The 288,358-nt window shown below is 35.3% G+C and overlaps 1 protein-coding gene, 1 non-coding gene and 1 pseudogene across 2 annotated transcripts; 1 reads left to right on the top strand and 2 right to left on the bottom strand.

Annotated features, from left to right (window-relative positions):
* Positions 1–21,162: 21,162 nt before the first annotated feature.
* LOC133102298 (matrin-3-like) lies at positions 21,163–23,386 on the bottom strand (annotated as a pseudogene).
* Positions 23,387–38,084: 14,698 nt separating this feature from the next.
* TBC1D32 (TBC1 domain family member 32) lies at positions 38,085–224,100 on the top strand. The gene is made up of 34 exons (XM_061206963.1): positions 38,085–38,230; positions 38,407–38,564; positions 46,807–46,968; positions 54,610–54,787; positions 65,339–65,407; positions 67,305–67,430; positions 70,263–70,341; positions 70,466–70,569; positions 70,661–70,722; positions 71,288–71,432; positions 73,802–73,861; positions 81,323–81,413; positions 84,593–84,733; positions 87,227–87,319; positions 89,148–89,290; positions 90,900–91,027; positions 101,688–101,889; positions 102,476–102,558; positions 110,111–110,249; positions 112,852–112,939; positions 114,849–114,967; positions 120,930–121,046; positions 127,729–127,817; positions 149,187–149,309; positions 150,310–150,418; positions 151,171–151,267; positions 166,449–166,574; positions 180,450–180,533; positions 190,457–190,526; positions 192,631–192,746; positions 193,566–193,720; positions 200,000–200,140; positions 214,226–214,414; positions 223,828–224,100. The coding sequence occupies exons 2-34, from the start codon at positions 38,410–38,412 to the stop codon at positions 223,945–223,947; spliced, it is 3,903 nt and encodes a 1,300-aa protein (XP_061062946.1). The 5' UTR covers positions 38,085–38,230; positions 38,407–38,409; the 3' UTR covers positions 223,948–224,100.
* On the bottom strand, positions 53,151–53,223 carry TRNAW-CCA (transfer RNA tryptophan (anticodon CCA)). The gene has a single exon. It is a non-coding gene; the product is annotated as a tRNA-Trp (tRNA).
* Positions 224,101–288,358: the final 64,258 nt, after the last annotated feature.

The raw sequence follows: 288,358 nt of genomic DNA on the forward strand, positions 1-288,358 counted from the left end.
TATTAGAGAAATGCAAATCAAAACTACAATGAGGTATCACCTCACGCCAGTCAGAATGGCCATCATCAAAAAATCTGGAAACAATAAATGCTGGAAAGTGTGTGGTGAAAAGGGAACCCTCCTGCACTGTTGGTGGGAATGTAAATTAATACAACCACTATAGAAAACAGTATGGAGGTTCCTTAAAAAACTATAAATAGAACTACCATATGACCCAGCAATCGACTACTGGGCATATACCCTGAGAAAACCATAATTCAAAAAGAGAAATTTACCACAATGTTCATTGAAGCACTATTTACAATAGCCAGGACATGGAACCAACCTAAATGTCCATCGACAGAGGAATGGATAAAGATATGGCACATATATACAACGAAATATTATTCAGCCATCAAAAGGAACGAAGTTGAGTTATTTAGTGAGGTGGATGGACCTAGAGTCTGTCATACAGAGTGAAGTAAGTCAGAAAGAGAAAAACAAATATTGTATGCTAACACATATATATGGAATCTAAAAAAAAGAAAAAGGTAGTGATGAACCTAGTGCAGGGCAGGAATACAGAGTTAGACATAGAGAATGGACTTGAGGACATGGGGTGGGAGGGGGAAGCTGGGGCGAAGTGAGAGTAGCATCGACATATATACACTACCGAATTTAAAATAGTTGGCTGGTGGGAAGCAGCAGCGTAGCACAGGGAGATCGGCTCTGTGCTTTGCATTGACCTAGAGGGATGGGATAGGGAGGCTCAAGAGGGAGGGCATATGGGGACATGTGTATGCATATGGCTGATTCGCTTTGTTATGCAACAGAAACTAACACAGTATTATGAAGCAGTCATACTCCAATAAAGATCTATTTAAAAAAAAGGCCATTAGTTTTGCCTGGCTTGGCCAGCATTGGAGAGGGGAAGTGTTAATTTCTTCTTTTCTGCAACCATTCACAGGTGGGCAGGGTCAGATTGTCTGCCTGTGAGCTGAACAAAGGCACTTTAATTTAACATTCAGGCAGAGGGGCAGAGTTCCCTGACACAGGCCATTATGTATGATTATAATAATAAAACCAATGAAAAGCAAAGGTTAAAGTCAAAGAAACAGATCCAACATGGAGTCAAAACTGGCTCTTCCTTGTTACAGTCTTCCATTAAAAAAAAAATACATTAAATAATGAATATAAAATAAAGTAATAAAAAATGATTAGTTAAAACTTATGTGAACTATTGGTTCTCACAATTAAAAGCCAAGGAATTATAAGCTTGGCTGAAAAAAAATCTAGCTAAATATATTTCAAACAAAGTGGAGGGGGAAAGTTAAAAATAAAGAAACTGCCTGCAAAATTGTAACAGGCAAATGAAAAACCAACAGAAAGGAGATGTGGCAAAATTAAAACAAGACCAAATGAAAATTTTAGGCCAAAAGATTATAAACTGTGGAATGATAAAGCAAACAAAAATGCATGCAGTAAATAATATTATCAGTGAAATTTAAGGAGCAAAATCTGGAAATAACAAGAATTTAATTTTTAAAGTTGAGTTATTTGACAGAACAAGATGGATATAGACTATTTAAATAATATAAATAAAAAGCTTGTGTCAATAAATTTATACATAGAACCTTAGTCTCAACAGGGACTGTATATTCTTTTCTTACAATATGGAAAATTGGTAAAAATTGATCATATACTTCGTCAAAAAAGAAGATAAAATATATTCTAAAAGTAGAGATTTTTATAGACCATGTTCTCTAATTATAATGGTAAAAAGCATAGTTACCTTTAAATCAATGAAACTCACCAAAGTATCCATTTGATAAAAAGGAACCCAAATTACCAATCACCAATTCATAGAAACAGAATACACTTCCTACCAACCCCATGGGGAGCAGATAAAGCTGCTCTAAGGGGATAAATTAAAGTTATGATATAATTTTTTTTTGAAGTTTTGAATTTTATTTTATTTTTATACAGCAGGTTCTTAGTAGTTATCTATTTTCTACATATTAGTGTATACATGTCAATCCCAATCTCCCAATTCATCCCACCACCACCACCCCCCCCCTGCCACTTTCCCCCCTTGGTGTCCATACGTTTGTTCTCTACATCTCTATCTTTATTTCTGCCCTGAAAACCAGTTCATCTGTACCATTTTTCTAGGTTCCACATATATGCATTAATATACGATATTTGTTTTTCTCTTTCTGACTTGCTTCACTCTGTATGACAGTCTCTAGATCCATCCACATCTCTACAACCATCCACGTCTCTACAAATGACCCAATTTCATTCCTTTTTATGGCTGAGTAATATTCCATTGTATATGTACCACATCTTCTTTACCCATTCCACTGTCGATGGGCATTTAGGTTGCTTCCATGACTTGGCTATTGCAAATAGTGCTGCAATGAACATTGGGATCCACGTGACTTTTTGAATTATGGTTTTCTCTGGGGATATGTCCAGCAGTGGGATTGCTGTGTCATATGGTAATTTTATTTTTAGTTTTTTAAGGAACCTCCATACTGTTCTCCATACTGGCTGTATCAATTTACATTCCCACCAACAGTGCAGGAGGGTTCCCTTTTCTCCACACCCTTTCCAGCATTTGTTGTTTGTAGATTTCCTGATGATGCCAGTTCTAACTGGTGTGAGGTGATACCTCATTGTAGTTGTGATTTGCATTTCTCTAATAATTAGTGATGTTGAGCAGCTTTTCATGTGCTTTTTGGCTATCTGTATGTCTTCTTTGGAGGAATGTCTATTTAGGTTTTCTGCCCATTTTTGGATTGGGTTGTTTGTTATTTTAATATGGAGCTGCATGAACTATTTATATATTTTGGAGATTAATCCTTTGTCCATTGATTCATTTGCAAATACTTTCTCCTATTCTGAGGGTTGTCTTTTGGTCTTGACTGTAGTTTCCTTTGCTTTGCAAAAGCTTTTAAGTTTCATTAGGTCCCATTTGTTTATTTTTGTTTTTATTTCCATTACTCTATAGGTGGATCAAAAAAGATCTTGCTGTTATTTATGTCAGAGTGTGCTTCCTATGTTTTCCTCTAAGAGTTGTATAGTGTCCAGTCTTACATTTAGGTCTCTAATCCATTTTCAGTTTATTTTTGTGTATGGTGTTAAGGAGTGTTCTAATTTCATTCTTTTACATGTAGCTGTCCTGTTTTCCCAGCACCACTTATTGAGGGGACTGTCTTTTCTCAATTGTATATCCTTGCCTCCTTTGCCATAGATTAGTTGACCATAGGTGCATGGGTTTATCTCTGGGCTTTCTATCCTGTTCCATTGATCTATATTTCTGTTTTTATGCCAGTACCATATTGTCTTGATTACTGTAGCTCTGTAGTATAGTCTGAAGTCAGGGAGTCTGATTCCTCCAGCTCCGTTTTCTTCCTTTAAGACTGCTTTGGCTATTCAAGGTCTTTTGTGTCTCCATACAAATTTTAAGATTTTTTTTGTTCTATTTGTGTAAAAAATGCCACTGGTAATTTGATAGGGATTGCATTGAATCTGCAGATTGCCTTGGGTAGTATAGTCATTTTCACAATATTGAGTCTTCCAATCTAAGAACATGGTATATCTCTCCATCTGTTTGTGTCATCTTTGATTTCTTTCATCAGTGTCTTATAGTTCTCTGAGTACAGGTCTTTTACCTCCTTAGGTAAGTTTATTCTTAGGTATTTTATTCTTTTTGTTGCAATGGTAAATGGGATTGTTTCCTTAATTTCTCTTTCTGATCTTTCACTGTTAGTGTATAGGAATGCTAGAGATTTCTGTGCATTAATTTTGTATCCTGCAACTTTACCAAATTCATTGATTAGCTCTAGTAGTTTTCTGGTGGCATCTTTAGGATTCTCTATGTATGGTATCATGTCCTCTGCAAACAGTGACAGTTTTACCTCTTCTTTTCCAATTTGTATTCCTTTTATTTTTCTTCCCTGATTGCCGTGGCTAGGACTTCCAAAACTATGTTGAATAATAGTGGTGAGAGTGGGCCACCTTGTCTTATTCCTTGTCTTATTCTGATCTTTGTGGAAATGGTTTCAGTTTTTCACCACTGAGAACGATGTTGGCTGTGGGTTTGTCATATATGGCCTTTATTATGTTGAGGTAGTTTCCCTCTATGCCCATATTCTGGAGAGTTTTATCATAAATGTGTGTTGAATATTGTCAAAAGCTTTTTCTGCATCTATTGAGATGATCATATGGGTTTTATTCTTCAATTTGTTAATATGGTGTATCACATTGATTGATTTGTGTATATTGAAGAATCCTTGCATCCTTGGGATAAATCCCACTTGATCATGGTGTATGATCCTTTTAATGTGTTTCTGGATTCTGTTTGCTCGTATTTTGTTGAGGAATTTTGCATCTATATTCATTCATGATATTGGTCCATAATATTCTTTTTTTGTAGTATCTCTTGTTTGGTTTTGGTATCAGGGTGATGGTGGCCTTGTAGAATGAGTTTGGGAGTGTTCCTCCCTCTGCTATATTTTGGAAGAGTTTGAGAAGGATGGGTGTTAGCTCTTCTCTAAATGTTTGATAGAATTCACCTGTGAAGCCATCTGGTCCTGGGTGTTTGCTTGTTGGAAAATTTTTAATCACAGTTTCAATTGCCTTACTTGTGATTGGTCTGTTCATATTTTCTATTTCTTCCTGGTTCAGTCTTGGAAGTTTATGCCTTTCTAAGAATTTGTCCATTTCTTCCAGGTTGTCCATTTTATTGGCATAGAGTTGCTTGTACTTATCTCTGATGATGCTGTGTATTTCTGCGGTGTCTGTTGTAACTTCTCCTTTTTCATTTCTAAAAGGAATGAAAAAGAAGAAGTTTTATTGATTTTTGCTATTTTAGTTTTATTGATCGTTGCTATTGTTTTCTTTGTTTCTATTTCATTTATTTCTGCTCTGATCTTTATGATTTCTTTCTTTCTACTAACTTTGGGTTTTGTTTGTTCTTCTTTCTCTAGTTCCTTTAGGTGTAAGGTTAGATTTTTTATTTGAGATTTTTCTTGTTTCTTGAGGTAGGATTTTATTGCTATAAACTTCCCTCTTAGAACTGCTCTTGCTGCATCCCATAGGTTTTGGGTCATCGTGTTTTTGTTGGCATTTGTCTCCAGGTATTTTTTGATTTCCGCTTTGATTTCTTCAGTGATCTCTTGGTTATTTAGTAATGTATGGTTTAGCCTCCATGTGTTTGTGTTTTTTATATTGTTTTCCCTGTAATTTATTTCTAATCTCATAGCATTGTGGTTGGAAAAGATGTTTGATATGATTTCAATTTTCTTAAATTTACCGAGGCTTGATTTGTGACCCAAGATGTGATCTATCCTGGAGAATGTTCCATGTGCACTTGAGAAGAAATTGTAATCTGTTGTTTTCGGATGGAGTGTCCTATAAATATCAATTAAATCTATCTCATGTATTGTGTCATTAAAGCTTGTGTTTCATTATTAATTTTCTGTCTGGATGATCTGTCCATTGGTGTAGGTGAGGTGTTAAAGTCCCCCACTATTATTGTGTTACTGTCGATTTCCTCTTTTATAGCTGTTAGCCTTATGTACTGAGGTGCTCCTATGTTTGGTGCATATATATTTATAATTGTTATATAATCTTCTTGGATTGATCCTTTGATCATTATGTAGTGTCCCTCCTTGTCTCTTGTAACATTCTTTATTTTAACGTCTATTTTAACTGATATGAATATTGCTACTCCAGCTTTCCTTTGTTTTCCATTTGCATGGAATATCTTTTTCCATCCACTCACTTTCAGTCTGTATGTGTCCCTAGGTGTGAAGTGGGTCTCTTTTAGACATCATATATATGGGTCTTGTTTTTGTATCCATTCAGCGAGCCTGTGTCTTTTGGTTGGAACATTTAATCCATTCACGTTTAAGGCAATTATCTATATGTATATTCCTATTACCATTTTTTAATTGTTATGGGTTTGTTTTTTAGGTCTTTTTCTTCTCTGGTGTTTCCCACTCAGAGAAGTTCCTTTAGCATTTGTTGTAGAGCTGGTTTGGTGGTGCTGAATTCGCTTAGCTTTTGCTTCTCTGTAAAGCTTTTGATTTCTCCGTTGAAACTCAATGAGATCCTTGCCAGGTAGAGTAATCTTGGTTGTAGCTTCTTCCCTTTCATCACTTTAAATATATCATGCCACTCCCTTCTGGCTTGTAGAGTTTCTGCTCAGAAATCAGCTGTTAACCTTATGGGAGTTCCCTTGTATGTTATTTGTCGTTTTTCCCCTGTTGCTTTCAATAATTTTTCTTTGTCTTCAATTTTTGTCAATTTGATTACTATGTGTATAGGTGTGTTTCTCCTTGGGTTTGTGCTGCCTGGGACTCTCTGTGGCTCCTGGACTCTGGTGGCTATTTCCTTTCCCATGTTAGGGAAGTTTTCAACTATAATCTCTTCAAATATTTTCTCGGGTCCTTTCTCTCTCTTCTCTTTCTGGGACCCCTATAATGCGAATGTTGTTGCATTTAATGTTGTCCCAGAGGTCTCTTTGGCTGTCTTCATTTCTTTTCATTCTTTTTTCTTTATTGTGCTCTGCAGCAGTGAATTCCACCATTCTGTCTTCCAGGTCACTTATCCGTTTTTCTGCCTCATTTATTCTGCTATTGATTCCTTCTAGTGTATTTTTCATTTCAGTTATTGTATTAGTCATCTGTGTTTTTTGTTCTTTAATTCTTCTAGATGTTTGTTCTTTAATTCTTCTAGGTCTCTGCTAAACATTTCTTGCATCTTCTCGACCTTTGCCTCCTTTCTTTTTCCGAGGTCCTGGAACATCTTCACTATCATTATTCTGAAGTCTTTTTCTGGAAGGTTGCGTATCTCCACTTCATTTAGTTGTTTTTCTGGGGTTTTATCATGTTCCTTCATCTGGTACATAGTCCTCTGCCTTTTCATTTTGTCTATCTTTCTGTGAATGTGATTTTCCTTCCACAGGCTGCAGAATTGTAGCTCTTCCTGCTTTTGCTGTCTGCCCTCTGGTTGATGAGGCTATCTAAGAGGCTTGTGCAAGCTTCCTGATGGGAGGGACTGATGGTAGGTAGAGCTGGGTGTTGCTCTGGTGGGCAGAGCTCAGTAAAACTTTAATCTGCTTGTCTACTGATGGGTGGGGCTGGGTTCCCTCCCTGTTGGTTGTTTGATCTAAGGTGACCCAGCACTGGAGCTTACCTGGCTCTTTGGTTGGGCTAATGGCGGACTCTGGGAGGGCTAATGCCATGGAGCACTTCCCAGAACTTATGCTGCCAGTGACCTTGTCCTCATGGTGAGATACAGCCACCCCTCACCTCTGCAGGAGACCCTCCAACACTAGCAGGTAGGTCTGATTCAGTCTCCTATGGGGTCACTGCTCCTTCCCCTGGGTCCTGATGTGCACACTACTTTGTGTGTGCCATCCAAGAGTGGAGTCTCTGTTTCCCTCAGTCCTGTTGAAGTCCTGCAATCAAATCCCTCAAGCCTTCAAAGTCTGATTCTCTAGGAATTCCTCCTGTTGCCGGTCCCCCAGGTTGGGAAGCCTGACGTTGGGCTCAGAACCTTCACTCCAGTAGGTGGACTTCTGTGGTATAAGTGTTCTCCAGTTTGTGAGTCACCCACCCAGCAATTTTGGGATTTGATTTTATTGTGATTTCGCCCCTCCTACCATCTCATTGCGGCTTCTGCTTTGTCTTTGGATGTGGGGTATCTCTTTTCGTGAGTTCCAGTGTCTTCTTTTCGATGACTGTTCAGCAGTTAGTTGTGATTCTGGTGCTCTCGCAAGGGGGAGTGACAGCACGTCCTTGTACTCTGCCATCTTGAACCAATCTCCTATGACATATTTTTATTCTTATTTTAAAAAAAAGAAAAGGCATCTTAGTTTGTGTTCTCCCCAAAGCAGAGCTTCCGACAAGGTCATAGTGGCAAAGCATTTATTTGGCAGAAAGTAGGAGTGTGGTAGCATGGAGACCGAGACAGGGAAAGAAGAATAGACTACAGATAATACAGTGTGTGGTGATAGCTGCTGTTGTGAGTGATGGGACTCAAGTTCACCACAGTCTCCTAAAAGGCATGCAGAAAGCATCCTTCCCTCACCCACAATTCTCCATATGAGAAGAATAGTTTTATTTAAAACTCAAATGGAAGAATAAATAGACAGGAGTAAACAATAAAGATAGGAAAAAGAACAATGATGGAGAAATTGCTTTACTAGATATTAAACTTTGCTATAAAGCCACTGCAATCAAATCAGTAAGCTATTGGTATGAGAAGAAATAACTATTATATGTAGTAGATAAAACATTCAGAAATAGATACAGGATATACAGAAAATTAACATATTATAATAGTGGTATATGAATTAATTGTGTAAAGGATTATTTAATAAATGATGTTAACATAATGGGTTATAGCCATCTAAAAAAAAATAAAAAGGACCTCCCTCTCTTCCCATATATAAAACTAAATTCAAGATTGATTAAAGGTCTAGGGAGTTCCCTGGTGGTCTAGTGGGTAAGACTCCATGCTCCCAATGCAGGGGGCCAGGGTTTGACCCATGATCAGTAACTAGATCCTGTATACATGCCTCAACTAAGAAGTCCACATGCCACAACGAAGACCCAGCACAGTCCAAAATAAATAAATAAATAAATATTTTAAAAAAAGTTTGATTAAAAGTCTAAATGTTAAAACAAAGACAATAAAAGTATTAGACAAAATTATAGAAAAAAATTTATACAAAGTGGCCAGGAGAATCTTTCTAAGCATGATGCAAAGAAAAAGTAGACATATTTTTTTAACTCAAAATTAAAAACATGTTTTACAGTAAATGATATCCCAAATAAGTTTATTTTTTAAATTTATTTTTATTTTTAAATTTTGGCTGCACTGTGCAGCATGTGGGATCTTAGTTCCTGGACCAGGAATGGAACCTGTGACCCCTGCAGTGGAAATGTGGAGTCCTAACCACTGGACCATCAGGGAACTCCCCCAAATAAGTTTAAAAGATAAAGTATGTTTGTGGGGGAAAATAGTAATAGTAGTAATCATAATAGCAACTAACATTTAACTAGCATTTGCCATGAACCAGGCCCTGTTCTAAGTGCTTTATATATATTAAATCATTTAATTCTCACAATAATGTTTTGCAGTAGCCATGTTATTAACCCCATGTTATATATGACATAGAGGGGTAACACTCCTAAATAAAAATATCTCCAAACTTGTTAAGAAAAAACACAGACAATCCAATAGAAAAAGAATGGGGGGCTTCCATGGTGGTGCAGTGGTTAAGAATCTACCTGCAGATGCAGGGGACATGGGTTTGATCCCTGGCCCAGGAAGATTCCACATGCCGTGGAGCAACTAAGCCCATGTGCCACAACTACTGAGCGTGCGCTCTAGAGCCTGCAAGCCACAACTACTGAGCCCACGTGCCGCAACTACTGAAGCCCGTGTGCCTAGAGGCTGTGCTCCGCAACAAGAGAAGCCCCCACAATGAGAAGCCCGGGCACCGCAACGAAGAGTAGCCCCTGCTCACTGCAACTAGAGAAAAGCCCACACGCAGCAACAAAGACCCAACGCAGCCAAAAATAAATAAATAAATAAAGAATGGGCAGATGATGAATGGAAAAACCACTAAGAGGAAATCCAAATGATAAATAAATATATGAAAAGATACTCAATCTCACTATTAGTCAAGGAAATGGAAATTAAAGCAAACAAGATGGCATTTTTCATTCATCAAATTGGTAAAACTCTAAAAGAAAGACATCTAGCTTGGTGAGGGTATAATGAAAGAGTTACTATCATACATTGTTAGTTAGAATGTTAATTCCCAACTTTTTGGAACGTAAACTTAGAAAATTTATTTAAATTAGCAATACCTATACACCACAGAGAAACTACTCTATAGAAATAAAAGCATGAGTGTAGCAGAATATCTGTAAGAGCTATTTATTAAATTATAGAGGGTAAAAACTGAAAACAACCTGAATAGGATCCATAAAGTCATAGCTGAATAAACTCTAGTATTCCCATACATGGAATTTTGTGGCATTATGTAGAGAGTTCACACTGTATATTTATGTGGGAGAATGCTCATGTGTGATGTGACATGCAGTGATAAATTCAAACTCCAGAGTAATGTACATAATGTGATTCATTAAAAAAAAACCTATATATGTGTTTTTATGACATGAAGAATGGTCTGAAGGGTACACACTTGACTGTTAGTAGTGCAGAATAGAGGAGCAGTGTGATAATTAACTTTATATATCTCTGTGTTAGTTCCCCAGTCACAATGAGTATGTGATTCTTTCATCATTAAAGAGTCACATATTATATTAAAAGTTGTTTAACATTTTACGTTATTTTGGTAAGAGCATTTAAATATATGTTAAAGCAGAGAAGGCTGCCAGTACTTGCAGAAGAACCATAAATTCAAAAAGATACACACAGTGAGATTTGAACTTTTTTCTAATAAAGTTTTGTTTTCATTTTTTAAAATTGAAGTACAGTTGATGTACAATATTACATAAGTTACAGGTATGCAACATAGTGATTCACAATTTTTAAGTTATATTCCATTTATAGTTACTACAAAATACTGGTTATATTCCTTGCATTGTATAATACATCCTTGTAGCTTATTTATTTTATACATAATAGTTTGTACCTAAGAGGTACGAATCCTCTACCCTTATCTTGCTCCTCCCCTCTTCCCTCTCCCCACCAGTAACCACTAGTTTGTTTTCTATATTTGTGAGTCTGTTTCTTTTTAGTTATATTCACTAGTTTGTTTTATTTTTTAGATTCCACATATAAGTGATATCATACAGTATTTGTCTTTCTCTGTCTGACTTATTTCACTTAGCATAATACACTCCAAGTCCATCCATGTTGTTGCAGATGGCAAAATTTCATTCTTTTTTATGACTGAATAGTATTCCATTGTGTGTATACACATGCACACACACACACACAATGTCTTCTTTATCCATTCTTCTGTTAATGGACACTTAGGTTGCTTCCATATCTTGGCAATTGTAAATAATGCTGCTATGAACACTGGGGTGCATGTATCTTTCCAAATTAATGTTTTTGTTTTTTTCGAATATATATTCAGGAGTGGAATTGCTGGATTAATAAACTTTATTTTTTAGAGGAGTTTTAGAATTACAAAACATTTGCAAAGATAGTACAGAGAATTACCACATACTTTTCACCCAGTTTCCCATATTATTAACATCTTACATTAGTATGGTACATTTATTACAATTAATGAACCAATATTGATATTTTACTATTAACAAAAGTCTATATATATGTAAAGTCTTCATTGAGATTTTCTTTGTTTTTACCAAATGTCCTTTTATTGTTCCAGGGTCTCATTCAGGATACCACATTATATTTAGTTGTCATATTTTCTTAAGCTTTTCTTGGCTGTGGCAGTTTCTCAGACTTGTTTTTGATGACCCTGACAGTTTTAAAAAGTATTGCTTAGGTATTTTTTAGAATGTCCCTCAATTATGGTTTTTCTGATATTTTTCTCACTATTAGATGGATATTGTGGGTTTTGAGAGGAAGACTACAGAGTTAAAGTGCTGTTTTCATTGCATCATATCAAGGGTACATACCATTAACATGACTTAAACTACTGATGTTGACCTTGATAACCTGGTTGAGCCAGTGTCTGTCAGGTTTCTCCACAGTAAAGTTACTCTTTTCTTTCTCTCTTTCCATACTGTAATTTTTGGAAGGATGTCACTATGAACAGCCCACACTTGAGTGGGAGTCATGCTCTCTCTCCTTGAGGGCAGAGTATCTACATAAATTATTTGGAATTCTATGCATGAGAGATTTGTGTCTTCTCCCCCACTTATTTATTTATTCAATCACTAGTTTATGTTATTATGAACTCACAGACATTTATTTTATACTGTGTTATAATCCAACACTATTTTATCGCTCAAATTGTGCCAATTTTGGCCATTGGGATATCTTTTAGTTGGCTTCTGTGTCCCTTTGACATACCCCCATCATTGCAGGTTTTTGTTTTATTTTGAGCACTTCCTTACTTTCTGACACTACAAGATAATCCAGTACATGTTGTCTATTGCCTAAGCCAGTCCTAGAATCAGCCATTTATCCAACGATCTCTTGTTCCTTTTACTGGAGAAGGATCTTAGAAACCAGATCTGAGTGCTAGTTGTGCTCTTTGCTTTTGAGGTGTTATGGCTTCCAGGCCCTCTCAGCTGATAGAGCAAGGAAATACCTATGTGTATACTGACCTGTGAATATATACATATCTAATAAATATTTCTATATGTAACCATCTGTATCTATATTAAGCTAAACATGAGTTCATACTGATATCTCCAACTTTAATCCACTACCACATGGATCATTCTAGCCTCCTCTACTTATCTGTAAACTCTCACTCCAGCAGTGAGACACTGGCTCTCACCACTTGCCATCTATTTACTTAATTTTTCAATTCCAACATAATGGATAGCAGTATTAAAACTGTTAACCTATACCACTGTGGAGAAAAAACTTTATCAACTAGAGTGAATTGCTCATGTACATTTTTTTTTGCCTTTAGTTTTACAAACTCCACATACTTGCCAAGTTCTCAGGTCAGCACATTTTCCCCTCACCCTCTCTTATACTGTTCCTGCCCTTTGCCTGAAGTGGGATTCTTTAATTTTCCAGATGGTTTGGAGTCTCAGAGGTGGGAGTGAATGACAAACGACATGCCGAACACCTACAGTGGAGCTTCTACCAGCAGGATTGGGTTAATGTCAGAAGGCGTGAAGGTGTTCCAAGCCCTTTTATTACTTTCCTCAGGGAAGAAATTGTGGGCCCGTGGTTAGACCCACTCATAATCCTCACACCTCATTTGGGGCACTAAGAGCAAGTTTCTCCTTACCCTTCACAGAAACAGAAAAAACAAGACTGATACCTAAACCAAGTTGTTATGAGCTGAGGATTTACACACTGCAAGAAATTCTCTTTCCTAGCAGAGATAGCAGCCTATTTTCTAGGAAAGGGCCATAGATATTGATACTTCTCTGAGTAAGAACAATAGACAAAAATCATGGTTCCTTAAGTTCACCTACATCCCATGTGGAGGAAAGAAATCATTACCTGGTGGTAGCAGATATTTCAAGTTCTGCAAATGAGATTTTTCTGAGGGTCTCCCGTAAGACATTCATCTCTTTGCACTAAAAAGATCACTCATACACACACAAAAAGTTACAAAATATTTTCAGAGTCAACTAAATACCTTTGTGGATGAACTCATCCACACAATGAAAAGTTCTTGGGTTTTAAATTCCACATTTAAGGAGTCCTTTGGAAAAACACAATAGGATGGTTTAGAAATCAGTCTAGTCTAGGTGATTCTGGGAACACCCTCTTAGAATGCTAGTAATGTTCTCACCATTCTCAAAACAGTCCCTTAAGTACTACATTTTGAAGTGACTTAGGTTGTTGTTCTATGAGAAAGTTGTTTTCTAGGCAATTTCCTATAGAAGTGGCAATTTTCTTTCAACTACGGAGGATGATCCTGTTAAAGCCTCAGTATAGGTCATCCTCAGGAGAATTATTTATTGAGATGGTGAAGGAAATGTTGCTCCATAGCTACCCCATCATGATTGTTACATGGTGATCATTGGATAGATTTCTTCATAGATTGACCCTTCTAGTGCCTTGCTGGGACCATTTCCCATGCATTACTTTTTAAGGTGACCATGAACTTTAATGGATATGTCTGTGTCCCTAGGGTTCACACCCATCAGCCCTATTATGCCCCTAGAGCAACAATGGATAAATCTGATAAAACTTTCTCAGGAAGCAACGAGATTCAACAATAGGATTTATATCTATTAGTTTTGCCAAATACATATCATATATATTAAATAAGTTACAGTATATAACATATAATTATCTATCAATCTGATTCAACAATATGACATATCTATTAGTGTTGTCAAATATATATGGTATATATTAAATAATTTACAGTATACAATATATAATTATTTCTCCATCAATCTATTTATCATTACTCTCTGCAGACAGCCTCCATTGTTTTGTAGCATATGTGAGTAGAAATTACATGTTCTTAGACGCCCTTGTCCAAATTTTTCCTTTATAAGTCTGAAACACCCTGACACACTATGCTTTTCCTCACTTAAGAGAAAATGTAGAAAAAAGTGATTTTTCTATTTTTTCTCAAATAAATTGCAGCAAGATTTATGTGTGCAATACTCAGTAGTTGTAATAATGACAGCTCTAGCCAGAAAGCAAGGTGAGTAGATGGATTGGGTAGAACATAAACAAAATACAGTACAAATATATTATTTGTATTATTGAGAATAGGATTGTTTTACAATTCATACTGTGAAAATTGATTTTCTTTCATATGTTTTGTTATTAATTATTAAATGCCTTAATATGTTTTTCTATTTGGGTAAGTACCAGTAATATAATGTTTTATCGTTTAGAGATTAAATATAAGCCTTGATTAAAGAGATGGTATAATCTAGAGGTTAAGAAGGCAGGCTCTGAAACCTGACTATATGGTTTTGAATATAGCACCATTATCTACCAGCTGGTATTGTGTGACCTTGAGCATGTTATTTATCTTTTTCCTGCCTCAGTTTGCTCTTTGGAAAAACAGGGAAAAACACAATTCTACATCATGGAGTTGTAGTGAGCATGTCAAATTAATTAATGTGTGTGAGATGGTTTGAATAAAGCCAGGCACGGAATAAATATTCAATAATGTTAGTTATGCGTTATTGTGGTCTTACAATGCCACAATCTGTTTTAATTTGTGTGAACTATTCAGTACTTGTAACCAATAGAAGATACTGAATATATCAGTTTCTTAATCATCTGGATTATTATGTTAGGGCTTACAATAAAACTTGGAAGAAAATGAAAAATAAGACTAATTTGCTTTGAAATTATAAATTAAATATCTACCACCTCATAGAACAATAATCCATAATCTATGTTATCACCCATATAAAGCTGGACCTTATTGTTCTCACTCTGAAATCAACCTGAACATGGTGTGTAATTGGAAAACTAACACACAAATGAAAAACATAATACAACATTCCTAAAAATTTAAAAAGCAACTTAATTGACCAATGTAATCCCCCCTAAAAAACCACCAAAGAGGAGTTTCAGTCATAACATATAACAAAGTTCTTTGAATCCTCTTTTTCACCTATCTTTTAGAGTCCTGCCCCACAAGGTAGACAAGATCAACCTAAACTTCCATCCGCAATGCTTCAAACATCCCCTAAAGCCAGTCAGTATTGATCTTTACTTTTCTTGCCCTCCTTTCCTTTATTTTTTCTTCTTTTCCATAATTTTCTTTTGCAACTCTTTGTCATCTCCAATTTAAAGCAATCCAACTGGCTCTGACTCCTTTCAATTCTTCCCTTGCCTGGTAACCTGACTGCCTAAGACCCAGGAATTTAACAGGCAAAAGAGAAATATTTTTAGTGGGCAGGGAAAGAAAGAGGATATGAAAATATCCTACTATTTTTTTTTTCTGCAGCAAATGGAGTTGTAAAACAGGAAAAAAATCAGAATAAATGATAATTAATATAGACATATACTTATATATATATTAATTATCCAGTCCTCAATTATGCTTATTATTCAACTGGCAAAATAAATATGAAAAAATAACTGTAATTACAAATTGTGGATTCTTTAGACATATGGCAGGCTTAGTAAGACTAAGCTCTACTTTCAGAAAGAAAATGAAGATCAATTGATCCTAGTCAAAAAATAATGATATTTTACACCTTAAAATAGTTAACATATTAGTGGTAAGTATAATTAAGCATGTGTTTTGGATAGTGTCCTTTATTTCCAAAAGTTGACAAAAATAATATTAAAATGCTGTTTCATCAGAATATTTAGTTGAGCTACCCTTTTTGAATCTTTGTATCAGTTTTTGAATCTCTGATCATTTTATTCCTTATTTTGTTTAAACAAAAATGAGAGAATGGAGAACTTAATGCCTTATCAATCAGGTGATTTTTTAAAATTCAGTAAGAAAGAATTTCTGCTACTTTGAAACATTCTATTGGAAAGTGAAAGAGAAAGGGAGGGTCAGAATAGCAATACTGACCAGTACCCAGTTCAGTAAATCTTATTTACTTTCCAGTTTCTCTGACACAGCTTATTCTGATACCTCATTTCATCATGAGAAAGTATAATCAGGAGTGGATAATTTGATACAATGTTATTACCAAGTGATAAAATGTTTGATTGCTTTATATTATTGCCTAAACACATCCCAAAATGAGTTTTTAGATTAGGAATAAGTTTTGAGGTATTATATTATGTTACAGACTGTGTAGTCATTTGAAAAATGTTTGAGGTTTAAATGAAGATAAATCAATAGTTGAAAATATTGTTCATGTAAAAAAGCTAGGGATTTTATGCTAGGCATGAGACTGACACTTCTTTTGATTCATATTTACAAACAACTTATTGAAGGGTCAAAAATACAGGTTTCTCTGAGCATACCTTTGAATATTTAGAAGAAAGTTATGAGCATGTTGTTATTCTCTACCACAAGGGAGCATTTTTCTGAAATACATTGGTCCTCTAAAATAAAAATGAACACAATCAATAGCAAGAGTTTCTGAACCTCAGCCTAGTATCTGACTATTTTGCTGCAGATTATCAAACTTTTATTCAAAGCTTTACCAGCTAGGTATCAAAATGAATTATTTGTCTTGACTTTTTGCCTTAGACAACAGTTTAAAGTAGATCTAAGGATTAGACCTTTGGGAAAAAATAAATCATTCAATTCTTCCCTGTATAACTTATTATCTCCACCACAACTACATATTAACAGTTTTTCATAGTGAGTATAAGTAGTGCTTTATGTTTAACTATGAGAAAAGTTAGTCCAGAAAACAAAACAATGGACTTCCCTGGTGGTGCAGTGGTTAAGAATCCGCCTGCCAATGCGGGGGACACGGGTTTGAGCCCTGGTCCGGGAAGATCCCACATGCCGCGGAGCAACTAAGCCCGTGCACAACTACTGAGCCTGCGCTCTAGAGCCCGCAAGCCACAACTACTGAGTCTGCGAGTCACAACTACTGAAGCCCATGTGCCTAGAGCCCGTGCACTGCAACAAAGACAAGCCACAGCAATGAGAAGCCCGTGCACCACAATGAAGAGTAGCCCCTGCTCGCCGCAACTAGAGAAAGCCTGCACGCAGCAACGAAGACCCAACGCAGCCAAAAATAAATAAATAAATAAATACATTAAAAAGGCAAAACAAAACTGTTGCTGCATGAGAGGATAAGTTCTCATTTAAGTACTATTATAAAATCTGAGCTATTTAGAGAAAATTCTGTCACCCTTAGCCAAGTTGTCAGATAATGTTTTAAGACTTATTCCACAGGGCTATTCTTAATTACTGTTAGTCACATTTAGTAGCTTCTGAAGATATATGCAGAATATAAAGTTGTGTCATAAATTATGGTCATTACCACAGGAGTGACAATACACCAGGATACAATTTAATAGTCATTTTTATGCTTCTCTTCTATTGGCTGCTTTTTACACCCATATGAAATTATTCTTCTGTAATACTTAAAGGAAAGGGAAGCAAGGACTTGCCTGGTGGTTCTGTGGGTGCTCCCAATGCAGGTGGCCCGGGTTTGATTCCTGGTCAGGGAACTAGATCTCACATGCATGCCGCAACTCAGAGTTCACATGCTGCAACTAAGAAGTCTGCAGAGATCCTGCATGCCGCAAGGAAGATCCTGCGTGCCGCAATGAAGACCCAGCGCAGCCTAAATAAATAAATATTTTTAATAAATAACTAAATAAATAAAAGGGAAGCAAAGAGTTCAACATAGTGAGAGGCAATTGTGGTTCTCAACTGCCAAGACTAATTATGTGTTTTGTTTATACAGAAAAGCAAACAGCAAGATACTGAATTAATAATGGGCAGAATCTTGGTTGTCATTTACCGTTTACCCACAGGTCCCTGAGGTTGTCTGCTCTGTTCTGAAATGTGAAGTAGCTGATGGCAGGGTATTTTCTTCACTGGGATTCTATTCCTTCCTTTAAGTCTATTTAGTGCTACTGAAAAAGAAATCACTAGCCCTAACAAATTTGCCCTGAGGAAGCTCTGTCTTGATATCAAAAAGTAGGACCAGATTTTTGGTAGGCATAGGCTAATTAGCAAGCAACAGAAGAACATATAAAATCTGCTTTTTTTCATTGGTTTACTAACTTGGTGTGTAAACAGTGTAAGTTTGCATTTACTATGATTAAATTTGAGGGAATAAATTTTCTTTTACCTTATGCTTTTCTTCTTTATTTTTCTTCTTTTATTCTAACATTTGAACCCAGTGAGTTCAGTTATTTTATTTTTTTTTAATTGCCTTTTTGGGGTTCTTGATTCTTTAGTTAGTAAGTGGATAACATTGTATTTTATGTGTCTTAAAAGCACTTTTTTCTTTCCACATGCCATGGCTTGTAGCTACTTGAATGCAAATACTTATAATACTACGCTAGCCTTTTCCTTATGTCTACTGCAAGCAATTGAAGTGGTGATGAGTATCAATGACCATTGTTGTATTCTATGTCTCGAGAGTTGAAGTAAGGCCTAAACATGATTCAGACAAAACTACACAGGAAGCCAATGTGACACCTATTACATATATTAAAGATATGGAGATTTTGGATTCTATCACTATCTTTGTAATCTGTAAAATGTAAAAGTGCTAGGTTTATAATATTATTCATACCACTCTCATGTCCTTCTTGCTATCACTTCTTGGATTAAAAAAAAAAATTGGTTGAGGAAGCAAAACTCAGTGACAACATTTCATATTTTATTGCTAATTAAAATCTTCAGGGCTTATATGATTTTCTTTGTACAAGTAAATATATTACTGTAGACTTTATCTTAGAGATAATTTGTTCAAATAAGCAAATCAATAAATATTATTGAGTCAAGGAAGGGGAGCTACAGTTGGCTGATTGCCAAGAAACCTCACAGGCCTGCACTACCTTGGAGAATTTACTGCAGTGTGACAATAAGGTCTGACGCAGTGTTTCAGGCTTCTAAGATTTAAAATATTTTTGTCAATGGGCCACAGTTGAAAAACCAAAAGCTCACTCAAAGTAGATCAAGCAAAAATGTGATATATCTGCAGGCTACAGGGGAATCTCATGGAAAGTTCAGAATGAGAAGCCAAACCTCAGGAACAGAAAGTCAAGTAATTTTCTAGTTCTCCCTTTTCCTTACTTCCCCATAAGTATTTTTTTCTATTTTCCTTTTGTAGATGGATCCTCTATGTTTATCTTCTCTCCTTTTGCTTATATTGCTGAATTCAATTTATTAATTTACAAAGAGAAATATAACTCCCAAATGCCAGTGCATGTTTCCTCAATAGGCAAGCTTCAAGGTAAACCAAATTAATAAACGATAATTTGGTGAGCATGGGATCAGATGAGGTGAACTAGGTATGTCTATATAACTTTCCAACAGCAGCCACTTCTTTGAAACTGTACCCCTCTCAGAGCCCTTGCTAAAGTGATGGGTTTGGGTGGTCACGTTTGTACTGTGTGATTCCATGATGGGTAGACAATTTGTATATAGACCTAATCATTCAGTGTCAGTGTTTAGAATTTGAACCGAGGGACACAGACATGAAATAGTTTGAAAACTGTGCATACTGTTCATTGAAGAAGCCATGATCAGGGATGAAATCAGTGGGAAAAAATGGGAGTTTTGTTCACAGTGCTCCTTCTTTTTAAAAATAATCCTTTGCCATTTGGCCAGAAACTAGACAAGGCATAATGCACTGTAAGAGTAGTGCTATTATAAAGAAGAAGCACCATGATGGAAATCAGATACAGGCAACGTATTCAATACCAAATGGTAAAAGAGATAATTTTTTTTTTAAACTCAGATCTTTAGTAGCAGTCTTTGGAACACTCTAGATTAAAAATATAATAATTTGTTAAAGCATGCAAAAAAGTGTAACAGTGAATAAAAACCACAACTGACAAATATATTGGTTAACATTTCAAACATGTATAACCAATGAACATGGCCTAGGTTTTTTTTTGTTTTTTTTTTTTTATTGGTACTCACTTCAGAACTTGAATCCACAGATATAAGCAGTATATAACCAGAAAGTTACAAGTGGACACAGATTATACATGCAAATTTCTATTCACAAAGGTCACATATGCAAGTATATGAATTAGAAGCATGCGTCTAAGATTACGGCCAAACTTTTTTAAAATGCAGAAATGTAAAATTACATCTTGAAAATATGAAGAGATGGTCTACACACTTCAAAAATCAAATGTTGCTTATACCAGATGTATGACAGCTACAGGATTCAAGTGACAAGCAATAAGATCTCAAGAAATTAATACTGGTCAAAGAGAATGGGAATATTTTTACATTTCACTGAAAAATATGTTGACTACTAGAATATGAAATCTAGCAGGAACTTAGGGAAAAAATTACAAAATCTAAAGCCAATTACTTAATATTTCTTATTACCTAAACTACAGCATGACATTAAAAGAAAACTGCACCTTCATTTTAATTACCAATCTCACATTAATGAAGTTCTCAAAAAATGAAACAAAACCAAAAATGCTTCAGACTCCAAATGAAAAGTCTGCAAGGCTCAGATTAAAATGTGAAACGTTTCAAATGAAAGTAATAAAAATACAGTTGGTTTTGTTCTTTATTGAATGGAATCAAAAGTTTTGACATTTCTTTGAAGCTTGGAACTACTAAATTTCATTTCTCTGAATGTTTCTATGTATCTTTCTTAGTGGTGCAAGTGTCTTAAGTAGCATATGAAGTCAGTCTCTACAAAGTATTTCTGTCTGTTACCATTTTGATAAAACAAAAACAATTCTTCATTAACTTAACCGTATATGTATTTTTGCTATAACACTTAACACTTGAACAGACGTCTATTATTTTTCCACTATAACAAAAGAGTACAATAGTTTGCTTCTATCTGTATTGTATTTTAAAAAGGTTAACATTTAAAAACAAAGAACCATTATTTTCTTTGAAATCATTAAGCTTCTTGCACATCTTAAGCTTCCTTCTTCTGCCTGTGTTCTTCTGCCAATTTACTCAGAAATTTCAACAGGAACATTGGGCTGATATGGTCCAATTCCGTACTCATCTGCGATTGTATAGTCCTCCTTGTTTTCATCACTGTGGCCATCTGCGTTTTCAGTTGTATCTTTGTTGGGATCATCAGCATTCTCAGCAGATTCAGCACCTGGTTCTGTATTTTCCTAATTTTTAATTCTGTTTTCCAACGCTGCTTCATTTTCTTGGTCAAGTTCCTCAATCTTGTCCACCTTTTTAAGCTTTTTCTTCGCAGTTGCTGAAGCACTCGCATTTGCATCTTTTTTCACACAGCTTTGTCTGAAGTTTCCTTTTTCCCATCAGATGCCACATCCCCTAAATTAGCAAGATCTTTCTCATCTCCCACTGAACTGCCACTTTCTAGCAGTGCTGCTGCTGCTTCTTCATCTACAAGTAGCTCATCTTCAGATTCAAGAAGTATGTTAGGTTCTTGTTCTGCCTGGTCATCCTTTGTATCTTTTTCACCATCTTCACCTGACTTCTCTTCTCGTTCTTTACCTTCAGTTGTACTTTCAGTCTTCTGGGAACCATCAGTTTTGGATTTCTTATCACTTGGAGATTCTTTGCCATCTGGAGAGTAAGATCTTCTCTGGGATTTATCTTTTTTCAGTAAGTCAATGCCTCTGTTGGGAATCCTAAGTACCAATGTTTTGTATTTTTCAGACAGGTCAACTTTTACACATCTCCCTTGAAACCAAAGGGCCTTTTTCAAACAGTGGTCAACCATTGCCATTGCATCTTCTCTGGTCTCCATCTCAATAAAGGCCTTTATTCTTTTATACTTCTAGGATAAATGAACTCTCACTGGCTTGCCAAATACTAATGCTGGTGTAGCTGTATAATAATCCACTGCAGCCTGAGCATCTTCTGTGGTTGCCATTTCAATAAATGCCTCATTAATTTTATTTAGAATCAGATGATTTGAATAACTCCAAATGGTTCCACCAGCTGTAATAGTTGATATCTCAAGTTTTTCCCTTGCCAGAAATCCATGATGTGAACAACTCGGCTAGTTCCCACTCTGCCCTTTTGCATGTGTCTTGGTCCTTGCAGGTTTCCATTTCCAGCACCTAGATTTCCTCTTGGTCCAACTGCTGGTCCCCCAAGATGAAATGAGGGAGGTGGAGGTACCAGAATTCCTGGTGCTGGGTTTGTATATTACTGCAACATGAATGGATCACCCATAATGTGTCCTGTATCATTGTTAGGGTTCCATTCTGGGTAGATTTCAAGAAGAAGCTGGCATCAACAACTGTGACTTGCTCCATTGATATGTTGACTCCACTCCTTATTAGAATGAACTGGCAAATCACATATAGAGCACAGATGGGGATAACCCTTCGGTAAGAGTCCATGGAAGTCGTCTATATTGCTACTTGGAGGAGTGCCCCTCTTTTTCTCAAAGAGAGATCTCTCTTGTAAGGGGCCAGGACCATGTCCCATTCTCTCATACTCACTGTCAAATTTATGATAGTTACGTGAGGTCTCACCAAAAAAAGAATCATCCCTACACCTTTCTCCATCTCTTAATCTGTCATCTTCATAATCCATTCTGTCATAATAACCAGATTCTTGCTAATGACTTCCATGGTCATAATCAAGCACTGGGTTGAAACTAGGACCATGATCATCAAAACTATCTCTTCTAAAGTGCTTTTTTTCTTTCCAGTCATCCCTAGGTACTCTGTATGGTGGCTCCCATGTAGCAGATCTGCCATCTCTACCATAACTCAATGTAGGGCCTTCTTCAGTTCTCCTCCTTTCAAGTTGTAGAAGGATTTGGGGCAAGTTCTCAGGAGTAATCTTGTCCTCTGGATAACGACTCAGTTCATCTAAGTCTCTAGCAGACAGACCAAAGCTGGCCAAAATGTTACTGGTCTGGTATGCATCTCCACGGTGCTGAGAAGACAAAGGGAGGGGACCTCTACTTCCAATGTTAAATACAGAATTCAAATTATGGGAAGAAGTACTAGCAGAAGAGAGTGCACTATGAGCTCCTTGTTAATTCAATGAAGAACTCATTCCAAGATTCGTCAAAGTAGCAAGGTGTGCAGTACCCTGGTTTATCCTTCCAAGAGATGCTGGCATACTTAAAGACTGGGTAGCAGCAGCAAGAAGGCCTATTCCTGCTGCAGACAGGTCACGCCCATGACCCTGCGAGTAGCTACCAAGAGATGACTGCTGGAATGACTTGGACATTGTAGAACTATCTCTTGTCTAGTTTATAGATTTAAAAAAATTTTTTAAAAAGATGGCTAAAAAGAAAGCTCAAACTAGAAAACTAGGTTAACTTTGCTTCAAAAAATGGTAACGTCAAGAAAAAGGATCAATAAGGACTGTAGAATCTTCTTTGAGCTGAGAACCAGCCGACAACTCTCAGTCCCATTTCAGTACGTGCCAGGCCTCTCCCCCTACTCAGCGTGCACACGTCGCTTGCACCCTCAGCAGCGGTCGTTGTTCTCTCGAGATAATTTTTAAACAGTGTTTGAAAAAGTGGGTTGAGAGTAGGAAAATAACTTACTGAATGACAACTTTGTGCCAGGAACTATGCTAGTTGCTTTGCTTATGTGCCATCTCACTTAATCCCCACAATTCACAGCCCTGTGAATTAGGCATTATACACTTCCTTACAGATTAGGAAACTGATGTTCACTTGTTAGTGCCAGGAAGTTAATGATTGACGTTGCTGAAATACAAGCCCAGATCTATCGAACCCCAGAGCCTGTCTTCTTTCTCTGTCATTTTCTTCCTGGCACAAGTGGGGAATTCTATTTAATATCCCTCAACATTATTATTCCTTTCATAAATATTTAGTTTCTCCCACATACCAGGGGTAGTGCCAGACGTTATGGATACAAAAAAGGAGTTCTTGCCTCCTTATTTTAGTGACTGTTTTCCTCTTCTGAATATGCGAGTCCAGTCTGATAACCTCAGTTATGCTGGATGCAGGAAAGTGGGACTCAAAATGCCTGTCATTTTGTTCAGCAAACACTGAATTAAATAGCAAAACAAACAATTAAGGGTCACACCCATAGAATAAACAAAGTAAATTAGACATAAAATTTTATGAATGCCCTTTTGTCATTCTAAAAAAATAGCAAATGTCTTTAAGATTAATATGACTTTATCTGAGTAATCTCAGCTATGTGTACTTGGCACAAATTCTGAAGGCATTATGTGTTTCTGTCTGGCATTTTGGAAACGTACATCAAACGGACTGTAAAAGAATACTATGATCTCTCAGGAACGCTGGAACATTACTGTGTTATTTCTGAGAAGTGAGAGCTAATCATGAAGAACTTTGTGTAGGTGTTTGGAGTTCAAAACTTGATGTGTAACTGACTGGCATAATATGTGTTGGCACGGAGATAGTTTTTCTGGAAAAAACGTAATAGTGTTTTCACCAAGAGAAATGACATCAGGGTGCAATGAATGCACTCTTTGGATATTTTTACCTACTGTCGGATATGTAGTATATGGCTTTTACTGGAAAAGGAAAATAATCTTGGCATTGTCATTACTTTTTGAGAAAGGATTTAAAAATTGTTTAGAAAACTGGCCTTACTTCAAAGGGTACACTTAAACTAGTTCTTGCATCCTGTCTGAAGAATCAGCAGCCCAGTTTGTTTTCATAGTTCTTCAACTCATCTGCTTTTTTTCTGCTAACATGGCAGGCTGGGTGTCTGGACTGACTTGCCAATAAAAACAACTAAACAGTTCTAATAAAATATATTTAATAAAATTTCCTTAAATGCATCAGTGAACTGATAATAAGGTAAGAAAATTTCAGGTCAATTATCTAAGTTAAGTCAAGAGCTCAGAAAGGTAAGTTGAGAAATGGAACTGGCTTATTCCCTAACCATGTTTCTCCATGGCCCCACTGGTTATGGCAACAGGAAACAAAGCCCAAGACTTGTTCAAGATAAGGAGTCTAATAGGAAGACATGTCTCCCCTATAAAACTAGGACATCAAATGGCTAAATGTATAATGGTGAGCCAGGATTAAACCTGCCCTCCCTACCTCACACCCCAGAAGATAACAAGGAAAATCAACTTTCTGGAACATAAGTGCTGTGCTGAGAAGGGTAAAAAGCTGTAACTGAGAATTTGAACCACAATCTGATTGGCAGGCTCAACATGTACTAGAGGTCCAGTATTAGTAATAAAAATAAATAAAGGAGATGTGGATTGGAAAAAAGCAAAGATGCCATTATTTGTGGATTTTATAAATAGACATAGAATAGTAAAAAACTGAGAGATAAATTACTAGAATTAAGAAGAGATTTTAGTAAAGTTGCTGGATACAAAATTAATATGCATAAAGCAAACGCAATTTTGTATGATTTGATAGTTTTTTTTGTAATGGAAAAAACAACGGAAACAACTCAAATGTCAAGAGTAGTTTGAACAAAAATGTGGTATAGGCAAAAAACAAATAGAATACAGTGGAAAAAAATTATTGGCAGCAACACACTTTCTTGGGTCAACCTCACAAATATCTGTATGAGAATATGGAGCAAGTTATAGCATACTACATGCAGTAGGGTTCATTTAGATAAAGTCAAAAACAGGCAACACTTAACCTGTAGGTTAGGGATAAAACCTTTGATGGTACAAAGATAAAGTGAGGGCGAACTTCCCTGGTGACGCAGTGGTTAAGAATTTGCCTGCCAATGCAGGCGACACGGGTTCGAGCCCTGGTCCGGGAAGATCCCACATGCCGCGGAGCAACTGAGCCCGTGCACCACAGCTACTGAGCCTGCACTCTAGAGCCCGTGCACCACAACTACTGAAGCCCACACACCTAGAGCCTGTGCTCCGCAACAAGAGAAGCCACCGCGATGAGAAGCCCACGCACCACAAAGAAGAGTAGCTCCCACTTGCCGCAACTAGAGAAAGCCCGTGCGCAGCAGCAAAGACCCAACACAGCCAAAGATAAAATAAAATAAATAAATAAGTTTAAAAAAAAACAAGAAAAGTGAGAGCATGATTATCACAAAAGTAGAGGTAGTAAATGTGGCTTTGGTAGGAGAAATTCTGAACTTTAATTTGGCGTTGAATTTCACTGAAAGTGCTCTGAGAATTTCATCTTAGATAAACATGTTGTAGATTCTGGTCCTACAGACCTGTATTTTACATGTTATCTTCTTATATCCTTAAATGTAGTCATTTTACAATTAAAAATGTACATTTTTAATATAATTTTTATTTTTAAAAGTAATACATCTATACAGTTTAAAAGAGCAAATAGTACAAGGCTTCTAATCAATAAGCACTAATGCTCAGCCCTATCTCTCTCAAACCTCAATACGTGATTTCCTTGAGAGGTAAGCAATTTCAATACTTAATTTTTTTCTTCTCTTATTTACATCCATATTTTATTTTATTTTTAATTTATTTATTTATTTTTGGCTGTGTTGGGTCTTCCTTGCTGCATGTGGGCTTTCTCTAGTTGCAGCGAGGGGGGGCTACTCTTCGTTGCGGTGCATGGGCTTCTCATTGTGGTGGCTTCTCTTGTTGCAGAGTACGGGCTCTAGGCGAGCGGGCTTCAGTAGTTGTGGCAGGCAGGCTTCAGTAGTTGTGGCTTGCAGGCTCTAGAGTGCAGGCTCAGTAGTTGTGGTGCACGGGCTCAGTTGCTCTGTGGCATGTGGGATTTTCCCAGACCAGGGCTTGAACCCGTGTCCCCTGCAATGGCAGGTGGATTCTTAACCACTGTGCCACCAGATAAGTCCAAGGCGGATTCTTAACCACTGCGCCACCAGGGAAGCCCTACATCCATATTTTAAATACAATATATTGCCATCTTTTTTTTTTTCAACTTAAAGCATATATTGACTTCCTAATATGGAAAACAAGGACATAGCACTATAATAATATATTTATACTTGCTAGTTCATCTGCTTGTATAGCTATATCACAATTTTTAGTAAAATTTGTATCCATTATGTCTGTATTTGTGACATGGAAATACTGTTCAATAGCAAGCCAGATAGTATGCTATGATTATAATTATTTTTCTGTACAATGCTTTGTTTCTCTAGGAGTCAATGGTTGCCTTATTTGTTGTTATTATTGTGGCTGTGGTTGTGTTGTTGTTGGGTTTATTTTTCTATATTCTTACCACTAATTTTCTCCAAACTCTCCAAGATCATTGCAAGCAAGATACGTCAGTGTGATCAAACACTTCAGTTAATTTCTCATTTCTAATTTTATTTTGTAGAAATCATTCCAGGACCACTTTGCCTTCGATTACAATTTGGCTGCTCCTTAGGACTGCCATTCTCCCCCCGCCATCCCAGCCTTATTCAGATATAATTGACATATAACATTGTTTAAGTTTAAGCTGTTCATTTAATACACTTATTTATTGAAAAATGACTGCTACCATAATGGTAGCTAACACCTCCATCACATCACATAATTACCATGTTTTTTTTGTTGTGACATTACTCTCTTAGAAACTTTCAACTATATAATACAGTATTATTAACTATAATCACCATGCTGAACTTTGTACCCTTTGTCCACATCTTCCCATTTTCCCTATCCCCCAGCACCTGATAACCATCTCTCTACTATTTCTGAGTTCAGATTTTTTAGATTCCACAAATAAGTGATATCATACAGTATTTATGTTTCTCTGTCTGACTTACTTCACTTAGCATAATGCCCTAAGGGTTCATCCATGTTGTTGCAAATGGCAGGATTTCATCTTTCCTCATGGCTCAATAATATTCCATTGTATATATACACCACATCTTCTTTATCCATTCATCCGTTGACAGACACTTTTAGGTTGTTTCCATATCTTGGTTCCGGTGAATAATGCTGCAATGAGCATGAGAGTGCAGAGCTCTCTAAGAATCTTTCGGGACTTCCTTGGTGGTCTAGTGGTTAAGAATCCACCATCCAATGCAGGGGATGGTTGGGGGAACTAAGAACCCACTTGCTGCAGGACAACTAAGCCTGCGTGCTGCAACTACTGAGCCCATGCACCGCAACTACTGAGTCTGTGCTCCACAAATAGAGAGAAGCCTGCAGACTGCAATGAAAGACCCTGCATGCTGTAACTAAGAGCTGATACAGCCAAAAATAAATAAATAAATAAATAAATATTTTTTAAAAAAGAATCTTTCAATTCCTTTGGATAATACACAGAAGTGGGATTGATGAATCATATGGTAGTTCTATTTTTGATTTTTTGAGGACTCTCCATACTGTTTTCTATAGTGGATGAACCAATTTACATTGCCATCAGCAGTGCACTTGGGTTCCCTTTTCCCCACAACTTCACCAACACTTGTTATCTCTTGTCTTTCTGATGATTGCCATTTTAATAGGTATGAGATAATATCTCATTATGGTTCTGATTTGCATTTACATAATGATCAATGATGTTGATCACTTTTTCATGTATCTGTTGGCCACTTGTATGTCTTCGCTGGGAAAATATCTATTCAGTTCCTCTGCCCATTTTTTAATTGGATGGTTTGCTATTGAGTTTTATGAATTCTTTATGTATTTTGTATATTAATCCCTTATCAGACATGATTTGCAAATATTTTCTCCCATTCTGTTGGTTGACTTTTCATTTTCTTGACTGTTTCCTTTGCTGTGCAGAAGCTTTTTAGTTTGATGTAGTCCCACTTATTTGTTTTTGCTTTTGGTGTCATATACAAAAAAATAATCTTTGCCACATCTTGTGAAGAAGCTTTTCACCAAATTTTCTTCTAAGGGTTTTATGGTTTCAGCTCTTATGTTTAAGTCCACAATCCATTTTGAGTTAATTTTTGTGAGTGGTATAAGATAAGGGTCCAATTTTATTCTTTGCATGTGATTATCCATTTCCCAACACAATTTATTGAAGAGCCTGTTCTTGGCTCTTTTTGTTAAATATTAGTTGACTGTACTGTGAGGGCTTATTTCTGGGCTCTAGATTCTTTTTCACTGTTCTATACTATTTTTATGCCAGTACCATATTGTTTTGATTACTATAGCTTTGTAGTATGGTTTGAAATCAGGAGTGTGATACCTCCAGCTTTGTTCTTTCTCAGGACTGCTTTGGCTATTCAGGGTCTTTTGTGGTTCCATACAAATTTTAGGATTGTTTTTTCTATTTCTGTGAAAAATGAATTGGGATTTTGATAGAAATTGTAGTGAATCTATAGATGGCTTTGAGTAGTATGAACATTTTAACAATATTAATTTTTCTGATTCAAGAACATGGGGTATCTTTCCATTTGCTTGTGTCTTCTTCAGTTTCTTTCATTGGAGTCTTACAATTTTTAGTGTATAGATCTTTCACTTCCTTGGTCAAATTTATTCCTAAGTATTTTATTGTTTTTGATGCTATAGTGAATGAAACTATTTTTTTAAAATTTCTTTTTCAGATAATTTATTGTTAGAGCATAGAAACACAACTAATTTCTGTATGTTGAGTTTGTATCCTGAAACTTCACTGAATTTGTTTATTAGTTCTAACAGTTTTTTTTTTTTTGGTGGAATCTTTAGGATTTTCTGTATATAAGATCATATTATCTGCAAACAAAGACAATTTCACTTGTTCCTTTCCAATTTGAATGCCTTCCATTTCTTTTTCTTGACTGATTGCTCTGGCTAGGATTTCCAGTACTATGTTGAATAGGAGTGGTGAGAGTAGGCACTGGAGCACAGTTGTGCAGGCCAGCGACAGAAGACAAAGCCTGATCCAGGCCCACGAGCAGTTGTGCGGCCCTGGCTGTTGGAATGCTCTCCCATGTCTGCACATGTGCACTGCAGTGGATGTTGATGACAAGTGTCAGGCTGGCAGTGTGCAAGTGCACAGCTGGAGGGGCTAGCCCCAAGTTTGCAGATGGTGGTAGGAGTCAACTGTAGGGATCTAGGCTGTCATCTTGCAGTAGAGCTGCACTGCAGGGAGGTCTGCAGCAGCTGTGCTGTCTATTGTATTTTTTTTCATTAGTAAAATCTGCCGTGTTTGTCTGCAGAGCAGGTCACTGTAAACCACAGTCTCTCCTACTGCATGGCTACGATTGGTAACCTCTGCTTCTCTTCCTTGTCCCTAGCCATCTCTATTGTTTCTATACGTGCCTCAGCTTTGCTGAGTCTGGGTGGGGTGAAATCGAAAGGGGACCTTCATGTGGTGCCCCAAAGGATGGGGCAGCTGGTCGCTCATTCCACTTTTCCTTTCCTGGTGAGGGTAACTCTTTCTAGCTGGGAAGTTCCCTCTTGTTGCTGAGCAATGACAGCTTGGAGGATGGGATGATGCAGGCAAAATGAAGCTATCTTCTTTCTTTTCTTGTGCAGTTATTCTCAGGGTTTTTGTTTGTTTGTTTTCTTGTTTGTTTCCCTGTGTTGCTAAAGTTGGACTCCAGAGCTCTCCCAGAGCTCTTTTTGTTTGTGGGTAGCTGGGGTCTCACTCCACTCTATCAAGTCTGCCATTCTGATATTTCTCTTTGCCATCATCCAGATCATTCCCTTAGTTCTCTTCTGTATTCATTCATTCATTCAACAGATATTCTAGAAAGCTATGCACCAGGCAGTATTATGGATATTGGAGTTATATCAATGAAAAAAGATGAAGTCCCTGCTTCTATAGAGCAAAAATTCCAGTAAGAGAAGCATAACATGAAAAAATATAGTAGGATGTTAAACTAGAAGTTTCTACTGAGTCACTAAGGTACATTAGATATGAAATTCCAAAATGAAATAAAAGGTCGATATTAAAATTTTCAAAGGAGAGGGTTGAAAAGTTTTTGCATGATTCTTTACCTGCTTAGGGAATAATCAGTGTAACAGTTGGAGAGAACTTTGTGATGAATGATTAGAAAAGAGTATTTTTTTTTTTTTTTAATATAAGGGAGTAAAGATCTCTCTTTACTGAACACTATTTACTTTATTGATATTTGGCAGAGATCTAAAGAAAGTAAAAAGATCAGCTATATGAATATCTGAAAGTAAGAGCATTCCAGCCAGAGGGAAAACATCAAAGGCCATGAGGTAAGAGAATGCTTAATGCATTTTAGGAATAGCAAGAAAGCTTGTAAGCATCAAAGTGGCTTGGGGAAGGTGGAAGATTAGATGCGAATGAAATCAGAGAGGAAGCAGATGATGTCTTGACTTGGGGTGGTATCACTGGATGTTGTAAATTACAGACAGATTCTGGACATGCTTGAGAGTAGAGCTGGCAGAATTTCCTGAAAGCCTGGGTATAGTATATGACTGAAAGAGAGGAGTCAAGGATAATTTAAAAAATTTAGGCTGAGCAATTGGAAATGAGGGTGGGTCATTTACTGAGATGGGAGAGACTCAGGAAGTGAGAGGAGGAAGAGTATTTTCTTTCTTTTTAAATAAAGAAAATTATTATTTTTTTTATTTTTGGGGAAGAGTATTTTCAAAAGTTGGATTTGGAAATGTTAAATTATTAGAGTCCTATCATTTATCCAGATGGAAATGTCCAATAGGCAGTTGCATATAAGAATCTACAGTAGGGCTTCCCTGGTGGTGCAGTGGTTGAGAATCTGCCTGCCAATGCAGGGGACACGGGTTCGAGCCCTGGTCTGGGAAGATCCCACATGCCGCGGAGCAACTGGGCCCGTGAGCCACAATTACTGAGCCTGCGCGTCTGGAGTCTGTGCTCCGCAACAAGAGAGGCCACGATAGTGAGAGGCCCGCACACCGCAATGAAGAGTGGCCCCCACTTGCCACAACTAGAGAAAGCCCTTGCACAGAAACGAAGACCCAACACAACCAAAAATAAATTAATTAATTAATTTAAAAAAAAAAGAATCTACAGTAAATGTGAAATGTTAGGGCTGCGGATAAAAGTGAGGGAGTCATCATGGTATACTTGGTATTTTAAAGTCATGGCTCATTTAAGTCTTTGTAGAGTGTAGCTGCCTGAGTTTGGAAACCTATGTCTTCTGACTCATTTCACTCTTCCCAAACAAATAAGGTTTCTCTCTTGAGTCAGTATGCCCTTGACATCTCACTAAACTCATGCCTGTGTTCCTTGTACACCAAAGGTTTTTCCTCTGAGTATATCTGCCTATGTCTCATGAGGTCTAATTTCAGGATAAGACCTCATTCACACTCAGAGGACACAAACTTCTCCCTTGACTGTTTCTTGGTGTATAATGAAGCTTGAGCTATCAATAAATCCTTGCCCACTCAGAACACACATAAGGCCTCCACCCAACTCTGTCTTCTTTTACAATGTAGCTCGACTTATGGAAAATTCCTATTTACATGAACTATAAGTATTCATAAATTATGCTTCCTTGCATAGAACAAGGTGAGACTTCAAGCTAAATCCTTACCCACAACTTCTAAAGATTCATCCCAGAACTGCCAGCCTATGTTTTAGTAAGTAAACCCTCACTTATAGTGTACACACGGAATAAACCAAATTCTCTGTTATCTCTTCTCAACATTCTCTTTGTCCTTGGGGGTTTATGTCTTTTGTATTTCTTTATCCTCATTTTAGTGGGGTTTCTGGATAGAATAGGAATAAATGCATATGTTCAAGTTGCCATATTTAACAGGTTAAATAATTTTTAAATCATAAAAATCCAGTAAAATGCTTCTTATAGGGTGTTGCTAGTTATAACAAATGTATTTTGTACAGGCAACTTTGCTTAATAGCAAAATGTTTCTTAAAATGATTTTTTAAAAAAGGCTTTAAAAATTACTCAGTGCTTACTGTTGGTACTCTAACAGTACTTGTGACATTTTACTATAATTTTGTAATTCACTAGAATATTGTATTATGGAATTTTGTTAGTAATTTTTTTATATCTGTATTAGAAAAAGGATAACTCAGTTTTTACAGAAAACCTCAAGTTACCAAATTCTATTAAATTGATTCTTCTTCCAATTCAAATGTTATTTTAGTGCCTTTCTACCTTTAAAATGTGTTATCCTAATGTTCATGGTTAGTATAAATAGGAAAAGTACCTGGGAAAAGAAAGGATATGCTTAATTTTATTGTTGAGGACATATATAAATAAATTTGAAACTGCCACTAAAAATATTAAATATTACAGAATACAAAGGCTATTTTAAATCTATATATGAAAAAACTGACCTGGAAAACAAAAAAGTTTCAAAAGTAATAATGGGATAAACAGAGGCAGCTGAAGAATTTGAATTAGACTATTATAGCTTCACTTAGATAATGTAAGTATTATATGCCAAGATTACAAGAAAATCACCAAAACTACTATGGACAAATAATTGAACTGAACAGACTCTCCAAATGCTGATTCTTAGAACTGGAGGAAATCATTCAAGATAATATGTAGCATCTTGTCTAATTATTTATAAACGTGTCTCCCTTACATGTTACATGTCTATCTCACCAGACTGTGAGCTATTGAGGACAGCAGACTTGTCTTACCTATCTTACTGTTCACTGATCCAAGCATAACATATAACAAAGTACCTAGCACATGGCAGCTATCTTATATGTGTTTGATTAGGAGACGGCTAGTGAGTGATTTTATAGAGATGATCAGTGACTCTGGAAAAAGAAACAGAGTATGTCTGCTCGACTCCTTTCTCTTTTTTGATTTTTAGCCTCAGCCTATGTGCAGGATGCATGCATTCTGCTCTGCTTTCTTTCTACCTTCGAGGGGGTGGCTTGCTATTTTATAGCTATACAAATGGCTGGGTGGGTAAAGGCTAATTTAGCAGTGAAATATTAGCAAGCCTGTTGTGCCACAAACATAAGTCACATTTTTCAATTAAACTTTTAATGAAGTTGGTATTTTATCTTCAGCTGTTGGACTCCTATGCTTGCCTCTCAGTTCTGACCTTGGGTGGGAAAGAGGAGCGCTATTTATTGTGACCCCATGTACTACCAACTCTAAAAGGGCATTCTGTTTCTAAAATGAAAGTATAAATATGCATTAATAAAAGTAAAATAGTGTAGTAGAACTTATAACAAAAAGCAAGTGCTTCTGCCTCATTGCTGTCCCAACCCCATTGAAGTTTCAACCTCTCAGAGGCAACCACATTCAAATGTTTGTTTTTAATTGTCTTGATAGTTTTCTCATTAATTCAATATAACCATGCCATTATTTATCAACTTATCAACTTTAGACATAATCCACTGGCTTTCTTCTATAGTGCAGGAGGATTTAGTGCACTTATTCTATCCCTGGACTAAGAATTTGTTAGGTCTAGCATTATATATACTAATATGACAATTATGGTAGAAGAAATTTTCATCTGTAATTGTAAGATATGTGTGTATTGCCTAATATATAATCATGCAATGTACATTACAGACATTCAGTAAATAGAGTGAATGTATACAATTTTAGGTTCAAACTTTTCCACTTAAAATGTGAATAATTCCCGTTATTGAACATTCATAGGAAACATATTTTTAAATGGCTGATATTAACAGCATATGCCTGTGCCATAATTTATTTAACCTTCAACCTATTATGAAATACTTAGGAGGTTTTCCAGTTTTTTAAAGTTACAAATAACCTGTCTGTAAACATCCTCATAATAAATCTATCAACTGCATCTCTAATCCTTGGAGTAGATTCTTAGAAATAAAATTACTGAGTCAAAAGTTCTTGATATATATTGCCAGTTTCATTTCCAAGATTTTGCTTATATGTACTCCTAATAACATAATAAAAGAGTAATCATTTCACTGCATATTGTTCAATCCTAAATATATATATGCTCTAGAACTCTGATAATTTTGTAAATTGGTTACCTTGTTTTAGCTTGCTTTTTTTTTTTTTAACCAGTGTGGCTGAAGATTTTTTCATGTCTATTATTCATTATTACATAACATTTTAATTTCTTCAGTTTAATACGTGGCTATATCACTAATTTAAGTTTTTTAATACTTCAGAGGAATATTTTATAAATTAATTTGTTTTAGCATTATTGGCTAGTCTTTACATGAAAAAAAATCCCAAAGGAAAGCAATTTTAAGGATTAGCAAACTTGTTGAAAGTTCACAGTGAAGCAAAAATTAGCTGCATGGCCTATTGTGTGCCATGGCATCCTCTAGAGTCTTAGGGAGTTTTGAATGCAGGAGGCATTGAGAAAAGGTGGTCAGAGGCAGTAGAAACAGAGATGATAAAAAAAGACAAACTGAGTCATGAAAATGATAGGATTATTACAGTCTGAATAACAAGTAATTAGGTTGGCACAACAGTTTCTGAATATTTTGAGAGGCTTTTGTATCTTTAACAATGATAAATGATATTTCAGGCCTGCATAAATGCTAACTGTGCATTGCTGAGACAACTGTATTTTCTTTACCTGTATCTTGCAATCCAAAATAGCAAATCTAAAAAAAAAAAATGATTTTATTCAACTCTGAAGTGCATCTTATTCAATGATATTTTGTAAGAACATGTGCAGAAACCTTCTCTGGGAAATTAAAGACTTTTGGAGAGACTGGAGGTTTTGCTTACTTACTTTACATTTAAAATTGCTATATCTTCCCGTTGAATTAATATTTTAAAATTATGAAGCGACATGCCATATTTCTAACATCTCTTCTTCTTAAATTTTATTTTTGCTGACACAAATATAGCTTCAACAACTTTTTCTTGCATAATATTCACCTGGTTTTTCTTTCCTCACCTTTTTAATGTTAACTTTTCTATGTTTTTAGGGTTTTTATAAATAGCATATAGTTAGCTATTTAAAAATCTAATCTGACAGTTCCTTTAAGTGGAGGGTTGAGTTCATTTAAATTTATCAATGTTTTGTACTTTTTCTATCATGTATCTTTGTATATTTTAAATTTTTCCCATTTTTCTTATGCTCCTGTTTTCTTACTTGATTTTTTTTTCAAATTGATTGGGTTTTTGTTTTTCTCTCCGTATATCATTTTCCCTCCATTTTTTGAATTTAAGTTTTCTATATCTAGTCTTTTAATGGTTACATCTGAAATTTCACCATGCCTACCTGACCAAGTTTAATATCTTAAACTTCCTTCAGAAAAATTCAAGGATTGCAGAATACTTCAACTTATCATTATATTTCCTACTTACCCAGGGTTGTTTATAGTATTTTAATACTATGCATTTTCACCTTCACAAATTAGGATATTATAAATTACTTTTTTATACAGACAATATTTATTGAGGTATATTTAAATACATTACTCCCCTCACCCCCTTTTTGGCTAACTTTCCTTTTTGAATATCAGGTATTCTTTTAAGTTTTTTTTCCTTCTTCCTAAGGTATATCCTTTAGAACAGTGGTTTTCAATCTGTGCAGTTCAAATCTCCCCCCACTGTTCCCAAGAAAGCATTTTAGAAATATGTGGGGGATACTCTGTCATCACAATAATTTGATGGCATTTACTGGTATTTGTAGTGTGATCTAGGGATGCTGAACATCTTGAAATACACAGGACACTCTCCCACACAAAAGAATTGTTCTGGTTCCCATATGACTTTCAGCAGTCCTGCTGGACATTCATGTAGATTAAAAAGCTCTTGATAAGTATCTGAGTCCATGAACTGATTCCATTTATATAAAAATAATATTTGGCACAGTTTTAATACACTGACTTTTCTAGGAATGCAAAAACTATGTAAATAAAGAGTATATCTTATTTTGCTCTGAATTTTACCAATAATAGTCTACCATTTCAAAAAATTACATCGCTAATGGCTATGTTAATCCTGGTGTCTGAGTTGCCAATATAACTCACCTGTGTTAGTCTGAAAATGCAGTTGTCACGTGCTGGTGATTCTACGCACATACAGGTATTGGCTTTTATAGCTTCGCCCACAGATAAAGGTACAAGTATGCCTACTCTGCCAGTGTGTTTTTTTCTTAATGTGGTAATAAGACAATCAAAATTGAGCATATATTTCACCAAGAAACATGCTGCTAGAGATGGCAAAGATATATCATACTTTTGCTCCTGGAAGTAACAGCATAGACAAAGAAGTCATTGATCCTGGCTAACATGTAAAGTGAATCAGATGTTGTTGGACCAGGGGCATAAAATATAAAGCTGGATAAGGGAGAATTTATTGACATTGAACCACAGATTAGTGGTTTGGGACTGACTATTCTGTAGACACCAGGATCTGATCCTAACCAACACTGATGGGTTGGTACTTTGTAGCTTGGACATGACCATGGACTGGGGATTTACCTAGATTGGAAATTGTATGAAGGACCATGATTATCCATTGCACCTTCCTGCAGAGTGATCTTTATATGTGATATCTCACGATTTAGTTCTGGAATCCCATTGTGTTCTACTACTTTCAAGACAAACCTCTAATCCCTTAAAAGTGCCAAATATGACCCTTTCCGATGTGGTCCATTTACTTCTCTAGACCCCTCACCTCCTCTTTCTAATTCTAAAAACTCAAGTACCGGAATATGCTACACTCTCTCAGGTCCCTACCCTTTGCACGTTCAGTTTGTTTTCTCTTCACTTCTTTCCTTGACTCTTCTTTTGGGTTAAAAGGTGATTCTAGGTTTCCACAGCACCTACCTGGCGGCGCATTTCTCTATCATAACACTTAATTGCACTGTGTTGTAATCGCTGACTTCTTGTTTGTTAGAATGTGAGAGCGTCCTCTTCTTTACAGTTCCTAGCAGGGTGCTTGGTAAAGGGTAGGAGTCAATAGGTGTTAGCTGTTTGAAGGAAAGAGCATTGCAACACTTCAATACCATTCACTCAATTAAAACTTCTCAAGCTGCTTTCAGTTTCACTTCTATTATCTTTCTTTTATTGACCCCCCTTCTCCTCCTACTCTTTTTTTCCTCCCACCTACAACCCTTTCAGCGAGCGCACCTGAAACTTCCTCTAGGAGCCCGGGCAGGCTGTCAAGCGGCACTCCCTCCCACCTGAAAAGTCACGTCAACGTGCAAACGTCACGCGTAGCGCTGACGTCCCGCCGTCAAGTCCACCCGCAGAGGCTTTGGGATCTCTTTTTTGCTCTTAGTCGGTGCAGCTTGAATCCTCTTGGCCCGGAAGGACGGCAGCAACGAGTTCCAAAGGCGGGACCTCGAGGATTCTTGTTTCCCCAACGCAAGGTAACTTGTTTTGCTGAACGACGCGCTGGCAGCCGAGGGCCCGCCCCTAAGCGCCTGCCGCGGTCTCCCGGGGAACGTCGCTGTGCGCCGGTGGGGGCTGGGTGGGGACGCGCGTGCGCAGGACGCGGCGTTTGCTGGGACCCTCAGCAACGGGCATGGGCGTTTGATTCTGACAGAGGATGGCCCATTTCTCCGGCGAGGGCGAAGTGATGCTGCAGGCGATGCTGAGGCAGTTGTTCCAGAGCGTGAAAGAGAAAATCACGGGGGCTCCCTCCCTGGAGTGCGCCGAGGAGATCCTCTTACATCTGGAGGAAACTGATGAAAATTTTCACAAGTAAAATTCCTTTTGATTTCTTAAGCAAGCAAACCAGCTGATCCAGAAAAGATCAAAATGTAGTTGGATAAAGAATGTTCACTTGACTGTTGTCAAAATAGCGCCCAAGTTGGAGGTTCATGATTTCCTTTATTTACTCAGATACTGAATTTATTTTATATTCTTTACTTATTTTCCAAACCTTATGCTTCCTCTGTGTTTTTACTGACACAACCGACATATCCTAATTATTATTATTTTTCTCCTGGGCAACATAGTAACATTAGTTGTAAATTATTCTTGTTCATTTAAGAATAATTCTATCATCCCAAGGGATTTCTGTCACTATACCTCAAAAGCATTGAGTTCCCAAGATCCCTGCTGCTTTGCTGATCTTATCTTTCAGTGGCTGCACCAATTATGCATTTTGAGCACGACAGGAACACTCAAGTGAGTTTAACTTCCTCTGGAATAGCTTAAGTTCCTACAGAGGGTTAAGGTGCATACTCAAATGTCTGTGATACATGTCAGGAGTATAAGTGCTATAGAAATACAGAGTGCTCTGGGTTTGGGAGCAGTAGACAGGAAGTTTAATGAGAGAGGTACCATTTGAGGTAAATCTTGAAGGGTATGTTTCCCTAGAGACGTGTGTTTTTCTTTTGCTTTGAGTCATGTGTAATTTAAATTAAGCCTCTCCATCGAAAAGTTTACCTCCAGGTGCCTCAATTTATTATTAGTAGTAGTGATATTTTTAATTAAGTGTTTGCCTTTCATTTTGATCTCACAGAAGATGACATTTAACAATTTTCTTGTTATGTTATCTTTACTGACTTTTGCGTGCCCTGAAGTTCTTATCTGGAATTCCTACCTGCTTCATATGTGGGCATCAGGGGATCCTTGAGCCCTTTAATATTCTGTACAAAAGTTTGTGTTTACTTGCAGTTTTATGGGGGGAGCATTACAGTTTTCACCAGATTCTCAAGGGAGTTTTAAGAAGTGTGGAAGGAATTTTTTGTTAATTAGTATTTCTGGTTATACATATGCTTTCTTTTGTATTTCCATGATTTTCTTGTTTATTCATTAAGTCCACTACTAAGAGCTGATATTGCATGATAATATTCTTTATTTTGGAGATACCAGAGACCAGCTTTTATTGGTTAGCTATTGATTTATTACTTAAACAGAGGAATATAGAAAAATTCCAACGTTCTCAGATTCAGTTTTGGTTGTTAATGTTTACTATACTCATGTAATACTAATTTACCTCAAACAAATCCACATCAAGCGTTAAATTTGGGGTTTAATTTCTGGTTTTTATTTCACATGTAAATACTTGTTTAAAATATTTTCAAATTATTGAGTTTTTGCTAGGATCATATTCTGGGAATTTGTCCATTTAATCTAGATTTTCAAATTTATTTGTATAAAGATTTTTGTTAATATCCTATTACTTTTTTAATATTTCCAGTATCTATAATTGTCCCCTTTTTATTTTTTTTTTAAATTTATGCCTTTCCTCCTTTGTTCTCCATCTGTTCTGCTAGAGGTTTATCTAGACTAATTTTATTAGTCTTTTCAAAGAACTAGCTATTAACTTCGATTTTCCTTTCTATTATGTATTTATTTTATGGTTTTTAAAATTTCTGCTCTTCTTTTTTCCCTTCCTGGGACACTTTTTAAAATTTGTGATGAATGTTTAACTCATTTATTTGCAGCTTTTCTTCTTTTTTTAATGTAAACATTTAAGACTACACATTTGCCTATAAATATTGCTTTAGCTGTGTCAATATTTAAATGCCTTTCAAGTTGGATCATTCTGGTTCCTTTCAGCAGTGTAATGACTATTGTATTAATGTCAACTCTTCTTCAACAGTTTATTAAAAGGCCTGCCGATTAATTGCATAGTTAATATTTACTATTTAATAAAGAGATTTGCTTGTGGCCTACCTAAAAAAACCCAGACACATTCAAATTATAAAAGTTTGTAGTCTTAAAAGTAAGATTTATAATTCTAAAAGTAGTTTGAGTAATTTTTAGTCTTAAAAATATAGATAATAAAATTCATGTGTTAGCTGCACTAGCCTGAGATCTGCGTCTTAGGAGGAAGGAACTCCTTATGAAGGAGGAAAGAAGAGGAGGTGCTTGTGTTTGGTATTTTCATAGTATCTTACAGTCTCAGAGTTTGATGAGATCCTAACTGTCAGTCCAGGTACTCATATTTTCATTCGTCTTTCTATTCACTGACCTAACTCTCCTTGAACACTAAATGTTCTTGAGTCACTTAGGTATATGTTGCTTCCCAAAGTGTTTCATACATCAGAATTATCTGTCATCCCATCTCCACTATCAGAACATTGGTTCCTTAAATCCACCTGATGTCCTGGTATATTAGCAAGAAAAATAATCTTATTAAATAGATTTATAGGGGAAACTGGTATCTCTAGGCTACTGGCATTTTTGTAAGAAGCTGGTTGTTAAAACAATTGAGTCCATGAATGATGGAATTTCAGGTAGTATAATAAAGTGGGGGAAGAATGCAGTCATTTGGGGAGAAACCATAGTGTAGGCAGAACGGCCCTATCTGGGGATTTGCCCCACAGTGCAGCTGCCCTAACCTATCTCTGCTTTCCATAGCCTCTTTTATTTATTTATTTTTTACCCTAAACTGTACACTTTCTCTAAAAGATCCAAGCTTTCTTTCTTTTCTTTGAAAGTGGCAGCTAGGATTTGAGGCTTGCAGGAGGGGCGAGAGGTAGGGAAGAAGACATTGCTTTCATTATGTGTCTGTGTATTGTATAAATTTTTACACTTAGACTGGCTTCCTTTAAAAAAAAAACAACAGCCCTGATTTTCAGTCTTGGTTACACTAGGATTGATTGGAGTTTGTTAAAAAAAACACTGATGATGAACTTTAACCATAAGTGAATCCAAATTTCCTGGGGGGCTTGGCAGAGGGGGAGTGGTAGAGACTGGGCCTTGGTATTTTTGGAAAAACTCTCTAGGTGATTCTAATATGCAGCCAGGGTTGAGAACCACAGAGCTAGAAAATACTTACTTGCATTTCAATGAGAATTGCTATATACATACATACATATATACACACATATATATATATATATATCATTAGGGTTGCTAAGTATATAAATACTTAGCAACCCTAATGATTGTAACAGTCTCTAATGCAGAGGCTCTTCTTTGTAGCCCTCTAATCTGATATATTTTTGGTTTGATACAGAAGGAACACAATTGTATTTATTGAATTGGGATTTTTTTTTTTTTTACAGAAGAATCTACCAGTGACTTTCTAAATTAGTGAACTCTACTATGTTTAAGTGGTAACTTCAAGAAAACATCCATTATGTAAAGTGTTATCCCTGCATAGAAGAAATTGCTAAGAATTATATGTATGCTTCCATAATTAATGAATGCATTTAGTAACTGTTTATCATGATTCAGAGGCTTATCCTTTGACCTAAAAGGTTGTAGGTAGTATAAAATACTCATTCTTTTTTTTAACATAGCTTTTTATACGCTAATGTATATAAAGTTAAGTTTATCATATAATGTCCTATAATCCTGAAATATAATCTGTTTTAAGGATTGCAAATATCAGCATTATAATTCATAGCTTAATAAATTATCTTTTTAAAACATATAATTACTGATAATTTTTCTGTATATTATTGAGAAAGTTCTTGTTTAAATAGCTAAGAGGATGATTTCCTCAAACAAACTTGTATTAGATTTTTTATGTCCTTATACTGTAATAGTAATCTCTGTATATTTTGATATCAACATTTGAACATGTCAGAAGTTCATCATGGGAAAAAAATCCTTAAATTTTCCTAGGTAATAAAGGTGAAGAAAGAAGAATGGAAAACAGTGAATGTTCTTTTACTCAACTTAATAAAATTTTCCTGTGTAAATGTGAAAAATTTCATATTTGTCAAAAGTAAAGCAGAATGATCAGACACATTGCTGTGTATTTTACTTCTAGGATTTTTTGGGGTATTGCCATGAATTCAGATGGTAAAAGAACCAACACAAAATGAATTATCGTATGGGAATTTGAAGACGTGGATTTCTCTTACCCACGGAGTAGAAGGGCCCACTTGAAGAAATGAGTATTTTCACTAATTTGGGATTGGAGACTCTCAGAGTTTTCCAATGATCAGTGAGTCAGTAGAGCATCCTAAGGTCATAGGCAGCCTGGTAGTCCTCCCATGATAGAGGACCTGACCTCTCAAGAGATCTTTTTTTCTTAAAAGATTCATTTGAAAAGAGCAGTAACCCATTAAGGCAAGATTCAGACTTGGGGTCCTTGGGTTAATTTAACTTGGCAAATGAACCAAAACTTTAAAGCATTTTGAATGGGGTCTTTAGGGAGATGTTATTGTGGTCATAGGTCAAAGTGATGTCATTAAAAAAAAAAGTGTGTGGTTATTTAAGTTCCCAAAGAACAGATTTAAAAATGTTCCCAGCATATTTGTTATTTACATCTGATGCTAAATAGTGGGGATTTAAAAAATATGTCTTTTATTTTAGAATGATATTGTCTTAACTTTCTTGAATACATTTTGTTAATGGGCTTGCATTATATTTTCTTACTGCCTTTGTTATGAAAATATCATTTTTGTTACTTACAGATTGGGCTTTAAACAAAGCAAACACAAAAGTTATATTTCTCAGTTAAATATTCGTTTCTCCTAATTGCCTGATTTGTGGCACAGAGATAGGGCTGATGAAACTAAGGGACTGGGATAATTCTGCCATTCCATAGGTGTTGATGGTGGGATGTAGAATTCATCCTCAGAAAGGCTCTTCTTTCAATTTCAGGGAAATAACTCAGGCTTGCCCCACCTTCCATTTCTCACTGAATATCTCAGAGATGCCAAAGAAAACTGATGTGCCTGATTGACTAGCCTTGGGCAGGATTGTGAAGAGGATCAGAATTACTTTTAGGGACTTTTCATCTCTCTCATCACTTTCTTCCACATTCACTGTTCTCTTCTCTTTCCCAGTAGTAAGAGACTGGCTGTGAGATCACACTGGGCTGAAAGGGTTATCTGGATCCTTTTCATTTTCAAAGTCATTTCTAAGAAAGCAGTGATACCTTTATGATATCTTGGCTGTGTAAGTTTTCACCATTTTGTATAAAATATACAAAGATTTGGTTTAGAAATACCCTAAACAAAAAAGTCAACATTTAAAATGGATGGATCTAATAAATTATAATATATAAACTATAATGGAAAAGATTATGGAAGAGAATATACATGTATATGTGTAACTGAATCATTTTGCAGTACACCAGAAACTAACACAGCATTGTAGGAATCTGTTGATCAGAGTTGTAAGACACTTCTGCTAGTTTAAAAACTATCTGAATACAGAATCTGTATCTAGATCAGTGCTTCTCAAGTTATGGTACTAGGACCAGCAGCATTGGCATCAGCGTCAGCATCACCTGGGAACTTGTTAGAAATGCAAATTCTTGGGCCCACAGTATACCTGAATTGGACCTCTGAGAGTGGGGCCCAGCAATCTGTGTTTTAATAAGCCCTTCAGGTGATTCTTATCCATGTTATACTTTTCAAAAAAATTTATTTTTGGCTGCGTTGGGTCTTCGTTGCTGCGTGAGGGCTTTCTCTAGTTGCGGCGAGCAGGGGCTACTCTTCGTTGCAGTGTGCAGCTTCTCATTGTGGTGGCTTCTCTTGTTGCGGAGCACGGGCTCGAGGCGCGCAGGCTTCACTTGTTGCGGCACATGGGCTCAGTAGTTGTGGCTCCCGGGCTCTAGAGCACAGGCTCAGTAGTTGTGGCGCACAGGCTTAGTTGCTCTACCGCATATGGGATCTTCCTGGACCAGGGCTCGAACCCGTGTCCCCTGCATTAGTAGGCTTATTCTTAACCACTGTGCCACCAGGGAAGCCCCATGTTATACTTTAAGAACCACTGATTTATAGGATGACCTAAGAGGGCCCTTGCAATTGTTTAGCTAAAGTTATGAAGATGTGAACATTAATCTGATGGCAGTGGGAAAGGAAAGAGAAGTTGTGGAGGAAGAATTTACAGAATTACAGAGCTTGGTAATTAATTAGATCCGAGGTGTAATAGAGAAGATTGTTTGAGGCTATACACAGGTATCTGATTGAAGGATGGTACCATTAACAAAGATATATGTCAGAAGAGAACGTGGTTTGTGAGCGGGTGGGTAGGATGATAAATTTGGTATTCATTGTGCTGATTGATATGGTGAAAAAAACATAAAGTAGCCTTGTCCAGTAGGTAGTTAATATATAGGCATACCTTGGAGATATTGCGTGTTTGGTTCCAGACCACTGTAATGAAGCAAATATTACAATAAAGCGAGTCACATGATTTTTGGGGGGGTTTCCTAATGCATATAAAAGCTATGTTTACACCATACTGTAATCTATTAAGTGTGCAATAGCATTATGTAAAAAAAAAGTACATACCTTGATTAAAAAATGCTTGATTGCTAAAAATGCTAACCGTCATCTGAGCCTTCAGCAAGTTGTAGTAGTAACATCAAAGATCACTGATCACAGATTACTGTAACAAATATAATAATAATGAAAAAGTTTGAAATATTGTGAGAATTACCAAAATGTGACACAGAGACACAAAGTGAGTAAATGCTGTTGGTGCTGATAGACTTGCTCTGAGGCAAGGTTGGCACAAACCTTCGGTTTGTTAAAAACTCCCAATATCTGTGAAGCACACTAAAGTGCAATAAAACGAGGTATGCCTGTATAGGTCTATATTCTGGGGAGACATTTTGGCTGAAGAAAGAACTAAAGGAATCACCTGTTTGTGTTGAGTCTGAAGTTGACACTGTGGGAGTAGAGAATATCCTTCTTTTTAATTTTGTTGTTTATAATGATTAAGTTTCTTGTCTATTGCATCCTGAATTTAAAATAGTGGAATGAAGCAGACATGATCATTTCCAAGTTACAGATGGAAAAACAGACTTGTCCCAGGCCACTCCAGCTAGAGTGGTAGAGCTGGAGGTGGCATTCAGGCCATTTTGACTCTGAGCCTGTACTTTTCCTATAATACTACATGGTTTCATGTCAAATATCTCTACTTGACTTTTGGAGCCTGCATCGTCTATGGCAGGCCTGCCACTTACATTACTGAAGCAGCCATGGAGATTCCAGGAAGCAGCAATGGGTTCAGAGTTGAGGAGAAATGGGCAGGGCAGGAAATCCAAATCAAAAGCAGTTAAAATTGAAAATGAGATCCTTTGGCTACCTGGGTAAAAGGTGGCTGGCTGTTCTTTAGAGGACATACAATCATTTAATAAATATTAAACTGAAGACTATATGCTGGATACCGTGATGGACTTATAATTATGTGAAGAAAATTATTCAGGCTCTCCTTGATCTCCTGTACTGCATATATGCAAGGCTCTTATACAGTGATACGTTCAAACTACAAGTCTTGAACATAGTGGCATTTACAAAAATGGCCCGTCCTAAATTATCTTTGTCATTTAAGAGACCACAAAAACTTTTTTAACCTTTCTAAATCGATATTAATCATAATCGTTGCTCTTTATTTTCAGTAAACATGTTTCATAAAATAATTATCCACTTTTGGAACTCTTGCCCTCTCATATTTGCTTATTGTCTGAGTTTGCAAATGGATTTTAATGTTAGCATCAACCTAACAGTATGAAGAAAAAGGTCCAATGTATTGAATTGTCTGAGCTACTTCTTGTGAATATAGTCTGACAAAAGCTGATTAGGTGGAATTTAGGTCAGTTCAAAATGAACACAATTTCCAAATGTACAAAAAACTCTTGACGATTGGAGCTTAACCTTTTCCTATTTATTCTTTTATAATTACTGTTATCTAGTGTGGTTTTCTTCATCAGCTCGAACAATTGTGAAAATCTTTAACAACTGCTTTCCCTACGATTAAGCATCACACGTAAAAGATATGAGCATAAAAAAGAAGTGTGAAAAGACTCCTAACCCCCTAAAGTTTGTGCTGGTCCCGAAATTTGCTGTCTACTGTCATCATCTTTAAATGTGATCTTTTCCAAGTGTCTCAGAAAAAAACAACAAAATTCTAGATTAGCTATATGATTTAGGATGAATAACTAATTTAATCCTGGTTTAAGGTAAGAAATCTGATTATATGTTACAAATCTTTCTGTGCTAACATTTTTTCTGGGTATGGTTGATAAGTGAGTTCATGATATTTACTGCATTTATTTTTTAAATGTTTGTTTCAGCTATGAATTTGTGAAATACCTTAGACAGTATATATGTAATACTTTGGGGTCTATGATTGAAGATGAAATAGAAAAATGGACATCTGATCAGAATCAGGGTGAGGAATTTGGCCATGACACAGTTGTACAGCATGTTACTAAAAGAACTCAGGAATCTAAAGAGTGAGTATGCCCACAGTAATATTTTAAAGTAATTTTTCTCTCAACAGCGTTCCTTGAAAGCACCCTTAACCCATGTCTCCTACAGTCTTTTCACCTCGTAGCAGCCAGGATGATTCTTTAAACCAATGATTCAGATCATGCCGCTCTTCCACGCAACACTCTCTGAAGGCTTCTCATCTCATTCAAAATAAAATCCAGAGTCTCTTCTGTAGCCCACAAGGCCCACCATGAGCCTTCTCCTCCCTCTCCTACCTGATTTCTTATCATTTTCCCTCTTCCACTGCTCCAGCCACACTGGTCTTGTTTTTTCTCAAACAAGCCAAGCAAAGCCCTCCCTCAGGACTATTTGTATTGATGTTGCTTCTGCTACCTAGAATGTCCTTTCCCTAAATATTTGTGTCACTTATTCCTTCACTTTTCACTTTTTTAAAGTAGACTTTATTTTTAGAGCAATGTTTGGCTCACAGCAAAACTGAGCAGAAGGTACAGAGATTTCCCATACACCTCCTGCTACTACACATATATAGACTTCCCCATTAGCAACATTCCGCACCAGAGTGGTACAAATTTTTTTTTTTTTGGGGGGAGGGGCCGCACTACACAGCTTATGGGACATTTGTTTCAATTAAGGAACCTACATTGACACATCTTTATTACCCAGAGTCCATAGTTTACATTATAGCTTACTCTTGGCATTGTGCATTCTGTGGTTTTGGACAAATTTATAATGACATGTTTTCACCATTATAATATCATATAGAGTAGTTTCACTGCCCTAAAATCCTCTGTGCTCTGCCTATTCATCCTTCCCCCTCCCTACCCCTGGCAATCACTGATCTTTTTACTGTCTCCATAGTTTTGCCTTTTCCAGAATGTCATACAGTATGACATATGTCATACATACCATACAGTATGTAGCATTTCAGATTGGGTTCTTTTACTTAATAAAATGCATTTAAGTAGCACAGGGAATTATATTCAATGTCTTGTAATAACCTATAGTGGAAAAGAATCTGAAAAAGAATATATATATATATGTACATATATATGTATAACGGAATCACTTTGTTGTACACCTGAAACATTGTAAATCAACTATACTTCAATTAAAAAAACATTTAAGTTTCTTCCATGGAAACTTTTCATGGCTTGATAGTTCATTTCTTTCTAGCACTGAAGTTCTTGTTCCACTTACTTGTCAGCATTTGATGTTGTCAGTGTACCAGATTTTGGCTATTCTAATAGGTGTGTAGTGGTATATCATTGTTGTTTTAGTTTGCATTTCCCTAATGACATATGATGTGGAACATCTTTTCATATGCTTATTTGTCATCTGTTTATCTTCTTTGGTGAGGTTATCTGTTAAGACCTTTGGGTCATTTTTTAATCATGTTGTTTTCTTATTGTTGAGTTTTAAGAGTTTTTGTATGTTTTTGATAACAGTCCTTTGTCAGGTATGTCTTTTGCAAGTATTTTCTCCTAGTCCGTGGCTTGTCTTTTCATTCTCTTAACAGTGTCTTTTGCAGATCAGAAATTTTTAATTCTAATGAAGTATCTTTCATGTCATATCTAAAAAATCATGCCAAATCCAAGGTCATCTACATTTTCTCCTATGTTATTTTCTAGGAGGTATATAGTTTTGCATTTTATATTAAGGTCTGTGATCCAGTCTGAGTTAATTTTTGTGCAGGTATAAGGTACATATATAGATTCATTTTTTTTGCATGTGGATGTCCAGTTGTTCCAGCACCATTTGTTGAAAACCCTATCTTTGTTCCATTATATTGCCTTTGCTTCTTTGTCAAAGATCAGTTGACTATATTTAAGGGTATTTCTGGGCTCTCTATTCTGTTCCACAGATCTATTTGTCTTTTCTTTGGCCGATACCACACTGTCTTGATTACTGTAGGTTTATAGTAAGTCTTGAAGTTGGGTAGTGTCAGTCCTCTAACTTTGTTCTTCTCCTGCAGTAGTGTGCTGGGTATTCTGGGTTTTTTGTCTCTTCATATAAACTTCAGAATAATTTTGTTGATACCTACAAAATAGCTTCCTGGGATTTTGATTTGGATTGTGTTGAATCTGTAGATCAAGTTGAGAAGAATTGAGTCTTCTTAATCCTTGAACATGGACTGTCTCTCTATTTATTTAGTTCTTCTTTGATTTCTTTCAATAGAGTTTTATAGTTTTCCTTATATAAATCTTGTATATATTTGTTAGATTTATACCTAAGTGTTTAATTTTGGGGGTTGCTGATATAAATGGTATTATGTTTTTAATTCCAAATTCCACTTGTCCATTGCTGGTATGTGGGAGAGTGATTGACTTCTGTATATTAACCTTGTATCCTGCAACCTTGCTATAATCACTTAGTTGTCCTAGGAGTTTTTTGGTTAATTCTTTCAGATTTTCTGCGTAGATGATTATGTCTTCTGCGAACAGTTTATTCTTCCTTCCCAATCTGTTTGCCTTTTATTTCCTTTTCTTGTCTTATTGCATTAATTAGGACTTCCAGTAGGATGTTGAAAATCAATGGGGAGAGGGGACATCCTTGTCTTGTTCCTAATACTTCTTCACTCTTTTTAGGTCTCAGCCACTCTGAGTTCTTGAGCAGTGAGATAGCATGACAAAATGCCTGACTCTCACTCAGAAAACAATTTAATACAGAGCAGTAATTGAGACGAAAGAAGATTTGAGATTTCCTTCTCATGTTTAAACTCAGCTACTTAGGTATTTCTCATTTTAATTATCTTTCAGCACTGGCATATGATTGATGATTGAAGGTCTGGTTCTCCCTCCCCACCCCCCCTCGCCCTGCATGAAATGTAACATAACAGAAGACTCTTTAGGGCTATAAAGGGCAGAATGGGCAAGTAGAGAGCATAAATTTCTAGTTTCTTAATTCATACTTATTAGTGTAGCTCTATTTAGTTTCTAATTCTTAGGGTAGGTAGCATATTAATGTTATCTAATGTTAAAAATTGCTTTCTGAAGCTAGATTGCAATGATTTTTTATTCTGATAAAAATTTTACATAATTTTTATGCACAGTAAAACTTTTAAAATTTGGATCCCCAAAATTTATTTTTGGTGATGATTTGGACACATGACATTTGCTTTGTTAATTCTAGACTGTGGACTTGGATTTATGTGATGTTTTTAAGTGCCTTTGGCATCTGGTTTCTCTCCGTGCTGGACCATCATGGTTGCTTCCTATTGCAGTTTGAAGGCAGGTGCTGAAGCTTGAGATATAGCCCCTCTTTCAAGTAGTAGAAAAATTGAAATATATACCTGAGCTTATATTACCTATTATATTTTAAAAATTATATCTGATTTATTTTGAAATTGTTAAACATTTCTTTATGATGTTGGATGGGACCTCTTTCCCCTTGTGACAACTGATTGTTTAAATATGTTATGAACAAAGTGACAGTGTGCAGCTATTTATAAATTTAGCAAGTTCTAACCACAATATATATTAAGTAAAAAGCCATGGAGATCAAGATTTCTTATTTCCTGATTTGATGAAAAAACAAAACTAGAGCCACTTCCATCCTTGGATAATACAGTATCCCTGCTTTCCTCCAGGGGGATACATTCTAAGACCCCAGTGGATACTTAAAACCATGGATAGTACTAAATCCTATGTGTTTTCCTGTACATACATACATAACTATGGTAAAGTTTAATTTATAAATTAGGCATAGTAAGAGAATATCTGAATTGCTAACATCACTACCCTTGCGATTTGGGGCCATTGTTAAGTAAAATAAGGATGGCTTGATCACGAACACTGGGATACCTTGACCAGTAGATCTGATAAGCCAGATGGCTGCTAAGTGACTAACAGGCAGGACTGAATAAAGGGATGATTCACATGCTGGGCAGCTGGATGGCTCGAGATTTCATCACCTACTCAGAACAGCAGACAATTTAAAACTTATGAATTGTTTATGTCCGGAATTTTCCATTTAATATTTTCAGACCACGGTTGACTGTGGGTGACTGAAACTGTGGAAAGCGAAACCACAGATAAGGAGGAACTACTTTATTATAATTACTAGTAGTCTATTTCTGACAATATCATTAAGCTTATTCTAAAAGGGGGACTAAAACTCTTCGTTAGTCAGAAAATGAAAGCTTTTTAATGCTAAAGCAAAGTTTTACATGGGATTGTTAGGAAATTACTTTTTGTCTCTGGGTAAGACATTTAATTTTCTTGTGTTTTAGTTCATTCATGTGTAAAAGTTAATACAACAATAATTACCTCAAAAAGATTTTAAAGTCTTAATGAATGTCTTCTGCTTTGTGAATCATGGATGAAGGATTTTAAGTTGTACAGAGTATTATTTTCTTTCTTTTTTTTGTGTGATTCTTTAGAAACTACTTAGGGCTAATGTGGCAACAGTACATTTATTAAAAACATTTTTACTGTAATAATTCAAATTGCTTTCCTAATTAAACATTTTGATATTTATTTTTTAAATAGAGGTTTGCACATGAAACAGTTCATTTGTAGGATCTATCATACATTCTCATATATATAAGTGGAAGTACTCGCAATGTGTATTTTCATTGTTAATTGGTATGGTTTTTTTCACTACCTCTTAGAGCTTTTTCTTATTTTAACTTCTTGGAGTATGAAGGAATCTTCTGATTGGTGTCCATATTCTATCCTTGGCTTTTTCAAATCTGCAGTTGCTACTGAGTTCTAGTTTATTTAACTCTTGATATTCAGGGCCTTACTCTCTAGTTTTTTGTTTTTGTTTTTTTTTTTTAAGTATTATTCTTTTATCTACCTTTAGCTAGTTTGCTGATATTTCTTGCAGAAGAATTAATATTTGTGGTTTCAAGAAATTTATGTTTTCTGGAGGAAGTATTTCTAAAATGAAACTTACAGATTTTCTATGGATTTTAATTACCCTTACTCTTATCCTGTAAATCATTGAGATTTACTTTTTTTTTTTTTTAACTTTTTATTTTATACTGGAGTATAGTTGATTAACAATGTTGTGACAGTTTCAGGTGTACAGCAAAGAGATTCAGTTATACATATACATGTATCTATTCTTTTTCAAATTCTTTTTCCATTTAGGTTGTTACATAATATTGAGCAGAGTTCCCTGTGCTGTACAGTAGGTCCTTGTTGGTTATCCATTTTAAATATAGCAGTGTGTACATGTCAATCCCAAACTCCCTAACTGTCCCTTCCCCCCACCATTCCCCCTGAGATTTACTTTTATATTCCTTTATTAAATCACTATATTGTAAGTTTTAAGGGGACAGGAGTTTATGTTCTTCACATGGCTATACCTAACTGGAATGGAGTCTGGGGAGTGTAGTTTACTCCTGTTCCCGGCTATGATCCAATTACTGTGGAAGGGGAGAGCAGCTCTAGTGGATAGCTATTGATTGCTACTGGGGCATCATTATACTTCCCTGTTTCTTGGTGCTCAGAATGTGTAGAGGAGGAAGCTGGGGCCTCCTCACTCGGTTCCTATATGTACTTCACCAATTAGTCTAATGAGTGTCTTAGGATTCAATTCCTTCTTGCTTCTTTTTTTTTTTATTTAATTTTTATTTTATATTGGATTATAGTTGATTAACAATGTTGTTTACCCTTCTTGCTCTTTATATCCCTTTACTTTAAACTTGAATTTTCCCTGGACCATTTCTCACCTCTATAGCAGTTCTTTTCTGTATGTGTTTTCCTTCTGTATCGTTCCTAATCTATTCTAATTTTCTTTTAATATTTTTGTGTTTTCTCATAATTTCTGGGACTTTAAAAATATGTACATATATAGCTATATGTATTATATTCAATTTACTTATAGTTATATAATATATAAATTATATATTGTTAAATAATATTAAATATATAATGTATTTTAAATTACATATAGAAATCACATATATTTAATAATATGTAATGTATATAATATATAATTTAAAATATATTTTAAAATTTCTTTAAAGTTCATTTTGTTTTTACTTTTATTTTTTAAATTAATTAATTAATTTATTTTGGCTGCGTTGGGTCTTCGTTGCAGTGCACGGGCTTCTTTAGTTGTGGCATGTGGGCTTTAGAGCACGCAGGCTCAGTAGTTGCGGCACATGGGCTCTCTAGTTGTGGTGCATGGGTTCTAGAGCACGCAAGCTCAGTAGTTGTGGTATGTGGAATCTTAGTTCCCCGACCAGGGATTGAACCTGGGCCCCCTGCATTGGAAGCGTGGAGTCTTAACCACTGGACCACCAGGGAAGTCCCAAAAAATTTCTTTAACTTTAAAAACTCAGTCCACTATTTTTAGCCAAATCCCCCAGCATGATTTTATTACTTCTATGAGAGAAGTATCCTTTCCCTGATGTATGTAGTTAATATGATGCATTAACCAGAAATATAAAGAAAGGGAAGTTTCTGTGCTTATTTTCTCGTGTATTTCCAGTATTATAATGATAAACAATAAACATACATATTATCATGCTTTATATTTACAAAGAACTTTCCGTTATATATTCTCATTTATTTCGTGCTATGGCTATGTGAACTAGATCAGCTAGATAGAATTTTTTTTTTTTAATTTGAAGATCTAAATGGCTTTATTCAGTGATTTATAAATTGGGCAGCATCCCATCTAGTAAACAGAAGAGTGCTCCTAGATTGTATTCTTTTTGTCTCATATATAGTTGAGGAAAAAGGGACTTATTTATAATGACAGAGCTTGTACGTAAAGTAGTCAGGTTTCTAATCCAGGTTTTCTGATTCCAAATTTAGTACTTTATTCACTATGTTTATTTAAATCTTTATGCCTTTTTGTTTTAAATATAGAAATTTCAGTAGTTCACGTCTCATATTCCTCATTTGTAAAATAAAGGGTAGACTAGATTATTTTTGTTTCCATCTAGCTCTAAAATTCTATTTGTAGGGTTTTGGAGGATCTCAGTCTAATGTTAGTATGGATGCTTGAGAGTTTGCACTTAATAAATGGAGAAATTTATTATAAGTTTTTAAAAAATATATATTTTTAGACCCACTAGAGCTGAAAGGGATCTTAGAAATAATCCAGTTCAAACTTCTATTAATTTCAGGAATCCTTTTCCTAACATCTCTGACAGCGGGTTCTCTAGCCTCTGTTTGAAAGGACCCACTGATCTCTTAATACTTATTTAGGTCTCAATTGTGGTGATAGATGCCTATACATATAAATTATAGGCAGGAGAGAAGGGAAGCAAAGAAAATAGAGGAAGGGAGGATAGAGAAAGAGAAATTAAAAAAAGGAATAAAAGTGATGTGTAAAGTAGGCTGGGTTTTGGTAGTTTGATATTAATAGTTGACTTTGTTGCTAATTACTGGAATCTATGCCATTGGAACATCTTGCCTTGGATTCTTTTAATTTTACTGCCTTGGTTCATGTAACCAGATGGAAAAACTTGGGAAGTAACACATTTTAGATTCCCTATTAATTTTTTTTTCCTGTTGTGTGAATTCTGTTGTGCCATTTGTTCTTTCAGAAAAACTGACTTTTCTCTTTAGAATTGTTTGTTAAAGGGACTTTACAAGAAAAAAATAATCAGGTAGTTTAATTTAGTTGAATGTTTTAATCTGTGCTAATAGACTTTCTCTTACAAAGATTGCTTTGAATTAAAGATACAAAGAAATGATGCATTCCCTGAAGAACATCATGATGATAGTGGTGGAATCTATGATCAACAAGTTTGAAGAAGATGAAATGCGAAGTCAAGAAAGGCAGAAAAAAATCCAAAAGGGGAAAAGCAATAGTTACTGCACAGACAATTGCTCTGATAGTGATTCGTCATTCAATCAGGTGTGTTGTTTAGTTTTGCATTTATGTCTTGAAATGGTGTTTAATAATCATTACCTTCAATATATTCTTTATTAGCTAGACTTTTTTCTGCTTTCTAGTGTTAAGATTCAGAAGAATAATAAGCAATAACATAATCTAATATTAAAGATTTAGTCCATGAAATATCTTCTAGAATTATATGTTCAGTGAATTATATCTGAACAATTATTAATGAGGTAAGGAAATAAACTAGTGGATTTTGGATTAAAAAAATAACACTTGAAACAAATCTGCTTAAACTTTAGTTATAAGATCTTATTCCCAATTAATCCTTATTAATCAAATTTTAACTACATTATAGATGAAATATGGAGATAAAACATTTCCCTTATGTATCTTCTGTGAAGGTTGCTGTGAATTGTTAGTTTTAGCACATTAAGTTTTTTTTTTATGTCAAAAGATTTGAGGTTTTATATTTTATCTTTCCAGGTTATTGGAATCCTTGTCTTTTGGCTTCAGCAGAGCTAAGGGAAAGGCCAATGTCTAGATTAGTCCTAATAGAAGACAAAGGAAACTAGATAGAGTAGAGCCCATGCATGCACCATGAAATTCCACATAGAAAATTTCAAGCCAAATGGAATCTGTTTGACCTTCGTGTGAATCCTACCTGATATTTTTAGTGAAACATTTTCACCTAATTAGTTCTAACATAGGGACATAACTATAACGTAGATCCTAAACATATAGCAAAAAGGGATTTGTGGATTTTGGGTGAAACCTGAAATAAGTGTGTGTATTAGTCACAGTTGAGACTGCACTTTTGAAGGAAAAATGGCTTTGGAATTAGTCATAGCAGAGTGTAAAAGTTATCACTGCATCATTTAGCAGGAGATATTGTGCTGAGTTTTAAATTTTACAAGTCAGGTTAATTATCTGATGTGAGGAAGGAAGTGACAAAGATTGTGAATTTTCTTCATGTTTTGGCTCTTAATCATCCCTTGTTGATGTACTCTTTGGAAGAAGCTGGGCTGTAGAGATTTTAGTTCAGCTTAATACAATCAGATGGTTTATTCAGTAGGTTTACTGAGCTGCTTCTTCAGATCAAGGACTTTCTGGAAATGAAAGGCACAGAAAAACCCAACTTCAGGACTCTGAGGGATCATAAGATTATACTTTCTTAGTTATTTGATGAACCATGTGTATACACTGAAATCGAACCACAAGAGAAAAAAAGTGGAGCACTGTTAATTTGTTCTAAGAAGTACAAGTATTCAGATCTCAATAGGATTGATTGAGTAGCTGGCAGTTAAGAGGTGCTAGCTAAGCACCAACTTATTTCCAGTCATAGAATCATAGATTTTTGAAGAAATTCACAGCATTGGTAGAAATGGAGTCATACTTTCAGAAGATATTCTTGTTTTTTATTTTGTTTTGATTCTTGAGAAGGATCATGCTTTGAGTTTATATGGCTTCCTTTGGAATGTCCACAGCGTATATCTGCATTTTCAAGTGCCTGCCTTATGAATATATGACTTTGTGTCAGAAGCGACTAATTGAATTGAAAGTGAACTATGCCCACCAACAAGATGTGGGATCCCTGGGCCTTTGGAAAAAAGCAGATGAATGCCAGAACTGTCCTGAAAGCTCTTTCAGTGTGGCCAAACTCTAAGATGTTTGGGTGTGCTTTTGTTTAGTGAAAAAAGACTCTCTTGCATGTAACTGACTGAAGAGAGGCTGAATTAATAGGTTCAGAATTGAAAGGATCTCTGAAAATATATCATTCATTCCATTAAATATTGATGTTATTATTGATGCCTTCAAAATTGATGTTACTTGCATTGGGCTTTAAAAAAACTGAATTGTTCTATGAATAGTATTCAGTAAACAATTTTGATGCTGCTGTTTTGATATTAGAACACTTGTATTTTGTGAATAGAATAGGCTTTATTTCATTGTTATTTTAAACATTGCATCCTGATTGTATATGGATTTCTGACCCAGTATTGAAAAACTTTGGACATTACTGCCTTGGAGACTGTTTGTGTACGTTTGAGCATATTAAAGAATAAAGTTGGCTGATTTTTACTATAGTTGTGAGCAGAGCATTCACTGAAAGCATTTGGCACTGTGATTAAACCTGGAAAAAGTCTGCAAAATAATGCTAGAAAAATAAAAATAATAATATTAGATATCTGTTATTGAGATTGCTGCCATGTATTGGTCCCTTTGCTTGGCTTTATATTCACTATAGGTGTTACCAGGCTACTTTACAGAAAAAAGCGAGGCTTATAATAATAGGTAAAACTCGTGTTGCTACTTAGGATTCCACTGTGAATTTAAGCCTGGTCTCTTCCCCTTGATAGTCTGTTCTCTGTTCTGTGCTGCACTACCTGGAGACTTCTTGGGTTCAAACCTTTGTTCTACCACTTACTAGCTGTGTGACCTTAGACAAGTGTCTTAACTTCCCTGCCGTAGTGTTTTTCATTTTAAAATGGGAATGATAATACCACTTACCTCATCCTGCTGTTGAGAAGATTAACTGAGTTAACAATTGCTGCTGCTCTGTACGTGTTAGCTTTTATTATTGTTGCTATTTCTTGAAGGATATGCTGAAATGGATACCATTGAGAGACATACTCAAATAGAAATTTCCCAGCTCTAGTCCTGTATGGTTTCTAACTAAGCTTCTATGGGTCATTTTCTACTGCTGGAAGATTAGAGGATTACCTCGAATATACATTAATCTTTCAAAGTTAATATCCTTTCCTCTTGCAGCTTTTCTTTCTCTTCCCCGACAGTATTCAGTTGTAATATGGCACAGGCATTACATTATGCTTTTTTGTAGTGTGCAAACTATCGATATTTTATTACGTTCTAAGGGAACCCCAAGATGTACCCTTTGTATGGAGAAGGTGAGTTTAGGATAACAGTCACCAGCTGTTCTTTCATGATGTGAACTTATTTAAGGAATTTACCGTTTCTTTACTTTCATGGTAACCTCCCCCTGAAGCCCATCCTTTGGTACCTATGGTAGGCAGAATAACAGCCATTTCAAAGACATCCATGTCTTAATACCCAGAACCTATGAACCTGTTACCGTACATGGCCCAAGGGACTTTGTTAATGTGATTAAATTAAGGATCTTCAGATGGGGAGATTATTCTGGATTATCCAGGTGAGCCGAATGTAATCACAAGCGTCCTTATAAGAGAGAGACTCAGGAGGGTCAGAGGTAGAGAAGGTGTTGCACAGGCTGAAGTCGATGTCAGAGTGATGTGATTGTTGGATTTGAAGATAGAAGGTGGCCCATGAGCCGAGGAATGCAGGCAGTCCCTAGAAGCTGGAAAAGGCAAGGAAATAGATTCTCCCCAGGAGCCAGAAGGAACACAGCTCTGCCAATGTATTCTGACCTCTAGAACTGTAAGATAATAAATTTGTGTTTTTTAAGTCACTAAGTTTATGGTAACTTGTTACAGTAGCAGTGAGGAAACTAATATCTTGCTATTGTTGCTACTTGTTCAGCTGAAGGCCAGGATCTTCTCTGTTTTTCACTTCCTGGAAAAGAAGCTTTGTGTTTGAACTGCCTCCTGGGAACAATTTGAATTCCATCTTGTTGCTAGGTTTTGAATTCTTCCAGTAAGACTTTTCTTGAGTAGCTTTTTCCATTTATTGGGTTTGAGGCCTTTCCCCTGTCTCTGAGTATGTGCTGTGCTATCAACCACTCTAATTTATGTTTTACCCTAACTTCTCAAATCTTAGAATATCTTGAGTTCAACCCCTTTTCTGGCCTCTCCTAAAATCTTTAAAGTTTTTACAGTGCTCTTTTTGGTGAGGAATTCTGCTTTTGAGGATGTCATACTACTGCTGAGGAATTACAAGATTCTCATCTCTTGTTCAGCAGCATCGGCCAGAACAGTAGGATAGCCACAGCCCAAACTACTATTCAGAAGTTCCTCCATCTCGAGCTACCCTTAATTGATAAGACTTTTATTATTATTATTTGTCTTATAAACAGAAAAAGATAGGAACCTAAAATCCTAAAAATGTAGAAGGGAAAGGGAAAGGCAGCTGAGAGTAGGAAAAAGAAAAAAACACGGTAGTATTGATAATGCAGCTGCCTAGAGTTAAGCTTGAGGCAGGTGGCTTGTTTGGGAGAAGAACTGGGTAGGTGCAGGTGTGAGCTTTCTTTGCTTGCTTGTTTAATAGTAATGTCTTGAGACATTTGACACCAGAAAAACTAATTTCTCTGATTAACAATGCTAATATCTTTATGAATACCTAAGTTTCTTTATACTTTTAAATATTAATAGATTTTTGTTATTTCTCAATGGTAGCACTTTTAAAGAAAATGCAGAAGTTCTTTTTTTGTTAAAACATTATTTAAACATCTAGGAAATTAAGAACTTTATCATTTGAAAATATTTTTAAAACCTTATTTTTGTTTTGAATTAATAACTTTGTTCTGTATTTAAGGCTTAATGAAGGGTGCGCTCATAATTTTAAGAAGTTTTAGATGCACTACAATTTTGAAAAACTATTCTACATGAAGCTAATTCATTTCAAATCTTGGAAACAAGTCAAACTCTGGCTGTGCCATTGATGAGCTGTGGGCTTTGGCTTCTTAACCTCTTTCAGTGTCTCAATTTTCTTAACTTATAGAGGAGATAGTAATAGTATTTACTCTTATAAGGTTGCCTTGCAGATTTAATGTATGTAAAGCATTTTGAACAGTACTTGGCTCATATTAAGCTCTTATATAAATGTTTGCTGTTATCATTGTCATCATCACTGGGTGGTGGTTCTTTTTCTTTTGTAAGAACAGGAAAGAAATCATTGTACAGTTACAAATACTAAAGCCTAAAGAATCATTAGGTTTAATATTTATATATTTTATTTCCCATAACTCTTTGAACAACAGTAATAGTTGTCTTTCTTTGACTAGTTGTATTTCAATGGTTTATATAGTTTACAAACCAAATATTTAAAATAGAGATTTCTAGAGTAATTTGAAGGTGGTATGATTTTTGAACTTAAAGTGTAGTTATTGACTAATGTGAATATTCTTCAATATATGTTGTAATAAAGTGAATATATCTCTTTAAAACAACAAAAGTTACAGAATGCATCTTATGTTCACTATCTTTAGGTATACTGAATTTGACAGGAATGTATACAAATCTTATTTTAGCATCTAAAGACCTTTAATTAGGATCCTTATGATCCTACAGTAGGACCAAAATACATCTTAGATTATCAACCTATTCTACTTCTTGCTCTTTTCCCTGCAGCATTTGCTCAGAAATTATTTGCTTGGTTTATACTTTCACACATGTAAATATGTCTAAAAATGTTTTCCTTTTGGAATTATCTACCTATATTGATATCACCAACAGGTCTATTTTGTGTTGCTTTACCAATCAAGTTGGCAGACACTGTTCCTCTCAGGAATTTTTAATCTAACATTTTCAGCTGTTCTAAATATTTCTAACAACTCTGTTGTATTCAGTGGAACACGTTATCTACATGTTCCAGTTAAGTATCAATAAATTATTATAGTTAGTTGCAATGGAAACTTGTCCATCCACTGATACACAATAACACACAGAAATGTTAAAAAACAATATAGGTAACCTTTAAGGTAGGTATTAGACTTATTCTCATTTCTAGTGTAGTATGTATTTCATTGCTTAAGTAACATTTTAAGAGTAATCTGTGCTATGTTTAAGAAGACAAAGGAATCTTATAGGGTAGTAAGCATATTAATGAGTCTACTCCAATCAAATAACTACTAAAGGTAAAGGCTATGCTTTTCTAATATGCATTATTACCTGAGAGGAAAGGCAAACATGGTAGAATTAAGGGGCTTCAACTCTTTGGATACATATTCAACCAACAAATATGTATTGGGCATATGCTATGTACAATATCTTGTGCCAGGCATTATAAAATTGCAAAGATTGATCAGATATACATTATTTTTTCAAGGAGCTTACTTGAGAGTAAAGAAATAGGATATGTACATAAATAACCAAGTTGCAAGTAGAAGTAATGTGTCATGGGAATCCAAAGACGATTATACCAAGAATATCCAAGAGCTATAGAGGAAAGTATTTCAGACAAGGGAAAGTTCAAAATTTCTGCATCAACAAAGAATGTGGCATATCTGGGAAGCTCTGAGTAGTTTATGTGAAGGGTTAGGACAGAGTTTGCAGGGAGTAAATTGGAAGGTTAGATTAAGGGCAGTTTATTGAGTAAGGGTAAGGATTATATCTTAATCATTATTTATTGTTTCTAGCTATAAAATCATAGTGCCTGGTAACATAGTAGGTGTCTGACACATAGTAGATGCCAAATAAATATTTGAGGAATAAATGAATGCATTCAAAAGCTAAATTGAATTGTTTTGTAATTTGAGAGAAATCATTTTAGGTTTCTTAACAGGAAAGTGTGCGTCAGACTTACTTAACAGTTGGATGCAGAAGGGCATGGGAGGGGGAGAAAGTGGATGTAGGGAGATAAGTTAGAAGGCTATCATGGTAGTTAAGTAAAAAGTAATGAGGACCTGAACTGAGGAGGCTTTGTAGGAATAGAGACTGATGTGAAATTATTGCAGAAGTAGGATCATTAAGCTCGATTTTTGAGGTGTTTTGGAGGGAGTAGTGCAAAGTGGAAGTAGGAGTTAAAGGTCTAATTATGGTTTTTTTAAGCCAAAGTGGCTGGGAGACTGATGTTATGAACCAAGTCTGGAATTAGGGAGGAATTAGATGTGGAGAAGAATGTGGTGGGTTCTTCTTTTATTCTTTTTTGTTGTTGTTGTTGGGTATACATATTGAATTTGAGACACCAGTAAGGTATCCCAGTGGTGTAGCAGGTAGTTGAACATGCAGGATTCATTTGGTAGAAATGTTGGGGATAACAACGTGAGTCATCTGTGCAGAGATGTTGCTACTTAAGCCACCTAAGTAAGCAAGACCTTAGGAAACACATTTCAGAGGGCAGACAAATGGAAGAATGGGTTAGAAAGGGTACCAAACCATATTGCACTGGGTAGGAGGTTAAGGGGGGATGAAGGCTAGAGGGAAGTCACATAAGATGAGGACTAAGAAAAGATCTTTGGATTTGGTGGTTAACTGTTCACCACAGAATAATGTTGGGAGTAAGAGGAGGGAAGTTGAGGGATCACCATGCTGATTAGTTGCGATTGTTTTTGTGAAGTAAAAAGCAAAGACATTTTCAAAGTAAGGGTTGCTTGCCTGAGGTATTGATCATAAAGAGATAAAAAAAAGTCTTTGTCAGGGGGAGCATTTAAGCAAATGAATTTTAAGATCTAAGTATTATCTTTTTTGACTGCTACTTGACATAATATTGGTTGTTTCACCAAATATGAACTCCTGTAGTTGCGAATGTTCAAGCAGTATCTGACTCCGCATTTACCAGGGCTGTTGTAGAACGTGACTTCTCTTTTAGAAAAGAAGCTGAATGGAAATCTATGGAAATCAATGAATTATATTTATAGATCTTGAATAGGCAGTAGGTAGGGGGGACTCAGTTTTCTACTTTCAGATAGAAAATTTCCTGATTGAAGTAAATTTGAGATTTACTTCAAATTTTAAAATTTAATAATGATAAAGCAAAAAGACTACATTTTTCCCTTTTAATTCTTACAGTGATGCTAGGAAGTGGATGTGAAAACTGAGGATGGGGTTAAAGATTCCAGGGTCACATAACTAGTTAGAATTTTAAAACCTGGCTTAATCTTCTGTCTGATTAAAATTCATGTCCTTGATATTCTTATTTGCTAATGAGTTGGATGGCAGGACATTTTAGACAGAGATGATAATCTGATAAAAGTCACGATAGTGGAAGTGGGAGGACCAGAAGAAATCAATTTTACAAGAGGCAAAAGGGCCAGGCTAAAGAAAAGAGCTTGTGTAATTAGCAGTAGAATGAGTGTGTATATGTACTTTATATACTTATGTACATACTATATACACATATGGACATATATACTTCTATATATATATAAAACATATATCTTAATGTTTATATATGTATATATATACTATGTAAGATATCCTGTGTTGTCTATGTATACTTTTTTCCCATTAGACAAGACAAGCTGCATTTATATATACTTACATTTTATTTAGTAGTTACCACTCATACATTTTAGTATTTTAATTGTTGTATAATGAAAACTCAAAATTAAAGCTCTATTATTTAATATATAATACTTCTAATTTTAAAAAGTAGTATATACAGACATCAGCAGTTGAATTATATACTTTATTTTTTAATTTAATTTTTTTTTATACAGCAGGTTCTATTTTATACATGTTAGTATATGTATGTCAATCCCAATCTCTCAATTCATCCCACCACCACCCACCACCTCCTCCCCCCGGACCCCCGCTTTCCCCCTTTGGTGTCCATACGTTTGTTCTCTACATCTGTGTCTCTATTTCTGCCTTGCAAACTGGTTCATCTATACCATTTTTCTAGATTCCACATATATGCATTAATATACGATATTTGTTTTTCTGACTTACTTCACTCTGTATGACAGTCCCTAGGTCCATCCACGTCTCTACAAATGACCCAGTTTCGTTCCTTTTTATGCTGAGTAATATTCCATTGTATAAATGTACCACATCTTCTTTATCTGTTCGTCTGTCGATGGGCATTTAGGTTGCTTCCATGACCTGGCTATTGTAGATAGTGCTGCAGTGAACACTGGGGTGCATGTGTCTTTCTGAATTATGGTTTTCTCTGGGTATATGCCCAATGAACTATATACCTTTAGAAAGGAGTAAAACTGAGGACATTTTAAAGGCTTTTTAAGAAAATTTATGTTGAAGGATCTGAAATATCAGGCTGTTTTGGGTTTGTTATCGAGTGGCAATATGTACCCTGTATTGTTAGAGACAATGTAACATGGTAGGAAGACTGGCTATGGAGTCATTCTCGAGTTTAACAAATGTATATTGAGTGCCGACTCTGTATCCAGCACTGTTTCAGGTATTGAGGATACCATAGTGAAAAAGACCAAATTCTAAGTGATAGGAAGGCAGCCATGCAAAGCTCTAGAAGAATAGCATTGCCAGGCAGCAGGAATGGCAATGACAGAGGTTCTTAGGCTAGAGTGGGCATGGCATCTTCCAGGGATGGGGGAAAGAAAGGCCAGCATGACTGAAACCTGCATGGCAGAGGGCAGAGTGGTATGAGAGAAAGTTAAATAGGCAGGGGCCAGATCGTGTAAGTCAAACTTTTATATTTTATTCTGAGTAAAGCGGGAAGTCTTTTTGTGGGGTTGAAGTAAGGGAGATAAAGAGACTTGATCTATAATTTTGAGAAGCTTTGTCTATTGCTAGAGAATGGATGATGGGGTAGAGTAGGATGAGATTAAGAGCAGAAGCAGGGAGACCAGTTAGGATAAATTTAAGTAGTCTAGAGTTGATGATGGTGTCAACTAAGGTTTTAGCAGTGAAGTGGCAATGGGTAGTTAGAGTTATGATATGTGAAATTTGGGAGTTGTCATGGCATTGGATGTATGAAATGAGAGGAAGCAAGGAGTCAAGATTGACTCCTATTTTTGACTTAAGACAAAATATGGATGGATGGTAGAACTATTTACCAAGATGGGGAAGTTTGAGGGAGGAGCAGGTTTGGAATAAAAAAATCAAGAATTTTATTTTGGATATGTTAAGTTTGAGGTGCTTATTAAACAACCAGGGGAAGTGTTGAAAGGATAATTATATATGTTACTTTAGAGATGAAGTGACTGATAAATTTGAGTCATTGTGATGTATTTAAGAACTAGATGAGAACACCTCAAGAGAGTATAGACAGTGAAGAGAAGAGCGTCTCTAATGAAGATGGGAATCTGAGTTCTGATTGCTGGGTGACTTGGTTTTCAGATTTCTCATACTTCAGAGTCATTGTGAATTGAGGTAGTACGAGGCTTGTTACATAATAACGGCAGCTTTTATTTTTAGGTGGTTATTTAAGGTATTATTTAATTGCTTTGGCAAGAAAAAGATTCCTTTTCTGAAACAGCTTATGGTCTACTCTAAACCTTTTTCTAGATGGAAGTTTTTACTTTAGGAATTCTTCACCTAAGAGGACTCATGGAGAAAGTTTAAGGAGAAGCACAGGAAAGAAAAGGAACAGAAAAGTTCAAGCAGCATCATAGCTATGCTTAGGGTACCATCAGTGCCTTCTTATTTGTTTATGTTGTTTTACCTTTGTTTCATACATCTCAGATTCCTGGGTACAAAACATTTTTAGCTTGATATCTTTTGAGTCTTATAATGTTCTACATGTTGCAATTGCTCAGCAAATGATAACCTCATATACATGAAAGTACACTGTCCTACTGGGACATTAAGTTTCATTTAAATGCCTTGGGATACAAAAATTCTAAGTTTGCCGCTAAATCAAAATAGATCATCCCCTTCTCTTGTTTCAGAATTTGTTTTGTGCTTGGAGTTATATGAAAAATCATTTATAACAATACTTCTAAAAGTCTACTAAATGAATGAAGGAATTAATGTTCTGTTAATTGTGTTACAGAGTTATAAATTTTGTCAGGGAAAATTACAGTTGATTTTAGACCAGTTGGATCCTGGGCAACCTAAAGAGGTAAGTTTAAAGGATAACTGTCAAGTTCAGTCAGATATATATATATATATATATAATAGATTATAATTAGTAGCAGCTGGATTATTTCTCTTGAAGATAGTCCTTTAATATCATGGCAGTTCTAGACTGATATCCCTGCTAGACTTTCTAGTCTTGAAATGAAAAGTCACAGAGTAAGAGAGGCTCTTCTTAGAGAGTTTTCACAGTTTGTAAGAGGAAATTTTTATTTCTAGTTTCAATTTTCAAGGGATGAATTTATGAGCAGTTTCTCCCAAACTGTTCCTTCACTGTTGCTTTGTATGTGATATTTTAGTGATTTCTTTGAAGAAAAAAATCTTCATTTAATGCTCTTTCTACTTCTGGAAAACGTGAGCAACTTTGACATGTGTTCATTTATTAGAAAATATTTTAAAAAAGCAATTTTATTGAATTGAACCTCTTTATATTGTAATAATTGTATAAATTACTGTTTATGAAGTTTTATTTCATTTGAAAGTCAGTCTGTTTCACTTGAAATAGAAAATGATAGGATTTTTGAAGTACCTCAGACGTCTGTTATATCTTGCCATTTGGTCTCGTTTTTGAAATACATTGTTTTTCTTCAACTTTTCATTTTAAATTAAGTGAATAGCTATGATTTACTCCCACTGATTTTTTTTTTTTCCTCTCAGCATTTCACATACTGATTTATTTTCTAGGTTTTAGTAAATGTTTCAACAGATTGGCAATGGGACCTGACTTTATATGATAACAATATTATTGTCTTTAGTTTAAGTGGATTATTTGGAAATCTATACTTGTTCAGAAACCTTTGTTCTACTTCTGCAAATAGTAAATTGTTAATGGAGTTTTGTCCTAAAAATTAACTGAAAAGGAGAAATTTACTTATGTTTTTAAACTCTCTTCATAGTCCCCCTAATGCCTATCCCAAATAAAATTGTATTTAAGAGTTTTTCATATGAATATATAGACATTTTTTAAACACATGTGTATTCTATCTGTTTCACCTAAAACTTGACACCCTGAAAACTGACACCTTGACACATTCGGAGTGCTTGGTGTCCTAAGGTCTTAGCTCTTTGACTCTTCATTTTTTTTTCCCCCCTCACTAGGTTTCAGTTATTTCAGCTGAGGAACAACCAAATTTTGAGGAACAGGTTGGAATCAGTGTGTTATTACTCACTAGTTGGAGAGTGAGTGGGGGAGAAGCTTTACTCCACTTACGATTGGAGTAGAGCTATTTGCCACTGCTGTCCCTTGGGTCATACTGTCTTGAGTGAATTCTGATTGAATTTTGAGAAGAATGATTAATAAGATTTCTGTGAAAATTCAGAAATTCAATTTTGCATCACATTGCTGAATCACTTTTTTTTCCCCTATCTCAGTGGTTAGAAGGTCAGAAAATATGGTGTAGCGGCAAAAACAAGTTCAAATTAATTGTTTTGTGAGAATTGTTCACATATCCTAGAATGGGAATGCTTCACCAGGGACATAACTGGGCAGTGTTTTAGAATTAGAGTCCTCAAACTGTAGGACCACCTATGGGGGTCTGTTCAAGTGAGGAAAGTCTACGGAGGAGACCCTGGAATACCTTATTCTGGTGATTCAGATTTGGCTACCATCCCTTCTCCTCTTCCCCTTAGACGTGTGACCCAGAATCTCCTAATATAGTTAGGTTTTTTTATGTAAAGCAAAAATTAAAACACTATTTAGTTTCTCTGCTTAACAGTTTAAAAAATGAATTATCAAGAATTGTTTTGTAAAAGGGCCTCTGATTTTCAATTGGCTCTTTAAAGCAGTTATCCAGACTCTGCCTTTCAATGTTTGTTAAATATTTGGAGAATTGCTATTATTTTGGTGGCTGAGTATTAATAAAAATTCTTTTAAAAAATTATAGGTGAGATATGAAGCCTTGCGAGCGTTATGTTCAGCTCCTCCATCTGATGTACTGAACTGTGAAAACTGGACCACTCTCTGTGAGAAACTGACAGTGTATCTTTCAGATCCTGATCCTGTATTTAGTGTAAGGAAATGCTTACAGAAGTGTTAAGAATTCCTGGTTTTTTTCCCTACTATTCTAGAAGCAAATGGAATATAATTTTCTTTAATAGTAGCTCAAATATTTAATAGTAACGCAAATATAACTTGAGCTCCAGCTTTTGAATTGTCAAGATTTTTTTTTTTTTTAAAGGAATTAACTTACTATGTCATGATTAGATTCAAAGTATGGTTGGTCAGTGTCATACTTCATTGCCAAATAATAGACTATGTTAGCTTATGCATTTTGTTTTATCTTGTAAAGGGATATCCAAGTATCTGTGTCAATGTTTTTGAATTAAGAAAAATATGTTAAAAGAAAGAGTGTGTTTTTGAAAGAATTCATGATATATGAATACTTGAACTTACAATGATTACAATTTATTCTAAAGGAGTAATAAGCATTTTCCCTATGCAGTTAAGTGTTAGAGATTGCTTAACTGCTTAAAAAGAGAAGTTAGAAAACTGTAAAGCTAACACTTTAGAAGATAATTGGGATGAATTATAAAACTAATATAGAAAATTCCAGAAACTGTAAAGTTAGGCAGTAGAGAGAGTTATTCTATATTAAAAAAATTCACATATGACTTCTCAGAAACACTGTGTTGAAAAGTAAGATTATATTAAAAAGTGCAGTAATTATATGGGATTAAAAAAAAATTCTGACTGTATTCCAGCATCACATTTAACTACAAACTAGGTTTTTTATGTATGTACGTATGCATTTATTTTGGCCGCACTGGGTCTTTGTTGTGGCGCCTGGGCTTCTCTAGTTGCGGCACGCGGGCTTAGATGTGGTTTGTGGGAACTTAGTTCGCAGACCAGCGATCGAACCTGGGCCCCCTGCATTGGGAGCACAGCCTTAACCACTGGACCACCAGACAAGTCCCCCAAACTAGGTTTTTTTAAGTGTCTTTTTCTTCATAAATGATGTGTCAGTGAAGAAAAAAATTGGCTTTAAAATTGATAAGGTTTTTTTATATAGAATTTTTTAAGGTATTAGTAAAAAAGATAAAATTTTCCAACTCTTCAACAAATATGCACTGAATACCTACAATGTACATGATTCTAGTTCAGATGCTGGGAACACTGAGCAAGACAGAAGCCTTTTGCCTTCATAGAACTTCTAGAAGAGGAGACAGACAGTAAACAGTTAATACAAACAAAAATAAAACTCAGTACCTTTTTACTACTTACTTTTTACTACTTTCCATCAATGAAAATATAATTATACTGGTAAACAGAAGTGGTTTAGAAACAAGTGGTTTGTTATTTTTATAAGGGGGAAAATGGTGTTTAATTACCCAATACCTGGATGCAGTTCAACCACACTAACCCCAGAGGGTGATGCAGATTTCTCTAAAAACTCAAGGATTCAAGAACTTCAAAGGGGAAAGATATTTCAGGATTACCTTTTAACATTTCAAGGCATTCTAACAGGAAATACAATTGTAAATTTCCCTCTTAAAGACAGAATAGTGGTCTAATAGGTTTCCTTTATTCCTTTTATAAACATGGTAAAGATCCTACTGGGTCAATGTAAGTGGCCTGATTTGACCATTATATTCAGCAAGAGTCAATATCAATACTTAAGGCAATAAAATTGGACGACATTGTCATAGAGGGGAAATGGTAATAAAACCAATCAACTTGAATAGAAAACAAGGCATGGTGTTCTTTTCATCTAGAACTTATGCTTTACCCAAATTCTTGAGTTTGATTCTGTTTCTTCGTTTTCTACTCTAAAGCAGGGGTCCCCAACCCCCAGGAACTGGGCCACACAGCAGGAGGTGAGCGGCTAAGCTTCATCTGCCGCTCCCCATGGCTCGCATTATGGCCTTAAGCATCCCCGCCCTCCTGTCTGTGGAAAAATTGTCTTCCACAAAACTGGTCCCTGGTGCCAAAAAGGTTGGGGAATGCTGCTCTAAAGGACTCTTACAGGTAGCTGAATGAAGCCTATAGTGTTCGAAAAGTATGATAAATACTTACCAATTGCTGCAACTATGAAAACTTCCCAAAGTATTTAATATCCTGTGTTCAGTACGAACCTGTTGGGTTATTGAAATATATTTTTAGTCACTTGGGTAACCATTTTTTGTAGGTGTATTCATCTAATATTTGATATAGTCAAGGTTATTTTTTTCTTCAGAGTAGAACATTTGAGAGAATTTTATTTTTTTAATGGGAAACTGAATTTCACTGTTAGGATCAATCCCATCAAAGTTGGTATGATTAAAATGATAAGCTGTCATTTCTAGGTGCCTACGAGTGTCAGGTACTGACTACATCTGTTATCTCATTTAATTCATTTACATTGTGGTAGTTTCTACTTTACGTTTTAATGTAAAATTTTGGAATATAATATTTTTCTTGGGAATAGGCAAAATTATTGAAGTCCTAAAAATCTAATTAATCTTCCTACGTGAGCAATTAAAACAAAAACAAATAGTGGATTTGGAAAGGAGTGGGGTTTTTTGTTTGTTTTGTTTTACATTTAGTACTCCTACTGTTTCCTTGTTTGACTCCTTTACATTGTGTCAAATTGTACCAATTATATTGTTTCCTTTCTTCACCCCATCTCCCCATGTCTGTATCTGCTATTACCAGATTTTACAACAATATACTGCTGTATTAGATTGACTCTTAGTTTTGGTTGACTTTACTTTTTGCCAACCAACACAAGAATGCGCCGTTTTAGTTACATTTCTACTGAAATTTTTGACTGGTCTTTATTAAGCTTTTTACTATGTAGAAAACAATTCTTACAAAAATAGATGATGAACGAATCTTGGATACAAATCTTGTTTCATTTCCATAGGACCGGATTTTAAAATTCTATGCACAGACGTTTACACTTTCACCATTACATATGACCAAGGAAATTTATAAAAGCTTAGGTATGTTTATTATATCATTTTTAAAACTTAAAAGTTTGTACTTAAGAAAATGGATAGGAAATAACTTTCAGAAAGCACTGTAAATGAATGGCATAATAACCTTATTTTTATTTTTTCTTTTTAGCTAAATATTTGGAGTTACACTTTCTTTCTAGAGAAAATCATATTCCTACTCTTTCAACTGGCATAGATATAACTCATCCTAATGTGATCCATTTACTTAAAAAGGTATTCATTTTCTATAATATGCTTTTATTTCTGTTTAATTCTATATTTAAGAATTCTAACTTCTTGAGAACGGTTATGCACTGTTTTATAGGTTCGTCTTCTAAATGAATATCAGAAAGAGGCTCCATCTTTCTGGATTCGACACCCGGAAAAGTAAGCCCCCTAGTTTATGCCAATATAAAATTAGGAGTGTTACTGTCCACATACATTTCAAAGAGTAGAGACAGTGTTAACTGATTTATGTGGTTGGGAAAGGCTTACTAGTTTATTTTTTAGCTTTTCATGTTTTTTACTTAGCTATGTGAATGGCTCTATGCAAGTACCATTTTATACCATTTAATTATCACAACAAGGTAAGAAGAGGATGTTGTAGCTTCAGGTTCTTTCATTACTGGTCTTCGCTACTTTGGTCAAGTTCCTTGAATGTTCTTTAAACTTTTCCCTTTTTAGTTCTAAGATCTTTAATAAGGTTGTAAGAGTAACTGTGGGTCTAAAAAGGAAAGTTAAATTTGGACAGCCAGTGTTGAAGTAAAACATAAGTTTTTAGAGCAGAGAAAACTGGGGGTGAATTTCACCCCTGCCATTTACTGAAACATTAAAAAATGATGTTTCTAAAGATTACTTATTACTTTATCATTCCATAAATATAAAATGTCACTATTACATATATAATAGCATTTGTTTTTTTCTAAAAATCACTTCTTTCCCAAACTTTAAGGTATATGGAAGAAATTGTGGAGAGTACTTTGTCTTTATTATCAGTTAAACATGATCAAAGCCATCTTGTCTCACAAAAGATTTTGGATCCGATATACTTTCTTGCATTGGTTGATACCAAGGCTGTGTGGTTCAAAAAGTGGATGGTAAGGAAATATGGAATGTTTTACTACCTTTCTTTGCGTTGCTCTATTGTGTCAAAGAATAGCTGCTGTTTGAATGTTTACTGTGTGCCAAGAGTTCTAATCACTTTTTAAACACTTTTAAGTGTTAACTCACTTAATTCTTATAACAATCTATGACATAGGTGGTGGTATTATTATCCCATTTTACAGATGCAGCAACTGAGGGACAGAGAAGTAACTTGCTCAAGATGGTTTACCTATTAGGTGACAGAGTCAGAAAAGGATTTTAATGGTAATTCATTTGAATCTATTAAACTGATGACCTATCCAAAATCATGTCTTAGTTTAAAAGCTACGAATTTTTTAAGCAGATGTGGTAGAACATAAGGGTTCAATGCTCACTTTCCTCTGGCTTAGATGTCTGAAAACATCATTTGCCACTTAATGAAACTGCAGTTTGGAAAATGTGTTTAATGCCTGAATGCTGGTGACTTCCTGTGAAGTTGATCACTATCTTAGAACTGAAACTAATATTAAAAGATTCTTACATTGTTACCTCCCTCATCTGCTGTTGAATAAGAGTGGTCTGTGTCTGGTAGTAGTCATAGCTGTGTTGGCTTGTGTTCTTACATCTCTGTCCCTCTCAAGCTGTATTTGTTGCAGTGGGGAAGGATGGGAATGGGACCATGACTTGCCATGCAAACCATGCAAAGCAGCAACATGTTCATTTACTGCTTAGCACGATTTGGACATTACCTAGCTGATGGCTTTCTTTCTTTTTTTTTTTTTTTTTTTTGCCTTTTGTCTAAACTGTATAATAATGCCCAGTTAACCAAAACATAATTCTGTTTGGTGCTTAGCACTTACCTGGTCTACATATAGTATATGTTTCATAAATGCTTGCTCAACTTAATTTTACCTGAACCCTTTGTTCCTCACATCTGACATTTGACCTTTTTCTTTTTTTTGATTATCAAATTACACTACTATTGTAGACAATATACAAAATATGTAAAAGCACAAATAAAATTAAATTTCTCTAATTCTATAACAGGGATAACAGCTATTAAGATTTTGTTTTATGTGGTTGTATGCTTTAAAAAAGACCTAAACAGGCAAATTTTAACAAATCATATTCTAAGTGTTTATAATTAACTTTTTTTACTTAACATTTTTATTGTCAGCACTTGATTCTTAAGAGAATGATGCACATTACAGGAAAACTAACCAATGGAAAATTATTAAATCATCTCCCCAAGTGTGTTCTAGTATTATTAAAATTTATCACATTCTCCTCCACTCATCTAAGGCAGAAGTTGTCAAACTTTATGTAAAGGGTCAGGCAGTAAATATTTCTGGCTTTGTGGGCTGTCCTGTTTCTGTTGCAACTACTCAGTTCTCAGTAGCCCAGAAGCATCCATAGGTAATATATAAATGAATAGATGTGGCTATGTTACAATAAAACATTGTTTACCAAATCAGGGGGCAGCTGAATTTGGCCTGAGGGTTGTGGTATGTCAACTCCGGTCTAAGGGATGTACTATGAGGCTTTCGTTTTAGAACATGATCAGTAGTTTAATTGTAAGTCAGCATGTTTCTCTTACTAAACCTGGAAAAAAGATTAATGGTTTTTTAAAACATTTTAAGCTACAAGGGTTAAAAGACACAGGGTTTTGATTAACCCTCAATTAACCCAAACCCCACTTAATTAAATTCTATTCCCCAGAATTTTGATAGTTTTTACAGACTATTATTTAATTTTTTAAAGTAAAATAAAGAAACTACATTGAAGGCTAATGATATCGAACATAAGTAATATTCATGTAAAATTTCCCCTTTGTACAATGCATAAAAAGCATATTTTAATCTCATCTATGTTCTAAGGAGAGAGTTTTTTTGGCACTTCGAATCATTTTTAAAATATGACTGGCAGAGAATGATTAAGATACTGTCCCTTCAGAGCATTTCAACCTTGGCAGATTTCTGCGTGTGTAAACAGTACAGACAGTACGCTCTTCATTGTGAGAGTTGTGATTCCTCCCCCGACCCCCCTCGCCCTCACTTCTTAATCTTTCCTTTAGGCTCTGTCATACACTGGTAGTCAGACATGTTTTTTTTGGCTTTAAAGTAATTTAGCATGGTAACTGGACACAACTGAGGGATAGATTGTTTTCTATTGGTCTGTTAGTAAATGCTCCAGTTTTTAATATAATTTTCATTCTTATGACTGCTGTGCTCATAATCATTGTACTTAGAAAAACGTGTTTTACCCTGATTACAATAATTTAAACTAAGTTATTGTGTAACTTATGTTAAGGAAATGTTGCAGGAAAAATAGATTTTGAATGGTATAGCGTGAATATTAAATACCATTTTCCTCCTAATTTTAGCATGCATATTATAGCAGAACTGCAGTACTAAGACTTATTGAAAAGAAATATAAATCTCTGGTAAGTCTATATTTCTGTTCTTATCTTGAGAAATATTATCACAAAAAGATATCTGATGTAATAACTTGAATGTGCAAAGTTGAGTGATTAATTAATATCAGATAATGAAGCAGTCCCCCTTCTATGTGACTTTTAAACTACCATTCTGTGAACATAAAAGAATAAAAGTGGAGACTTAAAATACAGTCAGGATAACAGTTAGGAAATATATAACTTCATAGTAAATTGAGCTGGTAACTAGCTGTTTTGGGATAAGCCATATTAAGTATTGGTTTGGCCATAAAGTTCTCTCGGGTTTTTCTGTAACATTATGGAAAAACCCAAATGAACTTTTTGGCCAACCCAATATTATCATATAGTTTAATTCAGATCAGGTGTTTGTAGGGGAGTTTGTTCTATAAAATTTACCCATGTTTTTAACTGAAAGTTGCATGATAAAACTCAGAATGGTAAATGCTTTTGTAGTTGCAAAAATTGATTCAAGTTACACTAAATATAAACTAATACTGTAAAATATATTAGTAAAATTTTCTGCATTTACTGCTATTAGTAGAACAACATGTTAGGGCACTGAAAGGAACTGAAATCAGCAAGTCTAGCAATTAATTGACAAACATGAAAATTGTGAAATTAAAGTTATACTAATATGACTTTGAGATAATAAATACGTTCTATGTAGTTAGGTAGAATCTTGAGTTGAGAAGTGAGGTAAAGGGAAAGATTCCTAGAACTGTGAATTTTAGGAAGACTGCAGTAGAACATAAATTGAAGAAAGGAGAATAATAATTGTTTTGTGTTTGAGAATTAAGAGAATTAGGCTTCAGAAAGGAGAAGAGGGAGATATTGAATATTAGGATGGGAATTTATTTGTAGAGGTAATAGGTATTTAAAAATCCTTAGAGAAACTGAAAGTCTTTCCACATTTCTCTCATTCCCATTTTAAATGGAAATTTGTTGCTGCCATATGAGCATAGAGTGATCTTGCTAGAATAGAAAAAGGAGAAAAAAACCAAGAACAATTTTTTTCCTCTTATGGTTTGACATACAAATAACTGTTGGTATGACATAGGCCCTAGTGGACATATTTCAAATGTTTCTTGTAGATTAACTCTTAAAATCCATTCCTTATTTGAAAAGTGAATTATACTATAATCAATTCTTAGCCTACAAATAGTTACTTTATTATCAACTTCAGTGTTCTATCAACTTGTTCAAATATTTCATGTTCATAATTAATCAAACTTGCATGAGATTTCCTCTTAAACCTCATTTTCTCTTAAAGCTTTCCTAAATTTACCAGAATATCAAGAGATTTTTTTTAATGGTGTGTGTGTGTGTGTGTGTGTGTGTGTGTGTGTGTGTGTATAATTTTAAAAGTAAACCCAACTTTTGAAAAGAAACATTGGGGAAAATGGATGCCATGTGTGTTTGTTCCCATTTTCCTTTCAGAATTGAAGATCAAATTTTGTATATCTGCAGTGGGAACTTTGGACCACTCCATGGATTTGTCTTTTGTTTTATAAGAGATCCTTACAAAAGGACTGCAGTCATAGCAGCTTGTTTAACATGAGTATCTACTAAAGCGTTTCCTCTAGCTTGTCAACAGTGCTATTTGATTTTCTACATTTTCTACAACAGTGAAACATCTGCATTGTCCAGTGGGGTAGCCATTAGCTGTATGTGTCTACTGAAAACTTAATGTGGTTAGGGAAACTAAGAGACTAAATTGATTCCTTTTTTATCCCCTTTATTTATTTATTTATTTATTTATTTATTTATTTATTTTTGGCTGCGGTGGGTCTTCATTGCTGTGCACGGGCTTTCTCTAGTTGCTGCGAGCGGGGGCTACTCATCGTTGTGGTGTGTGGGCTTCACACTGTGGTGGCTTCTCTTGTTGCGGAGCACAGGCTCTAGGTGCACGGGCTTCGGTAGTTGTGGCATACGGGCTCAGTAGTTGTGGCTCGTGAGCTCTAGAGTGAAGGCTCAGTAGTTGTGGTGCACGGGCTTAGTTGCTCCATGGCATGTGGTATCTTCCCAGGCCAGGGCTCAAACCCATGTCCCCTGCATTGGCAGACATATTCTTTATGACTGTGCCACCAGGGAAGTCCCTAAATTGATTCTTTAATTTTAATTAATTTAAATTTAAAAGTAATATGTGTTAGTGGCTACTCTTTTGTGCAGTTTGTTCTGTCTGCGGCACATATGACATTTTCAGTAGGTAGCATTGGGCAACAAATAATTTGTGTATGTACTATCAGTTTTTTAAAGCAATATCTGTACTAATTGAAAAGCATTTTGGCTATCAGCATAACTATTCTTTTATTTTTAACAATTTGAATCTTTTGTCCAGTTTACCCTTAAGGGAATGACTTCTGAAATGGCTTTATTAGGTAGTATGTTTCCTATTTTTCTTGCCCTCTTAAAGTCGTTTAAAAAAAATATTGACAGCTAGGTTATTTAAATTCTCCCTACCTTACTGTTTTTTATACTCCCCCCCGCCCCGCCTCGCCAATCTTAGAGGTTAACAGTTAAGTGAGCTGGCTGATACATATTTCCTAGTGCAGGAGAATAAGTATGAAATAAAATCCTGAATTTTACAGCAAATTTGTCTTTCCTAAGGTTTGAGATAATCAATTTTTATACTCTCAACTTGACTCTTTAATATTTAAATTTACCTACTGTAGATCTGCTTTTTGCTTCTGCAATTTAAAGGGGATATTATATCATGTGATTGTCCCTCTTCTAAGATGTACCTTTTTCTGTGATTGTTACCCCTTCTCAAATAAAAGATAACACATGTAAGAAGTAAGGGGAAGGAGTAGAAGGAACAGAAGTGGGTTTAAGTGGGTAGTGAAGATAAAGTTGAGTAGAAATGAGTGCAAGGAAGAATGGGTTTTTGAAGGTTTGAGTGGAAGTAAACTAAAGAGTGAGAAAGATTATCTTGGAGATAGTACTTTGAGTTCTCAGAGAAGCTATTTGTTCTTTTGTCTTCTAATTCTTTAGAGCCTCTCTTAAGTATATTTGTCACGTCATAAGTTCACCATAATGGCAGTTTTTCAAAGTCATTTTTTTGTTGCTATTTACCAATTTATGTGTAAGAACTAGGATCTTAAGAGTAAGTTCATCTAGGAAGTAGTTCTGTCAAGGAGGTTGCACCTTAGATAAACTCATGACAAACATGAAACAGATCACTATACTTTTGGGCAAAAGTGTGTGCTTATGAATGGTGTCTCAGGTTCTGACTAAGCAGAAGCTAGGGAGGGGCTGTGTGATTGGTGACATAATGATCATTGATTCCCCTCTTTCAAGAATTGACAAGTCAGGGAGTGTCCTCATGAAATTTTTGTAGAAGTCCCAAGGCAGTTTGACCAGTTGCCTTTGCATGAGTTTGTTGCTGGTAGCCACTCATCTCAGGGCTGGCTTGGATTGGATTGACTGGATTAGAGACTTTTTGGACTATGCCTCCTTTTGTTTCCTATGAACACTCCTTTATATATTCAGTAGATGCAAGCTAAACCAAAAGAAGACAGGAGTTCAGAGTCTACAAATAACAACAAAAGCAAAATGAGCACAGAAGAATAAGCAGGTTAATAGTAGAACTATTGACCAAATGGTGCTCCTCCAAAACAAAAGGCTACTTTGTACAAAGACCTATTTCATTACGAATCCAAGGATAATAAAATCTAGCAATGAGAACTCAGTGAAGCAAGTTGAAGCTTAGATCATTGTTGAGACAGACTCACGTGGTGGCAAATCTGAAGGATTATCAAAGTTTGGGACTTGGGGACCCAGTGAACACTCTTCTTTGAGGACCCCATGGAATGATGCCAAATGAGAATCCTCAAGGTGTAATCTCAATGTAAGCTCCAGAATCGTTGAGGGTTAAGACCACTGTTCAGTATCTGACACAATGCATAAAACTGAGTTTATTGCCTACTTAATTAGGCAAAACAGATTGTTAATATAAAATTTCAGGGAAAACTTGGAACTCAGGTTGGGCTTTCAGAGGTGAGAGTGAGTTCATGCCAACTGTAGATTTCCTGGAATGTGTCTGTTGTTGGCTGACTTTTAGAAGAAAGGGGCTAACTGATTGGTTTGCTTACAAAAGTATGTTCATTGAGATCTGTTGACATGTCATGATTAACAAGGTTTTAAACTTGTTCTAGATACCTGTTAACCATGGTTATATAGAAATATGGTTCTGGTTTTTATCTATAGAACAATTGCTCATTTTCAAGGATAGTGGGAAATTTTTTATTAATGAATGGGTGTTATTCTGGGAAAGAGGGGTGGTGGTTAAGGTAGTGGTGGGAAAATATTTCAGGGCCATGGAATAGCATGTTTAAAGGCTTTAGGGATTGGAAAACACATAGTACACTTGGAAACTGCACATATTTCATATGGCTAGACATAGATTGCTAAGAGAAATGTGAATTAGTATTAGAGAAATTTCCTGAAAATCAGTTCCCTGAAAGCTAATATTAAGTGGATGATGTTTTTTGAAAAGCTCTTAGATGCTTTAAATTGGGTCTGTGCCAGTTGACCTCAGTTTGTTTCATTCATGTATGAGGCAGGATAGTGCGTCATAATTCCATTAAAAATAGAAAAGAGCTACTTAAGGGGAATCTTCAGCCCTTTCCCTTTTGCAGATAAAAATGAGTTTGTTGTTAATTTCAGTTTTGAATGTGTTTCAAATTCAATTGGTGTGCATTGACTGGTGAGATTTTTAGTGGACTTGCTTTTAATGAATTGGTCATTTGAGTGGTCACATGTTGAACTGGCTTTTGGTGACAGACTTTTACACAGGTAGATGTATTTCTTTGTGCGTGTGTGTGTGGCTGGGGAGGGGGACATCTGGAGGATAAGAGGGATAAGACTAATGTTAGATCATTAAAAAGTTCTTATTGTCAAATTTAGGAGATTGGCCTTTATTCTGGAGGTTTAGTGAGCCACTGATAGATTTTCATGTACTGAAGTAATATGATCATATTAGGGCTTTGGAAAATTTGGAAAATGGGCTGAAGGTGCTAGGTGGAGATAGTTTTTACTTCAGTACTTCTCCCCTAAGAGGCTTTGCAGTAGTCCAAGCAAAAGATGATGGAAACGTGAATTAAGGCTATGACAGTGTATTGGGATAAATGGGTGGACTCAGGAGTACTATATTTAGAATGTAGGTTTTAGAGGACTTGGCTTTTTGAAAGGGGGTTGGGTGAGGACTTACTCATTTGAATGTCTGTCGTTCATTGAGATAAGTAACAGTAGGAAGAAAATAGGAAAGTTGGGAAAGGTTATACCTTTAGATTTGGTAGATTTGGTCATACTGAGTTTGAGATCCAGATTTCTGGGGGGAAGTTTCATTTTTTGATCTGGATCCTAAAGTTTGATTTAGATAAGACATAGATATGGAAGGGGGGGTTCCCCAAGCCCACCCCCAGATTTGATGATTTGCTGGGAGGACTTATAGGAGTCAGCACATAGTTGTACTCCCAGATATGATTTCTTACAGAAAAAAGATACAAAGCAAAACTGGTGTAGGGAAGAGGCGCATTGGGTGAAGTCTGGAGGATACCAACCATAAGCCTCCAAGAGTCCTTTTTTTTTTTTTTTATATTACGAAATGACCACAATATTCTAGTTAACATCTATCACCAAACATAGTTACAAATTTTTTTGTGTGATGAGAACTTTTTTTTTTAATTAATTAATTAATTTATTTATTTTTGGCTGTGTTGGGTCTTCGTTTCTGTGCGAGGGCTTTCTCCAATTGCGGTGAGCGGGGGCCACTCTTCATCGCGATGCGCGGGCCTCTCACTATCGCGGCCTTTCTTGTTGCGGAGCACAGGCTCCAGACGCGCAGGCTCAGTAGTTGTGGCTCACGGGCCTAGTTTCTCCGCGGCATGTGGGATCTTCCCAGACCAGGGCTCGAACCCGTGTCCCCTGCATTGGCAGGCAGATTCTCAACCACTGCGCCACCAGGGAAGCCCCTCCAAGAGTCTTTTTTGCCAGTGGAGTCACACAGGACTCCACTTAATTTCTCCAGTGTCAAATTGTGACTGCTCATGTGAAACGTTGTTTGCCAGGGTAGCTCATTAGAGACTGAGTGCCCATTTTCTTTTCAGATTGGGGGTTAATCATGTTGGCACCTTCTGCCTACTACATACCAGGGATTCCACATTCCCAGAAGGAAAACAGATGTTCAGCATAAAACACATTGTTTGTACAGTTTCGGTACAGTTCTTAGAATGCGGGGAAGCTCCTGAAATCCAAGTTCCTAGATGCTGGTTAAGGTCCAGTCTTGTAAGCAGGCCTTTCTAATGATAGAAATCTTGCCATGTTAACTTTTTTGCATGAAACTGAGGCCATAAGAATGAATGAGACTAGGAAATCTATCAATTCCTTGATTCCATGATTATGAACTTGCCTCTCTCCACACAACCTCCATCTTTTTCCCATCTAAAGCTTAACCCTTCCTTCCACTTAGGTCCTAGCTGCTCCTGCTCTTAGACACTCTTCTGTCAATTATCCTTTCTCTCCTGCATAGTCAAACTTCCTTTCTATTTACGTAAGCATGATCATATCCTTCCAACCTGAAGAATTCATTCTTGACTCTAAGATCCCACCCCTATGTTTTACTCGTTTTTTTCTTTCACAACCAGCCTTCTTGAAAATGAAAATTATACTAGCTGCCTTTACTTTTTCCGTTCCTATTCCTTATAGTTAGTTTTATTCCCCAAACTCCCCTGAAACTGATCTTTTCAAAGTCACCAAAAACCTCCTTATTATCAGATCTAACAGTTATCACTCCTTGTCTCACTGGTGGCCTCTATTTTATTTGAGAGTTAGAATGAGAAGGCATCTACAGGAAGTATGTAGGTGCAGAAGAAAGGGAGAAGATCAGAAATCTCTGCTTGAGGAGAATGGGAGAAGGAGGTAGAATAAAGACTATCAGAGAATCGCTGGGTATAGAAGTTGGAGGTCATTTTTTATGACTGTTCTTTGGATTGAGTTTTTTTTTTTTTATCAGTTTTTAGCAATTCTGGTATCTAAGATAGAAATGAAGGCTAGATCCAGTTCACATTTTGCTGGCTAAGTAGGAAGAAAAGACTCAAAGGCAAGGGAACTGGGGATATTGGCAAGATAATTTTTAAAGTCATGGCCAGGATTTTTGCATCTTTCACTATAAAATGTAAAGTACAGTTGTATTTTTGCCTTGACACCAACATTGTGACAATGTTATTTTTGTTGGTTTACAAATATTTTCTGTGTTTCCCAGAATGATGCCATAGTTAAAATGTAACTGGGAAGACTGAGCTTTAATGGCTTGGAAAGGTGCTATTCTAGATTTTCTGAATATTTTTCCTAAATATTTTCCCAGCATATTTTACAGCCTTGACTAACTTCTTTTAATACATGGACTTGTGGACTTAAACTTCTGGAATTAATAAGCTATTATTTTATTAGATAACTACAGCAGTTCAGCAGTGTGTTCAATATTTTGAGTTGTGTAAAACCATGAAAGCGGATGAGGTTTTGGGACATTCAAAGCTTTGTGGTAAGTATGATATCTTGTTACATTTTAAAAATGGTAAATTTTGTTAATAAAAATAGCTTAGTAATTTATTTTTTAATATCATGATAAATTAGATTGCTTCTGCTAATACAAAATACTTTCCACAAATTTAAGATATACCATAGTGATGACTTTTTATAGCAGATCTACATTTGAAGTTGTTGTAGTGAATCTTACCATCTGCAGTTCTTCAGTTCATACCACGGTGTATGTCCTAGTGTGTTATGCTGCAATAATACACTAGAGGAAGAAAGAATGAAAGTATATCAGTCATTTATGCATTTTAGTGGGAGGAAAACTTCTGTTTTATAAAATACTGTTTTATTATTGGACACTTCACCCCACTCTCTGATTCTTCTCTGCTTATCCTCAGTCTGAGCTAAAATATCCTAGATATTTCATAATCTGGCCCTAATATATCTATCCAATCTCATATCTACTTATTGATTAAAGTGAATCTTCTCTTAGAAGGCATACCAGTGCCTGTATACTTTGTTATTTCTACTCCAGCTGCCACTATCCATAATCCCCTACACTGATATAAATCTTATTGTGAAAGAATAAACTTTGTTTTTCAGGAAGCTTCCTTTGCCTAGTGTGAATTTTTTTTGCTCTTTTGCTTATGTCACACAACTTGCCATGTGAATTTGATGTCTTTTATCATTCTATTTTATGTCACTTCTCTAAGCAAATATTAAGTTCTTTGAGAATATGAAGATATCTTATAATTTTCTTTATCCCTGAGTAAATTCTTAACTCAAGAAAAATGGTGAAAGACCAATTATTAACAGGTTTCAACAGGTAAGTGTTTTGTAGTAGAGGAGATACAGAAGCCAGAACTTCGAGAGACAAAAAAGGTATATAAGTTGATATATATATTCTATCATCTGTAAATTCATAAATTTTTCTAATCTAGTATTAAAATGTTATATATAGCTTTTTTCCCTCTACCACTCTCCCAGCCCTTCATGGCTTTGATTTTTTTCCCTATCTAGTGAAGACCTCTGGGTGCTTCACTGCATTCTTTTGACATTTCTTTCAAAATTCTTGCTTTCTTCTGTTTCAGAGTTTCCTGCCTGCAGTTACTCAACTTTAGATCATCTCTGGTCCTCAGGAAATTGAACTGAGAGCATCGTAACGCTAAATCGATGGTGCGCTGATGTATTTCTCTAGCTTCCATGGCTCTTTGTGTTGCTTTGGAATCAACTTGGATGTTCTTTCTTCAGTGTTCCACCAGTTCCATCAAACCCCCTGCCTTGCTCCTGCCCACTTTTCTCTCGAGGAAACCTTGCATCCTACTTTACTGAGAAAAATGGAACATTTTGGATAGGAAATCCCCAAATGTCCTGCATCTATACATACAGATGCATATTTATATGCCCTTATCAGTATTCCCTTCTCCAGGCTACAATGAAGAGTAATCCTTCTGTTCCAGATCGATCTATTCGACTGTTCTTGATTCTGTTTCTATCTGGTGTTTTGTTTGTTTGTTTTTTAAGAACCAGGACATTGCTTCATTTGTTGTTGTGTCTCCCCTTCTATTGGTACCTTTCCTTGCATTCTCTAAACCTACTCATATCTTTCATAAAAACTGAGCAAGTTCATATGTACCTCACATCTCTCTGCTTCCCTTAAGAGAAAAGGCCTTCCAAGTATTTAATATACACCCAGGCCCCATTTCTTTACTGCCTATTCACTTCTCAACCACGGAAATGAGGCTTTTATTTCTGTGGTTCAATGATCTTCCTATTATTAACTTTCTCTTCTTTCTTGCCCTCATTTTATAGCATTTGCCTCTCTTGACCCTTTCCCTCATCTTCCTAGTACCATTCTTTGATTTCTTCATTCTCATCTAATAAGTTTTTCTTAGTCACTTGAAAGGCTCTTTTCTTTATATGTCTGTACTCACAAAAGTTTTGCCCTTTATTTTTTTTTTCAGCTTAGTCTACCTGTTCTTTCTTGAGGGAGCCCATTCACTCTCATGGTTTCAAATATTACATATTTATATATATAAGTGATGACTCTGAAATATTTAAGTCTATACTCCTTTCATGAATTCCAGACCAATGTACTCATTATATTTAGTATTCTATCTGGAAGATCCATGGGAACTTCAATATTAAAATATCAAGGACTGAAATCACTATTCTCTTTCTAAACATTATTTCTTCAGAATTAAATAGAAGAAGAATTTACTGTGTACACAGATATTTGAGTTAGGAACTTGAGAATTTTTTTTATCTTTTCATGGTCTACATGTAATTCTGGCTAAGGCATATTGATTTCAGTTCCTTAAACATTTGTCTGCTGTTCTCCATTCTTTTTTCTTATGGAGGCTTTTGTTCATGATTTTCCTAATGAGTCTTACTTTAAGCCTTGGCCTTCTTCCATTCACCTTTCCATGCTGCCATCAGAGTCAGTTTTCCACATGCATGTTTGATTCCTTTCCTGCTTGAAACCCTTTAATATCATCCCAACTGCCTCTGTAATGAAGCCCATACTCTTTCTGCAGCTAAGTCCTATGTGATCTGCTGCAGCTGCCCTCTAGCCTTTTGTTTCTCCTACTTGTCCTCGCCATGCTCTGTTCGTATCAGGCTGTTTGCCATACTCTGAGTTGGAAGCCCAGTTTCATGCTGCTGCTTGGTTTTTGACACCAGCAAATAGTTCAGGGTCTTAAATAAAAGCGGTGCTCAATAGATCTCGAATGTATAGATGAATGAGTGAATAAATGATATATGTTAGAAGGAGTCTGTATTTTAGAGATTGTAATTTCATTTGCAAACATGGTTATAAATATGATCGTTTGTAGTACTGGCTTTTAATTGGTAGAATTAAGCAATAAGTAATGTTTTATATTCCTTTCTTCCTTAACTTGAAGTATCTTTATAATGAGAGATAACAATCTTATGGTATTTGTTTTAGAATGAACACTGTATGCATGTTGTACTTTTCTGAGGTTTGGTAAATTTTATAATGAATGCTTTTCTTCAGATTTAGGTGTGTTAAAGTATCTTGGGAAACAGTAAAGAATTTTTAAAAAAATTTACACCGAGTGTCTCCGTTATAGACTGCAGCCTTGTTTAATATTCAGCCTTGTTTAATGAAACAAGTACTGTAAAATATAATGGCATTAAAACAAATGTAATTGTTTTTCTTTTAAGGGAATAAGCAGAAAACTTTCCACTACTCAGGACAAGAATTACAATATATTTATTTCATTCACTCACTGTGCCTTTTAGGAAGATTATTGATCTATACACAAGGCAGGAAGCTATTTCCTATAAAGCTGAAGAATAGAAAAGGTAAGTGCAATTAGGAGATATGAATATGTTCAGGTTTGGTAAGATTTATGCTAGGGATTTTTAAAATTTAGAGCTTTGGCTTGGTCTCTCCTAGGGTACTGACCAACATACCTTTTGTTCTGCTGACAGGCTTACATATCTTGAAGTGTTATTATTTTTTTTTGTTTTTCAGTATGTACTTATTCCTATATATATAATTTTATTTTCCCTGTCTTTAGTGTTTTCCTTATTTTTTCTCTGCCCTTCAAAATCCTAGATATACTGGATGATCCAAATCTGGACCCAGAACTAGAAGTCCTTGTTTAAGTTCTGGTTCCCCTAAAAACTAGCTGAGATCTTTGGGCAAATCACTGAACTATTTGTTTCTTTATCTGTAAAAATGGAATATCAGTGCTGGACTCAGGGAATATTTGAGATGATCACAGAGAAGAGGTTTGGGAATAGTATTTTATAAACTGCAAAGCCCTGTACCATATGATATATTACTATATTATTGTTACCCTAAGTCCCGTTTTTAAAGTTTTCTCCTTCAGAATTCACATGCTGTTAGTTGTCTTCCTTACTTTCCTTAAAACTTTTGTCTAGTCTAGGAATATAGTACAGAGTAGAGATCAGCAAACTTTGCCTGTAAAGTGCCAGATAGTAAATATTTTGGGCTTTTTGGGCCACATACTGTCTCTGTTGCGTAGTCTTGGTGTGGGTATATATGCACACGCACGCATGTGCAAAAAGGTTAACGCATTAGGCCAGAGACCACTATCCTTAGAAAGGGCTGCTTGCAAGGTTGGACTTCAGCTGGCATCTAGGAACTTAGATTTTTCACTGTTGCCAGAACTAATAACATTTTAGGCACAGTGAGCCACTCTTAATACAAACAATGTGTTTTAAGCTGGAAACCTGCTTTCCTTCTGGGTGTCTGGAATCCTGGTATGTATTGGGCAGAGAATTCTTATATATATGATCAGTCTCCAATAAAAAACTTTGCACATTGACTCTCTAATGAGCTTCCTTGGTAGACAGCATTTCACATGTGTTGTCACAACTTGTTGTTGGAAGAATTAAGTGTATTCTGTGTGATTCCTTGGGAAAGGACTCTTGGACAGTTGTACCTGGTTTGCTCTTGATTTCAGCCTATGTGTCTTTTCCCTTTGATTTTACTTTGTATCCTTTTGTTGTAATAAATCATAGCTGGGGGTATTACTGTATGTTGAATTCTGTGAGTCTTCCTAGTGAATCTGGGAATGGTTTTGAGGACCCTGACATGCTTTACACACCTTTTAAAAATGGAAAAATCATTCTTAGCTTGCGGGCCTTACAAAATTAGGATATGATGGCTATAGATTCCCAATCCTGTTATAAAGTATCTTCATTTTGAACATTTTATACTGTTTCCTAGTTGTTTTACTTAAGCCTTTTCTCCATGGTTAAGTTGATTGTGAACTCCTTAAGAAAAAGTGTTTTATGTACTTTTATGTGGTACTGCCACATAATCCTAGGTATAATGGGCACGCAGAGAAATGACTTTCAAGAAAAGAGCTGCCGTTGTATAGGATATTGTGAACTTTACAGAAATAGAAAGATTAATGTATATTTGTGATGTTTCAGGTGTTCAACTTAAATTTATGTCTATCATCTAACTTATTTAGCATTTTAATTGACTTTTGACAGCAACATTTTGGCCAGCAGATGTCACAGATCATCTCAAAACTCAATTTTGAGAGATCTATCCTACTGTATTTAGTATAGGTCAGCATTCACCTTTAATTCACATGCGCTTTCACCAGAAATTTTTTATGTAAGCTTCTATAGCAGGTGTTGGTAAACTACAGCCCATAGACCAAATCTGGTACACTGTTATGTATGGCTTTTGAGCTAAGATTAGCTTGTATATTCTTAAATTATTGGAAAAACTTAAAGTGTGATGGGAAATAATATATAAAACTCAAATTTCAGCATACATAAATTTTTTGGAAAATAGCCACACTCATTCGTTTGCAAATTGTCTATGGCTGCTTCAGTGCATCAAGAGCAGAGTTGAATCTTTGTGACAGACTGTTTGGCCACAAAGCCTACACTATTCACTATCTGGTCAAGAAAGTTTGCTAACCTCTATTCTACAGTGCTATATAGGTAAGTTAGCTGGACCAACATACTAAGCTGAATTTTACTGCTCCTAATTGAATAAACTCAAACAGGCCTGATCAGATTCATAGATCTTCCTATGGTAGGTTTATATTAAATGATTGGTTCAGCATAAGTGGTAAAACTACACCTTCACATAGCACCTATTGCATCATTTACCCTCGTTATCTTTTAACTTACTATGTCTAATTTATTCTTCCAGATATAATCTTGGATTATAGCCCCTTTCTCCCTAATTGTACCACAGTCTCTATGAAACCTCAGATTAGGAGGATGGAAGCTTCGTTTAAATTTTTCTAAGTTGTAAACATATGCTAGAAAATAACTTTTCTTTTTCCTTCCTTTTTGAAGATTCAGTATCCCTTGCAGATCTGCTGGTTCTGTTTACCCAACTTATCTATTACTCACCAAGTTGTCCAAAGATGACATCACCTGGTCATTTAGGTAATTCTGCTTCTATTGTTATTATAAATAGAGAAATAGAAACCATCTAAAAATATTCTATTTTCTGGATGTTTTGAGTGATGTTTAGTAAAGAGGTTTCATTAAGATGCAGCATTATTCATAAGAAATTATGAATCTAGTTTAGTAAAGAGGTGTCATTAAGATGCAGCATTATTCATAAGAAATTACATTGGTCCTCCCAGATTGGCTTCACAGGAGAATTCTATCAAACATTTAGAGAAGAGTTAACACCGATCCTTCTCAAACTCTTCCGAAAAGTTACAGAGAGAGAAACACTACCAAATTCATTCTACGAAGCCACCATCACCCTGATACCAAAACCAGAAAAAGATATCACAAAAAAAGAAAATTATAGACCAGTATCACTGATGAACATAGATGCAAAAATCCTGAACAAAATACTAGCAAACAGAATCCAACAGCACATTAAAAGGATCATACACCATGATCAAGTGGAATTTATCCCAGGGATGCAAGGATTCTTCAATATACATAAATCAATCAGTGTGACACACCACATTAACAAATTAAGGAATAAAAACCTTATGATCATCTCAATAGATGCAGAAAAAGCTTTTGAAAAAATTCAACACCCACTATGATAAAAACTCTCCAGAAAATGGGCATAGAGGGAACCTACCTCAACATAATAAAGGCCATATATGACAAACCCACAGCAAACATCATTCTCAATGGTGAAAAACTGAAAGCATTTCCACTAAGATCAGGAGCAAGGCAAGGATGTCCACTCTCGCCACTCTTATTCAACATAGTTTTGGAAGTCGTAGCCACAGCAGTCAGAGAAGAAAAAGAAATAAAAGGAATACAAGTTGGAAAAGAAGAAGTAAAACTCACTGTTTGCTGATGATGTGATACTATACGTAGAAAATCTTAAAGATGCCAGCAGAAAATTACTAAAACAAATCATTGAATTTGGTAAGGTTGCAGGATACAAAATTAATGCCCAGAAATCTCTGGCATTCCTATACAACAACGAAAAATCAGAAAGAGAAATTAAGGAAACACTCCCATTTACCATTGCAACAAAAAGAATAAAATACCTAGGAAGAAACCTGCCTAAGGAGGCGAAAGACTTGTACTCAGAAAACTATTAAACACTGTTGAAAAAAATCAAAGATGACATAAACAGATGGAGAGATATACCATGTTCTTGGATTGGAAGAATCAATATTGTGAAAATGACTCTACTATCCAAAGCAATCTGCAGAGTCATTGCAATCCCTATCAAGCTACCAATGGCATTCTTCACAGAATTAGAACAAAAAAATCTTACAATTCATATGGAAACACAGAACACCCCCGAATAGCCAAAGCAATCTTGAGAAAGAACAATGGAGTTGGGGGAATCAGGCTCCCCGACTTCAAACTATACCACAAAGCTACAGTAATCAAGACAGTATGGTGCTGGCACAAAAATGGAAATATAGATCAATAGTACAGGTTAGAATGCCCAGAGATAAACCCACACACATGGGCACCTAATTTACGACAAAGGAGGCAAGAACATACAGTGGAGAAAAGACAGCCTCTTCAATAACTGGTGCTGTGAAAACTGGACAGCTACATGTAAAAAGAATGAAATTTATTTATATTGTCATTTACTCACTTTTATTAACTTGAAGATAAGCTAACATTCTCAAGTTTAAGGTCATAATTTGGTAATAAATCATCCTTTGGGCATCCTTTAATTAACCTTGATGAGCTTTTTGGAACAGCTGTAGTTAACAGAAATAAAAGATATAATGTCTTAAGTTTTAATTTTCAAAAAATACTTCTTCTTTATCAGAGAATTACTCTCCTGCAAGTATAGTAACTGAAATTCTTTGTATACTCTGTGATCAAAAAGAATGTGCAATTGAATGTTTATATAACAACACTGTGATCGAGGCGCTTCTTCAACCTATTCATAACCTAATGAAAGGAACTAAGGTTAGTATTAAAGAGTCTCTTAACTGGATATTAGTGAATATTCAGTGGGACTTCTAAATTTGATAATCTGAAGTATTATACCATTTTCCCTATAAATGTATTTTAAATATTAGTTTATACAATCAGTTGATTTTAGTTATGACAATGTGGGGGGAAAAGTACATATAACATCTTAAATTTTTTTTGGTCAGGCTTAGATTGTAAGGACTAAAGTTATTATATTAAGCTATTTGTTTTGCAAATCTAATAAGTCTTGTGAATGTTTTGTTGTTTGTTTTAACCGCAACCGTATAGCCTTTGGAAATATTTTCCTGAAGAGCCAGCTTTGTTTTACATGAAGAACAAGAACTACTTTAGAAAAACTTATAATTATCCCAGTCCTGAACATACGTATATGTCTCTTTACAGGTTGTACAGTATATTTCCTTACAGTATATAATTTAACCTTTACAGCTGAGGCTGAAAGAAGCAAATTGCTTAAGGTCAGACATTTAACAGGTGGAAGAGTTGGTACCACCACCACTAGTGCAGTCTAATATCTCTCCACTTTTTATGACTTAAATTTCTGGGGAATGACTTAAAGCTTTATCAGTAGGCTACAGGTTTTTGCCTTTCCATGTCCGTGTTTTGTAGTGTTTTTATTAGTTTCATCTCCCTTTGCCCACCTCTCAGTGGGCTGGGCAGCTGCTCACCCATTCAAGTATTCATTATTTATTGCTCATTTAGAAAACATTAAGCATTTATGTGACTGTAGTACAAAGTATAGAATTCTAGGAAAGTAAGTAGATATAATGAAAGTATTTTGACCTTAGTCAACCTCAGGGAAGCAAGATGAGCAGAGAAGAAACAAATAGAGCATAATACACAACTGAATATTATAGAATGTCATAAAGTAAATTGTGAAACATAAACCATATATCAGAGCTGAGATATGTACTCCTGAATCTTGAACCATAGCTATTGTTTGCTTCTTTGCTTCATACATCTATCTTTAACTTTCTGTTTTCTTTTGGTATCTTTCTTTACCAGTATATACTGGTAAAGCTAGTTTTAGTACTTTTAAGAATCAAAAGTGGGGAAATATGATTGGTCCAACCTATGTCTTCTCATTAGATGACATCATTGGCTATTGACCAGCCCATGAATTGGCTGTTCTTAGTCACACCTACAACTCATGACCCAACAACCAGGTGTAGGAAGGGATGGTATCCCTTAGAAAAGATGGTAGTATATTAGATAACATGTATAATAAAATTAGATTGGATATACAGGAACCCAGTGAGTGAGAAGTAAAGGGCAAAGAAGAAGAGCTACTGCATTTGTCAACTAGAATTATATACATATAAAACTGTAAGAGCAGCAATTCTTTCAACTGTCTTAATAATCAGTAATTGGTTTGGGTAAAAAGTGGGTATGCATTTGCCTTATCAACTGTGCTGGTACGAGAATATAATCTAATGACACATTTAATTCAGACATTATTTCACAGCCAAACAATCAACTTTTTTGTTGTGGTAATATAATTTTATTAGACTACACGACCACCCTTGAATGTTAGTCTGTGATATGTTAGCGTGTCTTAAAATTATATGATATCTTTAATGTACAGGCTGCTCCAAATTGCTCTGAAACAGCTTTAATTCATGTAGCTGATATTTTGACAAGAATTGCTTCTGTAGAAGAAGGACTTATTCTACTACTTTATGGAGAAAATATGAGCTCTTCTGAAGAAAAAAGGTATGTTTCTGTTTTGAATTTGTGGAATTTTTTAGCATATTTTCTCATAACTGATTTAAAGTTTCCAAAAATTTCGTCATATATTAATGAAAATCGGGATAACTATTTTAGATATAGTTAGGTGTCCTGATCAACTGCTGACATATTAGATCATCAGAAAGTTGCAGGAGTAACCAGGATTATGGATTATACAGGCAGAGTAGGTCTTGATGTCTGTAACTTCAAAATAAGAATAGGAGGAGGGTTCACTCTACATGGGATCTTTTTTGCTTCCTTGGACTGTACTCTTTCAACTTCTAAAGCCACACATGATTGATTTCAAGTTATACCACACAATGGAAATGCTGACTACTTCCACATCTTCCTTCTCTAACCCCTACTCAGTTCCATCTCCTGGCTTAGCCAGTGGTAACATTTTGGTTATGCTTCCAGACTTTCTCTGCACCTATAATGATGCATCAAGTATATATGTTCATATTTATAGAATTCTTTCTCATTTCAAAAATGGTGTATACATTACTCTGCAGTTTTTTTGTGTGTAACCAAAGCATCTTCCTAGGTGAATGAAACATTTTAATAGCTCTATGATACTTTTTTGTATGCTTTACCATAATTTATTCAAAATTCTCTGCAATTATTGGATATCAAGTTGTCTTTAGGATTTTGCCTTCATAAATAACACCACAGTGAGTGTTCTTTTATCCTGTTGAAGTGGTAGATTACATTAATTAACTTTTTGAATATTGAACCAGCTTTGCATACCTAGAATAATTGTTTTTATACATTGTTAAATTTGATTTGCTAATATTAGTAGAGGATTTTTGTCTGTGTTTGTGAGAGAGATTGGTCTGTAGTTTTTGTGATCTTTGGCCTTACTGTAAAATGCTGGTCTCATAAGTTAGGAAGTGTTCTGCGTCTATCTTCTGGAAGAGATTTGGCATAATTTCTTAAATGTTTGATAGAATTCACCAGTGTACCTATTTGGGTGTGGTGTTTTCTGTTTAGGAAGATTATTATTTATTCTATTTCTTTAATAGATATGGGTTTGTTCAGATTGTTAGAGTTTTGGCAGGTTGTGTCTTTCAAGGAATTGGTCCACTTATCTAAGTTTTGAATTTGTGGGCATAGACTTTTTTTTTTTTTTTTTTTTTTTTTACAGTATTCCTTTATTACCCTTTTAAAGTCTATGGGATTAGTAGAGACAGCCCCTCTTAATTCTGATGTTAATTTGCTTCTACTTTTTTTTTCCCCTCTAACCTGGCTAGAGGCTTTTCAATTTTACTGATCTTTTTAAAAAACTAGCTTTCCCCCCCTCTGTTCATTTCCTGTTTTTAATTTGACTGATTTCTGTTCTAGTTTTTATTTTCTGCTTCCTTTTGGATTTAGTTTCATTTTCCATGGTGAAAGCTTAGATTATTGAATTTTAGGTTTTCTTTCTAATATGTGCATTCAATGATATAAATTTCCCTCTAAGCATTGCTTTTGCTGCATCCGACAATTGAGTTGTGTTTTCATTTTCATTAGTTCAAAATATTTTTAAACATCTCTGGAGACTTCTTTGACCTATGAGTTATTTATGGGTCTGAGAGTATATTTTGTATGATTTATATTTTTAATTTGTTAAAATGTGTTTTATGACCCAGAATGTGGTCTCTTAGTGAATGTTATGTCTTATGTGAGCTTGAGAAAAATATATATTCTGCTATGAAGTATTCTATACACACCAGTTACATACTGTTGGTAGTTGGTGGTGTTCAGTTCAGCTATGTCCTTACTAGCTTCTTGCTGGATCTGTCAATTACTGACAGAGGGGTGTTGAAATTTCAGACTATGTCAGTGAATTCATCTTTTTCTCCTTGCATTTCTGTTAGTTTCTGCTTCATGTATTTTGACACTATTGGGTGCATACACATTAAGGATCGTTATGTCTTTTTTGGAAAATTGACCCCCTTTATTATGTAATGTGCCCTTTGCGTAATTTTCCTTGCTGTGAAGTCTGAAATTAATATAACTACTCCAGCTTTCTCTTGATTGTCAGCATATGTCTTTCTTCATCCCTTTACTTTTAATCTATCTTTGTCATTATATTTAAAATGCGCTTCTATAGATACCACATAACTGAGTCTTGTTTTTTTATCTAGTCTGACAGTCTTTCTTTTAATTGATTCTTGTCATTTAGAGTGATTTGATATGATTGGATTAATATCCACCGTATTTGTTACTGTTTTCTGTTTTGCCTTTATTCTTCCCTTTTTTTGTGTGTTCCACACTTTTTCTGCCATCTGTTATTTTTTTTTCCATCATGTGTTTTAATCTGTTTACATCTAGGAACATACTGTCTTTCTGATAATAGTCACACAGGACCAAGGTCTTTTCATGGGTCACCGTTTAATCCTCACAGTGGCTAAGGAGGGGGCCTCTGGGGTCGTCTTCATTATATAGATGGAGACTTTTTTTTTTTTTTTAATTTATTTTATTTGTGGCTGTGTTGGGTCTTCGTTTCTGTGCGAGGGCTTTCTCTAGTTGCGGCAAGCAGGGGCCACTCTTCATCGCGGTGTGCGGGCCTCTCACTATTGCAGCCTCTCTTGTTGCGGAGCACAGGCTCCAGACGCGCAGGCTCAGTAGTTGTGGCTCACGGGCCCAGCTGCTCTGCAGCATGTGGGATCTTCCCAGACCAGGGCTCGAACCCGTGTCCCCTGCATTGGCAGGCAGATTTTCAACCACTGCGCCACCAGGGAAGCCCTAGATGGAGACTTTGAGGCTTGGATTTCCATAACTTTGATTTAGTATAAGAGAAGTAGTTTTTTTGTTTCTTAATTGGTTTATTTTTGACCTATTTTGCACTAATGAAAAATTTCTTTTTTCTGCTATACAAAAGTCACACATACTCCCGACAGTGAACTTGGGAAGGAGGGACGGAGCATTAGTAACTAAATTGAGAGGCAGCACTGAGTGAGGGTTAGTCGCATGTGCCCTGGTTCAGACCACTTGGGTTCACATCCTAGCTCCACCGCTCAGTCATTCCTCACCTGTGAATTAGGGATAATCAGCACTACCTGACTCACAGGGCTGTCAAAACTTTAAGCCAGTTACTACATGTGAGGCACTAACGGTTAGTTAGCTTTTAGTGTGCGCACATGTGCCTTATAAAAAGTGGGCTTGTGCCTTGTGTGGTGTTTTCTTCAAGTACTTAACAAGTTTTGTAGCAGGTAAGCTTTCTGAACTCCTACCTTTGAACAGAATAAATACATTTTCATAGTTGATTGATAGCTTGGCTAGGTGGGGAGACTGGAAACATTGTTACATTGCCTTCCTGCGTCCACTATTGCCAAGTTCCATGTCTGAGTTTCTTTTTCAGGAGCCTTTTTTTTAAAAATTTTTTTATAGTATCCACTACAAAGTAAAGCGGTGAACTTTATTTATTTATTTTTGGCTGCATTGGGTCTTCGTTGCTGCGTGGGCTTTCTCTAGTTGCGGTGAGCGGGGGCTACTCTTTGTTGCTGTGCATGGGCTTCTCATTGCGATAGCTTGTCTTGTTGCGGAGCACAGGCTTCTAGGCGAACGGGCTTCAGTAGTTATGGCTCATGGGCTCTAGAGCACAGTCTCAGTAGTTGTGGCGCACAGGCTTAGTTGCTCCGCGGCATGTGGGATCTTCCCGGACCAGGGCTCGAACCAGTGTCCCCTGCATTGGCGGGCCCAGGGCTTGAACCCGTGGCCCCTGCATTGGCAGGCAGATTCTTAACCACTGTGCCACCGGGGAAGTCCCCAGGAGACTTTTTTACCTCTGAAACTTTCCAGGACCTGATGTTTCTTGAGGGTATGACTTACTCTGGGCCTTTTTTCCTTTTCTCAGGCATTAGCTGGACAATTTTAGGGAGAGGACTTGCATTCTTTGTCACAGGGGACTTTGCTTCTGTTGTGAGTTTGATCACTTTCTCTGCTTCTGTTTTCTCTTTTTGGTGCTCCTGTGAATTGGATGTTGAATTTCCAGGGGTGATCCTCTGGGTCCCTTAGCTTTTCCCTCATAGTCCTGCCTTTTTGATCTTTTTTGTTACATAGAAGATGTTCTTGGATTTATTTTGATAGTGACTTTTACTTTCTAAGAATACTTGGTTTGATATTTTTTAAGCTTGTCAAATGGGCCAGGTTTTCCATGCCTGGCTTCCCAGATCCTGTAGTTTAGTTGGGGATGGGCCCTTCTGGTCCAGAATGCTGACTTCAGCCCCTCTCGAACTTCCTGTCTAGTTGGACACCTCATGGCTGTCCTCAGCTATGCCTGGCTTCCAGCTCTGAGCCTCTTAGGCTTACCTTCTCCAGAGCAGCTCTGTCCAGTAGAGCTTTATGTGATGATGGAATGTTCTAGATCTGAACTGTCTAGTAAGCTTACCACTAGACACTTATGGCTGTTGAGCACTTAATATATGGCTAGTGTGACAGAACTGAGTTGTAACTTTTATTTGCTTTTAAATTTAAAAAATTAAATGTGGTTAATGGCTATGGTATTCACCACTCTAGAGAATAAACCTCTAGCCTTTCGGCAGGATGGGGAATAGGGACTATGGGTTGGGAGACCTTAGACTACTACTCCTGTGTTCAGCCCCACCTGCATCCTGCCCTGGGCTGTTCTTGGTGCCTGAGACCTCTGGGCTTGGGCTGTGCCTTGCTTCTGCTCGGTTCTGCAGGTCTGCTTCTTCCTGGGCTGCTCCTCAGTTACCACATGTCTCACTGCTGCTTTCCACCTCTAAGTCACTGCTGACATCTTTTGGCTATTGTTCTTTCTTCTCTTTTCCATTGTGGGTTTCTATCTCTTTATTTCTTGGTCCCTGTTTTTCTGGGGCTCGGGGGGAGGGTGCTGAGATATGCATGTGGTTTAATCTGCCATGAGTAATCTGTTTTCCTGATCTTCTATTCTTGCTTATTTGCTGTGATATTCTTCCCAAATCACTCTCAGCCCAGTAGTTAGCTGTTCTTTTCTATTGCTTGAGTTCTCTTCTTTGGGTTCAGCTTTTCATGTTATTGCTTCTTTAAGACAAAATGGATGTAGACAAGGGCTCTGCCACTGATTTTTTATAAGTTGGAGAGTTTCCAGCTAGACCTTTCCTGAACAGGACTTTGATCAGCAGCTCTGTGTGGACCAGTGTGGTGAGTTGACTGGCAAATTTTCTCTGAGAGAATAAGGGCATTGCTGGGAGTTTTCTGTTATATTGAGGACATTTCAGATGCCAGAATAAAGAAGACTTTTATCTTAGGAGCTCACTTCTCTCTCTGGAGAAGCCTTCACTTTCCCTAAACATTTGTTCAGAATTTTGCCCTGGTATAAAAGCTGCTCATGCTCCTGAGGTGAGTGTGGGGCAGGGCCAGAGCAGACTCCTCCCCGCTTTGGGCCCCACTGCATTTGCTGACTCTGAGCTCAGAGCTCCATCATGGACTCTCCTCTTCTGCATTCCAGGCAGGGTTTTTATACTGTGGGTTTCTCTGCCTCTGTAATCTGGAGCTGCGCCTTCCCTGTCTGCCTTCTCCCAGAAGTCTTTAAAACCTCTTTCTCTTCCCATTCTTGCCATTGTTCAGGGGTTTTCCCTTTTTTACAACTGTATTCTTATTTTACTGGGTTCTCATGAGAATTATCTCAGTTGAGCATTTTTTTCATGTGTTTGGCCATCTGTATGTCTTCTTTGGAGAAATGTCTATTTAGGTCTTCTGCCCATTTTTGGATTGGGTTGTTTGTTTTTTTGATATTGAGCTGCATGAGCTCTTTGTATATTTTGGAGATTAATCTATTGTCCATTGCTTCATTTGCAAATATCTTCTCCCATTCTGAGGGTTGTCTTTTCATCTTGTTTACGGTTTCCTTTGCTGTGCAAAAGCTTTTAAGTCCCATTTGTTTATTTTTGTTTTTATTTCTGTTACTCTAGGAGGTGGGTCAAAAAAGATCTTGCTGTGATTTATATCAAGGAGTGTTCTGCCTATGTTTTCCTCTAAGAGTTTTATAGTGTCTGGCCTTACATTTAGGTCTTTAATCCATGTTGAGTTTTTTTTTGTGTATGGTGTTAGGAAGTGTTCTAATTTCATTCTTTTACATGTAGCTGTCCAGTTTTCCCAGCACCACTTATCGAAGAGGCTGTCTTTTCTTCATTGTATATTCTGGCCTTCTTTGTCATAGATTAGGTGACCATTGGTGTGTGGTTTTATCTGTGGGCTTTCTATCCTGTTCCATTGATCTATATTTCTGTTTTTGTGCCAGTACCATATTGTCTCGATTACTGTAGCTTTGTAGTAGAGTCTGAAGTCAGGGAGCCTGATTCCTACAGCTCCTTTTTTTTTTTTTTTCTCAAGATTGCTTTTGCTATTTGAGGTCTTTTGTGTTTCCATACAAATTGTAAAATTTTCTGTTCTAGTTCTGTGAAAAATGCCATTGGTGATTTGATAGGGATTGCATAGAATCTGTAGATTGCTATGGGTAGTATAGTCATTTTCACAATATTGATTCTTCCAACCCAAGAACATGGTATATCTCTCCATCTATTTGTTTCATCTTTGATTTCTTTCATCAGTATCTTATAGTTTTCTGCATGCAGGTCTTTTGCCTCCTTAGGTAGGTTTATTCCTAGGTATTTTATTCTTTTTGTTGCAGTGGTGAATGGTATTGTTTCCTTAATTTCTCTTACTTTCTTTGTTGGTGTATAGGAATGATTCCTTTCCATAGCTTCAGCCCACTTTTTTAGTTTGATTTTTATTCATCAACTCTAAATTACGTATGCACACAGTGAACATGCAAGGCTTATTATAAAAAGTTCCTTCCTTGTTCTCCAGCGGCAGCTACTTTTGGCTGCTTTAGATGTTTCCTTTAGAGCTTACATCTAGATCATTAAATAATGTGCTTATAATACTTTTAGATTTTAGTTTAAGGTATTATTCATTGACTTATTACAATGATTTATATCTCTCTCTCCTTATCTCCCCCAACCCACCTGCATGTACACATCTAGTCTCTCCCTTCCCTCTATCAGTGCAATATCGTTGAGCCAGTAGTCTTGGTTGGAATCATACTGTATCTACCTTACCATGAGCAACCTTCACAACCCAGCCATATCATTACTTTCACAACTTATTTTCTTTGGAGTTAGTTTTATTTCTTTTGTTGGCATTAATTTTCAGTGTACTTAACTTTCCTAACTAATTATATCTTCTCTCAGTATATTCAAATACTAGACAAATTCTATCAATTTTTATCAAAGCCTTTTTTAGCCTTCTGATCTACTTTATTCAGACTAGTTCCTGGCTTGGTCTGGTGCATAGCTTTTATCCTTGTAACGACCTTTATCATCACTACAGGATGGCTTTTTCCCCACCTCTTTCTGGAAGCTTTTCAGTCTTCTGTTGCCTGTTAGTATTCTGCAATTTTATGATGTTTCCTGTTGAAATTCTGTTCTTAACCTATTTGATGGACTTTTTTAATGTGAAGATTTATGTCTTTCAATTTAAGAAAAATAGTTGGATTTCATTTCTTTTTTGTCTCTTTGCTTTTACACAATATGACTTTTTTCATATGAAATGTCCAAAATAGACAAATTCATAGCAACAAAGTGAATTTGTGGTTGCTGGGGGCCAAAAGTTGGGGCAATGATCTTCTGTTTTCTCTTAAACTCTCATTGGGATTTAGACTTTCCTATCTGTTCTATGCCTTTTTTTTTTTTCTTTTTTTTTCTTTTTTTTTTACTTTCTAGGAAATTGCCTCAGCTTACTTTATTTTCAAGCACTTCTGAAATTTTTATTTCTAGTTCTTTTTTAAGAGTACATTCTTACTCTACCACCTATTATTTTAATTTGTTTTTTATTTTATGCAAGTTTTAAAGGTTACTTTACATTTACAGTTATTACAAAATCTTGGCTGTATTCCCCATGTTGTACAATACATCCTTGAGCCTGTCTTACACCCAGTAGTTTGTACCTCCCACTCTTCCACCCCTGTATTGCCCCTCCCCCTCCCCACTGGTAACCACTAGTTTGTTCTCTTATCTGTGAGTCTGCTTCTTTTTTGTTATATTCACTAGTTTGTTGTATTTTTTAGAATCCACATATAAGTGATATCATACAGTATTTGTCTCTCTGTCTGACTTATTTCACTTAGGCTAATGCCCTCCAGGTCCATCGATATTGCTGCAAATGGCAAAAAATTCATTTGTTTTTATGACTGAGTAGTATTCCACTGTTTGTGTGTGTATGTGTGTGTGTGTTTGTGTGTATACACACACACACCACATCTTCTTTATCCATTCATCTGTTGATGGACACTTAGGTTGCTTCCATTGTAAATAATACTGCTATGAACACTGGGGTGCATATATCTTTTCAAATTAGTGTTTTTGTTTCTTTTGGATATATACTCAGGAGTGGAATTGCTGGGTTATACAGTAGTTTTATTTTTAATTTTTTTGAGAAACTCTGTATGGTTTTCCACAGTGGTTGCACCAATTTACGTTTCCCACCAGCAGTGTACGAGTGTTCCCTTTTCTCTACATCCTCGCCTCTATATCCTAACATTTGTTATTTGTGTTCTTTCTGATGATAGCCATTCTAACAGGTGTGAGGTGAAATCTCATTGTGGTTTTGATTTGCATTTCCCTGTTTATTAGCAGTGTTGAACATCTTTTCATGTGCCTATTGGCCATCTGCATTTTTTCTTTGGAAAATATGTCTATTCGGTTCTTCTGCCCATTTTTTAATCTGGGTTTGGTTTTTTTGATGTTGAGTTGTATAGGCTGTTTATGTATGTTGGATATTAACCCCTTATTGGTCATATCATTTACAAATATCTTCTCCCATTCAGTAGGCTGTCTTTCATTTTATTGATGGTTTCCTCTGCTGTGCAAAAAGCTGTTAAGTTTAATTAGGTCCCACTTGTTTATTTTTGCTTTTATTTCCTTTAGGAGATGGATCAAAAAAAACATTGCTATGATTTTATGTCCAAGAGTGTTCTCACTAGCATCCTATTCTTGTTTCATGAGTGTAAGTTCTTGTTACCTCTGTGAAGGTAATGAAGTTTTCATTTGTCATTTTTATTTTTCTGTTCAGATAGACTTTTGTATTTGTTATCTTGGTCTCTGAGTTTTTAAATTAGATTTCTTCAAATATATTAAAGTTAGTAAAAAGCTGCTTGAAACTCATACAGGGAAGTGGGACTTGTCATTTGTGGCCTTTGCTGAAGGGGAACCTTGCCATGGTATTGTTTGAGGAACCTCTAATGTAAGTATCTTTAGTCTTGTCTTTGTTCTGGTCAGAGTCCATAAAGAGGCTCTTACAGTTAGCTGCCTGAAGAGAGTATAAGCCTAGTGAGAGAAGAACACTGAAGACCACTGAATGGAAAAGGTGATGGGTCTCAAGCTTTAGTATATAAAACTTGATTAAATCCTGTGCTGCTTGCTGTCAGTTTTAATCTCTGCCTAACTTCCAAGAGGTACAGGGTTGACTACATGGAATGTGAAAAGAATCTGGAGGTCAAATTCCTTCTTAAACTGAGTTTCAGGCATCTCTGTTTTAGGTCCCACCTGTACCCCCAATTATAGAGATTTTTGGTGCCACCAATTTGAGTTTTTTGAGAGGTTCTATGAAATCATGTTGATTCCATTTTCTACACTGTGGCTGATCATTCAGTTTTTCTAGGCTCTGAATTACTCTTTTATTCTAGGTTCCAAACTTTGTTACTATCATATCCTTTTTTTTTCCTCCTTGTCCTTGATGGCTGCATGAGCCTTCTGAAAATTTTGTTTACTTTTGCATTTTAATATTTCAGGAGGGAGCAGATGTGAATGTATGTGTTCAATCTGACATAGTTAACCTGGAAGTCTTTTTCTTATCCATATATAACAATTCTTTTAAAATTATGAAGACTAACCCTTTGTCATGAGTTCTAAGGCTTCTTTTTATTGTCCATCACTTCTCTATTTAAGTTTTTTTCTGCTATGTAGACATCCTTTAATTGTATGATTTCTAGATTTGTTGTTGTTTTTTTTTAAAGTGTCTCCCTCACATTGAAGTTAAACAGATAAAGCATAAAACGTTAGAACTTCTTCTGAATTCTCATTGTGCAGTGGTCAAGGGTTTCTAACTTTATTAGTGAAAAACTGGATACATCTCAGATGTCCAACAACAAGAGGCTAGTTGATTAAATTATGTTTATACAAAGGAGTACTTAGCAGCTGTATAAAGGGGATGAGGAATTTTTTATGTACTGCTATAGAATTATCATCAGAATATATAAAGTAAAAAACAAAACAGAAGAATGTTTATAGAATGCTACCTTTTGTATAGTAGAAGGGAATATGAATAAATACAATTATATTTGCTTTTTCAAAAGGGAATGATAAAAGAATAAGCTGAAAAGTAATAGTTTTAGAGGAAGGGAAGAAGTATATGGATCGGGAGGTATAGGTATGAGACATCTGGGATTATTCCTTGATTGTACCTAGGTTTAACTTAGGAATCATGTATCTGTTTCATATACTAAATGTTAAAGTTAAAAAGTAGAATTAAAAAAAAATTCAAACAAATGGAAATAAGTGAACTTAACTACCAGTCAAGTTAGTGATATACCCATGCAGAGAAAAGCAGTTCAGTCAGATTAGGTCACTTGAAGTACATTGCTTTAGGTATCATCTTTTAGTCCTACAGGTGCTCATATAATTGCCCAGTTTTCGAAACAAGTTCTTGATGAAGATATTTCTATTTTTGCTGGATCGGAAATGTTTCCTGCGGTTAAAGGAGCTTTTACTTCTGTGTGTCGTCAAATATATTGTACATGTGAAGGCTTGCAGGTTTTAATTCCTTATAGTTTGCATGAATCTATAGCAAAGGCATGGAAGAAGGTAAGTATTTTCAAACTTCTTTTTTCTTCTCTTCAAATCTTTATTTCAAATATGGTCACTATTGTAATATCATACTACAGTTAAAATATTTTACTGGAACAAATATGACTTCTTTAGCACCACAGTAGTTCAGGGGACATAATGCTTTCTTATTTGGCACAAGATGATTTCAATACATCCTCTCCCCATAGCACAAAGCTCTGTGACCTAACTGGGCACTACAAAGTCTTTTCTTCTGAAAGGAGAGCCTTGAATAAATTGTCTCTGCATAGACTGACCCTTTGGAAGTTATTTCTGAGCAATTTTTACAGATAGCTGGGTTTTTGTTGCATACACTGGAGATCATAATGTAGCAACAGTCAAATATAGTATATTTGACATATAGTATATGTCAGTATCTTCCCCCCACCCCATTTATATGCTTCATTTATGAAATACTTTACATTATATTTAAGAATCAAATAACTTAAAATTTGCAGGTAATTTAATTTTTAATTACATTGAGTCAAATATAAAAATGTTGCATGAGAGCTTATGAATAACACTATCAGTAAAAAAAACAAAATGTAAATTTGTTATATTTTAGACAAGTTTGCTATCAGAAAGAATTCCTACTCCAGTACAGGGTTCTGATTCTGTTTCTTCGATAAGCCAGGAATCCCAGAACATGTAAGTAAATCTGTTTTTTCACATTTGCTGAAATAATTTCAAAATGAGGAATGTAATAGAATACTGTGGCAAAAACATTTTATAGGAAGCTAGATGTATATATATAATATATAGGATCAAGGAAAAGTACACCTAGGAGGAACTTTAGCCATCATATATACTTGTACCTTTTAAAAGAAGAAAAAATAGCAATATTTATTATACTTCAACCTGTATTTACATTTTGGGTTAGGAAATGTGACATGTTGTAGTGTTTCCAGAAAACTTGGAGAATTACCAAATACTAAAATTGGAAATTCAGTAGAAGTAGAATGTTTTCAAATGCCAGTGAAGTCCATTTACATTTAAACTATAACTTTCCAAAATGTGTGGGGTACATTTTAGTTAGATTTTGGCACTGGAGAATTATTTAAATCAGTATTTATAGTAATTTTTTAATTTAGATGTTTCCATGTTGTTTTCACATATATCAGTAGGATATGGAGTCAGATTAATAGGGAATATATATATATATATATATATATATTTTAAGATCTGGTGATGTGTTCCTGGAGTCTCTTTTTAATTGAATGTCGGCATAATCTACAAAGATAATTAGAACTTTAAGTGATGTTTAGTTAAGAGAAATTTAAAAAGTCACCATTTTTCTTTAGGTAGGCATAGTTTAACTCAAAAAAAAAAAAAGTCAAACAAAGCCTTTTACATTTCCTTAATGATGTAATCGTTCAACAAATAGTTAATTTTCTAAAAATCAGTTATAGTTTTTTTTTTCTGATATAGTTGTGAAACTTAAATCGACTGCCATCTTTTTCTTTGCATGAGGGAGTGAGTAAAAATGTTGCTGCAATTCATTTTTCAGGTAATTTCTAGATCTGTTTTCTTCGATCTATGATTTATCATTTTCATTCATGCGTTCATTTTCTACTCATTCATTCAGCCATTTATTGGACCAAGTACTTTGCTGAGTTCTGAGTATACCTATATACCTTAGAGAACTTATTGTGTAGTGTAAAATACAAATAAGTTAATACAGTGTGGCAATATAGCATGCTAAATTTATGATAGGGGTCATTCAGGGTCCTTTGGGAGCTAACTTGGGGAAATCTTTCCAGAAGAAGTTGTTATTAAACTAAGTTAAAACGGATACATGGATATTAACTGTCTAAAAAGGGGAGAACATTATTTCGGGTGGAAGAGATAGTGTGGTCAACAGACTAGCAGTGAGAGGGAACATAGTCAATGTATTTAACACGTTTTACTGTCAGTAATATTTTTAGATTCTGATGTTAGAGTCTGAGGGAACTAATAAATTATATGTCACTCCTTCTCTCCTGTGTTGTGAACCAATTAATAGAGATAAAGAAGTCAAGGAAATCAAAACACTGAATAACATAGGCTTCCCAAGATCAGAAGAATTAGACAGATTTACCCTTCTTTCACTATCAGCAGTGGATAGGCTTCCATCACCCCCAGAGGCAGAGCTTACAAAGATCAAACTTAACTACGTAGTAGAACCAAGCAGACTGTGTGCTTCCTACAGGTAGCTGGGTCACAAAGAAGTGGTGGACTGGAGGAGAGGCATTGCTTAGCCAATCATGCTTAGGTCATCCTACAAATCTCCTGAGTCCCTTCTTCAGTGGGGAGGAGTGAGTGATTAGGTGGAGAGAGGCAAGCAGTGTTAAACTGGGTGGGGAATGTGCTCCATGTGTAAACTTGATGCTAGGGGAAAAGGAGGTTCCTTCAGTATCTGATATTACTGTCTTAGAAACAAAGGTTTAATAGTTTTTGATAAAATACAACGGTTTTCATTTTTGTCATCAAAATCAAATGATCTCATGGAGTTGTTGAGTATCTTCTGCATTGATTGAAAAGTTGGTATGAGATGGGCATTATTTGTTCCATCGTAGTTTGGTAAAACTTGAGCATAAAATCATTTTGGCCAGTTAACTAGACTAACTTGTCTCCAGCATGTAGCAGGTGCTTGATAGCGTGGTTGAATTACTGAATGAATAACACTTCTCCTACCACCAGGCACTGGTTTCTAAATAAGGACACTGATGGTAAGACTGAGATCTTAGTCTTATTGAGTAGGGTAAAATGAAGAGTAAGTTGTTAAAATCTATATTTTTGAGCCTCTGACAGACTAATGTTAGGCATTTTGATCTTATTTTCTGACAGTGTATGTTGGGGATTTCCTTTCCATCCTTTCATTTAGTGGTGCTTACAATACTATAGAGAAGGTAGAAGCTGCTGTGTAGTCATCATAGGTTATGTCTTAAATCTAGACTTTGAAATGCAACCCCAGATGAAATTTCTACGAGGCTAGTTTGATATCGGTGATTGCAGTGACTGCAAATTACTTAGGGACCATCCTTAGGGTGACTGTAGAGAAGAATGTAATCACAAAAAAACTAATGATGCCCAACCTGCCCCAACCAATTACCAAGGGACCTTTGGTAAAACTAGAGGTTGAAGTAATGGGGGAATCTTTGATCTGCAAAAACAGCCTATGATCCCAAAGAAATAAACACCTAAAACTTAATTGCCATGAGAGTGTCTATACTATGCACTCTATAATATCTAACCATTCAAAAAATGGAGTTCTCATAAGCTAATAAAGCAGTGTGATCATTGCCTATTGTCCTAGGGGGGAGGGTTCTCCAAGGACGATAAACAAATTCAGTAGCTTAGATCTTCCTTCTGTTTTGAAACATTGAGTGTCTTCACTATAATTTGAAGGGAGAATTAAATGCTAGGTTAATAGGAGAAACGATAAACTGAAGTATATTAACTTTCTCAGAATTATATGATACAACCTGTAAGTTTTTTGCCTGTGTTTTTACTTGGGGGGAGTCGGGGTAGACTTTTTAAAAACAATTTCTTTAATGGCTAATAGTTCATTCAAGGTTTTTATTTCTGCTTGAGTGACTTTTGCTATATTTTCTAAAAAACATTTTTTTAATCTGAATATTTACTTTTTTGGTGTTAATTTGTACAAAGTATTCTCGTGATGTTAAAAAAATTTCTTTAGCTGTAGTTATTTCTCATTTTTTGATTCATAGTATTTTTTGCTGCCCCCCACCAATTTATTTGCATTAGTTTATGCAAAGACCAGTTTTTGATTTTGCTAATGTTCTCTTTCCCTCTCTATCTTCTCTCCTTCCCTCACTTTAGTAATACAGGAAAGCAAGTGAAAGGGGATTGAGAATGGATATTAAAAGAAGGAATCTACATCAGCCATTCTAACTTTAAGACATTTTGATATGTAGCACTTTCATTATTAAGCTCTTATAAATATTGAGAAATTTCTATCTTGATTTTACTCTTTAAATCCATGAAATATTTGGAATACATTTAAGTTTCCAAACGTAGTTTGTTTTTTTTTTACTACTATATTTTACTGTTGACTTCTAATTCATTTCTGTTCTTTTCAGAAAACATAGATTGTATGATATGTATCCTTTTAGGTTGGTTGAGATTTTGTGTTGTAGTACAGGGTCAATCAAAACAAAAATCTGTCCTTGCTTGAAAAGACTATTTTATGTTTTTTATTGGAAGTAGAGATATTCTAAGTTTTTAATATTTCCACCAATATTTTGTTTTGTCTGCATATGTATAATCATTCACTATAAAAGTTGATTTGTCCATTTCTCTTTGTAATTCTGGGGTTTTGTTTTACATACTTATATTTTATGCTATTAGGATCATAATTCACTGTTTCTTGGGCACTTTTTATTATATAGTATTTCATTATGCTTTGCCTTAAGTTTTATCCTGTATATTACTAATAGTGTAAATATACTTGGCTTCAGTTAGTATTTGCAGAGTACATGAGTTAAGAATGTGTCTGATTGCAGATAGCTCAGTAAGGCTTTCTTTTTTCTCATAAAGCAAGAAATCTCATGGAATACTACCCAGGCATTGAGTTACTGATGTGGTTTGAGACCCAGCCTCCTTTTCTTTTTCATTATTAATGTTTTTGGGGGGTTTTTTGCCCTCAAGTTTGCACAATGGCTAACCTCTAGACTTACAGCTGCTTTTGAAGAGGAAAAAGGTTGTAGAGACAAATGGCTTCTTTTCATGATGCTTTGTCTTTTATTTAGGAAAGAAGTCTCTTCTCATTAACATTTTTTGTGAACATCTTACTGGATTTGCTGTATGGCCACTTCTTGCTGGATGGGAGTTGATGAAAAAGGAATTTAGATGGAGGTTGGGTCAGCCTGTTAACACGAAGTATAATTTTCATCCCTTTATTTCCTATCGTTCAGAACAGTAAATTTTGAATTTTTATCCAGTCTGACAATCTCTATTTTTTACTAGATGAGTTGAAGTTTTTTACATTTTCACAATGCTGATATTTGGGGCTTATTTTTCTTATTTTGTACTTTCTATTTATATTCTATTTTCTTTGCTTTTCTCCCTTTATTGCCTTATCTTAGATCAATAAATTTTATCCTGTTTTTCCCTTGGTTTTGACTTTATAAGTCACTGTTTTTCTTTTTTTTTAAGTGGTTGTTCCTAAATTCTCAATATACATATTTAACCATATATTTTTCTAAGAAAGTATAAAGTAATTGGGTATTTATATCATGTTTTGAAAAGCGTTATGGAGTTTAGCATACTTTGACCAGTTGCTGCTCCTCTAAGTACTCCATGACTCTGTCTTGTTATAGTTATCCAGAATTTTGGTTTTATATTTTTTAATCACCTGATTTATTTATTCACACAGATATTAAATTTTTTGACATGTTTATTATTTTACGCCATTTGTTGAAACTTGTAGGCCGTTCTTTCTGATAGGCTCACTTTTTTCCCTAATAAGTTTCTAAATATAGTTATCCTTTAATTGTTCTTAACGGTTTGAGGGTAGTAAACTGTCCTTATCTTTCTGTGTCTGATAGTAGCTATTCTCCTTCCAGCCCACACAGACCACCCCCACCCCGTCCACAGCTTTTGAGGGCTCACATTCTCTCTCCTCTAAATGGTAGTTTTTCTGGGTATCAAAGTTTGATAGACAATCATTTCTTATTATTATTTGAGGCTTTACTCCACTGTCTTCTAGAATAAGTAGTAACTGATAAACCTGTTAGTATAATCACTTTTATTTTATAGGTCATATCTTTTCTCTCTCATAGCTTTTAATTTCTTTTTTGGGATGTTTGCTATTTCTGTGTGACTTAAGTTTATCCTGCTTGGTACTTTTTTTTTTTTTAATTTTTATTTTATTTTGGAGTATAGTTGATTAACTCCTGCTTGGTACTTTGAATGTTCTTTTGATCGATAGACTGGACTGGCATCTTTCTTCAAATCTAGAAAATTCTTAGTATTTTTCAAATATTTCTTCTCTTCTCTTGAAGCTTTTACTAGATGTATTTGAAAACTTTTAGTATGTTCTGTCTCATCTGTTTTCTCAAACATTTATTTCTTATCTAGCTACCATTCAATTCAATAATTCTTTGTGGCTGAGAGTTTTCCCATTTGCTTTTTTAAATTAATTAATTAATTAATTTGTTTTTGGCTGTGTTGGGTCTTTGTTGCTGCGCGCAGGCTTTCTCGTTGCGGCAAGTGGGGGCTCCTCTTCGTTGTGGTGCACGGGCTTCTCATTGCAGTGGCTTCTCTTGTTACGGGGCATGGGCTCTAGGTGTGCAGGCTTCAGTAGTTGTGGTATGCAGGCTCAGTAGTTGTGGCGCACGGGCTTAGTTGCTCTGCGGCATGTGAGATCTTCCTGGACCAGGGCTCAAACCCGTGTCCCCTGCATTGGCAGGCAGATTCTTATCCACTGCGCTACCAGGGAAGTCCCCCTATTTGCTTTTTAAGTGGGTTTTTAAACAAATACTTCCAAGATTTCCAATGGGTTTTTTTTTTTAAATATCTACCTGTTTTTCATTTCTGCTTTTTGCTTCAGTTTTAATGGAAGATTAAAAAATTTCCTTTGAGTATCATAAATAAAGCTAATCATTATTTCTAAATTATTTCAGCTGGAATGGATTCATTTAATGAATGTTGATTCTGCTGGCTCTTAGCTTTAGATGTCTTTTGAAGTTTGATTGCAAGTCCCTTTAAAAATGAGTCTTTTTTTCCTTCACTACTTTCCTCCCTTCTGCCCTCCCTCATTTCCCCCAGTTTCTATTTCTATATTCTTTCTTCCCTGTCCAGCAGTTTTATGTTTTTTTCTTTTACTACCCCTATGTTTTAAATAAACATTGTATTGGCATTTTGAGGCTCCTATCGGTGATGATGAGGATATTGCATATACTGTTAAAAGTTAGAAGATGAATTGATTATCTGCTCATTTCTAGAAATGAAGCTTTTTCTGTATCCTCAAGTCTCCCTAGGCTTATGGCTTGTCAAAAGCCCCAATTTTAGTCAGTTTTATACATATATAAGTATTTTGTTTATATATTTTCTTTAGGTATATAAATTATATATTTTAATTTTAGTTAAATGTATATTATTTTTAGTAGTCTTACCCAGTCATGAATCTTAATCAGTGAGCTTACCGCTGGTCATACATCTCATATGCAACTCTTTGAGTCCGTTATATCCTATTGGAGCCAAATTTGGTTTCCATTACTTGCATTTGCCTGAGAACTAGTCCTACTTCTTTGTCCAAGGTATATTTATTTTGTGTTTGAACATGGTTATATCTTTGACCATTGCTGTGTGATCACTGATCGATATGTGTCAGCATATACTGATTGTTCCTTTTCTGATCAGAAAAGTTCTGGATTTCAAATCTCTTACCAGTTTCAAGACATACTTCTGAAACTTCCTTGGGCAAAAAAAGGCACACTTTCCCATGCTCTGTTTCACTGTACATATAAACATTTGATTTTGACCTATTTTAATATCCAGGTCTTTTTCTAGGCAAGTAGGAATATCCAGTAGGGTGGGTAGAAAATTTTCTCTTACTTCTGGTACTTCAGATGAAGTGCTGATATCCTCTCCTGTGTTTCCAGATTGCTAGCTCTGACTCTCCTATTTACTGTGTGTCTTCTGAATGTTTCAAGTTGTTTTCTTTGTCTTTTCTTTTTCTCTGGAGAATGTTACTGGCCTTTTAGAAGTATTCTGAGAAAAAATGTTATTCTCCAAAAGTAAGACTGAGAACCAGTGAAAATAAAGATAAAATGCCTGATATGCTTTAGAAAGTCAGAAGACAAATACTGACAGATCTTTTCTTTAATGAAGAGAAAGTATAGAAATAATGGAAAGTTGGGGCTTGGGGAATCCAGGCACAGCAGAATTATAATAGGAAAACAGAATGAAATTAAGACCTGGTTGAGAGAATCTAGGTGTAATGAAAATGCTGACATGTGCGGTTAATATTTGATTCATTTAGTGAAGGAAAATTATTGGATAGAAGAAATAAGAAAAACAACTCACTGTCAAGGAAACTATGATGTTTATCTTATTTTTAAACATTTGAGTACTTTGCAGCTAATGTGTACTCTATAAATTTAATTGTTAGTAGTAAGCTGTTTTTTGTTTGTTTGTTTTTTTCCAGTTTTGAGTATAATAAAGACGTTCATACCTTTCTTTTTACCTGTTTCAGTATGGCTTGGGAAGAGAATTTGTTAGACGATTTACTAAATTTTGCTGCCACTCCCAAAGGACTACAACTTCTTCAAAGAACAGGTGCCATCAATGAATGTGTGACATTTATGTTCAACCAATACGCAAAAGAATTACAGGTGTGAATTACCATCTGCCACAGGCAAAAGGAACTTTCCTTTCTGTAAAAGCCATTAAGAACATTATTCTGTTTTCTTTGTGTGAAGAGATTATTAAACCTCAATTAAAAAACCATGTAGCATTGTAATATTTAATGATATTTTTTCAGGAAAGCTTTAGAGAGTTGATGTTGGTATCTATGAGTATTTTACAGGCTGAAACAACTGGATGAAATTGAAAAACTCAGTTAATCATCTAGATGTTTTATAAATATGATATCAAACATCTGGCTATACTGAAACTCGGTGGAATTCCAGGAGAAAAACCTTCTGAGTCTAAGTGTATGTGTCATTGAGAGTTTAGGGTTCACATTTTGGAAGAAATAAATATATTTGTAGAGGGGTTTTGTTATTGGTACTGTTAAATAAAATTTACTATAAATTTAGCCCTTTATCAGACAGAGATCATTGAGGTATATTCATCATTTTGCTGTTAAAGTAAATATCCCTAGACATCAGGGCTTCTTAGGATCATAGATATGCTTTTAAAAGTGTTTCCTTTATCTCTGGAAGCTATTGTCTCTTGATGTTCAGACTTCTTATTGTAGCCTAGCAGAAGGGGCTAGGGCCTCTTGGGGATCTTTTTTTATAAGAGCACTAATTCCATTCCTGAGCACTCTCTACCTTCACAACCTAATAGCCTCCCAAAGGCTCCACTTCCTACCATTACTTCCAGTGCTTAGGATTTCAACATAGGAATTTTGAGAGGAGATAGACATTTAGATTATAGCAAATATAGAAGGTTTTCACGCTTTTAGTTTACATAAATTGTGTTTTGATCTGCTGGTGAGTTTGAATTTCTCCTTGTGTACTAGTTAACCATTTGGGTTTCCTTTTTTTTTTTTCCTTTCCATTTTTGAAAATATTCAAGCAACTGAAAGATATCTTTCTTTCTCATTCAGATTCTTGAGGCCATGCAGACATAGCTTTTCACTGTTGTGATAATATACCTAAGACTAGATGTCATTTTTTTATATTCATAAATTTTAAAACAATCTGGTCTTCCTTTGTAATATACTGTTCGTTGTAATAGAAGATGTTGTTCCCTGGACATCAGTAACTTACAACCATATAATTTAGTACAATAGTTTAATGTTGATTTACACCATTCAAGACATTTTTTGAACATTTAGATTCTCAGTTATCTTGTAAGAAAGCAACTAGACTTTCCTTAATTTTGCTGAAGAGAAATTGGAGATCCAGGCCGGTTATAAATGATCTGCTTGTGTTCACACATGTAGTTATTGATGGCATTACTACTAGAACTCAGATTAGTCTTAACAGTGTCCATGAAATCTAAGTCTTGTTTAGTGAAGCCTCTCTAGCTTCTCTGAAGTTTTCCTCTGCCTTTCCTTTTTAGTATTTAGTGTTGATCTGGAAGACCCCTGTGGCTACTAATATCTGAATCAGCAGTGTCCTTTGGGATGATTGATGAGTAAGGTGTTTTTTCCATTGTCATGGAAGAAGGCAAGTGGGAAAAAAGATAGACATTTATCTTGCTGTACTTCGGTGTTATCCCACTGCGGAACTAATGGATGATAAATTAAGGAAAATGGAAAATAAGAGTAATAAAAATGGAAAAGGAAGGCAAATTTATAGAGATGAGCAGCAAAAAAATTTAAGAAATAAACCTAATTCTTTCCCATGGTCTTTTAGTCGTCCCACCCCTCACCTTTTTTTTTTTTGCCCCTAAAATGGAATGTATAGTTTATATTTTTAAAATTTGATAAAAACATATCCTTATCCTTTTAATGAAATGTTGAAAAATACAAATTCTAAATGGTTAGCTCTGTTTAGAAGTCAAACACTTTGTCTAAGATCAGGCTGACCTATAAAGTCTGAGGAAGGAGGAATATTTTATAATGTCTTTGTTATTTTCTTATTCTGATTTCTGCTAAGAGATACTTCTGAACTGTACCATGAATACACGAATGATATTCTTTGTGAAATAACAAATTATTTAAGGTTTTCTACAATGTTGTTTAGAAACCTGTATATTAAATGAAGATTGTGTGTGTGTGTGTGCGTGTGCGTGTATATAACTTCCTTCTTTAGGAAAAAAAATCACATTGCCTCTAAAACCGTCATTTTTAAGAAGATACCATTATTCTTTTTAAAGTTGTTTATTTGAAAGCCCAGTTAAAAAACTGGCAGTCAATACAGATTAATTAATGAGAATTTATTATCGAAGAACCAACCTAAAGAATAAAATAGTAAGATAACAGAAATTAGAATTGGAAGGAGTTTCTCTTCGTCTGGTCCAAAGTCCCTTATTTTATATATAAAGAGACTTAGAGACATAGTGACTTGTTTATGGTCATGAAGCAACATAGTTTTAGGGCTGGTTCCAGAACCTAGATCTCTGAAACAAGATTATCAAAAATATTACATTAGTATTAACTCACTGATTGTTAGAGTTTGAGTTTTTTCTGCTCTTGTTATCTTTCCTTGAAAGACTGTCCAGCATTTTAATAAAGAAATCAGTAACTCTACGTGTAACATGTTAAATAAACTATTAACATTCTGTGTTTTCCTGCTTCTCATTGTTCCTTATTTATGTTAGGTCAGCAGGCATAAAAAGTTTGGCTATGGAGTTCTGGTTACACAAGTGGCATCAACAGCGGCAGGTGCAATAGCACTACAAAGTTCAGGTAAGTTCTTTAAAATTATAATTTAAATAAAATGAGCGAGTCTATACAAAATTTAACTGCCATGATCAAGTATCAGGTATTTCACTCTAAAGTTCTTTTTCCCAAGTTAGACCTTAGGTAAAAGAATGTTACTGGGATTTCCTTTTTACCTTTTCTCTTCCATGAAATCCCACTAGGAATTTTTTTTTTCTCTGTAAAAATATATATAAATTTTTTCTTTCCTCAGAACAATGGTGCATAATGACCTAAACTGAGATATACTTGATGGCTTTAAGAAGCCTTCATCTTATAAATCAACAGTTTGTCATCCTCTCTTGGTATAATTGCATCTGATGGGATTTAATGCTCAGTTTCAGTGAATTATATATAAGTCAAGATTTCCAGTCATAATAGTTATCACACATACATGCCATTTTCTTATTCCTTTTTCTCTTCCTTTCTTGAAAGATTCTCTCTCACCCACTTAATTTTCACCGCTATTTTTGGAGTTTGTAGTTGGCATGTATTGAATATTATCTACTACAGATTGGATTTTTAAGACATTCTAACATTGGGAGATTTAATATATTGTATATTAAGGTTATCTGAACCCTGAACCAGAGACAAGATGTAATCTCTAATAGAGATGCTGTGATTATATTTAAGTCTTAGAAGTGAAGAATCATAACATCAGTGGTCACTATTGATTCTCTCCTCAAATGTAAATATTTTTCTATAGTGTATCTTAAATATTTTTTGGCTGGACTAATTTGGAATACTGATGAAACACGTTTCTTGCAGAAGCTGTCCTAAGCTGAGCCACTTACTCTTTTACTTAAAATAAAATCCAATTTATTTATAGTACTGAGGGACACATTAATGGAAACATTTGAAGACTGGATTCAATCCCAGATTTTCTTGTTGCTCAAGTCATTAAGCTTCTAAACCTCATAGTATCCAACTTTTCTTGAGAGGATTAAATGCAGTTTTTCATAGGACAAAGGAAGGAAGACTAACACTGTTCGAGTTCCTCTGATGTCTTGGTACTATATTAGGACCTCTGTGTATATCGTCCCATTTACACTTTATGGCAACCCTCAAATGCAACACTTTTTCAGCTTTCAAATCGGGAACTGATGCTCTTAGAAGTCAAAAGATTCAAGGACATATAACTAACAAGCTGGCAGATTTGTAACTTGAACACTGCTATTTTCGATTTCAGAGCCTATATGTTTTCCATTATACCAGAGGACCCTTTCTGCTCTAATGTGTTATTACGAACTTACTGATTTATGATTAGGTGTTCTGTTTTGCACCTTTCCATATGCTTTCATTCCTCATAAAGGAATTTGATAATAGGGCTTAATAATCACTTTCATTTAGATTTATAGTATCTGACTCAGGAGAATTTAAAGACTGTATAGAGCCAGAAGTTGTATGAAGTGGAGAATTGTTCTAAGCATATGGAAATACAAAAAAATTGTTACATTAAAGAAGGGGAACACACACTCTTTGGATGCTTACTGTGCCTCTGGGATACCTCCTTCCTTACACACATACACCCCAGCTTTCAGGCTGCATTTCACTATTAGCTTATTTGCTGAGTAAAATGTAAACCTTATTTTTTTCAGGAAAACATGCTCAGAGAGGTTATTGGCTAAAGGATAAAAACTGGGGCTCAAAATTCAGTCCTCTAGGGAAATAGTCTTTGAGAGTTTAGGCATTCCATAGTTATATGATAATGAGGCATCATAAATGTATATTAACAATAGCAGATATAATTTCTACCAAGGTTAGAGGTTATTTCTTGTACAGGATACAAGTATGTCTTCTGTCAGTGTGGACCAGTCTTGTCAGAAGGATAATTATGTCTTTCCTCCATAATCCAAAGAAGTAGTATATTATAAATATGATGTAAAATTCTTCTTAGGGTTTATTAATGCACTTTTAACTGAATTATGGGCTAATCTGGAATGTGGAAGAGATGATGTTAGAGTAACCCATCCCAAATCTACTCCAGTGGACCCTATTGACCGAAGCTGTCAAAAGGTAAGAAATAATTTAACTAACAATGTATAGATTTGAAATATCTCTCTCAAATTACTTCATCCAGACCTTAATCTCTACTCAGTTACAACCAGCAGCCTTTCCTAATTTTTTTCCTTCCTTTCTTTCATTTCTAAATTTTTATTTTTAAAATAAACTTAGTAAAAGACAAATACCAGTGTTCCCTGGGAATTGTCTTGCAAGACGTTTTTCTTTTAGGATATTCCTACTATGATTTTTCTCAATTAATAAACTACACACCAGACATACTAAAAAAGCAAAACAACAAATGCCGACTCAAAGGAAGTAGAAAAAGAACAAACAAACCCAAATTTAATAGAAGGAAAGAAATAATAAAAATCAAAGCAGAAATAGAGACTAAAAAACCAATAGAAAAGATCAGTGAAACTAAGAGCTGGTTTTTTGAAGAGATAAATAAAATTGATAAACCTTTAGCCAGACTTCTCAAGAAAAGAGAGGAGCCAAATAAATTGGAAATGAAAAAGAAGTTACAGTCAATACCACAGAAATCATGATATTACTATGAACAATTATATGCCAATAAAGTGGACAACCTAGAAGAAATTGTATATTTCTAGGAATTTATCCATCTCCCAAGACTGAATCAGGAAGAAATACAAAATATGAACAGACAGATGACCAGTAACGAAATTGAATCAATAATTTTTAAAAACTCCCAACAAACAAAAGTCCAGGATCAGATGGCTTCACAGGTGAATGATACCAAACATTTAAAGAGTTAATGCTTTTCTTTCTCAAACTATTACAAGTTTGAGAGGAAGGAATGCATCAGAATTCAGTCTATGTGGCCGGCATCACCCTGATTCCACAACAAAAGACTGTGAAAAAAATAAAAAATACAGGCCAATATCACTGAATGTAGTTGCAGAAATCCTCAATAAAATACTAGCAAATCAAATTCAACCATACATTAAAAGGATCATACACCATGATCAAGTGGATTTATCCCAGGGATGCAGGGATGGTTCAGTATCTGCAAATCAGTTGTTGTGATGTACCACATTAACAATTGAAGAATAAAAATCATATGATCATCTCAATAGATGCAGAAAAAGTGTTCGACAAAATTCAACATTCATTTATGAAACTCTCAACATTCACTGATGTATGAATGGATAAAGAAGATGTGGTATAGGTATAGAATGAAATATTACTCAGCCATAGAATAGAATGAAATCTTGCCATTTATGACAACATGGATGGACCTAGAGAGTATTATGGTAAGTAAAATAAGTCAGATGGAGAAAGACAAATACCATATGATTTCACTTTTTTTTTTTTGTATTGTAAGTTCTGGAATTTATTGTAAAATGAGATTTTTATAACTATCCACAAAACTTTATGTTTAAGGTTTTTCCTATATGTTGCTTTATTCAAAAAATATTTTTGAAGTTAAAATTAATATGAATAATATTTGGTCAAATATGAACAACTACAGCAACAAGGCTGCACTGTCTATGAATGTGAATATGTGAAGAAAAAACATCATTTACTAATTTGTAGAAGATAAAAAAGTTAACATATGATTTCACTTATACGTGGAATCTAAAAAATGAAGCAAATGAACAAACATAACAGTCATAGATTCACAATAGACAGGTGGTTGCCACCTGTGCGGTGGGGGAATGAGTGAAATAGGTGATGGAAATTAAGAGATACACACTTTCAGTACAAAATAAATGAGTCAATGTGATGAAATGTATAGTGGTGAATATAGTCAATAATAGTGTAATATCTTTATGGTGGTAAAGGTGGTCAAAATGTACAAAGTTTCAGTTATAAGTAAGTAGTAGGGATATAATGTACAATATGATTAATGTAATTACCACTTCTTTATGTTATATGAAAATTGTTGAGTAAATCCTAAGAAATCTCATCACAAGGAAATTTTTTTTTTCTCTTTAATGTTGTATCTATATGAGATGATGGATGTTCACTAAACTTATGGTCATCATTTCCTGATGTATGTAAGTCAAATCATTATGCTGTACACCTTTAACTTATGCAGTGTTATATATCAATTATCTCAAACTGGAAGTAAAAAACAAAGCTGAAACAAAAACCAACCAACCAAAACTAAGAAAGCTTTGAACACTTAGACTCGAATCTAATAGAAAATTGTCATGATTATTTGAAGGAGGGGGTGGGCAGAAGATGCTATAGTATATAGCATATAGTATATAGTAATGTGGCAAAATAAATTCTTAGGCACTCAGAGGTTTATTATAATTTAATGACTTTTATATATTTAATATGTTCACCAATTTTCACTAAAATTAAATGCTTCCTGACTTTGACTTTATGGTGGCTTAGGAATTTTTCATTCAAAGGGTATCATAAAATTTTTTAAAAATCAGAATTTCTGCTTTTCTGCTTTCTGTAATAGTGGACTAGTTTCCTCCAGGAGAAAACACTTAAAACTCAGGAAAAATAAGCCAACTGGAATATCTAAAAATAGGCAAAAAATGGAGAGAAGTCAATATGTGGATGAAGAGAATGTTACTGCTAGAGATTCTGGATTTAACAGATTTACACCTGAGGGCAAGTACCAGTTGATGCTCCACAGATAGAAATCCATACTGTAACAAGCCTGAAAAACCAGAACACAAAGCTTAGGGCTACACAACAACTGGAATATGGAAGGAGGGGCACATATCAGGCCCTCCAAACTCTGTGTATGTACTCTGTCCAAATATGTGACTGTCCCTCAAACTATATACTTGAACTTAACAGATCTCACCTACCACAAGGGGTCAGAATTTAGAATTTGAGTTCAGTCATGTTAACTACTAAATTAAAATCAGCACTCCTTGGGGGGTATATAACAAAATCCAGCATCTCCACAACATATCCTTACAGTATATGGAATATAATCCAAAATTACTAGACATATGAAGGATAAAAGAAATGTTGCTGGGAAGAGGCAACTGATAGAGCTTGACTGTGAAATGTAGAAGTTGGAATTATTTGCCAAGAATTTTAAAGCAATTATCATAAATAGCATGTAAAAGAAAATATGCTTGTAATGAATGAACAAATTAGAAATCTTAGTACAGAAACTATATAAGAACCAGATTGACATTCTAGAACTAAAGTTATCTGAGATAGTTTTCTAGGTGGGCTTAACATAAGGTTTAAAGATGACAGAAGAAATAATGTCATCTCAATTCAATGAACGTGAGATAAATCAATAGAAATTAGAGTCCGAAAAGCAGAGAAAAAAATTAGGAAAAAGTTGTGTTTTGTGAGACCTTATCAAAAGGATTAAGATATGTGTGATTGGAACACCAGGAATATGAGAGAATGGAGCAGAAAGTTTTTTGAATAAATAATAGCTGAAAACTTCCAAATTTATTGAAAGATATAAATTTATAGGTCAAAAAAACTTAGTAAATCCCAAGGAAGAATATACAAAGAAGGAAAATAAAAATACAAAGAAACCACAGAAAGGCTCACTGTAGACACGTAAACTGCTGAAAACTAAAGCTAAAGAGGAAATCTTGAAAGAAGGCATAGAAAGTCACACATTACATACAGGGGAACAGCAGAAAACTTTGCCAGTATCTCATTCGAAACAGTGCACGCCAGAAGTCAACGAAACAAATTTTATGTGTTGGGAAGGGAAAACAAAAGTCCACCTAGATTTCTATATCCAGCAAAAATATTCTTAAATAATAAAAGCAAAATAAATTTAAAATAAAAGCTAAGAAAATATTTTACAGCAAACCTGCACTTTAGATAATACTAAAGGAATTTCTTTAGGTTGAAGGAAAATACCTGATACATATTTGGGTTTTTAGGATTAAAAGAAGAAATTTCAAATAGTTATATACTCACTCGCCTGTTGTTTTTCTCAATTTCTTGTAAGTAACATGTGACTCTTTAAAAGAAAACTGATATATAGTTGGATTTATTTTCTACTTAAAGGTAACATACAACAGCTATACCATACAGGACAAACAAATTATAAAATGTTATACAAATCTGTATGGGTACAGGATTCTTAAATTTTACGTAAAGTGGTACAATACTAATTCTTAATCCCTAGGAACTATTTCTAATTCAAATTTAGTGTTGCAGGGATTTTATTTAACTTCTTTGACTTCGAATTAGAAATGTCAATATAAACTAATAATTAACTTTTCTCCTTAAAAAAAATTGTACATTCCCCTGAACAACGTGCTGAAAAATCTAGAAATAACTCATTGTGGTAAACAGTCTGAGCGCCCAGCTTGTAGATCTAGATATTATTCTTCCCTAGGGATTCTGTTTTCTTTTGGGATTTAATTTAATTGTGATTTAAATTTTAGGAAACAATGATGTAGCTTCAATATATAATAAGGTACATTTAAAAGTTTCAGTCCAGTTCCTCCCTCCTTCTCTCTATAGCTTTGCTTTTGCAGAATGATACAGTAGCCCCACATAGCTATGTAAATTTAAAACTAAAGTTAAAAATTCAGCCTCAGTTACATTAATCATATCTTAAGTGCTCATCAGTAGTCACATGTAGCTAGTGACTATCATATTGTACAGCTCAGAGCATAACATTTCCATCACCACAGAACATTTTATTGAACAGTCAGGACTACGGAGCAAGGGTGATACTTTTAAATAGTGTCTGAAGATTATTTGTTCTGTAATGAGTAATCTTAGCCTGGAGATAAAATATGATTAGTTCTGCTACCAATTTTTTGATTATATGTCTTTGGCCAAGTCACTTCACTTCTCTGGTCCTCAAGTTTTCTCATCTATTAAATGAGAGATTGAATTAACTATTCTTTTAATTACCTCAGTGTTCTGATTTTAGTGAAAATTCTTAATGTGTTTGATCCTCAGAATTTCTGAGTCTAGTGAACATTTTAAAATGACAAGCAGAAAACTTAGTAGTTACAAATAAGTGCAATTAATACAATACAAACTAAATATACAAGTATTGGCAGAATACAGACCTTCTAGAGGTGGACAGACTTAATTGGAAAGCCTTCTAGAAAAAATGTGGCAAACATTTGAAAGCTTAATGAAGTAGGATAATGAGTAAGTGGGAGGGCAAGAGGGAGCTCGTTAGTAGGATAAGAGAGGTTTGTATATGTGGCAGTCACTTGAAGGAGACCACAGGCAGATTTGATTAACTGCAGTGGTGACTTCAAGCTGAAGAAACTTAATGGGGGAATTGAGGCTTTTGACACTGTGAAGAGAAGAAAAGTGTCAATTAGTAAAGTGTCTTGAAAGTCATGCTAAGGAGTTTAGATCTGATGTTTAGTAATGGGCAACCACTGCATGCTTCTGCATAGGGAATCCAAAGAATGAACTGTGCTGGAGAAAAATATTCAGATTCTTGTCGATACGACAAGAGCAGGAGCTTAAAAATTTCACGGAGAGATTAACTTGGTAAGATTGCACCAGAAAATGAGCTGGTTTTGATAGGAAAAGCCATGGCTTTTTCTAATAACTATATTTAGGTTACTTGAATTTCCGGTGAATGTAGTTAAAGGATAAAGGTAGCCTTGTGACCTGAGTGCTATAATGTATAGAATTTATTATTATCTTGCTCCAGAGCCGCAAAGTATTTTTCTTATATTTTCTTATGCATCAGATATAACAGTGCAAAGAATGAGAATGATGGCTCATTTCATTTTTTGTCAGAACCTAACTTTCAAGAGATATGTGATATTTTAAAGCATTTTCCAGTTCTCATTTATGTTTTGTTACAGTTGTTATGTATTGTTAGTACATGGATTATTGTTGACGTTAACTATTTTGTACTTATCATAGATGCATATATTTCAGTTATATGGATTGATTAGGCTTATTTTAAAAATTGCCCTTCGCATTAATGACTCTTCCATGGATGTGGTTAAAAAAAAAAAATGAACCATTTGAACGATTGGTTTTTTTCTCCCCCTCCCACCTCCCCCCGCCCCAGTCTTTTCTAGCACTGGTGACCCTGTTATCTTATCCTGCTGTTTATGAGCTTGTAGGCAATCAAGGTCTTCCTAATAAAGAAGAATATTCTCTTCGTGAAGTCCCAACGAGTGTTATTGTAAGTCATTTTCTTTTAATCTTTCACTTTTACAGTGCCACTTTTTAAGATTTGTAGTAAAAATGCAATTTAACAGAAAAAAAGGTATACTAAATCACATTTAAAGACTGTTTGATTTATTAACCTATAGAATGTTAGCTTCTGAATTATCAGTAAATGGAATCTTTGATCTGGCTGTCTAACAGTGGTGGCACCTATTGAAATAACAAGGTTAAGGTTTCCCAACTAGGAAAGAGATTTGGCATATATAGAAGTATGTGTATGAATTATTTTTAGGTGACTTACGTTAATAAATTGTATCCAAAGAGTCCAGTGCATTTTCTGCTTATATTTTAAATGAACTATGTATTACTGCCCCATGAGGGCAGTATATACATATTTATTTAATTTGAGACTTATTTTATATTCATACTCCAAGATGGGTAATTTGTTTTAATCATTCAGAGACATTTAGTTCCTCATCTTTGGGTAAGTTTATGAATTGAACACACATAAATATGTGTATATATGCATTAGTAAAGAATTATTTAGTTCTGAAATTCCATTATTAATCATTACTTTTATTTCTGGTCACTTTGTCCTGTGTCTTGTCTTTTTTTTTTACGATTTTGACATTTTGAATTCTAATTCTTTTTGACCCTAAACATTTTATTTTTTTAAACTTTCTCTACTTTGGGAAATTTTTGATGATTTATATGAATGAGATATAAAGATAGGTATTTTTATCATTAAACTTTTATATTCTTGAAGTGTTCCAATTTTATCTTATCCTTACTTGTATCTTGGCACTTCTTTTTTTTTGTTTAATTTTTAAATTTTATTTTATTTTATTTTTTATACATCAGGTTCTTATTAGTCATCCATTTTATACACATCAGTGTATACATGTCAATCCCAATCTCCCAGTTCAGCACACCACCATCCCCACCCCGCCGCGGCCTTCCCCCCTTGGTGTCCATACATTTGTTCTCTACATCTGTGTCTCAATTTCTGTATCTTGGCACTTCTTAAGTAGTTTTGTAATTAGCCATTTATGCGCCTGTCTTCCTTACTATACTGTGAGGGCCTGAAAGCAAGTAGGATATCTTAGTCACATTTACATATAGAACATAGTAGATATCCAGTGAATGGTTTTTGAAAATATTTCTAATATTATTACCTTTATTGAAATCTATTATGGAATACAAATACAAATGAATTATTTAATCTAGCGCAATGGCTTGGATGTTTGTTCTCAAGTTTTCGTGGATGTTCTACAGTGCATAGTCAGAAATATCTTTCCACTTATGTTAGGATTGGTCTTTTATTTAGTTTTTTTAAATAAATTTATTTATTTATTTTTGGCTGCGTTGGGTCTTTGTTGCTGCGTGCAGGCTTTCTCTAGTTGCGGTGAGCAGGGACTACTCTTCATTGCAGTGCACGGGCTTCTCATTGCGGTGGCTTCACTTGTTGTGGAGCCCGGGCTCTAGGCACGTGGGCTTCAGTAGTTGTGGTGCTCGGGCTCAGTAGTTGTGGCTCGCGAGCTGTAGAGCACAGGCTCAGTAGTGTGGCACATGGGCTTAGTTGCTTCATGGCATGTGGGACCTTCCCAGACCAGGGATCAAACCCTCATCCCTTGCATTGGAAGATGGATTCTCAACCACTGGACCACCAGGAAGTCCTGATCCTCTATCTTTGAGATTACTCCTTAGGGGTACGTAGAGCTCTTACTCATGCTTTTTTACAGTTACATAGTGCTCTTGTGTGGATGTACTAGAGTTTATTTATCCAGTTGTCTATTGGTGAACACTTGGTTTCTTTCAGTCTTTTGCTATTATCAATTATGCCAAAATTAATAACCTTGGCTTATCTTGTGTTTACCAGTATGTCTGTAATTTTTTTTTTTTTTTTTTGTATTGCTGCATAACAAATTGCTACCAACTTAGCAAATTAAAACACCCACTTATTATAGGTCAGAAGTCAAGTACTGTGTGCCTGGGCTTTCTGCTCAGAGTATTAATAAGACTGATATAAAAATGTTGGCCAGGCTGAGTGCTTGTCTGGAGGCTCTGGGGAAAAATCCCTGATAACATATTCATTCTTGTTATTGGCAGAAGTCAGTTTCTTATTGTTGTGGGATTGAAGTGCCTGATTTCCTGCTGGCTGTCAGCCAGGGGCTGCTTTCAGGGCTTTGTCGGATTGTTCCCTCCATGTCAGCATTGAAGAACTTCACTCATGCTTTGAATCTCTCTGACTTCCTCTTTTGTGACCAGTCAGAGAAAACTCTGCTTTTAAGTGTCTCATGTGATGAGATCAGAGCCACCCTGATAATCTCCTCTTAAAATCAACTAATTAAGGGCTTTAATTACATCTGCAAAATCTCTTTACAGCACTACCTATTGATACATTAGTGTTTAAGGCCTGAGAATCTTGGGGCCATCTTAGAATTCTGCCTACTACTGATTTTTGGGCTGGATTTCTATAAGTGGGATCACTGGGTTGAAAGGTAAATTCATATGTAATTTTGGTATGTATTGATAGATTTCCAACCACAGGGAATAATCCTTCTGCATTCCCATCAATAAGATACTATAGTGCTTGTTTCCTGGCAGGCTCATAGAAGATAATATGGTCAGTGGTTTAGATATTTGTCTGACAGGAAAGAAGTGTTAATTTATATTTTTCTCATTATGAGCAGAGTATCTTTTCATACGTTTAATGTCCATTGACGTTTCTTCTTCTCATAGTGGTCTTTCAACTTATTTGTGCTTTTTTCTATTTGTGTTATGTTTCTCAATTTTAAGAAATTCTTTATACTTTAAGAATATTTGGCCTTCACTCTTCATGGTTTCCTATTGAATGTCTACTAAAATTCTAAGCCCTGGAACAACTTCCAACTTGTACTACTTGTGTATATTAAAGATGAATGACACAAAATATTCTTTTCCTCTGACAGATATATTTTTCAATTGCTTTTCTATTTCTTTTCTGTCTATTTATATACATTGTGTATTAGGTTGGACCCCTTTAGTTATTGGAGGAACTCAATTTGAATTAGTTTAGGCAAAAAAGGAATTGACTTACCATCTTGCAATAAAATCAGGGACAAGTGGAAATAGAACTTTGAATTCAGTCAGGTTGACATCTGTCTCTCTTGCTTTCCCCACCCCCTTTCCTTTTACTGCTCTCCATTTTGACTTTATTGAAAGGCATATACATAGTATAGTGGTTAAGAGTTTGTATTCTGAAGCCAGACTGCCTGGATTAGATTCCTGGTTCTGCCTCTTACAAGCTGTGTGACCTTGGACAAGTTTGACCCATTTTCTCCTCTGTTAAAAAGAGGGCAATACTGTTACCATCTCAGGGTTGTTGTAAGAATTAAGTGAATTGAATTAAATTAAATATAAAAGTTTAAATCACTGACTGGCAGATAAGTGCTGTATAATTGTTTGCTGTAATTATTATTAATATGTTCTTCTGCAGATGGTGTCCTCTATAGGAGAACACACGGGAGGGACTACCTGTCATTCCATACTGACACGTTCACCATCCCCCCTTGTATTAGCTTCCTAGGGCTACCATAACAAATTACCACAAAGTGGGTGGCTTAAAACAACAAATTTATCCTCTCTCAGTTCTGGAGGCCAGAAGTCTGAAATCAGGGTGTCAACAAGACCACATTCCCTGCAAAGTTTCCAGGGGAGAATCCTTCCTTGCCTCTGCTCATTTCTGGTGGTTTCAGGCATTTCATGGCTTGTTGCTGCATCCCGCCAATTTCTGCCTCCATCTTCACCTGGCCGTCTCCTTTTCTTTGTTAAATCTCCCTTTGTCTTTCTCTTATAAGAACACTTGTCATTAGATTTAGGGCCCACTTGCCTAATACAGGATAATCTTATTCTCAAGATCCTTAATTTAATTACCTCTGCAAAGATGCTTTTTCCAAATAGGGTAACAATCATAGGTTCTGGGGATTAGAACATAGACATATCTTTTTTTTAGAGGGAGTCACCATTCAACTCACTACACCACCAGAATGGCGTTTTCCTCTCCCTCCTGTCTATAGACTGAATGTTTGTATACCCCCCAAATTCATATGTTGAAACGTCATTCCCAGTGTGATAATATTTGGAGGTAAGGTCTTTATGGGGTGACTAGTGCCTTATTAAAAACCCTAGAGAAACCTCTCACCCCTTCTGCCATCTGAGGACACAGCAAAAAGACGACATTGTCTGTGAACTAGAAAGTAGGTCGTCACCAGACACAAAATCTCTGGCAACTTGATGTTGGACTAACCAGCCTCCAGAACTGTGAGAAATAAACTTTCTGTTATATATAAGCCACTCAGTCTATGCTATTCTATTACAGCATCCAGAATGGACTAAGACACTCCCCACTTTGAAAAATCCCAAGGGAGGACCTTAATAGACTGAGTTTTCTTCATGGATGTTTATGGACTAACCAATCACAGACCACTCTTAATAGTGCAGGTATAGGAGTATTGGCATTATGGTTGACATATTCCTCACCCTTCACTTGGCCCTTTCTTAAGTAAAAGGGATCAGATAGCACAAACACAACCATTGGGACAGTTGTAAACAGAATAGGCACTCAAACATATATTGATTTATAGAGAATGCATATTCCTCTTTGTTTTTCCAGTCTTGGTTTCATTCTGGTTTACTAGATTATTGAACATACTCTCAAGCTAGACAATATGCTTTTAAAAAAGCACAGAGTTTCAGACTCCTTTTTGAGTCCCAAGCCTTACTTGCAGTAACTTATTTATCAGAAGCTGTTGCTTAATTTAGGAAACTGATTGCCTTATTGACACACATTGTAGTGCTTAGAAACTGAATTTCTCCATAAGGTGGGCTTACCGGGAGTTTCCTTTACTTCCCTAAGTGGTGATCTATCAGTGTAATCCTCTTTGAAGAAGAATTTATTTACTGTAACATTTGTTCTCTGAAAATGCATTATCATTGATAGATAGCTGCTATTAGCTTGTTGGTAATACATTCTCTACCTTGTATTCTTACAGTATCTAGTACTTAGATTCAGAACTAGAACTTTGGAGTCACAAGGTGTCATGTACTGTTTTGAAATGAGTGTCCAGCTAAGTAGCAGCCAACAAGGACAGATTATTTAAGATAGCAATCCTTTCATTCTTCATTGTTAGGCAGTTTATTTAATATTTGCTGATTGTAAACTCTTTGTGCTAATATTATTTACACATTTTACAAGATATTTGTAGAATGGTAAATGCATTCCTAAGTGTTCCATGTAAGCTTTCAGTTGGTAAGTTCATACAAAATCCAGTTTTTACTGTGTCTTGTTTAGTATTTTTCAGATGTGATTTTTAGATCCATTATTTCCTCCTCCTTACAGGCTTATTTCCTGGCCTCTTACTTATTTGATATGTTTGTACTATCATCTACATAGACCTCAGGAAATATTATGTGACTTTATTCCCTAGCATAACCGTTCTTCTTTTGCCCTATTGGTTACAGAAATATCTTGAATTTAAACTCATGGAAAGTAACAAGTTTCTTGGTCAGGAAAATGATCAATGAGAGAGACAAGTATTTGCTATGAATAAATTTCTTAGGCCTGAACCCAAAGATATGCACAAAAGCCAGGTCTTATAGAAAGAAAGCCTTTTAGAGAATGCTCAAAATTTTGTGATGGGCTTAAATTGTCAGTGCTTGGGACAATTGATGGCACCTAGGCATCAGGTTCTCTCTGTACTTGCATTAGTGATTTTTAAGCATGGTTACCCATTGCAACAACTTGGGGAAGCTTTTACAAGGATGTTAATGCCAGAATCATACCCCAGGGATAGGGACTTAATTGCTTTGGGATAGAGCTTGGGCAGCTATTACATTTACTTTTTTTTTTTTTCTTCTTTTTTTGGCTGTGTTGGGTCTTTGCTGTGCGTGGGCTTTCTCTAGTTGCAGCGAGCGGGGGCTACTCTTTGTTGCGGTGCGCAGGCTTCTCATTGTGGTGGCTTCTCTTGTTGCGGAGCGCAGGCTCTAGGTGCGCGGGCTTCAGTAGTTGTTGCATGCAGGCTCAGTAGATGTGGCTCGTGGGCTCTAGAGCGCAGGCTCAGTAGTTGTGGCGCATGGGCTTTGTTGCTCTGCGCCATGTGGGATCTTCCCGGACCAGGGCTCGAACCTGTGTCCCCTGCATTGGCAGGTGGATTCTTAACCACTGCACCACCAGGGAGGCCCTATATTTACTTTTTAAGTTCTCTAGGTGATTGCACTGTTTGCTCAGGGTTGGAAACCACTGATTTACATGAGCAGAGAATATCTATTAATAAAATCTCAAATAGTTCCTAGATAAAACTATTTAAATCCACTGTTCATGCTTCACATTTTTAGAGTTCATATTTGTTTTTCAAGGTAGTTTACATTTTTAGCAGTTTAAACAGTATTTAACTGGCTGCAATAAGCAGCTTTGGCTAAACATTTGATTCATTTCAGGAATGTTTACAAGTCTTGATGCTCATACCACACCCACACCAATTAATTCAGAATCTCTAAGGGTGAGATTTAGGCTTAATTAAAAACAGTTTTTTTAAACAGCTCCCTACATTCAAATGCAAAGCCGAGTTTGAGAACCACAAATCTAAATAAATATTTGTTGATTTGATTTTCTTTAAATGATTTCAGCCAAGAACAGTCTAACTAAGTCTCTTTTACAGGATATTATTGACAGACTTATAATTTTGAATTCTGAAGCCAAAATTCGTTCTTTATTCAGCTATGAACAATCACACATCTTTGGTCTAAGGTAAGATGCTGAATTTCACTTGATGTTTTCTTATTGCAAAAACAGTTAAGGATATGGTCTATATACTTTAAAAACGTATTTAAAATAAGCTAATTTTTAAAGCATGTTTAAAGGTAATTTGTCTTCCTGTAATATTACAGAGTAAATTATAGTCATTAGATTTTTACTTTATGGCCTTTGCCACATTTAGGTTCTGTATTATCACAGTGTCTTTCACTTTTGCTCGATTCATTAGAGGCATTCTGTGGACCATTCAGTTTACTCAGGAGTCAACTGGGGCTTCCCTGGATTGGTGTTGGTTTGGACTCCTGCCATAATGTAGTCTTGAAAGAGGCCTAGAAATGGATGATTCATCTTGCCCAAATGTTGCTCCTCAATGTTAATCATACTGTTTAACCCAAGGTTTAAATATTTTCTGGTTGAATTTATATTCCTTAACATTTAAAAGCAGCTGAATTAAAGAAAATTTTCGCTTTCATAGGTTCATGATTTCCTTTCTACTAGCAAAGTAACTTTTTCAAGTATGTATGAGGGGGAGGGGGTCAGAGAGAATGTTCTACCTAAGAAATAAAGCAATTACTTTTCTAAAATTAGAATTCTCTAATGGTAGTGTATATTATAAGTCTTAAGCCTTTTTTTTTTTTTTTACATTCATTAATAGCTGAGCTTCATTTTTGGACTTTATAGTTCAAAGAAGGTAGGAAAAAAAACTGCAGCTATTATAGTTCTTTGGGGTGATATGCTCTTTATCTCAAAACGTACTTTCATATTAAATTTTAACTTTCTGTGAATAGCATCAGATAATCATATAGCAAGCAGTGATGAGGAATTCTAGGGAAAATTTATCAGTAGAATCTCCTTTTGCATAGCAAGTATGTTTCTGAGTTTTCTAATTATAGAACATAGATTTTGGTCTCTTGTTATTAATACGTTGAGTGAATTTTTTTTTCTGTATGTTTTCTTTCTTTTATAGAGTAATATTTTCTTTGGTGTTCTTCTGGCAAAATATTTAACAGTAGGATTTTAAGTCATGTAAAAAGCAATCCAAGAAGTAAAATGCCCCTGGGAATAAAATATATTAATTTGCATAGTGTATGCTTTCTCATAATGTCTAAATGGAGTTATTCTATCCTACACTAGAAAATTTGCCATCCCATTGTTGATGCATATAATAGCCGTGCAATATAGTGGTCAGCAACAGGGACTCTGGAATCATTCTACCTACTGTTTACTAGTTTTGTGAAGTGAGATCTCAGTTACCAATCTGTAAAATGGAGGATAATTATATACTTTTCCTCACAGAGTTACCATGAGACTTACATATGAAAAATTAGAAGGGCTTATAGCAGTGCTTGGCACATAGCAAGCACTATAAAAATGTTAGTAATAGATATGAAGTAGCAGTACTTCAAGTGTTTCTTTATATCTGTCTACTTGATGTATACGGTTTTTGAGTTTTACTTAGGAAATAAATTGACTTCATTTTTTCAGTATCTCAGTAGTCTTCCACATCTGCCAAGAAATGTGTTGTCTACAATATCAGCATTCAGACAAAGAAAATGACAAAACCACTTTTTGAGGAAAAGTTTGTATTTTAATTTTATGTGTCTTTTAACAAATTTTTCTTTGACAAGAAATTTCATGGTATTTTGAAGTCCATTCTTATAATACTCAGTTGTATTTTTAAGTTTTTAAGCATCTGAAGTTAACTTTCATTTTTTAAATGAAACTTTCATTTTTCTATGAAAGTTTACTTTCATTTGTCTACTATTTCAGTCTAGCATTGGTCACTGAGGTCCAGTGGTGATAATTTAAATCATAGCTTAGTATTATATAAATCTCGTGTTTCTATGTATTTCAGATTTTGCCTGTATCATTTTCTTTCACTCCCACAGTTTTTTGTTTTTAATTGTACCGTTCCCTCCCAGCAAATCATCTCATTAATGTGTTTGATTTCTACATTTAGCATTGCTTTGTTCCATTCACTTTATTTTTTTTCCCCTTGCTTGAAAAATCTAGACTAGCATGATGGTAAGTTTGATACAATTTCTTTAGGTTTACCACAGCTCTTAGATGAGGCTAATTTGGGGCTTAAGGAAATGTGGATTTTCACATTCAACAGCATCACATTCTATTTAAGTTTCTGAATTTTTATTTGCCAGGATCGTCTTACAAATCTTATATTGTAAATGACTAATATACAAGAAGGTTGCTTCTTTGATTAGCCCTCCTATCCTCTTTGTTTCCAGTTCCAACCTGTCCTTTTCTACTACTGGTATCAGTGTGCAGACATGCCTTCACATGTCCCACTTTACAATGAAATGAAACAAAACACACGCACAAAGAAACTCCTCGACATCACATCTCTCTGCAGTCACTGTCCTATTTCTCTGCCTCTTGCAGCAAAACATATCTATACGAACTGTCCCTACTTGCTTACCTCTGCTTACTCCTCAGCCCCCTTAGATTTGACATTGACTTTACAGTTCTGTCAGAACTGCACATCCTGCTCATCTCAAGGTCACTTATAACTTTTATGCTGATGAATCTAGTGGATTCTTCTCTTGATTCTCATCTAACTGTAAGTAACATTTGACATAATGGGCCATTTCTATGTGAAAGTTCTTTTAGCTTCTGTGATACCACATACTCCTATGGCTGCAGTTTCTCCTCCTTTTCATTCTGTAAGCAACCTCTGAATGTTAGAATACTCAGGGCTTGGTCCTGGATCCACTTTTTTTCTTTACACTCTGCCCCTAGTTCATCCACTTACTCCTTTGCCTTTAAGTATCATCTGTATGCCAACGGATGCCCCAATTTATATCCCCAATCTAAACCATCGTTCTGAGCTACCAGACTCATATATATGACTGCATCCTGATATCTCCATTCATACATTTCTCAGATATCACAAGCTTGTCTAAAATTGAACTCTTGGGTCTCCTCCCACAAAAAACAAATCTTTCATTTCCATCTCATTAAGTGGTCCAACTATCTATTTAGTTGTTCAATCTTGAGTCATCTTAACTTTCTTTCTGTGTGTTTCAAACAATAATTTGTCTTTATTATAAAGAAATTAACCAATGCAGGAAATTAAATATAACAACTTAAATGAAATTCCTCCTAACTCTGAAAGTGATATTATTAACACTGAGGAAAATCGTTCTAGATGTCTTCTATGCATATACAGACAGAAGAATAGCTATATGGAAATATTTTATAAAAATAGAATCATAATATGGTTTCTATTTTAAATTCTAAATGAATTTTATAGAAAAGGAAAAGAAACCCTAGTGAAACAGAAGGAATTGCTGAATTTCAAATAGCTGGTTTTTCACTCCAGAGGTAATTATTTCCCCAGCATTTCCTCAGAGGTTAAGAACAAAGATTATATAAAACACTGCAAGTGGTTTGAGCATTATAATTCACTTTTAGACAGTATGCTCTGTGCTGCATGTGGGGGATGTAATAATGTGTGACTATGATGTGGTTCTCATTCTCTCTAACCTGGCTACCTAGTGAGGAATTGGATTTTAAGATAATGAAAAATGTGAGGTAATTAATGCGGAAGAGAATAGCATCTTTATAAAGCTCTCCATCTTCCCATTTTAAATAACTGGCAATTCCAGACTCTATTATGGGCCTTTCAAGGAGCTCCAGAATATCTCCACCTTTCCTGTGTATAATATTTTCCACCTTCCTCAGCCTGAACTAATGCTCTGAGTAGGTTAGACTTATCTCCCTCAAGCACAGTGTTTATTATTGCCTCTGTACCTGTTTGTCTTGAATATTGTCTACACTTTTGCTGTCTTTGTACAAATTTGGATCATCGTTCAAGGCAAAGCTTGCTTCATGAATTACTTTCTCCATGACTTATTATAAGAACACTCTGATAATTTTCCTGAATGTCCTTTGCCTTTTTGGTCATTCACACATTCTTAATTTTATTTCTATCTCTGACTAAAACTTAAACTTCCCGAGGGAGTATCATTTTCTTTTCCTTTCATGCCCACCACATTGCCAAGTACTTTTTGGTTATTTGTTTAACGTTCATTTGCTAAGTCTGTTGATTAAAACAGTTGCCTGGAAACTTTTGTAAAGAAAGTTGTACATTTATTATATGCTGGGTGCAAATTATTTTCTTGAACACCTGTCTTTTAGGGGCACTGATTAAGGCACAATGAAGCTTTTGTCCTCAATAATTTGAGCTATAATTAACATGACATATTAATTTCAGGTGTGTAACATAATGAGTTGATACTTGTATGTATTGTGAAACGGTCACCCCAAAAATCTAGTTAAGATCATCATCATACATAGTTACAGGAATCTTTTTTTTCTTGTGATGAGAACTTTTAAGATTTACTGTCTTAGCAGCTTTCAAGTACGGAATATTCTCTTCACCCATTTTGGCCCCCCCCCCGCCTCACGACCCTTGCAATCACCAGTCTGTTCTCTGTATCTGAGCTATTTGGTATTTTTTATTCCACATGTAAGTGATCATACAGTATTTGTCTTTCTGACTTATTTCACTTACTATAATACCCTCAAGGTCCATCCATATTATTACAAATGGCAAGATTTTGTTTTTTATTGCTGAATACTCTCATTATATATACCATATTTTCTTTATCCATTTTTTCATCAATGGCAGTTTGTTTCATGTCTTGGCTACTATAAATAATGCTGCTGTGAACATGGCGGTACATATATCTTTTGAATTAGTGTTTTCATTTTCTTTGGGTAAATACCTAGAAGTGGAATTGCTGGATTATATGGTAGTTCTACTTTTAATTTTTTGAGGAACCTCTGTACTGTTTTCCATGATGGCTGTACCAATTCATATTCCCACAGCAGTGCACAAGAGTTCTCTTATCTCCACATCCTCACTAGCATTATTTCTTGGTGTTTTTGAAAATAGCCATTCTAACAAGTGTGAGGTGTTCTCGTTGTGGTTTTGATTTGCATTACCCTGATGATTAGGGATGTTGAGCATCTTTTCATGTACCTGTTGGCCATCCGTATGTTGTCTTTGGAAAAAAGTTTATTTAGACCGTCTGCCCTTTTTTTTTTTTTTAATTAATTTTGTAAGTGAAATAGGGAGCATTTTCTTTTTTCTTTTTATTTTTAAATTTTATTTATTTATTTCATTTATGGCTGTGTTGGGTCTTCGTTTCTGTGCGAGGGCTTTCCCTAGTTGTGGCAAGCGGGGACCACTCTTCATCGCGGTGCGCGGGCCTCTCACCATCGCGGCCTCTCTTGTTGCGGAGCACAGGCTCCAGACGCGCAGGCTCAGTAATTGTCGCTCACGGGCCCAGTTGCTCCACGGCATGTGGGATCTTCCCAGACCAGGGCTCGAACCCGTGTCCCCTGCACTGGCAGGCAGATTCTCAACCACTGCGCCACCAGGGAAGACCCCGCCTGCCCATTTTTAAATCAGTTTTTGTTTTGTTTTTTTTTTTTTTTTTTTTTTTTTGCTACTGGGTTATATGAGTTCTTTATATATTTTGGATATTAACCCCTCATCACATATATGATTTGCAACTTTTTCTCTCCCATTATGTAGGTTGCCTTTCCATTCTGTTGATTTCCTTTGTTGTGCAGAAGCACTTTAGTTTCATGTAGTCCTGCTTGTTCATCTTTGCTCTTGTTGCCTTTTCTTATTGTTGTAATATCCCCTGGAAGCTTTTGATGTTGCTCAGGGCTTAGCAGTTTGATTTTCTCAACCATCTATAGGTTAGAGGAATTTTATACTCTTCCCTAGAATATTTCATTTCCGTATGAAAACTGTATATCTTATAGAGAAAGAATTACATCATTATTTAATATTAATAGTTTTCTTTATATCAAACTAAAAATTAAGTTTTAGTTGTAGACTGTAGAATTGCTTATTTTTAACATCTTAAATCTTAGGTAGTCATTCTTAATTATACACATTAAAATTTAATATGGTTAAAAATGTTAATATAGTTCTCCTAAAACCTATTACTTCTTTACTTGAAACCCTAATGTGGCCTATTTGTTAATTTTCTACAAAGCAAAACTCAGGAATCTATACTTAAAGAATAGCCTTTAAAATTAATCATTTGCTGTTTCAGTTATTTTATATTTATCAATCAGTAAGTTTTATACATAGTATAATGAACAGTTTTATGTATAACTAACTTTGTAAAAAGTTTGACCTGCAAGATGACTTTAAGAGGAAAAGTGAAAAATACATATTTGTTTTTCAGTTTAGAAACAGCCTGGTTATCTTGAACATAGACAAGTGTTAACATTCCATCACAACAAATCACCAAATTATTTATTTCCAGTGACCCAGATGCTAACTAGAGTTAAATCTTATTAACACTGGTAATAAGAAATAATTTTAAAATTCTCTTGTAATCTTTTTTTAACAATGGAAATTAGAATATAATATGACTACAAAACTATCCACATTTTGGATTTTGGATATACACACATGCACATATCCCATATTTAATTTTATTCTATTAAGTTAATTTAAAGAAAATAATCAAATGGTCTGTTGCTAATCGAAGATATCAGTAACTGATTCAGAATTCTTACTTAAAGAATTCCTATTTATATAGAATAATTGGAATATAATGAAAACAAAAGAAAACAATACTCATTATCCTCTTAAGGGAAAACTCATACCTCTTAAAGACAACCACCACTAGCCTCTTCATGCCTATATTTCCTTTGGCTGAAAATACTTTTTTGAAAAATATGCTTATTGTTTTTAAACTGCCTTAATTATTTTAAATTATTCTTTCATACCTATAAGTATTTATCTATATCGTAATTTTAAAGGACTAAATAATATTCCAGTACATGGATAAATCCCACCTTTCTGTTTTTCATACATGTAGCTTATTTTAATTTTTTTATTATACATCTTTATAAATATCTCTCTCTCCGTAATTATTTCTTTAAAACTAATTTTTAGAAATGGACTTGCTTAGTTCAAGTGTAGGCATATTTTCATACCTTATGTATTTCTATCTGCCCTCTTTCTATGATTCATTTTACTTCTCTGTACCATTTTATATTCTACCCACTTTCGACACTTTTTCCTTTCATTTGGTTCATTCATTGAGAGAATAGTTACTGAATTCCTACTAAGTGCTACACTGCTGTATATGGTCTGCTGGGGAGAATTCTATGACTTTGATAGAAAGGATTCCAGAAATAAAGAGACCAATCATTTTTGTTGACTTTTCCTTTTCTACTACTTACTTTTCCAACTGAGTTGTAGAGTAAGTCTTTAGTCCTTTTTCCATTTTTTTTTTTTTTCCACAGTGGCTTCAATTTTCACTTCTTTACTGGCTAACCCTATATCTGTGTATCTATCCCTAAGCTTTCTCTTGATCATATGTCCAAATTTTATTGAACATTTGGATATGCATACCACACAAGTTCAGCAAACTTGTATGTTCAAAAACTATACTCTGTTTGTACTTACAGAAGTCTGAACTAACTTCCAGCTTAAGGAGATCCCAGAGCACTTTCTGAAACTGAGATATGAATTTGGTACATAGCGCTAGTGAGCAGACTCTCCACAGCCCCTGCTCACTTTTTGCTGCTTATGTAGAGTTTTATTGGCAAACTGACCCTGTTCTGTTTTCTACTCTTCAGATATGGTTATAGGTATCAGAAACTTTAAGCTCCAGATTTGGAGGTGTGGTTAGTGTGTATGTAATTCCTGTCTCATTCTTGTTTTTGATCAGCATGCAGGGAATTGGTATTGCATTTTTACTAGCTTGTTTGTGTGTACTAATCAGAAGGAAATCTTTTGTATTGGATTTTTGTATCGTTTGGATAAGTAAAATATACACACACGATGTATTTGATTAGAGTTTATAAAAGTATAACATGGAATTTATGGTGATGCATACATGGAAGTAATTAAACTGTTATTAGATATGTGTTGTTTCAGCGTATTCAAGGAAGAAATACTAGGAAAAAGTGGCAGGGTGGAGAGAAGAGGCTTATGACTGCAAGCATGAGGTAAACAAAGAACATTCTTGGACTTCATTCAAGTAGAGATGATAGCTAAGAGTAAACTTCACAGAACCATTGCGGTAGCCTGGACAAGTGCCCATTCTGCTCACATTAATGATATGATGATGATAATTAAAAACTGACATACAGGACTTCCCTGGTGGTGCAGTGGTTAAGAATCCGCCTGCCAGTGCAGGGGACACAGGTTCCAGCCCTAGTCCAGGAAGATCCCACATGCCTCGGAGCAACTAAGCCCATGTGCCACAACTACTGAGCCTGCAGTCTAGAGCCCGCAAGCCACAACTACTGAGCCTCCGTGCCACAGCTACTGAAGCCCACGTGCCTAGAGCCTGCGCTCTGCAATGAGAAGCCACCGCAATGAGAACCCTGCACACTGCAACGAAGAGTAGCCCCCGCTCTCCACAACTAGAGAAAGCCCGCGCACAGCAACGAAGGCCCAGCGCAGCCAAAAAAAAAAAAAAAAAAGTGACATACAAAGAATATAGTAATTAAGAACAGAGAATTCTTCTGGTGGTGAGATTTGATTTGGGTTATTAACAAACTCATGGGGGGTCTACCATATTCAGGATACAATCCAAACCAAGTGAAAAGATTAGGCCCAAATTTCAGAGATTGTTTTATTCCTTGAAACAGTTCAAATAAACATTCATATTAAGGAGACACTAATTTTCACTTCTAGAAATGAATTGAAATTCAGAGGTGTTTGGTTGGATTTTTAAAATAAATTTCTATATACCATGCATTATAGGCACAAATTCTTTTAAACTTTTGAATATTATAATGTGTATTAACTTGGCATTATCCTGCCTCAAGTGCCACAATTTGACTTGAAATTCTAAGAACTTATTTGCTATGCATCTAATCTTACCTGAAGTGATGAGATTCTTTGTAGTCTTTATTTAGCCTGCCTAATTTAAATATCAATATATTTTGCCAAAGAAATATTAATATGCTTGATTATGAGGTATTGCTCTGGACTCTGTGTATACTGTATTTTGTTGCTAAATGCATAAGAATTTAAATTCTTGGTCCTAAGATTTATGGATAAAGAATCATAGACCTTTGCATCATGACTCTGCAATTTTTAAGTCACTGAGGGTGAAGGGGAGGAAGAGGTAAGGGAAAGGAAAATCATAGAGTGTGTGGTATTTGAAAATCCAGCTTTGCAGTGATGTAAAATGCCCATTTCCACGAAAGTGGGGCCTGTGGCTCAGCTGCAGAACTCTCAGCATCCTGACTCATTCAGGGCAAATGGACTCTCCTCAAGTCAGCCCTCACGGGGAACCTCACAGGGAACCTCACAGGGAACCTCACAGGGAACCTCACAGAGGCTCACGGTGTGGTTAGTGTGAGCTGGTTCGCCTCATAGCTTGATCCCATTGTTAACAAAAACAAGCTGGCCTAGTTATCTTTGATTATAACTAGATTATGCTAATTGGTACCTCTTCAAGGGTATATTGATGTCCCCTGGTGAGCATCAGCACTTTACGCATCTGCGTGTAGTGATAAATCAGATGTCTGTAATTTATTTGGGGTTATAGAATGATACATATTAAGAGCCTTTTTTATCCAGTGCATAAGAATCCTTTAATTAGTGTGTTTATATGTTATAATATTACATAAAACATAAGAATATCTCAAAATTTACAGGGTCAATATAAAGTTAATGTTTTATTCTTAATAAGTATATAACAACATATTGTTATCTGTTAAGAGCAGTAACCAATTATAGTCTTTTTTTTTTTTTTTTTAAAGGCTCATCTTTTTTTTTTTTTAAACTTTGGGTTTATTTATTTATTTATTTATGGCTGTGTTGTTTCTGTGCGAGGGCCTTCTCTAGTTGCGGCAAGGGGGGGCCACTCTTCATCGCGGTGCGCGGGCCTCTCATTATCGCGGCCTCTCTTGTTGCGGAGCACAGGCTCCAGACGCGCAGGCTCAGTAGTTGTGGCTCACGGGCCCAGTTGCTACGCGGCATGTGGAATCCTCCCAGACCAGGGCTCGAACCCGTGTCCCCTGCATTGGCAGGCAGATTCTCAACCACTGCGCCATCAGGGAAGCCCCCAATTATAGTCTTAATGTTTAGCATTCAGTCCTGCAAGTTTTAGGATTCTGGTAACTCTGGTTAACAATTCTTTGCCCTGGAGTTCTGACTGAATGAATATACTTAGGGTTTGTTGTTTTTTTTTTTTTTCCTTCAGAATACTTCTGTTTTTGTAGGTCAGTAATGCCAGTTTCCTATGGTTAAACCTAAATCCTTTCCTCAGGAGGAATTTTATTTCAGGTTTCTAGTGTAGACAAACTCATTAGGAATGTTAAATTGGCATTTAAATTTTTCATAACTTCTTTACCCAAAACATTTCTTTATGACCAAAATTAAATCATATTGATTCAGTTACATTACATTACAGGTAAAATTTAACGAGGTGAAAATAACTTTCTTAGAAAGATGATTTAGAGCTTAGAAAACAAATATTTATTTTAATTATTCGAGCAGAAGCAAAGGACTGAGTAAAGTCCAGATTCTGTGCAGCTTAACTTCACTTTCCAATTCCAGCAAAGAGTCTATGTTTATCTTTTTTATGGCAGAGCAGCTGGAGAAGATATTAGTTCATGGTCTATTTGATACCTACCAAACACTATTTTTTGTTTATTTAAGACAATAAATGTATACAGTTTAAACAGCCAGAGAGTATGGGAAAGGTTTTAAGAATACAGAATAAGTAATCCTCTACTTATCCTTCTCCCACTCCTCAGAGGCTGCCACTTTTAAGTCCTTGAATTGTTTCTTTTGGTAATCACCTCTAGATTTTTCAATAACATGCTTATACTATGTCTTGATTTTTGAAATTTAGATTTGATCTCTTGTCTTTTTTGAATACTTAAAATATTTATTTATTTATTTATTTATTTGGCTGTGTTGGGTCTTAGTTGCAACACTTGGGATCTTTGTCGCTGCGTGCGGGATCTTTGTCGCAGCATGCGGGCTCTTTAGTTGCAGCATGTGAACTCTTAGTTATGACACGTGGGATCTTGTTCCCTGACCAGGGATCGAACCCGGGTCCCCTGCCTTGGGAACACGGAGTCTTAGCCACTGGACCACCAGGGACGTTCCTGATCTCTTGTCTTAAAGAATTTTGAGTCTTAGGACTTAGGTTTCCTCTGCTCTCCCTCTCTCCCTGCTATATAGTTTCATCACAATCTTGATTAAATCACTATTGAAAGATTACATTATTGTGTCTATATAAATATTCATTTATGGGCCAAGTAGTATACTATGACTATTTCCTTTTTCCTACTTTATTTTTTCTGAAGTTAACAATTGCATGGCTTTTTCCCATTTGCTTCATTTTCTGTGTATCTACTAATGTATTTCCAGACTGTCCTAAAAAAAAAAAAAAAAAAAATACACTACCTCTGCTGCTGCATAACACTTGTATAGTGCTCATTATGTCCCAGGTACTGGTATTAGTTTCACATTTAAATCTCTTAGAACCACCCTGTCAAATAGGTACTCTAATTAGCTTCATTTTTTAAAATGACTCAGCTGAGCTACAGAAGTTAAGCCTTTTAAGATGACACACCTAGTAATTAATGAAGCTGGTATTTGGACCCAGATGGTCTGGTTCCAGAGAATATAATGCCTGACCCATACATTGCATTGTTTTACAACAGGCGTCCCCAACCCCTGGTACCGGTCTGTGGCCTGTTAAGAACCCGGCTGCACAGCAGGAGATGAGCAGTGAGCGAGCCAAACTTCATCTGTATTTACAGCTGCTCCCCATCACTCGCATTACTGCCTGAGTGAGCTCCGCCTCCTATCAGATCAGCGGCGGCATTAGATTCTTACAGGAGCTCAAACTGTACCGTGAACTGTGCATGTGAGGGATCTTGGTTGCACGCTCCTTATGAAAATCTAATGCCTGATGATCTGAGGTGGAGCTGAGGTGGTGATGCTAGTGCTGGGGAGCGGCTGCAAATACAGGTTATCATTAGCAGAGGTTTGACTGCACAGGGACCATAATAAATCAGTTGTTTGCAGACTCATATCAAAACCCTATCAGTGAGCAGCAAGTGAAAACAAGCTCTTGGCTCCCACTGATTCTGCATTATGGTGAGTTGTATAATTATTTCATTATATATTACAATGTAATAATAACAGAAACAAAGTGCACAATAAATGTAATGCGCTTGAATCATCCTGAAACCATTCCCCCCCGCCCCCCAGTCCATAGAAAAATTGTCTTCCACGAAACCAGTCCCTGGTGCCAAAAAGGTTGGGGACTGCTGTTTTGCAACATAAATGTCAAGGGCCTTATAACCATTCTGTCCAATTATATTTTATAGTCTCAAGGTTTTTACATTCTTGAAGGCAGGGACCATGTCCTGTTCATATTTGTAAATAATAAACTAAAGGACATCAGGTAATATTTTATCTTTTTTTCTTATATCACATGTGTTTGTACTGGAGGATCTTTTAGCCTTATATATCAGCCTTCCTGGGATTTCCCTTCACCGTCATCCTGGGAATTGCTTCTTCTCTCTTCTGAGTTGGATTCTCTTTTACCTGGGATTTAATTTCCTATTTCTTGGTTTACTCCCATGTTTTGATGGAGATAACTTTTTCAGAAAGGATTGTGGGATGGAGATATCCACAATATAATGTTGGGAGCTACAAAACAAATGGGTAAGTTGTAACTGATTTAGTAGGTCAGCAAAGCTAAAAGTAAATTGGCAGGGAATGCCCAGAAGCAACTTTTTATCACAGTATTCTAGAAATACTAGGAATTAGAGACACCGCTGAAAATGGAGATGAAAATAGAGGATTAGGTGTGAAAATCTAAGATTTTCAATAATAGGATTAGTTCAAATTATAAGATTTAGATATGCCCTCACATTCTCTCAATTCCTACCCACTCAGCCTAGGTTACTGTTCTTCCCAACTTCAGCAGAACATTGGAGATTTACCTTCTGAATCAGAGACAAGTGCAGCTAAGGGAAGGGGTATTGTGTTGAAAAAGATTAAATGTTATTATCTGTCAGTTCAAGAGATATATTATCATTCAATTTCCTCTCCTCCCCAAATTTGTTTTTCTTAGCATTAATAAGGCATTATTTTTCCATCTGCTTAGTTTTTCCCTATATATCTACCAGTAATATATCTCAAGATTTTTTCTACGAAAGCATAGTAATAATAATGTCAAATACAACAGTGCTTACTGTGTGTCAGGTATTATTCTAAGCACTTGGAGGATTGGTTTAAGAACATTGGTGGAAGGAGGTATATAGATGATCCTCTGAGAATACACTCAGATTGAGGGAATATTTTGACTCATGTCAATGCTCTGATCTCTCCTTCTGCAAAGGAGGTAAAATAATCCCTTTTGTTTGGGTCAGCCTCTTTCCTCAGCTACCCTAGTGCTCACTCAGCTGGGCTTATGAGCAAAGTAGCCATAGTGGCAGGGGCTAGACATTGTTTATCAAATAAGGATCATAAAACAGGAATATTTATTTAACAAAGAGAACATGGATTTGCTCCAAAATGTTAGGAGACCATGTGTGTATCTTGTATTGCCCCTTGCTAGAAGCTCCATATAGTATCTAATCAGCCATTAAGTTTGAACATTCAATCTGCTGGATTAAAGGCTCAAGTGATAGAGGTTCTAGATTTGGAGCCTGCCTCAGATCTTATTCTAGCCTCTAGGTCACATAAAGTTGATAGTTAGGAGTTACTTGATATAAATCAGAGAAGCATACCCAAATATTGTAGGTGTTGCTTCTAAAACTCACAGAGGCTAAAATCATGCATTATGTCACTTCCTTGGTGGTAAATAGTATAAGATTTAATAATACATCATATATATTACATGTGATATCTTGACATTTTAGACCACTAGAACTCAGAAACTTCACTGAGATGCCAATGAAATGTCCCAGTTTTTTGGATCTCTCACTCTCTGGCACACCTGTTTTTTTTTTTTTTTTACTAAAACCTGTAGAATGCCAGCTACTTCCTTTTCACCTAGGTCCAGTTAACATATCATCAGTAGAGTAGTTTTTCATGATGACCTGAGGGATGATATGACCATCAAGGCTGCCCTGGACTAAATTTTGATAAAATGAAAGATGTATTACTGTCCATGTTGGGTGAAAGCAGACTGCTCCTGGTATTCACATTGGCAAAATTAGCAGTATCTTCTCCGTTAGAGGCTTTGTTGATTTACTCTCATAAGGAGACTTCATCCCGATTATGTCTTTTGTTACATATAATGAACAGGTACACTGAGGCAGGAAACATGTGCAGACCGAGCAATGCAGCATAAAATGTCTAATAAAGATAGGGACTTAGCCGTCAGTGCCTGAGGTGAGATGCGAAAGCTGTTATTAGATGTCATCAATAAACCTGACTCAAATAAGGCAGTAGATTTGATTGAATATCACCACAGGTATACAAATGCTTTCATGGAGTTACTACTGGGGCCTGGATCTTTCCCCACTTTAAATAGTCATGTCATGCCTCCAAAAGCTTTGCTATAGGCAGACAAACTCTTATGTCTTCACCACCTTCAAACAGACAACACCATATCCCGGAGTGCTAGACTGTTCGGGTTCCTGGGAACCATAAGGCTATAATAGTGTGGGTAATATTTGCACATTGCTTAGGATTGTATGAAATAGAGAATGAACAGCTAAGGTCTGTGATTACTGTGTCTTTTGGTGTACAGAAACTTCTCTTATTTTGATAAAGGTAACCTAGAACGCCTAACAACCTAAGGGCGTTTGTGCCTGGGGTAGGTAGACTCCATCTAATTCTAACTGTATTCTGAGAGAGATACACATACATATTCACAAACACTTTGAAATTTCTTCTGTGAAACTTACCGTTGATATCTTTACATTAACTTTATTTTTAATACATTATCCATAAAAAACTGAAAATATACCATTAAAACACTTCTCCAGTAATGAATTTGGATTCATCTTGGATAATTGTTGATTTTCTTTGGAATATTTCTTGATATAACTAACTTTATGTTTGAAATAAGCAGCAGATTTTTTTCTTAACTTTGAGAAATTTGGGTTGGGGCCAACAAAACTTAAACTTCACAATTTGTTACTTGTAAGCCTAATAATATGTAAGTTTTGAGACATGTTTTTATGGTCACTTTTTAAAAATTAATGGATATAAAATAATCTGCACACAACACTCCACTTTGTAAACCTAGCCTTATGGTTAGGCTAAAAAGATGGTCTTACTCAAGTGCCTTTTTCTTCCATGTTTACTGTAGCTGCTAGCTTATACAAAAATGCTGATATAATTAATGAAACATTCAGATCTGTTTATTAGATGATTACATGATTGAGTAGTAAATGGCACTCATTGTTATCAAGGCTTTTATGCATAATTATTAAAGTATACATTGTTTTATTGGTGTTTTCGATTTGTTCATTTATTGCATACATGTTTATATTTCTTATAGATATAATGCTATACTTTTTCCCATTATCCACCCAAGCATAACACAAGTTTTTTATGAAATATTAAAAATATAAATCCTGCATAAAATATAAACATAAATTTAACAAAGCGTTGTAAAATAAATGTCTACATAAAATCCCAGTCAAGTAAACAAAGAGAACTTACTAGTACTATGCATTTGTTGATCATGACTGCCTCCCTTCTCCCTAATGGGTAACCAGTATTCTGACTTTTATGGTATTTACTACTTTATTTTATATTTTTACTACTTAGTTATGTATTTCCAAAAAAATACATTTAATTTTGTTGCTTTTTGGGCTTTATTTTAGTGGTAGCATAGACTGTATACTCTGTGACATCTGACCTTTTATATGTAGCATTATGTTTCTAAGGTCAATATTCATTGCTATATGATATTCCATAGCATGAGTATACTGTGGTTTGTTTATATATTATGCTACTAGCAGACGTTTGAGATACTTATAGTTCTCTAGTTTTGGCTATTATAAACAACTCTACTACACGTGGAACATTAGCTACGTATCTCTGTGTGCATACATATACATAATTTTTTTGTGTATTACAGAAAAGGTAAATATTCAAAGGTATGTTTCTGAATTTCCTATTTTATTCAGTTGGATTTTGTTCATCCTTGTACAAATATTAGATTCTGTTAATTACTATAGCTCTATAATATGTTACAATAATTGATAGGGTGATTGTTCCCACTTTGTTCTTTTCCAAAAATATCGTGGCTACTTTTAGTCCTTTTCTTTCCATACAAATTTTAGAATCGTCTTGTCACACAAACCAGCTCACTGGGATTTTAATTATCCTTGGATTGAATCTACAGATAAACAGTGAGTGAACTGACATCTTTATAATACTGAGTTTTCCAATCTGTAAACATTGTATATATCTCCATTTTATTTAAGTATTCTCTGATTACTCTCATTAGGACATTGGGGTTTTTTTCATAGGTCTTATATATCTTTTGTTAATTTAATATTTGTAGCCTTATGTTCCCCAGTATATACTACAGTATGTGGCAATATCACCCAGTGGTTTAAGAGCATGGACTCTGGAACCACATTGTCAAAGTGATTAGACAATCACTTAGATTAGACAATCACTTACGATCTTAGACAAGATTTGTAACCTCTCTATGCCTCCATTTCTTCATATGTGAAATGGAGACAGTAACTCTACCTTCCTTGGAGTTATTGTGAGACTAAATATGTCACATAAATTTAGAACATGGTAAGCACCATGTCTGAGATAAATGTCTGAGACTGTATAGATATGCAAATTATTAATTCATTTAACTATTCTCCTTGAAATGCTTTTAGGTTGTTAGTGGAGACATTTTGTTGAACTCTTACCACAAACTTTGTGGCTTAAAACATCACACACTTAACCTCAGTTTCTGTCTACATACACCTTAGCTTGCTTGGTTCCTTGTTCATAGTCTCACAAGGCTACAATCAAGGTGTCAGATGGGGCTGTGATCTCTTTTGAAGCTCAGTCAGGAAAGGATCTGTTTCCAAACTCACAGATTGTTGGCAGAATGTAGTTCCTCATGGTTTTAGGACTGAGGGTCATGTTTTCTTGCTGCTTAGAGGCTAGAGCCCTTGCAGCTTTGTTAATTGAAGTCTGCCCTCAATTCTTAGAGGCTACCTGTAGTTCCTCGCCACATGGGTTTCCCCAGTATGGCTGCTTGCTTCTTCAAAGCCAGCAGAGTAGAGAGACTCCAGCGAGAATGGCATACTGTTCTTCAAACATGCCAGTCGTGCTCTCAACCTTCAGTCCCTTGCTCAAGCTGTTTGCTCTACCTTGGAACATTTTTCCCTCAGATAGCTCCACGGCTTGTTTCTTCATTTCTTTTAGGTCTTTACTCAAGTGTCACCTTCTTGATGAGGTCTTTCCTAACTACCTTATTTGAAATTGTGTACAGTGATCTATCCCCACTGCTCTCTTGTTACAACTCCTTATTCACTTCCCTACTTTAGTTGTGTCCATGCTGTGTTGTTTTCTTTGTTGTTGTTCACTGTCCCCCTCCTCTAGTATTCAGCATTCCATAAGGACTGGGATTCTTGTGCATGTGTGTTCAGTGAGGTATCCTTGGCACTTAAAACAGTAATAGGCACTTAGTAGCTATTCAACCAATATTTCTTAAAATCAAGTAAATTGAATTTTATGTCATGCGGAAGGGTAGTTTCCAAATAAACAGTTTTATCATCTGATAATGAACATCATTATTTCCTTTCAGATAGCATTCCTCTTTTTCTTATCTTTTTTGCATTGGCTTAAACTTCTAAAACGATGCTAAATAATGGACAGTTTTGCTGTTCTCGTGACCTTAATGGGAATGCTGTTTTTTGGAGGACAGGGAGTAGAGAGTGGATGTTGCATCTTAAATTAAGTAGCTTTCAAGCATCTGCTCAGATGATTATATATTTTCTATTACATATAGATGTCATGAATTATATCAGGAGATGTTTTAATATTAAACTATCCTTTTCTTCCTGGAATGAACTGTGCTTGATCACAGTATGCTATTCTTTTAATTTACTGCTGGATCAAATTTGCTAACCTTACATTATTCCTAGTATTTGTAGGATTTTAAAAGTCTTACATCATTTGTTAAAGTTTCTGTTTACTCATTCTCTAATGAGAATTCAGTCCAGGCATGTATCTGCTTTCAGAGCTACTCTGATTCACCTTGGATCATCTCATTGTCCATCTAGAGTCTGTAGACTCCTCTTTTCAAATCATAAACTAGAGGATGTTGAGGTTATTTTCATTACCCGTTCACTGATTTAGTAACCTAAAGAAAGTAGAAAGGTTACTAGGTCCTCCCTAAACCTTTATAACGTAAAGCCTTATTACTTAGTTGGTGACAACTTGATCCTTCTTATTTTTCTAACAAAACATCTGAAGTCATCCTTGGTATCTCTCTTCTTTTTGCTCCACATATTCCGTCCACCAGGAAATTCTATCTGCCCTTGACATATTTAAAATTCCTCTATATATTTGCATCTGTTTGAATTTTCTTTTGTTTATTCATGCCATTACTACAGTTTTTAAATTATCACAGCTTTGTAATGTGTGTTACTATCTGGTGTTAGACCTCCTCCCAGTATTGCTTCATTGTCCTGCTGGTATTGAATGTTGCTGTGGGTATATCTGAGAACAGCTTGATTCTGTTCCCCCCAACCCCAACTCTGTTAGTGACTTAACTTTTTCCCTGGATACCCCAGTGGTCCTTTCTCTAGGTCTAATACCTCTGTCTCAGTGTTGACTCTTTTGGTTCAGTTTACCCTGGATATGCTGTTATGGTTGCTTTTCTCATGGAATTTGAGTAGTATCTCTAAACGTGTATCCTGTTAGGTTATTTCTGTTTTCTCTTCAAGAAATCAATAATTTAAACTCTTTATTTTCATTATGTTTTTCACACTCTCATTCTGTTCCCTGTATCATTTATTGTGCTTTTAGCAGCATCTGTTCTTTTTTGCTATTTCTAATTGTGCATTAATTTCTGTGACACTTTTATTCTTCTGCTTCTTTCCTTAGCTCTGCCAGTTCATGTTTTATCTTTTCTGGTTGTTTTGCTGTTTCTTCCCTGTGCTTATACAGCTCTACTTTGTGCAAAGAGCTTATTGGAGACTACCGCTTTATTAAACTTTTCAGTTGAGAGATAATTGCAATATAACATTCTGTAAGTTATACAACCTGTTGATTTGATACATTTATATAACTTAAAGAATTCACGGACGATTATTTGGTCATAGTTTTGGAGTGTATAATGGCTGCCCTGTGTGTTTGTATTTGCCATCTGCTCATCCTGTTATCTCCTCCTTTTTCTTGGAGCACCTTTGTATGCATCCTGTGGTATTTGTTTTTGGAGGGGTGTGAGTTTTTTCATCATCAGCTGTTTATAGGAGGCTCGTGTTGAAGAGAAGTTATGGTCACGTTCCCAGTTAGTTGAACTTTTTCTGTGGACCTGAGTTTTCGGTCTGTGTGTTTTTGTGTTGTCCCTGCCAATCTCACTATGCATGTAGTCAGTTTTAATTATTAATAATTGTCTCTATAACCTGTAACCAATAACTAATAATTGATTTGTCTGTGACTCCATGTTCTACCTTTTTTCTTCTATTGCTACGAACCATAACAGGACCAGGGGTCTTCCTGCCTCTGTCTCGTGTATCCTGTTTCCACTGTTGTAAACAGAGAGTTTCATCTGAGTATACTCCTCATTTCTGAAAATACTGTTTTTATGAATTTTTTTGAGAAATTAATTCTGTTGTTTTTCATGGACAGCCGTGACATCCTTTCTCAGTTTCTTTCCTTCCCATAGTGGTCTTTGCCCAATTTTGATTGCCCTTGACTGCCCTTCAGCTCATTTTGTGGCTAAACATTTTTATGATCTTTTCCTTCCTTCTCAATCCTTGGGGTTATTTCTAGGCTGAGAAAAGGGAAATACCAACTTACACTACCATCTTTAAACTAGAAGGCTAAGTATTTTTTTCATTTTATCTAGCACAAATGTTTTTACTTTTATAAACTAAGTACGGAACATTTCTCTAAACTGATAGTAGATTTTCCCTTAGTTTTGGATACATTTGGTTATTTTAGCCAGGTTCTGGGGAGTGATATTGAATTGCCATTTTTGACTGTTAAATGCATCCACCAAACATTTTTCTATTTATGGATGCTATTGACTAGATAAAACATGTGATTGCACCAAAATTCAAAAACTATAAAAGATATACTGTGAGAAGTATATTCCCTTCACTCTGCCAGATTCCAACCACCCCACCTCTCCCCCCACCCCCCCCCCCCCCCCCGCAAAGCTAACAACTCTTACCAGTTTCTTTTTTGTCTTTGGAGAGGGATTCTATGTAAAAACAAATATGTACTTAAATATGTATTCAAATGCGTCTCCATTTTGGTTTGAATGCTACCACTATACACGTCTTGTGCTTCTTCTTTTTTACTTAACATACCTTGGAGGTAGTTCCTGTGTGACTCAAAACACATTTTCACAGTTTTTGGTTGAATCATGATCAAAACAAAGTCTTCACATTCATTTTATTTTTCTTTTAATTTATAACTTCCTTTATCCCCTCTTTTCTTATGAACCATTTTATTTCCAGAAGAAATATATAATGTGTAGAATTCTCCAAATTCTGGTTTTTGTGTTGACTGTTTCCCTCTTGTGGTGTCTTTTTACATATTTCTCTGAGCCTTGTATCAGTATAAACTGATAATGAGATATCTAGGATTGGTTAGTTTCAGGTTCCGTTTTTTTGGCAAGAATATTTTGTAGATGGTGCACTCACTGTACATCCTCTTGGATCACAATAGGGGCCACATGATTTCTACTTTTAGTAATGTTAAGATAGATCATTGTGTTTCGGTGTTCTCAGCTTTATCTGACAATTATAAAGTTAGCCATTGACATTTCACCTAATATTTCCTGGATTGGTAGCAAGATGATTCTGTCATTCCTTCTGTATTTAATTGAGCAAAAAGTGGTGGCAATTTGTAGTTTTTATAGATTTGCTAATGTTCCCTAATTAATTTTTGAATTAAGTATCAGTTGAGAAGAAAATTTTTTATTCCTAGATTTAGATAAATTTTTAAACTAGATTTGAAAAAACCCATGGTCTTTAAATGATATTTCGATTAGAAAAACTTTTGAAGTCAATTATTCAAAATGATTAAAAATATATCTGAAATAACTACCTGATTTTTCTTACAAAATTTTATTTCCATTTATAGGTGTTTGAGACACCAAGAAAGTTTCTAAACTTTTAGGATATATTTTAGAAAATCTACTTTTATTGTTCCTTTTTATTTAGGTTATTAAGTGTGGTATGCTGTGATCTAGACACTCTTCTCCTATTGGAGGCTCAGTATCAAGTATCTGAAATGTTACTAAATGCTCAAGAAGAAAATACCTTAGAGACCTCTGACAGTCACAGGTAAAAAAAAAAAAAAAAAAAAAATTAAGAGACAATAACAGCTTTCTTTACAGATGTTCTGTTGAGACAGTAATTTTCTATACAGTTTATTTAATGTTTTTCCATTATCTGAATTCAGTAGATTTAAATAAGAGTAAAAAGCAATAAAGCATAAATGTCACAGTTAAAAAGATTGTAGACAGTGTTCTTGGAGACAGCCTACAGAGTACTACTTTCTAAGTTTCTGTTTAGTTTTTTGTTTTTTTAGTTAAGTCCTAACTTTATTAAGTTGTATCAGCTTTAAATTCAGACTCATATGAAAGATGACCCATTAAACAAAACATTTGATTTTTGTGTCCCTTATAGAGGCAATTTTTACTTATTCTCTTAATTACGTTAGTTCATAGTTATAAATTCTGATTATTGCAAAACGAGGTTATGGTAATATCTTGGAAACTTTTTTCTATTAATATGTCATACTTAGCATTACCTTGATTCGGTTGACATATCTTGAACGCACATTCAATAGCTGGCATTGTTTTTGTGTCTGTAATTAAAAAAAAGTGTGCCTCCACCCTAGCTAGACCTTGGAAAAATAGTACAGAAGACCAGGCCACATTACTGAATACTCTAGGTTTGATATAGAAAGATAGTATTAACAGCTGCAGGAAGTGTGGAGGATACAAAGTTTAGAATTTGAATTAAGACACTGGGTCTAGAACTTAAGGGAACTTTGACTAAAAATGTGATAGAGTTGTTGTGGAAATAATGCACATCTTAATCCCATTTCTTTTTAATGTGACATTTATCAAGGAAATAATCTCATTGATCTCATTATATCAGTTATATCTCCAATTCTTTGCTCTGTAGCTAAGAAAGCTGTAAGATAAAAAGTGAATTTATTTTTCAGACTCTTCTATAGAAATTGTATTGCTTTTTTTCCTCTACATTCCACTGACATGATCTTAAAATAAAATCATATTCAATTAAGGCAGTAACAATTGATATATTTATTTTTCAGAGATTTTATAATTGATAGCTTATCAGTGGAGAGAAATCATGTTCTTGTTAGAATAAATCTTATTGGTGGGCCAATGGAACGAATTTTGCCTCCAAGGATGCTAGAGAAGGTAAGTGGGGTAAAGAGGAGGTGGGAATGTTTTTCTGACATTTTGAAACAAGGTAGCCAACTCAAGTGACAATAAACAACTTCCAAATATCCACATCACAGAATTGAACTTTTGTTACTAGAAAAACTTTAGGATGCAAGTAAACACTTTCTAATGAAAATAGCATTCTTCAAGGCAAGGTGTCATGAGTGGTAGTTTGTGTTGCGGAGTAGGATATTCTTTTATTAAAAACTTGTCATTTTCCTTGTGTGTCTTTGAACACATATTAAAATTTTTTCACTTTTACTATCTTTCCCCTTCATGATACCTGATTTGTATTAGATAACTAATTCTTATTGTGTTTCATTGGCAATATATTGAGTACCTCTCCTTTCATCAGTATCCATAGAGTTTGGTTTTCTCTTGAAGGGTTTTTTTGTTATTTTTACTGTTGTTTGTTGTTATATTAAGTACTTCATTCCAAGATGGTGAGCTAGAAATGATTGACAGCACAAGAGAAATAGTTTTGTGAGCAATCTAGTTGCTACAACAAGTTATCTTATTTGTCTTTAGTACTTATTTAATGTTGTTTCTATATTTCATTTTAGTTAGTATCCATTAGAGTGTTGAATTATAATGTCAGATAGCTTTTGGTTAGTTATGCTACAACTCTGGAATTTATGAAACAAAAGCCAATTTAAATGATATTTCAGAAAGTCTTAAAATTTAATATTAAACTACTTCCTAAAGTCATCTGTCTTGCTTCTTTTTAGGGTGATGATCCATATCCTTGGCCAATGTTTTCATCATACCCTTTACCAAACTGCTATTTGTCAGACAGTGTTACGAGAAATGCTGATCTAAAACAAGGTAAAACATTTACCATCAAGTGCCATGTTTTACTGCTTTTTTTTTTATAATTTGAAAAAAGATAAAGTATTATGAAGGGAGATTAATACTATTTTTCACTCAGCTCGTATACATGAATACATATATGTCTGTTTCTTTGTAAGTTTTCATTATTTCACGTTCCTTACTAAATGAATATTTGTATGATGCCGAATAGTTCTTATCAGAACCTTTTTTTTGTTTTAAAAGAAGGGGTAAGTGATTTTCGATGAATTAATTCTCGATACGAAGAACTTTATTCAACAGATTAATATTTTTTAATATCTTTGTGCCATACGTAAGTCCTGTGTGCTCAGGACTTAAAATATAAATGTTATATAAATATAATAAAATAAAAATTCTGGTATTTATGACCTTTTAGGGAATACATTCAAGTAATTAGACAATTGTATGGTAGTACCGTGTGATAGGAACTAAATATATAGAAAAATGTGTAGCCTGCTAGGGTAGCACATAAACAGATGTTCTTCCAAAGAACACTGAGTTTAAAGTGAGACGTGAAGCAGCTGTTTTCTGGGTATTAGAAGAGCATTTTTGACAGAGGAAACAGCAGTGAGACTAACAGGAGCAAATTGTATTAAGAACCATGAGTAGTTCAAGGATGTATGAGATTTGGAATGTGAGGACAAGAGTGACCAGATAAGACTTAGACAGGTAAGCCAAGTTCAGCCGTAAGACCAGGGTACCTCAAGTTCAGGTATTTAGACTTTATCATAAGAGCAATAAAAATTCAAGCAGTTTTTAGACTTGAGAATTCTAAGATGAAATATGAAGATTTTAAACCATTGATTTGAGAAGTTAAATCTTAATATCAACATGATCTCCTTGTCGTACTATCAAACTTGCATTGGAAAGAAATAACGTATATAATTCATTTCATGTAGGTTAGATTCCACAGAGTGATTGTTGAAAAATAAGAAATTTTTCTTCTATGTGAGGCTTCATAAGCCATTTACTTTTCCCGGTGTTTACTTGCCTTAAATCAATCAATAGAGGCCATCAGTTGATACATGTTTTTATTTCTATCCAGTGTTTAAGATATACACTGTGTATCTCACAATTGCATAGAGACAAAATTCAATTTTTTTTCTATCTACCTAGGTTAGGGCAAGAGAACATGAGGGATTTTTTAAAGTTATTAATATTTGTCTTTCTAATACACTTTTAAAATTTTGCCGTGTGTTTTTCTCTTGTGTGACCTAATTCAGAGATGTGGGAGCGATACTAAGTATTTTTCAAGAAGAAACTCTTGAAAGAATATAATTTTGGACTCTTACCACTGACTTGCATCTTTCAGTGAACCCAATCTTTTATGTCTTCCTCTCCTACTTTCAGTCTTTTTAATCAGTCTTTACATTTTTGTCATTCTGTCTTTAGGTTTCATTATGTATTTGCCTACTCATTCCTTTATTCAACATGTTTCTTGAGTGCTGATTATCAGGTACTTCACTAAGCACCGGATATAAGATGATGTTTAGCATATGATCCATTCTTCGTGCCTCAACCCTTCAGCCCTTTTCCTTGTTACCATATAGCATCATTACCTTTGCTAAATTTTGCTTGGAAACAAATATATCTTTTCTTTTGAACAGCACATTCATTCATTGTCAGTCTTACTTTGTGACTGCCATATTAGATAGTTTGTTTCTTCAAAGTATAATAGTTTGATAAAAAAATATGCTTTATTTTCAAATGACCAAGGCAGACAGATCAGAAAGTAAGATTAAATGGAGGATAGTTCCCTGAGAAGGAAGAAAAAAAAAAAATCAATTCCTAGGAATCGGTGCTCAGAGGAGTATAATTTTTTTCCCTGCTCTACTCTTATAAGTGATTTAGAAAAGGGAGTAATAATAGCTTCTCTGTCTAGCCCAGAAGATAACTGCAGAATGGTTATTAACCTCTAGTGAGCCTGTAATGCTGCCAGGCAGTCATACAGTGTGTCCACAAGTCCTACTCTCCTAGTCTCCTAGATGACTGTTTTCAAATCTTCTCTTTCATCAAACCTTCCTAACCTCTTCCCAATCTTTCCTACCAGATGGTAACTTTGTTTCCTTTTTTTTTTTTTTTTTAACTGAGGAAATAGGAACAGTCAGCTTCCATGTGCTCCTGATACATGTCAGCTCACTCGGCTGCATCTGTGCCAATTTAGATTTTGTATTACTATGAATAAAACTGCAAATGTTAATTACAAAGTCCAGTCTCTCCATTTGTGCCCTGCATTCCATCCTCTTTTTTGCAAAGATATTGCTTCTAACAGTTCTCCCTTTTTCTTTATTGTTTTTCTGTGGGGGTGGGGTGTGGGTATGGATCTCCACTGTAGCTTTCCTACAGGTCAACAAGCATGCTGTTAATTTTTCCATATTTAAAATATCTTCTTTTGAATTTACTTTTCCCTCTCTACAATCCCATTTCTGTCCTCCTCCTGCAAAATTCCTTGAAGGAGTTGTCTAATCTTAATGTTGTAGTTATTCTCTTTCCATGCTCTCTTGAATCCACTTGAAAGCTAATCAGGCTTTCACCCGTACCATTCTACCATGATTAAATAGACAGGTCAGATCTCATCCTCATCCTACTACACCTAGCATTAAAACTTAAAATGTTTGATGCCTCTCTTTTTTGAAACATTTTCTTATTTGGCTTTCAGAAAGTACATTATCTAATTTTTTTTCCCCCCTGCTGCATTTCTGGCAAATTCTTCATCTCTTTTGTTGGATCTTTCACATCTCTCCAACCTCTAAACTTTGGAGTGCCCCAGGGCTCAGTTCTCTTTTTTTTTTGGCTGTACTTATTCTTTTGGGTATTTCATCTAGTCTCATGACTAAAATACCATCCAGTACACTCTGATTTATATCTTAAACCCGTATTTCTACTTGACTGTGTTCTTATATCTGTCTACTTGACACCTTTACTAGGACGGTTAATAAACATATCAAATTTAACATGTCTGAGATAAATTTCTGATACTCTTTCAAAATCTATTCCTTTGGTATTCTTTCTCATTTCAGAAAGGACAACTTTGTGCTTCCAGTTCTTTAGGCAATAAACCTGAAGGTTTTCTTTGACTCCTTCTGTCTTCATAACCCCACATCTAATGTGTCAACAAATGCTCTTGATCCTTCATATCTGAAATAAAACCACTTTTCACTCATCCATTACTACCCTCGTCTCTCACCTGTATTATTGTAGTAACCTGTTCAGTTTGTTTCCAACACAGCAGCCACAGGAATGGCTACTGAAATGTGGGTTGGATCATTTAACTTCTCTACTTGAAACCCTCTCATGACTCCACTATAGCCTACAAGGCCCAACTCATTTGTGCCTGCCTTTCTGTCACATGTTCTGTTTTAATTTAGTACAATTTCAATTTTCTTTATTCATATTTTCCCACCATATTGGACAGCAACTTCTAGTTGCCTTTCTGTTTGTACCTAAAACACAAGTGTTTGAATAAGACATTATTCTCAATTTAACAGCAGTACCTAATACTTCCTCCTAATAGTGGTCCTGGCATTATTGTGGTTCTTGTTAAGCGGGAGAGAATGATCTAGGTACCAGTCAGTGGATAGCCAAAGAGGTACCTCAGGAAGTGATTTTACATAGGTACTTACTGAGTCAAATATGCATCAAATATATGTCATTCTGGTATTGCTGATGTATCACTCACCCTATACTCGTAGAAGAATGGCAGAAAATGGGAGAGGAAATCAGAAGCATGTCTGACTTTGATAGTACCTAAGAGAATACAGTGATGATATCTCTGTAACCTCAGTGAGAATAATGGAGCCAAACGTATTTCTAGCAGATACAAGGCTAAATTGAAAGTAATGTTCCTGGTTAAATACTGTTCAATAAGTTAAACATTAATTATGCATTTAAAAATACTGTTTAAGCAATACTTTAAGATACAAATAGCTATTTTAAAAGCAAGTGTTCATATACTTGCTTTTTAGATTTGGAGGTAATAATTCACTGATCCTGATAGGTGTTATTCTAGTCATTTGCACTGCAATATTTTGGGGTATCATTTCATTGTTGTGGAAAAAAAATCACTGTAGTTGTGTGCACACGGTGACATTCACCTAATTTGTCTCCCAGCTTCTAGATTTATCCTTCTTGCTACACTTAGCATTTCCTCATCTGTTAAATTGCCTCTTGTTAGTTCCTTGGCATCAGTGTTAGCTGTTAGATGATTTATCTTCATCTGTGAATAAGAATCTTGAGACATCATTTGGTTCAGTTATTTTTCTTTGTATTCATTTTTAGGGTCACCATATTAAAATGTAAAAGCCCTTTAAAAGCTGATTAATATTATTTATGTACATATGTCACATATGTGAACATACCTAAATCATCATACATAAAAAAAAATCTCTTCCAAAATATCATCTGTCTGTTATCTGAGAGTTGAGAAAAGTAGGAAGAAATGTGTTAGTACAGTAACTTATTGTTCCTGTGCAGAAGATAAGAAAGAGGGAAGGGGAGTCGGAGAAAGAAGAGTTTGTACCGTGGTTAAAACCAAGTGTGTGTTAGCATGTCAGTGAACTACTAGAGATTAACTCATAATTCCTTTCCCGTATGAAACAGGAAGGTTGTGAGATAGCAATCTGTTTTGTTTCGTTTTTGTTTTCCTAAGCTAAAGTTAGATCTCCCAGGAGTTATAACATCCCTAGCAACTAGCATACGTTCCATTTTGATGTGTTCAGGATGGGTACTTCTTTCTCTAAGGAGGAAGGGAAATTCAGTACTTCCATACTGGGAAATAAAAATAGCTTGAGGAGTTGGATAGTGTACTCTGGGTATTGGAAGCATCAGAGAGAAATATCTTAATCAAATGAAAAATAAGCTCTTCTTACTTCCCTTTCTAGCATCTTCCATTCACTTTATTTTTTATTTTATAATGTTTATTCAGGCTGAATTATAAAAATCAGCAGTCTAGATTATGCCTGTATCCTATATACCTTACTACTGTAGAATTGCTATCTTTATCAAGAAACCATTTGGAAATATATTTACTTCGTTGGGGCTGGTGTCTTCAAAGTGGAGAGTAAGTTGGTGGTGGTGGTGGTTTTGGTTTTGTTTGTTTGGTTTTGGTTTTTTTTTTTTTTTTTTTTGGTCATTGCCTGTATGTTTCTAGTACTCCTAACAGGGCCAACAGAGTAGCAGAACCACAGCAGTGACTCACAAGGTTACTGACAGCCAGGCCATTGGCAATGATTGCTCTTCTTTGATCTTAGAAATTCACATGGCTGCTCATTGAAAGCCTCAAACATATTAGTAACTCCTGATGTAAGTAAACTTGAATGTTCTAAGAACTCCTCAATAGTCACTCTTTACCCATACATCCCTCTGGAGGCCCTTCCTCTGTGCTGTCTAAGAAGTAAACAGAGTGAAAGCTAATAACAAATATGTTACTTTCCCATTCTTTCATCTTGCTTGTCTTTTACTTCATCTCTTGTCTTTTCTCTTTCTTAGGTAATTATCCTATATATTCTGCATCAATCATATAGGTCTTTGAAAAAATTTTTAAAACAGCTTCATTGAGATATAATTAACATACCATACAATTAACCCATATAAAGTGTGCAATTGAGTGCTTTTTATTATATTCAGGTATGTGCAACCATCACCACAAATTTCAGAACATTTTCATCACCTCAAAAAGAAACCCAGTATCCTTGCTTCCCCTCTTTCCTCACCCAGCTCTAAGCAGCCAGGAATCTCTCTGTCTCTAGAGATTTCTCTAGTCTGGGCTTTCATATGAATGGAATAATATAGTATGCGGTATTTTGTGAGTGTCTTCTTTCCCTTAGCATGATGTTTTCAAGGTTCAATGAGGTTTGTCCATGTTGTAGCATGTGTAAGTACTTCATTCCTTTCTATGGTCAAATAATATTATATGGATATACCACAATTTGTTTATACATTTGTCTGCTCATGGACACTTGGATTGTTTCCACCTTTCGGCTGTTATAATAATGCTGCTACAAACATTCCAGTACAAGTTTCTGAAAGTGCCGAATCCTAGCCACTAGGCCACCAGGGAACTGCAGGTACAAGTTTCTGCATGAACATGTTTTCATTTCTCTAGGATGTTATACCTAGGAGTGAAATTGCTGAATTATATGTTAACTATGATAGTTTGAGAAACTGCCTCACTGTTTTCTAAAGCAGCTAAACCATTTTACATTCCCACCAGCAGTGTATGAGAGTTGATTTTTTCCACACCTTCATTTGTTATCTGATATTTTTGATTCTAGCCATCCTAGTGGGTGTGAAGTGCTATTTCCTTGTGGTTTGATTTGCATTTGCTTGATGACTAATAATGTTGAGCATCTCCTCATGTTCTTTTTTTTAATTGAGGTATAGTTGATTTATAATATTATGTAAATTTTAGGTGTTCAACATAGTGATTCACAATTTTTTAAGATTATACTCCATTTATAGTTATTATAATATATTGGCAATATTCCCTGTGCTGTACAGTATATCTTTGTAGCTTATTTATTTTATACACAGTAGTTTGTACCTCTTAATCCCCTGTCCCTATCTTGTACCTCTCTGATTCCCTCTCCCCATCTCCCCACTGGTAACCACTAGTTTGTTTTCTATATCTGTGAGTTGTTTCTTTTTTGTTGTATTCACTAGTTTGTTTTATTTTTTGGATTCCACATATAAGTGATACTCTTCATGTTCTTATTGGCCATTTGTATATCTTCCTTGGAGAAATGACTATGCAGATCCTGTGCCCATTTTTCAGTTGGGTTATCTGTCTTTTTATTACTGTATTTTTTATATATTCTCAGTATAAGTCCCTTATCAAATATATGATTTAGAAACTTCTTTCACGCCTTGAAATACATTGTTTGTGCTTCTGGGCCTCTGCTCTTGATATTCCCTTTTCCTGGAGTACTAATTCCTACTCTTCATTTGGGTAATTCCTTCTAAACCTTTTGAAGCTTAGTCTGAATGTTACTTCTTCATAGAAGTAATTTCCACCTTATGTAAATAGACTTCTTCCCTTGCTTCTCTCTCTGGCTCCCTGTTTATTTCTCTAACAGCACTTATAGTTTACCTATGAGGTTTACTTATGTATTTATTTTTTCACTGGCTGCTACTCTAGAATGTCACCTCCATGAACATTTTTGTCTAAAGTAGTAGGCAATAATAAATATTTATTGAATGAATGGGGGAATTAATATTGGATTTCTTCTCCCTTTATTTTTCTAATCATCAAACTCTATCTTCCACATCTTTGTCAGAGGGCATTGGCAATTCCTTCTAGGCTAATCTGAAGTAAGTTTAGAAATTTTAAATTATACCTGGAATAACCTCTGATCTGACTCAATTTTTAGAGAATGAATGGCTTTGCAGTTAGAAAGCTCCTTGAGCTAGACTTCTACATATATCATTCATGAAGGAGTCACTTTTATTATACTTATTTTATCATTTACAAAGTACTACTTTAACTGTATATAGCACATGAAAGGTATGCATTGTTAGCATTACATCTCATTTTTTCACAATTGAAAAAAAAAAAAAACCAAAAAAATGCACAGCCTTTATTCTGTGATTACGTCGAATTTAATCTTTTATAGCTTTCAGTGTCTTAACTCTACCGCTTCCTCTACTGCATTTCTACTTATCTCATAGGAAATTGATTTTCTGACTGGCAAAAACATTCTGTTTCACGTACTGTATAAAAGAGTAAGTTCCATGGTGATAATCATTCCCTTTAATGGAAAGCACAAAATAATGTTAAAATCGTTACTCTCAGATTGTTCAGATATTGTAATTGGATATTTTTAGGTGACATTATTCATATATGAGAAAACAGGTCATTTTAAATCTTATAATATATGAGCGATAAATCTCACTATAGTATCTTTTTTTTTCTTTTTGCCTCAACATGAAGTTGTTTTTCTTTCTACAAATTAAATGAGAAAAAGAGGGAGATTGTCATACAAAATTGAAACGAATTCCAGTTAGAACTTGCTTTTCACACTTTGTAATTTTTCACCTCTGAGTGAATTTTGTATAAAATCTATGTTGAATCATTAGATTCTGTGTGTTGATCAAATGCTTACAAGGACCATGTGATGTTCTTAGGTGAGGATCAGGAATCTAAGTCACTGTATTAAATCTGTATTATTTGCATAGATTTGATACTTTATAAAGGCACAAGTGAAAATTAAAACCATTTGCAATGGTTATTAATACATATTATGTATTAACATGTTGGGAGGTGGAAAAGACTTTTTGCTAAGTATTTTTATATATGTCTATATTGAACGTTTCATAGTTGGAGCCTACTGTTTATCGAAGCATTAATCCTTGCAATGCATTTTGGTCAGCAAGAATGGATAAAGTTTCTAAATTAGAGATGGAGCTGTAGAACAAGAGTACCATATTTTGTGTCTCTGGGGTTTTTCAGTGTTGAGTGAATGAGTAATAAAGTTGATAGCTTTTGTAGTTACAGTCTTAGGATGCCAACATATTCTAGCTCTCAAGACATGCTGATATTATTTTAAATTGTTTGCATTAAAAGATGTTGAAATTTACCCTTTTCAACTACAAATACTGTAATTTTGCCATTAGAATAATATCCTTATTTTAAAAAGACAGTTTTCATTTCTCTATATTGATTTTGTTTACCAAATTTTTATGTTCTTACTGGGTTTAATTCTTTATTCACTGATGCTGCTTCTTGCTGACACTTTGGTAATTTCTGTCTTTTCAGACATTAAGTTCATGCCCATGTCCTTATGAATTATCTTCATGTCTTTTTAACTTACAAATGGGATGACAATCATTATATAATCCTAATAGTTAGATTCAGAATTGGAATATTATCTACATAGTAAGTAGAAATGAACTTAAGAGGAGAAAAGGGAGAATGAGATGACCTATAATGGCAACTACATTTTAATAAAAGAATGAAAATTGCCAAATTAACAAATTAGTAGACTGGGTTGCTTTTATTTCTAGTCTGATAAATTATGTAAGATTTAGGATTACCACTCTTCCTCCAATCAACTAAAAATAGAATCCCATGGGAAAAATTGAAAGTGCTTTGAAAAATGATACTACATAAAATGTAATGCAACATGATGATGGGTATTCTGATTTTAAAAGCCTTTTTGTATTATGTCTTACACATATAGTCAATCTATAAATATTTTTAGTGATGAATTCTCCCTTTTATTAAATATTTATCTAGGCCTTTATGTCAAGTCAGACACTTTCTCTTTCTTTTTTCTTTCCGTATTGTTTCTAACCTTGGAATTAAAATTTATTTTCTGCAGGTAAAGGTAAATGGCTTTTGTTTGGCATCATCCTGTTAACTGAGAATAGGGATATAAGATTATGGTTTCTTTCCAATGTAGTAAATCTTGAGCTGCAGCTGTTGAGATACTTAGTTTAAAAATCAGAATAAGTATTTACTTTTGAATGGTAAAACTCTTCATGTGCGTCTTACTTTCATGTTTGCAACAAACATGAATGGCAACCAGCAGAAATAGATCACCTGCTAGTTTAGGTGCAGGTAATAAGGGAAAACTAATTCCTTATTTTAAAAAAAAAACTTTTCACTGATTTCTCTTATAGTACATGCTTAATTATCACATATTAAAAGGAAAAGTGATATGATAATTCCAAAGTGAGGAATAATCTGTATAACATATGGATGTCATGTGTTTAAGAACTCACAGTTCAAACAAAATAAAGACATGGAAGAATTTAGATACTCTCACATTTAGAAATGTAGGGAGAACTAATATTAAGCATCTGTCTAATTGCTTCTTGGAGACCACTACAGAGTCTTCTTATTTATTGTATTAAGAGTAAGCTGGCATAACTGTATTAATCTACATGGAAGAAGAAAAGATAAGCAGAAAACACAAACTGGAAGCAAATATTTCACAAATAAGTTTCAGTCTAATAGAAAGAAGGGTGACTTTCCAAATGAAGCCTAGGAATCTGTTGCTAGTTATTTTATGAAATCTTCCATTTATTTGTTTCTTTTGTAGCAGTTGTTTATGATATTCTGTATAAAATGGACATTCAAAATGTCTGATATCCTTGGAAAGAAGTACTAAAAGTTTTCTGTATAGATTTTCTTTGCATTTATATTAAGCTTACATTTTTCCTCCCCTTGAAATTGAGGTTCTTTCTTTTTACATTACTTATAGTATAAGTATAATCTTTCCTTCTATATAATAATCTTTTGAGAAACAAATTATACAATATCATCAAGTATGAAAAGATTATGGTGCTTACCATAACAAAGAATTGCAGAGTTTAGGTATGAAATATTGACTCTAATTGAATTTTGTAAACATGAAACTTGATGATTTTCCTTTTTTCCATTTTACTCAGTGGTAGTAAGTGCGTGCTTAATTGCTTGTTGCCAGAGGGAGCTGTCCTGTGCATTGTAGGATTTTTAGTAGCATCCTGGTCTCTGCTCACTAGATGCCCATAGAACTCTCTCTTTGCACCCACCCCTCCCAGCTGTGACAGCCAGAAGTACCTATAGACAGTACTGAAATATGGGGAGCAAAACTTAGTCCATTTGAGAACTATAGCTATAGATTCGTTTTTCCATTCTAGCACTTCATACAAATAGAATCACATAAGATACTTCATTTGTGCTTGCTTTCTTTAAGCATAATGGTTTTGAGATTCATCTAGTTTGTTACATGTACCACTTGGTTGTATCATTTTACTAAGTAGGTTTCCAGTGTAGATAACTACAATTTGGTTAAACATCACTTTTTGTTTGTATTTTCTTAAAATCCTTAAAAACAACTGCTTTAAAATTTTTGACTGCTAATTGTATCACCTCAGTCCTTTCTGAGTCTTTATATTAACTGATTTAACTACTGGTTATGAGTCAGTTTTTTTTACCCTTTCTCATGTTAGTGATTTTTAATTGAATATTCAACATTATTAATTTTACATAGTTGAGTTCTAGATTTTGCTGTCTTTAAAGAGTAATGGACATTTTTGGGCATGCAGTCAAGTTACTCATGGATCAGTTTGGTCATTCAGGGCTTTCATTTTTTTGTTAGGGTAGGTGCAAAGTTGTGTTTATGGCTAATTTAACTCTGTTACTAAGGTGTGACTCTTCTGGTCTGTGGAACACTGGTAATTAAGGAGGACTCTTCACACTCTGTTTGGAACTTGGACATCTTCTAACCCTATGTATACTCTGGGAATTGTTCATTTTACAGCTCTCAGCTGTTCTTTACCCAGTCTGTGGAGCTTCACTCTTCAACTGCACAGCTGATTCTTTGCAACCAACTTGACAAAGACTTATACAGATTTCTGGAGTTCTTTCTTTGTTCATCCTCTTCAGTACTGTGATCCACAGATTTTAGTCTCCTCAGTCTCTCTGCAATTTGACTTCTGTCTCTTTAACTCAGCCAGACCTCCAGGGCATCCCCCTTCCTGCACAGTGATCTTGAAAGTGATTCAAGAAAAAACACAGGGCCCAATTGTAAAAGTTACCTCATTAGTTTCCCTTTTCTCAGACATGATGGTCCTGTATTGCCTATTGGTCAGTGTCTGAAAACAGTGTTTTGATATATTTTACCCATTTTTCAAGTTGTTTATGGCAGGAAGGCAAGTCTGTTTCCAGTTCCTCCATCATGACCAGAAGCAGGACTCTGGTTTTTAATTTTTTTGTGTGATTATAAACATAGAAATTTTGGCAAACATTAAATTCTGTGTATCGTTCATGCTTGTTCTACTCCCCAAATCACTGATTCAGAGTTACTGTATTCCTATGGTACCATTCCTTTGATTCCATTTCCCCTTGCCTCATTCTCCATGCCCAAGGGCTTTTGCTGGAGTAAGATTATTGGCCTCTCTCTGGACTTCCTCACTTATTCTGTACAAAGTTAGGAAAGAAAAATGTTTGGTAGGTGAATTTTGGAGAAGGAATGGAAAATCTTAGATTAGCCTACTTAAAGGCTGTATTTCCAAGTTAGCCTAACTTTTTATTTTTTTTGTTTTTAAAAAGTTTTTTTAAGTTAGCCTATCTTTAGATTATACTCATACCTTTCCTAACAAGAGCAGTCAGGAGAGGCCTTTGGTTGTCTGTCATTGTCTGTGATTGAATATATTCAGTGCAGGGGAGTTACTTGTAAGTCTATGTGGCAGGAGATCCAAGTTATGGTGCCTAATTTAGCTGTTATAGTACTAGCACTGATATTTTGAACTCCATTTATCTACTCCTGTCTACTTTTCTTTTGGTTCCAAATTTAGAGGGGGGAATAAAGGAACTGTTTCCCTCAAACTTGGTAACATCACAGATATAAATTTTCAATAAACATATCAAATCACTAAATATTTTTAGCTGTGAGGTTGCATATTGAAGAGCTCACACTTCCACTGAGAGCTGGGGGAAATGATAACCAGAGGTTATGAGCATACAAAGTTGTCTCTCTAGGAGTCTTGCAGGCACTCTGTCTCCAGCTCAGCATTTGTTTATTGCCTCAAATCAAATTTCCAGGTACTAAATTGGGCCCTTTAGCCTTTCTACCAGTTGGTAGATTCAGATGCATACCACGTTTGCTGCTTCAGAATTGTTTACAGTCTAGTGCCTGTGCTCTTTTCCTTAGAATGAGATGAAAAAGCAAAATAGAATAGCAAATGTGAAAGGAGAGAGATAGGAGAGCAAGATGAGGCTGTAGAGCAGGAGGGAAGAGGGAAAAGATAACAGGATTTTTAAAAAGCAGGTAATTTACAGAAGAGCTGTATGGACATTCTCTGTCTGAAGGAGATGGTGGTGGTTATAAAAGACAGGCTTACACATGGATAGAAAGAATGACACAGAAGGAAACAAAGATGAAAAACAAACTGCATTTGTCTTTCCAGTCATGTGCCCCTAGTGATTTTTTATAGAAGTATAACTGACTCTTAACAGTATTATATTAGTTTCAGGTGTAGAACATAGTGATTCAGTATTTTTATAGATTATGCTCCATATAAAGTTTTTATAAGATATTGGCTACATTCTCTGTGCTGTAATTATATCCTGTATCTTACTTTACACCTATGGGGGGTGGGGCAAGATCAGTGAAGGGGATTAAGAGGTACAAACCATTAGTGATTCTTAATAGGTTCTAGATAGTTTGTTCTTGGGAAATAAGTAATGTAGATATTCTGAAGGGAAACTATAAAAATTCCATTTTAATGCTGTTCAGTTGTCTTTTACCTAACTTATATTGAGATGCATTTAACATTAATACTCTGCTGTTAATAATATAATTTTCAACAAAATTATCAGCTTTGATATTTCTTGTTTAAAGGTTTTGAGAATCTTTATTAAAAATAATAATTTTCTCCTTTGACTAAATCAGTTTCATTTTTCTCTAGATATTGCTTCTGATTGAGGCCATTTATGGAATATTACAGAATCATTCTGGTCTTGATATTTAAAGAGAATAGATTAGATTAGTACTAAATATCAGAATTATACATTCTTCCAACAAAACAGTTCTTTCTGGTTTATGTGTATATTTATGAGTGTGCATATGTTTGGTATATTTGTATACTCATGATGATTGTATGAAAGAATATGTCTGTAGCTTTGATATGAGAAGGTTTTTTAGGGACCTAATTGTCAAATACGGAAGTAGTTACATAAATTATGATTTATATACTTAATCATATAATTTTATATATGATGACTGTGAGGACTGTGTGAGGATATGTAGCTGCTTTTTTAGGACTAAATAAAACCAGTTTAGACCATTGGAATGATATGTATGTCTTTTTTTGTTTTGTTATATACACTTCTTATATATGTCTTGATTATGCTCAATTATACTCCTATCTGTGTATATATTGTATATGCATACACAGAGACACACACACACACACACACACATGCTTTATGACATATAAGTTTCATGAGGGCAAGTGACCTTGTCTGTCTAGATTGTTATAGCCACATAGGAACTCCATACATGTTTACTGAATGTATTTTTACAAAGATTAGATGGAAAAATAAAATAGTTCAGTATGGTAAAAAGTTTAGTTTTTTAAAATTTGTAAGAACAAGGACTTGCTTTATTATAACTGTATTCATTTTAAAGGATAAAGAGTTGGTTGAAACCCTCTCTAGTGTTAGATTGACTACTGGTATACCCTTCCTGGTGGAATTCATCAGCCCAAAGTAGAGCTTAGGTGGCTGTATTTTGTAGTGTTCCTAACCACTTCTTTGGGCAGAAGTAATCAGGCCTTTGACTCTGTACTTTGAAAAAGTTCTTGTTCCTTTTTTCCCAAAATCTTCTTCAAGGAAAGTGGTAAAATGTATGAGTTGATGCAACTATCTGTTCCCCCCATGCTCTTCTAGAAAACAAGAGAACATCTTTGCTTCTTTTTCTCCCCTTTGAATTTTTACCTATATGTGTGAGAAAATAGTATATATGCTTTTATGTTTATATACTTGTATATCCTTTTTTAATGACACCTAAATCTTCAATATATTTAGAGATGTTTTCTAATGCAAAATCTGATGGGAATACAATTAAAGTGGAAGACAGAAAAAATCTCATGGGAGTAAAATGAAAATGAAAAGATAAAATTGCCATGTATTCATGAAATTGTTAAGAAAGAAGGAAAGTTATATTTTAGCCATAGATACTGTTTTAGCATGATTCATTTGCAGCCTAGTTCCCCCCCGCCCCAAGAAGAGGAAATAAATAATCAACTAGAGATTTTTCTACACTTATGCTTTCTTTTTGCTTTTAAAAAGAATGAATAAAATTGCGCCTGAATGTACGTGAAGAATGAGTATAATGTTTATGTCAGTCTCTGCAGTGAAATCTTAAGGTCCACACTATGTGTTAAATCAAATACTCAGTAATGAGTCATGTTTGTGTAAGAAAGAGTTATGGTTATAAATCAATCCATTTTATGAGCTTTTAATAAGTCTATTTTTATGAGCTTTTTATAAATGTGGTAATAGCAGTTTGACGGTATAAGATATAATTACAGAAAAATGTCTGTTTTCTTTTGAAACCCATATCAAATACTTTTTCTGGAACTTGTAACTGTTTACATAATTAAGTTGAATACTTATTTTTCAGTATATCTAGCATGTTTTGTTAACATAACACGTCATCTTTCTTATTAGACAGTGATCTTGGCAAACTTTTATTGCGCTTCAAAATGTCTGATAAGCAAAGTGAGTGGATAGAACACTGCCGAAGACAGTTTTGCAAAATGATGAAGGCCAAACCTGATATAATCAGTGGAGGTGGTGAGTATGTTTTAATTTTTGTGACTTTTTTGGCTTGAAGAGTATATTAACAGAAGCTGTGTTTTCCTGAAGATTAGTACTGGCATATCATATCTAGAATACATGATATTAATTCCAGAAGTCCATTGACTTCTGAGAAATTTGTGGTCCTGGAGAACAAAAATTTAAATTTGAGAAATTACTCAGCTTTCTTTTAGTACTGTTTCGGAGGCCTTGGAAGCTAAATCTACCTTTGCCTAGGTAACAGTTTGCTTGGTTTCACCAGCTTTCACCTAGCTATAGCATACTGCTATGTTTTTGGAACTTTATTGAATGTTTTGACATATTTTGAAACTCCGCCACATCTAGCCAAATAAATTTAGTGACTTGTAAGGAAATTTGGGTGTGTGTGGGGGGGATAGCTATGTTGTCTAAACCAGCAAGCAAGTTGTTTTATATTCAGATATTTATATGTGTGCATGCTTCCTAAAATTATCATGCTTTAATTAACATTATCTTAAATAAAGATAGTCTAAGAAAAAAGTTCTAATGTCAATATAAGCTAGATTTCTTGAAAGCTATAATGTAAAAATAATTGTCCTCTTTATCAGCCTTGCTTTATGGTTTTCATGTTTGTATCATTTGCTATAAAATTAAAAACGGGAAATAAAAATAAGTTTATATTTTGTTGGAGAAATTATATTTTCAGGGAATATGATATATATGGGCAAGAAATCAAACATTATTCTCCAAAATTTTAGTGTAAAATGAGCAGTTCGTTTTATATGCCCCCAAATATTTTAAAAATAGCTATTAGAAATATATATTTATCACTGGTTACATAATAGAAAATATTTAAAATAGGTTTTGCAAATACCAAAAGGTACAGAACAAAATGAGAAAGCAGCAGCTTGGAATATTGTTCAGTTTAAACACAGTAAGTAAAGGTGTAGTTTTCTGAGTTTCTTTCTTACGGGGATGGTGATAAGACAAAAGAGAAATCACATGTTCAATCCTATCCATGACTCTGAAACAACATAAACAAGTATAACATTACCATTAAAACTGTGTTCTATTTGGAATCTTGGGGCACTTCCCACAAGATTTGACCTTAGTTCTACATTACTCTGATACCGTGTCCACCATTAGATTTTGAGCTACTTTCAAAAGTAGATCTTGACCTCTCTGCCCAGCAAGGTCTAGTAGGTTACACAAAACTCAGTTACTCTTAACAGCAACTTTATAAGATAGTCTGCATTTTATGGATAAGGAAACAAAAGCCTGGAAATGTTAGGTAACGAGCTCAGTTCACCGTGGCAGACCCAAGAAGTGAATTCAAGCAATCTGAATCCAAAACTCGTGCTCAGTATCAGCTTGCGATACTACCTCTTTGCACCTTCTCTTTACTACCTAATGTTTTCCACGTGGGAGGCAAACAACATTTATTAAGTAAACCCAGATGAGCGTAATACTGATGGAGATAGAAGATGATAAAAGTTTTTAATATCTCCAGTCTCATAGCATACTTGTTTTCTGTCGATAAGCTAAGATGAAATAATTTGGGGGGTAAGCTGCAGAAATACTAAACAAGTAAATGCTTTTGTAAGGCAGGCATGCTTATTTGTCTGTGTGCATGCACATGTACATCTGGCTCTATAATCTGGTTCAACTTGGGTTTTTGGGGTTTTTTTAAACATCTTTATTGAAATATAATTGCTTTACAATGGTCTGTTAGTTTCTGCTTTAGAACAAAGTGAATCAGCTATATGTGTATATATATATCCCCACATCTCCTCCCTCTTGCATCTCCCTCCCACCCTCCCTCCCTGTCCAACCCTTCTAGGTGGTCACAAAGCACCAAGCTGATCTCCCTGTGCTATGCAGCTGCTTCCCACTAGCTATCTATTTTACATTTGGTAGTATATATAAGTCCATGCCACTCTCTCACTTCCTCCCAGCTTACCCTTCCCCCTCCCCGTGTCCTCAAGTCCATTCTCTACATCTGCCTCTTTATTCCTGTCCTGCCCCTAGGTTCTTCATAACCACTTTTTTTTTTTTTTTAGATTCCATATATATGTGTTAGCATACAGTATTTGTTTTTCTCCTTCTGACATTTTTCACTCTGTATGACAGTCTCTAGGTCCATCCACCTCACTACAAATAACTCAATTTCATTTCTTTTTATTGCTGAGTAATATTCCATTGTATATATGTGCCACATCTTCTTATCCATTCATCTGTCGATGGACACTTAGGTTGCTTCCATGTCCCGGCTATTGTAAATAGAGCTGCAATGAACATTGTGGTACATTACTCTTTTTGAATTATGGTTTTCTCCGGGTATATGCCCAGTAGTGGGATTCCTGGGTCGTATGGTAGCTCTATTTTTGGTTTTTTAAGGAACCTCCATACTGTTCTCCATAGTGGCTGTATCAATTTACATTCCCACCAGCAGTGCAAGAGTGTTCCCTTTTCTCCACACCCTCTCCAGCATTTATTGTTTGTAGATTTTTTGATGATGGCCATTCTGACTGGTGTGAGGTGATACCTCATTGTAGTTTTGATTTGCATTTCTCTAATGATTAGTGATGTTGAGCATCCTTTCATGTGTCTGTTGGCAATCTGTATATCTTCTCTGGAGAAATGACTATTTAGGTCTTCTGCCCATTTTTGAATTGGGTTGTTTGCTTTTTTGATATTGAGCTGCATGAACTGCTTCTATATTTTGGAGATTAATCCTTTGTCAGTTGCTTCATTTGCAAATATTTTCTCCCATTCTGAGGGTTGTCTTTTCATCTTGTTTGTGGTTTCCTTTGCTGTGCAAAGGCTTTTAAATTTCATTAGATCCCATTTGTTTATTTTTGTTTTTATTTCCATTTCTCTAGGAGGTGGGTCCAAAAGGATCTTGCTGTGATTTATGTCATAGAGTGTTCTGCCTATGTTTTCCTCTAAGAGTTTTAGAGTGTCTGGCCTTACATTGAGGTCTTCAATCCATTTTGAGTTTATTTTTGTGTATGGTGTTAGGGAGTGTTCTAATTTCATTCTTTTACATGTAGTTGTCCAGTTTTCCCAGCACCACTTATTGAAGAGTCTGTCTTTTCTCCATTGTATATTCCTGCCTCCTTTATCAAAGATAAGGTGACCATATGTGTGTGGGTTTATCTCTAGGCTTTCTATCCTATTCTATTGATCTATATTTCTGTTTTTGTGCCAGTACTATACTGTCTTGATTACTGTAGCTTTGTAGTATAGTCTGAAGTCTGGGAGCCTGATTCCTCCAGCTCCATTTTTCTTTCTCAAGATTGCTTTGGCTATTCGGGGTCTTTTGTGTATTCCATACAAATTGTGAAATTTTTTGTTCTGCTTCCATGAAAAATCCCATTGGTAATTTGATAGAGATTGCATTGAATCTGTAGATTGCTTTGGGTAGTATAGTCATTTTCACAATGTTGATTCTTCCAATCTAAGAACATGGTATATCTCTCCATCTGTTTGTATCATCTTTCATTTCTTTCATCAGTGTCTTATACTTTTCTGCATACAGGTCCTTTGTCTCCTTAGGTAGGTTTATTCCTAAGTATTTTATTCTTTTTGTTGTAATGGTAAACGGGAGTGTTTCCTTAATTTCTCTTTCAGGTTTTTCATTGTTCGTGTATAGGAATGCAAGAGATTTCTGTGCGTTAATTTTGTATCCTGCTACTTTACCAAATTCATTGATTAGCTCTAGTAGTTTTCTGGTAGCATCTTTAGGATTCTCTATGTGTAGTATCATGTCATCTGCAAACAGTGACAGCTTTACTTCTTCTTTTCTGATTTGGATTCCTTTTATTTCTTTTTCTTCTCTAATTGCTGTGGCTAAAACTTCCAAAACTATGTTGAATAATAGTGGTGAGAGTGGGAAACCTTGTCTTGTTCCTGATCTTAGGGGAAATGGTTTCAGTTTTTCACCATTGAGGATGATTCGTTGTCTATTCGGGTATTCCACAGATGCAGGGTACATCAGGTTGTTTGTGGAGATTTAATCCGCTGCTCCTGAGACTGCTGGGAGACATTTCCCTTTCTCTTCTTTGTTCGCACAGCTCCTGAGGTTCAGCTTTGGATTTGGCCCCACCTCTGCGTGTAGGTCGCCTGAGGGCATCTGTTCCCGCCCAGACAGGATGGGGTTAATGGAGCAGCTGATTAGGGGGCTCTGGCTCACTCAGGCCAGGGGGAAAGAAGGGTATGGGATATGGGGTGAGCCTGCGGCCACAAAGGCCAGCGTGACATTGCCACAGCCTGAGGTGCGCCGTGTGTTCTCCCGGGGAAGTTGTCCCTGGATCACGGGACCCTGGCGTGGAGGGCTGCACAGGCTCCCGGGAGGGGAGGTGTGGATAGTGACCCGTGCTTCCACACAGGCTTCTTGGTGGCTGCAGCAGCAGCCTTAGCATCTCATGCCCATCTCTGCTGTCTGAGCTGATAGCCTCGGAGCTCGTTTAGGCAGTGCTCTGAATCCCCTTTCCTCGCGCACCCCGAAACAATGGTCTCTTGCCTCTTGGGCAGCTCCAGACTTTTTCCCGGACTCCCTCCTGGCTAGCTGTGGCACACTAGCCCCCTTCAGGCTGTGTTCACGCTGCCAACCCCAGTCCTCTCCCTGGAATCTGACCTCCGAAGCCCGAGCCTCAGCTCCCAGCCCCCGCCCGCCCCGGCGGGTGAGTAGACAAGCCTCTCGGGCTGGTGAGTGCTGCTCGGCGCCGAGCCTCTGTGTGGGAATCTCTCCGCTTTGCCCTCCACACCCCTGTGGCTGCGCTCTCCTCCGTGGCTCCGAAGCTTTCCCCCTCCGCCACCCGCAGTCTCCGCCCTCGAAGGGGCTTCCTAGTGTGTGGAAACCTTTCATCCTTCACAGCTCCCTCCCACTGGTGCAGGTCCCGTCCCTATTCTTCTGTCTCTGTTTTTTCTTTTTTCTTTTGCTCTACCCAGGTACATGGGGAGTTTCTTGCCTTTTGGGAAGTCTGAGGTCTTCTGCCAGCGTTCAGTAGGTGTTCTGTAGGAGTTGTTCCACATGTAGGTGTATTTCTGATGTATTTGTGGGGAGGAAGGTGATCTCCATGTCTTACTCCTCTGTCATCTTGAAGGTCTCAGTCAACTTGGGTTTTAAATAGAAGCAATCTATAGTTATCAAGAACCAAAGATTTTTAAATTATCATTACCTATGCTGCATTTTCTCCCCAAAATCTCTACGTATGACTCTGCAATGCACAATAAATACCATGTACCTTCATTAATATTTTTTTCATAATTATAATAATGAGTGAATGAATTAGTCTTAATTTCTCTATAAATTATATGATCTGAATCCAAAAGGAGGTAGACAAAGGAAATTCAGTTAACAAGAAACTTACTGAGAACCTACGTGTTGACTCCCTGTTCTGCTCCCCACTATGGGCAGCTACTGTCCTTTGTAGGTAATGGTAAGGAGGGCGTGAACAATCCATCAGTAGTCTTTCCAAACTGATTTAAACCCAGGGCATCTAAACAGCTATCAGGAGAGAAAATTTCCAGCTTTCTCTGGCTTGGGCTTCTGCTGTTTCCAGAGTTTTCTTACCTGGCTTTTAGCTTTTAAGAACAAGTGAGACAATGTAGATGTGTAATTGCACAACATTCCTGCACTCACTTGTAATGAGTCACTGGGAGAAGCGATAGATTATATGACCTAGAGCTCACAGGCCGAAGTTAATTTTTTAAAACGTTAAGTCAGATTTTTCCTTTTCATGACCTTATTTTTGGTCTGTGTGTATTTTCCACCCCACCCCACTATATCTGAGACCTTTCTCCTAGCATAGAACTAACTAGGACATGTTCCCTGAACCTCTATAAATTTCCTTCATTTTCATGTGTTTATTTCATTCAGCTTTGGGAGAGAACATAGTTTCTTCTTGTCAGGAAAGTCCCTGTAGGTCTGATTGACTTCTAGTTTCCCCTGAATTTACTAACCTAGCCTCTTGTTGTCTATCCATTCTGAACATTGGATTCCATCATCAATTGCATGTTTAATTCTTTCTACTCTTATATCTGCCTTTGTAGAGTTGTCTCCCTATAAAAAGAAGCTTCTATTTCTCACATTATCTTCTAATCATTGTTTCCCACTAATCTTTTATTTGTGACCTAATAATTAAATATACAATTTTAAATATGTTCCAAGTATGTTCTTCCTATTTCTGTTCTCTAATATTGATAATATAGTTTATAACTGGAATTCTAGTGTAGGATTCATATAATTTGAGTTGGTCACTAGATAACATGTACAACATGTCTGATAGACAATGTTGGAAACTGGTATGCTTTATAACTATAATACATTTTGTATAACTATATACTTCAAATGCTCAAATTATCACAACTTGGACTCTAAGAGTTTTTGTTTAAGCTAGCCTCTTTGTCCTTTAAATTTTAATTTATTTTTTCTGTTTTCCTCTGAAAGAATCCTGGCATAGTAACAACAATGAGGTCATCTAGACTCACTTTTTCGGCTCCTAAACATAGTTCAAGGGATTCTGGTTTCTTTCAGTGGGGAGAATAACATTAGGGGCAAAATTTGAGCAACAGTGTGCATTAGGTGCCTCCACATAATCACTTAGGATAACAAGATGACATGAGTCAAGAGTTCTCTTAAAAAAAAAAAAAAAGTGGGGGGTGTATTTTTGTTTCAAATTTACTTCTGGCTATATATATTTTTTAATTTTCCTCTGAGCATTTAATCTAGTTTTCTCATTTTGTCCTGCCATTTAGATTTTATCTATATGAGATGCCATGGAAAGTATTAAAGTGTATTCTTCTTCTTGCATTCTCTTTTCTGGCTGCTGTCACTAGTTTATACCTAGTACAGTAATTGAAAGAAACAGCCTGGTTCCCTTTAACTTCCTTCTTTCATCCTCTGACTCTCATGTACTTGGTTACCATGTCTTAGAGTTTATTCTTAATTTTTTTTAATCTTTCTTTCTCATCCATGTCCTCTGCTACTACTTTAATTCAAGTATTAACCATTTAGCAACTAAATTATTGTGTGAAATACATGATCATTTTAGGAAAACTAGAAATTATAAACAAAATGAAGAAACTGAAATTTACCTGTAATCTCTGAAGGATAAGGTTAGCACTAAGTTATTTTTAGCCAAAAAGATTTAATACCTACCATACTATTTTCTTTTGCCATTTCATTCAGTACAGTATTGTACAGAATTTTCCATGTCATTGAATGTGCTTATACAAAGTAATTTTAAAGTCTATTCATTTATCTATGGATCTGATTCCTATAACACTTTCCTTTATCTCAGTTGACCCCCTGGGATCCTAGCCAGTTACTGTTTCAAATGTACAGTAATGAGACCAAAATCTTTAATAATTTAGATTATCTGATAATATCAAAGCACTAGTAAATCACTTTAAAAAAGACATATAGAGACTGCTATAAGCAGAAACAGACATTAAAGCTCATGAAAGAAAGCATAAGAGGTGCTATGATGATAACAAAAGCCTGAGGCCTGAAAGGAGGATCCCTAATGGCTGACGCTAAAGGGGCAAAAGCATCAATTCCTTTGTTTTTCCACTCTCTTTAACCTTGTGAGCACCATCATATATCGTTATTGGTCTAGCCTTAGTGACATTCTTCCAGTGGTATTTGCCCATCGTGTGATTCTGTTACCAAAGCTCCTTTTTTCATACACCCTCTTCTTGGCGTAATTAACCAAGGGAAAGAGGAATTCAGCACAATTTCTAATCCATCACCTTCTGAATCCTTCAGCTATACCATAACAACTCAAAGTTGTTGTGTACCCATGGACTTTAAATTGTCCTGTCTTCTATCTACTTATGGCTATAAAGCAGTTGTACTTGATACAAGCAGATAATTCTCTAAGACTCAATATTAATTACATGATGAATAATATAAAAATAAAGAATGATTTCAAATAGGCTAAGAATAAAAAAATTTAATGTGTGGTTGTCTAATTTATATGATGGAACTTACATCCAGCCTTTAAGGAGTCTAAATATTCATAATGAAAAAAGTACAGAGATGATTTCTACTTTTAAAAGATGGAGTAGGTGATCTTTCCCTTTTCCCTTATCCTATGTACAGCTAAGATTTCTGGATATCATCTTATGTTTTATATGTGACTCTGGAAGATGGAGAGAAGGCAGACTGGCTAGGGACCTTGGGACCTAAGGAACAACTCAGAGGTGATGTTTCTTGGGTTTTCTTTTTGCCTTGTATATCTTAGGCTGAGTAATTAAGATTGCCAACAGATGCAGGAAGAAAAATGAGGGCTGGGCAGTAAAAGCCTGCTCTCTCTAACCAAAGGACCAGGAAAAGGGCAGTCTACCAAGACAAAATTTGTAGATAGTGACCACTTTAATCCAGACAAACACCGCTTTAGAAAATATTGCCAACAAGACTTGGGGTTCAGCCTGGACTTCTATTCTCACCTGCCAGTAATGAGGTACCCCTGCCTCTCCCTGATAAGATGCTATCAGAGGAGACCTAGGTAGAGAGTTAGGAATTTCACCATCACCCAATGGTAATAAGGCCACAGTCTCGCCTTCCCCTCCACACATGTATTTGTTTCACACATGAAACAAATTTTAAAATACAAAGTGTCAGCAAAGAAATATATAAAGAAAACCCAAAAGGAAGTTTTAGAACTGAAGAATTCCATACCCAAAATAGAAAGCTCAATGAATGGGCTCAACAATAAAATAGAGGGGACAGAGGAAAGAATCAGTGAACTTGAAGATATTAAGAGAGGAAATAGACTGAAAAATTTAAAGAAAAGATTGAATCCCAAAGTTCTGTGGAACCATAACAGAAGATCTAACATTTGCATCATTGGAGTCATGGAAAGAGGTTGGAACTACAAATGTATTTGAAAAAATGATGGCTGAAAACTTTCCAAATTTGGCAAAAGACCTAAGCCTGTGGATTCTAGAACCTCAAAGAGGGTAAACCCAAAGAAGTCCACACCAAGACACAATACAGTTGACCCTTAAACAACACAGAGTTGAACTGTGTAGGTCTACTTATACACAGATTTTTTTTCAGTAGCAAATACAGTACTAGATGATCTGAGGTTGGTTGAATCTGTGAATGAGGATAAGGAGGGCTGACTATAAATTATATTGGGTTGGCCAAAAAGTTCGTTTGGTTTTTTCCGTAAGATATCTCCAGTAGCACTTAGTTGTCTTTAACTTCATTCGAAACAATTTTGTTAGACTGTATTGTGACAGCTGTCACATCAGCGTGCATTTAAAAAAAAAAAAAAACTTATCAAAATTGATGAATTTTTGTGTAGCCATTTTAATACTGAAGATGGAAGAAAAAAGCCACATCTTTGGCTTTATTTCAAGAAAGGTAAAAACCCAACCAAAATGCAAACAAAGATTTGTACAGTGTATGGAGAAGGTGCTGTGACCGATCAAACGTGTCAAAAGTGGTTTGCGATGTTTCATGCTGGAGATTTCTTGCTGGACGATGCTCTAGGGTCTGGTAGCCCAGTTGAAGTTGATAGCGATCAAGTCGAGACATTAATTGAGAACAATCAACGATATACCACATGGGAGATAGCCGACATACTCAAAATATCCAAATCAGGCGTTGAAAATCATTTGCACCAGGTTGGTTATGTGAATCGCTTTGATGTTTGCGTTCCACATAAGTTAAGCGAAAAAAGCCTTCTTGACAGTATTTCTGCGTGAGATTCTCTACTTAAAGGTAATGAAAACATTCTGTTTTTAAAACAAATTGTGATGGGTGATGAAAAGTGCATACTGTACAATAATGTGGAATGGAAGAGATCATGGGGCAAGCGAAATGAACCACCACCAACCACACCAAAGGCCAATCTTCATCCAAAGAAGGTGATGTTGTGTATGTGGTGGGATTAGAAGGGAGTCCTCTATTATGAACTTCTTCCAGAAAACCAAACGATTCCAACAAGTACTGCTCCCATTTAGACCAACTGAAAGCAGTGCTCGAAGAAAAGCATCTGGAATTAGTTAACAGAAAATGCATAATCTTCCATCAGGATAATGCAAGACTGCATGTTTCTTTGATGACCAGGCAAAACTGTTAACGGCTTGGCTGGGAAGTTCTGATTCATCCTCCGTATTCACCAGACATTGCACCTTCAGATTTCCATTTGTTTTGGTCTACAAAATTCTCTTAATGGAGCAATTTTCAATTCCCTGGCAGACTGTAAAAGGCACATGGAACAGCTCTTTGCTCAAAAAGATTAAAAGTTTTGGGAAGATGGAATTATGAAGCTGCCTGAAAAATGGCAGACAGTAGGGGAACAAAATGGTGAATACGTTGCTCAATAAAGTTCTTGGCGAAAATGAAAAATGTCTTATTTTTACTTTAAAAACCGAAGGAAACTTTTGGCCAACCCAATACATGATTTTTGACTGTGCAGGGGGTTGGCATCCCAATCCCCCCGTGTTGTTCAAAGGTCAACTGTATAGTCAAACTTCTGAAAATTTAAGACAAATCTTGAAAGCAGAGAGGGAGAAACAACACCTTACCTACAAGGGAAAATCAATGCAAATGACAGTGGACTTCTCCCCAGAAAAGATGGAGGACAGAGGAAGTGGCATGACGTTATTCAAGAGCTGAAGGCAAAGACCTGTCAACCTGAACTCTGTGTTTATTGAAAGTAGCCTTCTGGAATATTGAGGAAATCAAGACATTCTCAGGTGAAAAATATGTCACCAGCAGACCTACCCTAAATAAAGGAATAAAGGAATTTTTCTACCTCTGTCATGTGCCTGCAACCCCCTGTTAATCTATAATTGTACAAACTTTCTTTTAAAAACAAGGAATGAATATAAACTACTTGAGAACATTGAGAAAAATAGTCTTTGCTTATAATTTGTATAAAAAGTGAACATAGTTGGATGTGGTGAGATTGTAAAGTGCTTGAAACACATTAGTAGAGTTCTGACTTCATGGAGGGTAGAGAGATGAGAATCGTGGTAAGTTCTGAATACGGAAGTGTTCAGGAACAAACATCTGGTGGTTACATGAAGGATGGTGTTTGGGAAAAAATTGCACGCATAATGTAATTGTCTTGTGATCTGATGATGTGCCAGCAGTGATAAAAGATGAAAGAATTAAAGAGTGAATTCTGGAGAAATTTTGCATGTTTACAAACATTGAACTTTTTGGAACCAGCTGCTGTTGTGATGGCAATGCCAAGGGAGAAAACAGTCAGTATCCAAGTATCCCTGAACAAGCTGCCTTCAGTTTTTCCTCATCAGTAAAACCCGTGTCCTCTTTTATTATATACGTATTATAAACCTTGGTTTCATAGTCTACTAATGTCATAGTCCAACCCTAGGGAATAAATATAATTAAAAGGACAGCTCCTAATTTAAAGTCCTTTTGAAATTCCAGGTCTGTCATTTAAAATAAAAATCCACTTAAAACAATATTCTGTAGTTTACTTTCTGGATAGTGATATCCTGGAGTTAATTTACTCTTAAAGTTAAGAAATGTTTTATGTGAATTAATTTCCTTGAGTCGCAGATAATGGAATTTTTAGTGAATTGACAGATACTGAGTCATACTGAGATAGCCACTCTAGTAATTATGCAGTTTAGCTACACTTATGTTTGGTTAGTTAGAGAGATGGTACCGATAAATTGTAGCCATGGGTTCAATTACCATATATGGATTCGTTTTTTAACATTGTTCCATGGCTGTAAGCTTATCCCTCAAAATATTTGGAAATGCATTGTGCTGTTCATATGGGTTGCTGGGCAAAGCAAAAAAATTGGAATCAGCAGAAATTAAGAACCTTCTCTAGGTAGTTCAGTGATGTCATCTTTATATAGGATGCATAGAATTGCTTTATAAGCCTCCAGTATATTGATCTCATAACATAATTGCATATTTCAAGATCAGTGCTTGCTGGAAAGTCGTATGCTTTGCAAAGTCTGCAGTTAGTCTGGTGACTCTTAAGTTTCAAATCATATTGTGTTTTAGCAGCTTCAAAGATGTGTATTTTGTCTTCACTAACGTATGTTTAGCTGTCTGATGGCTAAACCTGATTTCAGGCATTGGATTCAAATAACTGTTCAGCAGTGTGCTGTGACTTTTCCCATTAACTCAGCCACTTTGCTTAAATGCATAATTTGTAACAAACATGTGGTTGTGCTAAAATGAGAATAATTATAGTTGAGTTTTAAATGGACATTTCCATTTAAAATTTTTATATAATATTTGTTACTAATGTATATCTCACACCTTATTAGGAATGATTGTATCTAAATTTCATCGACACATTCTTTCTGAAAAATTATAATCTCAAGAGACAGCATTAGGTGACTTATAAACAAACATGTAGAAGTTGAAAGCTCTCACCTAAGGACCATTATTTACATATAGGTTCATAGAAAAAAAAATTTGAAAGATTTCTCTAAGAGAGGGAGAATTTGTGCCTATGTATGTGAAGATAGAACCAATCTAAACAACTATTAGTTTAAATAATCTGCAATACTGGTGTCCTTTCTGATCCTCGACTATTGCATTTTCATACTTTTAAATATTCATTTCAACTTGAAATCAGAATAAGAATAGAGTTCCATGAATAAAAAATTTCATTTTTATCTTGAGATATAGCTCAAGCTATATCATGAGATGTAGCTTGTTAGACCTATAGTTGTTGGAAAGCGTATGTTATTCCTCTTTGACTTTACATTTTTGACATGTTGAACACTAATTTTTCCTTCATGAATTATGTCTTTAAAATGCGCTTGGATGTGAAAAAGGGTACATTCAGTTAATACAGGTCATAGTCAGAATCCTGAATATAACTAGGGCACAGTTTTAAAAGGTGACTAAAACTTACCTTCTATAAGTGTAAACATATCAGTTACCCTACAGATATATTTCTTTCCAGCAAAAATAATTCTAGATTGCATATTAATTATAATCCACCTGGTTATATCCATTTGGGAGGTAATATATGCAAATACTGTGGCATTATTTATATACTATTACATTGACAGGCATCTTTTTCAACTTTTCTTTAAATTAATAAACTTAGAGCAGTTTTAGATTCACAGCAAAGTTGAGTGGAAAGTACAGAAAGTTCCCACATACGTTCTATCCTTACATATGTACAACACCCCCCCCAACTATCAACGCCTCACCCAGAGGGGTACAGTTGTTACAACTGATGAACCTACACTGACATATCATTATCATCAGGAGTCCAAAGTTTACATTAGGGTTCACTCTTGATGTTTCACATTCTATGAATTTTGACAAATGTCATAGTAATGACACGTATCCACCATTGTAGTATCTTACAAAAGAGTTTCACTGCCGTAAAACTTCTGTGCTCTGCCTGTTCATCCTTCCCTCTCCCCAACCCCTGACAAGCCTACTTTTGATCTGCTTGCCTTGAACAGATACCATCTGTTGCAAAGTACATAAAACATATAATATGTCCTGCTTTTGAAAGGGATGTGAGCTATGCATTGATTCTGGTCTTGGAGCTCACGTGATTTTTTTTCTGCATGTGTGAATGACGATGGTAAGATATTATAGCCTAGTTTGTGATTTTTTTTTTCTGAATTGAAATCATTTAGCAAATTCTGAAGTAATCCTTAGAGGATCTAAAGATAACAGATGATTCTTTTCCAGTTTTACATTGAATAGGTTCTCAGTGAAGATATTAAAATTTAGTTTACATTGGAAACATTGTTATGAATATTAAAATGATGTTTTTAATTGGCCCCCCTTAAGAGCATAACTGTGAAGAAGTTCTGATGACTTTTTCCTACTAGTCTGTGATTTAGAAATGCAGTATCACATATTGTTCTTGACCTTTAACATCCTAATTATTCTCTTGTTTATTACAGCTTTAGTAGAATTACTTGAAAAATTTGTCCTTCATCTCTCTGAAAGCCCATCTGAATGCTACTTCCCCTCAGTGGAATATACAGGTACAGTTTAAACATTTTTGTATTTTGGAAAGTGCTCAATGTGCAAATAGATAATGTTTCGTAGAGGAGTGTAATTGGACACAAATGTGCACAAGGTTTTTTCACCCTAAAAAATCTCTCCCTTTGTGCCATATACATTCCAGATATCTTTCGGTTTCTTCTGTGCAAATGTCTGGGTTTCCTTGTAACTTTCTAGCTTCGTTTTTGAGGGTTTTTTTCTTCTGTCTACCCATTAAAAATTGTTTTTCCTTAAGGCAATGTCTTTCACTCTTCTGTTTTTATCCACTAGGAGATGATCTTCTAGTGATCTCATCTGCTTGTACTGTTTTACCCACCTTATATATTGATGACTTCTAAATATACCTCTTCTACTCAAAGATCTATAAGCTTCATTCTCATATTTCCAGATGCTTAATCAGTAAACATCACCTGGATGTGCTAAAGAACCCTCAAGCTCAAAATGTCCACCTTCTCATACCTCACTGAGATACATCCTCCTCCTACACTGTCTATTTTTGTGGGCAGTGCAATTATCTGTCCATCTAAGCCAGGTTCCCTCCCAGTCACCAAACTATATTCTGTGTTCTTAATATAGCTCAAATTTATCTACTTATATCTATCTCTACTCTTCTTTATGTTAGTTTAGGCCACCATTACTTTTTGCCTAGGTTATTACAACATTCTCTTTACCTGATGTCTCTAATTGGAGTCTCATTTCTTTTCAGAGGTATTCTTTATGCTGCTTTCAGAGTGACCTGTGACATGTAAATCTGACCTGCTCTTTCCTCTACCTCTTAGAAGCTTACCATTGACCACTGCATACAGTTTAAGCTTCTTATCATGGTACCCAAGGCCTTATGTTACTCTTCTCCTTTCTTCTCTAGCATCATCCCTTTCTCTCCACGCCTCATATTTGTTTTTCAGGGACACTAAACTATTAGCAGCATTGCCAACCTCACCCTCTCTTCTCCAAATACACATTCATTTATTCAACAAATGGATATTTTCCTCTGCTATATAATAGAACTGCTCTAAACACTTGGACACATCAGTGAACAAAAGAAGAAAGTCTTACCTTTACAGAGTTTACCTTCTGATTGGAAGACAGACAATAAATAAGTAAAAAGATTCAGTATGTCAAGTGGTATGGTGGTAAGTGAGAAATGCAGAGCAGGGAAGGGGCCTAGGGAGTGCTAGTTGGGGGTGGCGGTTCCAGTGTTAAATAGTGTTCAGACCAGCAGAAATTGGGAGCAAGACACATGGATGTTTCCAGAGGGAGAGACTTCCAGCAAGTGACTAGGAAGGAGATTAGTATAGCTCAGAAGGAGTGAAGGGGAAGGATTGTTGGTGTTGAAGTTAGAGAGGAGAGGATGATATAGGTTTTTTGTTTTTTCTTTTTTTTTTTTCTTTTGGCCGCACCGCGTGGCTTGTGGGATCTTAGCTCCCCGACCAGGGATTGAACCTGCGCCCTCGGCAACGAAAGCACGAAGTCTTAACCACTGGACTGCTGGGGAACCCACTGATCTAGGGTTTTTAAAGTCATTGCAAGGTCTTGAACACAGGAGTGACATGCTCTGATTTACATTTTTAAAAGATCATTATTGCTGCTGTATCAGGAAAAGACTGAAGAACAAAGGGCTAAAGCAGGGAGATGAGTTAGGAGGCTATTGAAAAGATACAGATGAAAAATGGCAGTGGCTTGGATGAGGATGTCAGTGGAGTTAGAAGTACTTGGATGCTAGGTATATTTTGAAAATAGGACCAACAGAATTGGGTAACAGATTGAATATGGGGTGGGAGAGAGAGGAGTCAAAGGACCCAAGTTATTGATCTGAGCCACTGGAAGGATGGGATTACCAAACACTGAGATAGAGAAGAATGGGTAAAGAATAGGTTTCAGAGAGGAGATTAGGAGCTTGCTTTTATGTTATGTTTCGAATACTTATTACACATTTAAGTAGACATGCTCTGTACATGTTGGCTGTTTGAATCTGGAACTTAGGGAGAAGGTAGGGCTGAAAATACAAATTACTAAATCATCAGCTTAGTATATAAAGCCAATACACATCTCTTTGTCATGTTTTTCTCATATTCTGACTTAATGTCTAATTCCTCACGTGACAGCACACTCCTGTAAGGTAGTTTCCTTGTCTTACCTGTCGTATCCTCTGCACCTAGAGTAACAGTGCCAATAAATGTTTGACAAATAAAGGAAAAAATGGATAGAAGAATAAGAGCTTTGTATACTGTGTCAACCAGTTGGTTTACTCTATTGCCTATTAAAATTAAAACATTTAAGATTTATGAGCAGAAGCTTTACTTGATTCATCTGTACCTTAAGGCAATGAATTTAGTAACTGTGTAAAGGATGAAGTAGGGTGAAGAACTAAAATTTCCCAAAGGTGAATATCCAGTGCCTGGGGCTCAGTAAATGAAGACACAGTGAAGAAAAAGCAGAGAGGTAGCATAGGCTCATGATAATAGATCATCATGGGATATTGCCCCTCTTCCTCATAAGGGTAACATGACTTTTCTGTTTGCTAAAGAAACCATCCTTCAAAATGTGTTATTTATTCAAGTTAGACACAGTGTGTCAAATCTCCATAGAAAGAAAAAATTTTTAAAGATACATTTTCAGTCTGGCTCAGACTAATTTTTTTAGCTCTATTATTCATCACTGCCCAAACACATCCTGTGCATTCATGTCATTGAACCTTTGCTCCTACTGTTCCTTCTGGATAAACGTTTTCCTCCCCATGACACCCATATGATAATGTCCAACTCCACTGTAAAGTTGCAGCTAGAATGTCACCTTCCTTCTTATTCCCAGTCAGAAGTCCCTCCTCTGTGCTCCTATCGCATTCACATTAAACTACCATTTTGATATTTATTATATTGTATATGGCTAATTTAAATTATTTCATTAGGTCTCAAATGCCTCTGTATCTTTAATATGGCATTTGAGATATTTTTATTGGATTACATATACATACTGTTACATAGCATCTGTATTCACACAATACATTTGTATAACAATCCTAAATCTATTGGGATTTACAAAAATACATAGGAACATATACCTAATTAAATCATAGTGACATCTATGCAGATTTGGGAAAGGGATAAAAGTGATCATAAGAAAATGAAAGCAAAGAAATGAGAGGAAAATACAAGGTAGAATTAAACAGAAATTAAGGTAGGTGAAGGGAATTGATAACTATTGACCACTGCTTGTGAATTAAATAGAGTGCTGAGGCACCTGATGTGCATTATATCGTTCAACCCTGTAACTACAGTTGCCCCTTGAACAGCATGGATTTGAACTGTGCAGGTCCACTTACAGGCAGATTTTTTTCAATAAATACATACTACGGTACTACCAATCCATGGTTTGTTGAATCCCTGGATGCGGAACTGAGGATAGAGAGGGCCAGCTGTAAAGTTATACTCGGATTTTTGCCTGCATGGGGTTGGCGCCCTAACCCTTGCATTGTTCAAGGGTCAGCTGTACTCTCTGAAGTAGGCATACTCATCACATTTAAAATCAGGAAACTGAGGTTCAGAGGGAAGAAAAGAGAAATTGTGAAGAGAATTTTGAGGAAAAACATCTGTGAAGAAAATTACAACTTTATGAACAAACCTGAAAAAGTATGTGAAAAACATACAGGGATTAATGATCAAGTCTGTGAGTAAGAAAGGAAACAAGTAAGAAGTGGTGATCATGGAGATTTGCATGGCCAAAGTGGGTATCTCTCGTCTTCAGTATGATGGTCTTCAAATTCTGCAGCTCTCTTTGGCGCATTGTTCTATTGGGTCATATTTTCTATAGATAATCTAAAATTAACATTATGTTGTATATGTTATCTAAATACTCAACAAGACTGATTGCTCAGTGTGCATGCATTTACTACCCTCTGTTATATTTCTAGATTATGCTGAGGGAGATCTCAGATGTTGGCTTCGTTGAATGTATTATCTAGGCAGATAAACCCTGAATGTGCATTTAAATTCTTTAAAGGCTCCAGCGGAACAACTATCCACTGGCTTTTTTAGAGTACAGATGAAAATAAAGTGGCTTCCTGTTGACTGATTGTTATCCTTTTATCATTTATTTTTTGGCTGGTGGAACAATGGTTTGCTATTATAAAATTTCACTCTATTTACTTTAAATAAACAAAAACCATGTTTTGATATAAAAGATGTTTCAAAGCAGACGCTGGATAGATATATTCAATGTTTTTTCATGTTTCTTGAAATGCGAAATTGATTGACTTCTTAAAAATTACAGCTTGCTAAACCCTAAGGTAGCTGAAATTAGCATAACACAGTCATCCATCTGTTGTTAGCTCCCTCAGGATTTCAATCCATTATAAAATTTGCAAATCTGGAAAAATCAAATTAGTTTGGCTGTTTATCCCCTTAAAGAAAGAGGACAAACAGATAAAGTTCTGCACACTTGCAATTTGTAACTCCATACAAGTATCTTTCCAAATCCTAACAGACATTAACCATTTGTCATCTCATTTCCCTGGGACGAGTCGGAGATCTTTTCCTTCTGCAGTTGCTTCTTTGAAATGATAAATTAAGTAGTCCTTTCAGGGTGGTAAATATTTTAACTTTATCCTTTTTCTCTTTATGTTGTTAATCAAAAGGTTGGAAAAAATATCAGAATATCATTGTTTCACCTTTTGATTATTAAAATATTTTTATACTTAATATATACAGTTAAATATCCATTATACTTCCTTTGGGTATTCAGCAAATATGCTTTTTTCTGTTTTGCATTTATGGAGCGTGTTTGTGAGTATGGTCGATAATTGCAAGGAGGTATATAATATGAATGACCCTGTCCTCAAGGAGGGGAAATAGGACATATACCTAAAATGATGAATTAACTAATTTGCAGCGTATGGTAAAATAGAAAATAAAGAAATGGAAAATTGACATTTTTCAGCTAGCTACTTTGTTTCAGGCAATGTGCTAGAGCCTTTAAGTATGCTATTTGAGTTGAGGTTTTGTCAAATGAGGGGTTGTGTGGTATGTGCCACAGGTGTTCAGTGGAAAGAGTGACCAGTGTTGACTAATGCCATTATGGAAGATTAGGGGAGGAAGCAATGATAGAGCAAGAGGAGTGGCACTAGTGCTGCCTCCTGGGCTATTACAGGTGAAAGAAATAGGAGAGGCAAAGAGTCTTGCAGGCAAGGGCAATTGTATAATCAAAGACATGGAGAAGAGTAATGCTTTTCTCCAAATAGTGCTGACTATATCACTTAGGATGCTGAGACTTAGGCTAGTTTACTGGTCATAAGGAATTAAATTTTATGGCAGTAAAAATTGAATAAAATGGATAGATAACAACCACATGTTAAAAAAGAAGCAACAGAACCTTCCAGGCTTACTTTGGGGAAGGAAGAAGGTAGGAGGAAATGGACTGACTGGTTGGTTTCTTTGGGTGGTGAGAGTTCTCTGGCTTTACTACTGATACAGCAGGGCTTCAAGAGAGTCAGTCAACAGCCAAGCTGTAACTGCTTCTCTAATACTGGATTTGTCCCCCAGTGGAGATATGGTTTACTCTTCTGAAAATTTATTTAGTTTCGCACTATTAGCCAAGTGCCAGGCAAAATAGATTTAATTTCTTCTACCACTGCTCTATGTGCTAGCTTTCCAAATTAAAAATAGAACAGAATGTATTACCAAAGTGAGTGATTTCAGTCAATATTCAGTTAATTTTTTCAACTCATTTTGTTTTGAGACTATTATATTTATAATTAAAATGATTGGTTATTGCAAATAGTTAATGCTGAGATTGAATTAGGCATTGTTGATTAAGTAGGGTAAGTCTGATGCTATAGGTGTCATTGTTTGGTTGACCTTTATTCAGTAACTTATTTTATTATGCTTCACAGTGACTCTGGGGTATCCTTTTGTTTCTTGATTTCAATATACAGAAAAATGTTTGTTTATTTATTTATGGCTGCATTGGGTCTTCATTGCTCCATGCTGGCTTTCTCTAGTTGCGGCAAGCGGGGGCTATTCTACTTTGCAGTGCACTGGCTTCTCATTGCGGTGGCTTCTCTTGTTGCAGAGCACGGGCTCTAGGCGCGCGGGCTTCAGTAGTTGTGGCTCGCGGGCTCTAGAGCACAGGCTCAGTAGTTGTGGCGCACGGGCTTAGTTGCTCCTCGACATGTGGGATCTTCCCAGACCAAGGCTCAAACCCATGTCCTCTGCACTGGCAGGTGGGTTCTTAACCACTGTGCCAGCAGGAAAGCCCCAGAAAAAATGTTTAAGTTCATATCTATTTCCATCTCCACCTTGCTTCTAGTTTGATATGTAAAGCACAATTTTTGTTGTTCATTGGATGTTTGTTCATTTATTCATTCATCTACTCGTTCATTCACTCAATGTTTGTTAAGCACTTATTACGTATCCCACACACTATTGTGCACATTTCAGTAAATCACTGGTTACCAGTGATGCATCAGAGTCCCCTGAAAACATCCATTTTTATCATTGAATTTTACTTAATCATTTTGCTCCATCAATTTTATTTCTGAAGATTTGAATTTCTGCTTCATAAGTTGTATTTAGTCCAGATTAAATGTAACAAAGATTATTTCACTGAACTTTTGTAGTCCAAGATCCATTTCTACTTGTCAGGTTGTCATATTGAATGTCAAATACAAATTTAAATATGAAGCCTCTTTTTTAATATATACCTGTAAACCATTTTCTGACTTCATTACTGCTTCAAGAAACTTTTCATTTCTTACTTCTTTTTCTAACGGAATTTTATTCACTCTCAAGTCACCTACATCTGTATCATATTAGTGATTTTTTAAGTGGATATTTGATATTTTTTTTGGTCTGCTTAATACCTCATATATTCTCCTTTAAAACTCTTTTTGGAGATTTAACTGATACCTTCTTTAAAGTGAAATGTGTGGAGCAAGGTATCACTGTCCAATTATAACTGTCTCTAAAGTTCAGTTTTATTCCTTTAAGTGTGGATCTCAACTTCAGTGCACAAGAAGTAAGCTGTAGAGGTCTTCTAAAAAAACAAATGACTGAACAGTCACCTTCTGCAATCTTGTTCAGTAGTCTGGAGTATTTATTTTTACTTTTAAAATGCTCCTCAGAGGATTTTTATATACAGCCACAATTGGAAAGCATTATCTGTTGAAATGTGCAGAGTTAAGTTTTTACTCTGAAGGTACAGAATCATAAGCTTTTAGAGGGAATGGACTTGGGAAATTATTCCTACAACATCAGGAAACTTATCTGTCATCTCAGGCCAACAGCTAGGCCACTCTGGAAAGACTCTATTCTTCCATGGCGAAGAACTAAGAACCTGAACCTTATGTAAATATTCAGTGTCATAGTCTTTTTGGGCAAATTCTCTCATCTTGATTCTTGACTTTATTCCATTCTTTACTGTAATGGTAGAAGGTACTCTGATCTATAGAATTCATGACATTGGGAATGCCCATTCTTAGCACTCTCAGTCCACTGCATACTTCTCCTCTATTGTTAAGATATCTATATGTATTCTACTTTCCAGAAGGGAAACATAAGTATTATCTTAAGCACACAAATCTACATATTAACAAAGATATTTCTTATGCTTAATAATCTAATTTTATGTGTACTGCATTCTAAGTGTTATCATCTAATCTAACTTAAAATTGTTCTGGTAGTAGCTTATAAAATCACTTTTGTCATTATATCACATTATGATAGTTGATAAGTAGGTCTGTTCCATGGCTATAGCAATATATAAAGTCAATGTTTATTTTATTGAAACTATTGAAATTTTGCAAAATCAGCCAATGTCACTGACACTACAGCACTAAAGTTTTACATTATTTAAACTTAGGAAACTAAGAACTTGAAATTATGGTGAGCATATGAATGATGATTAATAGTTTTTAAATATTGGTCATTATTTTGTAAGTGAGAATAATTTGTGGTATATGTTTTAGTACCAAGTGATAGAAACCCAAATCAGACTTTTTTCTTTTTTTCTTTTTTTTGTCTAAGCAGAAGAAGAGGCAGAATCATTGGCTCATAGTATTCAATAATAGGGTAAAGCTGTCCTTAGCAATTTGTCTCCTTTCTATGTCTCTCCCTTTCCTTGTATTGAATATATTGGCTTCATTTTTCTCTACTGGAGACACAGAGTACCTCATAGCCCTGTAGTTAACGGCGAGGGCATTGTGGGGGAATACCATCTTCACGCTACTTTGAAAAATCTGGAGAAGACATTGCTCAGCCTGTTGCTAGGAGAAGGACAAAACCGGTATCCTTCTTCCATAGGGACAGAAGGTACATCTGTTAGCAGAGTAAGAGTTATGAATAGCAAGGAATTAATTCTAAGCTATATGAACTATAGATTAATTGCTATCATTATAGGTGAAATTCAGCAATATTGCTAAGATCGTATTCTGATCTAAATAAGTAAAACTCAGATGTAGCTTATCAGGAAATTAACTGACACCTATCTTTTAAAATTTTTATTTATTTTTCTTTAAGAAATCACCCCTCTAGGCTAGATAGGTGACCAACCAGCCTGGTTTGCCTGGGACTCTGAGGGGTTCCTGGGGCATGAGACTAAGTGCTAAAACCATGCAAGTCCTAGGCAAACTAGGAGAAGAAGTAGGTTACCTTTACCAAGAGTGCTGAAAGATGAATTATTGTTGCTTTAAAGAGTAGATGTTTGATAACCGTGATGTTTACTTTGTTCTTCCCTATCTCTGCAGATCTCAAGGCTACCCATATTTTAAGGTTCAGTTTAAATGCCACTTCTTCCCAATCTCTTCCTCTTATGAATTCATGTAATTCTTTATCTGTACCACTCTTGTTCCACTTTGTGCTTTAAAACATCTTTATCAGAGTTATCTATATACAAATTTTATCTCTGACACTACAGGCAAAGTTCTTTTAGGGCATGGTGTATGATTTATCTTTTATCCCTCATAGATTCTAGCATGGTGCTCCACACTTTATAAGAAGGGATTTATTAAAAGTAATGAATAAATTCATGCGTTAAGTAGGTATATTGTTAATAATATGAGATGTACCAGTGTGTAGTGGGAAAAAAACTGCTGATACAGAATTCAGAAAGCCTAGCTTTTGCCCCTCCCTATCACTAGATAACTCTGTGATTTTGGACAGTTTCCTTATTTGTGTGTGTGTATATCTGCACACACACAGTGCACACGCTATAGTTTCTTCAGGCAAAAATTGAAAGTTTCAGCTAGATCCCCCTTGTTATCTAGTGATGCTTTTGAGTGTTCATGCTTAATTTGGTCATCCAGTGTTGTCAAAGACTAATCCAAACTTTCAGTCTCTCCTGTAGTCCTCTGTACTGTACAACCTCTTCACTTTTGGTAGATGATCACACTTCATACCTCACAGAGAAAATCTGCCTGCAGGAAGAAACTTGTTCAGTCCACCCTCATACATTGCTGTACATTATACGTAGAATAATATCAATTATTCCTTCCTGACACTCACGTGTAAATCTTTAAGAAGTAAACAGACATACTTATCTATATTTGTAATTCAGAATCTTATATATGCATTGCTTGATGAAAGTACAGTATTCTAGACCATTTTTGTGTTAACAGCTTTTGTGTCCTGAAAACCAAGTAAAAGTAGATTGCTTTAAAACTATGATTATTTGTTTTGTACTTAATATACTTTTAAATGCTTTTTTTAGGAGAAAAGTTATTTTGTAAAAAGTTTCCTGTTAATTCCTTTGAAAAATATAACTGACAGCTCTTAAAAGAATAGGATTCATCAGTGTGTTTTCAAAATTTACATTAAAATATGTAAAAATATTGCTTTCATCAATTTTCAATTAAAATGTGATTATTATGCAGAGTTTTATACATTTTTATAACCCAGTGTTCTGTTGTTTATAGCTACTGATGCAAATGTGAAGAATGGAAGTCTTTCATCTGTGCAACAGCTTGGCGTTAAAATGACTGTCAGGTATATTATAGGGAAATATCTCCCTGTGCATTTCTAGAATTTGTTTTGTCTAGCTGATATGTGCTTAATAGTATTTAATTTAACAATCAACTATTTTGTATGCTTTAAATGCAGAGTTTGTCATTCAGAAAATAATAACTTTGTTTTGAGGATATTGACACATAATTAAATTACCCTTACAGGTAAATCAGTTACAGTTCATTACTACTTCATAGGCTAATTACAATGTATTAAGTCTCTATGACTGTCAGGTTTTTTCCAAAAATAACATTTTAAAAATCAGCACATTGGTAGCACAATCATACCATTTTCTAAAATATGTTTAGTTTTTATTGTCAGGATATAGTTATGAGTACAAAAGTATCTTAATGGTAGATGCAGAAGTTAAAATGAATAAACCAATTATAGTAGTTTGAATTTTTTGTACTGAAATTATAATTTTCAAAAGAAATGGACAAGCGGAACAGACTGGGAGTTAAGGTCTGTGTCCTTGAACTCCTCTTTTTCTTGATTATTACATGGGAATCTTGATAGTCCCATTCTATCTACTTCATTGGGTCATCTTCAGAATCAAGTGTAAAAAAGATGCATGTGAAAGCTTTTAAAAAAGACTGTTTGGGGCTTGCTTCCCTGGTGATGCAGTGGTTAAGAATCTACCTGCCAATGCAGGGAACATGGGTTTGAGGCCTGGTCTGGGAAGATCCCAGATGCCGCGGAGCAACTAAGCCCGTGAGCCACAACTACTGAGCCTGCGCTCTAGAGCCCGCGTGCCACAACTACTGAAGCCCATGCACCTAGAGCCCGTGCTCCGCAACAAGAGAAGCCACCGCAATGAGAAGCCCACGCACCGCAACGAAGAGTAGCTCCTGCTCACTGCAACTACAGAAAGCCCACGTGCAGCAACGAAGACCCAACATAGCAAAAAATATATATAATAATAACAATAAAAATAAAAAGGACTGTGTAAATCCATAGCATTATAACAAAAACTATGATAGTAATTCTAGCTCACCCACCTATATCACATAGGGTATATAACCCATTGATTATGTTTTGTGACCCTATACCCGCCTTTTATATTGTAATGACCTATTTCCATTCTGAAATGGAAACCATAGATAATATGAGCAGTCTAGTCACATATATTTTTTTAATTCAACATAATGTCTTACTGTTAAGAAATAAACAAAGTGATTTATAATGAAATGTTTGTATACTACTATGGTGCCAGTAGTGAGACATAGCTGGCACCCATTTAGAATCATTGTAGCTGTGGCAGCTACAGCTAGAGACTGATTTTATTTTGGTGCATCAAATATTACAAGAGGGTTGCCACTGGCAAAGTGACTTTGCAAAATGGTGAACAAGTCTTAGTAAGGCTTCAAGCAAAGCAAAAGAACTATCTTTCCCTAACTTACACATGGTTTCATTCAGTGTATAATAAAATATATGACTAATATTTTATGATTTATATGAAACAGAATTCGTTTCAGATAATTATAAATAGATTTTTCATCTATGCAAATGACAGGCAGAACATTTACAAGTTGTTACTGTGCAGGACTAACTGTCCCATGTCTAACCTCCTGGCCCTTACTCAGCAACTATCAGTAGTCCCCCAGTCACTATGACAATCAAAAGCACTCCCATAAATTTCCAAACTAGCCCCTGGGGGAAGTGCCACCCTCATATAGAACCATTGGACTATATGAACTCAAAAATTGCTTCTAAACTTAACATTATGTCAATCTAGCCTATGAACATTCCATGTTTTAGATTAAGTTCAGGAAAAAATGCTTATATTCTACTACTCGTCTATAGTATCCATGTTTTGTTCTTTCACTACCATTTCATTTTCCTTTAAAGTTATTGTATTTACCAGATGAATACTGCTAATTCCAATAGATCATAATTATCAGGTACATATATTGAGTGTTATTCTTTCATAAGTGCTCTGTATAACATAGTTACGCTAAAAGTAGAAATTTGAAAACTTAAAACCATGAGATCTCAAGAGAACTACACTTTGATGAATGTTAAAAAATGAATTTACAATGCAGGGCCTGACATTTTTTCATTCTGTATGTTTTCTGGGGTTTTACAGGTATGGCAAGTTCCTCAACCTGTTAAGAGATGGTGCAGAAAATGATCTTACCTTGGTTTTAAAGCATTGTGAGAGATTCCTGAAACAGCAGCAAGCTTCTGTAAAATCTTCTCTTCATATCCTTTTCGAATAATTGACAGTACTTGAACTCTCTTTATATGTTTTTCAGAATTCTTTGATGGGGTACTTTAATACATTTATAGGAAAATAATACTTTGACCTATATTAGTGATTTGTTATGATATACCTTTATGGTATTTTATTCTATATTTTAAATATGTACTTTATTAGACTGAGTAGTAATTATTAAATTTTATTAGTTGAATCTTAAATGAATAAGTAAAGTTATTAGAATGTATTTTCAGTTATATATAAGGAAGTTTTAAAAATAGGTTTAGTAAATCAGAATAATACTCTAGATTTAGTAAATCTAGAATAAGAATAAAACATGCCTTTATTTTATTTGAATTGGTTGTCTTTCAGAAATAGGGTTTGACTTTAAGAAAAAAGTGTATACAGATCTTTTGCATTACTGAATTCTCAAAATGTGTGGATTTTTTTTTTATACTTGATTATGCTAATAATTTGGCAGATAACCTAAACTAGAGAAAGGATGGTACTATTGTGTTAGTGACTTGAACAGTGTGTTTCCACGGAACAGATAGTTTTTCCTCCGGTTGCTGGTGCTGTTGGCCTCCACTGGGCGTGTCAGCACACATGGTACATTAAAATAGTCACTGTGCAAGTGATTTCTTTTATTAATAAAGTTTGATTTTATATCAGTAGCTTATAAATTGATTGAAGACAAAATGAGGACTAAGTATCCTTAATATCTCTTTCCTGATAGAGATTCTGGAAATGAATATTTATGGAGTTCTTATATCTCACCATGTTAAGATAAACTATTATAAAAGTTCCTTAACTGTGCTTTTCAGTCTGCTTGCAGGGGAGTTACACTGGCCATGACTGGTTTGTATCTTCTTTGTTCATAATAATGTTGGGGGACAAAGACAAGACATTCCGATTTCTTCAGCAGTTCTCCAGGCTTCTGACTTCTGCTTTCCTTTGGTTGCCAAGACTACATATTTCTGTAAGACTTTTTAGTCTATTTTTAAAGGAGTATTTTAAATTTTAAGGAAAATCCTATTTAAATTCATTGGGATCTTATTATTTTATTTGTAGAGTGCGCTACGTACTCAGTATACTCAATATTCGTTTTCTATCTGAATGCAATTTTGAGTGATTCCTTTTGAAGGTATAGATTTGGCATTTTCTCGAATACTTGCTGTCTTACCTAATGGTAACTGAATGAAAGATTAGTGATAATAGGTGCATTATTAAATTTTAAACTTGTCATTTAGTAAATTATAAAATTCCATACATAAAAAGAAAACTATTGAATGGATATTTTTATTCTTGCTTTGTTAGAAAGAATCTCTAGTTAAATTATAGTATGAGAAAATAATAAGTTGAAATTGTATCCATATTGTATAGAGGAAAAGCACACTAACTTTATATACATTTTGGAAATCTATGATGAGTTTTGATTAAGGTAGTATAGTGTATTTTTAAAGATTTTACTAGTTCCATGAGATCCAAGTTTAAAGGTAAGTGCATCCCTCAATTTATTAAAGTTTCTGTATTTTGTTTTACTTATGTACTTACTGCATTTAAGACCTCCAACTTGGGGAAACTATCCATTAAAATAAGCCATGCTAATGCTTCCCAAACCTTTTTCGTGACATGTTGTACTTGGACAACAGAATTAACACGGCACCCAAGGATAAGTTGTTAAGGCGGCTACAGAGTATCTATGTCAAGTTAAATGAAAGCATTTATGACATGCTTTTGCAGTATGTATTTGTGATAAAGAAAAGAAAGCACCAAGGAATACATTAAATATTGAAATTTTATGATTTTATGCTTGAAATAGCTGTATGTAATTCCTGAATAATACTTCACCATAATGAGAAATTTGCTCACGTGAACAGTAGGAAGCAAAAGGCAAAAAGCTATGTACTAGCTTTTCTCCAATCAATGGAACTGTTTTCCTTCTGTTAACCGGAGTTCGAACAATTCTTTAAATTGTACGTGAAGATTTAAAATATCTTAAAGGTCTTTCACTCTTTCATTTACAAATGTAATGTTAAAAATTCTTTTGATAATAAGTATGGATTTTAAGTCTATCACACATTTTCATGTCAGGTATTTTAAAATGATACCTACATGCCACTAGTCTTAAGTATTCTACTTTAGTGTTCAGAGTGTGACACAGTCAGACATCACCAATGAACTGTTTTTAACCGTAATTTTGTAAAGTTGCATTTCTGCTTTGACGCTATAAACCTAGTTTTCTCACACATTATTTTATTTTTAACACAACAAGAGTGATGTGCTCCACTAGCATTTCTTCCTATAAAACTGAAATCAGGCAGGACTCTAGCAGCTTTGAGTTTATTAGATTTACCATTTTGATAGCATCAATTTAATATGGAATATAGATCTGTGAATGGAATGGAGTGACTTATTACTCAGGGGTTTTAGAATGAGCTCTTGATGTAAAACCTTGACACCTTTCTGTTGGTGCAGCTATATCATCAGTGAAGACTCATGCAGTGCCTTTTGTAGTATCATTTTTTTTCCTTTTCAAGTACAAATATACCAAGTTGAATATTTTATTACCAGTAGTTTGTTTTACTGTTTCTTTGTAAAGCAAATAACATTCTGCTAAACATTCCTCTTCAAGGATTCTATCTAGAACTGTTAGCTAAGTGCAGTTACTAATGTCCGTATAGTCAGTACTCCATAGTTTAAATGTTTTTGATTTAATAATCTTTTGGATTGGTGTTCTTGCTATGCCACTTCCCTTGTTAGTGCATGCAGTAATAGACTTAATATATTACTTAAAAAGTGGTCCTTTTCTATTATGCTTGTTCCATTGATCTCAGACATTACACTGACACTTTCTATGCAGGTTGACAAAATAAGCAAATCTGCAGTTGCCACAAGACGTGTTAAAGACACTTTAACTTTAGCCATTAATAGCACAGACTTGTCCACCATCTTTAGCACAATACCACATTTTTGTAGTCAACCTCAAAAAAGCTTCAACCTGTTCCCCCAGTCCCCCATTCCCCTACCTCATTACCCTGTTCTATTTTTTTCCTTTTGTTCCATAGCCTACATCAATTCCCACTATGCTTCTTAATTTATGTATGTTTATTATTTATACACTTAAACATAAGCTCTCTGAGGGCAGGGTTTTGTCTGCTGACACGTCCCAAACTACGTCCCATCATAATTATTCAGTAAATGTGCTGATGTATGAATTACTATTTAAATAGATATTTGTAAAGGACAGTAGGCTTTTTTATTACTTTAGAAAATGTATTTAAGAGAGCTCCTCTACATTCGTAAAAGTGTTGTAAGCAAATTGCATCAAAAAGATTTAAAAATTTGGCCTAGGATAAACAGTATAGGACATAATGAAATATTAATTTGAAGTTCTCAAAATTTTATAAACCATTACTATTGTGAGATAAAAATAATTTGAAAAATGTGTCCTTAAGCTGTTTAGACCAGAATAACTCTTTAATGTACTGATTTAATTAAATTATCTTCCAATTTTATTTGTCCTTAAGAAAATCCTTCCTGAATGATAAAATAATCATTTTTTACGGAATTTCATCAAGAATCAGTTTGACTAATTGTTAACATCAAAGCTGTTAATAAATGTAGATTAAGAAAAATCAAGAAATCAGTTATTTCCATGGAGGAATACCTAATCTCAAACAATAATTATAATAAAAGTTACAGTCATATATGCCTTCTCTGTTAGTAGAAACATATGAAATAGAACAAATTAAATTGAAACAAAAACTGAAGTATTTTAATGCACATAAAACCAAAACTCCATTGATGATAAACCAGGCTGAAGTGGCATTCAAATGAAGTACTGTAGTTCAACAGGAAGGTATCATGGAACACTTACTTTATATACATTATATTATTTATATAGATAAAATAAGGGTGTGTGCGAATATCTATATCTTCCTCTTCATAAAATAAAGTAATAATTACCTAACACGGGAAGTTTGGAGTTAAAAATTCTAATAGCATTGAAATATTGATTTGATTTAAATTTTACAACCATTAGCATGTCGTGGCACATTTGTAACCCATTTGCAGGGCATTAGCAATAGTAAGTCATGTAACCAGTCACTTGCTGGAAAGAGGACAGGTGTCAAAACCCCTTCCCTTTCTTACATGTGACTTTAAATCTTAATCATATTTGAAGATTCCATTTTCCCATGTGTTTTTTTTTTTTCCCCCTGAGAGGAGAAAGATTTGTTTTTTAGAATTATAGAATCGAAGTTTAAAAAGATATCTCCAGAGTTTTCTATTCACCCCTCTGCACGATGTGCATGATGCACACGCTGCACAGTCACCGCAGTACTGCCAGTGTTTCATTAAACACGGCCTGTTCTCTGCCCACGGAACCCTAGAGTGGAGGACTGGAGTGGATTGGATTGGATCAGTTTGGATTGGTTTGGAGAGTTTGTCTTTTCTAATAGGGTCTTTCTATTTAATTTCCATAGATTTTTCTTAGTGTCAGGAATAAAATGACTCATCAGAACTACCTCTAGTGGAAGAAAACAACTAAGACTGCTTACTGTGTTTCATTTCTTTAAGCACATATCTTTCATTTTTAATCATTAAAGCCAAATACTCTAAGAAGTGGCATAATGTGAACATTTTGGTACGGATAATTTTTCACTGATAATTTTTTGCATGATACTGGCCTAGTGTATATGTTACTTAAGTGATCTATTAAATGCTGTGATCCTATATGTGGTCTGCTTAATCCTATATTCTGAATTTTATTTAGAGTTACCTTTTATTAAGCGTTACCATCCTTTCCAAGAGTTATGACTAACCAAAATATATCAAAACACTAAAAGTATAACAAACATAATTTATAATTTGATGATTCAGAAGTTTCCTTGTTATATTCATGTGACGCAGAGCTGTCATTATTGATTTGGTTTTATGAATACCATTTACTGTAAATTAGAGTTATGAAATAAAAATAGACCAATTAACAAAACTTTTTTTTTTTTTTTTTAATTATTTTATTTTTGGCTGTGTTGGGTCTTCGTTTCTGTGCGAGGGCTTTCTCTAGCTGCGGCAAGCGGGGGCCACTCTTCATCGCGGTGCGCGGGCCTCTCACTATCGTGGGCTCTCTTGTTGCGGAGCACAGGCTCCAGACGCACAGGCTCAGTAGTTGTGGCTCACGGGCCTAGTTGCTCCGCGGCATGTGGGATCTTCCCAGACCAGGGCTCGAACCCGCGTCCCCTGCACTAGCAGGCAGACTCTCAACCACTGTGCCACCAGGGAAGCCCCAAAACTTTTATTATAAGAAAGTTTCCTGTGATTACATTGTGCAGTCATTAGTATGTTGTTGTCATTCAGTCAATTTGTTGAGTAGCTACTCTATGCAGGGCTTGGCGCTAGGAGCTGTGTTGGTTACCAAAATTTATGGCATAATTTCTTCCAACAGAGTATAATTCATAAGAGTAGAAGAATTCTTGCCTTATCTTTGGGAATCCATTACATAATAATGTTTTTTTTCTTTGAGAAGGTAATTAATTAGTCTATTATCTCCATCTCTATACAAACCTATTCTAAATATGTTGTTTTTAATGCAAATTAGAGAACACTATGTAAGAAATATTTCCAATATATACAATTCTTACACTATTATATATATATATTCAGAAAATTATTAGCTAAGTTTACATTGAAAATTAAAGTATTACATTTGTATAAGTTGATTTATTTTGCTTTTACATATATTTATTAGATTCATTAATTCTACTCTACAGATAGTAATTAGTGAAACATTGTGTATTCAACAAAAGAAGATAAATCAAAGGGTACTAATTCTCATTCAGTTCATATTATTATTCTTAACTACTTAATAAAAGTAATTTTCTTTGCACATCCATCTGAAGTTGACTACAAGATGTTCATTTAATATGCTATGTATGTCTTCATTGTCAGTATATAATATTAATTTTTTTGTGTAGTGAGATATCTCCCTAAGAACCTATCATAAAATATATGTTTGTACCTGTATGTTCCCACGAATATATATTTCTACAATGTGAAATGGTAAACCATTTATCATAATAAATGATAAAACACAAAAACTACTGATAAATCAACGCACTGATTTCAGAAATTTTCATATATTACTCAAACCTAAATCCTTAAAAATGGTTTAGCAGTATAAAGTTTGAAAAAATCCTCCTTATTTTAACTCTTATGTAATTGTTATATATGAGTTTGATTTTTGATTTTAAAGTATTAACTTTCTTTTATTAAAAAAGTTTGAGTTGCCCAGTACAGGTAAAAACGTTAAAATGGCTCTCTAGAAGTCAGATCTAATTTGAGTATCAATGTTTATTATAAGTCTGTAGGATATAATTGCTAGTCTAATAGTTTTTCTTGAAACAGAATTACATCTTCAGGTTTGTTCTTTGTTTAAAAAATTTATTGTGGTTAGATGTTGGGTTTAAAGTGTAACACTCATTAAAACATTGAGCATTCATGATAAATTGTACCCAAGAACTAAATTGAAAAAATAACCGACTTTATGAAGAAATGGCTGAAAAATGCAATGCAAGTTTGTAAATATATGTGTATATGTATCTATACATATATAATATATACATAGACATATAAATAAATATAAAAATATATGAAATAAATTTTATATATTTGTAGATAGATAGCCTGAGTACTTTGATGGGGATGCATCACGGTTTTAGATATGAATTTCTTATGGATTTCCCAATTTCACTTATTAGTAACTAGAGCTTAGATTTGGGTTATTTAACATTAACTTAGAAAAAGCGGATTAGGCAAATACCAAGAGCTGACAAACTAAATAAACCTTTTTGATGTTTTAGAGTCATTGACTAAATCCAAGGATATATAAGCATATTGAAATATACTTAGTTTTAAAATGTAAAGCATTTATTACTCATGTACTCATCCATGTATTTATTCTTTCATGCAACATCCATCTCCATTATTCCATAAGGGATTGAATTTGTCACAATTACAAAGTGTTAATTTTATTCCTTTATCTTGGAAGGAAGGTATATCATACTACCTTATTGAGTTTTCATCTTTCTGTAGTATTTAATGTTCTAACTTTTTAACTTACATAAAATTTGCAGTAGCTTGTTATGCCACCATGGTAATTTTGAAGTAGCAATTTAGAGCAAAAGATTTAGATGAATTTGATTGGTTTTAAATTAGCTGCATATTCATTAATTCTCAATTTTTCTCTTTTATGCAGAGGTACCTACTTATTGACACTATAGAATCTGGCATTCATCCAGTATATTTTTGCAGCACTCACTATATTGAAATGCTACTGAAAGCAGAAGTGCCACTTGTATTTTCAGCTTTTCACATGTCTGGTTTTGCACCATCACAGGTAATCCATAGGAAATAGTATTTCTTCAACTCCCAGATCTCAGTGTATTTAAAGAAAATTACATTCTCATCAAATATAGGAAATACATTGAAATTAATCACGTCATTTTTGTAAGTAGTCATACATCTCTATGTGTTTAAATCTTTAAACTGGCTTTTTTCCCCTAGGTCTTTTATAACATATAGGTTTGCTTTATAGTAGATCCCTGGCATTCACAGATGTTGAGTTCTGTTTCAGCTATTCAAGACATAGACATTCTGAAAGTCTATGACATGTAGCTATTTTTTTTTTAACATCTTTATTGGAGTATAATTGCTTTACAATGGTGTGTTAGTTTCTGCTATATAACAAAGTGAATCAGCTATACGTATACATATATCCCCATATCCCCTCCCTCTTGCGCTTCCCTCTCACCCTCCCTATCCCACCCCTCTAGATGGTCACAAAGCACCGAGTTGATCTCCCTGTGCTATGCTGCTGCTTCCCACTAGCTATCTATTTTACATTTGGTAGTGTATATATGTCCATGCCACTCTCTCCCTCCGTCCCATCTTACCCTTCCCCCTCCCCAAGTCCTCAAGTCCATTCTCTACATCTGCATCTTTATTCCTGCCCTGCCCCTGGGTTCTTCAGAACCTTTTTTTTTTTTAATTCCACATATATGTGTTAGCATACAGTATTTGTTTTTCTCTTTCTGACTTACTTCACTCTGTATGACAGACTCTAGGTCCATCCACCTCACTACAAATAACTCAATTTCGTTTCTTTTTATGGCTGAGTAATATTCTGTTGTATATATGTACCACATCTTCTTTATCCATTCATCTGTCGATGGACACTTAGGTTGCTTCCATGTCCTGGCTATTGTAAATAGAGCTGCAGTGAACATGGTGGTACATGACTCTTTTTGAATTATGGTTTTCTCCAGGTATGCCCAGTAGTGGGATTGCTGGGTCGTATGGTAGTTCTATTTTTAGTTTTTGAAGGACCCTCCATACTGTTCTCCATAGTGGCTGTATCAATTTACATTCCCACCAACAGTACAAGAGGGTTCCCTTTTCTCCACACCCTCTCCAGCATTTATTGTTTGTAGACTTTTTGATGATGGCCATTCTGACTGGTGTGAGGTGATATCTCATTGTAGTTTTGATTTGCATTTCTCTGATGATTAGTGATGTTGAGCATCCTTTCATGTGTTTGTTGCCAATCTGTGTATCTTCTTTGGAGAAATGTCTATTTAGGTCTTCTGCCCATTTTTGGATTGGGTTGTTTGTTTTTTTGATATTGAGCTGCATGAACTGCTTGTATATTTTGGAGATTAATCCTTTGTCAGTTGCTTTGTTTACAAATATTTTCTCCCATTCTGAGGCTTGTCTTTTCGTCTTGTTTATGGTTTCCTTTGCTGTGCAAAGGCTTTTAAGTTTCATTAGGTCCCATTTCTTTATGTTTGTTTTTATTTCCATTTATCTAGGAGGTGGGTCAAAAAGGATCTTGCTGTGATTTATGTCATAGAGTGTTCTGCCTATGTTTTCCTCTAAGAGTTTTAGAGTGTCTGGCCTTACACTTAGGTCTTTAATCCATTTTGAGTTTATTTTTGTGTATGGTGTTAGGGAGTGTTCTAATTTCATTCTTTTACATGTAGTTGTCCAGTTTTCCCAGCACCACTTACTGAAGAGGCTGTCTTTGCTCCACTGTATATTCTTGCCTCCTTTATCAAAGATAAGGTGTCCATACTGTGCATGGGTTTATCTCTGGGCTTTCTATCCTGTAACATTGATCTATATTTCTGTTTTTGTGCCAATACCATACTGTCTTGATTACTGTAGCTTTGTAGTATAGTCTGAAGCCCGGGAACCTGATTCCTCCAGCTCCACTTTTCGTTCTCAAGATTGCTTTGGTTATTTGGGGTCTTTTGTGTATTCCATACAAATTGTGAAATTTTTTGTTCTAGTTCTGTGAAAAATGCCATTGGTAGTTTGATAGGGATCGCATTGAATCTGTAGATTTCTTTGGGTAAGTATAGTCATTTTCACAATGTTGATTCTTCCAATATAAGAACGTGGTATATCTCTCCATCTGTTTGTCTCATCTTTAATTTCTTTCATCAGTGTCTTATAGTTTTCTGCATACAGGTCTTTTGTCTCCTTAGGTAGGTTTATTCCTAGGTATTTTATTCTTTTTGTTGCAATGGTAAAGGGGAGTGTTTCCTTAATTTCTCTTTCAAATTTTTCATCGTCAGTGTATAGGAATGCAAGAGTGTTCTGTGCATTAATTTTGTATCCTGCTACTTTACCAAATTCATTGATTAGCTCTAGTAGTTTTCTGGTAACATCTTTAGGATTCTCTGTGTATAGTATCAATGTCATCTACAGACAGTGACAGTTTTACTTCTTCTCCGATCTGGATTCCTTTTATTTCTTTTTCTTCTCTGATGGCTGTGGCTAAAACTTCCAAAACTATGTTGAGTAATAGTGGTGAGAGTGGGCAACCTTGTCTTGTTCCTGATCTTAGTGGAAATGCTTTCAGTTTTTCACCATTGAGAACAATGTTGGCTGTGGGTTTGTCATATATGGCCTTTATTATGTTGAGGTAGGTTCCCTCTATGCCTACTTTCTGGAGCGGTTTTATCATAAATTGGTGTTGAATTTTGTCAAAAGCTTTTTCTGCGTCTATTGAGATTATCCTATGGTTTTTCTCCTTCAATTTGTTAATATGGTGTATCACATTGATTGATTTGAGTATACTGAAGAATTCTTGCATCCGTGGGATAAACCCCACTTGATCAAGGTGTATGATCCTTTTAATGTGCTGTTGGATTCTGTTTGCTAGTATGTTGCTGAGGATTTTTGCATGTTTGTTCATCAGTGATATTGGCCTGTAGTTTTCTTTCTTTGTGACATCTTTGTCTGGTTTTGGTATCGGTGATGGTGGCCTCGCAGAATGAGTTTGGGAGTGTTCCTCCCTCTGCTATATTTTGGAAGAGTTTGAGAAGGATAGGTGTTAGCTCTTCTCTAAATGTTGATAGAATTCGCCTGTGAAGCCATCTGGTCCTGGGCTTTTGTTTGTTGGAAGGTTTTTAATCACAGTTTCAATTTCATTGCTTGTGATTGGTCTGTTTATATTTTCTATTTCTTCCTGGTTCAGTCTCGGAAGATTGTGCTCTTCTAAGAGTTTGTCCATTTCTTCCAGGTTGTCCATTTTATTTTCATATAGTTGCTTGTAGTAATGTATCATGATTCTTTGTATTTCTGCAGTGTCAGTTGTTACTTCTCCTTTTTCATTTCTAATTCTACTGATTTGAGTCTTCTCCCTTTTTTTCTTGATGAGTCTGGCTAATGGTTTATCAATTTTGTTTATCTTCTCAAAGAACCAGCTTTTAGTTTTATTGATCTTTGCTATTGTTTCCTTCATTTCTTTTTCATTTATTTCTAATCTGATCTTTATGATATCTTTTCTTCTGCTAACTTTGGGGTTTTTTTTGTTCTTCTTTCTCTGTTTGCTTTAGGTGTAAGGTTAGGTTGTTGATTGGAGATGTTTCTTGTTTCTTGAGGTAGGATTATGTTGCTATAAACTTCCCTCTTAGAACTGCTTTTGCTGCATCCCGTAGGTTTTGGGTCATTGTGTTTTTATTGTCATTTGTTTCTAGGTATTTTTGGATTTCCTCTTTGATTTCTTCAGTGACCTCTTGGTTATTTAGTAGTGTATTGTTTAGCCTCCATGAGTTTGTATTTGTTACAGATCTTTTCCTGTAATTGATATCTAGTCTCATAGCGTTGTGGTTGGAAAAGATACTTGATACGATTTCAGTTTTCTTAAATTTACCAGGGCTTGATTTCTGACCCAAGATATGATCTATCCTGGAGAATGTTCCTTGAGCACTTGAGAAGAAAGTTTATTCTGTTGTTTTTTTGGTGGAATGTCCTATAAAGATCAATTAAGTCCATCTTGTTTAATGTGTCATTTAAAGCTTATGTTTCCTTATTTGTTTTCATTTTGGATGGTCTGTCCATTGGTGAAAGTGGGGTTTTAAAGTCTCCTACTATGATTGTGTTACTGTCAATTTCCCCTTTTATGGCTGTTAGCATTTGCCTTATGTATTGAGGTGCTCCAATGTTGGGTGCATAAATATTTACAATTGTTATTATCTTCTTCTTAGATTGATCCCTTGATCAATGTAGTGTCCTTCTTTGTCTCTTGTAATAGTCTTTATTTTAACGTCTATTTTGTCTGATGTGAGAATTGGTACTCCAGCTTTCTTTTGATTACCATTTGCATTTTTAATGGCAATGATAATATCTCCTTCATAAGGCTTCTGTAAGGATTAAGTAGGGTAACTAAGGGCAAGAAGTCTTATCACCACTGTGTATCTGGTATGTGAGATACTGTATCTTATCTAACAGTAAGCGTTCTTGTCTCTGCTTTTGGGGTACTGGGAAGGTTTAATGGTTTTTTGAGGGCCTGGAATTGGAAATGTGGTCATATGCAGTAGCCACAGATGTCTCCCTCCTGTGCATAGTTAGTCCTTCATTGGTGGAGTGTGGATTGTTTCTTCACTATGTTATCAGGCTCAAATTTAATATTGTAGAACTTAAACCTTTTTTCTAATTTTAGAATCTTTAGGTCAGAGTCCCAGAAGGTAGAAATACTTAATCAAAAAGATATGAACACTTTTAAGGGTCTTGATGCATATTATCAAATTGCTTTGATTTTTATTCTAAGAAAAATGAAGAGACTGTCTGTTCTTCAGGACTGTGTATTTGGCTTTTTCAAAACTAATTGCTAAATTTTTAAAATTTGGGGGGGTTGGGGAGTTTTTTAAACATTAATATGGTTGATTATAATTCCATAGCTTTGTTAACTAGATGTATCTTTTTATTAATTGCCCACCTGTCTTAGTGTTTCCTATTAGCTTGTAAATAGTCTTTAAAAGTAACTACCACTACCCAAATCTCTTCAATTCTTGAGTAATAAATATTTTACATATTTACTTTTGTAATATATTGGCTATTTACTTATTTACTATTGTATTTTACTTATTGTAACTTTATATTGTGTCTTAAAGTGGGGTAAGAGTAAGCCTATCATTTCCTTCCTCTTTCCTTAAAAAGTTAGTTTAGCTATTTCTACCTAATGGTTCCTCTTTGTGCACTTTAAGATGATTTTTCCCAGTTCAAAGTGGGCATTTGAGTTTGAAATTTAGATTGCTATTATGTTAAACTATAGATCCTCACTGTACTCAACCTTCCTATCTAGGAACATGGTAAGTTTTGACATTTATTTTCTTTATGTTATAGTTTACTAAAGTTGTAAAGCTTTTTCCAGGGGTGTACATTTCTCACAGATATTTCTAATTAGTTTAGCTTGATCTCATTTTTCAGTTTTATTTTCTCTTTGGTTATTATTAATAACTAATAAAGTCATTAGCTTTTGTATGTTAATTTGGTTATATGTTTTTTCTAGATTTTTGTTAATTTTTTCCTCCAACCTTCTAATGTACTTTATTTCTGCTTCATTCTTTTTTTAATTATGTAATTTTTCATTAAGCATAATACCCTCCACGGCCATCCCATGTTGTCCCAAATGGCAAAATTTTATTCTTTTTTATGGCTGAATAATATTCCATTGTATATATATGTACCACATCTTCTTCTATCCAGTTTATCTGTTGATGGACACTTATTTTGCTTCCATATCTTGGCTCTCATAAATAGTGCTGAATATGAACATTAAGGTGCATATATAACAAATCAGCAGCAGACTCACAGATACAGAGAACAATCTAGTAGTTACCAGAGAGGGGAGAGGGTTGAGTGGAGGGGCAAAATAGGTGAAGGGGATTAAGAAGTGCACACGACTAAGTATGAAATGTTACAGCATAGGAAATATAGTCAGTATTGTAGAATAACTTTATATGGAGTATAATCTGTAAAAATATCAAATTACTGTGTTATACACCTGAAACTAATATAACATTTTAAGTCAACTATACTTCAACAAAAAATTTTTGGAAAATTTTCCACTATAATACTAGGTAATAGTGGCTTACTTGTTTTAGACTTGAATGATTACTGGGAGATCATCCAGCATTTCACCATTAAGTAGTAACTATTTATGGAGAATATTTTTCCCTGTCATGCTATGGAAGAATCTTTCTAGTCTATGTAAGGTATTGAATTTTGATTTCTTTCTTTTAATCAAGTGAGAATGTTGAATTTTGTCAAGTTCCTTTATGGTTAAGATTATCTTGATCTTGGAACTTATTTGACCTGTTTATAGGACATGTTGATAGATTTTTTAATAGTAAACTATCCTAGCATTCCTTTGGATTTGTCCTACTGGAGGTCTTTTTCTTTTAACCAGACAATATAGTTCCTGACATTATGACATGTGCCTTTATACTTATTTTGAAGAGACCTTATGTCATTTATTACATCTACTTGCATCAGGTTACTCTGCCCGCTGAATTTTAAATTTCCTGAAGTTTAATAAGAAGTCTAAATATAACAGAGGAATTGCATGTAGTGGAAAAGCCAATTCTTTCTGTGCCAATTCTAGCTCTTACTGTGTATGTACCTAAAACACTTCTGAGAATTTTGAAACAGAAAATGTTTAATTCTGCTTGGAAGTAGTTACTTAAATATTTACTATAAGCTCAACAGTCCATTCTTTCTATTTTTTTTTAATAATTCAAGCCAGGGAGCAATATGTTCCTGAGAGTTCCTTGTGTCATTCTAGTCTTGATTAATATGATGTATATTGTCTTATATCTCCAATCATTTATTAAATTGCTAACATATAACCTTTAAGAATGGACTACTAAAAACTGTGGGGAAAAACTTGCAATACCTAAGGCCCCACTATATCAATTTAGTACCTCTTAATCATTTTGGCATCTCTTTAACAATTTGATATATGTTTATCAGTTTGAAACTGCATACATGTAACAGGTTTACCTAATAAGAACTACTGCATTATTTCTGAGTAGTAATGTTAGTATGTTTCTTAAATTTATCTAATGTAAAAATGCCTTTTTAATGGCTCCTTATGTGAGCTAATCATTTTGTGCCTTAAGAAGTGTGTATCATTGCTTTGTTTATATTATTTGCCATTTTATTGCTAATTATGAACTATGAGAACAACTTTTAAGTAACTAGGTATAGGTGGTTAAGTAATTATTTGGGGACAAATTTTGTATTTCAAAGCTTATTCATTCTGATCTAATTAAGAGCGGTGCTTTTTGAAGTTGCGTGTTTATAGACACTAAGGGATTGGTTGATTAATGAAGGAATTTGTGAGCAGGTTGCTAAATAAAATATACAGATCTCTAGAGTAAAAATAATAAGCTTAACTAGAATACAAAAAAATTAAATGTAGTTAGAAATATATATTTGTTGATTAGAGTTTGAGTAACTGAGATTGGAAGGAAAATCAAAATTCAAATATATATTCTTTCTTTTTAAATGAACAGAAAATCACATGTTCTAACTTTTTGACCAATTTTATTCTTTGGTTAAAAAAAACTTTATTGTATTTTAGTAATTTTCGTGCTTTAAGAAGTACCCTTTATCTTTAATGATTTATCTTTTTTTCCTTGGGGTTGTCATTCTGCATATCAGTGATTATTGTACTATACTGTGTCAGCAAGTGGGCTAACATGGATAATCCTCCGAATATATTTACCCCCACCATGAAAGCAGGATTAAAGAAAACTGTTTTATTATTTCATATTTTGTGACATAATGCTTTTGTAAAATGCGAAATTATACAAATGTAAAGCTAAATTTCAAGACTGGGAATGCCCCTTGTTCAGTCACATTCATAAATGTGCATGTCCCCAAGCTTTCCCTTTCCTCACATTGTTGATGTTGCTACTTGAAATGATACCTTCTCCCTCCTTGTGCCCCATCTTTACTTGTCAGGTATTTATCCTTGATGTCTGTCCAAATGGAAGCTTTTTGGATCACCTACAAGTAGATGATTCTGCTTTGAATTTGTTTGCAGTTTCTGTATTATTCTTCTGGTAGAAATATATCTTTTTCTTTGTGGAATCATTATTTGTGTGTTTACCTCTTTCTTACTAGTTGAAGTTCCTTAAAGGTATGTGTGCCTGACCTATCTTCAAGTCCTTTAAGTGTCTGACACAGTGTCTTGTCTAGAAGTGCAACAAAAATAGTATCTTTTTATTTATAACAACTTTTTGCAGTATAAAAAGTGTGTTTCCAGATCTTATTTCATTTAAAATTTTAACTTCATGACAAATGGAGAAATTCAGGATCAGTGAAGTGAGTTAATTGACTTACTGATATCACCCTGATAGCAAGGACTTCACTTTAAACCACATCTTACTTTACTAATATTCTTTCTATGATGAACAAATAATGCCAGAAGAGCTGTTAAAAATAGTGTCTTTGTATCATAAAACTTGATCATTTAGAGCATACCTATTTTGACTTAATCAGGTATCCATAAGTAATTGTTCTAACCAATGTTTTTTCTTAAGAATTAAGTAAATGTTTTGAAGATTGTTTTTTTTATATCTAGATACAAGTGAGAATAATTTACCTCAGATAAAATAATTATGTTTATCTCAGTGTTGCATCTTAATGTGCTTTGGCATAAGCTTAAGTATGATTAAGGAGCAAAATTTTCTAGGAAGGCTATGGTACGTTTTGATGCATATTGTATAAGTGATTTTCCCCCCTCTTTATCCTAAAAAGACATTCAAATGTTTCAAATTATAATGCAGTGTAAGGAACATTGGTTTACTATAAAAACATAATTAGTTTGTTTCACTTTCTTTGTAACCTATTCCATAAACTACTAATAATATTTTCTCAATGACTGTAAGGCCTCAACTGCTTGGTTTTGAAAATATAGTGTATTTTTGAGACTTATTATAAGAGGGAATTTGGCAGTATCTAGCAAAAGCATATGTGCATTTACCCTTTCATCCAGCAGTCTCATTTATAGAAATCTATCCCAGAGATACACGGACAAAAATTTTGAAAACATATGTGTACAAATATGTTTTTATAGCATATAGTATCAAAAGACTAGAAATAATGCAAGTGTCCATAAATAGGGGATTGTTGAATGAGTTATGGTTTATCCACAGGGTAGCCCTATGCAGTTATAAAAATGAATGAGAAGTACCTCTGTATATTGCCATAGAGTGATATACAAGATCTTTTGTTAAGTGAGAAAAAGGTGGAGACAAAAAAGAGTGTTTAGTTCATTACTATTTGTATGAGAAAGGGTGGAGATATAAATACATGTACAAATATCCTTATATTAAAAACATGAAAGAATGTATCATATTTTGTTAAATGATTTCTTATAGGGATAGGGAAAAGAATAAGCTGAAGAGTCAGGAAATATACCTTACTTTGTCTTTTTACTTTGGAGTCATTTAAATAGTTCATATAATAATATAAATACATATAATTAAATGAACCTAACAGTACCCACTTGATAGTATAACCTTTTAAGAGGCACTTTATTTTTTTTAACCATTTTAAAATTATAGTTAATTTACAGTGTTGTGTAAGTGATTCAGTTATACATACATATAAATGTGTGTGTGTGTGTGTGTGTGTGTGTATATATATATATATATGTTATTTTCAGAATCTTTTCCATTATAGGTTATTACAAGACATTGAATATAGTTCCCTGTGCTCTACAGTAGGTCCTTGTCGTTTACCTATTTTATATATAGTAGTGTGTATATGTTAATCCCAAACTCCTAATTTATCTCCCGCACCTGCTGTTATCCCCTCTGGTAACCATAAGTTTGTTTTCTATGTCTGTGAGTCTCTGTTTTATAAATAAGTTCATTTATATCGTTTTTTTTAGATTCCACATATAAGTGATACCATATGATAGTTGTCTTTCTCTGTCTGACTTATTTCACTTAGTGTGATAATCTCTAGGTCCATCCATGTTGCTGCAAATGGCATTATTTCATTCTTTTTTATGGCTGAGTAATATTCCATTGTGTATATGTGCCACATCTTCGTTATCCATTCATCTGTCGATGGACACTTAGGTTGCTTCCATGTCTTGGCTATTGTAAATAGTGCTGCAGTGAACATCGGGGTGCATATATGTTTTCAAATTAGAGTTTTCTCCAGATATGTGCCCAGGAGTAGGATTGCTAGATCATATGGTAGCTCTATTTTTAGTTTTTACGGAACCTCCATACTGTTCTCCATAGTGTCTGCACCAGTCTACATTCCCACCAACAGTATAGGAGGGTTTCTTTTTCTCCACACCCTAAAAGGCACTTTAAAACACAGTAATTTGACTGTACATGCCAAGTAATATGTTGTCTAAATGACAAATAAAACAGCAAAAATACTACTGTTTTAAGTAATCATATTGCTTGTGGTCATTTTGGTATTATTATTCTGGATTATTGTTTTTGTCGTGTGTGGTAAATGAAATGAAAAATTGATTCAGTTTGTTTTAAAGCAAACACAGATGTAACATATAGCAACTTACGATGTGTTTTATCTTAAAATTTTTAAAGAGGGGCAACCTATACAGGAAAATGGACTTCAGACATATCAACCAGTCAGAATTTTGAAGCTTTGATGGGTCTGGTTCATGTACTGCTTTTTTCCTTTTATGTATATTTGGAATAATTCCATAATAAAAATGTTACAGAAAAAAGTTCATGTCTATTTGGACACATACTATTTCTTTTGTCCTGTTGGAGTCCTAGACTGTCAGCTGATTCACGGACTATTTCATTTTATAAATATAGAGAAGTTACTTCCTTAAGAATTAAAAACTATAACTCATGGTTCAGCATTCTTCCAGGGAAATAGTGTTTTAGAATTCTATTACAATTTAATAATTCTGGAGTATCTTACACATATAATAGCAATAGCAGATACAGTTCCTACCAAGTGAAGAAGGTCATATATTTAAAAAGTGTATGTCTCCTCTTTAAATATAAGTCCCATGAGAGCAGGAACTAACTGTCTTTTGTTCACAGAAGAATTATAACACTTCTAGATTAGGTACATAAATGTTTGTTAAATAATAAACATTTGTACCTTTGTTATAGAATAACATTTACATAGCACTTGATATATTTTCAATGTGCTTTCAATTATAATCTCTCTTTTTCCCTTTCCTAAATTTCCCATGTGTAGAAAAGGCTGGTATTATTCTCCATTTAATGGAAAAAAATAGACATTGTATAGAAAACAGTGCTTGAATGTTGTGTAAGTGCCAGGAAGTTGCCACTGCATTAGAAACTATGTATAATAAATAAGTAATTGCAGATTTGGGGGCAACTTTTTTTAACCAATATGGGTAAAGCTTTATGGATAAATAAGTATTTTGACTTCAGATATCTTTGTTTGAATCATATAAAATTGCTAGGCTTAAAGGTCAAAATGAGTTGACGATCAACAGTTCCACACCATTCAACCTGTAGAATAGTCAGGCCAACTAGAAAGAAGATAGAAACTGTTACCTCTTCATTACTGTCGACTTACTAGTCACCTATGAAGCTGACAACTGAATGGGAACTGCTTTCTCTGGCTACCTGGATCATTTGTATTAATTTTCACTCTTCGGTTGTTTCTCCTTCTTCATTCATCCAGAGTCTCTCATTTTCATTAACAAAGCATGGTCCTAAGTTGATTGGTATTAACATCTGTAGCAAAGAACAGACAGAAGCCTGGCAGCAGTGCATTAGGGAATTAAAAACGTTTTGCTTCTAGTCAAAGAACCACTGACTCTTTCAAGCTATCTAGTCAAGTAGGAGCAAGAGATATGATATTTCCTCCCCAGGGCAGCTGAGCCATACTGTGTGGATACTTGATTAGGCAATGGAAGTTGGTGATGAACTTTGCATGCCAACCTTCCCTCCAGGTCAAGATCTAGGAGAAGAATCCTGTTGCTGCCAAGTGAAAAGTAAAGTTGGGACCAAAGGAAATTAAATATATCCTTCCTGTTGACAAATATTGGATGTTCACAGATATATTCTAATTCAATATTGAGTTAACCCATGGGCTCTATGAAAAGATTTTGAAACATAATAGAAGGGAACATAACATTTGTAAAGGAAAATCCAGTACCTGAGAACAGAATTACAGTTAAAAAAAAGAAAATATTTGGTCATGTATAGTTGGCATTATCAATAATAAGAAATATGACCAGAAAATGAGATGAAAAGATATGCCTATAATAGCCTGAAATTAAAAGGTCAATGGTTGACATGAGTAATGATGTATGGAAAACAGAAATTTTATGATACCATCTGGTGTGGGCTGATTTGTGCCCCTCCCTCCCCGCGCCCCACCGTCCTGCAAAATTCATATGTTGAAGTCCTAACCCTCAGTACCTCAGAATGAGACTGTATTTGGATACAGAGTCTTTAAAGGGGTAATTAAGTTAAAATGAGGTCATTAGGGTGGGTATGAATCCAATATTATCAGTGTACTTATAAGAAGAAATTTGGACACCAGACACGTACAGAGAAAGACCATGTGAAAACGTCGGGAGAAGACGGCCATTTACAAACCAAGGAGAGAGGCCTCAGAGGAAACCAACCTTGCCAATACCTTAACCGTGGGCTTCTCCAAAATCTAGAGAAGATAAATTTCTGTTGTTTAAGTCACCCAGTCTGTTACCTTGTTACGACAACCTCAGTAAACTAATACACCTTGTTAAAGGCAGTTAAAAGCAGAAGCAGCATCCCTCCAAACTGAATCAGGGAAATAAAAGCAAATTTTAGAAACTGTTCAATAATATACTTTTTAAAGGTCAAAACAATGGAACAAGAAAGGAAAATTTGTGTATGTCTACTTTATCTATGACAAATTGAGATAAGCCTCCATATCTGTTCCCGTTCCTTCCCACCTCTAAAGAACAAAACTATAGGGAAGAGAGGTTCAATTAAAGAAATCTTTCCTCAGTGGTAAATTGTAAATCATAAATAAAAATTAAAAGATTGGAAAGTAATTGTCTTAGTTTCCCAGGACTGTAGTGTCAAAGTACTACAAAGTCAGTAACTTAAAACAACAGAAATTTATCATCTCACAGTTTTGGGGGATAAAAGTGTTGGCAAGGCTCTGTTCCCTTTGAAGGCACTGGGGAAAGAACTGTTTGATGGCTCTCTCCTAGCTTCTGGTAACCTTAGATATTTCTTGGCTTATAGATGCATCACTCCAATCTTCTGTCTTCACGTGACATTCTCCACGTGTGTCCTTTCAACGTCTGCCTTCTGTGTGTGTTCAGATTGTTCAGTTTCCTTGATACCAGTCATATTGGAATAGGGTTCACCCTAATGACCTCATTTTAACTTGATTACCTCTGTAAAGACGCTGTTTTCAAATAATGTCACATTCATAGGTCCTGGGGTTTAGGACTTTGACATATTTTTGGGGGAAGACACAATTCCACCTGCAACATTAATGTACCAAAATATTAACAATGTTAATCACTGTATTTTTTTTTAAGTTTTCTGTTTGTTTTTGTGATGGGTATGTACTGCTTTTATAATCTGAAAAATATTATTCAGAAAGTAAAGTAAATGATTTTTGTAAAAAGTCTCATTTTTGAATTCTATTCATTAGCTCTCAGTTTTTATGTTATATAATTCTAGTTGGTTTAAATTGTTTTCTGATTCAGCAAGAGTCCATTTGCATATTTAGCAATCGTCATCTGCATAATTATACATCTGTGATTATAGGTAGGATAGAAAAAGCTCCCATCTCTGAATTAAAATAGTCTCAGCATTTGTTATCTGTAGAGAGCAGACTGGTGTTATGGTAAGAGGAGGAAAATACGACTAAAGAAGGCGTTTAGCAATAGCATATGAACAGTGTGAACACCATCAGTTACCCCTAAGTCCTGAATCCCAAGGCCATGAAACTTTTCTCACACATTAGGCAAATAGGTGAAGCATCCTTATTAGGCTTCTTGTATGCAAAATGTCTTTCTATTTTGATTAAATGCTAAGCTCTTCATTGGTTTTGTGTGAGTTATTGGGTACTGTTTTTTAAAAGTCAAATATGGCTTTATAAGCTTTCTAATGAACTAAATTCTTTTTTTTTTTTCCCCTAGATTTGCCTGCAATGGATAACTCAGTGTTTTTGGAATTATTTAGATTGGATAGAAATCTGCCATTATATTGCTACTTGTGTTTTCCTTGGTCCTGATTATCAAGTGTATATCTGTATAGCTATATTCAAACATCTACAACAAGACATTCTACAGCACACTCAGACTCAAGATCTGCAGGTTTTCCTAAAAGTAAGTAACTTTACTTCTAGAGGAAAAATTTTGGCTGAAAGTTAATGGTCAACTTTGATGGGGTGTCTAATGCCAGATATTTTTCTAGACACTTATGAAATTCTAAAAACAACCTTGAGAGGTAGGTATTATCTTTATTTTAGAGATGAGGAAACCGAGGCACCGAGTTAAGTAAATTACCCAAGATTTTACAGCTGGTGAGTGGTGCTAGAGAGTGGTGGGCCTAGGATATGAAGTTAAGCTGCCTGGCTACAAAATTTTGCTTTCAGCCAGTATGCTGTGCCAAAAGGGCTTTTTTTTTTTTTTTTTTTTGGATATTCCTATATCTTATTTAGTCAATAAAAGTTCAAGTTACTGTGTGTTAATACAGAGCTTTGATATTTTTAAAAAACATTCAATGTAATTTTCCTATACCTTCATATTTTTCTAAACTATCAAATATTTTTATAAAAGGTTTCCATGAAAGATTCTATCATAACACTCTTTTAAAAAAGTCACCACTATATATAAGTTAATATTTTAAAGCAAGATATAGCTGCTTTCTTTCTCACAGTAATGGGACTTCTGAAGCTCTGGACTTTAGAAAATACAAGATATATAAATATATCCCTATGTGTGATTCTGGCTGGAAATCCAACTTTTTGTTTTAAGTTAAACTCTTTCCTTGAATTTAAAATATGTTTCCCTCCCCCTGCTACCCTCAGACACACATATGCATGCATATGCATACATACACCAAAACCAACATTAGGTTTTTTCTAGGTGGACAGATAATTTCTACGTGAATTAATTTTATCTTTATTCTTTACCATTAGATACTTATCAGTTATTTTTCATTCAATGATGATTTTTTTGTAAGTACATGTTATTGATCATTTAAGATTGTGAAACTATCAAGCATTTTTACTTCATAAATACTGAATTCAAAAGGTCTCAAACTTCCTACATATATCAATAGAATTATGATCTTAGAAACATTCTTAATGAAATAAAGTATAACAAGACAATGGTCGTACAAGTAGAAGGAAAACTTAGGTAGAAAAAGAAAAAAGTGGTCTGTAAGAGGTAATTTGGAGAACAGGGATGGTTAAGTTAATGAGAATTATGTTGAGGACAAAATGTGGGTTCCTTTTCAGTAAGGGACATTTTCATTAGTTGCTGTGGTCAGTTATAGAGATTTCAGAGTCTGAAATTTCCCCAAACTCTTATATTTTTATATCTCCTAACCTATAATTCTCTAACCTCTTATTCTACTTTAGTTTCTCTTATAGTGTTTGTCACTGGATGAAATTATTTTAGATATGTTTTGTCAGTCTTCCCCAGTATAATGTGTAAGCTCCACAAGGATTGTGGTTTTGTCTATCTTGTTCACTAATGTATTTTTCAGTGCCTTGAACAGCACCTGACACTGAGCAGGTACTCAATAAATACTTGTTGATAGAGTAAACAAAGAATGTAAATAAATATAAAGGGAAAGATGAATGAACTTAGTTTTTATTCACATTGAATAACAAACATTACTAACATCTTCCTTTCTACCAGAAGGATATCCTTATATTTCATCACCTTTAAATCTGATTGATGTTGGTGATTATTGCAGTTTCATCCCTTTCTTGATTACTGCCAGGAAAAATTATAATAGGGTTTACAAATGGTGACCTCTTTAAATATTTCCCAAACTCTGTTGTGTTCTGAGCATAATGTTATCAATTTAAAACTTAAATTTAAAGAATTTTAAAGTGAGGGTAAAAAGATTATCTTTACTACCTAAGTCCTATTTAAATTACTAAAATATTAATTGAATTGGTTTAAATCCAAACTAAGAACATGTTGGCAAAGAATTAATTTTAGCACTTGTCCTGGAACTAACCTTACTTCTTACTCCTGCTATTTGCATTCATCTGAGGTATTAGTAAAAACGCCTTTCTAATACCTTTCTATTACCGTGACTTCACTTTATTTTCAGCAGGTAGGTCTCACGGTCACTGATTTCTTTTGGTGGGTATTTTTCTTGTGAGATAAATTCCAATGTAGTTTATTTTTAAATATGCATTTACATACCCCTTTAAGTACTCCATTAAGCCCTGTTACAATCTCTTCTTTGCGAAGTATGTAAACATATATATACTATTTTTCACTTATTCACATATTACCCAATCATGAAATTTTGATTAAGGAAGTGATATTTATTCTTCCTTCCCTCAAAAGATCCCCCCAGTCAGAAAGATATATGATTTTTAAAGTCCTCATTAAACTAGGGAGATTAAACCTTGGAAATTATGTTTTATACCTGATCCAAAATCTCAGACTTGTACAAAAGGAAAAAAACTTATCGATAATTCTCCATATAACTACATACCACAGCCATAATAATATTCTTACGTTGATTACATGTTGTGCCCTGACTCTACATATTTAATAATGACTGCTTCTGAGAGGAAAGAGGAGGTAGAGTAAAACAGGGGACTTTTACTTTTTATTGTGTATATTTATGTGGGCTTTTTTTTTTTTTTTGAATTTTTGAAGAATGGGCCCGTGCTTCTTTTGTAATAAAACTACTTTTTAAAAGGAGGATATTAATCATTATATAAAAATGGATAGAACAAGCATCTGACTGTGGTAAATAAGTTCAAATAATCAGGCCCAATTGAATTAGTTTCCAAAATACTGGAAAACCATAAACATGTTTTCAGTTACAGTATTATCAGTTATCCCGAGAAACTTGAGATAATGAGATGATTCCAGAAGATTGAAAATATGCAGTTCTTTTCCCGGTTTTAAGTTTCATGTACTGACAGAAGGGGCATGTTGGAAATATTACTTTAGGAATAAAAATCTCTGAAGCATGTAGTATAGACAAAATACCAACCCATTCTGTATTCACTTTGGTTTAGGCTCAAGATTTTAAATCAGGTAATTGAATCTAGACTCAGTGTTTGCGTTTCTGGTAGGCCACTGAACAATTCTTCATGATCAGTATATTAAAAAGATGACTTGAAATTTCTTAACCCAGGTTTACTAAAAAAAAAAAAAAAAAAAAAAAACCAAGCAAGCAATAAAACTTGTTTATGTTTCCTCATTTGATTAAACCACTAAAAGGTTAGATGAATGCCATGGGTATAAGTTTATCAGCAAGGTATTGTCTGAGTTTTTCACAATATCTTTTTAGACGCAACAAGAATGTGGGTTGGATAATAGAGAAGCTAAGTGCATTATTCCCACACTGTGGTGACTGATAGATTAGTGCTGACCTAGAAGGCAACTTCTAAAGGTGTGCTGAAGAGCTTAGTCCTTGGACCTAATGTTTTTCTGTGACAGATGATGGTTCAGAAAATCTGTAGGCATCAAACATCCAGAAACAAAAGCATCATCCGACAAAATAAATATTCTCAAATATCTCAGACTTGAAAGTCTAAAGTTGGGTTGGTTTGTTTTTAATGGATGGATCAATCTCACTCTCTCTCTCTCTCTCTCTCTCTCTCTCTCTCTCTCTCTCTCTCTCTCTCTCTCTCTCTGTCATGCACCCACACACACACAAGCAACAAGTGTAGGGAGAATTACTTTGATAGTACTTCAGAAGACCCACTGTTTTAGCAGACTGGCTATATAACATTCCTCTGCATGGTAATATGCTGACAGTGATCTAGGTTTTAGTTTATGAATTCAACCTGGGGACAAACGTCACTGAAATGCCAGGCTAGGAGAAGATTGCCTTCCAGTGAAAATCAGGCGGTGAAGACTCAAAATACATAATTAAAATGCTTCAACTAAATCCTGCATATTATGGCAAGACCAATTTCTAATTATGTAAAAATAAGATTAATTTCAACCCATCAGTAAATTGTCAAGAGGGTTTTTTTTGTTGTTACTATTGCAGCTGTGGTTACCTGAGCATGTTGACAGGGTAAGAAATGGAGATCAGACTGAAAAATAAATAAATAAATAAATAATTGTATACTAAGCTCTCAAAAGACAAAAGTGTTTATAGTATTAAAAATAATTCACCATCCAAAGGATCAGACACAACATGCTCAGTATTATTCAACTGTGGTTTTCAGTTATGTTTTCTGCATTGACCTTATATCACTTGAGTCCACCTCAAGTTAAATTCTGCCACTCTGTGTAAGCTTGGGCATGTTGCTTACCTCTCCATGCCTCAGTTTTCTCATCTGTTTAATTGGACATGAAATAATACCTATCACATAGAGTTGTTGAGGAACTAAATGAGATGATATCTGTAAAATATTTCTAGAACATTATCTGACACATTGCAAGTGCTTTAAAAAAAAAAAAGTAGCAGTTATTTGAGTTTCTACATCCCTGTTCATCCTTCTCTTGTATTTTTTTTTTAAGAAAAAACGTGCAAACAACACAGCAAAGGAAACAGGATTTTCTCCTGAATCCATTGCTAGACTATACACTTTTGCTCCCATTTTCTTCTCCAGCTCCTGAGACATCTTGGTATTATATCATATCATGTAGTAATACCAGGCATATACTGCAGATCTATGTCAGGAACATTGTCTTACGTTGTATCTGATCAAGGCCTATTCCCTCATTTACCCAGCCAAAACTGAATCATCTCTGTAGTCATCACATATGCCATGTACCCCTCAGCTGAGTTAAAGTCTTTACAAATGCATACTTTATCCTAAATATTTAAGAACATCATGTTCTCTCCAGAACTACACTTTCTGTCTAAACTTTCCTGATCTTAAAAATCACTAGAGTCCTTATTAAAACTGATATACCTAGATTCCTCCCAGACCTACTAAGAGTTTTCATGACAGAGGCCTACGTTGTCAGATTTTAGTATAAAATCTCAAGTAGCTTGCAACCTTTAGAATATGTGAAAATGTTACCTTTGGAGCTTGAACGTGAGGGATTCAGAAGTTTGGGGAATATTGGGTCCAGGAATTTCTAATTATACCAAACACTCTAGGAAGAATATACTAGAAGAAACGTGACTTACAGGTTGTTTGTGTTTCTACTGCTTTGACCAGGAAGGAAGGTCCTTTTTTATATGATAGTTCAGACGTAACACCCAAGAGGTCATCTCTAGCAAGGGTAAAGGGCAGAACTAAGTTCACAAAATCCCTTCTCTCATGTAACTCTAACTATATAATTTGGTGCTTCCTATGTGAGAGATGACATAAATACGGATCCTTTGTTAAGTTACCTTAGTGGATAGTAAGTTCTATACCTTTTGTGGCAAACTTATTTTATATGCCTCCTAGTGATTATTAATGAGTTGACTCTTGGTTCCAATTTAACCCAAAGTGACAAATCTTACTTTTTTTTCCTCCATACACTATAAAGAGCTATTATCTTTTTTTAAAAATCACCTTTTGAATGCATTAATAATTAAATATTAGGGAAAGGGTATATCAGAAAATACCTAAACTTGGTCCTAAAATCTTAAAACTAAGGCATGTCATGGTAGCACACTTCATCTTTTCATGCTTTGTATCTATTTACCACCCTCAAAGTCCTTCAATTCAAATTCCAAATTTACAGGGCTTGCAGTAGGTCTAAAAACATTTCTGCTGGAAACTATTTTTGAAAATTTTGATAAAAATAATGATTGAAATTATAGGTATAGCTTGATTTCCATAATAAGCATATTCTTGAGAAGTTGCAAGAAAGGACAGTAATAGCTTAATATTTTAAGTGAATTGTTCTCTTACATTTTTGGTAAAGGGTTGAAGAGCACAGACTAGAGTCAATAATCTTTAATGGGCCTGTCCACACTTAACATTACAAATTGGCAGTTCAATCAAGAAAATCTAGCTCAACCATTTCAGAGAAAGGTTAATAAAAATGTTATTATGACCACCATTAATACCGTGAGTGCTTATTGAATGCCAGGCTCTGGGCAAAGGGATTAACAGGTACTGCTCATTCACTCATTGACCATTGTCCAGCATCTGTGTTCCAGGCATCGTTGTAGTCACAAGAATAGGCCATGGCCTTCCCAAATTGACCTTAACATTCTACCAGTAGATAAATAATATGTGAATACATATATAATATTTCAGGTATTGATAGATCTTATTATAAAGAAATCAAACACAGTAAGGGAGTCAGAGAGTGAGATTCATAGGTGCTATTTAGATAAAGAGCCCAGTGAAGGCTACCCTGAGGCTAATTAGCCCAGTGAGGCTAATCAGAGACCTGAATGAAGCAAAGGAAAAAAAGCGATACAAAGATTTCTGTACAAAATCCTTCTAAATGAGAAGAAAGACAAGTGCAAAGGCTCAGAGGTTGGAATGAGCTTGGCCCACTTAGAAAGTGTCAAGATGACCATTATGGCCAAAACAAGGTGAGGGAGTAAGAATGGTCGGAGATGAGACAGGAGTCAGATCACATAAGGCTTTATAATTCATGGTAAAGAGTTCTGACAACACAATTTATGCTATTATTCAGCCTCTGTCAAATTGAGGCTTAGAGAATCTGTAAACTTTCCCAGGTTCATACTTCTAGTAACTAATATAGGTGAGTTTTAACCCTTTTTTGGTCTGAATCCAAATCCTGTGCTCTTTCTAGTGTATCATTGACCAGTCTGTTTACTTTAAAAAAAAAATTAAAAATCCTAAATTCAGTGGAACTTCTAATTAAGTGCACTCAGTAGTAAAAGAAAACCAGTGGATACATACTTGAAACTAGATTCTATGTACAAAGGAGAGAGGGAAGCTGTGTACATGTCATATTATATAGTTGAATACACACACAGCATTGTGGTTTAGGATGGTAATTTTTAATGCTTTTCTGATGGTTCAACATTTGAAACCCAACATTAATGAAAAAAAGCAAATCATTGAAGGCACACTGGTTGAAAAGCCACTAGGCAGAAAAAGAAAATGCAATATACTCATAATGAACTTCCCAACCAAGACAAACTACTCCAGAAGTAACTTATTAAAACAAAACTTGAACAAATAGTGCACTGTTTATATAAAATGGGATAATGTTACCTTATATAATTACATATGCCTACCTATTTAAAGAATAAGGGAATTCATATTTTTATATAGAGTCCAATATACTTATGTCTATAAATGAAATGATAAAGCAGTATTCTGAGGAAATCGTCCTTTATAACTTGAATGATAAGCTGGCAGTCTAAATGGTCATAATTACAAAGAAAAGTAATTCACTGAAAAGGCTATAAGAGAACATTTAGGATAAAATGAAACATTCCACTTTGAAGACAAAGTGGAATTCAAAGATTCTAAAATTTTATTCAGAGTTAAAATTGCCTGTGAATTTTAAATAATCTGTATAATTTAAAAACATTCCTTTTAAAATGAATATTTAATTCATTATGAAATAAGACCTTAATAGCCTTATCTTTCTCTTATGAAATAAGACCTCAACTTTACTTGCCATTTTATGGGTATCTCTTCAGTGTAGTTATCAGAGTATTTTCTCTTTACTTTAAAATTAATGTCCAAAATGGAAGCCATAATTCAAAAAACATATTTTAAGGAAAAAAGTATTTTTAAACCAAGTAGTAGCTATGGTTCTCCATAGGTAGTTTTTATTTTTAAATTAAAGTGGAGCAGTAATTAAAAGATGTTAAAATAGGTTTTGCTTATTTTTGCCCGGAAAGAATTATTAGAGTTATTGTTCAAATGATGTCATCTCCTATTGTAATTCACATTTAATGAACAATAAGCATTCTTTTAAAAATCATGAATATGTACTAAGACAATTTTTCTGGCATTAGGTTTTTTTTCTTCTGGTTAGAATAACACATTACTTTAATTCTTTTCCAAGTTAGGTATAGTTTTAGTGAAAGGGTGATTAATGTCAAATCACACATAATTTGAATGAAGAGAATGGATAACTTCATAAATAGTTCCATGACTACAACTATAACCGTTTAAAGTGAATTCTTGAACAGTAAAATTGGTCTTACTTCAATCCTATTTTTTGCCCAAAGAACAAAGTGAAATATGTTTGATAGAGAGAAATTTACATAGTATTTCTGCTATTCATAAGATGAACATCTTCCTTTTGATTCAGTTGCTTATACATAAAACTGGAGATATGATATATACCTCAGCTGTTAATGTTTTAGGACAGAGACCTGTCTCATTCATCTTTGGGTCTTCACTGTATAACCAAGAACTTTACATACAATAAGGGAATGAATGAGGTTAATGAATAAAGAAATGAAGAAATGGATAACATCACAAGTATTTTAAAATTAAGAGTAAAGTTCAAATTTTTATGTTCAAGGGTATTAGCTCTAGTCTTAAAGGTGTTATCTTATGCATATAACTTAACATTATTTAGTTTTCTTAGTTATAATATCAGCCTTGTAGATCAGTAATAGTACTTTTTTTTAAAGTACCAATTAACTTTTCCCCCAAATTACCCAGATTTTAGGTGGTATGTGGCAAGTAAGTGTACTCTTCTCCCAAGTTATGTGCAAGCTGTGAACTATTACTAATCTAGTAGTGACTAGCGACATCTGAGGCCTTTAAAAACATCCATTCTCACTGAGAATTTATGATATTTTCGTAACTACCCTACATTGATGTCTCTCATCTACAGACTGTCTCTAACACAATATTTGGTATATGATAATATCTTATATTTTATTCTTTTGAATTGTTGTTTACTGTTAGTAGCTTTTGCCTTTAAGCTATTTTCTCCAGAAAGGCATGAATTGCCCAGAATTTTTTGTAACCTCCAAAACTTCTAACATAATACATTACATTGAATCAAGGATCATGTTTCTTTTTTTCTTTTTTTCTTTTTTTTTTAAGGGATCATGTTTCTTTTGCAGAATTTTTTTGTTGTTACCTTGAAGGGTAGGCATTGCATAGCGAGTATTTGAAGTTACTAAAAGAAATAGTCATAAAATTTCCTAAAAGTGTCTAAGATTCTAAATGGATGCTCCTACTATTTTTCATTCTTGAATGCCTCATTTGGGACACTAACCATTAAATTCCAAATTAGTATAGACATGCATAGTACCAACATTATGAATTGCAGACTGTTGGAGATTTTATGAACAGTAGCTGTAGAACTGATATTTCTTGCAATATTATAAATATCCTTTGATAAGCTTTAGAGTCTTTACTAATTACAAATGTGAACAATCATTCTATAATTGGAACTATTATATTTTAAATATTAGGAAGATTTCATTATCTTGTTTTTTGTTAGCTGTAAAGCATTTTTGGTTTTGAAAACAGGCAACCTTGTTTCATAGGGACATGGTTTTTTGCTATCATATACCTATAGCCTACTAAATAAAAAAGCAGTTACACATTTATTAGAAACATAAAACCCCCATCTATAGCTGAAAAAAAATGATACATTAACTGTTTAAAACTCATTAACTTAGAATTGTGTGTCTTTACCCAAGCGAATGAACGTCTCTTTCTATTTTTTGACAGGAAGAAGCACTGCATGGGTTTCGAGTGAGTGATTACTTTGAATACATGGAAATTTTGGAACAAAACTACAGACCAGTGCTGCTGAGAGACATGTGGAACATTAGAGTACAAAACACATAGATCATGGAACACGCAATTTAATTTTATGTTTTATTTATTTTTAAAGGAGACAGAGGGACTTGACTGTTTTCTGTCTGTGTCTATAACAACATATGCTTTGTGAATACACAGTATTGTAAATCAGTACTGAGAGTTTTTGAATATAATAGTATATTCGAGTAGGTATTGGCTCAATTGAAGTGAATTCATTTTTGTAAGTGTTGTTGTGTAAGGTTGTTTTAGAATCAAATCTAGCTTACGTATAGTTCTTTATGTTTAAGAGTTAGTCTTAACCTACATTTCCTTCTTCCCAGGATGATTAAAATATTTTTTCCAATGAGTTTGGAAAGTAGCAGCAATATTGTAAATAATTGACCAGCCAGAGAGATTCCATAGAGACAAGGAAGACAATTGTTTTCTTCATTTTTATGTCTTTACATATAAAGGAAAATAAGCAAAACCATAACTGCTTATTTTACATATGGAGGAACAAATGATATTTACCATGGCAAGTGGTAGGAAAATTGTTGTCGTCAGATATAATTGTTTTTCTAGGAATTGCTTTTGATACCTATATCAATTTATAATTTTTCATATGAAATGTAGTCTCTACATGGTTCATTTAAAACATAGATTGGTTATTTCATACTGATATGCATTTGACTCTCGTTTGTTATGTGGTTTACTCAGTGATAGATTTGATTTGTACTGAACTTGAAAACATTAAAGAGAATAGATTTGTAAATTATTTTAAATGACCAACACAGTGTTTTATTTTATTTAAATAGAAGGTTCTGCTCCAGTGAGATTAATATGCTAGGCTCTATTTTCTTATAACCGTCACATTTAATATATGAAAGATAAGACACAAAAATATTATTAATTTTTCAGTCAGCAATTTCAACAAGTTTTAAAAATTATAGGTGGAAGTCATTTTGTATTCATTGCTTATATTTAAATATAAATCAACCATTAAAACCATTCTGGAGCCTTTTTTTTTCCAACCAAAAATGGCTTATCTACAGACTCTATTTTTCCTTTTAGTATGATGAAATAACGTGTCATACAATTTTCAGTTTTGTGATATTTAGGCGATTGTAGTATCAACCTTCCAAAATAAGTTTTTGTGCTGTAAATGCCAACAATAGCTTCTCAGTAATGGTGTTCCTAAAGGGCATTGAAAAAGTTAAGAAAAGAAAATTGAGCAAGTTAATTTGACGTATTGCTCACTTTAGCTCTGGCTGATTTGAGTTAAGTAAGAAAGCCCCAGGTTACTCAAAACACCAAGTTTTGTCTACTTTCAAACTTAATTTTGAAAAGCTGTTCCACAGAACCTGTAATACATGTTTCTGTTTTTTCCCATTCTGTTCCTGAGATGTTGTTATTGGTCCTGAGAAACTTGCAGCTTTATTTCTTTTTAAAAGGTCTTACATGGTAATTGGAGATACAAATGGAGAAGGAACTACAACGTAACTTTATAATATTCATTGGTGATTTTGATTGGAAACTGAAGCAAGATCTAGATAATAATTACATTTTGGAAAAGTGACTTCAGCTGGAGCCAGAAGGCTTTCATTTTCATTTGATAAATATGTATGAACAATGACTTAGCAATTTGGTGAAATAACATTATAAAATATGGTAGTTCTTGTAGCTACCATTGTGAATTATTTTTGTACCTATTTTTATTTTAAGAATACTCTTTAGAGTAGAAATAAATACAGCCCTGTCTTGCTTCTCCGTTTTATTTTTAATTATTTAAAGTGTAAGTTCTTAGGACTTATTTCTAATTTGTGAAGGAGGACTTTATACATTTTACAGGATTTATTATATTTTATGATACAATGTAAACAAATTTGTGAAAGATTTAAGTGTTCATATATACATCTTCAAATATCTGTTTTCAAAATTTCATCTTTGTAGTTTTGCCTCTGCATGTTTAGGCATCTAAAGAATCTGTGAAAGTAAGGTAAGTCTCAGAAATTCATCTAAACTTGCTAACAGGATTCTACCTAAATTTATGATTATTAAATTATGGTGTACTCTAGTTTGATTTTCCAGTTCCAAGATGTTAAGGAAATTTCTTTGGTCATTCATTATATAGACATATTGTGAGTATTACACATATAATGAAATATTTTTAATATTCAAGGTAGGATAAATGAGATACAGCACCTCCATTCAGTGAGTCCACTGTCTTTGTGGGAAGGTGAATAATTTTAAAACTGAAAATACAGTTATAAAGATAAATGAGAATTGATCTTTGAATTTGTTGACCTTGATAAGAGTAGTTTTGATGGAGTAGTGAGGGCAAAAGTTTGGAGCTGGTTTAAATGATGCTGAGAGGAAAGATTTTGGAAACTGCTCTTTCTAGGAGTATTGCTGTTACAGGGAAAGAGAATGTATGTGGTAGCTAGAGTACATGGGATCAAAAGACTTTTTAAAGATGGGAAAGGGAAACATATGTGGGTAGAAATGATGTAGTAAGGAAGGAAAAACTGATGATGCTGAAAAGAGAAATGCTAGAGTGAATGTCATTATAAGTGGTAGGGGAATGATATCTAGTTAATAAGTTTTGGAATTAGCCTTTGCCGGGAACATGGACCCTTCATTCAAAGTAACAGAAGAGGAGACAGTTTAAATGGGCACAGACACAGGATGGGCATTTCTGGAAGTTATTGTTCCCTATTTCACTGAGAAAACAAAGTCATCAGCTATGAGGATGGTAAAAACTTTGGTAGGTTTTAGGAGATTGAGAGTAAGTGAAATAGTTGTTTAGGATAGTGGGAGAGTAAATAGACTAGGAAAATTTACTTGTGACTTAGTGGTCATGAGATGAGTTAGAAAGTTGTATGTTTTTCTCCAGCCACATTTCACTGTGAAGGGGCAGGCGAGGAGTAGGTAGTGAATTGGTTTTAACCAGGGGTTTGGTTTAGCCAAGAGAATGATGACAAAGCAAAGGAGGCACAAGGGAGTTGATGGTATATGCAAGTGAATTATTATGATATTATGACCATGGCAGTTAAGCTAGATCAAAAGAAAGTGGAGACAAGAGAGGGATATGATGGATACAGAGAAAAGTTGATAAGATCAATTGATTTTAGGTTCTATGTTGAAGGATTTTTTTGATTTGGAGTATCAGGAGAAGAAGGTGAGAAAATTAGAATTAGCAGTTAAGTAAAATGCTTAAAATTGAGATTTTGCAAGAAGATGACCATGATAGCTAAGAGAGTGGAGGATGAGATCATTGACGGAAAGGGAAATCAGGAACTGAGATTCCAAAGTATTGGGAGAATCATATTTTTGGATATTGAAGTTACCAACATTTTCACAAGGAATTGTTTTGGATAGCTTGAAAATGACCCAAAAGTTAAAATCTTCCAGGATTAGTCTAGAAAAAAAAGAAGTGATAAGTGGAAATCTGAGATGCAAAATCAAATAGAAATCAAAGACAATGGTGCACAGTCATTGTTATTTTAATATGGTATCTAATTTGTAATTAAAACAGTTATCTAATTTTTTTGAAGCCTTTGGTTAGACAAACATTTCTTACACAAAAACCACAAACCATAAAAGAAAAAATAGATAATTTTTGTAGACTTCTTCAAAATTTAGAAAGGAAAAAAAAAAAGCTCTTTAAAAGTACTCTCAAATAAATGAAAAGATAAGCCACACATTAAGAGAATAGACTTACAAAGCATGTATCTAGTAAAAGACCTGTGTTCACATTATAAAAAGATTTTTAATCACTCAGTAAGAGAACAAATAACCTAATAGGCAAAATATTTTAACAGACACTTCACTAAAGAAGATATACAGATGACAACTAGGTACAAAAGATGCTCATCATTAGTTATTTAGAAAATGCAGATTAAAACCTCAGCAGATAATAAAATGCCAGGGTTGGCTAGGAGGTGTAACAACTGGGACTCATACATTTCTTGTAGGAATAAAAATACAACAGTCCTTTTGGAAACCTGACTTTTTTTTTTTCTTTTTAAGTTAAACACACACTTAAACTATGTGACTTAACAATACTCCTTTCTAGGTACTTCCCTCAAAGAAATAAAATATATGTCCATACAAAGACTTGTACAAATAATAATTACAGCTTTATTCATAATAGCTCCAAACTGGAAACAACCCAAACCTCAACTGGTGAATGGATAAACAAATGTGTTTCAACCATAAAGTAGAATACAGCTCAGCATTAAAAAATAGCTACCCACAGATGCACACAAAATTTTGGGTGAATGTGAAAAGCATTATACTAAGTAAAATAACCCAGGCACAAAATGTGTTGTAGGATTCCATTTATATGAAATTCTAGAAAAGGAAAATCTACAGTGACTGAATATTAGTGGTTTCCAGGGACTGGAGCAGGTGGTGAATGTGAAGACAGGATTTTCTACATAGAGGCAGAGGGGATGTCTATATCATGATTATAGTGATGGCTATGTAACCATATTCTTAAAAATACTTTGAAATGTATGCTTAAAATGGATGAATTTTATTGTGTGTAAATTTTGCCTCAATAAAGCTGACTCTATCAAACAAGGATAAATACTACAAAGAGAAACTGACAAATCCATCAAAATGGAAGAGTTTCAGCATTAACAATTATGTTATCTGTAGGTTATTTGTGGATGCCTTAATCAGGTGGGTGAAGATCCTTTCTATTATTTTTGTGGGAATTTCAGGAATAGAATTTCCATTGGAAAATAATTTTTATCAGATACTTTATATTAAAACAATCATAAGTTTTCCAGTTTTCCTTTTTTTTTTTTTTTTTTAGTTTGTTAATATGATGACTTACCGACATTTTCAAATGTTAAACCAACCATGAATTCCTAAGATTAACTCTACTTGGTCATGATATTTTATCAATTTTACCTGTTGTCAGATTCAATTTGTTAAAATTCTGTTAGGAATTTTTATATCTATTTTTTTTTAATTTATTTATTTATGGCTGAGTTGGGTCTTTGTTGCTGCGTGCGGGCTTTCTCTAGTTGCAGCGAGTGGGGGCTACTCTTCGTTGCGGTGCATGGGCTTCTCATTGTGGTGGCTTCTCTTGTTGCAGAGCATGGGCTTTAGGACGCACGGGCTCAGTAGTTGTGGCTCGCAGGCTCTAGAGCGCAGTCTTAGTAGTTGTGGCACACGGGCTTAGTTGCTCCGTGGCATGTGGGATCTTCCCGGACCAGGGCTCAAACCCGTGTCCCCTGCATTGGCAGGCGGATTCTTAACCAATGTGTCACCAGCAAAGCCCTATATCTATGTTTATGAGGGATATCGATTTGTAGTTTTCTTTTTCTGATTTGATATCAGGGAATGCTGGCTTCATGAAATGAGTTGAGAAGTGTTTATCTTTTATTATCTAGAAGTTTGTGTATAAATGATATTTTTTCCCTTAAAACTTTGGTAGCATTTTCCAGTGAAGCCTGGAATTTTCTTTGTGATAAGATTTTTAACAAAATTAATTTCCCTAATAGATACATGGCTATTCAAAGTTTCTTTTTGTTAAGTAAGCTTTTGTTTGTTTCTTTCAAGGAATTTGTTCGTTTCATTAAGTTGTCAAATTTGTTGTCATCATCTTGTTCGTAATAGAAACTTTCTACCCTTTTTAATACGTGTAGAATTTGTAGTGATGTCACCACTCTCATTTTTGGTTTTGTTCATTTGTATTTTCTCTTTTTTTCCTTTTCAGTCTGGCTAGAAGTTTATGAATTTTATTGATGTTCTCAAAGAACTAGCTTTTAGTTTCATCAGTTTCTCTATTTTTCTGTTGCATTGATTTCCACTCAGAACTTTATTATTCCCTTTCTCCTACTTTCAGTTTCATTTGCTCTTGTTTTTCTAGTTTCTTAAAGTCATTTATGTGAGATCCTTCTTTTCTAGTATAGGTGTTCGTTGCTATAAAATTCCCTGTAAGTACTTGCCTTAGCTGCATCCACAAATTTTGTTATGCTGTTTATACATTTTCATTTAGTTAGAAATACTTTATAATTTACCTTTTGACTTTCTGTTTGATCTGTGGATTATTTAGAAGTATGTAATTTAGTTTCCAAATATTTGGGGATTTTCCAAGTTTACTTCTGTTATCGATTTTTAATGTAGTCTCATGGTGGTCACACATTCCTTATATGATTTTATTCCTTTTAAATTTATTGAAACTTGTTTTGTGTCCCAGAATATTATCTACCTTGTAAAAGGTTTATGTATACTTAAAACGAGTATATATATTTTGCTGTTTTTGTGTGGAGTGGTCTATGAATCTCAATTAGATCAAATTGTTTGATATTGTTGCTTGTATATTTTTACTGATCTTTCTGGCTACCTGTTTTAGCAATTATTGTGAGAGTAATGTTGAGATTAACCATAATTGTGCATTTGTCTGTTTCTCCTTTTAGTTCTATCAGTTTTTACTTCATGTATTTTGAAACTCAATTTCAAATTTACAATATTAGGTGTATAAACTTTTATGATTATTGTATCCTTTTGATGAATTGGCTGCTTTATCCTTATGAAATGACTGTGTTTATCTCTAGTAATTTTTTTTGCTCTAAAGTCTACTTAGTATTTAGGTTTTTGGTTTTTCAGGTTTTGCATGATCTTTTTCCATTATTTTACTTTACCCTTATGTATTTTTATATTTAAGGTGATTTTTATTGTAGACAGCAAGGAATTGGCTCTGGGTTTCCCTTACCCACCCCCCCCACTCCACCCAAATTTGGCAAATCATGCCTTCTAATTAGGATGTTTAGACCATTTACATTTCATGTAATTATTGATATCTTTGGGTTCATATTTTATATTTACATTTATCATCTTGCTATTTGTTTTCTATTTGTCCCAGATGTTTTTGTTCCCTATTTTTTATTCTGCATTCTTTTGGATTAATTGAATGTTTTAGTTGATTTCATATTATGTCCTTCATTAGTTTATTAGATGTATTTCTTTCTTTTTTGGAAAATAATAATTAAAAAAAGCTTTAACTCTCATTGTTATTTAATGCCAGCATTATTATTCCAAAAATGTATCATTAATAAACACTTTTCTTTGGGAATGTCATATCAAAATTAAGTATAAACTTTTTTTCCTGTTTTTGAAGTTTTCCTTTTCCTTGATTTTTTAAAATATTTATTTATATATTTATGTTTTTGGCTGCATCGGGTCTTAGTTGTGGCATGCGGGATCTTTCATTGAGGCACATGCGTTCTTCGTTGCGGTTGTGGCACGTGGGCTCCAGAGCATGCAGGCTCGTTAGTTGTGGTGCACGGGCTCTCTAGTTGTGGCACACGGGCTCTCTAGTTGTGGTGCACAGGCTTTAGTTGCCCCGCAGCATGTGGGATCTTAGTTCCCTGACCAGGGATTGAACCCACGTCCCCTGCATTGCCGGATGGATTCTTAACCACTGGACCACCAGGCAAGTCCCTTTGTTGATTTTTAAAATTTATTTTATTGAAGTATAGTTGATTTACAATATTGTATTAATTTGCTGTACAACAAAGTGATTCAGTTTCACATATATATATATATATATATACTTTTTCATATTCTTTTCCATTATGGTTTATTACAGGATATTGAATATAGTTCCCTGTGCTATACAGTAGGACTTTAGGATTCTTTTGTTTATCCATTCTACCTATAATAACTAGCATCTGCCAATCCCAAACTCCCAATCCATCCTTCCCCAACCTCCCCCCTCCCCCTTGGCAACCACAAGTCTGTTCTCTATATCTGTGAGTCTGTTTCTGTTTCATAGATAAGTTCATTTGTGTCATATTTTAGATTCCACATGTAAATGATATCATATGGTATTTGTCTTTCTGACTTACTTCACTTAGTGTGATAATCTCTAGGTCCATCCATGTTGCTGCAAATGTCATTATTTCATTCTTTTTTTATGGCTAAGATTCCATTGTGTGTATGTGTGTGTGTGTGTATATATATATATATGTATATATGTGTGTGTATATATATATGTATATATGTGTGTGTATATATATATATATACACACACATATATATATACCACGTCTTCTTTATCCATTCATCTGTTGATGGACATTTAGGTTGTTTCCATGTCTTGACTATTGTAAATAGTGCTGCTATGAACATATGGGTGCATGTATCTAGTGTAAGCTTCTTACGGATAGAGGCAAAGTTGATTAATTCCTATCTCCCAGAAATTCTAGCCTAGTGCTAGGCACAGAGCAGAGTTTCAGACTATTTGCTGAATGAAATATAAAAGTTATTTTGAATTATTACATTGCTACAGGAAGAACAGAGTTAGAGATATTAAACCAAATTTCCCCCACAGATCCTTGATTCAGTACAGCAGGGAGGAAATAACATACAACATTCTTGGTGCAAATATGTTTTCTGTTTATTGTGGAATGTGTTTTTAGTAGAAATAATAGTTCACTAAATTCTATTTAGCAAAGGTTGTAACTAAAATGTGTTATGTGTAAGAGTTTTCCTTCTGTATGTGTGTGTGCACATGAGTGTTTGCACGTGTGTGAGGGTATTATTGCATATGGGTATTGTTTTGGCTATAACATGCATCTGATAAGCTTGTGAGACATAGCCTGAGACTCTAACCATGATTTGGAAACCAGACTACACCTTTTTGAAATACATCCTATGTGCAAATGTGTTCTTATCTTGTGTTTACAAAAACTGACAGATGAATTTGGTGTTTGAATCTGTATAGTCTCTCTTCCTAGAAACCATCAGAGGGACAGATAGATATATGCCTAAATGACGTAGTTCTAAAGGCAGAAGACTTAAATATCTGAGATGTCAAGATCTCTTCCTAGCACAATGCTAGGTTCTTGCTAAATCTTGCCTTACTATTCTTTTATTACATACGATACTTTAGACATGAGACTAACTACAGCCTATTTTTGTAAATAAAGTTTTGTTGGGACACAGTGCTCATTTGTTTATGTATTGTCTATTGCTTTTGTGCTACAATGATAGAGTTGAAGAGTTGTGACAGAAACTGTATGGCCTGAAAAACCTAAAATATTTATTATTATCTAACCCTTTACAGGGAACTTTTGCCAACTCTGGTTTAGAGTACTAATCACACATATAATTCCAAATCCACTTGAGATAGTATAACCTATTTAGCTTCATGGATGATGAAGCTGTAACTCAGAAAGTGATGAGGAATTCCCAAGATCATATAGAAGGGAAAAATAATGCAGTGGGTAAAATGAAAGTTCAGGAGGCAGACTGCTTACATTTAGATCCCATGTCTGTCTTCATCATCAAGTTATTTAACTTCTCTGTGCCTCAGTTTACTTTGTAAAATGAGCATAACCATAGTACCTGCCTTATAGGATTATGATGTAATGCATGTGTTTGTAAGAACTCCTTAGTAAGCATTCACTAAGTTATAGCTATTATTATATGCTCTTGTGTGGCTAGCTGGTGGTAGCATAGCCTGAGCCTAATTCTTCAGACTTCAAGTTCAGTCCTCTTTCAATTCTTTTTATTTATTCATTCATTTAGTCATTCAGTATACCTTTATTAAATTCCTACTGTAGATCAGGCACTCTGTTAGGTATGGTTCTAATCTTTTCCCTCATTCAAACTTTTCCAGGAGTAACATTATATTTTCCTATTTATGTTTTCCTTATCAGTTACAAAATGGCAGGAAAGAAATCAAAGTTCTATACAATCCAAGATGACACATTTTTGTAGTTTATTCCATTTTCCTATATTTCTTTCCTGTTTTGAAAGGTTAATTTTTTTATACTCTAGATTTAGCAGTATAGACCAGATCAATGTATAAGGGATTATCGATGTATTTTTGAATTGTTTTATCTTCAGATAAAACAAATGTTTCCTTTTTTTGTGACATAAAATTTTACTGACATGTTCTTTGTAGCAAAATTGACTTACCTGCATTTTTTTTCAGCAGAATATTAAAAGAGAGTTATTACTTAAGTAGGTGCCAATGTATTTACTTATCTGATGAGTTTAAACAGGGTCAGGGCGGTTAGCCTCACATAAACCCTGAATTTTCAGCACTAGCAATATTTTAGCTTTTAAAATCACTTAATTTCTTTGGCACACTTCCCACCCCATATTCTATCATTGGCAATAGGCCACCATGAAATACTGAGCACCATGGAAATAATTGGACTGTCATGTTTGCTAATAGAGTGCTTTTGAGATACATTGGGGGAGACAGTTATTAAAATGTTGGCTGTTAACATTTCATCATCTAATCCAGGATTTAAGCATTTATCTGCTCTCATCATAATATGTGTCAGCTGTTCTTTATTGAATGACATTTACATTTAGCCTTTTCCTAAAATGCTAAAGTTCATCCTTTTCAGAGCACCTCTAAAATGTAATCATTCCTCTTACAACATCAAATATAATTAACTACCGTTTCACTGTAAATCATCAGATAATGAAAACCAAAATGCTCCAAACCAAAATTATCTCCATAACTGCCTACGTTTTTCTTGTTATTTTCCTCAGAGAAAAATTTTCAAATTAGTAGTTTGCTTACTATCATTTTACTGTCAAATTATTTTGACTTGAAAAAAAAATTCATTAGAATGGATGATGGGTAGAGCAGAGACTAGTTAATGTTCACCAATCGGTTTCCTCTTCCTAGATTAAGTATATTACAGGTCATTTAATCAGCTTAACCAATGTTAAGTGAGCAGACCAAAGCATAAAGGGCAGGTGTGCCTTCTCTCTGAGCTTTCTTTCTCTTTGCCCCTAGAGCCTGGATGCTTAAATTTGTGAAGAACAAAACCTCCCTATCAACCCTCATTGGACTGTGACCTGAGGAAAAAATCAACCTTGTGTTAAGTGACTGAAGTCACATGTTTTTTGTTTGTTTGTTTGTTTGTTTTTAATGGTGTCTAGCATTCAATACCCTGTCAGCTTCTTTGAGTTTCCCCATTTCTGCTCCCCTTTCGGAATAATTTTTGATGATCCTAGATAGGCATGTCCTTAATTTCATAGTGTTTTATGGGATTTCATATTGAAAATCTAAGTGTATTGTGTAGCACAAAAGCAATTAAAGTTTCATCATACCCTTCATTGATATTTTTAGCAATCAGCAAACAGTTCTGCAGACATAATAGATACCATTTGATTAGTAGATATGTGTACTGTCAGGGAAGCCTTGTTTCTATAGATGAAGGCTGGGACATCTAAAGATAGCCATTAGGTATCAATCTCATCAGTGAACTCAAATTTGACCAGAGTTAGGTATTTTGAATATTATTCTATATGATAATTTTTTAGCATGTATAACCTAATTCTACTTTCTTGGCCCCTAAGTCAATAACAAGAGAAGCTTATCTGCCAGCAAATCTGCAAAATGTGGTCTAAGATTCCAAGAAGCTCAATTTCTTTTGTTACCATTATTTTATTCTTGGAGCTCATATCATTATTCAGAAAGAGCTTGCTCAAACTATTCAGGTTCTTCTGGTTAAAGAAATGTTTACAATCTTTGGTTCTGCTGGTCCTTGACCCAAACTCTACATCCAGGCTACATCCTCATCCTAGGGAAGAAAGCTGAATCAGGGCTCAGACATACTTGAGCAGCATCACAGCCTTAGGCTCACCAGGGTTTCAGAAAGCCCAATTCTCCCCAAAGAGCTAAATGCAAAAAAAAAAAACAAAACAGAGGAAACAGAAGTAACAAGTCTAGAAGAGTATACAGAATACACCTAATATCATCACTGAAAAGACAGAATAATGCCAAGAAAAAAGTATCAAAAACTCTGTAATTTTGTATAGTAATTTATTGTTTTCAATGTACCTGTATGCATATTTCATCTTTACAACAACTCTACCACCCAAATATATCTCTTTTAACATTATATATACATATCTCCAATATTTCTCATGAAGTGAAATGTAATCTTTATATATGGACAAAATTGTGATCATATTATGTAGATCATTTAAAATTCCTTGTTTATTTTTATTAATAGTACAATATAAGCAGTGATCAATATTTAAACTCATACAAGCTGTACATGGAAATTATTTACTTCCATATTATAGGATTGTTTGATAATGAAATAAATTTCAAACTGATGAGTATTTGAGAGTCTACTCTCAGACATCAAATATAAGACAATTAGTCTCTACCTTCAAGATGCTTATGACTGAGAGTGATAAAACTCATACAACAGAAAAGACAAGTGTACAGGTTCCTATTTTTTAAATCCAGAGCAATATCAAGAGCAATTGGTGATAGAAAGACTCAGAGGGAGGAGGCAATACCTTGAGCTGATCACGGGAGGGGCAGGATTTTCATCTGGAAGGGATAGGAATAAAGCAAAACAGCAGGGAGCACACAGGATGGAGCTGCAGAGGGCATGTTGAGAGTAGCCTGAGCAGAGAGAGACCTTAAGGAGTTTCAGTAGAGCCCTCTGGCTAGAGTGGAGGTTTTGTTTAAGGAAAAATACTGGAAGGTAAGCTTGATTGGCCAAATAATTCAGACTTTCTCCTGTACGTTGTAAGTAATACTGAAGATTTTTCAGCAGTAGAGTAACATGATGTAGTATTTTACTTATTCCACAAATTTTATTAAATATATCGATCCATTATAAATGAAATGCTATGCTTAAAACCATTTATTAAAAACCAATTTTTTTTCTTCATTCTTTTACCATATACCATATACCTCATAGTAGTTACCAATAGTTCACATCTCTAGAACTTTTTAAGCTGTGGTTTATGCTAATAAGGAACATCCTTCAAAATGACTTCCTGCAGGTTTTTAAAAAATTTCTCCTTAAATGGTATTTGAAATGCAATTCTACAAGCGATGTGAAGATTAAGAGGTTTGCATTCAAAACAAAAGGACAAATAAAACCCTCAGCAACTCTAGAACAATAATCTATTCAAGAGAGTCTGAATGAACACTGCTAAATTCTTCTAATGAAGTAATTATTTCAAGCTGTGTTTCTTAAGGAATATTAAGTAATTAAGTTTATGAGTCCTTAATGAGAGCAAAGCTAAAATAAAGCACTGTACAGAATCCTCTTGACTGTTATAAAACAGCCATAGAGAGTAGATGAAAGGATGTAACCTTGAAAGACCACCATCCGTACTATTTTTACTTTGTGAGAGAGTCTTTATAGTAGGTTTAATGCTGATTTAAAATGCTATATGTCTGCAGCATTGGCCCTGGACAAAGCTGTCAGGAAATTTGTTATCAATACCTCTTCTCCATCACCCTCACACCTCTTTATTTACCAGTAATTTTCCTAAGGGAACCAACTAATTTGATCCTATCAGTTCTCCTTCTAAGTCACCTCTGTTCTATATTTCAGTCTAGAGCTTTACCTAACTTTAACCTCTTCATATTTAATCATATTACATTGTGCAATGAAGAACACTAGGACAGAATATCAATAAGCATGTATTCTAGTCTTGGTACCATAAACAACTAACCAGGTCATCTCAGCACCTTAATGTTTGTGGACCTCATTTCTTCTGGTGTAGAACAAGGGTACATGACTTCTTGGGGTCATCCTAGTCTAAATTTTGGTTCTAATATTCTGTGCCATGTTACTGAAGGTTAGTTAATAGTGAGGCACGATTGCTGATCAAAGTTGCAAGTGATCTCATTCCCAGATTCCACTGGTATTTAAAAAAAAAGAACATTAAGTAAGATTATAAAACAGTAAGGGTTGTGGACATACTAGGTACTAAAATATGAAATTCCTCAGTTGTTTCTTGTTTTAAAAAAAAAACTCAATGAGAATTATAAGTAATGTAGAATACTGACAGAGATGATATCTTTATTGTGCAGTCATGGAAACTTGACCTATTACATAAATACGCATATATTTTTTAGTTTAAATAAAACATTTTAAGATAATTTGTGAGAATACGATAGTCCTGAGCTACTCTTTTTCTACAGATATATCAGTGAAACAAATCTGTATTCTCTTTGAATCTGGTCTATAATTATAATTAACCAGTACTTAATGGGCATTTGACACTTCAAAAATAATACCCAGGTATTAAGCAAGAAAGACTGTCTTAAAACAGTTTGCCTTTGGGTACAGACAACAGTGAAAAACTTCTGCCAATTAGAATCCCTTATATTGAGAATACATTGTGACTGAGATGTTATTATGTGGCCTCATCTTATTCCCATTCTCCTTAATTTCAGTTTAAATAAAATCCCTAATCAACAGGAAAACCATTTTTAGCATAGAGATAGGGAGGGGAGCTAATTCTTTACTTGAATCCTGCAAGGCAAGGTTTTAAACCATGAGAGTAACTTTGGCAGTAAACTGAATTTTAAGGATATTGAGTGCCCAGGAAAGTAGTAGGAAAGAGCATCCGTTTAGTCCCCTTTGCTTTTCTAAATTTGATGGCAAAATTGCTAATGCAGATAAGGTTGGAAAATTAAGAGAAACTATAGTACTTGGATTCATAAATTTTATATTAAACTGTTTAATGAAAAGCAATATCAGTAACAATTCATCCTTTAAAAATATCAAACATTTGAAGTTTAATGAGATAGAAATTTTAAATTTTGTACTTTGAAAGAAGGAAAACCTTTAGGGCAATACTTTTTGTGTATATTTGGCAGAGAAGCAAAGTGTTGGAAAGCAATCTGGCAACGTCTATTAAAATTAGAAATACCTATACCTATAGACCCAGCAATTCCTCTCCTAGGAGTTGATTCTCACAGAAATAAAGGTACCCATATGAAAGACACTAGTACAAGGATATTTATGGCAGCATTGTTTCTAATGATGAAAAACTGGAAACAAAGCGGATGCCCATCAACAGAAGAAGGGCTAACTAAATCACAGTGCATCTACACACTGCACCATTAAAATGAATGACTTAGAGCTCTGTCAGCTAACCTGAAAGATTTTCATGAAGTATTCTTGAATGCAAAAAACAAGATACACGAAAATACGTGTATGAGTCTATTTTGTTTTTAAACATAAACCTGTATGCGTATACATTTATGTGTGTGTAAATTGTTATATGAACACAAAGAAAAATATGTAAAAATACAAACTAGGTTGTTAGCATCAATGTGGTGGAGGGTGCAGGGATTCTGATATGCATGGAAGGGAAAAACAAAAAGATGAAAAAGTCTCTAGCAGCGGAATAAAAAATCAAGAAACACAAAGTTCACAGCATCAACTCTTATTTTTTGGCTCAAGTTTCTCTCACGGATATTCTTGCAAGTTTTTAAGTTATAAAAGTTCCTGTTTTTACTGACCAATGTTAAACGACTGAGATTTATTGGCCACGATCAGTTTGGCTTGACAAATGTTAACCTTTGGAACATGGTGAAAAAAATTAGATAAGTGAGATAAAGGAAGGCAATGAGAGATCTGAGGTCAAAATAACATGGTATGACTAAAAAGAAAGGGAACCAATATCTTCAAGTGAATAAGCCAGACTAATAACTTTACATTCATAATATATCATTGTTTTTCAAGAGTAAAGAAGTAATTGATATGTCGATGAAAATAATCGATAAACCAGTCTCTAATAGGAATAGAAAAGAGTTTTATTTGAGCCAAACTGAGGACTGTAGCCCTGGAGACACAGATTCAAGAAGCACCTGAATTGTGTTCCACCAAACTACAAAATGGGGGAGTCTTATAAAGGCAAAAACCACAAAATTACATAAATTGTGTGTCAAGAATTAAGATTGGATCTGGCAAGAATTAAGGGTGCATGTTAAGCAAGGATTGGTCGGGGTTTGAAATGGTTGTGTAGTTCCTAGGGGAGAACTTGAGACCATAATGTTGCAGCTGGCAGCTATACTAGCAGGTATTATTTTGAGAATGGCTGGTGGTGTCCTTGAGTATGATGTAGTTCAGAAAATTCAGATTCTTAGTGATACAGGAATGTGTCTGAAATCACATCCACAATGGCCACCCAGATCCATTTTGAATGCCTGAACTACAGTTACTCCATTTTGATTTTTAAATGCATTGTTTTATTTAATGGCTAAAGCAGATGTACAATGCATGTTTAATAAGCCACAAAACAGGCTGTTCTAATAAGCATAAATTTTAAGTTATATCATGTATAAGCCAGAATAACTTCCCTATGCCTCAATATGTGAAAACTTCTTCTATCAGATACTAAAATAGTTCTAGTCATTGAGAAAATAATGTAGTTAGCAGGCTACTCAAATGGAAGACTTCCAAACACCTTGAGTAGACAATGGTAATGATAACTATTTAATTTACCTTAGAAGGACCATTCATTTCAGGAAATCTACGTCATCTTAGCAGGTCACTGGAATTCTCTGTGCATAAGATTCACTAGGCAGTTTGAAGAGACGGTGAAGGAAAGACTAAAACTGATGATCATGTGTGCCAATATCAGGATTAAGGGTCTTGGGTAATAAAGTTTGGCCAAGACCAGGGCAGAGTACTCTACACAGCTCAAGCCTGGTTCTTGTGGCATGTGACATAACTTCCTAAAAGAATATAGCTACTTGGGGTGGAAATAAGAGTTTCATCACTTAGAAATCCAGTTGTCTAAGGTGACTGAAATCAGTGTCACACTGAGAGAAATTTCTCTGTTGAAGTGGAAGGAGCTATGGTTCCCAGGGGATGAGTTGGAGAAGGATGGTAGCACCTACAACAATGAACAATTAGGAGCAACTGGAGAGGAGTCATAAACTACTACTGCGGTAATGGCTGAGGCTGGGGAGTAGAAAGTTAGGAGCAATAGTGAATTGATATTGGGGGCTGAGATAGTGTGAACCCTTGGGAAAGGTTGTTGATGAGGATTTTCTTCTGATTTTTCCAGTCTCACTTAAGGAGTGGGTGGAGTTGAAATTTCTCTAATGGTGGGTCTGGAGCTGAGTGCTTCCAGGATTGCAATTCAGGTCAATGATTTTCCTTATGGCTGGTGTATAATAGAAGTAATCTTTCTGCATTTGTTTATTAATTTGTTTAACAAATATGTATTAAGATTGTCCACTGGCAGATTTTACTTTGTGCAAGTATGAACCAAGCAGGTAGACTGACTATGCATTAACCCCTGGCCCCCAACCCAGGAGCCCTAGCTCTTCCTGAGTATAATGTTCCAGTTGCCTAACCTGCCCTCCATACCTGATGACTGGATCAGGAATAGCTTTTTCGATGGATCCATCTTTCTCTGTATCCAAGATTTACCTCCAACCCTGGCTTATCTCTCAATAGTCCCTTCTTTTCATCTTGCAGAAATCATCTTGATCCTTTGGTTTTCTGATATTCCCAAATCCAATCCACAAAGCTGTTACGGACTAAATTTTTTTTTTTTTAACCCATTTGCTATTATTTTGATGGGATTTTGGAGGGAGGGATGATAAATATGACAGGCAGATATCTTATATTGGTAACAGAATAGCTGGTGGTCAAGTGTAGAGCAGAGGCAGAAACAGAGGTAAGGAGATTAAGTAGGCTACTTCAGTAGTCCAAGCCAAAAGATTTTGCTTTTCTGTTTTTTTATTTGAAATAAAAAGTTTTTATTTTAATATATCAAAGGAAAATTGGACTTGGAAAAAGTAAAACAGTAAAAGAAAGTTACAAAGAGTAACTTAATACCTTATCAAAACCTTAACAGTGAGTCATTATTTCAGAATTTTTATCACTGGATTTATCATTTTTTAAAAGGTATCATCTGTTCTCAATTGAAAATGTTACTGCTGATGCTATGCTTTTATTAGCATATTAAATATTTTAAATATATTTTTGATATCTAAGTTTATATAATTATCTCAAACATCTATTTTGACAAGACTGTCTTTGGCAGTTACATAAGTGCTGCAATCACACCAGATAGACGGATATTTGTGCAATTAACAAAAAGAAATACCTTTTTTTCAATAAAGATGCACCAACCAACAAAATTTAAGAGGAAAGCAAAAAGTAAGCTGAAAATTTCAGAAGTTGAGCCTGGAAAAATGGAAGTTCAGTAGGGCATGGCTGGAAACATAGTCAAAGGCTTCATATTCAATCAAAACCTGAACTCTACCTATAACTGCCCCTACAAGTGTGTGCCTATTTCTTTTGGCTGTTTAGTCCAATTTCATTAAACTCACCGTAGGTGTTTGAAGAAAGAACAGAACTGAAACTAATGAGTGTGTGTAGAGTTGTAAATCTGTATAATGGCCAGAAGCTATTGCTATGTTGTTTTCTGTAGTGGCTCAGATCACTTTTCCTCTGGGCAGTCACTGCTTGAAATAATTACTGACATTAATGATGCACATTCCTGAATCTAATATATCTAGGTTTATGCTGTCATCCATCACTGTGCAAACATCTTCTATCTTCTCTACTATCATGAAAAGTTTCTTTAAGTTTTAAGATATTTTACTGACCCAGTGATGCATTTTAACTATGAGAAATCACCGAGCAAAAATTCTACCTCTCTAAGTTTTATGTATATTATGGTAGTTATATTAGTATAATTTTTTTTTGCCAAAACTTGATAACAATGGATGCTAATAAGCTCCACACAACACATCATCTTTCTCTCGTGTCATATGATCTTATAACACAATAAATTGTTACCACTTAATAAAGGCCTTGGTTTGATAATTTTCTAGTCTTCTTAAAAGGGAGGCTTTTACATAACTTTGTTACTTAGCTCTGTTCAGGATTTGGCTGTCATCTTTTTCTGTTGTTCAAGTATAAGCAAGATGATTTCCCTGTACTCAGTAGGGACGTGTGGGCAAGGAGACACTCCTAGCTTCACGGCTCTCTCTGGCTTCCTCTCCTGTGGTTATTCTGAGGTGTTCAAAAGTATGACCTTTCTGAGATGTGTCTCCTCTCCTTCCCCATTTTTATCTGTAACGTCCCTTTTCTTAGCCATTTTGTCTCTGTCTTGCTCAATTTAGATTCTCTGAGTAAGCTCTCCTGTTTGTAGGGCTTTGTCCTAGAAGAGAGCTTCACTTGGCTAATTTCAAAAGTTCTTATGACCCATATCACTCCACCACCACCTGAATTTAATTTTGTGTTCCCCTGGCTCTTACCCATGAGCTCTACTATAGATTTGTCTGCTCCTCTCAGATCGTCAGCTGAGCTTTCTCTGTGGAGTAGAGACGCTGCTTTAGAAGTGAATACATGCTAACAATTTAGTTTCTGGGATTCTTAGAAGTCTTTTTGCTTTACCTTTGTTTTTTGTTGGGCATTTCACTAATACCACACTTGTCTTGCTGTAGCTATTTTGCTGCACCTACTTGTATTTTGGAGTCTGTGGTGATAACAAGTCATTTAGTTTGTTGTATTTAGCTTTTGTCTGTGGATGTTTTTCTTTGCTATCTTATTTACTTGGATTCTGAGGGGGCTTGGGAATTTACCCAACGAGGCTGCCCACTACAGCTTGCAGTCTTGCTCCAACTTCCCTTTTTATTTCTTCCTGACTTTGTTTTGCTAAATAACATTTTTCTAGGAATTTGTCCATTTTTTATTTCATTTTGTTGAGAAATATAACACACATACAGAAACGTGCACAAAACAAAATGTACAGCTTATGAGTTTTCATAAAGGGAAACTCCATGTAACCATAATGCAACTCAAGAAATTAAATTAGTATTTTCTAATTTCCATTTGTCTTCCTCTTTGACCCTTGAGTTAATTAGAACTGTGCTATTTAATTTCCAAATATTTGGGGATTTTTCCAGATATTTTACAGTTATTAGTTTCTAGTTTAATTTCATTATGATCAGAGAACATCTTTTATATTATATTAATCATTTAAAATCTGTTAAGCCTTTTTAAAGGCCTAGTATATGGACTATTTGGTGATTGTTTCACGTACAATTTTTAAGATTGTATACTCTGATGCTGCCGGATGAGGTATCCTGTAAATGTTAATTAGGTCAAGTTGGTTCATAGTCTTGTTTAGGTCTTTATATACTAACTGATTTTCTATCTACTTGTTTTATGAATTACTGAGCTAGAATGATAAAATCTACAGCTATACTTCTACATTGCCTATTTCTAATTCTATCATGAATTTTGAAGCTCTGTTGTTAGATGCATACACATTTAGGATTTTTATGTCTTTTTGGTGAACTAGCCCCATTATGTATATGAAATATCCCGCTTTATCCCTGATAACATTCTTTGTTCTCATGTCTACCTTGCCTTTTACTAGTATAGAAATACCAGCTCCCTTTAGATTAGTTTTGCATGGTATATCTTATTCTCTCTTTTTACTTTTAACCTATCTATGTCTTTGTATTTAATATGAGTTTTTAGTAGACAGCATGTAAGTGAGCCTTGCTTTCGATCCAATCTTTCTTTCAGTTGGTGGTCAGATCTTTTATATTTAATCTAATTATTGATATAATTAGATGGAAACCTACCATCTTGCTAATTTTTTCTATTTCTTCTGTTCTTTAACTTACCTGTTTTTCTGCCTTATTTTGGTTAATTGAATATTTTTCATGTTTTATTTATCTCCACTATTGTCACATTATTAGTTATTTACATAGCAGTATATATAGTTATATATATACATATATAACTATCAATATATAACTATTGTCATATTAGTTTTATATATATCAGTATATATATATATAACTATATTATATATAACTATATATATATAGTAGTTATATGTATCTTTTATCTTTAATCACAGCCTACGTTCCAATAATATACTGCTTCACATATAGTATAAGAATTTTGTGACCATATATTCCCAATTCCTCCCATCTTTCTTGCAATGTTGCCACACATTTTACTACATTGCTACTACTTTTGCTATTGGTAGTCAAGTACTGTTTTTGGTCTTCTGGCTAGGAGTCTGGGGTTTAACTAACAATCCCCCTCCACTGGGTAATTTCACAACTCTGTTCACATCTAGGGCCAAGTGATTGATCGAGGGAGGACAGAGAGAGAAAAAAAAAAAATGGGGTCTGGCTCCATTTTCTTGGAACCCCAGCTTCACCAACTGGACAGGAAGTTACCTATTATCAAATTTTGTTTCCTGTGAATTCTCTTTACCAGTCACTGCCACCAACACCATCACCATGGAAGTGCTTGGGGGCTGGAATACCAGACAATGGTTGAGATAAAAGAGGGAAAAAAAACAAAACAAAACAATGCTGTGCTCTCTCTCTGAGCATTAGGAGTTCCTTTTTCAGCTCCTTGAGCCAGAACCAGAGAGACTCTCAACAGGTGCACATTTTTTGGGTTGTCAGTGCTTTGATTTCAAGTCAGGGAATACTGGAAGAACAAAATGTCAAACTCACTGACAATTCAGTAGCACTTTTAATTTTGGTCTTCTTCTGCAATCCTCCTCTGATATTTTATTTTATGTGTCTTGCTGTTCCACATAGTCTGTCAACCTTTATAGCTGTATTCATTAAGGGAGACAGAGTGGAGTGTGCTTATTTTACTTAACCCCAAAACTGGAATTGTATATTAAGGTTTTAATTTTTATTTCTCTGTTTACTATTGAGGTTGGAAAACTTTTCATATATTTACTGGCTGTTTGTATATTTTTGTTTGTAAATTGTGTGTTAAAGCCTCTTGCCCTTTTTTTGTTTACAACTGGGTTGCATATCTTATTATTGATTTGTAGAAATTGTTTTGCTCTAAAGTGACATTTTCATAAATTATCAAGTGCTCTGTATGTTTAAGGTCTGTTCCTGGGCTCCCTATTTGCTTCTTCTTGAATATTTGCCCATTTTTGCACCAATACCACAGTGATTTAGTTATTATACTTTAATAAGTTTGATATGGAGTAGAGCAAGTAATTTTATCTGACTTTGTTCTTCAAGGGTTTCTTGGATATTTTTAGTTCTTTGCATTACATACAAATTTCAGGATCAACTTACCAGTTCTATCCCAGTCCCAACATGAAAATCCAATAAGGTTGTGTTTGGCATTGCACTGAATGGATAGATCAATTTGGGGGGAAGAGACATCTTCATAATATTGAATCTTCTAATCCCTTCATTTCTTTAGGAGTTTTTTCTTTTAATCTCAATAGTTTTTATAAATTTCTGCATCAAGATTTCACACAACTTTTGATCTATTTATTTCTAAGTATTTAATATTTTCATGCTACCCGAAATCTTTTTTTGAATTTAATTTTCTGTTTCCTGCCAGTATGTAAAAATGCAAATGATTTGTGCAAAACAATCTTCTATCCAACAATCTATCCTAATAATTTATCTGTGTATTCTGGGGGGATTTCCTTTATATACAATCATCTTTGATATAATTAGAACTGAAATTTCATTTTTAACTTTCCAATCTTCACACTTTTTATTTATTTTCTTTTTACACTCTTGCTAGGATATCTAGTATAATTTGCTAGAGCACCTAGTATGATACTGAATAAAACATGCAACAGTGGAGGTCCTTGTCTTGCTTCAGATTATAAAAGTAAATCTTTTAAACGTTCACTATTTAGTATAATATTTACAGTAGGATTTTATAGATATATTTTTTTCAGTTTAAAGAAGTTCATGTTTTCCCCTAGTTGGCAATTTTTTTAAAAATCATGAATATAGGTTTAATTTTATTAAGTTCTACTTCTTCATCAATTGATGGATATTTTTTTCCCTAATTCTGTAAATCTGGTGAACTACTTTGATTTATTTTTTAATATTAAACCATTCTTGAATTCCTGGAATAAATCCTACTGGGCATACGTATTATTCTTTCAATAAATATATGGACTTGGTTTGCCAAAATATTGTTTGTGATTTTGCATTTATGTTTATTTGAAAGATTGGTCAGGACTTTTTCTTTCTTATAATGTGTTTTTTCAGTTTTGAATTAAGATTATTAGATTATTCTGGATTAATTAAATAACTGAAACTGTGTATTTTTATCTGTTTTTTGGAAGTGTACAAAATTGAAATGCTCTTTCCCTGAAAATTTGGTAAAATTTGCCTCTGTAATTGTTAGGTGGTTTCTTTGGGGAAAATTTGTAATGACTGCTTTCTATTATTTCTTTTGTAAGTTGTTAAGTTATATTTTAAAGAGATATATCCATTTTACTAAGCATTTAACTGTATTAGCATAGTTAGTAGTTTTCTCTTATTTAAAAAAAAATACTCTTTTGTTTCTATAGTTATGTCCCTTTTTGCATTAAAATGCTGTCTCTGCCTCCTCTCTCTTCTCTCTTTTTTTTTCATAAGATTTTACCAGATGTTTGTCTAGTGTATTATTCTTTTCAAAGAACCAACTTTTGACTTTGTTGATCATCTGCAATGTGTCTTTGTTTTCAATTTTTAAAAAAATTCTGCTCTTAACTATATTGTTTCTTTCCTTCTCTTTTCTTCAGATATATTCTATTTTTATTTTATTATGTTATAAGTGAGATACTTAATTTGTTAATTTTCAGAATTTCTTATTTGAAATGTACATTTAAGGTAAAAATTTTCCCCTGTAGGTCTGCTATCACTGTACCTTTAAAGATGTGGTATGTTAGTATTAGTATTTCATTATCGTTTATTTCTGTGGATTTTTAAATTTACATTATAATAGTTTGATTACTGAGTTTTTAAGTTTTTATAATCTTAAATATACATAGAGTTTTTTAAAACTTACCTTGTTATTAACTTCCACTTCAATTGTTGTCATTAGAGAATGTGATTCATACTTGTGAATGTATGTGTATAAAATTATGCTTGTTAGTAGTTTACAAATGTATTTTTTTTTTTAACTTTTGGGTTTGTTTATTTATTTATTTATTTATTTATTTATGGCTGTGTTGGGTCTTCGTTTCTGTGCAAGGGCTTTCTCCAGTTGCGGCAAGTGGGGGCCACTCCTCATCGCGGTGTGCGGGCCTCTCATTATCGCGGCCTTGTTGCAGAGCACAGGCTCCAGACGTGCAGGCTCAGTAATTGTGGCTCACGGGCCCAGCTGCTCCGCGGCATGTGGGATCTTCCCGGACCAGGGCTCGAACCCGTGTCCCCTGCATTGGCAGGCAGATTCTCAACCACTGCGCCACCAGGGAAGCCCACAAATGTATTTTTAATCTCCTTATATATCTTCTTATGACACATCAGTAATTTAGAGCTATGTTGAAATCACCTACCATGATGGTAGATTTGTTAATTTCTTGCTATAATTCAATTTTTGCTTTATACATTTTGAGGATATTTTATTTTATGCCTGCATATTTAGAAAGTTTTATATATTCTCAGTGAATTAAATATTTTAGTATTATTTAGAGACTCTAATGAAGTTTTTTGATCTAAAGTTGTTTTCTCTTATGTTAGCAGGGCAGCATGATTTGTTCATTTGTTCCTGATACATACTCTTCCCTTTTTTAACTTTCAACCTTTGCATAATCTATGTTTTAGATGTATCTTTTATAAAGAGCATGTAGCTAGATTTTTTAAAATACAATCTGACAGCATGAGCTTTTTAGTTAAATCAATATAAACTGACAATGATTATGTATTTGCATATTTGTAATCTTACATTTTTATTTTAATTTATCCCATTCTTCCTGTTTTTTCTACTTTTTTGCCTATTTAAAAATTAATATTTATATCTCTTTTAACAAAACAGTTTATTATTTTCTAAATGTGTCTAGTTCTTCCTTATCCTCTCCCAAATGCTCATGAATTTATATTAAGTAGGATTTTCCTTGGGGCTCTATCTCAGCCTTGGTGGTAGTAGCTATTCCTTATTTTTGGCATTCCTATATTATTTAGAATTCTCTTTGCTTCCACTAGCCAATCCTTTGTTATCCCAATCCCCTATTATAATGAATAATTCTTTATCTCACCCTATTCAAATTACTATGTGGTTGGACCCTGAACAGCTCATGCAGCTCAATATCAAAAAAACAGACAACCCAATCAAAAAATGGGTAGAAGACCTAAATAGACATTTCTCCAAAGAAGACATACAGATGGCCAGGAGGGACATGAAAAGATGTTCAACATTGCTAATTATTAGAGAAAGCAAATCACAACTACAATGCGATATCACCTCACACCAGTCAGAATAGCCATCATCAAAAAGTCTACAAACAATAAATACGGGAGAGTGTGTGGAAAAAAGGGAACCCTCCTACACTGCTGGTGGGAATGTAAATTGGTACAGCCACTGTGGAGACAGTATGGAGGTTCCTTAAAAAACTAAAAATAGAGCTACCATATGATCCAGCAGTCCCACTCCTAGGCATATATCTGGAGAAAACCATGGTTTGAAAGAATACATGCACCCCAGAGTTCATTGCAGTGCTGTTTACAGTAGCCAAGGCATGGCAGCAACCTAAATGTCCATCGACTGATGAATGGATAAAGAAGATGTGGTACATATATACAATGGACTATTACTCAGCCATTAAAAAGAATGCAGGGGCTTCCCTGGTGGTGCAGTGGTTGAGAATCTGCCTGCCAATGCAGGGGACACGGGTTCGCGCCCTGGTCCGGGAGGATCCCACATGCCGCGGAGCAACTGGGCCCGTGAGCCACAACTACTGAGCCTGCGCGTCTGGAGCCTGTGCTCCGCAACAAGAGAGGCCGCGACAGTGAGAGGCCCATGCACCGTGATGAAGAGTGGCCCCCACTCGCCGCAACTAGAGAAAGCCCTCACACAGAAACGACCCAACACAGCCAAAAATAAATAAATTAATTAAAAACAAACAAAAAAAGAATGCAATAATGCCATTTGCAGCAACATGGATGAACCTGGAGATTATCATACTAAGTGAAGTAAGTTAGACAGAGAAAGAAATATCATATGATATTACTTATATGCTGAATCTAAAAAAAAAAGATACAAATGACCTTATTTACAAAACAGACTCACAGACTTAGAAAACAAACTTATGGTTACCAAAGGGGAAAGGTGGGAGGTAGGGATAAACTGGGAGTTTGAGATTGACATATACACACTACTATCTATAAAATAGAAGACCAACAAGGACCTACTGTATAGAACAGGAAACTCTGCTCAATATTCTTAACAACCTCTATGGGAAAAGAATTTGAAAAAGAGTAGATACATGTATATGTATAACTGAATCACTTTACACCTGAAACTAACAAAACATTGTTAATCAACTATACATCAATATAAAATAAAAATTAAAAAAACATTCAATCCATGACAGGATGGAGTAAATGTAATGTGTGATGCAAGGGTATCTGAATGGTACAAGAGGAGAATTTAAGTACATAATGTTAGTGCTCCACTCAGATCCCCTAGTATTTGGCAAGTTTTCTAACAGGCAGCACCCACAGTTCTTTTTCAGAGGACTGTTATTAGATACCAGAGTCCATTGCCTATGGAGAGCCACATGAGGTGCAAATTGCCTTTTCCCTCTCTCTTCTTCCCCATAAATGATGTGACTATAAAAGGTCCTTCTGCCTTGTCTTGAGTCAGGAGGACTCTGAGGTGTGGTAACTTTCAAAGGATCAGACTGAAGCTACAATGTACAGTGTTTTGCCTGATACCACACCCTTATTACTTCCCCAACTCTTTTTTTTTTTTTTTAATTAATTTATTTATTTTTGGTTGCATTGGGTCTTCCGTTCAGGCTTTCTCTAGTTACAGCGAGCAGGGGCTAGTCTTCATTGTGGTGTGCAGGCTCCTCATTGCAGTGGATTCTCTAGCTGTGGAGCACAGGCTGTAGGCATGCAGGCTTCAGTAGTTGTGGCTCACAGGCTCTAGAGCGCAGGCTTATGGTTGTGGCACAAGGGCTCAGTTGCTCCGCGGCATGTGGGATCTTCCTGGACCAGGGCTCGAAACCATGTCCCCTGCATTGGCAGGTGGATTCTTAACCACTGCACCACCAGGGAAGTCCCACTTCCCCAACTCTTTTACCAATTTTTTTCCTGAGAATCATTTGCACAAGACTCTTTATCTCAGGTTCTGCTTCTGAGGAAGTTGATTTAAGACACTGAGTCCATCTGTTCTACTAGTTCTATTTCAGATAGTGTATTTTTTCAGATTGTAATATTTGAGATAATTGTGCTCAGTACAGTTTTGGCCTGTGCATTTGTATCACCTGGAGATACTGGCTTCTGTATATGGTAAAATGTACTGGGGAAGTGCAAAGGCCAGACCTAATGTGCTTCCCCTTTAGTTAAACTGAGAATAAAGGAGGTGAAAAGCCTTAAGACACAAGCACTAGGTTCCCCTAGACAATGGGTAATCTTTGCCATTTATCTTTCTAATAAGCCTCTTTTTAGGTGAGGGCTTTTCTTTGGAATAAACGACATTGGGAGGAGGTTGACCTTCCAGTTTGTAATCTAAGAGCCTAGGAGTTTAAAGGTGGAGGGGCAGAAGAGAGAGTACCCAGGCTGTCAGTTCTAATGTTTGTGTTTTTATTTTTTATTTATTTTTTTTAACATCCTTATTGGAGTATAATTGCTTTACAACGTTGTGTTAGTTTCTGCTGTACAACAAAGAGAATCAGCCATATGCATATGTATATCCCCATATCCCCTCCATCTTGCGTCTCCCTCCCACCCTCCTTATCCCACCGAGCTGATATAGGTGATCGCAAAGCACTGAGCTGATCTCCCTGTGCCATGCAGCTGCTTCCCACTAGCTATCTATTTTACATTTGGTAGTGTATATATGTCCATGCCACTCTCTCACTTCGTCCCAGCTTACCCTTCCCCCTCCACGTGTTCTCAAGTCCATTCTCTATGTCTGCATCTTTATTCCCCTCCTGCCCCTATGTTCTTCAGAACCATGTTTTTCTTTTAGATTCCATATACATGTGTTAGCATATGGTATTTGTTTTTCTTTTTCTGACTTACTTCACTCTGTTGGACAGACTCTATGTCCATCCACCTCACTACAAATAACTCAATTTAATTTCTTTTTATGGCTGAGTAATATTCCATAGTATATATGTGCCACATCTTCTTTATCCATTCATCTGTCGATGGACACTTAGGTTGCTTCCATGTCCTGGCTATTGTAAATAGTGCTGCAATGAACATTGTGGTACATGACTCTTTTTGAATTATGGTTTTCTCACGGTATATTCCCAGGAGTGGGATTGCTGGGTCATATGATAATTCAATTTTTAGTTTTTTAAGGAACCTCCATACTGTTCTCTATAGTGGCTGTATCAATTTACATTCCCACCAACGGTGCAAGAGGGTTCCCTTTTCTCCACACCCTCTCCAGCATTTATTGTTTGTAGACTTTTTGATGATGGCCATTCTGACTGGTGTGAGGTGAAACCTCATTGTAGTTTTGATTTGCATTTCTCTAATGATTAGTGCTGTTGAGCATTCCTTCATGTGTTTGTTGGCAATCTGTATATCTCCTTTGAAGAAATGTCTATTTAGGTCTTCTGCCCATTTTTGGATTGGGTTGTTTGTTTTTTTGATATTGAGCTGCATAAGCTGCTAGTATATTTTGGAGATTAATCCTTTGTCAGTTGCTTCATTTGCAAATATTTTCTCCCAATCTGAGGGTTGTCCTTTAGTTTTGTTTATGGTTTCCTTGCTGTGCAAAAGCTTTTAAGTTTCATTAGGTCCCATTTGTTTATTTTTGTTTTTATTTCCCTTTCTCTGGGAGGTGGGTCAAAAAGGATCTTGCTGTGATTTATGTCATACAGTGTTCTGCCTATGTTTTCCTCTAACAGATTTATAGTGTCTGACCTTACATTTAGATCTTTAATCCATTTTGAGTTCATTTTTGTATATGGTGTTAGGGAGTGTTCTAGTTTCATTCTTTTACATGTAGCTGTCCAGTTTTCCCAGCACCACTTATTGAAGAGGCTGTCTTTTCTCCATTATATATTCTTGCCTCCTTTATCAAAGATAAGGTGACCATATGTGCATGGGTTTATCTCTGGACTTTCTATCCTGTTCCATTGATCTATATTTCTGTTTTTGTGCCAGTACCATATTGTCTTGATTACTGTACCTTTATAGTATAGTCTGAAGACAGGGAGCCTGATTCCTCCAGCTCTGTTTTTCTTTTTCAAGATTGCTTTTGCTATTTGGGGTATCTTGTGTTTCCATACAAATTGTGAAATACTTTGTTCTAGTTCTGTGAAAAATGCCATTGGTAGTTTGATAGGGATTGCATTGAATTTGTAGATTGCTTTGAGTAGTATAGTCATTTTCACAATGTTGATTCTTCCAATCAAGAACATGCTATATCTCTCCATCTGTTTGTATCATCTTTAATTTCTTTCTTCAGTGTCTTATACTTTTCTGCATACAGGTCTTTTGTCTCCTTAGGTAGGTTTATTCTTAGGTATATTATTGTTTTTGTTGTAATGGTTAATGGAAGTGTTTCCTTAATTTCTCTTTGAGATTTTTCATTGTTAGTGTATAGGAATACAAGAGATTTCTGTGCATTAATTTTGTATCCTGCTACATTACCAAATTCATTGATTAGCTCTAGTAGTTTTCTGGTAGCATCTTTAGGATTCTCTATGTATAGTATAATGTCATCTGCAAACAGTGACAGTTTTACGTCTTCTTTTCCGATTTGGATTCCTTTTATTTCTTTTTCTTCTCTGATGGCTGTGGCTAAAACTTCCAAAGCTATGTTGAATAAAAGTGGTGAGAATGGGCAATCTTGTCTTCTTCCTGATCTTAGAGGAAATAGTTTCAGTTTTTCACCATTGAGACTGATGTTGGCTGAGGGTTTGTCATATATGGCCTTTATTATGTTGAGGTAGGTTCCCTCTATGCCTACTTTCTAGAGAGTTTTTATCACAAGTGGGTGTTGAATTCTGTTGAAAGATTTTTCTGCATCTAGTGAGATGATCATATGGTTTTTCTCCTTCAGTTTGTTAATATAGTGTATCACATTGATTGATTTGCGTATATTGAAGAATCCTTGCACTCCTGGGATAAACCCCACTTGATCATGGTGTGTGATCCTTTTAATGTGCTGTTGGATTCTGTTTGCTAGTATTTTGTTGAGGATATTTGCATCCATATTCATCAGTGATATTGGCCTATAGTTTTCTTTTTTGTGACATATTTGTCTGGTTTTAGTATCAGGGTGATGGTGGCCTCGTAGAATGACTTTGGGAGTGTTCCTCCCTCTGCAATATTTTGGAAGAGTTTGAGAAGGATAGGTGTTAGTTCTTCTCTAAATGTTTGATAGAATTCGCCTGTGAAGCCATCTGGTGGTGGGCTTTTGTTTGTTGGAAGATTTTTAATCACAGTTTCAATTTCAGTGCTTGTAATTGGTCTGTTTATACTTTCAATTTTTCCTGTTCAGTTTCAGAAGGTCGTACTTTTCTAAGAATTTGTCCATTTCTTCCAGGTTGTCCATTTTATTTTCATATAGTTGCTTGTAGTAATCTCTCATGATCCTTCGTATTTCTGCAGTGTCAGTTACTTCTCCTTTTTCATTACTATTTCTGTTGATTTGAGTCTTCTCCCTTTTTTTTCCTGCTTATTCTGGCTAACGGTTTATCAATTTTTTTTATCTTCTCAAATAACCAGCTTTTAGTTTTATTGATCTTTGCTATCGTTTCTTTCATTTCTTTTTCATTTATTTCTGATGTGATCTTTATGATTTCTTTCCTTCTGCTAACTTTGGGGGTTTTTTGTTCTTCTTTCTCTAATTGCTTTAGGTGTAAGGTTAGGTTGTTTATTTGAGATTTTTCTTGTTTCTTTAAGTAAGGTTGTATTGGTATAAACTTCCTTCTTAGAATTGCTTTTGCTGCATCCCATATATTTTGGTCCATCATGTTTTCATTGTCATTTGTTTCTATGTATTTTTTTATTTCCCCTTTGATTTCTTCAGTGATCTCTTGGTTATTTAGTAACGTATTGTTTAGCCTCCATGTGCTTGTATTTTTTACAGATTTTTTCCTGTAATTAATATCTAGTCCCATAGCATAGTTGTCAGAAAGATACTTGATATGACTTCAATTTTCTTAAATTTACCAAGGCTTGATTTGTGACCCTAGATATGATCTATCCTGGAGAATGTTACATGAACCCTTGAGAAGAACATGTATTCTATTGGTTTTGGATGGAATGTCCTATAAATATCCATTAAGTCCATCTTGTTTAATGTGTCATTTAAAGCTCATGTTTCCTTATTTCTTTTCATTTTGGATGATCTGCTTCCTGGAGAAAGTGGGGTATTAAGTCCCATACTGTGATTGTGTTACTGTTGATTTCCCCTTTTATGGCTGTTAGCATTTGTCTTACGTATTGAGGTGCTCCTATGTTGGGTGCGTAAATATTTACAATTGTTATATCTTCTTCTTGGATTGATCCCGTGATCATTATGTAGTGTCCTTCTTTTTCTCTTGTAATAGTCTTTATTTTAAAATCTATTTTTAAGGAACCTCCATACTGTTCTCCATAGTGGCTGTATCAATTTACATTCCCACCAACAGTGCAAGAATGTTCCCTTTTCTCCACACCCTCTCCAGCATTTATTGTTTGTAGATTTTTTTATGATGGCCATTCTGACCGGTGTGAGATGATATCTCATTTTAGTTTTCATTTGCATTTCTCTAATGATTAATGAACTACCATACAGCCCAGCAATCCCACTACTGGGCATATACCATGAGAAACCCTAATTCAAAAAGAGTCATGTACCAAAATGTTCATTGCAGCTCCCTTTACAATAGCCAGGACATGGAAGCAACCTAAGTGTCCATCAACAGATGAATGGGTAAAGAAGATGTGGCACATATATACAATGGAATATTACTCAACCATAAAAAGAAACGAAATTGAGTTATTTGTAGTGAGGTGGATGGACCTAGAGTCTGTCATACAGAATGAAGTAAGTCAGAAAGAGAAAAACAAATACCGTAGGCTAACACATATATGCGGAATCTAAAAAAAAAGAAAAAAATGGTCATGAAGAACCTAGGGGCAAGATGGGAATAAAGACACAGACCTACTAGAGAATGGACTTGAGGATACGGGGAGGGGAAAGGGTAAGCTGGGACAAAGTGAGAGAGTGGCATGGACATATATACACTACCAAATGTAAAATAGATAGCTAGTGGGAAGCAGCCGCATAGCACAGGGAGATCAGCTCGTTGTTTTGTGACCACCTAGAGGGGTGGGATAGGGAGGGTGGGAGGGAGGGAGACGCAAGAGGGAAGAGATATGGGAACATATATATATGTATAACTGATTCACTTTGTTATAAAGCAGAAACTACCACACCATTGGAAAGCAATTATACTCCAATAAAGATGTTTTTAAAAAAAATCTATTTTGTCTGATATGAGAATTGCTACTCCAGGTTTCTTTTGATTTCCATTTGCATGGAATATCTTTTTCCATCTGCTCACTTTCAGTCTGTATGTGTCCCTAGGTCTGAAGTGGGTCTCTTGTAGACAGCATATATACGGGTCTTGTTTTTGTATCCATTCAGTCAGTCTATGTCTTTTGGTTGGAGCATTTAATCCATTTACATTTAAGGTAGTTATTGATATGTATGTTCCTATTACCATTTTCTTAATTGTTTGGGGTTTGTTATTGTAGATCTTTTCTTTCTCTTGTGTTTCCTGGCTAGAGAAGTCCCTTTAGCATTTGCTGTAAAACTGGTTTGGTGGTGCTGAATTCTTTTAGGTTTTGCTTGTCTGTAAAGGTTTTGATTTCTCCATCGAATCTGAATGTGATCCTTGCTGGGTAGAGTAGTCTTAGTTGTAGGTTCTTCTCTTTCATCACTTTAAATATGTTCTGCCACTCCCTTTTGGCTTGCAGAGTTTCTGCTGAATGATCAGCTGTTAACCTTATGGGGATTCCCTTGTATGTTATTTGTTGTTTTTCCTTTGCTGCTTTTAATATTTTTTCTTTGTATTTAATTTTTGATAGTTTGATTAATATGTATCTTGGCATGCTTCTCTTTGGATTCATCCTGTATGGGACTCTTGGTGCTTCCTTCACTTGATTGACTCTTTCCTTCCCCATATTAGGGAAGTTTTCAACTATAATCTCTTCAAATATTTTCTCAGTCCCTTTCTTTTTCTCTTCATCTTCTGGGACCCCTATAATTCAAATGTTGGTGCATTTAATGTTGTCCCAGAGGTCTCTGAGACTGTCCTCAATTCTTTTCATTCTTTTTTTAAAATTCTGCTCTGTGGTAGTTATTTCCACTATTTTACCTTCCAGGCCACTTATCCGTTCTTCTGCCTCAGTTATTCTGCTGTTGATTCCTTCTAGAGAATTTTTAATTTCATTTATTGTGTTGTTCATCATTGTTTGTTTGCTCTTTAGTTCTTCTAGGTCCTTGTTAAATATTTCTTGTATTTTCCCCATTCTATTTCCACGATTTTGGATCATCTTTACTATGATTACCCTGAATTCTTTTCCAGGTAGACTGCCTATTTCCTCTTCATTTGTTTGGTCTGGTGGGTTTTTACCTTGCTCCTTCATCTGCTGTGTGTTTCTCTATCTTCTCATTTTGCTTAACTTACTGTGTTTGGGGTCTCCTTTTTTCAGGCTACAGGTTCGTAGTTCCTGTTGTTTTTGGTGTCTGCCCCCAGTGGGTAAAGTTGGTTCAGTGAGTTGTGTAGGCTTCCTGGTGGAGGGGACTGGTGCCTGTGTTCTGGTGGATGAGGCTGGATCTTGTCTTTCTGGTGGGCAGGGCTGCGTCCGGTGGTGTGTTTTGGGGTGTCTGTGACCTTATGATTTTAGGCAGCCTCTCTGCTAATGGGTGGGGTTGTGTTCCTGTCTTGCTAGTTGTTTGGCATGGGGAGTCCAGCACTGGAGCTTGCTGGTCGTTGAGTGGAGCTGAGTCTTAGCATTGAGACGGAGGTCTCTGGGCGAACTCTCACCGATTGATATCATGTGGGGCTGGGAGTTCTCTGGTGGTCCAGTGTCCTGATCTCAGCTCTCCCATGTCAGAGGCTCAGGCCTGACACCTGGCCGGACCACCAAGACCCTGTCAGCCACACGGCTCAGAAGAAAAGGGAGGAAAAAAAGAAAGAAAGAAAAAATAAATAAATTAATTAAATTTTTAAAATAAAAAATTTAAAAATATATTATTAAAATAAAAAATAAAAAAGTAATAATAAAAAGAAGGAAGAGAGCAACCAAACCAATAAACAAATCCACCAATGATAACAAGTGCTGAAAACTAAACTAAGATAAACATAAAAGTCAGAAACCAGTCAGTTGCGTACATCAAATCCCAAGTCTCCAGTTGCTCCCAAAGTCCACTGCCTCAATTTTGGGATGATTTGTTGTCTATTCAGGACATTCCACAGATGCAGGGTACATCAACTTGATTGTGGAGGTTTAATGCGCTGCTCCTGAGGCAGCTGGGAGGGATTTCCCTTTCTCTTCTTTGTTCGCACAGCTCCCAGGGTTCAACTTTGGATTTGGACCTGCCTCTGCGTGTATGTCGCCTGAAGGCATCTGTTCTTCGCTCAGACAGGATGGGGTTAAAGGAGCAGCTGATTTGGGGGCTCTGGCTCACTCAGGCCGGGGGAACAGAGGGGTTCGGAATGCGGGGCGAGCCTGCGGCCACAAAGGCCAGCATGACGTTGCAGCAGCCTGAGGCGTGCCGTGCGTTCTCCCGGGGAAGTTGTCCCTGGATCACGGGACCCTGGCAGTGGCGGGCTGCACAGGCTCCCGGGAGGGGAGGTGTGGATAGTGACCTGTGCTTGCACACAGGCTTCTTGGTGGCTGCAGCAGCAGCCTTAGTGTCTCATGCCCGTCTCTGGGGTCCGCGCTGATAGTCGCAGCTCGTGCCCGTCTCTGGAGCTCGTTTAGGCGGCGCTCTGAATCCCCTCTCCTCGCACACCCCAAAACAATGGTCTCTTGCCTCTTCGGCAGCTCCCGGACTCCCTCCCGGCAGCTGTGGCGCCCTAGCCCCCTTCCGGCTGTGTTCACGCCGCCAACCCCAGTCCTCTCCCTGGGATCCGAGCAAAGCCCGAGCCTCAGCTCCCAGCCCCCGCCCACCCGAGCGGGTGAGCAGACAAGCCTCTCGGGCTGGTGAGTGCTGGTCGGCACCGCTCCTCTGTGCGGGAATCTCTCTGCTTTGCCCTCTGCACCCGTGTCGCTGCGCTCTCCTCCGTGGCTCCAAAATTTCCCCCTCCACCACCCGCAGTCTCCTCCCGTGAAGGGGCTTCCTAGTGTGTGGAAACCTTTCCTCCTTCACGGCTCCCTCCCACTGGTGCAGGTCCCATCCCTATTCTTTTGTCTGTTTTTTCTTTTTTCTTTTGCCCTACCCAGGTACGTGGGGAGTTTCTTGTCTTTTGGGAGGTCTGACGTCTTCTGCCAGTGTTCAGTAGGTGTTCTGTAGGAGTTGTTCCACATGTAGATGTATTTTTGATGTATTTGTGGGTTGGAATGTGATCTCCACGTCTTACTCTTCCACCATCTTGAAGGTCCTCTAGGTTGAATATGTTTTTTAAATAAGTTAAAATTCTGAATTTCCAATTTTTAAAAGTATATTAAACATGATAATCATTTAAAAGTACTTTCGAAACTACAATTTACTGTGCAGATTGTTTTACAATGTTAATACTTCCTTAGAAATATATAAATTGTATCTTATAATTATTTAAAATTTCTTTACTGTGCATTCTATTTAATATTTCATTTCATCAGTAGTAATCACAGCAAATAAAATATGCTTTTATGCCTTTAATACTCTCAGACACATTAGCTTCTTTCTTAAGCTTTAAGCTAGGTTTTTAAATAGGAGATTTAATGTTCAGACCTTCAGATGTTACTCAACAAGAATACTTCAGTATAAGTACTCAGCTCCCATGATTCCCTCTCTTCAAAGCATTAAGTACAAACTGATCTTTCAAGAAGTGTGCAAATGATGCACAGTATGCTGAGCAGCATGAACAAAAGATCTGAAAACAGCAAAACCACTCTGAAACCTCTGGACTTTCTTATATTTCAGGTACAGAGAGCTCCCATTCTGAAAGGTAATATATCTTTTTAAACACCCAGTTTTCCTGTTCCCATCTCCCAAGGTTTCATCTCATAAAAAATGTTAGTTGGCATTATAAACAGATGCTGGAAAGCACTCATCCAATTCATGAAAAATTCAGCGTGTTTTAAGCAAACATAGCAAAATCACTTATTAGGAAGAAATGCATAGTCTGATAGATGACCATGATTATCAGGTAAATTATTCATTTCACAAAGCAATCACCCATTGAAGATTCACTCATTATTCAGAGATTGTCAGGGAATAGGGGATAAGGAGTGAGGTTGTGGAATGAGTGAGCAGCTTGTCCAAAAACCAAGTACAGTAAGAAGTCCAACTGGAGCAGGGTAAACATGAAGTTTGGGGCCAAAAACTTGCAAAGGATTCACTGTCAGATTAGCATATATCAGTGCTACAGAGATTAAATCCATGAGAAGTCATCAGGGCGCAGAAACTCTTTTTTTCAGAAGCTGAAATCTGCTTACATTAGGAATATAAACAAAAATTTGTGCCAATTTCATTTGCAAAATTCTCAAGAACAAAAATAATTATAAACCTGAAGCAGCACTAAGTTGCACGTTAAAATATTTCTGTCAGAGACAAACTTTGCAATGATCATAATTCCATCTATGAGATTGTACTATGGATTATATTGTACTCTGTAAACATTAGAAAACCCTAAACGCTAAAATGAATTAGATGATGCAACATGTCACTTGCTAAGCAATATTTTGATTTCAGTGTGTGCTCTGTGGAAATTTAAAAATTACTTTATAGTTATATCTATTACAGTTGTGCCAGAAAAGTTCTTTTCCTCTTGAGCCAATTATACACCTTTTTAATGCAGACCAACCAGTCAATATTTATGGCCTGGGTTGTCCAGTAGTGTTTGAGGTTGTTTTTGAAGATGGTCTGTAATCAGAATGGTTCTGAAAGTAGTCATGGAAGATAAAATAGATGTCACCTATCTTAACTGAAACACAGGGGTTTTGCCTTCTAGCTAGAAAGTAGTGTCTTTATAGCTCATCATCCATGATTCAATCCTATTTTCTCTCAGGGTTTGTCTGTACCGGAGAGTTGTTATGTGGCTTATAGTTAGGGCACTATAATATGCTAGTTTATTCTGCAATGCAGTACTCAACTCTTATCACACATTTAGAGTTGGGTCATATTCAGAAATATGTATCCTTCATACATAATCCACATTCCAATAGGTTCCACTGCTGCAGAGACCCAGTAAGAGATCCAGTAGGAAATATGTGTCTATATAAAAAGTAAATTTGGACATCTAGTCCCATCTCAATAAAAAGTAACTCCCTTTGGGGGAAACTGTAGAGTATGACTGGTCAAGGTACACCTACCATTAGGCAGCAAACCACTACAAAGTAATAGTCAGTCTAAAGGAAAGTGAAGTTCCAGTTCAAAAATTTCCCCCCTTGGAAACCCTATACATTATCAAACAGGCAAATCCAAATCTGCCCTAAAGTTACGGAATCAAAGGAGCAGAACCCACAGGCATTAAGGGTTGGCCTGGTCTTTCTTCCTACTTTCATATTTGATTACAGTAAAAACGTCAGGTGAAAATTGGATCTAGAGTAAGTTCACTAACGATTCCATTTATTATAAATGAGTGCTTACAATCACAAAGACAAAGAAAAATGTTGTACTGAGAGATCTTGGACCCGAACTTCTTTTTCTGCTTGTCTTTCACTTCCTCCCTACACTCCCTTTTGAATTCTTAAGTACACAATTGATGGTCTTTTCTTTCCTAATGATTATTTCACATGCATTCAACCTTTAAAAAGTTTTAAATTCTTTTAAAATGATTTGTATGAGGTGCATTTATTTACACTCTTTGTATTTAAAAGTGTTCAAATCTAGATGTGTATTAACATTGAAGAATTGAACAGTGAGTGTAGGGAGGCCTATGGAGTAACGCTAGAGTCAGCAGAGAGAGCTGTTGGAGGTCGGAAAGCAAGGTATAGACTAGCGGGAGGCCACATACCCTAGATTGGTCACAACAAATGATTCTAGCAGCACTGAATAATTATTGGGGAATAATGAGTAGGAAGAAAGTTTTGAGAATGAGTGTCCTGAAGCACAGGCAATAAATCAGCCTTTTGCACACTGCCATCACTAGTTAACCCAAAGATTCATAGAAGCTTCCTCCATTTTGGCAGGTTCCATTCCATGAAGTGATCTGTTCCACTTTTTCTCTCTGGAAGGTTGCTTTCCCTGGGTTATCCTAGAGATTCTACCAGATGGTATTAGGTTCTATATCATTGAAAGATTTCAGTTTTCTAACTCCTCTTTCTTCCCCTTCTCCTTTCCTTTAGCAGTTGTATGGCTCAGATATAGGCCATGATCATGATCTAGGTGCTAGAAATACTTCAGTGAACATAACTCTAGCTTTGAAGTTGTTCATAGAGTAATGTGTGGATCAAGCAAATGATACACATGTTTTCATTTTTTCTCCACATATACTAAGGGTTTGATGCCCAATCTAATTAAGTCCTGAAAAACGTATGAAGACACCTGTATTAGCTCAGTTGCCATAAAAACATTCCATAGACTGGGTGGCTTAAACAAAAAAAACTTGTTTTCTCACAGTTCTGGAAGCTAGAAGCTTGAGATCAGGTGCCAGAATGATCAGGTTCTAGTGAGGTTCCTTTTCCTGGCTTGCAGATGAGAGAGTTCTGGTGTCTCTTCCTCTTCTTATAAGGGTACCAGTTCTATTGGACAGGGATCCACACTCATGACCTCATTTAACCTTAATCACCTCCTTAACGACCCCTATCTATAATACAGTCACATGGGGGTTAGAGCTTCAACATATGAAATTTGGGGGACATAATTCAGTTCATAGTATATCTCAGTGATATCTCCTTCAGTGATACCTACCATCTCCCAGTTCAAACCCATGTAAGCTTTTATCATCCTAGGTCTACCTCTGGTTAACTATTTACTATTTTAAAATTTCCAGTTCAAAAATATCTTCTGCTCTCCCTTTGCTTACTTCCTAGCTCATAGAATTTGATACATAACTAATATGGCATTTTGATGTATAATTAGTTATGTGTTTTATCTCACTGACGAGTGCCTCAAGAACAGTGTCCCAATTATCTGTGGCTGCATAACAAATCACACCAAAACTTAGTGACTTAAAATAAGGTTCATCATTTTATTACCTTGCATGGTTTTTGTGGGTCAGGAATTTGGAGAGGGCTTGACCGTATGGTTCTGGCTCACAGTTTCTGTATCAGTCTGCTCAGACTGCTGTAACAAGTTTAAGATCAAGGTGCCTGCAGAGTTGGTTTCTTGTCAGGCCTCTTTTACTGGCTTGCAGATTACTGACTTCTCACTGTGTTCTCACATGGTCTTTCTTCTGTGCACACATGAAGAGAGAGAGAGATCTCTGGTGTTTTTTCCTCTTCTTATAAGGACACTGGTTCTATTGGATTATAGCCTCACCCTTATGACCTCATTTAACCTTAATTACCTTCTTAAAGGCCCTATCTCCTTATAAGTCACTTTAGGGTTTAGGGCGTCAACATATGAACATTGGGCGGGGACCACACAATTCAGTTCATCACAGTCTCTCATGTAGTTTAGTCAGTCAGTGGATGGAGCTGAAATACAGGGGGCTGGAGCAGATAGGAACTGTTTGAATTTCTCTCTGTTTCTCCTCTCTCCACATTTTCTTAGGATGTTTCTATGTGGTCTCTCCATGAGAACTATTTTGGGCTCGGCATAGTAATCAGGGTTGTTGGACTGCTTACATGGCATCTGGCTTTCCTCAGAGCAAAGGTCTCAAGAGAGCAAGGCAGAAGAACATGGATGGCATTGTTATGGCCTTGCCTTGAAAATTATATCACTTCTGACATACTGTATTTGTTGAGGCAAAAGCTGACTCAGGTTCAAGGGGAGGAGATATAGACTCTGCCTCCCAATGGGAGGAATATCAAAATCACAGTAAGAAGAGAATGAAGGTTAGAAGGTATTGTTACTGCTTTTTTTGGAAAATATGACTTGCCATAGGCAGGAACTATGTTTCCCCCCTTTTTTTTCCCCCTTAAGTTTTATATTCCTTGTGCCTAACACAGTGACCAATATGAACAAATGTCCAATAAGCAATTTTCAAATAGAGTGATTACTCTCAAGTTCATGTGCATGTGTTTTTCCATTTGAACCTTCTAGGGGCAGCCTTTTTAAAATTTTAAGTCATTATTGTTTATAATTATAATTGAAAAGATGAGATACACTTGTGATACAAAAAACAGTAGCAGGACTCATGAAGAAAATCTAAACATATTTCCATGACAAGTGTATTAATTCTAAAATGAATGTAATATGCCATTTTACTTGACATTGGCTAATTAACACACACACACACGCACACAGAGGAGTAAGGGAGGCAGAGAGAGAGAGAAGAATTTTAAGGAATTGGTTTATGTGATTGTGGATGCTGGCAAGCTCAAGATTCGTAAGGTTGGCCAGCAGGCTAGGGCCCCAGGGAAAAGTTGATGCAAATTGAGGTGAAAGGCAGTCTGATAACAGAATTCCCTTTTCTTCAAGGTAGGCTATTCTTTTTCTTAAGGCCTTCAACTGATTTGACGAGGCCTAACCACATTATGGAGGGTTATTTACTCAGTCTACTGATTTAAATATTAATCTCATCTAAAAAAAATACCTTCACAGAAACATCCAGATGTGTGTTTGACCACATACCTGAGTACCGTGGCATAGACAGGTTAATATAAAATTAACCATCACAGATACTAATGATGGAGTTAGTCATTGTTCTCACTAGGAATGTTAAAAATCTTTAAGCAGATTTTACTTGTGAAATTAGCTCAGACAGATACCATCTGTATTTCACAATTTCCTCTCCATTGAATTATTCTGTGTGTTTGTGCAATATCCTCAGGGAGATATGGTATGAAAAGGTTAGGCTAACTGCAATAATCAACAAACCCAAGATTTTGGGGACTTAACACACAAAAAAACTTATTTATCTTTTACACAAAAGCTTAATATCCATGAGACAAATCAAGCACTCAGACTCTTTCTAGCTGTACATGGGGAAAGGAGAGAGTGAGGAAAAGTCCTGCCTAGGTGGAAAGGAGCTAAGAAATGCAGTCTAGCATTGTCTCAAGGAATCAAAGGTAATCGTAGATCTTGGTGAGCAATCTTAGGCTCAGACACAGGCCATCACCTAGGGGCATGAGAACTCTGGGCACTGCCCTCCATCCAGCAGTGAAAAATGAACCTAGGAGTAACAGCAGAACAGAAACCCTGAGACTTCCCTGGTGGCGCAGTGGTTAAGAATCCGCCTGCCAATGCAGGGGACACGGGTTCAAGCCCTGGTCCGGGAACATTCCATATGCCTTGGAGCAACTAAGCCCATGTGCCACGACTACTGAGCCCGCATGCCACAGCATGCCACAACTACTGAAGCCTGTGAGCCCCTGCTCTGAAACAAGAGAAGCCACTGCAATGAGAAGCCCATGCACCGCAACGAAGAGTAGCCCCCGCTCGCTGAAACTGGAGAAAGCCCGCACGCAGCAACGAAGACTCAATGCAGCCAAAAATAAATAAATAAATTTATTTTTAAAAAAAGAACTGCAAGTATCCACATTGTCTTTAGAGTATCCTATCTCTTCTTGGGATGTGGCACAAGATTTTTCTACTTTCCATTCTGTAAATATACCTAAAGTATAGTGCCTCTATTTTAACTATGTATTTTAGTTTATAAGAAGAGAGAAGATTCTGCAAAATTTCTCTTTGCTGGGAAACGAGATTAAAAGTAACACTCCAGGCTTTCGATCAATCACTGGTTCCATCTGGTGAATGTTCTCTTTGATGGCCTCATTTAGAACTTCAAGAGATTTTGCACAGATTTAAAATTCTCATTAGAGTCCTTGCCAAAGCATCTTAAATGCAAAGTAATCTTAACTTTAAAAATTTAGAAATTGTTGAAGGAGACATACCATTTAGAACCAATAAATGAAAACCGCGAGACAAAATGGGTCTGAAAAAAATTCTAGCACATTCTATAACACTGCTGCTCCCTGAAAATAAAAGTAATCAAACCTTCATTACTGTTTTTAAAGGTGCTTTTCTATATAGAATTATGTTCATTTTTTTGTAACTTTGTAGCTCCCATCCCAATTCATAGGGAGATATGAAATATAGCTGGTAGAGATTTTTCCTAATATTTGCCCCTTCCTTCACCATTGGAATGAATCCCAAATGGACTTGATTTTATAAGTTACATGTTTCTTCTGCTCTTCAAGCAATATTGATCTCCTTCAAATCCATTTCTTTCTCTTCTAGAAAAATGAACATCTCAATTTCTTCAGCGTAGCCTATATAGCCATTTTTAGTGGACAAGGAAAAATGTACATTCATTATTTCTTTCCCCAAGAAACACTGTATTTTATCATTAAATTAACCTTAGTCTACCTTAAAGTCTCAGTGGCTACCGAGATTTTAAGCCTTCTCCATAACATCTTATTCTTACTGGGTTTTAGAGACATTTTGTTAACTTTATTATTTTATCTGTGAAGGTCTTTTCCATATTTTATGTGGACTCCCACAACACATATTTTTTTTAAATTTTAATGTCCATTGAATTCTAATATGCATAATTTTCCTTGCAAATTTTCCTATTTGGATTTCTAATTTTTTACTACCTTCTCTATACTAAAAAGAACCATATAATATTTCTTTAGATAGAATGGAAAGGAGAGAATAAGCAGCAGGAAAGTGTGCAGAGCCATCATAGTGATAGATTGGCAATATCTTTATAATTACTTCTATCATAACTCTTACAGTGATAGCACACAGTGACTTCAACATAAGATATATGTATTTAAGTCTTCTTGGGAATGTCAAACACAGTATGCTAGAGAGAGGTGCAAGGCATATTGCTGCACATTCATAATGCCAACAAATTGAAAACAACCTGATTTTAAAATTCTTTTTCAAAACTAATGCTTTATTTGCTATAAATGAAGAATAAAACAGGCAAAAAGAAAGTAGTCTGGATTTGCGATGGAAACGGAAGGAAGGAAAGAGGACCATCCTTTGGTGAGTACTCTCTTTCAGTACTTTCACACAAATTATCTCATTAATTCTCACAACAATATCCTAATTGTTGTATGTGTACATAATTGTCTCTACCATGTATATGAAAAAATGAAGACTCAATTCAAGTAGTAAGCAGAAGGTTGCATTGCTAATAAAAAGTCATGTAAGGATTTGAACCAGCTCTGGATGGTAATGATGCTATGGCTGTGGGGCCTGTAGGAGGGGAAAATGGAATCCACAGAATGGCTTTGAGCACATTAGTAAGTCATTTATAAAAAGAATATTCAGCATCTTCAAATCTATCCATTCCAGCATTTGATAAAAGCTAAGCCAATTTTATTTAATTGGTCCTGATGTGGATCATGTACAAAGTGATGGTAAAGACTATGAATTTGAACTTAACCAGACATTTTTTTCATGATTTCATGGATGACTAAATTAAAATAGCTGAAGGATCATTAAGCACACAGGATTGATTACTTAAGCAGCTTGCTGAATTGTTTTCTTTGGCTTTCTTTGAGGATGAGGAAGAATGCATGATCATCTTTTCCAAGTTAAGTAGATGAGACAGAGAATTCATTTTCCTCAGCTTTTCAACATATACCTCCTCTGAGAAATCTACCTTAATGTATTACCTTAACAACTGAATCTTCTATCCTGTGCTTCCTCAAACACTTAATGTACCATAATGCTTTGTACAGTAATTTATATCTGGTCACTACAAGTTCTGTAAATGTGTTTGGAGTATTATGTATAGTATAGCTCAGTGAACTGGTTAATAAGCTTCTTCAGGACAGTGCTCAGCTCTTTAAAGTGTTTGTCCTGGGGTGCATGTAGGGGAGGGATAATGGGAAAGAAGTGCAAGGAGGCCAATATTTTAGCAAAAAAAAAAAAAAAAAAAAGCAATAAGACAGAATTAGGAGACTTAGGAAGAAAGAGGAAAGCCAAAGAGAATGGTATCATGAGTCAAGAAAAGGAGACTCTAGAATGAGAGAAGAATCAAATACCACAGAGAGGTTGAGTAGGATGGGATTGACAGGAGGCTACTGGTTTTCAAGGAAGTGATTGACGGCAATTTTATTAGAATGATAAGAGAATAAGGCAGACTGCAGAGGATATATGAGTGAATTGGAGGTGAGAAACTAGAGGCAGAAAGTAAATTATCTTAATTTGCTAAGGAGCTTGATCATAAAGGAATGGAAGAAGCTAGAGGGTGGTTTGAAGGGAAATCAAGACTAAAGAAAGGTAGTTTTAGGATAAAAATACTTGAGTGTGTTTAGAGAGCAAGAGGAATAAGAGGACAAGAATAGATTGAGGATAAACAAGAGAAGGGGCAGTATTGGTCAATGCTAATCTTGTGTTATTTGGTACTAGACCACTAGGGTTTGAATTTAGATTTATGTTTTATTAGCTGTGTGAACGTACAAGCCTCAGTTTTATCACTTATTAAATGGGGATAATTTAGGATTATGGTGAAGATTAAATGTTACAATTAAAGTGCTTATTCTAATGACTGGCACCCAGTTAACATTCAGTAGGTAACAGCTATTATTGTCATTGTTAGGAAGCTCCTAAATAAAAATCATAGATGGAGATGTTGGTGAGCAGAAGAACAGAAACATGTTTTTCTCACTGAGGAAGATAGGATTGATGTTATAGATTATACCTAGGAGGTAAGCTGAAATTGAAGGAGGAAATATCACATGAACTCAGGTTTTGTTTTGCTTTGGTTTTTTAACAAAGAAGGGAGTTTAATTTAAATAGGTAGAATTCCCAAAATAAAACTGTCTTGTCTTGGATGAATTTTTTTTTTAAAGTTTCTTTTTCTTTAATACTCATTTGTCTATTCAAGTTTTTTATTTCTTTTTGTGCTCATTTCTGGTATTTTATTTTTCTTCAGAAAATATGAAACTCCCTTCTTAGTTTTTTTAACAAAGAAGGGAGTTTAATTAATTAAGAATGAGGGCTTAATCATGTTAGATTTGGCTTGAAGCAACTTTATTCTGTTGACAAGAGAATTATGAGAAATTGATGAGGACAGAGGTAGACAGAAAACACTGAGTTATCGAAGGTGGAAATCACAAATTTTATTGTAGCTGATCTCTACTGTTATGTGAATTTTCTCCAGCATGTGCAATAGTCCAGAGGAAAAAAATAAGAAAAAAAACATTGTGGTTCTCCAGGATTGATCAGAGAATTTGTTATGATTAAAGTTGGGTAGGCCCTGGGATTTGTGAATATTTCTAAGAGAAGAAATGAAATTTAGACTGGATAGGGAAGGAAATGAAATCAAGGAGGGATAATAGTCTCAACATTAAACTATGTTGAGTTTAGAGCAGGATTAGTAGGTCCAGCTGTAGGAGGAGGAAGTTGAGTCAGAGAAGGGAATTGCAATATTTCAAAAATTTAGGGGTGTAGATGTTAAGGGTAATAATGATTCCCAGGTTTATTGCTCATTGTCGAGTAAGGTGAATGGTAAACTCTATAGGAGTAGATAACATCTTCTGCAGATGGAGCACAGAATATATTGAGAATCAGGCCTAAGACTTAATTATAAGGGAAGTAGAGCTTCAGAGAATGCTTTCTTTTCAACCCTGCAAGCCTTCTATATCAAGGTCAAGACTCTTTTGGGAAGATGTGGAATCTTGAGGTTTGGGATGGGGATATCTGGGTCAACACAATTGGAAACCTTGAATCCTCGCATTCCCTGAACTCTCTGAACCGATGGAAGTGGCCCACTCTTCCTTTTTGAAGACTAGCACACCACCTCTTTTTGAAGATGATATAGGCAACAAACATTATCCTCCATTTCTCCGCTTGTCAAGTATCAAAATAACTCAAGCAGGGTAATTGTGGGCTTACTCTGTAAGAGAAAGGACTTAGCCAACATGTACTAGCAGGAGTCTGGAGAATATATGTGGGCCTGGATTCTGGGGATAACTGAATCAAGAGAGAACAGAACATTAGGTTAAATGAGTAGTTTATTGATATGGAAGTACTCTCTTTTGATATAAGATTTAGCACTGTCAAGGACCCTGGGAAATGCTACTAAAATGCAGCTAAGCTGACTCTTAGAAACTTAGAGAAGGCAATGGTCCACACTAAATGATGTAGAAATGCCAGAGTTGCCATGGCAGATAATGGAAGAAGAAATCAAAAGACACAGAGAAGTGAGCATGCTAGAGAAATGTACTCTGTGAGTACAGAGGCCTCTCCATTTTCCAAAGCAGTAAGAAATGTTCTGGTGAAAGGAACCAGTATCACTGAGAATCTTTGTGGCTCTCCTCTGTAGATCACAGCTGATGATAGATGGTGTTACAGAACTGGGATCCCTAATAGCAATGGAAATGATAGGATTCTGAAGTAATAGAGAGCAGGTTATAGCACTTAACCATTTGAAGCAAAGTAACGAGTGGCAAGGACTGAGACGTGCGTGCGCGTGTGTGTGTGTGTGTGTATTTGTGTTTGTGTACTGACTCACAGAGATCATTACAAATGGTTATAGAACATGACATCCCTAGAGGTGAATTTAAATCCTACAACAATTCATTGGTTCACTATGTCAATGAAATTTTTACCTAGAGAGTGGTCTGTGGCCTGCTGGGGGCAACCCCTCCAAAGTATAGGACAAATTATTACATCTCATAATTCTTAAAACCTGGGCATAATGCTGTGGCCCATTCATAAGTGACTGGAAAATGTTAGCTTTCACTGAGGCACAGAGTGGGTCCAGGATGGAATCAAAACATATTCTGGATATGTGTTTATATTTCCTGTCACTGAGCCTTAGCCAACATCACTAGTCATGATACACTGACACGATATTCCACATAACATCACATGGGACTAAGTGACTCACTTTGCAGCAAAGAAAGTGCAACATTACTGCACATGTTGTCTACCAAGAAGCTGCTGACCTTATAGAGCAATGGAATAGCATTTTAAAGCGGCAGCTGAGGCACTCAAATGAATACACATACAGTGGAGAAAAGACAGCCTCTTCAATAAGTGGTGCTGGGAAAACTGGACAGCTACATGTAAAAGAATGAAATTAGAACACTACCTAACACTATACACAAAAATTAACTCCAAATGGATTAAAGACCTAAATGTAAGACCAGACACTATAAAACTCTTAGAGGAAAACATAGGAAAAACACTCTTTGACATAAACTACAGCAAGATCTTTTTTGACCCACCTCCTAGAGTAATGAAAATAAAAGCAAATATAAACAAATGGGATTTAATTAAACTTAAAAGCTTTTGCACAGCAAAGGAAACCATAAACAAGACAAAAAGACAACCCTCAGAATGGGAGAAAGTATTTGCAAATGAAACAACAGACAAAGGATTAATCTCCAAAATATACAAACAGCTCATGGAGCTCAATATCAAAAAAAACCAAACAAACAAAAAAATAAAACAATGTTTTAACAAACAGTTAAAAAATGGGCAGAAGACCTAAATAGATATTTCACCAAGGAAGACGTGCACATGGCCAAGAGGCACATGAAAAGATGCTCAACATCACTAATTATTAGAGAAATGCAAATCAAAACTACAATGAGGTATCACCTCACGCCGGTCAGAATGGCCGTTATCAAAAAATCTAGAAATAATAAATGCTGGAAAGAGTGTGGTGGAAAGGGAACCCTCCTGCACTATTGGTGGGAATGTAAATTGATACAACTACTATGGAAAACAGTATGGAGGTTCCTTAAAAAACTAAAAATAGAAATACCATATGATCTAGCAATTCCATTACTGGACATATACCCTGAGAAAACCATAATTAAAAGAGACGTGTCACAATGTTCATTGCAGCACTATTTACAATAGCCAAGACAAGGAACCAACCTAAATGTCCATCGACAGATGAATGGATAAAGAAGACATGGCACATATATACAATGGAATATTACTCAGGCATAAAAAGAAATGAAATTGAGTTATTTGTAGTGAGGTGGATGGACCTAGAGTCTGTCATACAGAGTGAAGTAAGTCAGAAAGAGAAAAACAAATACTGTATGCTAACATGTATATATGGAATTTTAAAAAAAATGGTACTGATGAACCTAGTTGCAGGGCAGGAATAAAGATGTAGACATAGAGAATGGACTTGAGGACATGGGGTGGGAGGGGGAAGCTGGGGTGAAGTGAGAGTAGCATCAACATATATACATTACCAAATGTAAAATATTTAGCTAGTGGGAAGAAGCAGCATAGCACAGGGAGATCAGCTCGGTGCTTTGCGATAACCTAGAGGGGTGGGATAGGGAGGATGGGAGGGAGGCTCAAGAGAGAGGGGCTATGGGGACATATGTATGCATATGGCTGATTCACTTTGGTGTACAACAGAAACTAACACAGTATTGTGAAGCAGTTATACTCCAATAAAGACCTATTTAAAAAAATGAATACTACACACTCAAAGGTAACTATATATCATTATAAGGATGTAGATTCAAGAGACCAGGAATCAAGACGTGAAAGTAGGAATGGCCCAACTTATCACTATTCCCAGTAACCCATTTGGGGAATTTGTGCCTCCCAACCCCACATTTTAGGTTCTGAGGAACTAGAGCTCTTGTTTCCCAGAGGGGGAGGATGCATCTACCACGAGACACAGCATGAATCTTATTAAATTTGAAGCTGTGGATGTTCCCTGGTCCCTTCAAGGGTCTTGTGGTAAGAGAACAGCAAGCAAGGAAAGAAGTTAGTCTGCTAGCAAGGATAATTAACCCTGATCACCATGGAGAGGAAAGGCTGTTTTTGTAGAATGGGGGCCAGAAGAATACACTTTGCTCCCAGGTGTCCCTTGAGGACACCACTTGGTATACATTGGCAAGTTTTGATGATATGTGTATGAGTGGAGCAGTTATGGTCTGAGAAGGGCATGGTGACCAGGGACTCAGAATCTTCAGGGGTAAAACTCTGGTTCACTCCACCAGGTAAACCACCTATATCAGCAGTGTTCTAGCTGAGGGTGAGGGGAATCTAGAGTGGATTACGGAAGAGGGAGAGGATGCGTATTGATGGTGGCTATAAGATCAGAAGCAGTAGTGGAGGCTATATTTTTTCCCCACTAACTTTTCTCTTTTAAGTTTCACCAGTGAAAGAGAACATTTGAGCTGTTCTCAACTGGGCAAACTTATTATACAAAGTAATTGGATCCAGTTTGTGCAAAGGATGCACTGTAGTAGATACTGTGGTACACTGCTCAGGTCTCTCCTTCATGGCTTAGCCACTTATTTCCCTAGCTCTCAGGTATATTGGCTGCTTTTGGCTCACAGTTGAGTCCCTCTCTAGCAATTGCCTTTAACCAAAAGGACTTCCTTTGCAAAAGATCGTGCTGCCTCCTTGGGAGCACCCCTGTTATCCAATGACTAGTCATTGTGGGGTTTCAAGGACCTTAGTCTTTTTCCCTCAATTCTGGGCACATATGAAAAGTCATCGTAGCTCTAGAACATCCTGTGTGACCTTCTGAGTCCCCTGTTGTCACTGTGACACAATTTATCAATAAATTCCCTTTCTGCCCAATTCTACTTCCTTCACTTCCTTACAAATCTCATTCCCAAGAGCACTCTTCAAGAAAGTATCTACATGTGAATTCCTGTCTCAGAGTCTGTTCCCTGGGGAACCCATACTAAAACAATGATGGATTTGAAAAGATGAGTACATATGCTCTTAAGAGGCTACTCTAGAAGCCCGGAATGGTCTTCTTGTTTATCTTGCATCTCTCTTCTTCCTGACTTCCAAATATGGTTTCAGTATAACTATTTTTTTCTGAAATATTACTACAGTATCAGAGTGTAAAGTTAGGATATAGAGAAAATAATATTAAAATAGATTTATTTTATACAGAAATTGAGACTATTTAGGGATTATTTGTGTAGAAAGTTAGGTAGAGATGCTTAATAAGCAAGACTACCTGATATGTAGCACAGGTCCAGGCACATCGTGGATGGTCTATAAATGTTTGTTAAGTGGATAGGTAAATGAGATTTTTAGTAGACCATTCTAATTCTCATACTGTTACTAATGTCCAAGTTAGGTGTGGTATTTAGAACAACAATAACTCATCAGAAGATTCAGTCATCTTTAGTTGTTTAACTTCCTTGAAACTTTGTTTCTTTGTCAGTACAATGCCTGCCTTCATGTAGATTACAATTTAACTCAGCCTTGAAGGTAAATTATAATTTTTCCACTTCTATTCCTTATGTGATATGATGACAAATGGAATAATCAACTGAGAGAATACTGTTATCTGTTTAATGAGTACTTTTCTCTTTTAGTATATTTTTTCCTCCAAAGTTTATTATTTTTTTATTTTATTGTTTATTTTTATTGAGGTATAGTTGATGAACGATATTATATAAGTTTCAGGTGTACAAAATAGTGATTCACAATTTTTAAAGTGGTATTATTTTAATTTTTGTTTTCCTACAATGCAGCTTATATTAAGTATATTTCTGTTCAAATTATGAATCTGTGGGTTCTTGCAAAGTTCATTTTTGTACTAAATCATTCATAGGAAAAACGTCAAACATATATTCAATTAGAAAATCAATTGTTAACCACTAGTTTTGGCAGATTTCCAATTTTGCTTTAGTTATTTTGAGGTCACATTTGTAATTATTAAGCTTTAAATATGGCTACAGTCAGCAGAAACAACTGATTTAATCAGTTGTGATCAAAATAATTGATAGATCAAAATATTCATGCCCCAAACTTTTTATATGTATAGCTGAATGGGGAAAAAGTATATTTTTATTCACTGGAAATAGAGTTCCTTTTAGGAAAGGAATTATCTTTGCTTAGGAAAACAAAGGTAAGTGATTTGGTAACTTGAGATTAGAAGGAAAGACACCAGGGAAATGGGACTGAAGGAGTTTTTTTTTTTTTAATGCTAGAACAAAATTACTCTGTGTAAAAAAATATCAGATGCCAGCATTTTGGGTCTTGAGAGTAGCAATGAAAGGAGAAGAGAGATGGAATCAAGCAACATGGAAGAATTGTCCAAAGGACTTTAATAAACAATGGTACTGAATGTGAAGTTGTTCTCTTTGCTGTGATATTACTTCTTGCTCTCCAGTTAGCTGAAATTTCTCTAAAGTATGGCCTTTCAACACATGAAATGGAGTTTCTTTTTGTGAAAGCTAAAGAGGAGGGGTTGAGTTCCTCATTTTTAGCTAGTCCAGAGTGGACAGAAAAAAACAACTTCATGACATAGAACCAAGACTAAAAATTCAATAGACATAGAAAATTACAGCCAGAGGTGGCTCTGGGAAAATCCCTGGGCCTTCAGTCCAGTCTTATTTAGATTCTGGGAGGTAAAGTGAACCAAGCTGACTCTGTGTTACACATGGTTTGATCTCAAGGTATTCAGCAATCATTTCTATAGTACTAGCTGTATGACTTTCGTCAAGTAATTTCACTACTCTGTCTCTGTTTGTTCATCTAGGGAAATGAAAGAAAAACAGGGCCTACCTAAATGGGTTGCCCCAATGAGAATTAAATGTTAAATATTTTCCTTGTAGTTGTTACTGTTACTATTAATATTGATATTGTTTCTTTTTGTTCTTTCTTCATTTTTTTCATTCCTAGGAAACAGTATTAATGTAATAGTCCAGTTAAAGATGATTAGGATTTATGGGCATGGAGATGGAGAATTAAAGTGGGTATATGTAGAATTAATCTTTTTCTTCCCCTGTTCATCCAAAATCAACCATCAGCTGGAAAGCTCTACTAAGGTGTCCTTCAGATACCTCAACATACATTCAAAATTAAATCTATTTTCTTTTCTCCCTAAAACTGGCTTCTGATCTGTCGTTTTAAATCACATTTAGTAACAACAGCAGCACAAATTGCATCTTGTCACTCAAGTCGAAACCATAGTCTTCCGTATTCCTTTTCCCTCCCATTTCCTACCCACATCTAATAAGTTAATGGTGTCCAGACTCTTTTGATCTTCTTACTTAGTAAAATATACTAAGCAACCACTCCAAAATGAGTTAATTTAGGTATTATTTATATGTATTATCAATCCATATATTAAATGTAAGGAAAGTCTATTTTTTATGTTTTAAGATAAAAATTAAAGTTCTAATATTTATTGCCCACAACCAACATATTGTCATGTTAAATCCTGCTAATTCTACTTCTGAAGTGTATGTTTAATTGATCTCCTCTCGTTTCTTACCTCTTTTCACACTCTGGTTCAGACCCCATTTGCCTAGACTGCTGCAAATGACTCTATTTGTGGTTTCTTGACTCTGCATGTGTCTTCCTCAAATCTTCACATGTGTTATATTTTATTTCAATATTTTATTCAAACTCTACAACTAAACCTGTTTTACTCTCCCGCATAAAACCTTTCATTAGCCTTTCATTGCCTATAGGATAAAACTAAGCTCTATTTAAAGCTTTCCATGATCTATATCCCTTTCTAGCTTGATGTGTTACCATTCCATTCTTTACATTTTAATTTTCAGCACAAAGTTCTGTACCTTATTAACGCACTTCTTTCTCACCTCTATTCCTCTGTGTATTTTCAGTGCCTCTTTTTTTATCCCCACCCTCCCTCTTACTACATTTATTTTTCTGATAATCTCTACTTATTCTTTTAGGCTCAGATTGGGCATTGGGCCTATTCTTTTAGGCTCAGATTGGGCATCATTCAAAATGCATTTTCTCTGACTACTGGGATTAGAGATCCACATAAATCTGTAATATCCTTGGATAGCTCCACCATTTTGGAAATGAGTATAGTGGGAGGAACATGCCCAATTACATTGATTAGTCTCACCTTAAATATACGACTACAACTTTCAAGTGCACTCTTAAAATCATAGTGGTTGCTCCTAGTTATTCACTCTCTTAATTTCTTGGATATTATTTGACAATCTTCTCTTTGCCAATCCCCAGCACCATTCAGTCCATCCTGCATTTCAGCAAATGACTCAAATCTTATTCACTAAAAATAGATGCAAATGGAAGTGAAATTTCACACACTCTCACCACCCTATTTGTCAAGGTACCCAACATCTGTTACCACAGCAAATACTGTGCCTTCTCACTTGTTACCGCAGATGAACTATTCATGTTCTTATTTAAAGCTAATTCCTCTTCTTGTGCAGTAGATTCCATGCCTCTATTGCCTGCTCAAGGATGTTGCTCCAACAATATTATTTTGTCTGTCTTACATCATCATTTTCCTCTCTACTAGATTATTTTCATTACCATAGAAACACCCTATCATTTCCCCCAAATCAAAAAACAAAACAAAGCTTATTAGCTATCAGATGATATTAAGGACTTGCTGTAAATTTTGTTTGAGGTGACAATGATATTATGGTTATGCTAAAAAGTCCTCAACACTTGGAAATACATACTGAAATATTTTTAGGTGAAATGATATGATGCTTAAGATATGCTTTAAGAATATGGGAAGAGAGATGAAATAAGATGAGCAAAATATTGATCATTTTAAAATCTGGATGATGGGTACTATACTATGCTCTGTACTTTAGAGCTTTTATAAATTTTGTATTAGATTATTTTATCAATGAGTTGTAAGAGGTTTTTTGTTGCCTTTTTTTTTTTTTTACATATTTTGGATACAAGCCCTTTATCACATATCAGTTCTGCAAATATTTTCTCCATGTTTATGGTTTGTTTTTTTCCTTTACTTTACTTATTTAACACTTTGCCTTGTGCTTAGCAGGTGCTCCAAATCTGTTGAATGGATAACATCCTTGTGAGGCAGAGAGTCAGAAGGGAGGGACAACACTAGTTAGAGGACTAGAAATTCAGGACAGGCTTCCAAGCAAGTTTTGGCACAGAGAAAGCTAGGTCCACTTCTCAGTAATGGGATCCAAAGCCAAGGCCAAATTAGGCCCTGTTTAAGTTTGTCCTTTAAACAAGCAGACCAGTCTCTGGGGGTGCATGGGAAGGTGAGATGCATGTTTGCTTTGAGTTTATTCTCCCGCCTGAGCTTAGTGAAAGAAATGCCCACATAAATTTGAGCTGAGGTGATTAAGCATAAAAGCTTTGGGTGCACACCAGACTCAAAGAACTCTGTGATCTGCTTAGAAAGAAACAAACAGAATTGACCATTATAATAGCTTTGATATAGCAGGCAGTAAGCATTTGCCTATGCAAAGTGTTTCATAGAAATCATCTCACCCCAAATCAATGAAGAAAGGACAGATTGTTTAATAAATAACAGAAAAACTGGCTCACTGTATGGAAAAATAAACCTGCATTTTCACCTAACACTACAAAGTTGAATTTCAGGTAGATTATTTCTGCAAAGTTAATAGACGTAATGGAAGAGATTATTTTTGTCACGTAAAGTTGAGGAAAGACTTAATAAAGAAAACCTCAAAGGTGCAATTCATGAGGTAAAAATGGATTAATTTTATTATGTAAAACTTGATTTATTTTTCATTTTGGGTATTATGAATAAAATGGGAAAGCTACTTACAATGTCTAAAACTGACAAGACATACATCTATAGCACATGAGGAATTTAACCATAAGGAAATATAGGCAAAGGTAGAAATAGGCTACTCATAGAAAAAGTACCCCCAAAGTTATCTGACATAAAGAGAGGTTCAATCTCATTGTTATTTAGAGAAATGCAGGTAAAGCAACAATGAAACATCACTTTGTACCCATATGATAGAGAAATGCAGGTAAAGCAACAATGAAACATCACTTTATACCCATATGATTGGCCATGCATAATATATGAACTCCCCTGTGCTACTAGTGGGCCTGTAATCTGGGGCAGGCAGCTCTTCTGAGATCAACCTGAGAGTATTTACTCAGACTAAATATGCACATGACTTGTAATCTAGCAGTCCTGCTCCTGGGTATATACCCCACAGGTATCTTCACGTGAGTCCACAGGGGCACACATGAGGGGCATTGTTTGTGATGGTGGAGTGTTGAAGGCAGTTTGGCTGGGAGAATAGAGAACTGAAATATGGTGAATACACTCTTCGGGATAGGATGCAGCAGATAGAAACAACAGCCCAGTTTTACACAGAAATGTGGATAAATCTTATGCAATATTATCATATAAAAATAACAATAATCTTAATAATAGGCATTACTTACGTAGTATTTACTGTGTGCCAATTACTGCTGTGAGCTTATCACAACTCTGTGATGTATTATTATTACAGCTGAAGAAACTGAGGTACATAATGTCACACTGTAAGTGGATATGCTGGGATTTGAACTTTGGCAATCTGCCTGCAGAGTTCTTGTTCTGAAGCTCATTATTTTGCCTAAGAACTACAATGAGAGCTGTAGAACAAAAATTAAAAATTTTTTACATACCAAACTACATGTTTTTGTAGAATACATCAAAATGTATTAGACGTATTTCCCACAAAAGGAAATAACTAAGTAAATACATCAAGAGAGGGTTCTTACACAATCCAGTGAAGAAAGTGCCTTAAGAGGAGGAGTGGATTAATTTAACCCTTGGGACACATGAGTAAATTTAACTTATAAATATTTTGTACTTAAACACAGTTTTATTAAAGTATTGATATTAAGGAAAGACCAAGAAGTAACTCCAGCAAGAGCCCTGAAGCAAGAGCAGGTATGATGGGCAGATGCAAGTGAATAAGAACATGAGACACAAAGAGAAGACTCAGGAAGTCGAAAAAGAAGCAGCAAGATGATAATATTTTTTAGCCACTTTGGCAAGGAGGAATTGGACTTTTAGTTCCATTGGTCTTGTCTTGTTTAATACACAATGATAAGGAGTTCATAGTTAAGGACTTAAACATTTTTTTTTACCTTAGAAGTCAACTTCTGTCATTTGAGTAGTAAAGAGAACCGACCAAGAGCAGGATTTCTTATCTCTCCTGTACCTAATTTCAACCTTTTAATACCAGTCCTATCCTCATTCAAGAGCCATAAATTTAGTTCAAATAAATAGTTTTTCTGTGTTTGAAGTTTTGTCATATGCCTGATAAAAACATGGGTTTTGATATGAGCAAAAAAAAAAAAAAAAAAAAATCACAACCACCAGAGAGTAAGAAACATAAAATAAGACTCAGAGAACAAAATGAAATGAATTGTTGGGTATTTTTTTATTCCACACTTTTGTGTGCACAATGCACAGCAACTGGAGGTTAGACAGTGGGAACTATCTGTGTCACAATTGGAACAGTAAAATGGAAAGGCAAATGGCAGAGCTGAAAAGAGAATGTGATCTGTGTTTTGCTTGGAGGTGTCCATGGTTGCTTGTGGCCCTTAGAAGCAGAGATGGGTTATTAGATTAAACTTGAAAAGCAGCAAGGAAACCAACTTATAAGGAAGATAACTATCCCAACCTTTTTCTTACTAGTTACCTGAGTCACTATTTGCTTTCTTCAAGAAGAACTGAAGGTCTCTCTCTTGGAAACTGCTTTTTTCCATTTTAAGGTAAGTTAAAAATTTTGGCCTGGCAAAATTAAAAAAAAAAAATCCTCATCCAACAGGTGATTTAAAAGAGTAAAGGAACTCTAAGTTTTCCTCCAGTTTTCAACTCTCCCCCTGTTATTTCTAACCTGGATGCTTAATGACAGATGGCCTGAGGATGCTATGTGATCTACATACCTACAGTGGAAATGGGTATGGGAAACACTGCCCCTCACACACTCTTCATTCTTGGCATAATCATTCAGTTGCTGTTTGCAAGGAACAACCTATACTCTTTTGCTTGTTTGTGCTCACAATTTTCTCCTCCTCTAGCTTTCCCTACCTATCTCTACCATTTAAAACTCATCCTTTTTTTGAAGCTACCTCCAGATCCTACCACCTCGATTAAACCTTTCCAAATCTACTCAACCAATTAAGCTTTCCCATCTCTGAGTTTCCGTAGCCCTGTTTAAATTCTGCTCTGTCACCTATTAGTTCTGCCTAGGACTATAATAATTTGTGTATACATTTTTGTTTTCCTGTCTTGTTTATCTTTGCTTTCCTCATAGCATATGTTTACACATAGTATGTTTTCAATAAGTGAATATTGAATTAGAGTGTTTCAAACATAGTGAATGAATTTTTTTTAAGCAAGATAAACCTGGTGGTTTTATATAGAATGAATTGGGGGCTGGGAGATCATGGAGTTAGACAAATATATTTACAAACACATTGTGGTATTCAGGCATAAGGCAGTAAGGGTCTAAAAGGGCAGTGACCGTGTACAGGAGAGGAAATGGTGATTCACAGGGAAATTCTGGAGGGAAAAAAGACACATTGTTAAGGATGAGGATGATGGTGATAGTAATGCAGATGCTAGCTTATATTTGTATAGCAGTTTACAGTTTATGTAGATTATTCCAGAGTTACGTATGCAAATCTCCCTCCTGATAGTCAAGTGAAGTGATACGATAAATAATCATGTGTTAAAGTAATAAAATTCATGGCATTCTTGTGTTTTTCTGGAAAAAGTTTGTTAGCTTCAAAGTTGAAAAAGAGATATGGCACAAAACATGTTGTCAACTTAGAAATCAGGTTAATCATGCCAATTTAAGAGTTGCTGCATTTCTCCTGCTTATCAGGCGGTAGTTAGAAGATTTATCCAAGAAACAGTCTGAGAAATCCATTAGAACAAGTCCCTAATAATGAATTCCAAATACCAGTGTTATTTTTAGCAAACATTTATTTAACTCCCATGGATTTTGTGGGAGCTGTATTATTCCTCCTGAAGGATAGAGACAGAGCAATATTTCCTTCCACCTGGGGAGACATTGGCTTCCACCTTGTTATATTTTGGTGCAAGGGTTAAAGTGAATGTCTTTGTTTTCTGAGGGCAAAAGCCACATGAAATTTTTAGCAGGTTGCCACTGGGCCACTTGCATTTGCACCATAGGAACCTGGAGCTGTAAAGGAAGCTGACTGCAGAAACCTTAGGGACCAGAGTATTTCCTTTATTATTATAGAGTTATATATATTGGGATTTTTTGATGACTGTCTTGCTATCCTTTTAAGCAAATTGATTGGAGTACAAAGTACCATGTGCTTAACTAGTGTCTATTTAAGTAGGTCCCATCACCAGCTAAAAGATAGAGATTTAATGTGTGCACACATTGGACTGAATTAGTCTCATTTTTGTTTCTGTTTTCATTAATTTACACTTGTAGGAAGGGCTTGAATTTTGTCCTGTTATGGGACAGGGAAGAATTATGTTATTTTAAGACATAAATTGGTGCCACTCCCTGGATTCCCCTTTCCTCTTTATGACTAGCAGGGATAAGGGAGGGTAATCGAAGTATACCTAAGCATCCGTTGATGGAATGGAATTATGACATTATACCTAAGTATCCACTAATGATGAATGCATAAAGATAATGTGATTTTATACACACACACACACACACACACACACACACATATACAATTCAGCCATATAAAAGAAGGAAATCCTGCCATTTGTGACAGCATGGGTGGACATTGAGGGCATTATGCTAAGTGAAATAAGTCAGACAGAGAAAGACAAAAACTGTATGATATCATTTATATGTGGAATAAAAAAAAAAAAAAAAAACTCGTAGAAACAGAGTAAAGTGGTAGTTACCAGGGGCTGGGGTGTGGGGAAAAGGGGAGCTGCTGGTCAAAGGGTGCAAAGTTCCAGCTATAAGATGAATAAGTTCTGGGAATCTAATATACAGCATGGTAACTATAATTAACAATATTGTGTACATATTTGAAAATTAAGAGAGTAGAGCTTAAATGTTATCACCACATACAGAAACTGGTGGTCATGTGATGAGATCGAGGTGTTAACTAACTTTATTGAGAAAATCATTTCACAGTATACATTTGCATCAAATCGTCATATTGTACAACTAAACTTACATTATATGTCAACATATGTTATACGTCAACATCTTAATAACGTTGGAAATAAATAAATACAGTTTATTATCTTTTTGTTTTTGGCTGCGCCCAGGAGCATGTGGGATCTTAGTTCCCTGACCAGGGTTCGAACCCATGCCCCCTGCATTGGAAACGCGTAGTCTTAACCACTGCACAGCCAGGGAAGTCCCAAAATTTACTATCTTAAACATTAAAAAACAGAAGCTGAAATTGCTAAAAATAAAAGAAATATTTCATGCCCTAGTGACCGTTTCAGCAGGTCCCTTCTTATGACATCCCATTATAAGAAACATAAGAGGGGCTCCTTCCCACACAGACATTCTGAAATGTTACCTCAAAGGACAGCCCCCTTCCAACCAGATTATCAGTTTCCTATCAATCCCACTATGAATTTTTCTTGATCCATTCATCATCAATGGATGCTTAGGTAGTTTCCATGTCTTGGCTCTTGTGAATAATGCTGCAATGAACATGGGGTTGCAGATAACTTTTTAAGAAAGTGATTTCATTTTCTTTGGAAATCTATCCAGAGTGAGATTGCTCGATCATGTGATGGTTCTATTATTAATTTTTGAGGAATGTTCATACTCTTTTCCATAATGGCTGAACCAACTTACATTCATACCAACAGTGCACAAGAGGTTGTTTTTTTTTTTCTCCACGGCCTTGTTGTTTTCTTGTCTTTTTGATAATAGCCATTCTAACAGGTGTGACATGATATCTCATTGTGGTTTTGATTTGCATTTCCTTGATGATTAGTGACTGAGCATCTTTTCATATACTTGTTGGCCATTTGTATATCTTCTTTGAAAAAATGTCTATTCAAGTCCTTTGCCCATTTCTAAATTAGATTTTTTTTTTTTTGCTGTTGATTTGTATGAGTTCCTTGTATATTTTAGATATTAACCCCTTATCAGCTAAATGACTTAAATATTTTCTCCCATTCCATAGGTTGATTTTTTATTTTGCTGATTGTTTCTTTTGCTGTACAGCAGCTTTTTAGTTTATTAGTCCCACTTGTTTATTTCTGCTTTTGTTGCTTGTGCTTTAGGTGTCATATCCAAAAAATTGTTGCCAAGACCTATGTCAAGGATTTTTTTCCTATATTTTCTTCTAGTAGTTTTACAATTTTGTGTCTTAGATTTAAGACTTTAATCCATTTCAAGTTGATTTTTTCAAGTGGTGTATGATAGTGGTCCAGTTTCATTCTTTTACATGTGGTTATCCGGTTTTCCCAAAACCATTTACTGAAAAGACTTACCATTTCCCCTTTGAGTATTTTGGAGTATTTTTGAGTATTTTTGAGTATCCTTTGTCAAATATTAGTTGACTTTATATGTGAGAGTTTATTTCTGGGCTCTCGATTCTGTTCCATTGGTCTATGTGTCTATTTCTATGCTGGTGTTGTACTGTTTAGATTACTATAGCTTTATAGTAAAATTTGAAATCAGGAAGTGTGATGTCTCCAGCTATGTTCTTCTTTCTCAAGATTGCTTTGGCTATTTGGGTCTTTTGTAGTTCCATACAAATTTTAGAATATTCTGTTTCTGTGAAAAATGTCATTGGAATTCTAATAAGGATTGCATTGAATCTGTAGATGGCTTTGGGTGGTATGGACATTTAACAATATTAATTTTTCTGATCTATGAACACGGGATATTTTTCCATTTATTTGTGTTTTTGATTTTTTTTCATCAATGTCTTGTAGTGTTCTGCGTGCAGATCTTTCACTTCCTTGGTTAAATTTATTCCTAAGTATTTTATTATTTTTGATGCTATTGTGAATGGGATTTTTAAAAATTTCTTTTTAAATAGCTCATTATTAATGTATAGAAACACAACTGATTTTTTTATGTTGATTTTGGATCCTGCAACTTTACAGAGCATTTGAGGAAGTGGACGCCTCTTTTGGTTTTTACGTTGGCTTTAGCAGGCAAAGCTCTTCACCAGTCAGCCAGTCCAGAGATTGTGGGTGGGCAGTCTAGTGGTGTTTGAGGGCGGGCTTGCTGCTGGAGTCCTTTGATGGGCAGGTGTGGTGAGTGGGTTAGCAGGTGGGCAGGCCTGTTGCTTGGGTCTGTGGTGGGTGGACCTGGATCTTGGATCCAGAGGGGCCAACCAGGTGCGGGGACCACTGGGGTCCCACCTGACGCCAGAGCAAACCCGGAGCACAGTGCTGGCATTGGGTCTATGGGGGCTAGTTGGCTGCTGGAGCAGGCCAGGAGCCTAAGTCTGAGGGAGCTGGTCTGTGGTGTGCATCGTGGGGACCAGTCAAATGCTCAGGTGAGCCAGGGGCCTGGGGCGGTGGGAGCCAGCCTGGTGCTGGGGCAGACCAGGGTCCGTGGCGAAGTGCAGTGCTCATTTCACTCTTTTCCCAGACAGAGTGTATCTTTCTGCGAGCTGGGCAGCCATGGCTTGAGGGAAGGGTGATGGGGTAATGTGAATCTATTTTTCCTACCCTCCTCAAGGCATCTTTTCTTATTTCTGTGCTTCACTCAAGTACTGTAATCCCTCATCTGGAATCCTTGGCTCTTGTGAGGATATTTTCATGTGAAGATAGTAGTTCAAATTCATGTTTGGTGGGGGGCAGGGGAACAAGTGCTAGAAATTCCTACGCCGCCATTTTGCTGACATCACTCCCCGAAATACTTCTTTACTGGAAAGGGAACACATTGCATTTTCTCAGTTCCCAACAGGTGTGACTTTCAGGATAAGGGACACATAGGTGGGGGAGAAACCTATTTTCCTCAGGCTTGTCATGACTCATGTTTACAAACTCAGAGAAGGAGCAAAGGTTCAAAGATGTGTGTAGCGTTGACTGGTTTGCGTGGTATGTTAGCAAAGGGCCCAAGGCAAATTGAAAGGGGACTCAGAGATCTTTGATACCTATAATGGTTCTGGGACCTTTAAAACATGTATGCCCTTTACAACCCCTTACTACGCTATCGAAGTTTGCTGACCAGTATGGTATGTGAGACCAGTATTTTCCTCAGTCTTTTTGTTTCGGATAACCAGGACCCTGAAGGGTTACCACAAATGAAGCTTTATCCTTGGAAAAATAAATAATAGAAAATATTGAGAATGGGAATAATACATACCAAGAGCAGTGTAATTGAGTCTTTTATTAGAAAGGCTGACAGAAATTAATAAAAAAAATCTAAAGTTAAAACATAAAATCTACTTCCAAGACTGCAGCTGAACTTTGTATTGATGTTTCGAATAACAGCTGCATTACGGAACTGTGGAAACTCCATATCTAATCAGGAAAATCCAAAGATTGGTATCAGGCAAAGCTAAAGTTGTCTCAGTAAAATGGTCATATTAACAGTGTGCTTAATTTAAAGGAGATGAAACTGCATGATTTGCAGAATGATTTTTATCTAGAAATCATTTTATTAGAACATTATCATTTATTAGAACATTTATTATGCATAAATCTGGCAGGAACTTTTAAAGTAAATACATTAGAAACTATCTGTTGGACAGAATAAATCAGGGGTACTAACATTTATTGCATTCTACTTTATACTAGACATTATGTTAATTTACTTATACACACTGTCTTGTTTCAGTGTCACAGAAACTATAAGAAATATAATTCCTTACCATTCTGGAGATGAGGAAGCTAAAGTATAGACAGGTTGATCACTTGTTCAAATAAAAGTTCCCATTTTTTTTAAGGTCTTGAGAATGACAAGAGCAAAATGACAAAAATAATAATAAAAATTAATTCAGGCAAGAATAATTAGTAGATTCTGGGGATGGGACATTTTAATGAGGAACATATATTTATATAGTCCCAAAGTATCTCCCAACAAATTATTTACTAATAAAAAAACAGAAAAATTCGTAACTATGCATTGGAAAAAACAGACAGATAAGAAGTGATCAAAATTAACATCCCCAGTAAGAAGCAATTGGTGTCATGTGATATTCTGAGAAGGACATGGTGTCACGTGTTATTCCAGTCAAGTTGCATAATATAAAGGTAATCGTGAAGAAAAGTCAAAAAACACATTGAGAGGTCTATAAAGTAATTGACATATTCTTCAAATTGTCAATGTCATGAAAGACAAAGAATAAAGAAGACAAAGGGACATTTGAAGTATAACACCTGATACTGGACTGGACCCTGTACCAGAAGAAAAAAATGCTATAAAGATTTGGCGCAATTGAAGTAGTAAGACTGTAGATTACATTAGAATATTGTATCAGTGTTAAATATTCTGAAATTGCTCACTCTTTTTGGGTGACATAAGAGGATATTCTTGTTTTTATGAAATGCATACTGAAGCATTAAAGGGGTAAAGAACTTGATGTATGTAGTCTACTCTCAAATGGTTCAGAAAAAAAAAAGGATATAGCTAGGGAAAGGTAATGCAAATTCTGCAAAATATTAAACCTTGATGAATCTGGATTATGTGTTATTTGGGAGTTCTTTGTACTATTCTTGCAAATTTTCTATGTCTAAAAATATTTCAAAATAAAAAGTAAAAAAAAGTCTGAATCATTGAAGAAATATCATGGAAGCATTACTTGAAGAAAAGCATTGGATAAAATAGTTATACAGTCACTTTTTATTCAAAGTCAAGTAACAGATAGCTCTAATGTTATATAAACTGTTTCAGAACATAGACAAAGGTGGAGAAGTTGCCAAACTTTTAAGGAAGCTAATGTGACCTTGATGCTAGGGTTACCATGTAGGGTTGTGCAGGTGTTCATGCCCAGGAGCAGTGGCCAAGGAGCTGAGTGGGGGAGGGTGCTGAATATAGTTTGTATCCTACTTGGCAAGCCCTACACAATACTATGCCAGCCAGCAGGACTTCATATGAAGATGCTGCAGGGCCTACTTGTTTGAAACCCAAACCTGAGAAAGCACAAAAAGCAAACCAAGGACCTAATTCCCTCAAGACTATAGGCGTAAAAATACTAATAAAATAATGCAATTGAAAACATGGTGCATATTAAGAGTATACCATGCTATGACCAAGGAGATTTTATTTCAGGATTAGGCAGATGGTCAATATTAGACATGTATAACTCAGTTCATCAAAAGATCAAAGAAAAATTCAATGTAATTATTTTAACAGTGTGAAGTATATTGGATAAAATTTAACATCAAATTCTGATCCAAACATTTCTATAAAGTAGAAATACATTTTTATAATGTGAAAAAGTCAAATCAGAGACTTCCCTGGTAGTGCAGTGGTTAAGAATCCGCCTGCCAGTGCAGGGGAGACGGGTTCAATCCCTGGTCCGGGAAGATCCCACATGCCGCGGAGCAACTAAGCCCATGAGCCACAACTACTGAGCCTGCACTCTAGAGCCCGTGAGCCACAACTACTGAAGCCCGCGCGCCCAGAGCCCGTGCTCCACAACAGGAAAAGCCACAGCAGTGAGAGGCCCGAGCACCCCAACGAAGAGTAGCCCCCGCTCGCCACAACTAAAGAAATCCTGCGCACAGCAACAAAGACACAACACAGCCAAAAATAAATAAATAAATAAACTTATTTTTAAAAAAGTCCAATCATACTCAAAGATTAAAAACCCAAAGCATTGTCATCAAAATCAGAGTCCTTCCATTTGACAGTGGATATTATAATGCTATTTCAGAATTGCTGTGA

This window comes from Eubalaena glacialis, chromosome 12 (assembly GCF_028564815.1).
Source record: "Eubalaena glacialis isolate mEubGla1 chromosome 12, mEubGla1.1.hap2.+ XY, whole genome shotgun sequence".
In the NCBI taxonomy this organism is placed as follows: domain Eukaryota; kingdom Metazoa; phylum Chordata; class Mammalia; order Artiodactyla; family Balaenidae; genus Eubalaena; species Eubalaena glacialis.

Excerpts from the sequence above, each read along its gene's own strand:
- TBC1D32 (XM_061206963.1), top strand. The coding sequence starts at position 38,410 with ATGGCCCATTTCTCCGGCGAGGGCGAAGTGATGCTGCAGGCGATGCTG. Across the intron at positions 81,414-84,592 it reads GGGACATTCAAAGCTTTGTG|GGAATAAGCAGAAAACTTTC; the intron begins GTAAGTATGATA and ends TTTTCTTTTAAG. Across the intron at positions 127,818-149,186 it reads TCACACATCTTTGGTCTAAG|GTTATTAAGTGTGGTATGCT; the intron begins GTAAGATGCTGA and ends CTTTTTATTTAG.